Source organism: Camarhynchus parvulus, chromosome 2, assembly GCF_901933205.1.
Source record: "Camarhynchus parvulus chromosome 2, STF_HiC, whole genome shotgun sequence".
Classification (NCBI taxonomy): domain Eukaryota; kingdom Metazoa; phylum Chordata; class Aves; order Passeriformes; family Thraupidae; genus Camarhynchus; species Camarhynchus parvulus.
The window spans coordinates 55,294,371-55,582,728 of NC_044572.1; the positions used below are offsets into that span (position 1 = coordinate 55,294,371).

The following is a 288,358-nucleotide window of genomic DNA, read 5'->3' on the forward strand; positions in this document are numbered from 1 at the left end:
TTGGCACTGTTGCTCCATATCCTTCTTGCTCTGGGATGGGGGAAATGGTCCATCCGGCTACTGTAAAACTGTGCCCCCATCCCCATTGGTCTTGGCTGCCTCTCTGAGCTTCAGCACCACATCCCCAGCAGCAGCCGCACTGCCTCTTCTCAGCCCCTTGTCCCACAAAAACATCTTAGCTGGATGGAAAGTGGGCAAAAAACAATGGCTAGGCATGGGATGCCATATCCACAGATCCTTTCCCTGAAGTGTGCCAGAAAAAATGCCCCCCCTTCAATTTCTGGACATGGCATTCCGCCTACTGAAACCACTCCATGGCTGTAATGTAAGATGGAATTGTATAAACATCACTGAACACTCCATATCCATTTCTCTGTACCCAGGACAAAAGGTTACAGGTATCATTTTTCTGGACTTCTGTAAAGCCTTTGACACAGTCCCCCACAACTTTCTTCTCTCTGAATTGGGGAGAGATGGATTTGATGAGTAGACTGCTAGATGGCTAAGTTTTTTGAATGGACAGGTCCAGAAGTTAGTGATGAGAGTCTTGATGAACATCAGCGACAAATGATGTCCCTCTGGGGCCTTGTGTTGGCTCTGCACAGTCTAGTTTTTGGTAGCAAGGGGGCCACAGAGGAGGCTTCTGTGAGAAGCTGCTAGAAGCTTCCACCATGTCCAGGAGAGACAATCCCTGATGGGTCTGAAGATGGACATGCTGCTGGCCTAGCCTGGGCTAAATAGAGAGGCTGGTAATGCCTCTATGATAACATATTTAAGAAATCAATACAAAGGTGGTAGTGCAGTTTTTTTCTGGTCAGAGAAGAGGAGGAGGTGAGAACATGTGAAGGAAACAACATGGACACAAAGGTCAGTGAAGAAGGAGTGGGAAGATGTGCTCCAGGCCTCTGGAACCCTCTGGAGCCAAGAATCCTCTACAGGCTGTGGTGACTGATTACCATGGTGAAGGAGCTGTGCCCCTGCAGCCCATGGGGATCCATGGGGGATGCAGAGATCTGCAGCCCGTGGGGGAGGTGCTCATGCTGGAGTGGGTGGATGCTTGGAGGAAACTGTGATCCAGTGGGAAACCCAATGGAGAGAGGGGGTCCCTGCTTCCAGGCTGGAGCAGCCTATCCTTGGAGGACTCCAGCCCTGGAAAAGTTACCCATACCACAACAGTTTTGGAAGGACTGCTGCTTGTGACAGTGGACCCATGCTGGAGAAGTTCACAGAGAATCATCTCCCATGGGAGCCACTCCACAGTCTCACAGTCTCACTCCTCTCCCTGAGCAGTGGAAGGAAATCTCAGGTGATGAACTGACCAAAACCCCCACCCTGCTGCCTCCCTGCACTGTCAGGGAGAAGGACCCAGGGGCTGGGGTGTTCGGGGAAGAAGAGATGTTTTTAAGGGCTTATTTTACATCTCAATATCCTTCTCTGATTTTGTTTAATAAACTAATTTTAAGTTGAGCCTGTTTTACCCTTGAAGTCCTTATCTCAACTCATGAACCCTTTGTTAATGTTTTTCTTTCCTCTGCCCAGCTGTAGCAGGGGAGGGTGAGTGAGCGACTTTAGTGGGTGTCTGGCGTTTGGCCAGTGTCAAACCATGACAGGCCTGTATTGGGACCAGTGTTATTTAATATCTTCATTGATGATATAGGCAAAGGAATCTAGTGTACCTTCATCAAGTTTGAAGAGGACACCAAGCTGAGTAGTGCAGCTGTCATACCTGAAGGATGTGATGCCATTCAGAGAGACCTGGATCTTTGAGAAGTGGGCCCATGAGAATTGCATGAGGTTTAACAAGACCAAGCGCAAGGTTTTGTGCCTAGGTTGGGGCAACCCCTGCTATCAGCATAGGCTAGGGGATAAGCATATCAAGAGCAGCCCTGCTGAGATGGACTGGGGGCTGCTAGTGAATAAAATATTGAATATGAGCTGGCAATATACACTTGCAGCCCAGAAAGCCACATGTCCTGGGCTGCATCCAAATCAGCATGGGCGCAGGGTGACAGAGGTGATTCACCCACTCTTCTCTGGTGAGATGCAAGCTGCAGTGCTGCATCCAAGCCTGAGGCCTCCAGAACAGGAAGGATATCAAGCTGTTGGAGCAAGTCCAGAGGAGGACCCACCAGGATGATTAGAGGGAGGAAGCACCTCTCCTGAGGAAAGGCTGAGAGAATTGAGATTGTTCAGTCTGGAGAAAAGAAGGCTTTGGATTGACTTAATTAGGGCCTTCCAATGCCTGAAGGGAGCCTGCAAGAAAGATGGAGAGAGACTGTTTGCAAGAGTAGGCAGTGACAGGACAAGGGAGAATGTATTCAAAATGAGAATAGGTTTAGATTAGATGTCAGGAGGAAATTCTTCCCTCGTGAGTTTGGTGGGGCACTGCAACAAGTTACCAAGAGAAATTGTCCATGTCCCATCCCTGGAATTGTTCAAGGACACATTGGATGGGTCTCTGACCAACCTGGTTCAATGAAAGGTGTCCCTGCCTGTCTTAGGTTACAATGTAAAATGGAACTGAAAGTATGTATTCTATTAACATCTTCATAAACTGTTAAAAACAGGTAGGGCAGTGTTCTTTATCTCCTCCATGACTCATCCCTGATAATTCCCTCTGGGGGCTATCTTCTGCTAATGAACCATCAAGTCTCACTGCATGACTGATAAAATTACATCATCCCATTGTCAAGTGCTCAGCCCAGGAGGAGGAACCAAGCATTCCTACCTGGATATAGTCTGAGATTTGGAACACCATGGGCAGCCCTACCTACTGAATTCCCAGAGGACAAGAGCTCCATAACCACCACTGGACCTTCAGAAGAAGACCAGATGCGTCTACACGATCAGAACCACAGAGTCACATCTATCATTCCAACAGGACTGCAGCCACCATTTAATCAGAGTGCTACCACCACCCTGACCAACAGAATGTCAGGTTGTATCCTGACTCTGTCAGTTTAAGCCAGTCTTTTCTGCCTTTATTTTAATTTTCCTATTAAATTTTAGTTCTGACTTGGAATCTCTCACTGGTTTGCTTTCAAACTAGTATGCTGTCCAAGGCAGGGGGGTTGGAACTAGATGATCTTTAAGGTCTCTTCCACCTCAAGCCATTCTATGGTTCTATGACTCCTGACCATGCCTGTGGCTGAGTTAAATAGAGTTACTGTAGCTTCCACTCTGGTACTTCTGACCGTAGTAGACATTGGACAAAATTCTTATTGTTGATTTCTGTTGTCTCCAACTGAAATGCTAAGTATACAGTTGATAGCAGCATGCCACTTGTTACAGATACCATTTCAGTCTAGGTTCAAATCTCCATTATGTCAGTGAAGACAAGACTGTAGCCTTCATGTTGCAAGCCATCATGTTGTACTCAGCAGGAAACGTGAAGTCTTAATGCTCCAGGGCAAATCAAAATCAAAGAGACATATACAGCCCCTTCTTCCCAGAGAAACAACCCCCAATAGAAATCCCTCTAAATTACACCTCTGCTATGAAGAATAGAGCCCAAGGTCAGAGAGATTTTACAGTGCCTTTGATTATGCAGAATGCAATGACTTCTGCTAATCAATGTTTGGGAAAATGACATCTGTTCTATTAGCCAAGAAGAGGCAAGTTTTTTATGTCCTTAGAAATAAATCAAGCACGTAGCCTTATGTCCAGAACAAAATAAAATTGCAAACAAATAGGGACATTTACAAAATACCCTCTAATAATATTGACGAGAGGTATTCTAACAGATTTCTGTCCTTGGATCGTAATGGAGAACAAGTAGCAACATAAATGGAGGTATTAGAGAAAAAAGATATCAAAGGAGTTATTTGCCAAAAATTAAATAAATTCTTTTAGTCAAGAGATATTGGAGCAAGTAGGAAAGCTGTGGAAATACAGAAGTAAGTATGATAAGGAAGAAACTGATTGGAAACTTCATTTCCACGATCAGAAAACTTTCTCACCTTTAGTTACTCAGCTTGGTTCCAACATGTGGATGCCTGAGCTTGAATTGCTTTGTAGGAATTCTTTCCCAAGATTTACAGCAGCAACCCTGTAACCTGAGCAAACTTTGTCCTTGTTTGTCTACAGACACCCCTAGCCAGCCTGTGCACAGACTCCCTGTATTTATAGCTGTGTGTACACAAGAAGAGAACAGCATAGGCATAGCCTATAGAAAAGGCTTTAGGTACAGCCCACCTGAGAAATTATCCATTCTCTGAACACAGAAGGGTTTTAACCTCATAAGGATAAAGAGAAAATCAGCGGTGTAATTGCAACTACTGCTCTTTCTTATTTATGCAAACTGCACTGCTTGTCAAAGTAATGAAATTTCCCAAAGGAACCTCATATGTCTCACCACTTCAAGGCATAGGAAATGAAATTTTTTTCAGCTCAAATGACGCTGAAAGAAAAGGAAGCGCTGTGAATATGCACTGGAAGGAAAACATCACTTGCCATCAGAATACTCAACTTAGAGTTTCTCTCAATTATAGAGATTGTAACATTCTGAATGAGATTCCCTTTTATTGATTCACTTTAGAATTATGTGCCAGATTTTTAATGTGGATATGTGCCAGCCAGTGAAAATACAGTAATGTTAGTGAGTCAAAATTGACGTTGACTAGTAATTTTTTGTATATATGCCGTAACCCTGTAAAATGCACCTTAGGAAGTTACTTTCAGTAATGTGGGCAAGTTAGTGTATTGATTTTCTTCTGGCAACAAAGCTTGCTTCTGATTGTAATGGTACTTTGGCAGATGGACTGAGATTTAACACCTTTGAGATTCAGGTTTAATGAGGTCTCATTTGTCCAGTTTACTATGTTATCATATCAGCCAATTAAGTCCTTTTTTTCTCGTTTGGCCCTAGCATCTCAAGGGAAGTTTCTAAGAAGATTGTGGGTTAATGTGGGTAATCCAAAATGTTATTGCATTCTACATCTATGTACGCCCATTATTGTTACTGTCTTTTGGGGCAGGTAGGATCTTGGGGCACATGAGGGGTTACCACAGTCCCTTTAAAAGATAGAAGCACTGGAACTGAATTTTCTGTCTTGCCTGGTGGTCTTTGCTCAAGGGAGAAATTTTACCTTGGGTTCTTTCCCCTTCTCTTCTTTTCCTCCCTTGTGTTTTGGACTGCTTTGGGGTGAATTCTACAGTGCCTGCCCTCAGGGGCTGCCACATCAGGGAGGATGGGATGGCCCTGCTCCAGATCAAGTTGCTCCATTCCAAAAACAAGGACTGGACAAAGGGCGAAAAGCACTGAGCCTGAGATGCTCCATCCAACTGCTTCCATTGTCTTCTGCCATAAGTTCTAGCCCCTCGATCTAGACAATACCAGTCAGAGCTCCAGCTGCTGGAGAGATAAGTGCAGGGGGGAAGGAGGCAGACTCCATCTTTCCCTTGGTCTTTTAAGCCATGGTCTATGCTGCAGAGTACCATCTTTTGTGGAGAAAGGATTATCCCACCTTTCCAGGTCTCTTTGTTCCCTAGAAGTTTATGCAATTGACATTTTTTTATCTAGTAATTGTTTACTGCTATGTTTGCCTGTTTCTCTTTTGCTTGTCAGTAAACTTCTTTTTTCACTTATATCTACTCATATTCATTCCTTATTGGTGGAAAGAAATTGGTTAATACCATAGAAGCAAGCAATACATTACAGGGTGTCTACCTTTTAAATCGTCTCAAATCAAGACATGGGTGCAAAATGTCATCTTGGGAAGGGGCCAAAGTCTCCTTGTCTTCAGCAAGACCAGCACAAAATTCCAATTTGAGCAGACAAACCTTCAAAGCTCTGTCAAAAGTAAAGTTGTGAGCAGAGGAAAGGAGGATTTATTCTTCAATGCAGCAACCAATGTGTGTAGTAGGGGGAATGAAAGGAACATGGAAGAAAAGACATGTTTGGGGATTGCTGAACAATGCTGATCTTAAAAAGCAAATAGAGGAGAAAAGAAGTTTTAGAGAGGAATAGATGTGGATCTCTTTGTTGTCTTTGTCAGCACATATATATGTGAAAATTGTCAGTATTTTATATTCTGATAAATTCATTAAAAAATCCAAACAATATGTCAGCTCTTAATAATATGATACATCTAATAATAGATAAAATAATAGCATAATGAGATGTCCGCCAAAGGAAAAAAAAATGCTGTTTTAAAGAGAGGCTGCTTTATTATCTGAAGTTTTTTATGTGAGCTTAATAGGCACGGACACATCTCTCTGATAATTTTCATGTAATATATGCACATACCAAAATGAAGCAAAACCATCTCTTTATTGCTGGTAATAAATGTAAGTGAGTGCCTTTCAAGAATTGTCATTATATCAAACAGCTGTCCAAAGATTACTGAACTCTAATATTTCCTTCCTTTCACTGAATAACTTGTAGCACATTTATGAAAGCACACAGTAAAAGTGACATAAATCATGTTGCGCATTATTCTCATTGTCTGTGACCCACCCCAGCACAGACCTATACCCCTTTCTCTGTATTGCCCTACCCAAAAACATAGTTTCTAGACCACTGTTTCTTGTACAGGTATGGGTGCATATGAATTAATAGAAACAGGAAGCATTTTGGGGAGCCAGGAAAGTGACATTGAACTAGATATGCAAGCTGAGATAATGGGTTGAACGGTTGTTGTGGCAGTCTGAAAATGCACAGTTTTTATATTGCGTGAATGCAGAGAAAGATCAAGACCACTACTACCTGCGAAATTACAGATGAATTTTAAAATTCATTTCCCTATATCCAAAACTTAAGTTGAAGTAAATTATTTCCTTGGCATAAATTAAATAAATGTTTTCCCTTTATAAGGTAACTTGGTGGAGAGGATTCTAAGATTTCTTTTATTCGCAAGTTTTCTTGCACTTAAGAGGTGATACTGGGAAAGACATTGCTATTCCCAGTGTTTTAGTTTATCCATATTAGGACAAGATTTGTTTACGTTTAGAACACTGGATTCTTAAAAGCATGATAGATATTTTCCAGTTTGTTCTTGTCTTCTTAAGCTGAGTTTCTAAGGAATAAAGTGCAAAATCATTGCAATTATAAGACTATACCATCAGAAATTCTTCAATCAGAGGAACAGAGAGCAAAGTAATGATATTGACAGTGTTTTAAAAAACTGGTGCTTTGGTTTTCCCCATAGTTCTATTCCTCCAGTATCTGAAAAACACCATATTCTCTAAGTCTTTCCTGATTCACACAGCAGTTGACCACAATGAGACCAGACTTGAGTGGATGATTTAATTCAGTGTACGGCAAACCTCCCACTTATTTAGTAATTCTAGCCCATGGTTTTCATTAATTTTACCATCAGTACTTGACTCTAAACAGTATAGACATGGAAAAAAGGAAGGCAGATTATTTGAAATACCTTTTTTCCCCTTGTTTATTTTTTTTTTTTTACAAAATCCATGCTTTAACAGAATATACCTTTGGGCATTTATTAGCTGCTGCAAACTGATAAGGGGTAACTTAAGGAGGAGATAGTGTAAGAAAATGTAGATAGTGTTATTTAAAATACATTGAAGTATGTATGACCTAAGTTTACTCTAACCACTTGCTCACACCTTTATATTCTTGCTTTTTATTATATGTGACAAGATTTATAAACCTTGTCTGCTGCCATTAGGCTCTGGAGCATTGTTTTACCAGCGATAACACAAACAGCATATTGATGATTTTTATCTTTGGGTATTTTCCTTTATAGTCTATTATTTTGTAGTTCAAAATCCTACAAAGAAAAGAAAAGTTGGTATCACTAGGACCTTGCTCAGCAGCCACAACCTCAAATCCAGTGAAAACTCAATCCACTTCCTTGTGATTTATATCTGCTAATTTCCATCTAACACTTTTTTCTGAAAAGAAATGCCTTTCTGAAACACAGGTGCCTCAGTTAATATGCAGTAATATTTATTTTTTACTAGTTTGGAGACTCATATTCCTTTTTCACAGGTTAAGCTTGTTTTCTTCTTTTAGCACATAAGGCCTAACATTTTGGTTATTCATGACACCCTTCCTGGTTGTTTTCTGTGTTTGCTACTTTTGCAGTTCCAGTGTTTCTTACTCCTTCAATGTTCAAACCCAGTAATTTTAAATGTATAACACACACATTCACACATTAATTTCTTTAGATCTTTCTACAGCTCTTCCCAAACTACCAAAAGCATTTCTAAAGACGTCTTCCTGTTCTTCCTGATGTCTTTACAGTTTCATGGAAATTCGAGTTTTGCATAAATTATGCATGTTTTATACCTTGAAGGTTGACCACCTGTATTTTGGGGTGTTTTGGTTGCTGGTTTGCTTAGTATTACAGATATTGAGAAGTTTTTTATCATTTCTTAGCAAGCCAATTGTTGCTCTAAGGATGAGGACATTTCTCTTCTCTCTAAAGATAAGTAGACCTTTGAAAATAAATTATTCTGTATCAAAATGGCAGAACAACAGATATAAACCTCAGGGATGGGGATTTATGTGCAGTTGAAAAGGAAAAATTCAGTGCATGCTATTCTGATGTGGGTGTTAGCACAACTATTTCTGTCCATGTGGTTATGCCGATAACACTGGCAGTCTCAGTTCAAAAGCAACTGAAATGTTGATCTCAAATAAAGCTTTTAGATGTGTACCAGTTATGTCAACAGAGAAGAACCTTTCAGTAGTACTGATAAACTGGAAATAGAAGAAGGTAAATAGATAGGGTTAAAGAAGAAGAGATAAGAAATTTTAGCATCTATTGCAAATAAATCTTTGCTGATGGGAAAGGTTAGTCTTGGTGAGGGCTGAGTAGGAGCAGAAGAGGTTAAATCAGACCACTTTCAAAAATCCTGTTATTCAATTTTCTTTATGTAGCCTTGAAAACCTTTGCTTTGAAGATCCACCATACTGCTTAAGTACTAAGTGCAGTGTTGTTGTTACATGCATTGCTATACTTTCTTTATGTTTATGGGCCATTATTTGAAAAGTAATGCTTTTAGATGAGATGTAACCTCACCCAGTGCAATAAGCAGGAAAGGTTTATGTAACTACCAACTCAGTCAGTATCTCCTTCAACTGTGATAGAGCTATTTCAACAATTTGTACTTCTTATAAATCAAGACTGGATGGCTTCACAATAAGCCCTTAGTCATTGTATGTGCTGTCTTCCAGGATGTTACTCATTACCAGGTGGAAGTACAAGAGGTGAAAATGTGTGGTTAAATAGACTGAAAACAAGATTAAATTTGGGATTTTTAAAAAAGATTTTATAAATGTGCTTATGGCAGACATTTTTTTACAATGAGAGTGGTGAAACACAGGAACAGGTTTCCCCAGGAGCTGATTGATATCTCATCCCTTACTGCCAAGCTCCTTTCCAGCAGGGGAGTCCCCAGCATATACTGTTTGTGAGATGGTGCATGAAATCTCTGTACCATCAGGGTGGCACTTAAGTTATCCTCAGAAAGTGCTATCATCACTTTTTGGATTATTGCTGCTACTTCTTCCCGTCAGGTCCTTGGAGAAATTCCCCTGGTGCTCTTGCAAAAAAACTCCCAAAATGTGCTGGTGAGAATTTTACTTAGTCAATAGGGCATTTCTCTTCAAGTTTTCCTTGTTGGGTAAATGTCTTTGGACACACAGACCTCTACAAGTTCCTTGCTAACTACAGGGGCAAATCTCACTGAAGAGGTCTGTCAGTCACAAATATATCTTGAATGCAAAGGCCCAAAACTTACAAGCTAGGCATAAAACCGTATAGCACTTTTTTCATAGAGTTGGTGGAAAATATCAAGTCAGCTTCCTTAACCTCTGGATTTAGACTTGTGGGATAAGTTACCAGTGAAGTCAGGGAAATTTTTCTTAGGCAGTGCAATAAGCAGAGCTGGCCACCTTGAGGCCCTTAATCTCTGGGCGCTGAGGAGCAGCGCCTGAGGCTAAAGAAAGTCAAAGTTTTCTGTCAGCTTTCAGCTTTGGTGAGTTAGGTGCAAGGCCAAGAGAGTATGTCGGTGCTGGGCAGAAACTGTAAAATGTACTTACAAAAATAAAAACAAGTTCTATCACTGCAATGGTAGTTGGAAATTCCCAGAGATTTTTTATTTTAATGCTAGTATTGACTTGCCTTCCCTAAATAATTTGGAAACCCTCTAGGAAATCCTTTGGAAAACTGCATTAACCCTCTATCATCCCATGATATCTTTTAAGTAGTCTTGCAGTGACCTTTCTCCCACTTAACTGGAATACTTAAACTGCCCAGACTACCTATTAACTTGTTAAACAGGATTAGGGGAAGAAAAATAGCATTTAACCTTGTTTAGAGAAGTGAGATATATTTCAGACAGTAGGGTAAGACCCAATCTATAGTGAATGTAGTCAGGCTTGCACTACTCAGTCTAGAGTTAAAAGCACTGGTAAGCTCTCCTTGGAGTAATGCCTCTTTCTGCTTTAAAGGGCTATCAGAGCTGAGGAGAGGAAGCTTCTCAGGATTAAGTGCTAATGTGCTACAAAATTAGCTTTATTAAATATAAAATTAATTTTTTTAGGCAAGCAGATCTATATATAAACTGCTGTAATTTTTGACAATTTTTGCAAACAAAAGTTCTGAGAAAAATGTCTACTTTTAACTAAAATCTAAGTATTGTTTTTATTTCCTTATGAGTCCTATCCAACCAGAAATATACCATATTCAATGAGATTTTTAATTTCATCTCTAGGTTTTTAAAGAAATAACCTAATTTGCAAATATAAACTTGAAAGCAAACAGATTGTTAAGCAAATAAATAGTAACACAGAAAATGAAAAGAAGCCTGTATGAAATATATGAGATGTACTGTTAATAAAATCAGCACCTGACTTGGCTAATGTAGCCAACTCTCTATGTGTGTCACAAAGAAAATGTGAAATATTTTTGTCCTTTTTTTTTTTTTGAAAAAAGGAAAAAGTCCTGCTTCTCATTTACAAACACACCCACTCACACTCAGAGATATACACACATATGCTGGAATCCCTGTGATATTTGGGATTGTTCTTATGGCTCCTACTTTTGCATCAGTTTAGAAAATTTTGTTTCCCCCAATAATTAATAAGAACAATAACACTTAACACTTAAAATTCCTTTTGAGTACATGATCTCTCTTTCATACCTTCATGCACAAAAACACATGCACAGTGTGTAGGCAGGAAGAAAGAAGGGAACAAGAAAATAATTAAGTTGCTTTACTAAGCTGAATTTCCAGTTCATCTATATATAGTAGCAGTGAGGCATAACTAAGAAGCATTATGCAGGCTTATGCAAATTGTTTAGGATGAAGTGGGTGCACAGGTGATAAGAAAATAAATATAGCTTTGAAGTCCACCGGAAATCTGTCTTAATGTTGAGCAAGGCTCTTACTAAAGGAATAGTAAACACACCACAACAACATTGTCTTTTCACTTTTAACACCCAGTAGTCGTTACCTTAAAGAGGAGGGTAGCTCCATCTTGAGGAGTTAAACTCAAAATAGATCCAGTAACATATGTCCTGTTAATTTGACCTAATTAGTTGCTGCTAGTTGCAGGATTTACGTGAAGAATCCCATTACATAGATTAGAAATAAAGTAGAGAGAATCTTGGCCCTTGGTGGAAATAATCTGGAACAGCAGTTTAATGTCTGATACATGCTGTTTTGGGGTACTCTGTTCTTTGCAAGAGAGTGTTAGAGGAGGTGAATCTCTAATAAGTGTCTTTTGCGACTTAGCCTTCTGTAACAAGCTTATCTTTCTATTTGAAAAGCATCATTAAGGTTTGGGGTTTTTTTAATTCCACTGGATCTGGGGATGGTTTCCTTGGGTTTTTAAAAAACAGCAAAGGGCTATATCTGTATTTATTCAGTGATTAAGTACAAGTACTAACTGGAAGAGAACACTCTGGTTGTCTGTAGTATGCTACGTCTTGAAACTACTGTTAGCTTTATAGTTATCATCAGAAAACATTAAATTATTATAAAGGAGCAATTCTTTTCTCCAACAGGAAGTCATTACAAATATATTTATTTCTACTGTTATTGTAAAATTCATATTGTCAATGTACTTTTCACTCTTTGACAGAAGGCTCTTCAAATGATGAAAATGTGCAGGCTTTCAGAACACTTACTCAAGAAAAACTCCCAAATGAAACTGGTGTGAAGTTCTGCCAAATCAGAAGTCCAGAAGGGAGCCTCCTATCTGGCACCTGAGGCAGCTATTACAGAACTTCTAACGAGTGAACTGTCATGAAAAATCATACCAGAACACATGCTGAATATTATCAATAGTGAAAACTTGACATAATGAAAATATACATGGGATTAAAAAAAAAATCTTGAGAAACTGATAGGCTTCATTAAAAGAAAAAGAAAGAAAAAAAATATTAGTTTACTAAAATTTCAATTCATAAATTATAATACTGTCACGGTTTGATGCTGGCGCAATGCCAGTGCCCCCATGAAAATACATTCTCCCTGGTGTCTGCTGTGAGATGTGACCAGGAATAGAGTAAAGCAGGCTCCAACTTAGGAATAAAGAAGAGAAAACTTTATTAACCTACAACTATATGTAAAAAGAAACACACAGAAAGAATGAAAACCTTCCAAAAACATTTCCTCCTCCCCCCACCAAATTTTCAATACATCCATCCCTCAGATCACCAACTCTCAGTCCACCACCACCCTTTAGATAATCAATTCTCAGTTCATCAAGCAGTCAGGAGTCCCTCTTCTACCATAGGCTTCCCCTGGAAACACACTTGAGACCTTTTGTGTTTCCATGTCACACGTGGCACCACCCAGAGATCATCTGCCATCCTGACATCTTCCTTCCATGCCCAGTGCTCTCACCACTGCACATGGACCAGGGCTGCTTCTAGGGATTCCCTTTTAAGGATGCTTTGTCCAGTTCCAAAAAAAGCACAGTCTCTCACTTTTGGGACGCCTGTCCCCCCCAGATTTCACTCCCTGGGGCCGAGGGGTCTCAAGAACAGAGATCTTCTTCTTCCCTGAAGACGGAGGGCACCACCACCCTCCTCACCCGTCGTCTCTGTTCATGCACTCCTTCGCATAACATCGCTGCACTCTCTTGGCTCCAAGCCATTGTCTCCCCCTAAATGCAGTCTCTGTGTCACAGGAAAAATGGTTCTGTCCATGGCTATACAAGAAAAGTCCAGCCAAAGGCCACTCCATCACCTCCGCCCACCCAAGATTCTTCTCAACTTCTCTCGTGGCCCATTTCCTCTTATCTCTATCTGTCTCTTCTCATTCAACTCCAGGAGGATCAGCATTTGTAAGGTTTCCATCATCCAAGAAAAGGGTTAAAAATCTCAGGCTCTGCCTGTCCAGAACTCCCATGGCTGCCCTGCCAGGCATCTTCTCGCCGCACGCCCCGCTTCTCCTTCTTGGCAGGCTGTGCTAATTTCAAGGTGGCACAAGCACAGACATCGTCTGTCTCTCTCTCTCTCTCTCCTGGGGGGTGGGGGAGGGTGTGCCCAATGCCTCTCCAGCGCTCCTCCACCCTTCCATCCTGCAAGGGCCTCTTCACCTCCCCTCTCTGTCCAAGGCCTGGCCTACCTCATCCAGCTGCATGGCTTCCTCTCCCCCACTCAGCTGGCAGCAGATGGGCAGGGGAGCTCTGAACCTTTCACTGACCAGAACCAAAAGAAAGTTTTCCTGGGAGTTCTCTACTTTTAACCCCCTGTATTCTCAGAGGCATATCCATGTCCTCAGTGGCCACACCAGGTGCCAATATTCAAATATGAGCACCTATTGGTTTGACCACAGCATCCCAAAAAACTCATTTCCTTTTCAAACCCGGACAAATACCATGCATAGTATAAGTGATTCAAGAATATGCGCGCTACATAACCTAGAGATAAGTAAAATAGGAGGAAAACATCTCTGTTGAATATGAATTACTATTTAATATATTTTTCAAAAATTTGATATATCAGAAATATGGCTACTAGTGAACTGTGAATTATAAACAGCTATAATTTCTGTCTTTCTTTTTGCATTGCTTTCTTTTTCTCTTTGTCCTTCTCTTTCAACAAATTCAAGGGAATAAACTAACCAAAATATCTGTCCTTATATACATTCTGAAATACATCTAAACTGCATTTCATTAGGCAAACAAGAATGATATAAGCTCTGAACAGAGCCATACTCCTACCTTAGACAACAGCAGTATTAGTATAGAGAGGAACAGAAACCTTCCTTGGGAAATAAGCACAGCTATAATACCAGGGCTAATATAGCTGCAGTGAATATCAAAACTTCCTCTGATTTCATGGAACAGAATCAGATTCATTCCCACTGCCAGCACCGTGATGCTAGACATTTGCAGAACTCCCAGAAAAGTCCATCTATGAGAATGGACTGTTTGACCTTGGTCTGAATTTTACTGAGTTTCTTTGACAGCTAAAGGACTTAAGAATGTTTTGGTCAATCAGATCACCTGCATAACAGAAATTTCCACCAAATCTGCTAACTGGTTTGGGAAATTTTCATTGGTTGACTGCAGGGACAAGTACTAAGATATTGGGGAAGAAGGGTTCAGTTTTGGGTTTTTTTCTTGGTTTTTCTGAAACAATTTGCAAAAGGAAGTCTGTGGGAACTCAGCAACATTTGTATTTTGCCCCAGAACCAATCCAGCTAATTTTGGGGGCTGGGTTTTGTTGTTTGGGTGTTTTTATATACTGACTGGGAAATTGGCTCAGAAAAAGTCTGTTAACCAAGCTGACTGGGCAGATAAAATAACAACCTTACTAGAGGAAACCCACACATCTTGGGTGATTTCTTAGCCTGGGATGGGATTGTGATTCTGAAGATAACCGATGTATTGAAAGATCCACCTTACTGAAAGGAAACCAGGGAAAAGGTTGTCTGTTGTTGAAGGCTAACATGATATTTCTAGTCTCCAGACTGCAGTGCAAAGATCCCGTGGCAGCCCTGAACAAGCTGTCTCCAGATCTGGTTAATGCACAAACATGTATGTGTAGTATGAAACCTGAGCTGGCAAGCTCTGACACAAGTGTAATGGGTTAGCGATATGGGTGTCAGCAACCGAGCTGGTACCTCTCTGGTGGAGTCCCATGGTACAATGAGGGGGTACCAGAACATTTATGGCTGCACTATGGCAACATGCACTATGGCATTCTCTGCTGAAAAAGAGTATGCTCTAATGTACACATCTAAAATGAAGTAACAAAGCAGGTGCTACAAGTGCTGTGTGGGTTTTGCAGTTGGTTTGTGATTTGTTTTGCTGATGTTTTTTAATCAGTATATGTCACTGTTGTATACCCCTCGGCAAAGTACACAACAAATTGTTTTAAAGAAGATTTGAAACCTTTCCTGTGTCATTTCCACCCTCCCACCATCCACAGGCTCATGAAGCAAAAATCCTGACATTTCTCTGAAGTAACAGGAAGGATAAAGTAGGAAGAGATGAGACAGAAGCATGGCCATATGCGTTGTGGTATTTGGGAGAGATCCTGAGAATTGTGGCTTGCTTACTAGAGACCAGAACAGAAACAGTGAATTAATTCTTCATAAAAATGTATCAACCTTCTTTCCTGAATATTTGCCCTTATAATAGACATCAAATGGCACTAACTTTAGGTGAAGAATAGATAAATCAGAGTTGATACAGTATGGATGAAGAAAAGTAATGACTGGTCAGAAGCTGGAAGAGTCTGGCTGACCTGCTAGGTGTCCATTCTGTCTGGAAAGCACATTGCTTGCTCACTGAAGATGTTCATTAGTATTAATACAGAAGTTCAGTAGGTCACAGAAGTCTCATGCTCTCCTGTAAGGCTTAAAATAGAAGAGAGGGGTAAAGGATTAAAATGCTCTTAATGCTGATACTCCCTGCTCAGCAGAGGTCTGGAGAAAACCCATCCCCTTTCTCTGCTGGCAAATTAGCCACTTTAGCCATATTATTTTTCTGTCAAATGTCCTAATTGCTTCGTCATCAGTCTTGTCTGACAAGTGACTTGAGGTCAAGGCCTTAATAAAACTTTTTTCTCATCTGATTTTTTTTCTTTCCAATAGATTACACAATTAGATAGACTTCTATACAGATAGAATAGTGATTAAAATAATCTGAGTGGAAAAAATGCTGTGCAGTCCAATGGAAACTGAACAAAACTGCTAATGTTAGACCTGAGCAGAAGCTAAGGCACAGCTTTGTCATTGGGTTTAGTATTGTAGCCTAAATTTACCCTTGAAAGACTCATCTTTGTTCTCTTAAAACTGGTTCTTGTATGAAGAATCACAAAGAAAAAGATAAAATCAAAAAGTAATTTTGGACAACATTGCTGAGGCTAGAACCAATGTCTCCTAATGACTGAACTTGTAGGTCTTGTGAGGTTTTCACTCATTGTAGGTGGGCAAAGTTTATTTCAGCTCTGTAGAAGAAATGCTCTGATTAGGTGATTTCAAACATGCAGATAGTTGTTTAACTGTGGAAGTGGTAATGTATCAGAACGGTCACTTTCATTTCTTCTCCATCAAAATGCATGTGCCATAAGTCAGACTTTAAAATCACAAAGAATATTAAGGAAAAGTCAGTATAATGCTTATGAGACCTGTTCAGAAATTTTTTCAGCAGCCTCACAGAAATCTATTCTACATTTCTTGAAATAAGACTCTGAATGGAGTCCCCAGATTAGTTTCTAATGAAATCTGTGCCTCATTTGGAAAAACATACTTTCACTTTTTCAAATCTTTCCCCAAAATCTAGAAGTTGGGAATCTATTACAGAGATCCATGAGAGGAAAAAAACACCGTTCAATTTTTATATTTAAACTTGGCCATTCCTACTATTTTGTGCTGGACTTTTTCTGTCCTGCCCGTGTCACTGCTTTTTTCTCACTAGATAGATTTCTGTGGTGGCATTAACAAGCTGTGCCTGCTAGAATGAATCTGCAGAAATTTCTCAATAGCTTTATGCAGAGTCTTTAGTCTTACTGTCAGATTCAATGAGAGGGAAAAGGGATTTCTATCCCTGTCTCCAATCATAGAGCGTTCCATTCTGTTACAGGTAAGCAATACTAAATATGGATAAAAGATGAAAATCCTTGCAATCCTTCCTCAGACAAAAATTACCAGAAGGAAAAAAAAGTCTATCAATGCAAAACTTTCATTGTGCCTACTTCTAAAATTGTCCTGAATCTGAAGAGCTCCAGTTTTATGAAAGGTATTGCTTTTAAAGATGATCTCCACGTAATGCACCAGGCAGTGAATGCTTGAAACTGTTATAGAAGATGAGATAAAAAAAAAGCAAGTACTGAGTTCAGTAAAGTAAAACAAGATTATAGTGAAAAATAATTATTGAGTGGGGAATCTACAAGCACATGGTAAATAAAAATAGACTGTGAGAGAAGGAACTGAGTGGGAACTGAAACTCTGAGTAGCTTTTAATTCAAGACAAAAATCTAGTAAAATACAGTGTGATTTGTGTTTAGTGTAACCCTAGATCCATATACTGCCTGACTCTCCATAAAAAATGTTTTTCACTTCCAGTGACTCAAAGAACCAAGACAGTTTGCCTCTTAGAAAAAAATTAAAAGCAGATATGTTTTGCAGTTCTAAAGATGAAAAAGCTGGATTCTAATCACTCTTTCCTGTCAATACTCTTTCCTGTCAATGTTTTACATTCATTCCGAAAGTAGTTTCTGATTACAAATGCAAGAGCATACAAAACAAAGAACTGACTCAGTTCCAGAATTTTGGGGGGCAATAACTGTCAAAACCAACCTCTTATCTTTCCTAAAAATGAGCCAGAAGTGTACTACAGTCCACAAAGTGTTGTTAATAGCTCAAAAACCCCAGGAAGATTTAGATTAATTTAGATACTGTCATCTACAACAGATAAGTCAGAAAATATGGTCCAGTGTCAAGTGCATTCCAGAAGTTTTATAGCTGGCCATTTGCTTTAATAATATGTCTGTCTCAGACAAAGGCTTTGAGGTTTCCTCTTTGTATTTGTGACATCAGGTGCTAAAATTTTGGCTCCTCATTATGGAGGGTATGGTGAAGTATTTGCCCTGTGATGTGAAACAGTCTATAAAGGATGGCAGAGTTTTATTAATCACTATGTGGCATTTCCATACTCCTAGAGTGTCTGAAGGAAGTGAGGCTTCAACAGTTCACTGCTTCCCCTTGACCTAGAAAGAATGAAGATGTATATGTTTCATATGCAGCATCTTTCTCTGCTTTATGTATGCACTAACTATGCCAACCTGAGACTGTAAGAAGCATGTAAATAATCTAAACCACAGGGTGCCCTGTAGGGAATTACCTTCCATTTCCTCAGCACCAAGCTGAGAGCCAGAAGAAAGAAATTATAACTGCTAGCATGACAACTCTTTCAGTGAATAGCCCCTAGGGCTGGCCAACTCAGTGCCACCTCTTATACTTTGTGAGATGTGAAATATTAGTTTATCCCTCAGGATATATGAGCTCAGAAAAAAAGCTGAGGACAGGTAAAAACACAACAGTGTGTATTTATCTAATATATGTGTGACCGAAGTGAATTTATGCACCAAAGTTAATAAGGAGATTAATTTATTAAGCTTTTCAACCACACTAGAGATCTCGCAAAACAAAGGAAGCCTCTTTTTGTTTGTCTACATATTTTAATTTAAGTTTAAACATAGGTTTAATTTCATTTCAGCTAAACATCTCTTCCTGTTTCCAGTACTCAGGCCAGCAAATCCAACCCCTTTAATTTCTTCTGGAAGGATGTTACAGAAGTCTAAATATCAGCTGTATTTACAGTTCTGCAGTGTTTGAGGGTCTAAGTCACAGCCTAGGAAAACACCATGAGTTATTTTCCATGAAGGCAGAGGACGTAACAGTCATTTTCCCAAGTGTGGAATATTTTGAATCTGTAATACACAAACTCCAGCAATGTTGATTTATTCTCTTTTCCTGATGAGGTCTGTCCAGATTCAAAAGAGTGACTGCATACCGAGTCTATAGGGCATGGACTAACATCAAATACTAAAATATTAATATAAAAAATATTGCCTCAGAATCCCTGCCTACTGTTGGTGTTAAAACTCTTCAGCCCAAATCTGGGACCAGAATTTGACATCACTGATACAAAAATCTGTGATTAGTTCTTCAACCTATGGATGATAGTAGAATATTTGCTTTGATTCTGGAAAGCATCCCTGCCCTGCCTTTGAAAAGCCAACTGTTCATAACCTTTGTTTTCTATTTTGACATTTTCCTAGACTTGAATCTTACAAATGCTTGACCCAAACCAAAAGAAAACTGGTGTCCTTTCTCTACTCTTTGGTGAGTTTGAAATCAGTCTCATAATCCCAAAATTAGATGCAATGATTACAAAAAAGCATATTTTAGTGTATTCTTTTGTGACAACTTGGTAATAGTATCTGATAGCAGCATTATAGGCAGAAATAAAGGCTTTTTTTTCAAAACAACAGATTCAAATTCCTGATGAGGCACGAAGTATGATTTTGAGTGGGGTGATATTCAACAGTCATAAGAGTAATCCTCCACAGCCACTGATTGATTTATATTACCAGACAGGCAGAAGTGCTCATAGAAGTGTGTTATCTTCAAAATTTTCTCATTCACTACGCCACTTTCTCCCACTGCTCCAGAGCTAGGCAAAAACAAGAAACATCAGAATATTTATTCAGTCAGACACAACTTTATTTCTGAAAGGAAACATCTATATAAGCATATATATTTATATATTTACATATTTTCAAATGTATTTATATTTACATGTACTTCTAGTCTTTATATGTAGATTTTGTATATTTTTATACACACACAGATACACACACACGTATATATGTATGTATATATGTATGTATGTATGTGTGTGTGTGTGTGTATATCTCTATGTATGTACCTATGTATCTATACATATATGAATAGCTGCCAGGGCAGGCGGGCAGCACGGGGCTGCCAGCCTTCAGCCGATGACGGACGCACCCGCAGCGCCGGGCGAGCCCCGGGCGCCCGGCAGGAGGAACGCCGGGCGCTTTGTTGGGGCGGCAGGCCCCTCGGCCGCTCCCGAGTCGCGGAGCCCCGGTGGGGACGTGTCCGGCCTCCCAAGAGATCGGCGCGCAGGCGCTTCTCAATCCCCAGCTCCGGTGAGATGCTCTCGGACCTGGGAATGGGATCGCCTTCCCATTCCCTGCCTGCAGCTTTCTTTCCGGCCCCTCTGCAGCACTTTTCCTCCACAACCCTGGGTCGGATTAATTTTTTTTCCTCCTACTAGCTATTTTATTTTTTAATATTGCCCACCTCACGGGAGCCCGTTTGCTTTCCTCTGTAGCTCCCGCTCCCCAAAATAGCGTTATGTAAAGGGAAAGCCGCCTGTTGATTATCTCCGTCTCCCCTTTTCTGAGCTTCCACCCACCCTTTGCCCCCACCCCTCCGTCTGTTTGATTCCAAACCTTTGGGTGGTGTTTTGGTGTCAGTAGGAGATTAGCATCCCTGGAGCACCAGGGGAGGAGGAGGAGTAGAAGGAGGAGGAGGGTGGAGGGGAAAGCAAGACTGCAGGCAGGAAGGTTGGCACATTAACGCGAGTGAGACTCTCCTCCCGCCGTCCCAGCCACCCCCGGCTCCTGGGTGGCAGGGGAGGGGGCGGCTGCCGGCGCGGGTTGCGGACCGCGGCTGGCTGGAGTGCCCGGGACCCGCGCCCGCGGAGCGGTGGGGGCTGCCGGCGGGCGAGGGGCCGCGGCTCCTGCGCGCAGCCCCCTTCTCTTTTATGAACAGCGAGACGGCAAAGCGGCAGCGGGGGACACCTGGAGGAGCATTTCTTGCCCGGGTTTATGAATGGCACTGACATGGAGGAAATACCGTTTCAGAAAGTCAAGACCAAGAGGAAGAAGTGCTGCCACTGCTGCTGCTCCCCGCCGGCTGCTGCGGCGTCGGGAGCGGGAGCCGGGTTAGGGGACCCCCCTCCCTTGTTGCTGCTGGATGCCATCGCCTGCGAGGACGAGTTTGACTGCAAGGAGCTGGAGGCTCTCTTCCAGAGCTACAACCTGAAGCTGGAGCAGACGTCCACCCTCAAGGCGCTGGCCGTCCTCATCGTGCTCACCGCCAGCCTAGCCCTGGTGGAGCTGCTCTCCGGCCCCAGCCTGACCATCTCTAAAGGTTCGCACCCGGTGCACTGCATCATCTTCCTCTCCCTTTTCATCGTCACTAATGTCAAGTACCTGCAGGTCACCCAGCTGCAGCAGATCGTCAAGCTCACCTTGCTCTTCAGCTTCACCTTCTCCTTCCTCTGCTGCCCCTTCTCTCTCGGCGCCTACGGCATGGAGCCGCCCAGCGCCCCTGAGCAGGGCATGTGGCAGCTCATGCTGGTAACCTTCGTCTCCTACTCACTGCTTCCCGTCCGGACGTTGCTGGCCATCGTCTTCGGGCTGGTGGTGTCCGTCTCCCACCTCATCGTCACCGCCACCTCCGTCAGTGCCAAGCGGCAGAGGCTCTGGAGGACGGTGAGAGAGGCTGGGCCGGGCCGGGCCGGGCCGGGTCGGGCGCTGCAGCACCGCAGACCCGCGCGGGGCCGGCCCGCCGTGGGGAGGGAGAGCGGAGAGGCGCGAAGCGGCCCCAGGCCACCCGCGCATCCTGCGCAGGCGGCGGCTGAGGAGTGCCCCGGCTGTCTCCGGCCGGGAAGGGGCGAGCGCCCACCTGTGCCTCAGGCGTTTGTGTCTGTAGTTCCGGAAAGTTTCCGGGAGGCACGGGGGGATGGGGCGGTTCTGGGGAGACGGAACCTCTCGGCTTTGTCTTTCCAAGGAAAACCGGGGACAGGGCAGGGAAGGCCGCGCTACCGTGTGCCCGCTGATGGAGCAAGTTCAGAGCATCGCATGCACAGTCAGTGTAACACAGCGCGCACCAGCATCACCTGGCTCTGTACAAACTTTGCACAGACAATAAGCTGCGTGTGGTAATAGCACCTCCACCGAGCTGGTTCGTATCCTCGCTGTCTGTCTCAGCCGTAGGCCGTTCGTTACTATACACAGCCCATCTGCGGGGGCGGGGAGGGCTCCGATAAAACGATTTGAAATAGGTGGGACGCTCAGAATGGGAACCCCGCCTCTCTGCTCTCCCAGAAAGCGGGGCATTCCCCCTTCATCTTCCCCAGGGCAGCTGCTGCCCTCTTTCCACAGACATTACCTGCTGTGGCAGTGAACTTCCTAGCGATTCCCCTTCCCCTCTGAATTAATCCAGCAAAACCTCCCTCTGCAGCAAGCATCTTTAGAAACGTGCTGCTGCACTCTCTCCTCCTCCCCCGAGGAGCTATTTATATCCCTGCAGGGCTTTTTCCGGCTCTCGTGGCCTGATGGGCCGCGCTGGCAGGGGAAGGAGGATGAGGAGATGCGCGATTAGGAAACGTGTGGGCTGGCAGTCGGGGTTTGCCACTGGAGGCTCTATTATCTGGTGCGTGTGAACCACTGGGAGAGAGCAATTGAAAAATTTTTGTGTCCTTCCTTGCATGAATTGAGTATGCCTGCCCTCAGGAGAAACACATGGGTTCTGTCGTCCAGATTGGTGTTAAACAACAATTTTTTGCATAATTGAAGTACTTGGTACATTACTTCAGCAAAATGCTGGTATTATTCTCCATAAGTGTTGTGATGCTAGGACATACACAGTTGACATGGGCATAAATACAGGAGGATTGTACACCTTTGTGCCCAAAACTGTAAATTCCTGGATCCTTCTTCAGTGCTCACACAGACACACACACACCCTAGCGTGACATGCGCACAAAGAATAGAGATGCACAGGGACAATCACTGAGTGGGGTTACTGAGACAAACAGGATTATTGATGGCTTCACGCTGCTGAGCTGGTGGACAAAATAAATTGTATATTTTGAAGGAGAAGAGAGAGATAAGCTGAGCTTTATGATTTACCCAGATAATCTGATGGTCTATTTTTAAATATGCGATTTAGAGTTTCCATGAGAGGGAGAGCTGATAAAATGCAGGAGCACTGAGAGGAGCATTCCTAAAAAGCATCTGGAAGGATGTTAAAAACACTAGAATATTCCTTTTGAATAGGGCTGAAGATAGCTCTTTTTACTGGAGCACCAATTAGTCCTTATGGGAGTCCAGGCTATCCTGGCTACCCTGACACACAGACAGACTTTCCTTGATGCCAAGCTGCAGCTCAGTGTGGCATCTGCTCTTCTAGATGAGTAACATAAAGAAGATGACAATAACGTCTGCTCATTAAATTATCTAACCAAGGTTGTGGATGTAAAACATTTTGAAAAGAAAAAATCTTCTAGCTCTATCCTTTCACACTAGTTTAACTCTGTTACTCATCAGGCAAGAGACTGGCTTGAAAATGCATAGAAGTAGTTGACTAAGATCTGATGTAACATATCTACGTTTCTTCTTCATCACCATTTCCCCCAGCCAGAGTAATTTCAGTGGTTTGTATGCAGTCCCTAAAGCAGTATGCTTTACTGATAACAGGAGGCAGAAACCAGCTCAGAGTCAAGCAATAGAACTGGTCTGTGAACTTGTGACACACAAAAATGCACACTGATTTGTGGCATATTGGCAAGGAATGAGTCTTCAGGCTTGAAGGCCATCTCCATGTATGGAAGGCCTTCTTTCCCTTACAAAGAAGTTTTTTGCTCTTCCAAAGAACAACTTTGCAATGGTTGGAAGTTTAAAGATATGTAAAGGCTGCATCATCTGAATTTTATTTGCTTGGCCTGAGAGTAGCTGAGCCTTTTTTTCTAAGGGCTAGAGTGGGCTTCTCCTCATGACTGGGATCTGCTTCCCAGACACTGGATATTATCATGATGGCCCCCATGCCTGTAGACGCAGCATGCAGTTGATATGTCAGGGAAGCAGGACTGCTTTATGCAGATCTGCAATAGCATGAAGGGCTCTGCTCTCTCTCCCAACCCCTTGCTCCCTAGCCCCAAGCAAGTTGATGAATTTAAATTTTTTAAAAGAAATCTGAAGTACCTGAAAATGCAGAAAGGCCTGCACCAATCACTGAGATTGGTATTCTGTTAAACACCTCTTTGATTTTTCTGTGATTCGAGCAGGGAACCAACTTGGGAATAAATCTTATTTTTGTTTAGCCTGAGCTTTAGGAGACTGCAGATCTAGTAATCTTCCATTGACGTTAAACTGGAAATTGGTCAGCACAACCAAATAGTTCATATTGTTCCAAGTTCAACCCATTAAAAAACAGGCATAGCTAAGTTAAGGGATTTTTCCCAAAGTGAGCTTTTAGATATGCACCTTCTACTTCACGAAGTCTGAGGAATCTTCATTTGCAAATCTCCGAATGCCAAAAGCTTCACTAATTTCAATAGGGACAGATCAGACCCTGAGCGTGCCCCATGGCATGCTTAAGACTTGCTGTCTTTTAAATGTACAAATTCTCTACATAGTAAAACCAATGCTCATTTTGGCAGAAGTTTGTCATGACTTCTGTTGAGTAAAGCACATTTAATTTGCAAGTGATAGTTTTCTGGAAGCACAGTATTGTCTGTGGAGATCATGCCATGCCGTGCCATGCCATGCCGTGCCATGCCATTCTGTACCGTACTGTGCCGTGCTGTGCCGTGCCATGCCATGCCATGCCATGCCAGAGGTGAGGCATAGGTGTGTATAAAGGCAAAAGGAGTGCAGGAAAGCAAGTACAGGGAGGTAGTGAGAGTCAGGGGAGTAATGTGGCAGAACTTGAGCTTAACCTTTCCCCTCAGTAAGTGTTTGGTTCATTAAATGAAAGGTTCCAATCTACTAATATGTCTGGCTCATTTCTAAATAGAAATATAGTAATAGATTATATATATATAAATAAGTGCAATCTAAAAAATATGCAAAGTACTTGGGGGCAACCTTGATCCCATATGAGATCATGTCAAGGATATGCTGACTTCACAGCTGATATTGCATGTCTTATCTGACATTGTGATAAGGACGTAAGTGGTGTATATAACCAGTAGCATATTGATCATGTCAGTTGGACTCCTTCCTTTCCTTCAGAATCATGGAACAAAATGGTCCTGCCATATAAGGTGACAATGTATCCACAGACAGCTGAACCTACAAATGATGTTTTAAAAGCTTGGACTTTTGTCTCCTTTTTTCTTTCTTCATTTTTTCCCTCTATAGATTCCAGATATATGTTAGGTGCTACAGAGCCCTTACAGAAATAGAGAATTCTGCCTGAAGAATCTTAATATAATTTTTATTGTAATGGAGTGTGTGGGTGTTAGAGACATGAGGACCAGATGGGGTAAGGAAGGCAAAGGTTGTTCATAGAAATCACTCAGTGGTGGCATATCAACTGTTTCATGTCTTACCATTAAATAACTTTTTTGGCCCTCTAAATATTTTAGGTGCCTTTAAAAAAATATATCTTTTTATTTCCAGAAAATTAAAAACCAAATCATACATGACCAAAGTACCCTAACACATCACAGAAGTCTTTGGGGAAGAGCAAAACTTTCAGAAGAAAACCCAGAACTACAGCATTAGAAACAAAGAGCAGAAGAAAGAATAGTGCTCTCATAAACTAACACAAATTTTTTTTCAGAAGTGTGGTGAAACAAATGTAGGTTTCAGTTGGTTTGTTTAGGCTTGTGCTTTTTTGTTTTTTTTTTTTTTTTTTTTTGGCCTGCATTTAAAACTGATTTTATGCATATATTTATTTGCATGCATGATAGCACTTTTATTGATTCAGCAAGTACCAAAAATCTTAGCTGGGATTAGATAGACTGTGTAAAGGATAATGGGGGGAAATTAGTATAATTTATTTTAAATAATTAATTTATTACTTAAAAGTTTATTTTATAATCTTAACTATTTGCAGGTCAGTGTGATAGTATTATAGAATATCACAAGGAATTGTTATGCCAAAGTTAATCTTATTTGTGCTAATGTTTACAAGAAAATTAATGAACACATCACTGACAGAACTGTTAATCTCCACACCTTTGTCTCTCACATAGAAGGCAGAGTTTAGTAGCCTAACAAAAGCACCTGTGAATCAAAGACAGCTCAGCTCCATTGTCATTATTATTCAGTGCAAAATTCTGTTTTTCTCCTTCATGCATATAAAATACTGGTGAGGGACTCTACTAGTTCAGTCTTTGTGATGCTTTCCAAATACTAGTATCAAGAATAGATCTAGAATTCTATTATCTATAATATTGTCTAGAATTCAAGCATATCTATCCACTAATAATCTGTTTGAATTCGCTATTTTCCTCCAGTTCCAAAGAGAGGGAATACTGTTTTTAGAGTTTCTCAATACCTGTGTGTAACTCTAATTTTCATTTCATATTTAGTCCATATTGAAAGATTGCTAAAAGTTTGGAGGGGGGGGGGTTGGTGGTTTTACTCCTTTCTAATCAAAGTGGTGTCTTAATTTGTGGCATAGGCTTTGCCAGGTCTTGACCACAGTCATTTTATCTAGGGGCTGAAGTGTAGGATTTTCTATGGAACGTAGAGTTCAGGATCTTTTTCCACATAGAGATTAGTATGCTCTTGAATCCCTGAGTCTGCAGATGCTGACACTGCTACTCTTTGTGGGTTTCCGAAAATTAACAGCATGCTGATGGTTCTGCACGCTTGAGAAACAAGAAGCGTTGTTGAGAATCATGTGACTTGGAGACATAGTCAATAACAGTTTATCTGAGAAGTTTAGTTGTTATTAGTAGGCAAGATCCCATCATTACTGAAGAAAAAAAGGGCTTCTATTCAAAAAAATATTAAAAAAAAAATTCAAAAACCAGTTATTACTGTTATATACTCAGTTACTACCCACTTTCTTTGATGTTAGGCTCTCCCTTCTGCTTCTCCAAATTCTAAGGGTGGTGTCTTTCATTCTGCTGGAAATGTTGCCTACATTGGCAGCATCTGTAGTCTTTCACAGGAAGGAAGGGGATGTTTGTGCTAATGTTGATATAGTCATTTCTCTTCCTTTGTTGTTCTACAGCTCCATGTTTCATCCAAAATTTTAAAATGGTTTTCCTTTATGTATGCTAAATACTTGTTCTTTATTCTCTTTGTTTCAACTAATACCAGATCTGGTTATCTCCATGTTCACATTTCTTGAGCTGACCATGGGGGACTCTTTTTTATAGCTGTAGATGTTGTCTTTAGGCTGCACCTTTTGTAATACCATGCTTGTACCTCCTGTGTCTCCCCTTCTCAAGGTTTGTACAAGGTTTGTGTTTCTTACAGTATGGCCTACATTTCTGCATAGTACAGTTTTGTTATGTTTTAGTCATAAAACTGTTGTGGTAACATACAAAGATAAGCAAAAGTAACATAAATGAACTAGACAGATCTGATAAACTAGGGAAAAATGTTTAAACCAAGTAAAAAAATGTGCGCAGAAGTTAAAAAAAGTCAGCCTGAGAAGGCTAAATTTTTAGCCCAGAAAGAGCCTGACATGTCTCAGTCTGAAGGCCTTGCAAAGTTAGTGCATAACTTATAGCTTTTTATATAGCAGTGACAATAGAGTAAGAACAATGGCAATACAGTACTACAGGGCTATATTGTTGCATTCCTTTTGTGTGGTTTAGACTGTCTCCACATGTATTGCTACTGCTATTATTTTACTGTTATTAAAGTGAGCCCAAGGGTGTTTTCATTTCAAAATGGTAAAATGTTGTTGCCTAGACCCTAGTTTATAGCAAAACATTGCGTGTAATGTTAGTCATTATGAACTGTATTTAATTTGCATGCTTACTCTGTGGAAAAGTATTTTTCACAAAGTGTTCAGTGTTTGTGCAGCTCTGAGCTCAGGGGCTACCAAACCGGGGTTAAAGATTTTTGGTGGTTCTATGGGATAAGTTATCAAGGGTTTCTACTCCTTTCTTCTATAATTTCTTTTTTCCTGAACATGTAATTTTGGATATATTCAGAGCTAAACTTCTATGAGAAAATGTTGTAGGGAGTAGTTGCTTTTGATATGTTCTGCCATTTAGGCTTCTAAGTATTTTCCCCATTTCGTTTTCCCCAGTTATAAGCATAGTGCAATGCTTTTCTTGACAGAACCAGTGTAATATAACAACTAGGTAGCGCAGATTTCAATTTCTTTTCATCTCCTTTAAGCACAGCCATGAATTTGTGCTTGTCTGTACATGGGCCTTATGAAATTGGCCAGAAATATTCTTTCTAGGGTCTTATGTCATTCTGTCAGTTTAGATGCAGTGCATTTCTTCTCTTGCCATTCCAGGAAACATTAGCTCACATAAAATAATGTTTTCTGTCTATCATGGTTAGTTATTGTCTTTAACTTTCTCAGATGCAAAAGGCCATATATTCCTGGCTTTACATCTCTTTTCTGTTACCATAAGGTGGTACAAATAGAACTAAATGCAGGTGGCATGTATGGAACACCAGAGATGAGCCAGAAAAGCATTGTTTCTTGTTCCTTGTAAGCTCTTGGTAGTGTCAAGATGGAATTATTGTTAGAAAGTCTATTATGAATATGGAAAAGGCATAGCTTCACACAGACTTCATGTTCTGGTTAATTCATAATGTTATAAGAATATTTCATCTAGGACTTGAAATGTTTGTGTTTTATGACAGAAAGAACTCAGGCAGTATTAACTCCTGTAAGATCCTTGCTGTTGGGAAGGTGAGGAAAGAGTGCCAGCAGAAGAGACTGATTCAAGTTTTTGAGCTGAGCTTTGTCTTTGGCGGATGGATGGATGGGTATGAGAGACTATCAATGAGTAGAATGGATTTTTCTTTTTCTTTTTTTCAAAATTTCCAAAATATGTGATTTACTTTCTTACTTTCTTCTTCTGGGGGAATTTTTTGTGGAAGAAATTTGCTTTGCTTCAAACTTTTAAGATACATACCTACAGGAATATGAGGACACAACATAGTTACTGCTTTGTCCAGCTGTTTATATTCTGCATGAATTTACCATGAGTTGATTCCTGAAATAAAATCACCAAGCACTTTGTATAAACAGAAAAGATGTTTTCTCCATCAGTATTTGAAATAGTGAAAAATCCCAGAAATGTGGATCTAGCGTGTGGCTCTAAGGTGAGCAGTAAAATGCAAAAACCCTCAAGAAAGATAGTTACTTATTTAGCTGTGGTTCAGGAACTACAGAAATCCTTCTTCACCCAGATATGTGTGTTGAGGAAATGTGTAACTAGTATGAAAAATTTTATAGAGCAATATTTCGCTTTTAACATCACCTTTCATATATTTGTTCTGGAGCAAGCTGCTAAATATTGGGTTCAAAGTCAACATAATTAACTTTTTACAGTGGTTAGCACATAGAATTAAGGAGTGCTTAATTTGGCTATTGTGAGTTTTTTTCAAAGGTTACTCATTCAAGCACTACAGTGTACACTACAGTGTCTGTCAATTGCCATAAATCTGCTTATGATTACCTCTTAGAAGATGAAAGTAATTATCCACCCATACAAAATTAGAAAATGAAATAACGCTAATAAACACAGTTTTAAAAATAGATATACATAAAATATATCCTTAATTTGAGTATCATCAGGCTGAAAAAGGATATTTTGCTTGAGCAGGACTTATGAAATTTGTTCACAAGAAGTTGAAAAGAGGCCTATGCCCTCTAAGGACTTTCTTTCTTTCTTTTCTTTCTTTCTTTCTTTCTTTCTTTCTTTCTTTCTTTCTTTCTTTCTTTCTTTCTTTCTTTCTTTCTTTCTTTCTTTCTTTCTTTCTTTCTTTCTTTCTTTCTTTCTCTTAATCTGTATAAAATACAATGTAGCAAAATTAATTTTGAAGTAAATTGATCACTGTTTCACTGTTCATTCAAAGGTGGAGGATGTTGGACTGAACCTCATTTCACTTTTAAATGCCAAAAACCATCTTAGTGGATTTCAGGGAGATTACCTGATGTGTCAAAAATTCTCCTTTCCTGTAATAATTTCTTCCCAGGATGTTTTAACTAAACAGGTACATCATTCAATGGGAACCATATAAAAAGTCAATATCTGCTTGTTTATTAAATGACATGGAAGTAGTAATGGTGTGTAAAGTTCTGACCAAACAAGCATGCAAGAGACAGAAGCTCTACCAGGATCAAATTTCTACTGTTGCAGGTTGTCTCTGGAGTCTGCTCTGCAGAATCCTGGTCACTGCTGTTATGGCTGTCAAAGATTTGAGTGCTACTCTCACCTGGTATTATGGATCCCAGAGCTGTGGTGCTATGCTCTGGAAAGTGAGGATTACCCCTCATTGATGTCCTGTGTGATTCCTGGTACTCCACCCTGCAAGCTGTTATGCTGATCTCTCTGCTGATCCATGCTGGTTTAGTGTAAATCAGCTGTCACTGCAGGGGCTCTGGGAGTTGAACCCTGTTTTAAGTTCATAGCTGGATTAGCTATGATGAATGCTCTGTCATTCCTATATGCTTTGAAATATAAGGAATAATGCTGTTTTTCAAAACAGAGAAACAAAATGAGCACTATCTCTATGTTCAGCATGTGGGTTTCCTCTTTACCAATTATGTAAATGACAGTGGTGAATGATAGATGCTTGAGTTCCCCCAGATGGAAAGATTACAGCAGCTTATTTGGCCTTCTCCATGCAGCTCTCTCTATTTTAGGCAGCAGTAGATTGAGGAGATTGCAGCTGAGTTAATTTGCTTCATCTGTTAGTCAAAATAAACTGCTTTATCAATAGTCCATTTCTTCTTGCTTGCACTATTAAAAACATTAGTCTGGTTTTTGCCTTTGAAGAGACCACAGCCTGAAGAGGGTTTCCTATTCTAAACTGCCCTTCACAATACTGATTAATGTTAACACAATGGCTCAAATACTTTGGTGGGAGAGCAGTATGATTTTCTACCTGAGACTGCATATTCTCCTTATAACAGTTTCTGACGTATCCATCAGTGAAAAGGATAGTGATGTTTAAGAGGAAAAAGTGGGCATAATTGCTGGATTTTCTTAGCTTGTCTATTGGCAATGAAAAATGTACTTTTCTTACTCTTGAGTCTTAGAAGAATACTCTGAAAAAATTAACTGTTTGTATTTTACAGTTAGGATGAACAGAAATACTGAAATGGGCAATGTCCACTTGTAAAGTCTCTCTCCTTAAGTGATCTAGTGTATCATCAGAGAATTTAAATATTTTTTGCTTGCTTTTTTTTCTTTTCCTGCTGATGCTTTTTTGCAACCCGTCCTTGTCAGGTTTTTGCTGATTACTGTAGTTCTTGTTGCAGTAGTCTCTACTGAATTTCCCCCAAAAAGGAGCATCAGCCAGATGCAAAAAAGAGAACACTCTTCTGACAGGCAGATTTCTGCAGAAAGGAGAATGATCTTTCCTAATTTCCCTAAAAGTACACAATATTCAGCCCCAAGACCTAGTCTCTCTTGTCTATTAGTGAGTCTACAGTCATGCACCTTTCTTCCAAATCTCTTTGCCATCATTTGCAGAAGTCCCATTTCTTCAGCACAATTATATACTGAAAAACTGAGCTTAGCTACTGATCATAAAGATTCTTCATTCTCTTGGGATGAAGATGTAATACCTAAAGTTGGGAGAAATTGTCTTTCCTACAAAATGTCTTACATGCCCCTGAAGATGTCTTTGAAGTTTAGTAAGACTTTCTGGTCCTCTTTAAACGTAAGGATTTGACATATAAATAAACTATTACCTAACATTTTCAAAGAAATTCTCTTCACAGGAATATATCAGCTATCTCAGCTCCTTTTCACTTGTGTGTGATAGTTGCTGCCATTCCACTCATAAAAATAGAAAAAAATGAAAAATGAAAGATTTACAGCTACTTTGTACAGCTGAAAACCTTTTTCTGAAATGTAGTTTTTTAAAAAAAGCATTTCTAAAGCTGATAGACTGCTGAGTTACAGTGATCTTACTGTGAGCAATCCTATAAGGAGATGGCTCTATTGAATGGTACAAACTTTGGAAAAGATATTTTTTTTCTTCCTTATTGCAACTGGGGTTCAAGATTGGAGGTGTATGAGGGAATAGTCTTCTCTTCTTTAGAGCCATATTTCAGATTTAGGTTTGTAAAGTTCAAGTCTCTTTAGTATCTAAAGATATTTTGATGATGTACCAAAATGTGTAAGAAACACTGATGCCACTAGTCCAGTTTCTGATATGAGAATATGAGTTATTTATGTACCATCACTGTTGGTAACTCAGCAAGCCTGGCAAAGTTGTTTCCTTGGTCTGTGGGCAAACACAAATGTTGTTTTTCTAAGATTGCTTATGAAGTAATAGGTATATCTTATGTATCTTATGTGGAATTGCAGTGCAAGTTCACAGGACCTCTGCACCTAAAATTAGCATGCCTAACAACAGAAAGTGAGGCAATCTACTTCCAGGGCATTATAGAGTCTGCTGCCATATTTGATTCTTAACATGTTGGGTAAATATTATTATTCTTACAGTAGCAAAGCCACATTGACGCTAAATCAGTCCCAAGGAAACCCATGGGTTTGACTTGTCAGCAAACGCCAGCAGTGCAACATGTAAGACACTGGGTACAGTAAGAACTAATTCTGTGTAACATGGCAATAAATGCAGAGTATTTAGAGGGTGTGAATTTTTTCTCTTCAAAGAATGCTTAAGCTATCTGAAAACAAGAAGCTGGCATGAGGTGGCTGTATAAGAGTAGAAGAAGAAGGGAAAGCCATTAGGGGTCAGATTAATAATCCTCAAGAGAAATATTTCTCTCTGTAACATCTGAAAATATCTCAGTTGTTTTCGGAGTTGGTTAAAACATCTCCAGTTGAAAATGTTCTTAGGATTGGTGTAGATGTTAGAGGTCTACTGGTGGCCTGGACATAATACTATATCACTGTATCACATAGCTATTGCAATATTAACAGTTGTAGATGCTGATTGGTATTATCAGTCTGAGTAGTTTCTGGGTTAAACTCTGGGGAATTTTATGTGACAAACGAGTACCATAGGAAAAGTAGGATTTAGTTAGCTTTCTCAGTCTTTGTCCAACAGATTGGATATTTCATTTCTTATGCTTCTCTTGCCCTCACTAAATGAGTGAATTTCTAGTCTGGTACACAAAGAATGGAGGAAATGCTTATCAAGACAAAATTACTGACATGTAAATGGCTAGTAGGTGTCCATTTAACAATTAATAAACAGCAGTCTTGCTTCCACTATCCATTCTGAGGATTAATTTAGGCCTTGGACACGTTGAAATGTCAGTGTTGGTAAAACACAATGCTAAAGACAAGAAAAAAACTGCATTTTGCACCAGCCTGTTAATGATGCTTTCAGCATCTGAAGCACACTGTTGCAGTGTTGGGTGCTCCAACTGTGCCAGTTTTATAGTGTATGCAAACAGAACAGGAGTTCCAGGTAATACATTTTCTCCTCTGACTCAAGAAAATACAGCACCACTCTTTACATTCAGGAGAAACATGGTGACAGACCTGGGTGTACTCACTTTCTGCACTGGGGAGTCACTCCTGTTCTAGGTCAATTGTGCCTGTGCCTTTCCCAAGGGTGGGTAGCACTCTGTACTGCCTCACCTAAGGCCAGCTTTTGGGAATGTGTCAGTCAAGCTTAGTCATGTGAGTTTTGAAACTCTGTAACACATCCTGGTGTATTTTGTCAATACAGCCTTCTGTGTTGTAACCTCGTATCTGTGGGGATGACAAAGTGGCATTAAAGAGCTAACACAGAGATGAGAGAGTAATGTCCTCTGAATAGGAATCAGAAATCTCTAACAGTGAAAGACAGTGTCTAGACTTTGCCCAGACTCCAGGAATATCAGATATCTAGGCTGTAGTAGGAAGGAAGTCTCATAGGTGAATGATTTGGGTTAAACAATAGTTAAAAGGCCAGCTCTTTCTTTATGAGTTTCCAGAAACCAGCTTTTAACAGCCTAATTTTACTATGAATCAATATTTTAAATCATCATTACCACAAAAAAAAAAAACAACAGTAATCTCATGCATGTGGGTACACCCCCTTATTCACCAGTTTTTACCACGCAATAACAGTTGAATCCCTGCACTGAGTGGAGTGGGAAGCTGCTAATGTGAATTAGAACCAGCCAGCAGGATGGGCTTTCAGATGGATGTTTTCCAAAGTTATCATCGCACCTGCATGGACTTCTGTGCTGGTGGGAAGAGACTGGGAATAGGAATGAGGAATCAGTGAAAAAAAAAGGTCCAGAAATGTTTTTTTTTACTGTTCTGTCAGTTTAGGTCCTTATGTAACAACAGCCACATTATTTTAACTGCTGCACGAATTTCAGCAGGAATAGTGTTAGCCTGAATTACATCTTCTGTAAATGAATCTTAACTTTTCACTTTATTCCTAATCATGTGTGCCTTAATTAGATACGGATTTTTGGAAAATACTTAAAACTGGTGTTATAGCTAAATGTTGGTTGATTTAGTATAGGTGTTAAAACAATGACTCTCTTTGATGGATCCTGGAACAACTCTAAGCTTAGGTTCCAAACCTTATTAAACAATTTGAAAACATAAATTACTGTTAACAACCAAAAATCCTATTTTCTTATGTTTCAAAAACACTTGAAAAGCAATTCAAGGATTTCCCCTGAAACCATGTATGTACAGTGTCACTCCAGGACATATAACCAATTTGATAAATTATACTGAAAAAAAAAAAAGAAGTTACATTTAAAAATGGTTAGAAGCAAATAAAGTGGATTAAACAATTTGGATTCCTACTAGGTATTCTTTAAATGCCTCAAAACTTCAAAAATTGCATCAGTGTCCATAAAGAAGTGGATCATTTATAACCAGCATGTTGGCCTCAGTGAATGAGTCATGGAATAAGTTAGTTCTGGAGCAGATAATGTGCCTGGTATCGAGTACCAAAGATACTATATGAAATTTTGATATGGGAAATCAATAGGCTTTGCATGTTAGTTTGGAAATGTTATGTGAATATTTCTTTCAGAATGGACAGAAACTATCTTCTCCCCATACAAATAGCCAGATTCTATCTTATACTCTTGCTTTGGGTACATTTCTTTCTCAATACCTGAGTTACAAAGCAGACTGTCAAAGAAGGCCTTAATTTTGATAGCAAGATGATACCCTGTAATAATCTATGCTCTTCAGCACTGTTGCATCGAGTCACATCAGGAGCTGAAGATTTACAATCTATTTAAATTTGTCTTGCAATGTGTTTCAAGAAGAGGTCTTGCATAGTAATATTGTTGAATGTGTTCTAATAAAGATGTCTTGCTGCAAATTCATTGAAAGCACAAAAGAGTGCTTGCTGAAAATTAGTGATGCAGTGCTACAAAATACACTAGCACCATATCCTGAAACTAGTCTTACTTTGCAGTTGTGTTTCAGGAAAGATCTGCTTGCTTAAGGTGCTTCTTTCCCAGTGACTGTTTTCTCATTGTGGCTGAGAAAACACTAACACAAAGCAAACATGGGGATTGCTCAAAAACCTTATATATCAAATTCTAGGCTGAAATTCACTATATCTTATTATTATTTAATAATTGATGTTATGGTAATATCTACAAGTGCCAACTCTGATGAGCTTCTCAACTCACTACTTGCTGTCCAAGTGCACAAGTAACAGGCAACTCCTATTGCTCTGCTAGACGTAGCAAAGAACAGGAAGAAGACTAAGAGGAAGAGAAGTGAGATAATTTTCCAAAATTCAGAGGTCAATGAGATTAGATTGGAAGTGTCCTGACTTCAGCTGCAGTTGACTGGGACAAGAATTTAATAAGTAACAACATCATCTTAAGCATCATAATGCCTCAAGGAATAGTTTAAAATATTTCCATTTCCTCTGGGCTAAGCTATACTGTCATGTTTTCTTTTCAGTTTCTCTGACATGAAGATTTTCCTCTGGTCTGCATGACTTGGGGCAGGATGTTCATAAAAGAGTGGGGAGTTTCATGTTACAGTTAAATGGAGCATGTTTATGAGCCACTTAATTTTTTTTCAATGCATTTGCTTCAGTGACTTTGTTAATAACTGCATAACATGTAAATGAAAGGTTGAATTTGTTTACCCAAAGCAATGACATTATTGTGCACAAGCAAGAAGAGCTATTCATCTATATATTTTCCAAAAACAATAGAATTTGCTTAATTTCATTTTTTTCTCCCTTGGAAATTACAAATATGTTTTGGAATAAATTTTTATCTTGGTTCTAGAACAAAACATCCATAATTCATACATTTTAATGGCTATCTATTATAATTCTGTACAAGATAGAGTGTGATGAAGATGAATGTCATTATGCCAGAGCATATTGTAGTTTAATTATAATAACAGTAAGAAATGTACACTAAGCAACCGAAAATCTGAAAAATTCAAATGGCCCTTAAATGCTCATTATTTTATTTTCTGTTTGACATTTCTAAAAAATTATTAGCGGGCATTTTGGAAGCAGTGCACTGATTTGTCCGCAGAGGATTTGGGCTTCATTTTGTTCCACAATGTATAAGAAGTGGATATAAGATGGGTGTACTTGAGGGGAAGATTGAGAGAGTCACTGGTTAGTCAAACAAAAAAGAAGAGGCAGACTGCTCTGTAGCCCATTGCTAGCAGATTATAATTCCCAGGAGCAGCTTCACAAATTGTGTGAGTTAGAAGAACTTGGCCATGTACATTATTGACCTTTACCTGTATCAGTATGCCTGGCAGCACATGGTTGAAGCATACCTTAGCACAAAAATCAAAATCATCAAAAATATATTAAAAGTTCATGCTGTGAGGAATATGAGTGACTTTGTTTTATAAAATATTATGAAAAAAATACAATTTTCCTCTCTTTATCTGATTTCATTTGTGAAAATTTCACTGTGCTTGCTTTTTGCTATTTGAATAATACATTTAAACATTGCAAATGGTCAGTAGTGCACTATCACCTACACAAATACAAAGCATATTTATTCTGAAAGTTATTGAAAGAAGTATCCTGCCTGGTTTTTATTTTCTCTCTTTCCTTATTCAGGTTTTCTCTCCCAAAGGAAATTACTCAGAGGACTCTCAATTTCTCATTCTGTCTGTCTCTTTTCCTTGTTAGTGTTCTTGCACAGACTTCATAAAAATTTTCCCTCAAAAATTTCCCCTCTAAGTAAAAAGCTCTTCTGGGCCTCTATGACTAGAGGAAGGTCTCTCTTTTTTATATATTTTCAGAGTTTTTATGCAAGTCATAAATATAAATTTCTGCATGCCATCCTCAAGTCCTGCTTATGCAAGACCCTCAAAAGATGATTCATAAGGGGGCAGCTTCCATTCCTTAAATTTTTCAAGAAGAGAAATTGATGCAGAAATGAGAAAAGTCAGATAGTATCTCTCTGACTGTTCTGCTTCATTCTGCAATAAGCATTTCATCCAGTTGCTTTAGTGGTGGGTTTGCTTAAATATAAGCATCAAGACTGCCTTATAAACTGTATTTAAGGTCAGAAAACAATAGGAAATATTCTGGCACTTTCTGCAAGGTGTTTTGTACAAGGTAAGTTTGTGAAGCTTTGATAATAGCTGAAAGACTGGCATTTTTCACAGTTCTTGGAAAATAAAAAGCTCTTCTGGGCCAAAAACAAATACCATTTTGTCACTAAGTATTTGAAATAAAATATTTAATTGTAGCTTTCTGCATCTTATTTCTAAGGAGATCTTCTTAAATATATGATTACAGAGTATATCGTAATCTGATGGAGGTTTCTGGATGTAGCCTGAGGGTCATTACTGAAAAGCAGTAAGCATAAAATGCTGAAATATTTAAATTCTTGTTATTCCTTTTATGAATTCTTTTTGCCTTCTATTTGCTTTGAAGTTCTCTGTGTAACCCTGGCTGGCAGCTGTAGTATCCTAAGTTGGTTACTTGTGACTTTCTGCAAACATATCAAACTTCTTGAGGTTTTTTGGTTTGCTTCTTGAATGATCATTTATCAATTGCTGGGGAAAAAAAATAAATCACTCAACATTCTTTAAGTGAAGTTTGGGTTTTTTTCTGAATAAATATTCTCTGACAGTTCTTGTCCTCCAAAGATTTAATGCAAGTGTTAAAAGCCTCCAGGACAATATAAGTTACAGCCCTTTACAAATATAATTTCCAGGACAACCAAAGGGCCTGCTGTTTCATAAACACTGTTCTCTTAAGCAGAAGCATTTGTCTGTCTGTCATCTTCATTCAGATCTGGACTATTTGAAAGGCATGGAAATATATGGTACAACTGCACTTATAGGTGAGGTTTGGGTTGTAAATATGGCTGGTGTGATATAAGAGACCTGTCAGAGTTCCTTGTGTGCTGCAGCAGTAGCCTTCCTTTATCACCCAGTCAGGGACCGACACGCAGCTCCTTCTCAGTGCAATGTGCTTTGCCACTCCTGCTTGTTGGGAGATCACTGCTGAATCTCACGATAGCTTTTGATTGCCATTCAGTTGTGGAAAGGGGGATTTCTTTGGTTAACAAATATATTTGGGCTTTGGCTATGAAGAAGGGCATGCGTTGTTACTGAATTCAACATGCCTACTTTCTGGGTGAAAGAGGTGATTGTGTTGATGACCTTTTTTCACAATCTCCACATGCAGTCATACACTGCTTGACTAACATCCTCTTTGAACAATTTAATTGTTTGTGATAAACAGCAGCATTTTCAGCCTTTGGGCTCTGAATCCTTTGTTGTTGTTTTGCCTTTTTGTTACATACTACTCCATGTGACAACAGCATTACAAGCTTGGCTTTTGCATGGCTAATTAATTATTACTACAGCACCAACAGACTGTGTATAAATTCTACCCTTCTTATATGGTGTGATCAATATAGCGTATGAGTGGTGTATTAATTGACTCAACTGGACTTTAATGATAGACTAAAATATAATAGATTAAAAGTCAAGACCAAAAGAGAGATAAAATAGTCTATTTGAGTGACTTTCTAATTGGGCTTTGGGTAATGTATTTCCAGTACTTGCAGTGTGATTAGTCTTGGTAAGATGTAGAGAACACGGTAAACACTGTGGTAACTTTAATATTATTTTTCTTGTGAAACTAAAGAGGTCTTTTAGGCACAGTAGTTTTGGGAAATGAAGCAGATCTTGTCCTCAGCTATACTTGCATAACTCTTCCTGATTTCTGCATCAAATGTATTCATGTATATCCAAGTACTATACAAAACAATGACCTAGATTAGAAGGTTGTTTTAATTATGTATACTCATTCGTAAATTTTAAAGAGTTACTTAATATTTTTGTTAATATTAAGTGAGGTGAGAACTTCAGCTTATTTGTTAAGACAACTGCCTCAAAGGTATTAGTTCACACAGGTTTAGAGACTTCACTCTTTTCTCATTATTTTCTATCTGTATATCCATCCATTTCTTTTTGTTTGTTTAGTTTGGTTTTTTGTTGGTTTTTTTTGTTCATTTTTTATTCTTTCTTCCTCCTCGCTTTTTCTTACTTTGAATCCCCCTTTCCATATTTATCTCCTCTCCTCCCCCTACCCTGCATGGTATTGGAGAAAGAAAAAACCTATTAGCTATTGTCTTCATTTATTTTCTTCCCTCAGTACAAATATTGATTTCACTCCCTTCATACACAATGCTCAGCTGGTGATTAACACAAGAGTAGCGCATTGGAAAATCTGTAGAAAATTGTACAGGGCAACACTTTGTGACCTTTTGTAGGAATGTTTTCTGTGTCATGGATTTTGACTAGAAAAGCCTAAGGAAAAGTAAAGTACTGATTTCAATAATTGCTCTTCTGACTGCTTGCAGTGTTTCGTGGATTAAAATATTTTAATTTCTGAGTCTTGAAACAAATTCTCTGGTTCTTTTCTCACAGAGAGGCAGACCAATGCTCAGGTTTTATCTCCAAACTAGTCAGTAAATGTAAAAACATTTAAGCATAAATTTGTAAAAGTATCCTCTACTCACTCTTCTGAAGGCTAAATATCCCTTTAGAAATAATTTAAGACATGACACTGACTACATCATATATTGAATACTGCATTATTCATACATTCAAGGAGACTTAGACTGCAAGGCGCAGATTAAGGCCCCTACATGATCTTGAGACAATTAGGCACCCAATGGCATGTGTGGTTTTGCGCCCAAGTCAGCACATGGCTGACTGCTTTCAGCTGGTTCATACAACTTCCCCATAATCAGGTCTTTACTAGCAGACAATTAGAAAACCTTGGATAGTGATGGAAACTGGTTCACATGGAAGCAAATGCCAAGAATAGGCAGGAAGTCACTTTTTTATTCATTTGATAAATGTCAGCTCAGGAATCACTTACTATTTCTCAGACTCCACATCAGAAGGGACACATAAAAGCTGTGTAGTACAAATGGATGAAGATAGAAATGGTCCAGTGTCCCATTACAGAGGGCATATAAAGGGCACAGCAGAGCAAAGGTGGTTAAACTCTGACAAATGGATTTGATTGCCTTTCCACTGTAGAAGGAAGTCCATGCCAAAAAAAAAGTTGATCTTCCTACTTGCACCTGAGGTGAATACCCATGGGCCACTTGTGCCACAGAAGCTGTGTTACAATAATGCTTCAAGCTGTGCCAGGAGCACCTTTTAGGACTGCACACTGAAGAAGGCTTGCCTGTGGAATTCAATTAGGCTAAAATATCCAAAAATACCTCATCATGCAACTCCCTATGACCTTGATGGAATTAAGCCTTTAACTCTAGGCATCAATTTTTGAAATTGGATATATGTTGCATCGCCATTTGGTCCACACTGCAGTCCCCACAGGTGTCTCTGTAAGCACCGCAGGCTGGTGATTCCCTTAATGTGAACATGAGCACCGGCTGTGCACTGTGGAACTACTGAGTTTGTGATTGGCCTTTGTTAATTATTAGACTATAGCAAGATGTGTTTCAAAGGTCAAGTCGGGGAACCCTGGTACCAAACAATCAGACATGTCTACTGAAATGGTACCAGCATAATTGAGTAACTGTTTGCTCAGGCAGCAATAGTAAAAACATAGTGATTGGTGCTTCATTAATTATGAGACCCTATTGAAACAGCAGAGAAAGGTATTATGCATTCCATAATGAAGCATTTACCCTTATTCCCTGATCCGGAGTACACTTACCCCCATAGTTCCAGCGACTTTAGCTCCATGTTTTATTGTAACTATTTATCAAATATCCCCAGAATACACTGAATTAGTACACTGAAAATATTTTTAAAGACTTTTTTTTAATATATGCTAGGTAGCAAGAATAATATATTTTTTTCTGTTAAGGTCATACAGAGAGGAAAGAAATATTTTATCAAACAGAATCACACAGATAAGTACTATATTTTCTACCAGGAGGGGTTGTGACAGGGCTATCATGTGATTCCAACTGCACAGCTTATTCTTTGTTCTTAATCACACTGATGAGCACAAGAAATACAGCATCAAGGCCAGGGATTTCCAGATCATTAACAATGGACAGAAGACAGAGCATATGAGAAGTACATGCTAAGTTTTTGTGCTAAAAGTCAGACACTATGGTGGGAACTGAAGGTGTGGATGAGTTAAGTTGGTATGAATATGTTTTCCCTTTGGAAAAAGAGAAATATTTATTCTAAAATTTTATTTGGTTCCACTTGGAAGCAGCATTAGAACCTGTATGCTCCTGAAAGGAAAGGTTTCTCAAACTATGATAGAGGAAAGACAACATGGACTGTAGATTATTTTAAAATAAATAGAGGCTGTTCCTTAGTTGTGTCCCACTCAACTGTATATAGCCCCTCATTTAGTAACCCCTATGCAAATAAATGCCAGGAAGGAAAATAAAAGGGGAAGAGAAGATCAGACAGATCTTAATGAGATAGAAAAACCAATCCCCACAAAAACCTACTCTCCTTATTTTGATACCTCTTCAGCACTGTTTCTCAAAAAACTAATAAAAGAAATTTTAAAAATTCCCCAGCAGAGATGTGCATCAGAATTTTGTTGAACTGGGCAGTGTGTTGGTGAAAACCAGAAAGATGGTCCTTGACTCTTCCTAGATATCTCTGTGCCCTCACAGATAAATGTCTTATTCTTGTGGTTGGTGGCAAACAATAATAAGGCAAGTACCATGATAACAAGTTATCATGGTATTTGTATCATTAATGCATCCATGTTTCCTTAAGGTAAATATATGTACATGTAGAATGGAACTGATTTCACAGAAGGAAGGAACTGTTCCATCTAATTAAAATCTTCCTGTGTCTTTTGGAAATAATTCTTTTTTAGTTTTTTATCAGCCACCGTGACACCATGTCCCTCACCTTCTTCTGAAGGTATGCTTTTTGTAGTGAGCACTTCAGCACAGTACTGATAGTTTTGCTGAAGGGTTTGCTGCATGTGTATCTCTCTAGCACTGATCTGATCCAGGAAAAGAACTTCTCTTTGCAGCTCAAGGAACGGTTACAGCTGCCTAAGTAAAAAGATTTATGCAGCAGAAAGTGAGGCCAAATAGAGTGTAGAAGGATTGTAGCAGAAAGAAGGAAGGCTGATCTCAAACTGGGTGGTGTAACGGAAGCATCCAATAAACCATCTGATTTAGGGGATGATTGCAGTGCTCTGCTGGTTTTCTGTTTGAAATGAAGTGAACCTCAGCTCAGGTATGTAAACTGCATGCAACAGCTGAGGGAGATCTTTACTCCTGTCTTAGAGAACAGGAAGCTGTACTTTGTGTGTCAGTATACTTTGGATATATGTTTAGATATCTAGAGTTTCATATCACAGTTGCCATCATGGAGATTATGGTCAAGAATATGGTACACTTAACTATCAAAGAAACTCTTATTTTATGGCCTATTACCCACTCACAATTTTGTCCTTTCTTCACTATGCCTAGTATTGGGTGAATCATAGAATCCCAGAATCAAAGAATCACCAGGTTGGAAGAGAACTTTAAGATCATTGAGTCCAACCCATGGCCTAACACCTCAACTAAACCATGGTACTGAGTGCCACATCCAATTTTTTTAAACACATATTTTTAAACACAATGTTCAGTGTTGTTTTCAATAGAGCATTTTCCTGGATATTTTACTGATATCCATACTCCTGGTAGCAGGTTTTGGAAATTGCTTCCCACTCCCTTTTTTTTCTCTTTTCCTCTTCTCTCTACATCATGGTGGGATAATCTGTCAATTAAATTCATACAAGTCCTTGGATTTTTGTCAGGTTGGGGCAAATCTTGCACTTTGATGTACCACAGCAGCAAAAACTAGATGCAGTTATGGTTCTGTGTATTAAATTGCAAGAAATTACAGGTTTGGTGATAATCTTGCCCATAGTCATCATCAAGTGACCATGTGCTGTGTATGTATGTATGACTGTATGTGCTGGCCATACAGTTCAGTAATTAAAACGAACTGTCATTCCTCTTGCAGACTGGCCACACTGGTGCTGGTAGTGCCAGGGTGAGCAGGGCAGAGCAGGACTATCCTCATCTGCATCAAATGGAGTGTATACAGTATGTCGAGGGAGACGCTCTGCTCTGCTCTGGTGAAATTTCACCTACAGAACAGCATCCAGCTCTGGAGTCCCCAGCACAGGGAGGATATTGACCTTTGAGGGAGTCCAGAGGAGGCCACCAAGATGATTAGAGGGATAGAGCATGTCTCCTATGAAAAGGCTGAGAAAGTTGGGATTGGAGAAGAGAAGGCTTCTGGGTAAACTAATTTCAGCCTTCTAGTTCCTTGACAGAGCCTACAAGAAAGATGGAGAGAAACTTTTTGCAAGGACATGTAGAGACAGGACAAGGGGCAATGGCTTTAAACTGAAGAAAGGCCGGTTTAGATTAGATGTTAGGAAGAAATTCTTTACTGTGAGGATGGTAAGACTGGAACAAGATTGCTAGAGAAGTGGTAGATGCCTGTCATGGTTTAGGAATGGTACTCTCCAATTTAGTACTTCCACTAGAAAGACCACAAGTTTCTCCCCTTCCCCCTCCCTCCAATGTGAGGACACAAAGCAAAGATTGCAAGTTGAGCTAAGAACAACTTACTGGAAACAGTGATGAGGTACGAAAATGAACAGCAACAGTATTAGTAGCAAAGAAGACAAAGAAATAATTTAATGCAAAATAAAACATTACTGAACTCTTTCACCATGTTTCTCCTCTGAAGCCAAAGAGTCCCTTTCCCCTGCCCCTGGCAACGACAGGAGGTGATATCAAATAACATTTGGGTCCGGCCATGTCCCCTCAGCCATGCTCCACTCCCAGCTACTGCAAAAAATTAACCCTGTACTGAACAAAACTAGGACAAGTCCCAGAAGTGTTCAAATCCAGTTTTCATGAGGTTCTGAGCAACCTGGCCTAGTGAAAGGTCTCCCTGCCCACTTCCCTGCCCATTGCAGTGGTTGGAAGTAGATGTTTAACATCGCTTCCAACCCAAGCCATTCTGTGAGTCTGTGATTCCTTGATTCTGCAATTCTATGATCAGACCCATGGTGCCACAGTGCTCACCACAGTCATTACTGCCCCTGAGATGGGAGGTTGGTGGTGGGTCAGATACGGTGGTTAGATCTGTGTCCTGTAGTGGTTCAGCTTCAAGAACTACCAAATGAGCTCAAATTTTCAATATTCTGTGAACTAAGGTTTTTGCACTGTGAATTGTATTCTGTTCTAGTTCAGAAGTTCTTAGAAAGACCAACACCACGCGCAACCACCTCAAAGTGGATAACAGAGTGTAGACAATTCTGCAGTGCTACAATGTAGCTAGTCCTGCTACAGAGGACTAGACATACTCTGGTTTCTTATGTTAGGAACAAGGGTAGAATTTAAGAGTCATGGTACATTAGAATGAGTGAATGGTTGCTGTATAAAAATTGGACTTTGTTTAATGGTGGATGCATCATAAATCCCTTGGCAATAAGCATATTTTTGAGTAAGTGTTTAAAGCAGAATTTTGTAAAAATTGTAGATTTACATTTCTTCTATTTCTAGTTTGGCACACACTGCCCTTGTTTTGCCTATTTTTAATTAATACCAAACAAAGGAACATGTTGACAAAAATGGTAAAACCCTGTTGTAAAAATTTCAAGCCTTTCTGAATAATATCATCTGCATTTAGGATCATAGCATGTATATTTCCAGGAAGGCCAGAATCATTTGCAGGAGTAGGGAATCATGATGTACACTCACATTAACATATAACGTGTTCCTGTTGCTGCATGGATTGTCTAAGCACTTAAATAGAAAACCAAATAAAGCATGTTAAGATGAATTGTATATGAATGCATTAGCATCTCTCGCTCACTTGCAAATTTGTAAAACATTCAGCAATATGGCAGGGCAGCATGAAAATTTGGGTTGAATTGTAATTAAAAGTAAGTAGAAGTAATCAAGGGCTAGCGCAGTGATAGCTTATGTTTTGTATGTTTATAAATATGATAATATTTAGAATGTCATGCTAAATTGGAGTTATGAGTGTATAGGTGTATAAATATTGTCGTGGTTTGAGAGGAAGTGAGTTTTTTGGGATGGTGTGGTCAAACCAATAGGCACTCAGATTTGAATATTGGCACCTCGTGTGGCCACTGAGGACATGGGGGGTTAAAAGCAGAGAACTCCCAGGAAAACTTTCTCTTGGGTTCTGGCAGTGAAAGAGGTCAGAGCTCCCCTGCCCAGCTGCGGGCTGGACGGGACAGAGAAGCCATGCGGCTGGGTGAGGTAGGCCGGAGCCTTGGACAGAGAAGGGAGGTGAAGGCCCCTGCAGGATGGAAAGGTGGAGGAGCACCAAGAGGCATTGGGCAGCAACCCCCCCCTTCCCCCAGGAGAGAGAGAGACAGAGATAGATAGATAGATAGAGAGAGAGAGAGAGCTGATGTCTCTGCTTGTGCCACCTTGAAATTTGATATCACGGCCAGCCCAGACAGAGAAGGGGGGGATGTGGCGAGAAGGTGCCCGGCTGGGCAGCCATGGGAGTTCTGGACAGGCAGAGCCTGAGATTTTTAACCCTTTTCTTGGATGATGGAAACCTTACAAATGCTGATCCTCCTGGAGTTGAATGAGAAGAGAGATAGGGATGAATAGCAGGAAATGGGCAAGTGTGGTGCAAGTTTGTGCAAGTGAAAGATGTCCGAGAGAATTTGAGAAGAATTCTAGGTGGCAGGAGATGATGGAGTGGGCTTTGGCTAGACTTTTCTTGTATAGCCATGGACAGAACCATTTTTCCTGTTACACAGAGACTGCATTTAGGGGGAGGCAATGGCTTGGAGCCAAGAGAGTGCAGTGATGTTATGTGAAGGAGTGTGTGAACAGAGACAACGGGTGAGGAGGGTGGTGGTGCCCTCCATCTTCAGGAAAGAAGATCTCTGTTCTTGAGACCCCTCAGCCCCAGGGGGTGAATTTGGGGGGGACAGGTGTCCCAAAAGTGAGAGACTGTGCTCTTTTTTGAACTAGACAAAGCACCCTTAAAAGGAACACCCTAGAAGCAGCTCTGGTTCATGCAGTGGTGAGAGCACTGGGCATGGAAGGAAGATGTCAGGATGGCAGATGATCTCCAGGCGGTGCCACATGTGACATGGAAACACAGGAGATCTCAACTGTGTTTCCAGGGGAAACCTATGGTACAAAAGGGACTCCTGACTGCTTGATGAACTGAGAATTGATTATCTAAAGGGTGGTGGTGGACTGAGAGTTGGTGATCTGAGGGATGGTAACTGAATTGAGAATCCAAGGTTTTGTTTTACTGTGATGTATTGGGGATTTGGTGGGGGGAGGAGGAATGTTTGGAAGGTTTTCATCCTGAGTTCTGTGTGTTTCTTTTATATATGGTAAGTTAATAAAGTTTTTTTTCCTTTTATTCCTAAGCTAGAGCCTGCTTTGCTCTATTCCTGGTCACATCTCACATCTGACGTAGAGTCACACAGAGACATATCACTTTGCAATGGATGACTTTGGAAGTTTAAATTTGAGCTCCTTTAAGTAGGTTAAGATATTTCAGTTATCTGATCAGTGAAATACAGTGACTGACCTACATTTTTGAGGAAATAATTTTTCTGAAAATGCTGTTCTGACTTTAAAAGGATCATTAGTGGAACATATCTGTCAGTCTAATTTCCATTTTAGATAACTCAGAATTATTAATTCATATATACCCAGGAAAACTTCTAATTTCTGCAGAGAAGTGTCTAGGCCTTCACAGCTTGAAAGGCAATAGCCAAAACCAGGTATGTAACAAGGGATAACTGTATGGGATGAAAGGGATTTGCACTCCTATGGTTTTCCTACTGTGCTATTTCAAATCTCTTGACAGGGTTACAGAGCTTGCTTAATTTCTTTCTCCCTGATCTCTTTTTAGTGTTGGTCTTGGTAATTTCCCATGTAGTGTCTCACAGTGGCATTTTAGAATTCTATCATGTATTTGTACATATGAAAACATCAGGTTGGCTGTACAAAACACTGTGAAACCACACTTGTTTTTTTTCAGAGGCAGTGCCCTACACCCCTCTGTGCAGTGAAACACAGGCTGGATGTGCTCAGCTACCAGTGTGCATCAGCCACTACTTGCATCCCCAGATCAGCCAACAGGCTGTGCAATAGCTTTAATGACACAGTTGATGGACCTAACATTAGCATTCTTAGTAGTTTCAAGCCACGCTCTATTTCACAACACATCTGAATTCCTCACCAAGTTTGCCAGAGTGCCACTGCATAGTAAAAAATTTCAGAGCAAACTGCTGTTTGATGAAGAAAGCTGGAGATGCGGAAAAAAGTGAGGATTTTTTTTTTAATAAAAGTTTTGCAGGAGTTGAATTAAATATTGCTGAATTGGAACTGTGTGACATATCTTTGCAAGACACATTTGATTTTTGTACTTTTCTCCTGGGGTGCTTATTTAAATAGAAAAGTGTCATCAAAATACTGCATGATACTCATAACCTTCAGCAACCGCTAAAAACATTGATTTTGAGCTTTGATATTTTGTGAAGAATTACTCCTTCCAGGAGTTGTGGGTTTGACTGTTTCACTTAACTCTTTGTGGGATCTCTGCAGTGATTAGGTGTCTGTCAAAATGTATTGTAGTTAGCTGGTCTTCTGCTCAGTTCTGTCAGTCCTAGAAAGGGGTGGCTGGCTTGCCCTGTTTCCTAACTGGCTCATACTAATACTGTTTCCATCATCTACATTGGATGGTTGATTTATGGGTTTTGGATTTTAGTTACCTGATTGGTTTGGGTTTTTTTCAAATGAACACTGCTAACTGGCAGTATCCCACTTGGCTGTGTTGGGAGCTCTTGTCCACCTGTCTTTAGGTCTTAGGAGTGGGCAGGATGTCTATTGCTTGTCTGTCTATCTATGCTTTGAGCATGGACAGGAACATTTTTTGTTTGTAACTGTCTCTTTTACTTTTTTATTTGTGCTTCATGACTGCAGACTTGATGGTAGTTTCTGTAGCTTTCAAATACTTTGGGCCCAACTGTATTCTCTGTTGAAATCCAGTAATAAAATTCCCTTTGCTTTCAGGTAGGGATAAAAGGAAAAAAACAAACAAAAAGAAACTTGGACAAACCAACAAAAATCTCCTCACAAACGAAAAACTTAACATTCTTCTTGGAGCTTCCTTCACAGAAGCATCTACATTTTGTAAGGAAATCTAAGTTTTTCTCCCTTGTACCCTCAGTTCCATGTCATTTCCCAAAGCTTTCCACTGTAGCATTCAGACTTCACCTCTGATACAAATTGTTCATTCTCTTTAACTATTTTCCATTCTGTGAGTCTGAGATTCCAGCATATTACGATCTTTCTGGCCAGAGAACCTTTAGACCTTTTCAGAATGTAGATCCAGTGCAGTTGATCCAAAACTTTCCTATTTCATAGCCAACATAGTAGCAGGAGACAGTTACTGTACTTAGTCCATAATTGGTGTCTCTTTGGAGACTGGAGGTATTTACCTGCCATACCATTTTCTACTCGGTCAGCATGGATGAGAGCTGGGTGGTCAGGGAATCGCATGTCTAAGAAATCTCTGCCAGGTTCAGAATGTAGGTTTATTATTGATTTACAACACTCTGGACTGCTTGATAGAGCTGAGGCTTAGCAAAGTCTATTCATTCACCTCTTCTATTTTGCACCTGTACTGTTAAATAAACCAGACATTTGAAGCCCTTTTCTAGGTTCTTTTACCACTGCAACTAACTTAAATACATCATCTTTAATGTCTATCTTTAAATACATCATCTTCTTCACTGTTAGCAGCCTCCCAGTGGAAATAACCATGGCCAACATTATATGATTTAATAGCAATATCTGTGGCATCTTGCTTAATTCATTTTGTTTAGCTGGAACATATTTTCATGCAGTGGTGATTCTCATGTTGCTAACTGTTGAAAATAATGTAATCCCTCAAAGGGTACAACTTTGAAAAATAAGATTATTTGTACCTAGTGGGCTGTTTTTAGTCAGGTGAGTTCTCCAAGCCGGTTAAACTTGTGATTGCTGACTCAGGACAGGAACAAGAGTCAGCAGAAAGTAGCATCAGGGCAGTCTCTGCTTCAGCTGGCTCACATTGCCTTTGTGCCTCCCCCCCACTCACTCCGCATTTTATGTGCTCATAGCAGTACTAATGACGTTGCAGCACACAGCTTCAAGAATCTGTTCAAACACTGAAACCAGAAGCAATATGAGCACTGCACTGCACTTGGAAGGATAAACCCCCATAAGAGAGAGTTTCAAGTCTCTCGGACAGAGAGACTGCATTCCGTGGATAGAGTTTTTCAGAGCTGAGAAGGTATTGTCTTTGTAGCACTGTGCTAATCTCAGGAGACATAAAGCAGTGTTCAACCTTTTGACGTACGCCTTTGAAGGCTAGTGGCAACTGGCTGTCTTGACTGTGCAAAGTCATAAGTCCCTAAATAAACTGATTCATTTTTGCTAAAATGTTGCTTTGCTAGATCAAATTATTGTTCTACTTGTATCTTACTTCTATCACTAGTCTTGTTTTGATTACTGAAAATGCTATGCCACATCGTGCATTCACTGCTTACTAAAAAACCCCCAGAGAACTGGCGGTGTTCCCTACCTCAAAGGATGGCAGTTGTAAGTTGGTACTGTATAATGTATTACTGGAGGCAGCAACCACTAGGTTGCATTAATTGTGCGATTATACAGGTGACAACTTAGATATATTGGTCCATTTGATCGCATTGAGACTACAGATTTAGAGGAGTTATTTTGCCTAGTGGATTGCTGAAAAGCTGCTACTTGAAGTGAAACACAGTAGCTGCTTAATAGCTGGCAGATTCCTACAATCCACTGACCCTACAGGGGAAATTTAGGCAGGCAAAAATGTAATTACTTGGTGTATTTTCTACACTGAATTCATTACACAATGCCTTACCATGGAAATATATCTCACTCAATATCCCCATTAGCACAGGTCTTTAAGGGTAGAATTGTACATAATTTATGTAATCTGAACACAATTACAGACATATTAACATTAATAAAGTTATTTAGAGTTCTCTTTAAAACTTGAATCTTAGTTCTTGTGCTTAGTTAATTATATCAAAATAGACCCATTAGTTGCTCAATACAAAAATTTGCCTCTTTTATTTAAAAGTGTTTGGGGTTTTTTTCAACATGCCAAAGCAAGGCAACATAGCGAATGCAACATAATAGAAGCCAGAATTTAAAATAACTTTCAAAATGTTAGAGACATGTAGTTAGCCTGGCAATAATAATATAGCTATAATAACTAAATCTTTAGAACACAGTGTGGAAACCTAAGCAATTAAAGCAGAAAGCCTGCTATCATTCTGGCTTTCATGTAGATACAAAAGTGAACCAGATCATGCAAAGTGACTACTGTCAAAATCTAGTTTATTATAGAATAGTCAGTTGATTATAGACTGGGCATTTGGGGTTTTATTAAAAGGAATTGCACTGGGGCAATTGTTATTTATGTAATGTAAAGCGTAGGGTTATATCAGAACTTTGTGTGAACAGCATGGATTTCATCTCTGACTAGTGTTTTGCCTGGCATTTAAACTTAATGAAAGATATTCCAACTTCTAGATGGAGCTAGAAGTTGCTGGAAATGCCTAAAAGTGAACAGAAGTAGTGACCCTGTGATTTGGGCTACTGTTAGTTCAGATTAATTTTTAAATAAAAATACTACGGAGACAGACTTCATGTTCACAGACACAACTTTCCTTTAAGCATTGTATTGCCTTTTCCCTCACTGTGCCTTTCCTACAGATTTGGTTGTTCTTCATAGTTTTCTGTCACTTTTTCCTATATAAAACCAATAATAATAGCTACTTCTGCCTTCTAATATGATCTTAGTTGGTTTTAATTCATCCCAGTTCCCCATTCTGTATTGGCATACAAGCATACACCCATTTGGTCTTACTACCTACTTTTTACAGGGTTTAGGTGGAACTTAAACTGGTTCAAGCTATTGGTTTTATTGTTTAATTTGCTTCATTGTTTCTCCCTGCAGCTGTTCTTCTTGAAGTAATCTGTTACTTCATCTGCTAAGGATGCGTACTCTTGAGCGATGTGGTCTTCCACGTTGTCAAAATTCCCAGGTTCTTTTGTTTTGTTTCCACTCATCTTTTACTTCTTTGATGTTCATCCTGTTTGCAAAAACTCATTCTGTTTCAAAGCCACTAACTCAACACCTCCAGTTTTTAAAGGTCTTCACTGAACTTCCACTATCTCCTCAACTTCCAGGTACTGCATGATTCAATGTTTGATACTCTTTTAAGAAGAACTTCAGGTGATTTTATTGAGGAAATTAGAATCAGATCACTGGTTTTTAGTTCTGAAGGCAGGAGAACTATCACTAATGAATCTGTGTAAATTAGGATCTCTCACAGAAGTGTTCATGGACTGTTTAAGTGGATACATTGTCAGACCATTGGGACAATCACACAGGAAAATTTTTGAAGGTTTTGACATAAAACATTTTTAAAATTATTTTTAATTACGCTTCAAAATATACATAAAAACAGTCTATTAATGATAACAGTAAAGCAGAGTCTTCATCAGAATAATCTAATATGCAAAATTCTTTTCAGTGTCATAAAAATAGTGTAAATAATATGCAGTTGCTGCAAGAATTTATGATTCGCATATATTTTTATTCTTAAGTACAGAAAGGAAAAGAAAAAAGAAAAAATTGAGAGTGTCTTATTTACTGTGAAATTATATTTACTTATTTACATTTCTGGTCTAAAATATTCTAAATGTCTGCATAATTATAATGGAGCTTTACTTCAGTACCACATACATTTTCTAAATCCCCTATTGCACACTTGTAATTTCCAATATTGTTTCTGGTGTCATCATATAATGATTTAGGAACTACTTATTTCAGGAGTCTACTGTTATCAGCAGACATTAGAAAATATTAAAATGGTTGACAAGTTTGAATGACTAGGTAAGAAGTATCTTAATCTTCCTTTAGGCCTCAAGGCTTTTTCATGGAGTAATTAACATCTCTCAGGCTCTTCTGTATATTGTAGGTTTCTCATACACACATAGTATAGCCAACAGTACTATATTATGAACTCCTCTTAAACACAATTACATTAGCATGATTCAGCACATAGCTTTGTGATGTGTCATCTTCTTCTCTACCTGTGCAGTCTTTATGATACAAGTCCTTTGAGACTTGTAGGGCAGTGGATCTTTTAAAAAAGTGGTATCTACTTTTTGCTGTATTGGAAGGGGGTGGAGGTGAAGAAAAAGCCAAATCTCTTGTCTGTATTCTGGTAATGCATCTTGTGTCTTTAAGAGCAGAGACTGCAGTGGAAACTGGGCAAACTAGAGCTGGTCCAAAGTAACCTCTTCCAAAATGCGCCTATTGTGGGCATCCTGAGCACCTCCTCTTTCCAACTGCACACCTGTTGGGCATTTTGCTTGCTGTTGTAAACATAGCCAAATACAGTCCTGGATTTATTCTGCAGCTTTGTGGTCAGACAACAAGCAGACCCGGTACCAAAAGAAGGCAAAAGTACAGCAACACTGTAGAGTGCATGTCCTATTCTAAACTTATTATTTCTTTATTTGTGCAATAAAGAGAGCAATCAGCAAGAGAGGATTTGTGTACAGTTAAGGAAGATATAATATGACATAATATGACATATTACAGTAGTTACAATTGACTTTAACTATTTTGTTATCAGTGAAGAGTTTACTTTGGGGCTTAACCTATTATCTCTCCTTTCTGATTTGTTTTGGAGCAGAAAAAGAAATATTCATAATACTCAATAACTCAGTTAAATGTCACTCTTGTCTTTTCTAGGGCATAAAAATTATGGTATTTGCAATCTTTTATAATATGTACATGGAAATAGCATCATTTCTCTTAAGATCATACAGGCTTAATTTGATGGACAAAAGCTAAACAGAACTGAAAAGACATTCAAAGCAGAAAAGGGACCCATCAGAGAGTTTTTAAGCGGGAAGAAATTAAATGAAAGTTGAGGTGAGTTTTTGAGTATTTTGATAGCTATAGAAGCCCAAGAAAACCAAACCAGAAAGGCATCCTGTTCAGAATTCAAAGAATAGCATTCTGTGATTGTTACCTGTTTCTTTAAACAAAGGATAGCCCAAACTCCTCTCTTAAGAGGCAGACCAAAATATGACATCAACAAAAAACCATTAAAATAGGAAAATAACCCCCATCAAACAAAAGAAAATAAAAAAAACCCACAATCTTAAAGACTGTGCTAATTTGGCATATCTCTCATTTTAGCCCTCTTATTACTCTTCTACTCTTTTATTCAGAATAGGCATGTTTCAGTTCCATTTCATTGTTTTACTTTTTCCTTTTTTTATTTTGCATTTTCTGCCATTTCATCCTCTTTTCTACTAAAAAGCCCCTTAATTTATATCCTGTTACACCTTCAAGTTTTTGAGTTAATACTTTAATTTATTTCCATAGTTTAACTCTGTCTTTTTATATGACTGGCATTCACAATATTCTTTTTCCCAGAATCTTTTTTTTGTATTTAAATGGTGTTACATTAAAACAGAACCAGAACATGAACACACAACAAGACAATCATGTAATGCAAGAATTTATTAGTCTTGTGCCCTTATGATATGTCTTTCAAAACATTCTGTTGCTCACAAAATTGGCAGACTGTTATTTCTAAGGTCCTGATCCAGCAATGAGATTTGTATGAATCAGTTTGGAATGCTACCTGAACTCCCAACTGTGGAATCATGCCTCCATTTTATAGCACACACAGACTATTTTTAATCATTACCATACAGAGGTTCCAGCAATTAACTTGAGTTTTAGGATCAGTAACTGAAAATCAGTAGGATTTGGTCCTTTGATCCTAAATCTTAAGAATTTATTTGGCTTCTCTTGAAAAAAATTGACTGATTGATTAAATTGTTAATTGCAGTAATTAAACAGAGGAATATTCTCTTGTGGTCCTAATCAGTCTGTCCATCAAGTGCAAATGTGACCAGAATTTGTTTTGTTAAATCTGCTATCAATCCTTTTTTAATCAGTTTCTTAGTGACATATGGTATAGCTGGCTTCTCATTGCAAAAATAATTTTCAAAATTGAACAATAAAATGGCTACAATTCTCCATCTCTTCTTAAGTTGCTCCTTTAACTCTGACAGTATTAAAGCTCTCAAATGCCAACACTGACAGAAGACACTGTAGGTTAAATGACCCTGCAGAGCGAAAATCATATCATCTGTAAAGACAGATCTTGCAAGTTGTAAAGCAAAATGGGGAGAAAAGTAACTGGGCTCTATGTAATAGAACATGATTTCCTCAAGGCAAGCACTTTCATCTTTTCAGGACAATTGACCAGAAGTGACATCATTCACCAACTGCATCAAATGTCTGCATGGAGACCAAAAAAAGTGATACAAGAGGACAGTTGTCAGGTCTAGCAAGCAATCTTTTTGATGCAAGGGGAAACTGACTGAGATCAGTTTAGTACTGATGCATTCATGTTTTCATTTTAACAGTGCACAGACAGCCAGGGCAACAGGACATGCCCTTTTTCCTCTCTTTATCACCATCTGGCTTCATTCGTCCTCTAAAGGACAAGGTGTTTCACCAGTGAGGGAAAACCAAGTCCTCATAGTTTAGTCATTCAATTTAATTTTGAGATATGTTGTTAGAAGACTTCTGTATACATCTGGACATTTTGGGAGCAAACTTTTTTTAGTGGCATGAAACAAATGTGAAATTCCATACTTGATATGGAACTGTGTACACTGATTGGGTCACCAAAAATTACTTGAATTTATTATGTAGGATCTTAAGTAATACATTTCAGCATGATCTCTTGATTATTACTTCATTTCAGTGTAATATTTGGACAGCTTCTTGAGTTGAATCTGTGTTTATTTTCTCATCTGTGATATATCTATGATTATACCTAACTGACACACACTGACTTGGGAACCTGATTGTATCCATGGTTGTTTCCCAGACCTTGAAACAGTACCATGAAGTTAAATTCAAAAAAGGCACTTATAGGTTTTAGGAATTGATGTTGCGTTTCCCAGGTTTTATGCACCCAACTTTCCAGTTGCAAAACTCAAGTCGTCTTTGGAAATAGACTGTGTACAGCACAGAGCACTATTTCAGTACCAGGTAGATGGTTCAGTGGCTGTGCAGCACGTAGAGTAAGCCTGGGGATAGTATTCATCCCCAGCAGCACAGTTCCAAGGCTTGACAAGTCCAAGCTTGAGCACTAGAGAACAGAGCTCAGACTCAGAAAACCCATGTTTTGTCACCAGCTCTATCACTGGCTGGCAGAATAGCCCTCTGCTCTAGCAAGGTTTACTGGCAAAACTTCATATAGCACTTTTGAGTTTTTACAGAAAATGCTTTGGAAACTAAACTAAAGCTGCTGACTGAAAGAGCCTAAGTGAAAAGCTGGAAATGTGTTCCAGCTGTCAGAACATCTAGGGGCTCAAGACATAACTGTCACTCTTTAGAAATCCAGGCCCTACAAGGGGGACATTGTGGAGTATATTTTATGTGTGTGACCAGATCATGCCACACCAGCATGAGGCGACAGTGAGTTCACTCCAGGTGTGGCACACAATGGGTTGCGAAGGGTGCATGGCACAGAGCCCAGGAAGAAGCTGTCCCACTCAGACTGGGCAGTCATCCTCTTTGGGTTGTTACAGGCACAATCTAAAAATGTGTCTGCCCTTGCTGAACTGAAACCATGGCCTCACTCTGCAGCTGTAGTCTAAGAGCTGTACTCTACATAAGAAATGCTTCCTGTCTGCAGCAGCCAGGCACCAGGACTGAAGCCACTACCTGCTGTTTCTCAACCGTGCACAGGACTCAAATGAAAAAAAACTTCACTTGTGATCTGAAGGTCCGGTTACCTAGCAACTATGGTACCTACCACTAAAGGTTTCAAACTAGCTTGGATTGTATATCCCCACAATCTTGATGTATTTAATTACTGCATCTTAAAAAAAAAAGATAGGTTGATTCTTGTGAGGGGAAAGGAACCATGTATTCCATACAGCAAATGCAAATAAATTTTGGACAACGGATTTCTGCACTATGCTCTAATAGCAAAACATAAGCATTATATTAACTAATAAGAAAAGGGGAGAAAGCTGAGAATTTGGGTTGATATAGAATAACTTCAGAGACCGGTGATATGGACTCTGTGAAGTTAATAGCATGCATGCATAAATAAAAATATTGGCCACAATTTCTATAGAAATTATTTGAAATTACTTGGGCAACACATTCCAAATATTTTGTGATAGATAGCAGCTATTCATCATGCTTGGGAGCAATTGCAATGTCCAAAAACCCCAAACCCATAGCAGACTTCCCAGTGTACAGAAGTGTATACTAGTACACTTCCAGTATACTGAAGAACCGAGGGCTTATTTGTTCTATGATGGCTTAAAAAAGCACTGCAAAGGAATGCAACAGCTAAACCAGGAAAGGAATATAAGTAACTGCCCTGGTTCCAGCTAGGAAAGGGTTAACGTTTGCAGTAGCCACAAGAGGCATGGCTTATGGCAGTAGCCACAGGAGGTTATCCTATACCACCTCCCATCATTGCCGGGGCAGGAGCATTTCCATGCTCAGGGTACTACTGGTGGTGAACAATTGTGTCTGAATCATTTGCCTCTCCTCTGCACTCTGTCAGTGATATTGCTGCTGTTACCATGCTTATTTCATTGCTGTTTCTGGTTAACTGTTTTTGTCTCCACCAATGATCTTTTTGCTTTTTGTCCCTCCAGTTCCCCTCTCCAGCTGCTATAGGAGGACATGGAGAGGAAGGAGGGAGTGAGAGAATTTGCACAAGGCTTGGAGTATTTTTGCATGGTTTGGAGTGTTTTGGTGAGAACACTAAATTGAAGAATACCATTCCTAAACCATATCAGTAACATTTGCCTGTATCTTCTCAGGACTAGGAAATATGTGGGATATGACACATAAGGCATTAGCAAGAATACTTTGTCTTTTTCTGGGGAGCTTGTTGTGTCATGTTTCCACAGATGGAAGTGACTGAGACCATATTATTGTGTTTAAGGTATGTGTTGTTCTGGGAACCTGTTACACTCTGGAGTGCAGTACACAATAAGAGCAAGAGAAAGCTATAGTTGAGGTATCACATCTTTCATATCTTCTCTGAGAGGCATTCATAGCCTCTCATATACTGAAAAACTGTGGAAAGCCAGTTCCTCCTGTATACCCAGAAAGTAATATGGATGACTAGGAAATTTTTTTTCCCTCACCGGTAATATTCTTCAGGTTTTCTCTTTTGAATGGCACCACTTCTGTGGGCTTTGGAGAGAGTTTTTGTTATCTAGAAGTAATCTCCTGTTATCTATCTGAAGCTCTAGTTTGATATATGGGAAGATTTTTTCGTACTAACATCAGTTGGGAAGATTGTTCGTACTAACATCAGTTGGGCTTGTGCATACAAATATGAGACCAAGAGAAATAACTAATATTGTTCACAGGATGTCAGTAAGACACATGTGTATCAGCAGGTACACATGTTATATAGAAAACAGGGATCAGGTGGAGAAAAATAATACCATTTTTAATTTTTTTTTTATATATCTGAAGTACAACAGCCCAGTGCTTACCATCGGGAAGTTTCAAACAGTACTGTTGCAATTTTGCCAGCCATTTGTAAAAGAATATTGCTGTGTGCTTTGGTCTTTTTTTTTTCCCAGAAGTACAGCTTTTATGAAATCATTCATTATTTGGAAAAGTTTGAAGTAATTTAGAAGTTATACTTAAAGGTATTTCAGCCTGTATTTTCCATCCAGCCCTTTATTTCTTTTATCTAAAATTTCATATATCAGTTCTCTATTATAGGTTACCTGTAAGTCTTTTGTATAATATTTTTCAAATTCCCTAAAAATCACATTTCTTTCTTCATTAAAAAAGCAGAAAGGAACAAAAGTTCTTGTGCATAAGTGCTGCTTTCTGTCTTTCTAACAAGAAAATAACAAAACGAAACAACCCCCTAAAAAAACAACAAACCACAAAAAAAACCCCAAAAAATAAACAAAAAAACTGACCAAATAAAAACAAAAAAAACCTCCCAAACCAACAAAAAACAAACAAACAAAAAAACCCCTCAACCCAAACTCAGAAGTCTTGATACAGCAAAACAAGGATTTAATTTATTGCTCTTGGGAAAGGTAAAAATGATGGAATTGTGAGTTCCTTTCAGAAATTCCCGAAGAAAGGCACAGAATTTAAGAATCTCAAAAAAAGAGGCCAAAATTAATGTTATAGATTCACATCATATACTTCAGTGAGGGTATTGATTATGAGAAAGCTGCCATTTTGCAACTTCATCACAATTTATATTTGGTATCTTGCATAATCATAGTTACATTTATCAGGATTATTTTAAGTTTCAGTGTTGCACAAGGTTTAGGATTCAAAATTTATGATTCAATCAGCTCTACTTCTGCTATTCCATCATCATAAGTCTTGACTACCTGATCTCAGAGGTAAATGCTTTGGGCAGGATAAACAGCCAACAGTCTATAACATGGAAGGGAGGTTCACTAACTTTTCTCCCAGAGCATGCTTCCAAGCTAAACGAGCATATCCTTTGGAGAGCGATGGAACAAGTGAAATTTTTAAGACTGGTGTATTTGATGGCTCTCAGTAACTCTGCTTTTGTAGAGGGAACTTTTTTACAAAGATGTATGACATGTACTTTAGAAAATTGTTTTAAATTGTGTGTTTTACTTAGGTCAAACAGGTATGCAAACAAAGGGGGAGACACAAAGTGGATTTCTGTAATTACACATGGTGTGTGCACACTTCAGAAAAACTGGCTGTGGTTAGTGTACTTAGCATCCTTGATATCCTAATAATTTCTTTTTATTTGTATGGTATAGACATCCCAGTGATACTGTCTTTTCCTTAACAGCTCTTCTGCCCTCATTGTCACTGAAATAACTGTTCACTAATCTCCTTTTAGAGTATGCTGTAGATTCAGGAGGTTACAAATGAATGCAGAAATCATGTGAATAGCACAGCAAAACAGCATTTCCTTAGCATATGACATAAGCCAGTTGGAACCTAAACTTTACCAAAATCATAGAGGGATGTTTATTCAAAATGAGAATACATTTATTTGGAGAAAAATTGTCCAGCTCCCTCCTCTGGTAGGAGGGTGTTCTTTTTTGGAAACTCTCAGGAACTAGGGAGAAGTTCTCTTTCCTCTCTTACACTGCTTCAGCAATCAGAGGGAGCAGATTTAGTAATTAAGCATTCTCAAAACATTTCAAAGTGAGTTGACTAAATTAATTTCTAAACTTAACAACACCATGTCAGAATCAAGAGCTGTTTGTGCATTCTCCTCTGCACAGTCTAGCACTGTAAATAAAGCACTGCTCTAATGCTAGTATTTACCATAACAGGAGAAACTATTTTTGTTTAAACTCTTGTTCATGATACCAACAATTTTCATAAAGAGCAATCTTGCCTTGCTTTTCAAGGGTTTTAGTGATAGAAGAACTAACTCATTTTTGTAAGCTGTTCATAGCTCCTTCTTTAGAGACATTCCTCACAACAGACATTCAGATTTTAAAGTAATACATTGCATTGCCGCATCTCAAAGTATTTTGACAGAATGAGTAAATGTTACATTGTCAAAGTATTTTGACAGAATGAGTAAATATTATATTATCCTAACAAGAGCAACAATAGTGGCACAGAAATCACTTGCAGTAAAATTCAATTACTGGAGAAAACTGGAAGTAGAGTTCAGACATACCATATCTCCCATCAAGTATCTAAGGATTAAGATACACAGAAATTGCATTAATCTTTCCTTTTCCAGCAAATTTTGATTTTCATATGGAAATGCTGGCCATATCTCCTACATGTTCCACTCTACTTCATGAGTTGTCATGAGAACTCACACTTCTGAGAATAAATGAAATATTGATATTAGCTACTAAATTATAACTCTGGAAGTGGTAATTATTGAAGTCCTACTTACACCACAACTCCACCTTTTAGAAAGCACAGTGAAATTCTGAGGGAGTCTCTTCAAGTTTTCTTTTTTTATTATTTAGCCTAAGACTATTTGAGCACTTCAATAACCATCCATATGAACGCCACTTTGTAAAAAGGTTTTCTGTGATCCAGAAGTCACATTTTTTTGAAACAGCCACATTTTTCTGAGATAATTTTGTAGTAAAACAGAAAGCTACTGCACAGTGAAAACCAGCTTTAATTTTGAACCATCTACTATGCAACTCTTAACCTGAGAACAAAATGTCTGCTGAGTAAACAGTCTTCTCAAAATAAAAATAATAATATGTGGAAGAATTTTTCACCGTTTAATTGAGAAACAGCAAGTGTGCCCATGAAAGCACACATGAGCATTCTTGCTTTGAAAGAAAAAGGAGAGAATAAATCCTATCTGGAACAGGGAAAAATGTTTCAAAAGACTCTTCAAAGAGTCTCTCAACTAATCCTGTGGGAGACTCAAGAAGAGGAAGATGAATCTGGGGAATAAAAAGGAGATCTTTAATTATACTCCTCAAGCTCTGTGTATGCATAAGCCTGTTACATATATCTACAGCTAGAATTATTTGCTCACTCCTTGATGGGTGTTGCTGTATTGCACTGCTCAAGTTCCCTTCCAAAAGTAAGTTGAGACCCAAAAAATGCAATGGAGAAATAAACAAGAGAGACAGACATTTGGTTGTAGCAGCTGGTGGAGGTTCCAGCCCCTAGGCAGCCCATAAAGATTAACTATATTGGAAGTCTGCCTTTGCTAACACCCTCACACAAGTAACGATGCCAGAATTCATTCGCTGGCAGGGAGTGTAACCGACTAAGGACCAGAGAACCTTAAAGCTCAGAATGTTCATACTGAAATGCTGCAATAAGCAGAATGCAGATGCCAGATTCACTGAGAGTGACTAAAAATAATTTTGGAAACATGCTTTCATGACCATGATAACCTTTTCGTTTTGTGGCTGACCTGTAATCTCGTTATGGATTGAAAGAATAACATTGTTTTAAAGTTTGCAGCATAAAATTATCTTTGAACCATTTTGTGTTTCATCAATTAAAACAGTTTTTTGGTAGTTCTCTAAATAGAAAGTGATGGTGAAACCTGAAGAGCAATAAGCAGTAATATAGTAAATAATATAGGAATGACCTAAAATGAAAATCCTTGGTATTTCAGCAGTTCTGAATGCCTTAGTACCTTTTCAGTGTTCCTTAGTTTTAACAGCAAGTCTCACAATCTTTCCTGGAATTATGGGACATAATGTATTATACATATTTTTTTTAATTTTTTAAAATATATACATATTTTTATATATATAATATATATGTATATATGTGTGTAGTTAAAAAGATACATATTAAAATGAATAGACTGGAAAATGGCACACATTTGAGAAACCTAGAGAAAAAGACTAGTATTTCATTGCAACTGGGGGAAAAATAGTAATTAAGTAGAAACAGGTTGTGGAGGAAAGGAACTCACCTCAGGAGACAATCTGCCCTACTTTATTTTCTCACATTTTGAAATCTATGAATCTTTTACTTGCTTTATCACTTTCCTGATTCCCTGCAGGCCAGAGCTGACAGCTAAGCCTCTGTTTTATCTTAAACTGTTCAAAGCATGTCAGAAAATTACTTACCCTGCTGAGCCTGAAAGTGGCAGGAACCCACCTACTGGTTACACCTAGACCAGGTGATCACTGTTCCTTGAGTGAAATCATAATGATAGTCCCAGAACACTCGGCAGATTGTTAGAATGTATGGTCTTTTACTGCTTCTAGTTGAAATCCAAAAACTGAACTGGCTTTTTTTTATTGTCCGTAGAGACAGTTTATTTATGTGTTGAGCTACTCTTATATCAGCACAAAAAGATGGCTTTTCACCCTGTGTTATTACCAGCTGTTTTGTATATGGACAGGGTCAAGTAGTTGCATTGTCTGTACCTGTCAGCTCTGTTCATTCTGCGGTCTCTCTTCACTGTCTTTGATTACAACCTTTAAAAATCCTTTCTATTTTTATACCATTGCACTTGAAGAATTAGCTTTAAAATACACTACACTTGGGCATGATAAAATGCAAGGATAAGGTGAGTGTGGTCATATTCATGTCTCCAAAAATAGGATTCCGCTGGAATTTCTACAGTTATTTCATTTTAGAACGTGTTAACTTGTGATAAAAAATTGATATACCTCAAACAGTTCTCTGTGATCAAGCAAAGTGAAGCAGAATGGGAATTGCAGACTATGCTCAGCCTGTATCATGAAATAATATGCTCATGTACTGCATTTCATCTTCAAAGTTTTAGTACCTGTATTGTCATCTGAGGTAGCATATAAGTAAGTGGTATATGAGATTGTGAGGTTAAAATTCATCAATATGCAGATGAACCTGCTGTCCTGGTTTGAAAAGGAAGGGAGTTTTTTGGGATGCTGTGGTCAAACCAATAGGTGCTCAGATTTGAATATTGGCACCTGGTGTGGCCACTGAGGACATGGATGCACCTCTCAGAATACAGGGGGTTAAAATCAGAGAACTCCCAGGGGGAAGCTCTCTTGGATTCTGTCCAGTCCGTGAGGGAGGTCAGAGCTCCCCTGCCCAGCTGCAGGCTGGGTGGGGAAGGGGAAGCCATGCGGCCGGGTGAGGTAGGCCGGAGCCTTGGACAGAGAAGGGAGGTGAAGGCCCCTGCAGGATGGAAGGGTGGAGGAGCACCAAGAGGCATCGGGCAGCCACCCCCCCTGCCCCCAGGAGAGAGAGAGAGAGAGAGAGAGAGAGCTGGTGTCTGTGCTTGTGCCACCTTGAATTTTGATAGCAGGACTAGCCGAGAAGGAGAAGGGGAGGGTGCAGCGAGAAGGTGCCCGGCAGGGCAGTGTGGGAGTTCTGGACAGGCAGAGCCTGAGATTTTTAACCCTTTTCTTGGATGATGGAAACCTTACAAATGCTGATCCTCCTGGAGTTGAATGAGAAGAGAGATAGAGATGAGATAAGAGGAAATGGGCCCCGAGAGAAGTTGAGAAGAATCTTGGTGGGAGGGATGATGGAGTGGCCTTTGGCTGGACTTTTCTTGTATAGCCATGGACAGAACCATTTTTCCTGTGACACAGAGACTGCATTCAGGGGGAGGAAATGGCTTGGAGGCAAGAGAGTGCAGTGATGTTATGTGAAGGAGTGTGTGAACAGAGACGACGGGTGAGGAGGGTGGTGGTGCCCTCCATCTTCAGGAAAGAAGAAGATCTCTCTTCTTGAGACCCCTTGGCCCCAGGGAGTGAAATCTAGGGGGGACAGGCGTCCCAGAAGTGAGAGACTGTGCTCTTTTTGGGACTGGACAAAGCATCCTTAAAAGGGAAAACCCTAGAAGCAGCTTTGGTCCATGCGCAGTGGTGGGAGCACTGGGCATGGAAGGAAGATGTCAGGATGGCAAGTGATCTCTGGGTAGTGCCACGTGTGACATCGATACACAGGAGGTCTCAACTGTGTTTCCAGGAGAAGTCTATGGTATAAGAGGGACTCTTCTCTCCTTGATGAACTGAGAATTGATTATCTAAAGGGTGGTGATGGACTGAGAGTTGGTGATCTGAGGGAGGGATGTATTGGAAATTTGGTGGGGGGAGGAGGAATGTTTTTGGAAGGTTTTCATTCTGAGTTCTGTGTGTGTTTCTCTTTAGATATAGTTGTTGGTTAATAAAGTTTTTCTTCTTTATTCCTAAATTGGAGCCTGCTTTGCTGTATTCCTGGTCACATCTCACAACAGACACCAGGGAGCATATATGTTCATGGGGGCACTGCCATTACACCAGCGTCAAACCATGACACCTACATTTAGTCATTCTTGGGAGGAAGCTATAACACCATTCCTTAGTGCTTTTAGCTCTTGTGAGATAATTGTTTCTTTCTTGATAACTGAGGGGGAAAGCACCGCTAGACACAGCTCCTTTTATTGTGACAGGTTATCATTGGATTTTGTGCTGGTGAGAACATTTGCAGGGAATTTGTTGCTGATGTCCTGTTGACTAATAACAACCAGCTTTGAAGGTAAAAGAGGACTTGTGAATCCATTAAGGTCTGTAAAACTGACCCAGAATGAGTCTTTCAATTCTTCCCACTATTCTGAGTGAATAGGTAGGATGTTTATTACCTTTAGTTTTGCACATCAGAAATTTCCTGCTGATTTTTGCAGAGTGGAACATTTCCCAAAGTGTCTCCACAAATATCAGGGATGTCATTTTGGATCTTTGTTTACCATCTTAGCTTACCATAACCCCTTCAATCCTAGTTTTCTTAAGGAAGCTTTCTCTACAACAATATCAGTGGTTTTATTTTTCTTAAAATTTGATTATGTTGTTGGTACACTTTGACTTATTATAATGTGCAATCAAAAGAAATTGTCCCCTCTCGAATTGATGCTGGTAGATCATGCAATAGTAGAGGTGTATTACCTTGAAATGTATACCTTGAAAAAGAAAACAAATATCAGTTATATGGTCTTTTTCAACTATTTTAGGTGCATAGGAACTTAATGTGAATTGTCTTACTTGCTGTAATGTCTTTCTTTGCTCTTATTTTGGTCCCTCTTGGCCAGTTTAAATGCCAGCTCATTTCTGATTTTTGGGAATTTGTGAGTCCCGTGAATCCTTATCATGATGTTGTTGAGGGCTTTAGGGTATATAAGGATACTGGGACTGAAAAGACAGTGGGTAAAAAAGCACCACTTTCTCCTAACTAAATAGACATTGCATTGCAGAAATTATAATCTGAAGACATGTTTGAGAGATATGGTGAGAAACTTGGACAGAATTGCCTTTGATATGAAAGTTGTGTACAAACCACTGTTCAGTTATTTATGTTAGTTAAGTAACTTTATCACATATTGTTAAAACATTTAAAAAACCCAGAAAGGCAGTTGTGTCTTTTTGTGTCCTTCACAAAAACACTGTTTATAGAAGTAGTTCCAAAGTAATTCGTCGTCACTGATTATTGCATAGTGGTGGGCCTTGGGTTGGGCTGAGGGCCATCATCTGAAAGGACTCAGCACTTTCTGAAGATCTGCTGCAGGATAGCATCAACAATATTTTGGATGATTTCTCAAATAGTACAATATGGTTGCTAACAGTGGATAGGGGAAGAGAAACAGATTTTCTAAATGCAAACTACACAATATGAAAGCTTGGGGTACTTAGGCACACATTTTTTGCAGTCACAGACTTGTCAATCCTTGTCTTCTCCACTATTAAAAAAGGGACAATAATATCTTTTCTTTACAAGAGCACAGAAAAACTATTTCAGTTTTCAGGGTATGTTTGAATAAATACTGATGATATTGCTCTCCTTATTAGATGGACAGATCTGCCAATGGGCTGATGAAAGAAATGGTGATGAATGAAGATGACAAGCTAAAAGAAATTAACTCCAGCAGATGCAAAACTCTGTATTATGCAATATTGCTTGTCCAGATTTGTGATAGCTGCTGTAATTGTTTCAGTGCAGGAAGGGGTATCAGTGATGTGGCTAGCAAGGCACAGTTTTCAACAAGTTTTTTTTAATATATCCTTGCTGAGCAGAAATGTAAAATAAAAATCTGTATTTTAAAATATTCATTTATTTTTGTTTCTTTCTTACAGCTTGTGGCCAATGCAATCCTTTTTGTCAGTGTAAATTTGTATGGGGTCTTTGTGAGGATTTTGACAGAAAGGGCTCAGAGGAAGGCATTCCTTCAGGCCAGGAACTGCATTGAGGACAGGCTGAGACTGGAGGATGAAAATGAAAAACAGGTCAGTTTCTAAAACTTATTTATTTTTCTCTGTTTCTCCTGAGATGACTGTAGTTATGTGATCCACAGGTCAGGACATTGTTGCCAAATGTATGCTAGGGCATGTGTGCATTTCCATTGCATAGGAAATGCTGCCTTCCCCCATCTGCTTCAGGTCTTCCTCCCCAGAGGATGCACACTCTTCACTCTTCATCTGCAGTGCTCAGAGAAGGTACAGGCTGACTCCACAGCTACTGTCAGCTCCATTGCCAGAGGGATCTATTTTAGGGCTGAATCAAAGCCAACATAATTTTGTAATATAAGATTGTGGTTATTTATCTGTATGGATGTTTTTGGGTGGGTGTTAGATGCACTGTAAATACTTTTGTTCTTGCTGAGTGTTCTATAACCTGTTTGCCTTCATAGCACCGATAAAAAAGTCAATATTTTGGGCACAAGGTGCTGCACTGGTAACTGAATAAGTATAATTGATAACAACAATGAATATATTTTATTTTTGTGCAACTAAATAATAAGAATAACTGTGATATCAATCAGTATCTCTTCTCAAAAATCACCTCAGGAGACAATTTGATAGTTTTTTTCATACAATTATTTGATAGTTTTTTTCATACAATTTTATCAGTCAGCCTTCCAAGCATATTTGGAAACAATAGACAAAGAAAATGCCTTATTGTGAACCTTGCTGTTTTTACTCACAGATCTTGATGCCATTTGGGTTTTCCCTTTTTTTTTTTCCTCTATATGTTCTGTGTATTTTTCACACATATATTTGTAACTTTGTCCCATTGTATTAGTAGCTACTTTTCCCAGTACTTTTCCATGGCCTTTCCCTAAGCAGGAAGACAAAACATATTCCAGAGCTCCAAGGCCTGGGGGGTACAAGGCTCCATGCTATCTTGGTTCTTCCTGGGAACCAAGGCTCAGAACAACTCTCTGAGATACATTTCATGGACAAAGTACAACAAGTGCTGAAGGGGGGACTCCAGAGAAGGTACTTGGCCTCGGGAGGGAATTGCATCACCACTTGTCTTCCTAACTGGTATTTTTTATCAATTATGCTAATTTTCTGAACCTTTAAAAATATACTTATCCCTGGGGAGGGATGGGCTTTTGTGGACATCTTTCCATAACCCCTTCTGAAGGCCTTCAAATAAAGTTCCCCTTTTATATTACCTCCTTACTAAAATTATCTCAAGTTTCACTTCCAGGTTGGGAAAAAGACAACAATCTTTGTCTTTTATAGCTTAAACCTGTCATAGCTTAAACCTGCTATTATCTGTTGGTGTGTAAGGTTTGGACTAGCTTTTTCTTTCTGTATAGGTGATAATAGAGAGTGACACTGGAATACCTCTGTGGTGTGGTTGTGACGGCGTTCGCCGGGGTCTTAGGATGAGGAAAGAGACGAGGATCTGACTCCATGTTTCAAAAGGCTTGATTTATTACTTTATGATACATATTATATTAAAACTATACTAAAAAATAAAAGAAAGGATTTCATCAGAAGGCTAGCTAAGAATAGAAAAAGAAAGAATGATGACAAAAGCTTGTGTCTTGGACAGAGAGTCTGAGCCAGCTGACTGTGATTGGCCATTAATTAGAAACAACCACATGAGACCAATCACAGATCCACCTGTTGCATTCCACAGCAGCAGATAACCATTATTTACATTTTGTTCCTGAGGCCTCTCAGCTTCTCAGGAGAAAAAGTCCTAAGGAAAGGATTTTTCAGAAAATGTGTCTGTGACGTGTGGTGGTTACTTACACCAAACAAGATGGCAGGGTTCTCAAAGCTTGTGTACCTCACACAATTTTACTATCTCTCATTTGCAATTTCTTTATCAAGTCTATTCCTATGTGTGGAGTAACACAAGTCCATAAGTACTTTCTGTTATGAATTAAGTGAATATGTTGTTTGTGAGCTGAACATACTCTGTAATAAGCAGACATCTCTTTGAACACTGCATGTCTTTGCTGGCTGTGTAAAAATGGTATTAGAATCAAAGCCTTTAGATTTAATTCTGGTCTTTTGTAATTCAAAACTGCAGACTTAAAGGCATAAATGCATCATAAGTGAATTTCTATAGTATTTAAACAAGCCTGCCATTTCTGTCTTTGAAAACCTACTTCTGGGATCCAGCATGAAAACAACATTGATTTTTTGTGTTTCTCTTGTTAACACATTAGCAATCTGTCTTATTTTATATGTTATCCATGCATGTAGAAACACAACAAAAGCAATAACATTACACATAATTGCCATTATTGTTGATAGTGTACCTAGATAATCCTGCAAATGTTTTTCCAATGCAGTGTACAGGTCAGGAAAGAGAATAAACTTTTCTCTTACACTTGTGAAATTAATTTTATGTATTACAGTGTAAAACTCAGTGCAGTTGTGAAATATGCTAATTAGCTGTCACAAGTACCACCAAAATACTTTCTGTGGCTGTTCTCACACTATATTATCATATCTCTAGAACCAGAGTGAGAATTAAAACACGATTACAGGATACAAAATTATTCTGCAATTGTTGTGGCATAACATACTCTGAGTTTCCAGCTGGCAGCCCTCAAGAGTGTTTTGAGATGAGAAGAAATGCTGCTGACCTAGTTCAATTTTTGTGATCAGTTCTGTATTTCTGTTCTCTGAAGTATCAACATTACGTGTTAAAAAGGACTGAATGTTTTCATCAGACTTTCTTATCCAAATGATCTGCCCTAGAAAACATAGCCCTTTAACACTGAGAATTGTGACCCAAAATGGTAAAATTATTCCCTGATATTTCTGTGCAAGTGTCTTACTGGAAAGAAAAGAACATGGTCTTGGCTTTTGAACAGACACAGCTTTCTGGAGTTAAGGTGTTGACTGTGTGAGACAGACACCACAGATGAAGCTGTAAGTGAGATTTCTTCCTCTGTGTCCCACTTACAGTGAATTCTCCTCATGGGATGTATTTGTAGTAATAGCCCCAAAGGACAATTTTGATAAAACTATTTTTGTGAGCAAGAGCAAATATCTTGTGTTGGCGCATTTTTGGATTCATGCAAACAGCCTTAAAAGTGTTGCTGGGGAGAAAGGGAGCTGACAGATTCTGTTTATTTTAATATTCAGTGTAATGCTCACCCTGTTATCTATTATCTGTGGTCACAATGAATAACGGCCCTTCATAGCAGCATCATCCATTTCTTGCATTGCTGAATATTGGATTGCAATTCCACCAGAAGCAAAGGCCAAGAACCAGGTTTTAAATAGTTACAATCATTCACTTGGCATAAACCTTTTCTCTTGTTATCTGTTAATCTCAGCAGCAAGCCATACCCTGCAGAGCAAACAGCTAAGAATAATTATTGTGAGGTGGGTCCCTTTCCCTGGAATTCTGTTTTTTCTGTTCATGCTCAGTAAGATCATGTGAGCACTTCCCCTCACTCCTGCTGCACCATCTCTCTGTGTCCACTTCCTTAATTCGAGATCATCCTTTGCCTGTACAGCAAAAAAAGCACTGTCACTCAGCTCCCTGAAGGACTCCTGGTCTTAAGACATCCCAGCTCTTCTCCCAGCAGTACTTCACCCCTTCCCAAGTAAGAAAGAAAGGAGCAAGTAGGGATGGGGAATAGGGGATGTATTCAACACAGAAAAAGGAGTCTGCTGCTGATGGAACTGATTGCCATCTGACTAAAAGGGAATATAAGGAAGATGTGGCTCACTATGTATTAATTGCAGGTATAGTAGCTCCTGAAGTGGAGCTGTGTTCCAAGGAAGAGATACGATTGTTCTTCTGAGTCCATCTTAATTTGAGAAGCAACTGTACCACTGTCTTCAAAGACCTGCAGACTCTCATTTTCCAAGTGTCTCTTTCAGCATCTTTATAGTTTTGTCATCCCCACAGTTTTGTGGTCATCACTCTAACTGGGTACTAATTAATATTCTAAGTATGCACTGCGTAAAACAACTGCCTTTTATTTGTCATAGACTTGTTGTGAGATTAATTGATTTTGTGCTTTCCAGCTCTTGTTTTGTGACATTGGTAATCATCCTGCAGTAACCTCTTCCATGCCACTCACAACACTGTAGACTTTCATAACCCTGCTCATCTCTCTTTCCAGGGTGAAGGCCTGTCATCTCTTTGGTCTCCTGATGTATGGAAGCTACATCCTAGCCCAGTCTTGCCAACCTTGTAATGAATCTTAATCACATTCCCTCCTTTTCTTGCCCTGCCAATAAGAATATTTTTATGCATATTCATACACTAAATTTGGGGATAGAACACATAATTTTCCTTGATGAAATGCACTTGTTGTAGCACAGGTTGATATGAAAAGTGCCTGTTGCTTTCATATAAGGAAGGCCGGGAAGACATTTCACTTCATGCAAACCTTCAAAGCCCACAAAACTACCTTAAATATCTTCACCGATTATTTAATTTCATAAGTACATGCAAGTATGTTTGCACAATCAAGCCTTCTTTCAAGCCATTTGTTTAGATCTTTCCTTCCATCCTATATGTTACTTTTGTACTTCCTCACAATTAGAATTAACATTGGAAAATCAACTGGAAAATAGCAAAGTATCCAGAATGGGTGAATTGCTATCTTAAAAACTAATTGTGAAATCAAATCTAGGTTTTCAAACCTTTGGGACTGGAGAAATGTGTTTATGGTGGCACTTGTCTTTCAAGAAGTAGTTGTGTACTTCACTATAATGCATGAAACTTTTATCTATTTAGTATAAGAAACTGAAAGAAGCACTTAAAAACTACTGGGAATTAGGAAGCTTGGGGCTGAGACAGCCAGCTGTGTGTCTAGCTTCAGGACCACAACACTGCCACTCCAGATAGACTAATCAGTTTTGCTGAAGTATTTCTCAACACCATGCTACTGCAATAACACTCGTTCTGGGAGACAGACTAGAACTTTGGTGATGGTCTGCAGTTCCCCCATACATGTTCACCAGATAATGTGCAGCTAGCTAAATTTTCCTTATGCAGTGCTGAATTTTGTGTGCAAATATCTGCATGCATATGTGTCTGCATTCCAAGTGCCTTCTGCAATTTAGGGCAATGTCCTTAATGTTGCATGTAGTAACTGGGTCACCACTGAGTCAGAAGTTTGATTAATAACTATTCATAAAAATGGAAAAGGTGTCAACAAAAGATAACATGCCTCTCACTGCATCATACCTTGAACTACTGCTTAGGGTGTCTTGCTTTCGAATTCTCTGCTTCATTCCCCTTTAAAACAATTTGATCTAGACATTTTGCATTTTGGATGTCTGTACCACCTCCTGTATATTTGAGTAAGAAGATGACTCCTACAGAAGCCCGCCAGTGGGTTTGTCTATTGTGTTTAATTTCAAGCCCTTATGAAGAAAGAGAAAAATTACATTAACTTTGAATAAAGCAAATCATGTTGGATTTTGTTTTGGTAGTGAATAACAGTTTGCTGAGGTTTTTAGCCTTTCAATTCAGCAACCAAACGAAGGAATTAGTTATTTGCACAGCCCCGGGCAGAAGTAATTTCTAGAGTGCCTGACATCACGCTTATCAGGTTCTCCTCATGTTTCCCATACTTTTTGTTCTCAGAATATTGCATCTTTTTTTTCAGTGCAGAAGAATATATGAAATCTATCATTAATACAGGCCTTGTTTCTGTAACCATTCATACTGGCAGAATGCATCAGCAAATCACCCTGCAGCAAAAATTTCACATGGATAATGTGTGGATGCAAAACCATATTCTTGTCAAACGATGCAGCAGGGAAGTGATACTGATTTTGCACAAAGTGCAAGGTATGTGGTGATACTTGGTCCTCTGCTAAAGCTAGCCAGTATGATCTTTGAAAAACATAGGTGGACTAATTTTAGCTAGCAGGATGAGCCTGTACAACATTGCTATGTTCTATGTTACAGAACAGCTTAAAATTGTATCTATTCCATCATCAAATTACAGTCTTACACAGGAAATCCTATCTTCAAAAATCTATTTGTTCTTTACTAGGATCAGGCAAAACAAGAAATAAGGAGTGTTGCAATTTCAGGCTGTCAGTTTGAACTACTGGACTTCAGGCCCACCTGTGCAGGCTGACCACCAGTGTCTCTCAGCCAAATCAGAGATTAGAAATTATCTTGGTGTCTGCTTCGTTTGCCCCATTTGGCTGCTTAGATCATTACACAGAAAAGAAATACATGGCATCCCTGGTCCATCTTCTGCCTTTCTCAGGTAAAAAGAGATATGGAGGCACATTTCTCTCTCCCACAAAGCAATAATTGCCCAGAAGCTTTCTACTGACCAGCACCTGTTAGTCCCCAGTCCTGCAATAATCATGCATGTGTCTGTCCTCCACAGAGCAAATATTAAAACTGAGGGCTACTCAGATTAAATAGATTAAGGCTTTAGCTTCAATCTGAAGTCATTAGGAGTTTCTTGTAACCTCCTGCAAGGAAAGCTATAGCAAACAAATAAATGTGTTTCAATTTTACAGATCTGTTGCACCTCTTGGTTTGCAGAATGAACATCTTATCTAAATCCAGTTAGTGCAAGAAGCTACACTGCTTGGCATACCACCAGGACTCCTCTTATCTGACTTTGGCCAAGTAAAAGTGAGGCTTGTAGTCTAACTCTTTAACCTACAGGCAGTAATCCCTAACAGTAACAGGCACATCCAAGGGCAGTTCAACCCTTCTATCCTGAGCTCTTTGTTAAAACAGAGGATGAGTTTTTTTCTTCGGGAGTGGTTACAAGAGGACACCTCAACTTAGGGCTGCACAGCTGTAGGATAAGAGAGAGATGCACCTTGCTACTAGACTTGCAATTCCAAAGTGTAACATAAATAACAAAATGGGTAACATAGAATAAAAACACAATTTGTAAATCATATAAAGTTCAAATATTTTAGTTACCTTGTAATTTTATTACACTAGCTGCATGCCTTTATTTTACAAAATGAAACTTAAGGAAAGTCTATAAAAACATTTTAAAAAGCAACACATAAAAACAGGCTAGGTCATTACTATAACTATTTGGTTGAACTTTATTTCATCCCTTGAAAATTTGCTGATGTTAGTAAATGTTGTGGTTTAATCCCAAGCACAACTAAGCAGCACATAGCTCCTTCCTCCCTCTCTCACTCCATGGTGGGATGGGGGAGAGAATAGAAAGAACAAAGGTGAGAAAATTCATGGATTGACATAAAGACACTTTAACAGCTAAAGCAAAAGCTGTGCATGCAAGCAAAACCAAACAAGAAATTAAGTCCCTGCTTCCCGTTGGCAGGTTGGTGTTCAGCCATTCTTGGGAAAGCAGAGTTTCATCGCATGTAATAGTCACTAGAGAAGACAAATTCCATGACTCTGAATATCATCCTCCTTCCTCTTTTTTTCCACCAGCTTATATGCTGAGCATGACACCATATGTTATGGAAAATCCCTTCGGTTAGTTGGGGTCAGGTGTCCTAGCTCTGTCCCCACCCAGATTCTTGTTCATATAAAGCCTCCTCACTGGCAGGATGATGTGAGAGGCAGAAAATCCCTTGGCTCTGTGTAAACTCTGATCATCAATAACTGAAACATCCCTGTGTTATCAACACTGTTTTCAGCGCAAATCCAAAGCACAGCACCCTACTAGCCACTGTGAAGGAAATTAACTCTATTAATTCTATGTAAAAAGAAAGCAAATTAAATATGTAAATTAAATTGGTCATCAGCCATGCCATTTTATGTCACAAGATATCAAAAATTTATAGATTTATAAATTTAAATACCTCTTTATAAAGATTTATTATAGATTTAAAAAGATAAAAAGACGGTGCATTAACTTTGTTTTCCAGTACACATGTAGTCACTCATGTTCAAGCTAAGCAGGAAGATGTCTTGGACTGTTGTTTGTTGCAGTTTGTTTTTTTCTCATATATGCGTGCATGTTAGACAGTCATGCCACCCATGTTAGACTCTTATATGTAATGTACGCTGGCTTACTTTGAGTAGAAAAGATAAATTTTTGGGTGAGACTATTGACCTGATAGAGAATAGGAAGGATCTGCAGGGGGATCTGGACCGGCTGCATTGATGGACTACAGTTCAAACAAGGCCAAGTGCCAGGACCTGCCCTTGCAGTGCTTACAGACTTGGGAGAGAGTGGCTGAAAAGCTGTCTGGTGAAAAAGACCCGGGCTTGCTGGTCATCAGCTGAACATGAGGCAGATTGTGCCCAGGAGGCCAAAAATGGCAGTGGCATCCTGGCCTGCATCAGCAATAGTGTGGCCAGCAGGACCGGGGAAGTGATTGTCCCCAGGTACTGGGCACTGGTCAGGCCACATTTTGAATCCTGTGTTCAGTTTTGGGCTCCTCACTACAAGAAAGGCATTGAGGGGCTGGAGCGTGTCCAGAGAAGGGCAGTTAAGCTGGGGAAGGGTCTGGAGAGTAAGTCCTGTGAGGAGGTGTTGAGAGAGGTGGGGTTGTTTAGCTTGGAGAAAAGGAGGCTCGGGGGGATTGTACTGATCTCTACAACTGCATGAAAGGAGGTTGTAGCCAGGTGGGGGTCAGTCTCTTCTCCCAGATACCAAGTGACAAGAGGACATGGCCTCAAACTCTGCCAAGGGAGGTTCAAGTTGGACCTTAGGAAGAAGTTCTTCATGGAAAGGACTGTCAAGCATAGTAATGGGCTGCCTAGGGAGGTGGTGGAGTCTCCATCATTGGTTGTGTTCAAACAAACCAACTGCACGTGGCACTCAGTGTCATGGTCTTGTTGACAAGGGGGTGTCTGGCCAGAGGTTGGACTTGATGATCTCAGAGGCCTTTTCCAATCTAGATGATTCTGCAATAAATTGATAACTTAAAAATTGGTGGTTATATAATTCTAAACCTGTTAATACTTTGACTGTTAGGAATTTTGGAATAAATAATGGAAAATTTATAATATGTTCTCTTTCAAGCAACTGTCAATCAAATATGCTAGTGTTTGACTCTGAATTTTTCAGTTTATTTTTCCTACTTACATTGTTTAGCTTCAATTAGAGAGAGCAAAGGAGGAGGGGTGAACAGGCTCACACAAACCTGTCCTTATTAGATGACTAAAGACACAAAACCATACAGTCTTAAGCAGATAACAGTTTTCAGCAGATAACATCATGGATGACAGTTGCCAAGGCAAATAATCATAATTAGGCACACTGGCAATAGTGCATTAGATTCTGAAGTTCAGCTGTAAGACAAATTATTCAAAAGAGTTTCTTAGAGTTGATTTCTAAATTTAGAGTAATATCCATGACAGAAGTGCAGTATGAACACTAATAAAATGTTGTTATGCATTTTAGTAGGATGCCACAGTATGAAGTAAAGCGACCTCAATAGTGGATACTGATTTTCTTCCCTCAGCAGTAGGAATTCATAGAAAACTTTAAAATGTCATTAGAAAAGTCCTCTTACATGTATTTTTATTGTTGTTCACTTCTAGAACAGTCTTGCCAGTCTTGACTGTAATAGAAAAGTTATCTAACATGTTACACAAATTTGACACTTTCCCTGTGCCAGTCTTCAAACACAGAGTGGTTCCACCAGAGTCCATAAACTGTTTTGTCGCCTAGGTGTTTCATGTCACAGCAGCTGGCATTGCCACATGTGCAGTTTGCCAAATTATATGTTATCACTTGAGCACAGATTATCTCCTTGAATAGAATACTGAGCTGGGCACTTTACTTTCATTCCAATATACGAAAAAGTATATGCTGCTGGCACACGTATTCTTATGGATTTTTTTGCCTGTTTCCTTTGGCCATCTGTCTATGGAGGAAAAGAGCTAGATTACACCCCATTAACTGGCAAAAGAAATACATTCTAAGGTAGTATTTTTGTCAGGTTTGCCATTCTAAATGAACTTCTTTCTGTCATGTGATTTAAATTCTTTCCAACAATTTTGTTCTCTATTACCTCTTCAATACAAACTTATTTCATTTGGTGTTTAGCCCCCCTTCATTCACATTCGATTAGGAATTTCCCAGTTTGACAAGGAAATAATGAATTAAATCTGAGTCACACTTGCTATTTTAAGTAGGTGAATACATTCTTTGCTTTCTTAGCATATTACTGATTGGTCCTTGTTCTTCTGCTCTGGAAGGCAATGAGATTTTCTCCTCTCTTGCTTCCTTGCTCTGTAAAAAGACAAAATAAAGCAAAGGACAAAAGCTTTCAGGTTTTTTCTAATCTAAATTAGAAAAACATCTAGATTTTTCAAAGCAAACCATATTTACATCTTAGTCTTTGAAGATTCAGACGTCTATTCCATTTTATTGTTTTATGCTATGATTTTCTTTCCTATTGCTATAGTAAAGGCATTTACAGTCTTTGAAAAAGGAAATGCTAACTGCTTGCCATGGAATATGTCTTTCTTAGGTTCTAAATTTACTTTTATTGACTTCAGATTCCTGGGATTTTTTCATTCCTTAGTTTGCTTACACCCCACTAGTGGGCTCAGTACCTACCAATAGCCCAAAAAGCTTATCTCTACTGAAGATTTCATGCTTTTTCTGCCACCAGCAGAGATCTGTACTAAAAAAGAGCACGTGCTGATAGTGAGTCGCTGCCGCAACTCTAAATGAAAGTGTGTGATGCTGTATCAGACAGTAGCAGTTGTGTGAAGCATTGGTACTAGCACAGCACTGTGTCCTCAAAGTTCCATTAATTCTGGACTCTCAGCTACAGATTGCATTGGCTCCAGCAAGAATAGAAGACTGAAGATGTTAGTAGTCTTTCTCTTGCTGCTTTCCTATGTTGGCTCCATTTCTCAACCAGGTGCCAGAGGAGACCACAGAGATTTGCCACATATCTGTGTAGAGTTGGTGGAGATATGTGGGTTTTGGAGGAGCGTGGGGAAGGAGAATGTCATAACTCATGTGTAGCAGTAGAAACCCACAAGTCATCCACAATAGCCGGTCTTTATTCTTCACAGCTCATATTTATATAGTTTGCTAAAGGCATTGTGTTTAATTCTAATTGGTTATTTACTTATGGCAATTCAGTTCATTGGTTAGTAGTTGCTAGCGTATGTGTCTGTCAAAGCTTTCCTCTTTAATGTTGTTTACATTCTTTTTTCAAGGGTACAGAATCATTCTCACAGTTAGAAGACTCTATTTTTACAGGTGCATATTACTTTCTCACGGGAACTTGTTAGGCTATCTATTAGCTGTACTTCACTGATGTAGAAGGCCTGAGCCATGATTTTACAAGGGTAACCAAAGTTCTTATTTTATAAGGCTTTACCTATATGAAACACTCATGGGATGGAGGAAAATCAGAGAATGACACAGTCCCAGAACCAACTTGAGCTGTAACATGTAGCATGTTCTTCAGGAAAAATTCCACTAGTTGAGGGTTGGAGCATTGATGAGGGCAGAAGAGGGGGATATGTCCATCTTGCCAAAGGTTAAGCTCTCTGACATTCCCTTCCTGCGGAATACATCCTTGCCTAATCAAGATATTCAATGTTACATTGGTGGAACAAACCAGACATGGCTGTGGAATGGAAAGATGTGCTGTTGTAACTGTAGATGAAACTTAGTACACCATGAGTAAGCCAGTAAAAATTTGTCTACTCTTCCATTTACCGTGGAAGAGGTATCATTGGTAAAGCTGACGCTGCTTGTGAGTCCCTCTGCCTAAATTTTGGAAGAAGAAATACAATAACAGGATTGTTGTCCCAGTCCCGTTCATGATGGGACACAGGACAGTGTGTGGCACTTAAGCCTCTAGAACATTGGAGCTCAAAAATGTCACATCTGCAGGCCAGCTTAGGAATTGCAATTAGGGCTTATGTGTTCCCTCTAATCATGACATTAGCAGATGACTTGTGCTCTTTGTGATAATTTTTAAGACATCTCTTTATTTTAATCAGAAAATATTTTCAACAATAAATTATAATTTATAATTAATAAAGAAGAATAAATTATAATTTTTGAATGTATGCTTTAAGTGTGCCTTTTTTGTTTTTAACATATATACTCAAACTACCTGTGCATACAGTCAAGTGCTACCATGAAGGGATCTTTTCACTGGATGATGAAAATGAGTCTTCCTGACTCTGCAGGACAGAGGGCAAAATGTTTTCTTTCCACATAGGAAGATTTAGAAAAGTATATTCAGTGGCTCTTCTGTGCCACACAAAGTTTCATCTTCATTGATATACCCTAAAGAACCTACTTATTAAAATCCTACTGAAGCATGATTGAAACAAAGATATTTGTTAAGCTAACACTGCTGGAGTTGAGAAATACCTGTCCCTGGCAATGTACTGCAGAAACGCTTTTCCTTCTTTCCTCCAAGCATAAGGAAGCTTTCAAGTTATGCCTTAACTATAAAGGCGCTATTTTGTTCCTTTCTCTCAAGTTCACTTCCAGTAGGAACATTTCTATTAACTGAAATGAGTATAAATTTTGTCCTGTCAAGTTTCTATAATAGTTTTGTGGACCTATTGGATATTGCCAGTGACTTTTCAGAGGGAGTAAATGTTAAAGATAAAAGCTGAAAGTAAAAAGACTAGCAGTAGTTTGGATACTGCATGATTTATTCATTGCCAGTTTGTATCTGGTATCAACTGTTAGCTAGCCTTTCTGATGATTAATCTTTATTGATGTATTTCTAAAGCACTCTGATTTAGTAGATATGAGGATAACTAGGAAGACAGCTTGTGCTTTTTATGCTTTCAGTTTTCTTGTTTATTCTCATAACCTTTCTCAGCTCTTGTTCCTATTTGAACAAGATTTGTGGAGCTGATCTCAACTTAGCCTACTATTAATCTTCTCGTCCTTTCAGCAATCATGCCTGCCTTTTTAGGATAGAGTCATATACATATTCTTTGATCAGGGAGTATCTGGGGTTTCTTTACATGCAGAGGTTTCCAACTCATTGTTACAGTCCAGTTTTAAAATTATTAGAAATGCTTCTGCTTGAATTAAGGTACAAACAAATGTCAAAGTAAATAGTAGGGATTTTATTTGATAGCAAATGTGAGAAAGAGAGAGAGAGAGAGAAAGGAAGACAAAGAAATAGAAAAGAGGTGGGGGGGACAGAAAGAGACTAACAGAGGCAGAAAAAAGAAAATACCACCACTCTCTGGATCCCACCATTGTCCCATTGATCCTCTCTAGCTGTTCTTCTTGGTGGTGAAGGTCCCTCTGAAAAGCATAGAATCCGATGAATAAAGATATGCTCAGACCAGGTGGTAATGCCCAGGTACCTCCCCTCTGTGGGGGGCAGCTTGATGCAGTCTCTTGCAGCAGACTCTGGATATGTTGCATCACTTTGCATCACGTACAGTACTGTGGTGCAAGGTCTCAGGAATAAGTCTGGGGAGCACCTTGGGGGGGGTCTTTGATGGACTGTGACACCCCTCAGTTGCCTCTTATGTGAGTGTCCTGTGGATGTGGCCTGTGGGGTTGGAGGTTTCACAGCTGGGCTGATTTGTATAAGGGAGGATGGGTATTCAGTGCCTTCTGAGCAGAGGTTATGCCACACACCTCTTCCTTCACCCTCAGTTGCAGGAGGAGTCTGTAAACCTCTGTGGGCTGTGGTGTCCCCCACCCCAAACTCAGAAAGAGATGATTCTCAGTGCAGCTGCTGGGTTTGCCTTTCTTGTGGATGCATTCTTCTCCCTCAGCCTGAGATGACTGAGCAGTAGTGTCCCCTTTATCTTATCTGGACAGCTTAACTCACAGTCCAAAGTTCCAGTCAGGCATCTTCAAGGAGGGGTGAGCTTCTGTGGTTCTAGCTTCTTTATACAGTTTTTGCTATAATGGGTAAAACTCCTTCATAGCAATATTTTTATTAACCACTTAAATCCCTGACACTTACTTAGCTTGTGTTTTTGCAGATGGTACCTACAAAGTACAACATGCTACCGAGGTTTTCTCATTCTTATCATGCTACTTCTTGAATGCTGTCTTGTGGACTTTGTACATTCTAGCACTTTTAGGTTTCCTTATGCCCACTCTCCATCCCAATGTTTCTGCAGCCCATTGCCTTCCATTTTAGCCGACTTCACGTTCTCCTAATTCTTTCCCAAGGCCTTACCATCTCCATTGTGACTAACAATGTTCTGTGTGGAAGCTACCAATGCCTCATTAAAAACTATTGTTCTGATGAATTATTCCTTTCCTTTATTTAAACAAAAATAATCACTTAACCATAGGAAGATGTCAAGTTGGTCTGGTATAGGTGTATTCAGACTGAATGCATCGTGCAGTTCATACAGAGTGTATTGGTCATCTACCATAACTGTGTTGTTAGCCATTCTCTTACTACTCAAAATCTGTGCATTAGGTATCTGGTCTTTTAGGGATGGTCCTTTATGATTATGGTTGTAGCAATGACTTGCTGATAAATAGAATTTTCCAAGAAATCTCGGGACTGTTCTGAAACATTGCCACCTTGTGGCGTCTGGAAGCTCACAGTCTTTAACAGTGCTATTTCACGTACTTAGATGGAAGAAAGTGCATGCATAGCTGAATTTCTGATAATTCACTAATGAAATCTGCTGCCTTTGTTTTCCAGTTTACAAAAAAATATAAATGAATCCTAATAGTCGTACACAAAATCATTCTTCCATGCATTGCATTAAGCTTCTTATCACTCTCCTTTTTTTTTGTTTTTCCTTAGAGCGAATTAAAATATCTCTGAAGTGTAATGTACAGGTGACAGAGATTATGAACTCACTAAGATGTAGCTTTTAAAATGATACAAAATTGAGCATGGTACCATGGTCATATTAGGTAGCAGGCGGTAATATTTAGGATGTACTTTGGAGTCCCTGCTGACTAACTAGAAACTGAATCTCAAAATTATATAGATGAATTGACTCTGAAACAGTGTCATTAATGTTTTACAGGCATGTCTGATGCTTGTCTTCTCTAGGGAGAAAAGTTTATGTTAAAATATGGTGGCACTTTCCTCTTAAGTATAGGAATAACAAAAGAAGATCTGTGATAGACTGCAAAAATTGTTGGGTTAGATTTCATGTTCCATATTGTAAAGGAATTTTGTAGAGTAGATGATCAAAATCTCCTTTCTTTTTTGAGCTCCTTTTCCTATTTGTCATCATTATTGGACTGTTACTATAGAAAACAAAAATATTCATGTTTTATCAGCCAAGAAACAAATATGTAAACCTGGTTTTGTCACGTTAATTTTTTTTACTTTCTTCATTCCTAAAGTTGCTATGAAAATGCAAAAAAAAAAAAAGGTAACATGGGCATGAAGACTATCCTGAATAATTTGGTTCAGTGCTAGGAAGGGTGAAAAACCACCAGGATCTGGAGTGCCATGCAGACTTATTGCTTTCCCCAGCACAAAATTGGTAACCTCCAAGTCCCATTTAGAGCAAGTTCCACAAGACAGAGCTCTCTGCCACCCAGGTGTGGGGCTCAGACTCCCTGATGAGTCAAGGCAGTGCCAGCATGCTGGCTGGAAGGAGCAGTTCAGGAGGAATTTAATGAAGCTGGCTGAAAGAGATGGAGCTCTATCCATTACAGCCCTGCTCTCATGGGATTGAGAAACATGCAAAGTAATACAGTTTTCCACATGGCCCTTCCACAGCCTGCAGCTCTGAGGCAATGCTGCAGGCTGTGGAAGGGCCATGTAGAAAACTGTATTACTTTGCTTGTTTCTCAATCCTCAATCCAACAACTCCCTTGGTTGCTTCTCTCAGCTTGGTTGCTTATCTCAGAAGAAAATGACAGCTGTTTCCTTTGATAAAGTAGTTTGCTCTGACTATAAATAGTATTTCCATTTTGTTTTCTTTATATCTCACATGATAAACTACAGGAATACAACTTAGCATGGGAAAGCACAGCATGTTTTTTGATAGAAATTTGTGAGAATGCTGGCTAGGGACATTTAAGATATTCACGTGCTTTTGAGCCTTCTTTTCTGATGAAGGGGGTATGGATTCATTTACAGCTTCCTGAAAGAATTTGAAAATGTATCAGAGTAATTTCCCATACTAATGTAAAAAAAAAATCATTTTGTACAATAGGAATAACTGCATAATATTTGGACAACTGCATGGAATGATTCTAAATCAAGGTGAAAATTTTAAAGGACTTTGAGTAACTTATAATATGTTACAATGTGGGAAATTATTCCGAATCCTGGGAGGATTAAGATGTAGATTCTGGATGTCCGAAAAATCAGAAAAGGTGTTGGTATAGGACAGGGTCTCCTCCTCCAGCAGGGTCAAAGAATGTAGTGTTAAGGTTGCGGTCTGTGAGGAGTATTGTAATTCTTGCGGCAAGGACTGGGAGGTATAGGAGTAATAGGACCACTATGATTAGAACGGATCAGATGAATAGAGGCGTTTGGTATTGTGAGAGGTATGAGAAGTAAAATGAGAAAAGAGTATGATTTTCAAAATGGGAGGGGGACAGGCATCTTCTTTTGGAGGCAGGCACGAGAAATGTGTTAGGAATATGTACTGGGGACTCCCATAAAAGAAGAGCTGGGAGAGCAGAACCGGGATGCTTGTTGGAGAGGCATTGTCCAGGGCAGGGATGGGGATAGAAGAGAGAATTGTGGTGAGAAGCCTCCAAACTGGAGAAAGCTGAAGGGAGTGTTGGGGCAGAATAGAGCATACAGATGAGGGGTTTTTTTTCTTCAGTAGTGTCTGTTTGCTTCTTTCCTCTCCCTTCTCAGAAATGAGAAATCACACAACTCCCATAGAGTGCTAAGCCTTGAGCTCCTCTTTTGTTTTAGAAGGCCCACTTGTGTGTGGTGAGATAGCAAGATGGCTTCAGGGCTTCCCAGGGGGCTTCAGTCACCTGCCTCTCCTGGTCCTTGTGTACCAAGCAAGACACCTGGATACACAGTGGTCAAAGCAGACCTCTGGACATCATCGAGCCCAGCCATTCCTTCAAAGCAGGACTGCCAGTGACACCAGGTCTGGTTAACTGTGGCTTTGTCTACTCAAGTCTTGAATAATTCTTAAAGTTTTTTCTTGGGTCCAACCCAAAAAGAAAGTTGCAGTCCAGGGTTATGTACTTGTAAATAGGGTTGAGGATGTTCCAAGCAGTAACATAGGGTATTTTTGTCCATTAACAATGGGAAACACTTTTTTCTTATCCATTTCTCTGCCTTGGCATATTTTCATTCTTTGTCACGTGCATAATGGTACTAGTTGTGGAATAGGGCCAAGGTAACACCGAGCAATTCCTAATTCATTTGGTATGCGCATTTTGACTTGCCTTGGAGTCAAAATGAATGTTTGTTTCTCCTCTGTCTTCTAGTGATGCTCCATTGCTGGAGAGAGAAATTTGAATGTTTTTCTAAATTGATTATCTTTCTCAAAAATAACTATGTTTATTAGTAGAGCAGTAATCATTATTAATCAGGATGATACCATTGGCAGAGGCAGCTAAATTGGGCATTTGAAATCCCAGAGCAAGACTGGGAATATAAATTGTTGTGAATGAAGGAGATGTATATCCTCATCTATAATTTTCTTTTTTTAGTGAGATTTCTGCAGGGAATGCAAAATCATTGACTGACAATTACAGTCTCTGAAAGTATTTTTTTTTCAGCATGTGATTTCATTTTAGATCATTTTAATGCTGAGTAAAGATGTAGTGCATGAGAAGAGAGTACAAATCCCTAAAATACTGTAAGTTGGTTGTGTGGAAAAAAATTAATGTTCTGAAAACAGCTGTAATAATCCTAAAAAAAACATCATGAACAATTGAGAAAGAATAAAATGTAGAAACATTTTGTTTCTACTAGACCTTGTGATTAGGAATATATCATGAGTTGAGGCTACCTCAACAGAAAATAATTTGTGACCAATTAGAAGGTTTGCAACATGAGTGTTGTTTTATTTTGGTAAAAGGTGTTGCTAATTTATTAGTGCTCCCTGTATTACTCTTTCTATTTTTTCCTGTCATCACCCACCCCTGTTGGAGCCAACAACCACTCAAGCAAGAATGTCACCATAAATGTGAGTGGTCTTCCATTGGTTCTGTCACTTGTTCCATTCAATGCACTATCCTGCACACCTAGTTTTCCTTTTAGCCTGGTTAACAGATTATTTTTATAATCAGATCAGCCATACAGGAGCAAATGAAAAACCGGGACAAAAACTGTAGGACTTGCTGAATAAAGGTCTAGGCAGAGCCCCTTCCCAAACCTATCAACAGCTATATTTTGTGTACATGAATTCACTCTTGCTCCTCCAAAACTCTGAGTCCTTCAGCATTCCTTAGTCTGACCTGAAGGGCAATACTGCTTTGCTTGATAGATGAGATTTTGCTGTAAATAGGAGAGACTTTTCTTATATTCTTTCTAGAGAGCTGGATGGTGTCTTTCATTTACTTTCAGTATTTTGATACTCTGCATTGCAAGTTACATTTTCCAGTCTCCCCTTAAGGGACAAATCATGCAGTCATGCTGCTTACAGTCATGCTGCTGCTTCCCTTCTTGATCTGAAAGGTCAGCAGTGGCTACCCTTTGAGAAAGCCATAACTGCATTTTTCCTCACTTGGTGAGGAATCTAATCTCTAATCTCATCTCCATCTCACTCTCATCTCTAATGAAAAAAGCAAGTCATCATAATTTGATAGAGGATTTTCATATGTTCCCTTCAGCTCTTGTTATAGTCAACTTAACATGTATAAGAATCATTATTGTTGTAGCTTCCCTTAATACATTTGACATCTGCACATTTCAATGCAGTCAGGTGCTACATCCTACAGCTCTCCAATGCTGCCTTCACAGTAATGATTCTTATTACTTCCCTGGATTGCATGTTATTTGCCATGCACTGCAGACATTATCTGTGAGCTTTTTATTCACGTATTGTAATTGTGTTTGCACGCCATAGAAGAACTATTCAGTTAGCACTGCTCTCTGGAAGAGTCTGTCAGTATAACTTTTGCTTGCTTTTTTGTCTGGTTAAGTTTGACTTTCTAGGAAACAGAAGTCTAAACCCAGTCTCTCCTTAACAGTTTTGGATTTTACTAATCCGTTTCAGCAAAATGGTGAAGATCTTTTTTAACGTGCTCACTGCAAGAGAAGCTCCAGAGAACATTTAGTCCTTATCAGACATTGTAAATTTCTTATCCAGAGCAATACTTAAGAAATTCCGGTATCGCAGACATCCCTTTCACTAAAATCCTTTCTTTAGGATTTTTTCCTTCTGAGAAGCTGTGGCCTCAGAAACAAATGTAAACAATAGGTTGTCTGCTGCTGTGGAATGCAACAGGTGGATCTGTGATTGGTCTGGTGTGGATGTTTTGGTTCAGTGACCACTCACAGCAGAGCTGGCTCTCGCTCTGTGTCGGGGCCAGCTTGTGTGTTATCATTCTTTACTTTTCTATTCTTAGCTTAGCAAGCTTCTGAAAAAGCTCTCCTACTTTTTCTTTGTAGTATAGTTATAGTGTAGTATATATATATCATAAAATAATTAATCAAGCCTTCTGATAATGGAGTCAACCTTCTCGTCTCTTCCCTCAATTGAAAACCCTTGTGACAACCGTCACATTCCAGGATCACTTTTGCGGTCTTAAGCATCAGAGAATATAACCGTCTGTCCAAATTCCTCTCTTGTATGTGCTCTTTATTGCCTGAGAGGTGGTCATCTCCTTTTATAACCTCAGTTTATTTCTCTTAACACAGTAAATCAACTTTAGGACACAAGTAGCAGTCAACAGAGCTTCATAAGATCCACTATGGACAAAATACTTGGTTTGGATTGTAACCCAAAATTTATGTTACCCAAATACAATTCTGCTGCAGAAATATAAGTTTACTTAATTAAATCAGCATAAAATTTAGAGTGAATAACCATTTTTTAGTGATGTGAAATGCTTTGGTTGATTGGAAATTGCTATACATGTAAAGTGTCAACAAATATTGAAATCCATAATATTCTTTGCCATATTCTTGGTGTACATTGTTACGAATGTAGAGGAGTGCTTAAGTCCTGCCTTAATCTCAGATTTCTGCGAGTAGCTCTGTTGGGAGTAACCTGCAGCCCAGATCACTCTCACTCACAGGTTCTTAATAATGGTAGGTTAGGTCTATTGCAAAATTATTTATTTAATTTGCATTTATTTATTTATTTATTTAACACAAATTTAACAGACATAAAACTTTAACAGATGACATACTACACAGGATAAACAAAAGAAACACTACTACCAGATAACCACAGTGCACAACTGAAATACCTAATATTACAGCTAGCAAAGAAATAGCATAGATTAGGATTCCATGTAGCTTACCATCAAGTGCTGATGGGGCACACAATCATCCAAACTTGTGGGAGAAGTCCTGCACATTTCCAGGGTGTGTGTCAGACACTTCTACCTCCATGAAAATTTGTATAGCTTTTATAGTTAGTAAAGTAATGTGTCTCATAGTTGGGAATTCCTAGCTCATCTCCTTGCATCTCACTCTCAAGACAAGATATTTATTGTCAGCTGGGGATCTCACCTCCTTGGTGCCAGAGATAACTCACTGCTCAACATCTGTCCAGCCTGGGTTATGTCACCAATTCTTGTGAGGGGGAGAATGTCCAGAGCTATGCACCAGCTGATGGACATAGCAGATAAGCTCTTCTGTGGCAGGAAGGAATGTTCTGCTACATATATATATAAGAAGAGTAGGAAATAGAGCTAGCTAATAGTCCTTAGCCTCAAGACAATGTGACCACCACAAACACGACAGAACTTTAGTCCAAAGTTCACCAGAGAAGTTCTGCAAAGTTTAACTTCTTACTTCTTTCAATGTGTCTTCCAGAAGAAACTGTTAAGATAAAAAACCCTTTGAATAAACTTTGAGTATTATTTAATGGCTTTATCTGGTGAATGTGGGCATGTTGGCAACATAATAGCACTTGCTGATACCCTCTTCTCAGTGTTAACTTTTGCTCGTTATTTATCCAATATTGATTAAAGAAAAGGGGGATGAGGTTTGGCCAAAATACGCACTTCTGTGACATCTTGTAGCTGCCATTACAGTGGCTCTTGACTGTCAGATAACAGAATCACAGAATAGTTGAGGCAGGAAGGGTGCTCTGGAAGTCATGTGGTCTTAACCACCTTGGTTTCCAGGATGAGATCCTTCATCACTTTCAGGACCCAAGGTGAAACTGACTGGCCTGCAGTTCCCTGCATCCTCCTTCTTGTCTAGAGAAGTGACATTTTCTTTCTGCAGTCTTGCATCACTTCTCCCAGTCACCATGTTTGACTGTTAGGAGTGACTTTATAGTAGCGTCTGACAGCTCACTCAGTGAGCTTGTGAACGTGTCCTGTCAGGGCCTATGGATTTACATCTATCCAGTTTACTTAATTATTCACTGACCTAATCCTCTTCCATCAAAGGTACACCTGAATCAGATCAGATGTGGTTATGTGAATTCATTCAGACTGTTGCCATGGCTGAAACTAGCAGATCTGATAGATAAACATGGAAATGCATTTTAAATGGCAAGCATTTTCTGGGTGAAAATACAATGAATGAATGTGTGCATGTAGGTAGGTATCTTGAGTAAGTATCTATGGACCCCTTACAACACCTAAGAACAGCAGTTGCAGATTTTCCAGATGGTACCTGTGAATGGGTCAGAATATGTAAAAATACTACATGGGCTTTTATAGCCAATACTGACAAGATCCATAATATTAGAGACTCTTTTTATGCAGATCAGTGACCCGAGCTAAAAATTTCTCTATGAGTATAGCAAGAAGATGTGTTTAGCCAGGGTTTTGTACTGATGCAGTTCATTAAAGACATTGCCACACTGGCTAAGATGCCATTAAAACTGTGCTTACTGTTCCACTGAATTTGACAGTGGATAAATCCATCATCTACTCTCACTGCTTAATAACCAGCTGTCATAGTCCTGTAATGTAACACTTTCATTATATCCAGGAAGAAAAAGAACACACAAAAATATAGCAAATGATCCTGGGAAGTCTTTCTCAGACGATAAATGCTGATAAGAATAAAGTAAGTTGCTATTATTAGAACTGTAATGTTAAAAAAAATATGGACAATTATATGCTCTTGAGGCTGGCTTTTTTGTTTGCTTTTTCTGGTTTGTTGTGGGAGTCTTTTTTTTGGTTTTTGGGGTTGGGTTTTTTTTTGGTGTGTGTTTTTTTTTTTTTTTTTAATGTGCAGAAGACTTAAAAGGAGACACCCACGCTGTTTGCAGGAGTTTGAGAGAAATGGTTGATGTTATTTATGCAGCAGACATTTTAAGAAAGCAGATTAAGAGAAGATTGTCCAGTTTGCTAGTTTAAAACTTAGAAAAATGGTCACACACTATACCACAAACCTGATGTTGCTTATATTTTCTTTTAGGAACGTCTCTTGATGAGCCTTTTGCCCAGGAATGTTGCAATGGAAATGAAGGAAGACTTCCTGAAGCCACCTGAAAGGATTTTCCACAAGATTTACATTCAAAGGCACGACAATGTTAGGTAGGATTGATGCAGCCCATTAAATAAACTAAAGAACTAGGAATATTTAGTACAAGGACAGTGATGTATAATTGCACTCAGGTTTCAGAGGTAAAAAACCAAGCAATAAAGTGAAGATTTACCATTTATACAGAGTAGAAGAATGGGTGCACTAGGAAGATTTAATCTTCTCAGGAGATAAGCCTGAATCAATAAATGTCTTAGAATAGTACTGCTGGGAGACTAACAGCTTTTTCCAAATGACTAGTCATTGGTTTTGTACTGTATTATGTTTTGGGTGAGCAGGAGTATTTGTTCTGCATGCTAGTTTTTGCACATTTATATATTTTTGATAGTAAGATTAATTACTTCTAAATTAATAGATTTTCCTGGGTAATAGCATGGAAACACAGAAAGAAAGTGTGATGCAAACGTAAAGAAATGTGTATTTGTCCACATCACATGAGGGTTACCCCCCAGAGATTATTGACTAAGGCTCAGTTCTACTTCTTGCTCTTGTTCAGTAGGTGTGTGCAAGTGCTGTCATACTGCTTTTTCTTGAAGTGCATTCTTAGTTTTAATTCTTCTTTGCCTCCAGAACAAATTCCTTAAAGAACTTGTCTGTGTTTTATCACACTACTGCCAAGTGCCTTGCTTCCACATCAAAAACAGCAAAAAAGTTCAGTTGGTGTCACTCTTTTACTAAACAAGGTGCAGTGTTAGTAAATGACGCCACAGAGCTGCCTTGATTTGCGTGGTGTACTCATGTAGCAAAAGAGTAAACTTCAGCACCTTCTCCTCTCCCTCCTCCACTGCTAAGTTTCTTCTCTCAAGATTTAGTCTACCTCCCATTGAGCTGGCTTTGATATATGCAAGGAACACTTCCTAGTGACTAAGTTGCTGCAACTAAAATCATTTCTGTCACTAAGGGAATCAGAGGTGTCTATGATGGGATCAGAAGACTGCCAAATTAGGTCAGTTTTACACTGTAGAATTTAATATTACTGAATTAAAAATTAGTAGTTTACTTCATGTTAATGGTTAAATTTTGCATAATATTAATCTCATCACTTTGCTTACAAAACTTGGTCTTTAAAAATTGTTTAAAATTGGTTCTAAGTGTGCACTACCCCAAAGCTGATGCTGAAAATTATTTGTTTTTTACAGTTGTTTACAGTATCTGATGGTTCTTAATTGTCAAAGTCTGACTCGATAGCTCCTGAAGGACACATTCATAATCTAAATGAGCTGTCTCACTCCTTTGCTTTCCTTTGTTTATGTCACATGGTTTCATTCTGTTGCACTCCTCGCCAACACCATTTGCACTTTTTCATTTTCTTGCTAATCTTCCATCTTTGAATGATAACCAGTCTATCTATTTGCAGTCAGCTTTTCTGATCAAGTCTCATGTATGCCAGATTTTGATACTTGGGTATCTGCTACTTGGACCCTTTGGTGATCATATTCCTTAATATACTTATAAAAATTGTTTTTAAAAATTATGTCCTCACAATGCTATAAAAGACATGTATGCTACTATTGGTTGCCCTTATATTCAGGGTCAAGGTAAGAATGATAATTATATCATGATTAGTATATTTATATCTTCTATGTGTCACAAATCTCTGCATTCATTACAGTTTAGAGTCATCTTAGAAATCATTACTTTGCAGATTATAGTGCTTCTGAGTCCTCTCTTCTGCCAAGATCTTCTTGAAATGGAACCTCAGGAGTAGTCTTTTTTCCTACATGATGTTTTTTTTCACGTAACTGCTAAAATTTTCGTGGCTTATTCACTCCTTTGACGTGGAGTTCATGAAAGATTTTGAATCAAAACACCCTATCTGGAGAGGTGAATTAATTCTCTGACATTAAGAAGGTACTTTTGGGGCAAATGAAGACCAAGTAAGATGGGGTCATTTTAATGTCACAGGTAAGATCCTGAGGGAAGAGAACTGAAAATAGCAGACCTCCCTTCACCATCTGTACTTATAAGAAAGTCTATTGCCTTTTATTTCAATAATGAAACTATAATTATAGTAGTGATTAAAAAATGGAGTGAAATTGTGTCCAATAAATATCCAGCAACCTGTGTCTAGCACATCCCAGTAGGCAGAGTTTCGCCCCAGAAGTTTTGTGACTGTGTAGACCTGAAGGATGAAGGAGAACTCCCAGCAGGTGCGACCCTGACATCAGTGTGAAGAATAGCACTGCAGAATCCCTTTGGCAGTGCTGCCGGTGGTTAGTGCCAATAGTAAGTGCTTGCTTTACTTTATTAAGGAGATGAAAACAACTTTTTTTTTCTTCTGGGCAGTGGCAGTTCAGTGCTGTAACAGGTAAACCTGAGACCATTCCTATATTCTTGTGAATTGTCCTCTTCATATCAAGTGTTCTGTAAAGTGCTGCTATTAAAACAAACCAACAAAAAGTCCCTCTGAAATTCTATGTTCCAGGGTTTTTTAACTCCAAAGCTACACAGTGGAAAATAGAAAACGAGTGGCACTTTTCCTTTTGCAATGCTTTCTTTTTCTCCCTGCAAATACCTGGTAGTATCAGAGCACTATTCTTCAGAAAAGATAGTCTGAAGGAAGCAGGCATGCAATTAGTAGATTACATGATTTTTCCATTCCTTATCTGTTGAAAAACCAACAGCAAAAAAAATACCCTCATAAGTATCAGAAAACATCTCTTTCAGTCTTCTAAATACCTGCCTGAAAAAAAGGGTAAAGAATATTTAATCTTACATGTGAAAAAAAGATATTCATACAGCTACTTTCTTTACCTCCTCGCAGAAAAGCACGTTACAGTGGAGATACACATACCTCTGTAAGAAGTGAATGATGGACTAGGGAAAAGTACTGGCATATTTCAGATAACCATGGCAACTGCCCTGGTTTATAAATTAGTTGGTGAATATTTTATCAACTACCCAATAGCTGTTGAATGACTGCCTGCAGCTCACTGTGCTCTGGAGGGGAATGTGTCATGCTTTGATCAGCTCTTCCAGATCTGCAGTACATCTGCTATCTTGTAAAGTTTTTGAACAGAATTGCTGTGCAGTAAGAAATGAGAGCATGTGTTTTAAATGGAGACCAATAACCTAATGCAAATGCGCTCTGCAAAACAAGATATGCAAATACACATCTGGTATAGCATTAGCTCAGTGAGGACAATAAACTCAACAATCAGAAAACTAAAATAATTACAACGAATAAAATATCTGTGGTTTATCAGAAGGAAATAATCTGTATACAGTCCACAAGCTGTTCCAGTACACAGGCTACAGTACAAGTGGTTTTTTACTGGGGGAGTCCCAGACAAGGACACCATGAAAGATGTGGGAACCAGATGTCAAGTTACACGTAAAGGCTCCCCAACAGACCAGCTCTTCGATGGTGCTCAGAAATATGTTTTGTAACATGGAGACATGCTTTTTCTAAGATTAGTTTAAGAAATTTAAGATTCATATTTCCTTCTTGCCTTATTCTTACAGGGCTGAAAAATTTACAGATCACATATGTAGGTACAGTGTCCACTGCAAAAACTCATTGGTCCTGACTGAATCTCTCCATGGACCCATAATTCAATTACGGAAATTTCAAATTGAGTTTCAGCTCAAATATATGCCCTGTATGGAAACCTCAACACATTTTGTTGTTTGTCTCTTTTGGAATGGATGCTAGATATTCATGAAACTGTTTCAGCTCATGGATGAATAAGGATATGGCTGGCTCCCTATATTAACACACAGCTTCTTGCTTCATTCTATGACTCAAGCAATGTTGAAGAGATAAAAAGAAAGTGAACATTGAACAGCTAAAAATTTCTTGGGCCTCAGGTACAGCAGTTTCCTTTAGCCTTATTTTTACAAGCATGAAATAGAACTGGATGCTTTGTAAGAAGAGATATTAATTTTAGGAAACACACTGCCTGATTTCAAAGCTACTAATAAAAAGATTCCTTGTGGCATTTTAGAGGTTCTTGAGAATGAATCTGAAGCCAGAACACAATCTGCAGATATTTATGAGCAAATATTTGTGGTCCATCCTGTCTTTCAGAAAACATCAGACCATAAATAACTTTTTAATTTAACTTAACCATTCCAACATTTTAAAAAGCTGTGATTGTGATGCCTGTGGACAGACTTCTGTATTTAGTCTTTCTGAACTTGTAGAACTTCACAGTGAACTAGTTTTTGTAAATTATTATTATGTAAAAAACACAGCCTCCCTTTGTTTTTTTTTTTTTATACAGCCCTCTTTAATTTTAGAGAGCACTTTTTTCTTAAATATTGAAGTCGGTCACACATAAATTTCCAGAGATGGGGTATCCACAGCTTCTCTATGAAACCTGTTCCAGCCTCCTAATGAAGAATTTCTTCCTTGTATCTATTCTAAATCTACCCAGTTTTAGTTTAAAACCATTTCCACTTATCTTATCAGCAGACATCCTGATAAAAATTCCATCTCCAGCTCTGTTGTATACCCCCTTTAGGCTCTGGAAGGCTGGTATGTCTCCCTGGAGCCCTCTCTTCCCCAGGCTGACCAACAACACTCTGACCAGTCCATGTGTTTCCTGTGCCAAAAATTCAGGTGGGGTCTCATGAGAGAATAGAATCACCTCCCTTCACCTGCTGACCACATTTCCTTTACTGTGTAACAGGACACATTTGGCTTTCTGGGCCACAAGTGTACAGCGCTGACACATGTCCAATATTTCATCCACCAGTACCACCAAGCCCTCCTTAGCAGTGCTGGTCTTAATCTACTAATGCCTCAATTTGTATCTATGTTTGGGATTGCCCCAACCCAGGTGTAGGACCTTGCACATAACCTTGTTGAACTTCATGGGGCTGGCACAGGCCCACCTCTCTAGCCCATCCTGTCCCTTTGGATGGCATCCCTACCCTCCAATGTTATCAACCACACCACATAGCTAGGTGTCATTCACGAACTTGTAGATGGTGCACTAACTCCCTGTCTGTGTCATTAGCAAATAAAGAGTGGAATGAACAGTCAGAAGAAAAACACTGCATTTCAATGATTGCAAATCTATATTTACACATTTTCTATCATATGTGCTTTGTTGCAGTAGTCTGTGGGGAATGCAGACATACAAAATTTATGTCAATTCTAGTTTAGTTTATGTTTTAGTTAGTTTATATGTGTTTTCTGTGTGTAGTGTTTAGCAGGAGCCCTTCATTGGTAACAGTAGATGTAATTCCTTGTAACACTTTACTTGAAAGAACTATCATTACAGTATTCTTTTAAAAAATTTATGTTTTCAGAAATCTAGATGTGTTTCATTAAGAAGGAAGGAAGTATCATAAGATCAGAGGACCAGGCACATTGCAGCAAGAAATGTTCTACAGCAAACTAAACTCCTCTGAAGAAATTTATTTGTGAAATTGTTGACTTTTGCAGTTCCATAATCCCCTTCTTCAGATTATGCATATTTTGGGTTATAATTATTTTAAGATCATTTTGTTTTATTGATAACTAAAACAAGCTATTTGTATATAAAATATTATTCATGAAAAAAATGGGCTGCTTTGTCAAAAATAAACTAATTTTCCTATGAAATGTAGAAGGTGGCTATGTAAAAACAGGCCACATTTTTAGTGGGGAGAATTTAAGCTACACTCTAGGAATCAATTAATAATTGATTTAAAAAATTATAACTAGATACAATCACACAAATAAAACCTAAAAACTCCAGTAGTTTTACTCTTCTTTTACTAGATGAGAGTAAGAGCAGTAAGACTGGAGAGTAAATGTTCAGCCTTGCTATGGTTGTGCAGAAGAAAGACAATACTAATCCGTGTGTAGCCATATCAACAGGTGGTTATTGAGGTTATCCATGAGCAGGTGTTAGAGGAGCAATGGAGATTTTAAGTGACCGAAAAAGTAACCATTTTACCTTGAGAGAGAAAACCAGTGAAAAAAGTGTGCCTTGCATCTCAAATAAAGCAAACAGAAGGAAATATTTCTAACTAGTCTTGTTCTGCTGCTCTCTTGCATTTCAGTAACACTGAGTATATGTTCTCTCAGTTTTTGTAAACAAGCAGGCAGCAGTAGGAGCAAGCAAGCCTATAACTCAAGACAGCGCTGCTCCTAAAACACAATGGCATCACACAGACTTTAAAATCAAGTTCACTGCAGAAATTTGAGAAAGTTCTGCTCAACACTGGTTATTTTTTCCCTTAGGATATATTAGAATATTAATGTGTTGTTGCAACTTACAATTGCTAGCAACTTGTCTGTCTAAAAACCAAAGTGATTTCAGTTTTTACCAGATTAGCCAAACTTCCTAATCCTGTGAATTTACTGATAAGATTCTGGTATGATCAGTAAGTCATGGTTTTGCTTACTCAGACCATGAGACTCAGTTTGCCAGGCCTGGTTTACTAAGGGATTATAGGGCTCATCTGACAAAGAGATAAACTATCTTGGGTCAGGCACTTGTCAGACTAGTGCAGGGAGATTTAAACCAGATTAGTCAGGGGACAGGGGCACCTATCCCTCCCATTCCTGACATTCAGGTGTCAACACCTCTAATGGATGCCTGGAACAGTACAAAGGCATTCCAGATACTCCAGCCAGTGAGTCCACCTTATCTGGGTACTGGCTCAGACACCTCTATACAAATGCAAGTAGTATGGCAAAAAAAACCAAGAGGAACTATTGATGCGCACAGGCCTGTGTGGATATGATACCATGGGCATCATGGAGATGTGGTGGGATGGCTCTTACAACTGGAGCTTTTAATGGAAGGTTTTAGGCTTTTTAGCAAAGACAGGCAAGGAACATAAGAAGGGGATGTAGCCTCCGTGTCAATAACCAGCTGGAGTGTATGGAACTCTGCGGAAGGATAAGGATCTCACCTAGAAGAGCTTGTCAGTGAAGAGTAGAGGGAGGGCAGGGACAGGGGATGTCATAGGAGGGTCTGCTACAGACCACCCAGTCCGGAGGATGGTGTGGATGAAGCCCTCCATAGGCAGACAGAAGTGGTCTCAAGCCCTGGTCCTCATGGGGGGTTTCAACCACTGTGATATCTGTTGGAGGGACATCACAGCAGGACATAATCCCTCACATGTGCCAACAGCAATTTCTGTACACAAGTAGTTGAAGAGAGCCAACAAGAAGGTGCTGTACTGGACCTTGTGCTTACCAAGATGGAGGAGTTGGCAGGCAATGCAGTGCTCCAAGGCAGCCTTGGCTACAGTGATCACAACATAGGGGGATTCAAGACCTCAAGGCAGTGAGGAGGGTACACTGCAAGCTCACTTCCCTGGCAGACTTTGGCCTCTTCAAGGACCTGTTGAGTACAGTCCCATGGGATAGAGCCTTGGACGGCAAAGGGTCACAAGAATGCTGGCTGAATTTCAAGGATCACCTCTTCCAAGCTCAGGAAGAATTCATCTAACAAGGAGGAAATTACGCAAAAATGCTAGGAGACCATCATGGATGGATCAGGAGCTGCTGAGCAAACCCAGAGCAAAAAAAGAATCTTTCAAGAAGTGGAAATGAGGATAGATGGCCTGGGAAGGAAACAGAGGAATTGTACAGGAAGTTAGGGAAAAGGTTAGGGAAGCCAAGGACCAGATAGAACTGAGTCTGGCCATGGATATTGAGGATAATAGAAAGGGCTTCTATAGATATGTTGCAAGCAAAAGAAAGACTAGGGATAACTTCGACTCTCACCAATAGGAAATAGAAGACCTGGCTACCCTGGAAAAAGTTCTCTTTTCTCAGCTAGGCTGAGGTTCTCAACAACTTCTACATCTCATTCTTCAACAGCAAGTGCCCCAGCCATGCCTCCCTGGTGAAAAAAGACAAATACAGGGACTGAGAGAATGAACACCTTGAGCCCACTGCAGGAGAGGATCAGGTTCAAGACCATCTAAGGAGCTTGAATGTGCACAAGTCCATGGAACTTGAGTAGATTCATCTGTGAGCTCTGAGGGAACTGGCAGATAGTGGCTAAGCCACGATCTATCATATTTGAAAGGTCATGTCAGTGAGGTGAAGTGAGTGAGTCCCTAATGACTGGAAATAGGGAAATATAACCCTGCTTTTTAGAAAGGGGAAAGCAGAAAATATAGAGACCTACAGTCTAGTCAGTCTCATCTCTGTGCCATGCAAGATCATGGAGCACTGCTGAGCCCTGGGTTGTGAGGCAGCACCAGCTGCAACACTGTAAGAGCCACCTAGCCTTCCTAACTAACACCTTCACATTGCTTGTAAGGAAGAGCAGTGCTTGAATCATGTGCAAATTATGGTGCTGAGTGAGCAGAAGCAACATTTGTTCTTTGTTTCTCATTTCTTTTCATTTTCATTTCTCTTCTTTCATTAATAGTTGTAGTTTAAAGGAGATTGGTTTTTTTGAATTTTCACCAAAGTGCCCAATGATATTATTAATTCTGTGGAATCAAATTGTTTAATTGTGTGGAATGAAAGAAGGGAGAGTTTCATCCCTGTTTGGTCATTAAGAGAAACAATTGTTAATTGGTAGCTTCTCACTTCTTGTTTCTATATATGCCAGCATTTACATTTTTAAAAATAAAATTACTTGGCAATCATTATGAAGTATTCCTTTGTATACCATACAATTATGAGGAATCTTTCATGCATAAATACTCTAGTTTAATCCACTCTGAGGATGTGAACCTCTATAGCAATTTCAGATTAAGTTACTGTGAAGCAAGACTACTTAGCTCTTGAATGAGTATATCTGGAGGAGTGATTAATGTGCTTTAGCACTGATGTCACTCCTGTAGCTGCTTTGTTTTAACTTTTCTGAGTATGTTAGACATGGCCTAAATTTAAAGCTTTCAGTATTTTTGTGTGAATAATATATCCAAAACAGAGGAAAGGGAATTTCAGTGCCAATGTGGAGACTTAGACTTTGAGAATATTTGAATACTTTTGGCTGTGGAAACAGTTCAGGTTTATGACTGGAATTCTGGCACTGTATAGCTTATAATTTCTCTCTTTAGTACCATTATGATTTCATGGCCATTGCAAGAGTTCAAATCTCATTTCTGTTGTCATTACCTATGACTGACTTTGCCATCTCCTCATAAAGGCCTTCTTGACCTTTACTTCCCAAAAAACTGAGCAGAACATAGGGGGAAAAAAGTTTATTGCATCAGTTGGGTAATTTGACTCCCTGTCACCCCAAGATGCTACTCTAATTTTTTTCAGATGCAGTACAATGAGAGTGTGTGTTGGTGCTGCCCCACAATACTTGTATAAGTAGTATGGGAAGAGGCTACAGATGGACACAGATGGGTGAAGAATTAGAAAAGATAATATTGGTCAGTTGACCAGCTAAAATAAAATTAATCAGCTGTTGAGTTTCAATGCCACTTTTTTGAATAGTAGAGCTCTGTGTGTGTGCTCTCCTCAGCACTGCCACGCCTGAGAACAGACCATGGAAGCAGCAGGCTTGCAGTGCCAGTTGCACTTTGGGGAGGGAAATCTCCTGCTCCTCCACTGGCTGTTTCCTACCACTGTTGCTGCAAAATCAGGTCTAGTCACTGGCATTTCAGCCTACTTTCAAACAAAGTGCAGCAGTTACTATGATTGTAAGATTTCATGGTGACAAAAAGGAGGAGATTTTTCATTAATAAAAGGCAGAACTCCTACTCACAGCATTTCCCCGTCTGTGCCATGTCCAGACATGAGAGTTATACTTTGCATATTTTAAGAATATTGTATTAAAAGAGCTGGGAATTTAGTAAAAAAAATGAAAGTGTAACAATGATCATATTACCTAACCTATTCCATAAGCTTCAAAATATATACATATAGTTAACTACAGTATTAAAAATTTACAAGCATAATTGAACATCGGTCTCTCAGCATACAATAATTATTATTTTTAACTAGATTTTCAATGGCGTCTTCAGTTCTGTATTGTGGGTGCTTTTACGGACTTCACATTTTTGTACAATGACCAGTGTTTTGAATCAAGTGCTGAGGACTAAGTATTCTTTAAATGTTTAAAGGATTAGCAAGGATTTCATACTGACCTACTAAGGTACTCACATGTAAAACATCTTCTTAACTGAATGATTATGTAGGAATCTGTTTCCTCTTCTCTGTGTTTCACTAATAAAGAGGTTTTGATATTAGTGTACATGTTAGCATTGTAATGGTTGCTCTGTTACCTGTTAAGACATAGTTTTCACAAACACAGAACATCTCTGGTTTGTATGTATATAGATGTTCCTCATTGCTATAAACCTTGGTAATAACATTGTTATTACCTTAAAGGCCTAACCCCCTCCCAACTCCATGGGGTTTTTTTTTGCAAATGGACATTGTTGATGCTGCCGGAAATATTACTGTTGCTCTGTGTGTGGTTAGACAATGAAAAAAAGCAGACCACCATATTTAAAATGGAAATAGAAAAGTAAAATCAATCAAAATGTAAAATGTGTAGAATAGATGAGATGTAAAATGGCAGAGAGGCTATCAGAGGCTATTATTATAAAGTAACATCCACACTCCCCTTCCATACCGATAGTATTGAATTAAAACCAGAAAACTACATGATATACTGGATTGCAACAATTTTAGGTTTTGTTTTTTTCTCTGTGCCTATTTAAACTTTATAAGTTCTGATGTGAATTTAGGCCATAAAGAAAAACAGCCATAAAGCAAAATGTATGAAAGACCAATGCACATTTGAGTGCTGTTGAAAGTCTTCAAGGAATTTAGGTAACTCTGAATTTCCAGAAAGACCTGGGGCTGTCAAACAACAAGGAAGTCAATAAAGAATTAAGAGAATAAGTAGATCTTTCAGGGCAAGTATGCAGGTGTTACTGAACTCTTAATGCATTTTATTTTACCCAACACTTGACTGGTTCACTTTTATGATAGCAGAGACATGAATCATAAATAAATGCTGACTTTTTTATTGTAAGAGGCCTTTTTGTTATGTTTAAACAGCATGGGAATGAAACAACTATTTTTTCCTTGAACCAGGGCCATCTTGAGCAATGTCCTTATAAGGCATTCTCCAAGGAGTACTGAGTGAAAACACTGCCCCAAGGATTAAAATGACAACATAAAAGTTTTGTTTGTAGACCAAAGTCATTGCACTTTGGATGAGTTGGTTTTGTGCTGGGACATGCTACTTACCTGCTGTGGTGGACAAGGGATTTAAACTATTGGTTTAAATTAAACTATAGAAGTAGGGTGGAGTCAGCAGTTGTATTTGCCATCTTTTGTAACATATTAGGAGTGTTGACACTTGCTTAGGAAGAATGGAAAACAGTAGACTTATTAGGCCTGCTGTTCTAGTATTGCTTTTTTATCTTAAGGCTGAAGTTTTGCTGAGGTGAACAGGAGTACATAATGTTTAATTCAACATACAGTTAGCAAATTAAGTTTTACACTACATCAATTATACCTAGGCTATATATTATGAGGTGGTTTATTAGTGCTTTCATAAATTGTTTGACATTTCTAGTCTGGATGTTGGAGATAAATGCAGTGTGCTCCTGCAGCTGATCCTTTGCTTCTACCAACAGAAGAAATCTAAAGATTTGAAAGGATCACAGCTCCATACTCTCTTGAGTTTTGTGATTTACACATTTTGTAATTACACATTTTGTGATTTATTCTCTCAGTCACAATGGTACCTGCACTTATTTCAAATATCTCACTTGATGAACACTGACTAGCAGGGATTGTTAAAGCAGATTAAACTGTTGGGCATTAAAACCTTGCTAATACTGGATAAAGCTGGACACTTACCTGAGCCAGGCAGCACAGTGCAGAGAATATTGGCTTGACATTGTGGATTCTAGCTCCTCACAGGAAGTTACTGCATCATCACAGACCACAGGGCCATATCACAGAGCTACTCCACTGAAGTTATTAACCCCTGTCTTTCAGTACATAGTAAACCTCATGCAAAGTTTATCTGTTTGGCTATGGAACTCTAGCAACATAAAACAGTCTCTGAAACCAATTTAGCTGAGGAGATCCTAGCTGCAAAGAGAATAAATTGCTCACCATCTTCCTAGAGTATTCATTGGGCACTCTATGAATGAGGTGCTTTGCCTCATCTGCCAGGTAGGTATGGAGCAATTGAAAGTGTCTGAGAGTTCTCTAAAACAGTTGACAGCACCAGACTAATGCCTATTTTTCTGAATATTTTCCTTTTTTTTTTTTACAATTAGCACTTTGTTGATAATATTTCAGGAGTTTGTGCTGTGGGTTACATTTGTGCTGTGAAAGAGAGTAGCAAGAATGTGAAGATCTCTACTGATTTATCCATGTCTCTTTGCTTCTTTACAGTATTTTATTTGCAGACATTGTGGGGTTCACTAGTTTGGCATCACAGTGTACTGCCCAAGAGCTGGTGAAGCTGCTGAATGAACTTTTTGGAAAATTTGATGAATTAGCTACAGTAAGTACCACCCTGTTATTTCAATTTAATTTACATTTCCTTCTGAAAAATGATTCATGAGTTATACATGTTAGAAATCTGTAATATACTGATTTGGCCCCACATGTCATGAATTTCTAAAGCTTCAATCTTTTTTTAATATTATAGAGAAAAAACAATCTCTTTTAATGGTTTAGGAAAGAAATGTAAGTGCTATTTTTAAATATACTTTTCTTCCCCCTTCATGCAGTCCATCAGTGCTCTTCATTGGTTTTGTTTGTACAAAACAGAGAAATTTTTTCAATATTTACAATTTTATCCTTCATCCAAAAAAAATCAGAACAATGGAAAGTATGAATATTGGCAGTATGGCATAAAACTTTCTGTGATAATAGGAAGCTAGAGAGTAAAATTCATTCTTCACAGGGAGCATTCCTTGAGACAAAAATGATGGTAGCTTTTCAGAGAGGTTATTGTAGGCAAAATAGGATAGATATAATAAATTGATGCCTATGTTTTTGTTGTTGCACTTATATTGTGCTAGATTCCCCAAGGAAGAGAAAATGAGAGAAATGTTCCTTGCCTATAACTCCAAGCAGCCTGATTTGACAAGAACCATTGGATGGGAAATGAGAGAAATTGCTGTGCCAGAAAAAGTCACACATCTTGTTTCAAATTACATTTAACAAGATGTTGAAAATATGTCTTCCCCTGAACAAATCAGAACTTCATCAAATCTATCTTATTTGCCAGCTGTCCTTAAACCTTCATTTTTGAGAAGTTACTCTTCTACATAAATTATACTCCTGTACTGTCTAGCTGTTTTGTCTTCAGACTCCATGAAGCAGCCTAAAAAAAATATTTGTTTAGGTCCTCGACATAAATAGCATCCACATTTTTTCAGTCCAAACTCACTTCTCCTTGATGCAGTCTTTCACATGATAGATCTAAAGCATGTGGACATTTTGCATCTAAACCTCCCTCTTGATAAACAGCTCTCAAGAACCCCAAGAAGAAAGAACCTTCTGCTCCACAAGGTCCTAGGGTTGAGAAAGACCCTTAGCTAAGGGTCTTATTCTTAGTTAAGTGGGTTATCCTTTGATGGAGTGCTATGTTCTGATTTGCACCGGATGTTCAAGTCATAATAGAAAAAACTTGTGTGTTCCCTTTTTTCCAAGAAAAGCAGAAGATTAACTTAGATGCTTAGTAGAGATGCAATGGAATTCTAGGGGGTTTAGGCATGAATTTTTGTAACCAATTCATTAATGCAACTACTGGCAGCATGTCACAGAGAGCACAGGTCCTCAGCCCAGAGTACTTAGTAGATATTGCCTTAGAAATAAACATGAACTTCCATTCAGATAGTCATTTGCAAGAGTTTAGATGGTTTAAGTTCAAATATCCTTCTTACTTTGATTGCATTTTAATTATATGTCAACCAAGCATCTAATAAGGTCTTTTAAAACTTACCATGCTGTTGTTTGTGGAATCTTTATAGCCATGAAATAGAGAGCCATTTAACAAAAGGGAAGTACTGTAATATAATACAAGATCACATGTGTGCACACAGAAATACATAAGCCTAAGATGTATCATGGCCCTGAAGCCAGGGAAATGTCTTAGCATGGTTGCTCCCTTAGCCGTGGCCGTGTGCTGCCAGTGAAGGTGTCAGAAGGCAGGTGCCAGGCAGATGCCAGCCTTTGGTGCAAGGTCGGTTGTTGGTCATGGAAGAAGCAGTTTGGAGATTGTAGAAGAGCAAAAAAGCCTTAGTTTTTCTGTTCAGCCTGCAAGGATTCTTGTTCAAATCTACAGGAAAAAATCTCACAGTTTGTTTCAGCTATGTGAGGAAGATTTGCTACTTAGGAGTACTTGTAGTTTAGACTGTGCTTCACTGAGGTGTGGTTAAGAACAGACATACAAGTTTTCCTTATCAGCTTGTGATGTGATTAAGAGAGACTTGTAATTGTGTCTTGTGCAGTCAGAGAAATGTGCTGAGAAATACAGGTTTTCAGAAGGATTCTGATCTCTTGGTTAAAGCAGCTTCTAGGTATTTGTTATTAGGTCAAAAGAGAGCACTAGACTGATTTTAAAACTGTGCTGTGCTTGAGTATTCAGAATGATTAAGGAGGAAATTGCAGAGACTTTAAAGAAGAATGTAACAGTGATAAGTAGGGTCCCTGTGATTACTAAAATGCAATCTGTGAGTGTGCCTGTTGTGTGCTGCTGTTTGTGCGCTGGTATTCCTTGGGAAGCAATGCCATCTGGAAGGTGCAGTTTATGACTATCTTTCTTGAAACAATTTGTCTTTCTTAAAAATATAAAGAATTTTAAAAGAATCCCCCTTACCACTGTGGAAAGTATAATAAGACAGCATATATTTGCTGGGAGCCTCAAGATGAATTTTGACATTTTGACACATGGACACATTGTAGAAATAGTGAGTCTTTGCTTTTTGACAGTATAGTTCTGCTAAAATTTGTCTTTCTTGCATTTGGAAGCTGCTTTATGCTTTTTATATTAGTTATTTATCTCTTTCCATGTGCTAGTTCTTTGGGTGGTTTTTGGTTTGTAGTTTTTGGGATTTTGGGGGTTTTTTTTAAAGGCACATAGTTTTGCTGTCTTTGAAATGCTACCTTTCTCTTTTTTTAATCATAATAGCTTCAGATATAGTTACAATTCATGATAGGGAGTTCTGAAAGCGAACCTTAGGTTTCAATACAAAGTCGTTCAATTCCTTTGAAAATGTACTTTAGCAGCCTGTTAGTAGAGAGGGGAAAAAAATCCTGATCTTACTATTTCCTCCTAGAATTCATTTGTACTTTTATCATGTCCTCTCATATCTATTCACCTCTAGAGAAAGTTTTTTTAAACACTTATCTTGCATGCATTATTTTACCTTGCAAATCACTGAGTCTTTAAGTGCTTGGGAAGAGATTATCTGAATGCATTACTTAAAATCATAAAATATCTTGAGTTGGCAGGGATCCATAGAGATCATCAAATCAAAAGCCCTGCTCCTTGCAGTACTACCTAAAACTAAACCATATGATAAAGAGCATTGTCCAGATGCTCCCTGAAAATGATGGCATGGTTTTTTGTTTTCTTTTTCACAATAGCACTGTTTGGTTTCTTAAAAAAATAGTCTTAGGTAATCATATTTCATGTAGGATTTGTGGTCTCTTCAGTGATTTTTGAGTCCTAATGCCAACTTCAATCACTTTGAAGGAATGTGAGTCTCAAAAATATAACCAAAAATTAGTGTCATTATATTAGTATCCTTGCAGGAGTGTGACTTCATCCAAGACCGACATCAGAGAATCCACAAGGGAAGGTACTGTTTCGAATGCCTCAGGGTTCATTTGTATGTCTGGTTAATGAAGTTTTGTAACGTGACTGTCTTTAGGCATTCTGATACAAGCATTTTGGGTAAGCATTTTGGATTTCTCTGGGAGATAACAGTAACAAAGCATCTTCCTGAACACAGAGTTGGTGAAATTTCTCATAAGGCCCATGAATAGTTCAACTTGAAAGGATTGATTTCTATTGGATTTTATCTGCTGCTCAGGCTTAGTTTACCTAGCTCTGGCTGTTACTCTGAAGATTTTTGGTTTCCTCCCATTAAACAAGAGTAGCTTTGTGCAGTCCCAGATTTGGCCCTTCTGATAGTCATCCTGCATTACATATTATGAATAAATGATTCAAGCAACTGATCTTTCAATGAGGTCTTCAGATGCCTTGCAATCAGCCTTTGATACTATAGCTAGCTTTCAGTTTGTCATTCTTCAGTTTACTTATACGAGTGACAAATTTTAATGAGACATAATCACTTGCATTGTGCTGTCATGGTCAAAGTTCTATTATGTTTTGATGCAGTTTAGACATGTCCCAAATATTTTACTTGTAATATGTCATCTTAATAGAAAAGAGGAGGCAATTCTACAGCATCCTGAATTTTGAATGAAAAAGGTTTGATTTTTAGAGAAGTTTCTATTTTCTTTAATTACTTTTTTCTTTGGTATATTTTTTTCACATGCTTCCTCCATCTAATCTACATGGAAAATTAATTATTTTTCTTTAGAGATTCAGATATTTCCCTTTCAGCATCCATCTTTCTGCATCTTGGGAATTCTAAGACTTTTCATTTACAAGCTGACAAAGATAAAAGAATTTTAGGTGCTTTTCAAAGGACATCACTAGAAGAGAGTTTTGATATTCTGAATGAAAGTTCTTATTTCTTCATGCTACTTTTGGTATCTCATCTATCAGGTAGACTGATACCACTTCCTTATTCTTTCCATTTACAGTTGTGTATACCTCCAGGCTTTGTCAGGCTGAATCTATTCTTATTTCTTTCCATTTTAATTTAGTGTCCTTCCCTGATTGTCTCCTTAGCATTTAACAATTTTTACTTTGCCCATTTCAACATTGCTGAAGTGTCTCTTGCTACCAGTTCAAGCTCAAAGATACTGAACTGAAAAACATTGTTTCTGAGCCTTAGGCAAAAGAATCAGTAGATAATATTTTTAATCAGCTTGTGTGTTTTTTAACTGTGTCAAGAACAGTTAGTTCTTTGCTGAGCATTCAACTAGATTTTCCTAGAAGTAATCACTCTAAAAAAGTGTTTATATTGCATCTGTAGAATGCTTTTAGTTTATATTAAGATAATTATGATGTATTTTTAAAGTACAAAATAAACTAAGTTTTATGGACTGTTTAAGATAGGAAAATTAGTGCTGAAAAACATAAGTATAAACTTACAGCATGTAACACTTCTTTGTGAAAATTTCTGGGAAACAGGGGGCAGGATATTTATAAATGCTAATTTTAAGGAGACTTGTCTCCTCAGTTTCCCTTGAAAGTCAGCACAGACACAGGATCCCACTGAGGCAGATCACCACAAAAGTTTAAATCTAGTTCTGGACAGCCATCTGGAGATGTCTCCTGGAGAGACCTAAGGAAGAAAGCTTTCTTAAAGGAAAGTGTTCTCAATCAGTATGCCTGTAACTCTATAGGATCAGGGAATAATGATGTGTGTGTGAGTGAAGCCGAACTAAGTGTCTAGGAACAATTTTCAAGGGAAAAAATTAACATTGCACACTTTAAATACAGTAGGAACATACAAATAGGCAAGTATCCCAGAGACTAGGTCTTGCCTATTTTACAGTTTATTTTAGATAAGAGGATATTGTACTCGGTATGCTAATTCTTTGTCACAATTCTTTTCATAATTTATATGCTTGTAGTAAATTACCAAATTGTTCCTGAGTTTGTATACTGCAAATCCGAAATTTACATCTTTGTATAGGACTGTATTGGATTGTTCCAATCGGCCTCAGGTGCTTGAAGTGTGGGCATATGTACTGCCACTTATTGTTTTGACCTGTGGTGCAGTTAGCATAGAGAAAAGTATTTCTGGAATCTGGAAAAGTAACCATTTCCTAAAATGTAGAGCTTAATTTTTCAGCATATTTGGTTTAGGTTTGCTTCTCCTGGAATGTATCTTCATCAAAAGACAGAATCTGAAAGGATATTTAATAAAACCTAGGAAGGAGACAAGCATGTGTAAAATCCCTTTTCATTTCCAAGTAAATTAATATATATGATTATTGCATAGGTTTTCACTCTCCAAAACTAAAAACATTTCAATATTCTAGTTTTGTAAAATTATACTCCATGTGGAGTAAGGAAAGAATTTATTGTAAGAATGAAAATGTAAACAAAATTTAGGTCATTTTAGGTCAGCATATATAATTGCCAATAAAATTGAGGGAAAGCATTTGAAACTAATGTCATCCTTTTTATAGCTGTCCTGAATACTTCTACATTTGTTCATGTATAATGTGGCCCCCATGATGGAAGATAATTTTTAATGACTTCACAAACACATTACTAAATTAAAAGCTTACAAATGCTCACCTGGGGATGGCCAGCTTTCCCCAGTCAGAGCATATCAAGTAATTTTCTGTGGCACTTCCTATACTTCCTATACTGCATTTGTTTCCATATTTTCTGCCACTGTAGAAACTCTTCTTTTTAAGTCTATACTAACCCTTATTGCAATAAGTATGTCTCCATTACTCTGCTAAATTGAACTCCATGGAGTATTGCAGTTAGCTCATCCTCAAGGCTTTTCATGTTGGGACTAGCAGATGTAAAAGAACTAATGTTGGTTACAAAGCTACTATTTGCAGGATTTATTTAATTAAAAGGTTATTAAAATAGTTGTTTCAGTTTTTAAACATACACTTCAAAACTTGAGGGAAAAATGGTAAAATATGTATGTAGTAATTTACAGGGTTCAATGGAATTTTCTAATAGGCTGGACAACTTTCATAAGTTGCACACTGCAACATATGTAGAGCTGGTGGTAATGTCCTTGTCACTTCATTATGCTTAGGATTTGAGTATGAAGTTTATGTGAGAAGATGGCTTCAATAATCTCTCACATTGTGGACCACATTCAATATAATTATTAAAATAGATTTGGATGCTACTCAGAGAAACCATGCTGCTAGATCTCTTTTGTTTTACTGACAAAAAAAAAAAAAGATAATTGAAATTGTCTGTAATTAATGAAAGTTGCAGATGGTAACTGCAGATGAGTAAACTGCATCCAGCTCAGGGCTCTCAGCACAAGAGAGACCAGGATCTCTTAGACTGAGTCCAGAAGACAGTAATAAAAGTGATCAGAGGGCTGGAACATCCCTCCTGTGAAGAAAGACGGGGAGCATTGCCTGGAGAAGCAGGCTTCCGGGAGATCTTAATATAAAGTCAGCAAGGACTATATCAGGGTCTGTAGGACAAAGGGGCAAAAAGTTTTAAACTAAAAGTTTCAAAGGGGTATTGAGATATAGTTCTGAAGAGTTTTTCATATCAATCTAAACCATGTTTTCCTCTTTTTCTGCACCTAGCTGTGTCTTTTGAGAATACTGCTACAGTCTAGAAGACATTCACTCGGTTGTAATTTCCATGGAATGCTTTCGGTTTTGTTTTTCTCTAAAGCTCTTTGATACATAAAACTGTTACAGCTGTGGGAAAAAAATAGAAATATATTTTTATGTTTCACTTTAGAAGAGAATGAAATACATTAAGAAAGTGCAAATGACAAAATCTGTAAAGTGATTACTTACAAAGAATCTCTTCCTGTCATCATGCACTGAACTTAATAACTTGGTACAGCATTGCTTTGTTACATTATATAGCCTTCCAACTAACACCATCTGATTCATTGCCATTTCTTTTGAGACATTGAAAGAGGGGGATTTGTTCTTTACTATTTCAATAACAGCCAAACACTGTACTGTGTTGTCCCAAAGGCACTTGGAGCAGTAAGACAATCACTATATCTCTGCTTAAAGGAAGGAGTGGAGTAGTAATGCCAGAAATAGTCATCAACACACAGATATTTCTACTAGCCTCTATTCAAATCTTTTGGAAGGGGGGAGCTCAAAACTGGTATCTGGCTGAGCCACTCTGGCTAGTACTGCCGAGAATGAATATTAAAATTTGCCCTTATTCCATATGCTGTGTATATATGCAAGATGATACAGGTAAACTTGCAGAACTGTGCGTCTGCATGTTATACATGCACATCTTCACACATGTATTGATGGATGCATATATCTGTACTGTATGATAGCTAACATATAGGCTTTTATGAGTTTTGTTCCAACCTAATAAACAACTGTAATGGAATTGAATACAGACATAATTTCATCTTCAGAGGATGTAGCAGAAGATACAATCCTTTCTGCAAGTCTTTTGCGTGTGCACACACATCTGTAGTAAATGATAATTTCTAGAGTGATTCAAAGCTTTCTAATCCAATTTTCTAATGAGATTAATAGCATTTTGGCAGAAAGTGCTATAAATATTAAATATGCTGCACATGCTATAACATTACAAATAAGATGCAGTGGTAACAGTGGTGAATCCTATTTTGTCCTCTCTCAAGACCTCTTTGGAAGCAGAATGAAATTCTAGGTTTGTGAAGAGAGATAAATAAGGAATGCATTTTTCATCATTCTTTTTTGTCTTCAGGGAGTTTTAGATATGCTTTGAGTATTTTCTCCTAGTAGTCATTTTATACAGTAGTAACTAAGAAAGGTCTGTAACTGTCATGTGGTTAGCCTGGATTATTGAGTTATGTCTTGAGTCTCTGAGGATAAGAGGGACAGCTGGTATAAATGCATGTAGTTCCCCTGAAACACATAAAGCTGTGTTGATTAATATGGATTGAAAATTTGATCCCTTGTGCCTACCTGATAAAGACAATTCAGAGGATTCCTCCAACAAAGGAAGCTGTTGGAACAGCACTTTCTGAATGAAGGTGACTGATAATCCAAGAAGAAAGAAATAGAGAAGACAAATACAAAGGGAAAAAATCCCACAAATACTTCCATGAAGGCTCCTTTCCTGAGGGTCACTGATATTCCTTTTGTCTCATTGAACTTCTGTAAGGGAAGGTGACCATGCCTCTCTGTGGTGCTGCCTGGCCCCAGTGATGAAGTTCTTGACATCAGAGCTAAAAGATTCATCTGTGTTCCTTCTTCAGCCCTCATAGCTCACCATTTTGCCCCAAGTTTTCTACTTCAGTGAAAACTGAGCCATCAGAAATTTGCATTTAATGGTTTCCCCCTATAGTGATTCTCTTCAATATGTGAAGAAAATAGTGCAAAATAAGCAAATTTTTTTCAGGGAGTAGGACAATGTTTTTCCCCCCACAGAGGCATGCTGGGGTTTTGAGCTCCAGAACTGTTTTCCTGTGCTGCCAGTGTATACATTTCATTCCACTTTTCTGCTGCATGTAGGGCTGCTCCTGTACTAATTTGCAGCTATGCCCAATCAATATCCAGAGATCTCACCATAGCTAAAGTCTAACATATAGTGAGGATGTCAAAGCCTTCCCTGAAACCATAAAGCCATCTGTAAGTCCAGGCCTAATAAATCTCCTCCTTTTTTCCTCATTTAAATGGTGAACATGAACATGGCTTTGGTTTCCTATTTAATTTTTTTTCTTTAAGACTAACTAACTTTACAATCACTAAGCGTTGTAAGTAGCGATCAAACTCCTGCTCCCATTTATGTAGGCTAAGCAAAACAAAATGTTTCTATTTCTGAAGTCCATAGCATTATGAGGAATTGCCAGTCTGGTAGGGTCTGAGTTGGGGGTAACAGGAAACACTATTTATACATCTCTTTTTAGGCCTTATTAACCCTTTCTCTTACTCTGCAAAGCATGAGCAAATCCACATTGGCTGGATATGGTAAAGAAACTTTTTGAATCTTAGTTTTTATTAAGAATGGCAAAAAAAAGTCTTTCTAATTTATGAATAATTAAAGTCACGTCTGCTCATAGATTGTGATTCCAGGAGGTTAGGACAATAAAAGTCTGAAAAGCATACTTGCAGATCAGGTTGCTTTCAGACTTGCAGACAAAAAAATGGATTAATATAATAAGCATTAAACATATTGCAATTAAGTTACACAGGATCAGACTCAGTCTTGGCACAATTCCACTGCAGTCAATGGAGTTACAGGACAGAGTTCAATGTTTACCCTTTTAAAATCTTGTGTTTTTAAATTGTAGTCTATCTGACCTTCCTCTTTGGCTCACTCTTAGAGGTACCACATACCATGATGACACTTGACTATATACAAATACATAGATTGTTGCAATGACAGAAGGAAGACCAGGGATTCATTCCAGCATTAGAATCTGCCATCTCCAAAATAAATAAAAGCTTTAAAGAAACTCTTCTCCTACCAGACAGAGTTACAAGCAACAAAAATTGATCCTGATTTTGAATCCATTCACATAAGAATGACTTACTCAGATAGTCTATTAATAAAAACAAAGTTCCAGCAGTGGTAATAAGGATCGTTGCAATCTGACACGTGAGAAAGATCCTTCTTTAAAAGACTTTGCACTTATTCAATACAATCTCTTTGTTCTAGAGAACATCTGACTGTCATTCTTATGGGTTTTGCTGAGAGAAGTCTAACACCTTCTTTATAATTTCTTTGAGACAACATATATAAGTGTATATATATTTACGTATAAGCTTTTTTTACAAACTGTAAAATCTTTTCCCTTTTTATTAAAAAATATTCTTATCCAGGGTATATCGAAGATTTGTCATGTATGGTACAAAAATGTGAAGGTAATGTTCTGAATTTTCAGTTTTTCAGCCTGAGTTGACAGACTTCACTCTTTAGGCAAAATGTATTAAATAAAGAACTACAACAACAACTGAACCTCAGAGGTGTTTGCAACAAAGAAGCTCCCTCCCCCCTCCCTGGTCTTACATAACAGATAGGTAGAATAATCTGCTTTATGAAGTGCTTTCCTGAAAGTGTGAAGAAAGCTCTTAGTAACTTCAAAGTCCTCTGCTTTCTGCATTGGGCTTCCACTACACACTGCCTGACCCTGTGACTGACAGTTGTGCCTGAGGCACCACAGGTGGGCAAGCTGCCTGCCTAATGCAGTGCTGGCAATCTCTAATGCTTTTTATCATGTCCATAAAACCAAATTACCTGTTGTTTCTAAACAGACATTGCTTGTGTCAGTTGTGACTGGAATTAGTAACTATCACACATGAATTCATCAGCATCACAAATGTGAAAAATATTGACAAGAGAAGGATTTTTTTGAAGTTGCTGAGGAAATATAACAAAGACAGTGATGGGGTTTTTTTATCAATTTGCATATCAGTCCTTAAAAAGATGGCTTTTTCAGAGCTGCACTGTGGCTCTTTCCTGGAAGTGTGCCTCACATGTCAAGAAAAAGAAAACAACAATTTTTCTAGAGATTACTGTATATTAATTAATAAAGCAGGACAGTGAAGATAATATCTGATAAGGAACAAACAGGCTAGTGATTTCAAAACCAGCAGGTGATTTAGCCATATGTCTTCCATCAAGACAAATATCTCTCCAGAAAATACTGTTGCACTTATTTACTTCTTCTTTTATCTTTCTCCTGCACAAATAAGAAATTGACCCAGAAAAGGGGTAATGGAGTAAACTCTGTTTTGTTTTGGTTTGGTTTTTTAATTTTATTTCTTTAATTGTCTACCAGGCTGTTATCAAGTCATTAGAAATGAGCCATTTGTGAGGCAGACACTAATAGGAGAGACTGATTGATTAACATTTATGTGTCGTTCACCCCAGATTACTGAAATGGCTTTTCTGAATAGCTTTCCTAAATGTCATATAGCCATTGCCTGGCCACAAATCATACATACCAAATTGAAAGATGAAAAGGGCCTTATAAAAGATTTTGAACTATGGGCCAAAACTGAATTTATTTTGGAAAGTAGGCTTCAGCTTGAACTACTGACTATGCTCAAGTGCTTCAAGATCTGCCCAAAATTGAGGAGTGATGGGGGAAGTCTTTTCTTGGGAGTATAATCTAGTGGTATCTAGTAAAAAACTTTGTGGTTTCCATTACAAAATGTAGTGATTCATGTCCAAAAACCTTGAATTAAAAGGACTGTTCTGTATCAACGAAGATTTTGAGATCTGCATATGATTCTATGAATAGGTTTTTTTTTCCAGAAATTTTAAATTCCATCATCACCGTCCTCTCTTTTTTTCCCTTCCTGTGTTGCTGAAGTCTATATTGCACACTGCTGGGAAAAGAATCAGACTTTTGTGAGTCCACTCCCATCATATTCACAACAGTTAATTTTTCATGGTGCTTACTGGAATAATCCCAGCTTTGTAAGTTGGATTCATTTAATCAGGTTTTTTACTTTTCTGTGCCAAACTCTAAATGGGTAGAAGTTGCCATAGCATATTTTTTTCTATTTCCATTTTTTTCTGGGCCTACTCTTGTATTAACATTTGGAAAACTTAAGTATAGGAACCTATGAGAGAATAAGTTATAATTATTATCTCGCCATGTCTCCTCATAGTTTATTAGTTAAAGATACTGCTCTTTTAAAAGCATTTTTGTTATGTGCTCTCTGTTTAGAAATTACCTTTCTGCTCAGATGGATGTAGCAATTATCACATGCTATCATTTTTGTTTGTTTGATTTTTTTTAATGGGAGAGTTTTTACCAGAGTTCTTTGGCTGTAGAAATTAAACTACATGCAAATAGAAGATAAATTTGATTGTAATGCAAATTGACTATCTTCTCATCTGCAAGTCTGTCGTACTGATTATGCTGTATTGCGAACTGTAGTTTATGAATAGGTAATGCAAAAACGTGTGTACCTTTACAGATAAATAAATAATCTTTCCTGGTGAATTTGAACTGAATTTAAAACAAAAGCTTCTCAGAATGCAAGCATTTCCCAAGATCCAGCAGTGGTTTGGCCCCAGTCCTTTGGTTTGGGTTCATATAGAAATTAAGTCTCATTGCAAATCTTGAATTTATATTTACCTAGCATAAGGGCAAGGCAATAACATTTGTTCAGAACTACATCTTTAAGCAGTGTTAACCCATGTGTGTTGAACAATGCAGGACTGATGTCCAGTACATGTATGTCTATTTATAAATAAATTAACAAATGCGTGTCAGCTGTTGTGTACTGGGAGCCGAGATTTCATTAACTGTACATTACCTCATTTGATAATGAAAAGATTCTCTGAATTATTGCATAGTGTTGGAGAAGATTTTTAACCTGTTAATATTGAAATATTTATATAAATAGTAAAACTTTTCCCATTCTGTTTTTATGAAAGGAAAATCATTGCAGAAGAATAAAAATCCTAGGAGACTGTTACTACTGTGTATCAGGATTGACCCAGCCCAAAACAGATCATGCCCATTGCTGTGTTGAAATGGGACTGGATATGATTGACACTATCACGTAAGTATCATGCATGGTGAACCCAGACAGGAGTGCTGCAACAGCTACTATGTGCTGCTCAGGAAGTGTGCTCTTAGAAAAACATCCACGTCTGTTAGCACTACTCATCTGGCAAGTCACACTCTTGCACTCAGGCCACAGGACCCTGATTTCAGGAATGGCCACTCTAGACGTTGATTTTCCACTCCATTTAATCACTATAAGAAGTAAGTGTGCAAACTGAGTATGTAGAGGCACATACATGTACTGAATAGATGGCAAAAAGATAATTAGAAAGAAGAAAATACACCCTATTGCCTATCGCCACAATGAAAGGGCTCAAATGTGTTGCTTTGCAGTGGTAAACACTGCTCATTTTGCACATCAGTATGTAAAGTCAAAACAAGTCCTAATATATGCCTGTTGTATATGTGTTTGCAGTCTCAGAATCATAGCCTGTACATTATTCAATTTTAATGTCATGTTTAAACCTTTCATTTATTCTGCTTTTCAGAAATGTAACATGAAATTTACTTTGATGCTCAGATTTTTGTTTATGCTTGAGAGGTCTACATTGATCATTATTTTGCCAAGGCAAAAAATATGGATGTGAGAGAAGTGTGAATGAGTGTTTAGCAGAAGCTGGAGATCTATTTCATTACGTAGGAGGGAAAGGATAAAGTTGGAAGATTTCTTTACTACTGTATTGCCCACTTCTCCTTTTCATTTGCTAAACATACCGAGCATGAAAAGTTGGATAAATTAATTCATTTTCTCCCTTATTCAATGCAAGTTCATCACATTTGTAAGCATTGTAAAATTGACAAAATACTTTTTAATCTCTTAATCTATAATTTCTGATAGTCTATGATAATATAAAATCCTAAAAAAATGTGTATTCTTTCAGCAGTATATGGATTCTCCATTTATAAGGAAGCCCTGACCTTTGGAAACATAATTATATGTACAGGATTTGTACACATTTTGGTTTGTTTGGGGTTTTTTAAATTCCTGGAAAGCAATAGATGATGCTGTCATTCTCTTTTAAACCTATCATTGATCTTTAATTCATTAGTTGTGCTGTATTTCATGTAGACAAATAAGGTATTAGTATAATAGCTGTTGGAACTTTCCTCTTTAGAATGTTTCAGTTTTACTATTAGAAGTGAACATGTTCCCTTTCTAGGGTGTATTTTATTGGCTACTGACTTGATAATGTAAACTTGGAAAAGGAGTTGAATTAGAAAAGAATGAACTGGGCCTGGTCAGTGTGCAGAAGAGAAGGCTCAGAGGGGTTCTCATCAATGCAGACAAATACCTAGAGTGAGGGAATAAAGAGGACAAAGCCAAACTTTTCTCAGTGACATCAGCACCAGCATGAGAGGAAATGGGCACAAACCGAAGTGTAAGAAATTAAATTTCATTAGAAGAAAAGCTTTTTTTTGTTGTGCAGGTAGTCAGATACTCGAGAGGTTTCACTGAAAAGTTGTGGCATTTATGCCCTTGGAGCGATTTAAACCCAGCTGGGCAACAGTTCTGGACACCCTTCTGTAGCTGGCTGTTCTCTGAGCAAGTATGTTGGTCTAGATGATTTCCAGAGCTCCTTGCAGCATCAGCAACTTTGCAATTTTATGTGGACGAGCTGTAGTATGTTATCTAGGCATGTTTAGTCACAGGTTATAGTAGAAGATAACTGGCCATTTCAGATTTAATTTTTTAAAGAATTCATAAATTTTAGGTCCTTTGTGTGGTTAGTTAGTGGCCAGAGCATGGTGGAGAGCAAGATGGGCAAGAGGCAAGGTTTCAAGATAATGTCAGATCTACTTAAGGTTGTTTGATGGCTAGGGATATATTCTGCATTCTTTGTGCATAAGCACAATTAGTCTCTTTCCTTCCCAGAAACTGAAGTTAGAAGATAGATTCCCCAGACTAATTTGTTTTAAAATGTATTTAGTAAATGAAAAAGAGAAATCAGGAGCTTCTGAGAGTGAAGTTGGAAAGCATTTTATATTGTATTGGTATGATTATTAAGCTTTGTTTATCAGTTCCATGAGATAGAAAGTCACATGCCCCTTTCAAGCAGAGGTGGATGCCAGCTGGTAGTCTTTTTAAAGTTCATTCACTTTACCATAAAATTCAGGTCTTGGCATTATAAATTTATGCTTGGAATTTGTCATCCCTAGTGATAAGTTTGTCATGTTATCTGGGATGAATAAATAAATAAATAAAATCACTTGAACTGTGATTCATGGGATGGATCTGTCAAAAGTGTCCATTCCAGAGATATGTACTAACAAGAGATGGGTTCTTTTTCTGGAAAATCAAGGAATAGAAACTTCCATGGCTGATTGTTGGTTCTGTGATTGAACTGAGTTGAATGTGTTCACATAAACTGATACACTTCATTCTCTTAATGTTCTGCGTAACTGTTATCCTTCAATATGGGGCTGAATCTGAGAACATAATTTTCAAAGAATCATAAAATAATTATAATTTTCACAATTTCATCCACCTTCCTCAAAGTGTTTTCTTGAAGGGAACAGAACCAAAATAATTATGGGAGAAGCTTTTTATTCTTAAAAATTGACAAAACAGATAGTGTTATATTCTGATTTTATTCCAAAAGAACTTCTGCAGCCATTGTGTCAGTGCCTCAGTACAGGCCAGGTGTTTGTTCTATTTTAGAGTCTCTTAAAGTGCCGCAGCAACGAGTGAAGTGTTCAATAGCACCAATGTTGCTCCTACCATAGGAGTTTTGACTGTCATGCTTTTGCTAGTAATATAATTAAAATTATCATATTCATTAGTGCCTCTAATATGTCATGTATTTTTCTAATGTGGCCGATGTCTTCACCTTGGTTATGAACATTGTGTTAGGCCAAGTCTCTCTTCACCTTACTTAAATTGATTGCCACATTTGAAATTTCATTCTCGTGTACTATAGTGTTTTACCTTCTAAATAGATATATTTGTTAGCTAACTGCCATGCAGAAAAGTTATGCCCAGCTAACAAATCTCTTCCCTCCCTTTCTCCAAAAACTGTCTAGAGTTCTGTTTTAAGCAAGTGTTATGGGGGAAATTTTACACATTCTTCCTAGTTTTGTCTTTCCTTAGACAGCACTTCATCAGTACATACAAATCATATTAAACAATTCTTTGGCTCAGTACAGCAACTCCTCTTTGGAGATGAAATGTGGTGAAATGACACACCCATTTACCTGCATTCAGTAATGTTGCAGAGCAAGAGATAATCTGTAATGTTTCCAATTGAAAATAAAGAGAGATTCTGAGTGAGCAGTATGTAAATAGTATATTTTGGACTGGATCAAAATACTCAGGTTAACATTTATAAACTTTTCAAAACTTTAATGGAATCCATAATCATTCCTGTTGTCACACAGACAGTACATGTTCATGATGTCAGAAGAAGTTCTGTTAACACGTTACTAGGATGCCATTTTAGTACTGACTCAGTGGGAATTGCATCATTAGCTGCATCACTGACTGTGTGTAGTAGCAGGGGGCATGGCACTGCAGGAGCACATCTGTGGATTACAGCAACTGATGTTGACTGTTTTAGTCCAACCTACACATACTGTGGTGAGGAGGGGAAGGTTACTTTAGAATAAGTATCATCTGACCTTCTGATTGAATGTTGTTGCTGCTTGTGGACTTTGAAGAGGTGTGAAGGAAACTGAGGTCCATGAAGTTTTACTTCTTGAGAACTGGGCAATCCAGTGGGGTTTATCAGCTATTTTCTGTGACACATAGGTGATTTTATCCTGAATGGATCATTCCACCTAATGTGAATGACTCCACCAGTCATCATGTAAAATCTCACAGATGGAAACTGGACAAATTTGCCCCTGGGGAGGTTTTTGCACGGGAGAGGTTGATGCTTGAACTGTCCCCTTTTAATGGGTTTGGCCATTGGCTGACCAAAAGCACCAGGAAAGGGAGAGGAACTATAGCAGCCCATTTGCATAAGTCAAATGGAAATATCAAGATTTCCTGTGTGATTTTTGTCTGAGGAAATAGACAGAACCATTAACTTCCCTAATGTCAACACTCTTGAAGCTTTTCCCCTGGTCATCCAAAAGTCCAGGGCCTGGAAATGTTTGAACTGGCAGGAGTGAATTGATGTCAAGTTTTTAGAGAACCGGCAGCTGCACTTTTAAGAAGCTGTCTATCAGTGGTAAAAGCTTCATCAGCTTGCACCTTTGCCAGAGCAAGCCAGCAGCCCTTCAAGAGCCCTGTCTCTCTGTCCTAGTGCTCTGCAGCAGCTGAGCAATACTCTGGGGAAGTCTAGGTATTTGAACCAAAAATTATATCTATGCCTTTAAGCAGGAAACATTAATTTCAGCTGATATTTTTAGACCTAAGGAAAAGACCTAAGTAATTATAAGAAGTGGCATGCAGAGTTTTTTTGTTTCAAACAAAATGCTTAGGAGCACAGGTCTGAAGCTGTTCTGCAGGCAATCTAAATTACTTTCATGCCTTGTAGCAGCACATAAAATACTTGTACTTAAGGAGGAAACTAAAATTTAAAGGCTTTGTAGGATACTTGAGCTGTCAGGGTAGATGCTTTTCTTATTAGTCAGTTCCTTGGACTCTGAACACAATTGGTTTAAAAATAAAATGGTTTTTTTTATTTCCATTTGGGTTTGGGCCTACTCTTGTGTTAACACTTGGAAAACTTAAGTATAGGAACCTATGAGAGAATAAGTTATAATTAATAATTTATTTGAGAAACTCCTTTTTCCTGTTCCTGGCTTGTTTGTGAAGTGCTGATATTGTCTCAGAAATGTATTTATAATTTAAAATACCTTACTGGACATTTTTGTGACATTTTATTGTAGAAATGTTGATGCTGTTTAGAAACATGGTCATTTTACTGCTCTGAATTTAAATTTGAAGCCTCTTCTTTAAATATTACCTAATATTCCTCATTTCTGATAGTTCGGTGGGGTTTATTTATGGAAGTTATCTGCATAAAGAGCACAAAGGTCTACAAGATAAACTCAAAAAATGTAATGAACTTCTCATGAGCTTTTTTTTCCTACTCAAATTTAATAATGATGAAAGCATCTCTGAAACAGATTGTACCTTCTGGGGAAGATGTAGAAATGTATTCTCAGTTTATATTTTTGACTAAGTGACTATTTATGGAAAGTTTTTGCTCAAAACATAAAGTTCTTTCAGGTTCTGCTTTATGGTTCATTGGTGCATTATACAGTTCAGCTTATTGAACAAGGAGTATGATCAGCCACATTCTATTTCTCCACTCATCTTTTTTCATTTACTTTTTGTTATTATATTAACATTTCTAAAAGGAGACTAAGTTTACCCCAGTCAGACAAAGCAATGTCAAAGCCTTGAGTGAACTTTATCCATGTCTGGATTTCACTGTCTTTCCACATACTTTTAGTCTGAGGTTTTTGGGGTTTTTTTTTAATGGAGGAGGAGGAGAGAACTAACAAACAAAAAACCCACCCTCATTTGTGAAGAGAGAAACCCAAACATTTGCAGGTTTATTAATTAAGATTATTACATAGGTTCTTAATTATGCAGGAGAACATAGGCAGACAAGGTGTAATCCTGCAGGGCTTTGTCTTGCAAGGTGTGGGCTTGGTGTAAGGTCAATCTGTTAATGACACAATACACATGCTCAGGTGAACATACAAAGTGCAGTCGCTTGTTGTTAGGTGGCTTATGGTATTAGGGTCCTTCATTTCTTCAAAGATCTGTCAAATCATGTGCACAACAAAGCATTGTAACACTAGAATCCTTTTAGGACTCCTTGAAGTCATATTCAAGGCTTGACTGGGAACAGATACTGAGTGACGGAGAGCTGACTTGCAGTGACTAGGAATAGGACAAGGAAATATTTAATCTTTCAGAAAGCTGTGCATAAGCCTTTCTGTGCTGTTGCATAGAATATGACTGAAAAATATGTTATGCCAAGATTCCCTGTGGAGATAAAAGAGATCTCCATGTTACTGACATTAGTGATGGCTGACACGGAACGTAGCTTCATAGGCGAAGGGTTTCTTATTTAAATTGAAGCCAAGTATCTTTGCTGCACATCCCACATCTTGATCTATGTTGACCTTTCTGTTAATTTTATTTAAACACGGACAACTTCTGAAATAGTTGAAAAGTCTTTCTAAAGGCATCTCTGCAAAATCCAGTGTAACTGGGTGACACTTGAAAAAAAAATTGGTCAATGAAGGTCAAGGGGAAATGATAGCTAGAGTCCTATTTTAAAGTCTTCTATTAAATGCATTGGAAAATTCAAATTAGGAAAGTCAAATAAAAACAAATTCTTACAGTGATAGTCGGTTTCCTTTATTCAGAGATAGTATCACTTTTTGGACAGTAACTTCACTCTGGAATGACAGGTGTTTGTCTAACAGAAAGAGCTGAAAAAATCTATTTACAGTGTTATCAAATAGCATGTAATATTTAAGACTGTTCGTTTCAAAGTGCCTTTTCAGTGTTCACAGCTTTGTGCAGAGCGCAAGTCATAGTATGCCCTTCGTTCACAGAAATGAAGAATCTTTCCTTATTGTGGCACAAAAAATATTCTTTTAATAACAATTTTGCAGATTAATTCATCCTTTACCAGCTATACAGCGAAAATCTCTGAACATTAGATTTAATTTATAAGTGCAAGACTAGTCACAAGTTGTTTTGGTGCCACTTGTACAGGAGCTTTGGAATGATATTAGTGTTTATAATCACTCTGCTGTTCTTACAATGATTTATTACTTTTGTCATTTTCTTTGTCCTGTACTCTAGTAACTGGGTAATTGAACCAATTAGAAAATAGTAGATTGGAAATCATTATTTATACATTGACAATCTCAATTAGTGCTTCTTTTCTCACAGAAATGGTCAAGAAATTTAGAAATACTGATATTTTGGTTCATCAGTAAATAAAATATAACAAATAATTATTTTTTTGGAATTGCGATTAAGGCTTTGAAACTAGTGAAGGTAGAGAACAGTACCTGAATATTCCATTTCAGGTTTATAAGACCCTTTCTATTTGATCATGTATAAATATATGGGTTAATTTTGGGAGAAGAGAAAATTAAGAGCAGTCATCATCTAAATATTAATACTGATGCTGTCCATTACAGATCTGTTGCAGAAGCCACAGAGGTTGACCTCAACATGAGAGTTGGATTGCATACAGGCAGGGTGCTTTGTGGGGTCCTGGGTCTCCGAAAATGGCAATATGATGTCTGGTCAAATGATGTGACATTAGCTAATGTAATGGAAGCTGGAGGACTGCCTGGGTAAGTCTGAAAAAAAAAACCGCCGGAAAAAAAATAGAAGACTTTATGGGTGAAGAATTTCTTCCATTTTTAAGGCATTTGCAAGGTAATTGCTGTTGAGGAAAAGGATTGTATTTGGCAAGAGCAATCAATGTATTATGTGATTTATCCTGTGGAATTTTCCAAATGATCTTGATATTTGTATAAGTAATATGTTAGATTAGAAGTAAAACATTTTAAAACAAAATTGTTTTTAGAAGTTGCCAAATCTAAAAAGTAGGAATGAGACAATATTAGGAATGTAAGAATGCTAGACTTTGATCATTTCATGTTACAAAAGTAAAACCCTGTAGCCATTCCAGGAATTTTTTACCCTTACCCACCTCTATACTTTGAGGGGGGAGGGGGATGCCTTGCTCCTTTTACATGGCCAGATTTCCAACACTAGTTGTGTGGTACAGAAAAGACATAACAGTTTATGAACTCAGATATTGACGACATTTGCAAATGATACAGTAGCACATAAACCTGCAGCCAACCCATGGGGCATGTCCTGGAACTTGAAGTACTCATTGCACAGCCTTGGACACAATTTAAATACACACAGTGAACATTTGCAAAGGTGCATGGGTGTTCTGTGTGTAGCTCACATTTGGACTAGGACCTGCCATACTGTTTTTGATTTTTGTGAGATCTTGATTGCTATACAGAAGGACAAAGGAACCAATTAATTTTTTTGGTGATAATGATAAATTTTTATCTATTGTGTACATCTATTTTAAATAATTTTGGCAGAGTATTTTATACGTTATCTTAAAGTTACCCAGTGGAAGAAAATCTGAACACATGTTTATAGAGGAAAGCAGTAAAATTTTTTCAGATACCTTTTCTAAAGACATTTCAAATATATGGGGTCTTTCAGGAGAAAATGTGAAAACTTTTTCAGGATAAGAACACTCAAAAATAATATTAAAGATTAGTGCATTGCCAAAGCAAAGTGAGTCAGAAAGCTGCCTCTGAAACAGAGTGGATGAATAATATGAGTCAGAGATGTGAAGTGAAACAGAAAAAGAAGTTTCTGCTTTATACACAAGAGAGGTTTGGAGTGTGATGTCACAAGTTTCAAACAGCAGGATGTTTTTCCAAGCAGCCATTGAGGTAAAAACTTAAAAAGGCCACACAATGTAAGAGATCATGTGCAGACACTCTACAAAACACCAAATCTGCAAGTATTTGGATAGTATCAACAGTTATCTTTCTCTTCACTTTGCCCAAGTCTAGAAAATGCATGTAATAGAATTTTTTTCTATGCTCAATTTGGCTAAAAATACAAAACATAACTTTTTTTTTTTTATCAAACCTATGGTCTTGCATGTAAATTGACCTGTTGATCTCTTTTTATGAACTTCTGTAAAGGAGTGTATTTTGGTAGCAAGAAGCTCATAATCTTTGCTTTAAACAATAAAGTCTAATTTTCTCTCCAGGAAAGTTCACATTACAAAGACCACCTTAGAGTGCCTAAATGGGGACTACGAGGTAGAACCAGGATACGGTCATGAAAGGAATAGTTTCTTGAAGAAGCACAATATTGAAACATATTTTATTGTTCCATCCCATCGTAGGAAGGTATGCTTATTCAGTGATATGTTTTCATAATTTAAAAACTGTTCTGTGCTATTCTGAAAGCAGAGACAATGCTAGAGACAATGTTTTGTTGTTTGTTTGGTTTTTTTCCTGAAAGCTCTTCAAACACTCTTGAAAGCCCAGCAGTTACCATTTACTCAAAATGATAACATTTTGAATCTCAGCATGTGGTGAGGTGATGACAGTGGTTTTCCAACAGGTGCGACTACAAGTCACATCTTTCCTCTTCAACTGGTTACTGAGCGCAGTCTTTTGTTCTACTGAAAAATGTTTCTTGTGACCACAGTAGGAGTCTTGAAAGTCCATAATGGTTGTTTAAACATTTTCAATTTGGTAAACCTTTTCTACATCACAAGGCTTATCTTTGAAGTTATCTATCATAACATGATAACAGGCCAAGAGAAACTTTATTGCCTTTTATGTCAGCCAGAGAATTTGGGATACAGATTTTTGCACCCTTATCTTCTGAAACTCTGTGCAAATAAATTTAATTCAGGGATTTTAACCTTCAAGGGGAAAATTATTTTACCCAGTTCTGAAAGTATTGGTCAGGTTTTAAAGTAATGTCTTTATACACACCAGGTTTTTAAGCTGTCAAAACTCCATATTTGAGGGTTTTAACCATCAAGTGTCTGAGAAAAACATAACCACAAAGAAACAGGTCATCTTGAATTTCATATCTCCGATCAGTTTTTTGGCCTTAATTCGATGACTATCTGAGTTTTTATGAAAATGTTGGGAGTCCAGTCACCAGGGTAATTTGATTCTGGGATTGAAAATCCCATTGTTTCATTCTGGAAAGGCTTCTGTAAGAGTGATTTTATGTACTTCCTCTGAAGCATCTTCTTATTAGAGAGATGGAGTTTTCTCATGCACTATGAAAATCATGCAATTTCACATTTTGTTCCTCTGGTATATATGATTAAATTCAGTTTTAGATAATATGAAAGAAAACAGTTGGAAAGCCAACTGTGGGTTAAATTCTGTTTTGGCATTCAGTGAGATTGGTTTTTGGTGGCTTTCTTGAAATCAGTACTAGCATTTTCTAGGAAATTAGTATTTCTTAAATTAATCAATCCAAATAAGGAAGAAAATGAAAGGAAGAGTTTATTCAAGGTAGGTGTGTTGCTTATTGCTGCTTGATTGTCTTGCTTTTCTGTTGTTTTCACTCCTTCAGCATTATGTACAATTTCATTTTTATGTTATAATTTATCAGGTTTCATTTCATATTAAGGAAATAAATAGTAGAATTTCAGGAAATTGTTCCATTTACTGGTGCAAAAAGACAAGGTGAGACAAAAGGGAATTAGTGTGACTTTCACACAGAAAAACTGTGTTGTGTCAATTCTGCTACAAAAAACAGTGACTGAGGAACAGAAGCTTGACAATCACATATAGAAGGAAGCCAGGTCAATGCATGTTTAATGTGCAAGAGTGAGAGTATACTGCTGTGAGAGCACACATTTCTTTGTCTTTGCAAGATTGCTGAGAAACTGCTGGTGATTGGTGAGAAAGGACTGCTTGGTTTGTCATCAGCTACATAAACCTAGATGCCATCTTACCCATGGGTGTCACTGAAGAGTCTGTGGAAACGGCAGAGGCTGCTCCACAGCTTGGCTGACATTAGCTCTCCAGCATGCATCAATGGTTGTCAGCCAAGAAAGAACCCTTCATGAATTTTACTGGTGTTGACTGGTTTCTCCACTGGGCTTGCAGGTCAATCAGCATGCCACTTTGCTGTTTGTCACAGTCCATCACAGCTATGCCCAGTCTTTGTACTCCTGCATACTGATCACTGGCCACAAGCTACATAATAGCATATTTGCCTTCTAAATAAACACCTGCTGTTCCCTCCTAGCCCAATTCATTCACTGCCTCTTTAGAGACATAAAAATAGAAGGCTACGCATGAAGCACAGGCAAGACAGAGTTTCACCTGGCAAATGTAGGTATCTTCTGGTTTAATATTGCATTCCTTCCTCTTGAACCTCAGCAGCTGAAATGCAGTTTTTTAATATATCATCTCTGATATTAACATGAGCTGACTCAGGCAGGTGTGATACCAAGTGGAATGAAAATCAATGTTATGAGCAACAGATGACCAAGAATATGTTGAATTTGAAGCAAAAATAAGACCACTTGGAGTTTTGTTAAACATTATTTGTTCAGAAGACACATGGCCCACATTCTTCTATATTTGGTCTGACAGGAAAATTTTTCATCACTATCTCTCTAGCCAAGAATGATAATAACAATGTAACATGACTCATTCATGTACCAGTTACATTTTAAATATGAACAAATTATAAATTATTCCCATCTTTTAAATCTTCCGTTGAATTAGCTAACTTTTGTGATCTGATCTGCTTGCTGGTTTAGTGTGATAGCACCACTAAGCAGCCACTGAAGGAATAAATTTCTTTTTGTTTTGTTACAGTTTTTATTTTGGTAAAGAATATATTAGTCTATTATTATCTATGCAGCCAACAGCTTATTGTCCACCTGGAGACCAGTGAAAAATGGTGTCCCACAGTGGTCAGTGGTGAGACCAATACTGTTCAACATCCTTGTCAAAGACATGGAAAGTGCACCTCCAGCAAGTTTGCTGATGACACCAAGCTGTGTAGAGCAGTCAACACTCTGGAAGGAAGGGATGCCATCTAGAGGGACCTAGGCAGGCTTGAGAGGTGGGGCTGTGTGAACCTCATGAAGCTCAATAAAGCCAGCAATAGCTGGGTTGGGGCAATCTTAGGTACACCTACAGGTTGGTGAGAATGAATGAGAATACACTATGGATAAGAACTTGGGACTGATGGTTGATGAAAACTCAACATGAGCTGGTAGTGTGTGTTCACAGCCCAGAAAGCCAAGAGTACCTTGAGCTGCCTTAAAACGCAGAGTAGCCAGCAAGTCAAAGGAGATGATTCTGCCTCTCTACTCTGCTCCATAAGACCCCACCTGCAGTTCTGTTTTGGTACCCTCATCATAAGTTCCTTCCTCCAACAAGAAAGTTTTGGAGTAAGTCCAAAGGAGGACCATAAAGTTGACAAGCAGACTGGAGCACCTCCTCCACAAAGACAGGTAGAGAAAATCGGGGCTCTTCAGCCTGGAGAAGAGAAGGTTGTATGGAGACATCACAGCAATTTCCAGTATCTGAAGGGAGCCTACAGGAAAGCCAGAGAGAGACTCTTCAGCAGGAGCTGTAGTGATAGGACAAGGAGTAATGGCTTCCAACTGAAAGAGAGTTGGTTAGGTTACTTGTTAGAAAGAAATACTGTACTGTGAGGGTGGAACAGTTTACCCAGAGAATCTGTGCACGCTCCAACCCTGAGTGTTCAAGGCCAGTTTGGATGGGGCTTTAAACAAACTGGTCTTAGTGGAAGGTGTCCCTGCCTACAGTAGGGGTTTTGGACTAGATGGTCGTTAAGGTTCCTTCCAACCCAAACCATTTTATGATTCCATTATTGTTGTTATTATTAGGTAATATTTATGCATAATTGACTGGATTACATTCAGCTTCTAAACACACTTATATAATGAATCTGATTTTCACCAGCAGAATTTTTTTAATTAATCTTTTTTGCTGATTTTCATAGTTAAAAACTTATGCAAAAGTGCTTTTTTCATACATGTTCCCTGATACATACCCTGATAAAGTTACTAGCTTTTTAAATGCAATCACATTTCTCTTAAGTAAAGTTTGATTATATCTTCTTGATATTTTATATTGATGTTAAACCTACAGTCATGCAACAAAAATACTGCCCTGAGAGAAAATTTGAAAATTTTTATTTATGTAAGTAAATGCAAATCTGACCATACACATGAATGCCTTGGGCTTTTAAAGGAGATTTGATCCAGATAGAAAAATATATATATTTCTATTTATTATATAAAATTGAATATATTAAATATTCACAAGATTCATACTCCATGCTTTAGAAACATGATTATTCTCTTAGTTTCAAAAAATTCTCACTTTGTGAAGTATAGTAAATATTACTTTATATGGATTTTATTTCAAGAAAAAAAAATCTAGGCTATATCTCTTAATCTCAGAGCCCCTTACAAGAACTTTATAACTGTTTAGACCAGTTAAATAACTTTTTCTACTAATGATTTCTTGGTAACCCACACAACTAATCCTGTTATGACATTCAATCTGTTTGCCTAAAATTTAATTTAATTTTTTTAATAGACTGTATCTGGCTTTCCTCAAAATCCTTTGTTCTTTCATTGTCAGCACTGACACTAGTCAAAGCATCTTTGCCTCAGTTTTCCTACTGGTGTAGCTGACTCCCAGAAGCACAGCAGAGGTAGGGGGCTTAGCTGGACTGTCTGCTTCCTTTCTTTGGTTGCTCTAGAAAGTCTGATTCTCCTGCAGTAAAACACCTCTAAGGTTGGGTCCAGCCTCAGTGATATCTGAGTGGTTTTTAACTTGGCCTCACTTCTTAGTATTTATTGCAGCAATTCGCTCTGTGGTGGCACCTCTCTACTTTTGAAAGGACTCATTATTTCAAAAGCTGAGAAAACAGCCCAGTGCAGCCAATTAAGTAAAATTCCCAAAGGTACTTCTACAGATAGCCGAGCAGTGAGGAGAAGTGATCAAATTTTCATGAAGGGAAAGATTTCTCAGAATGTGTTCGTTTTTGCCTTTACAGAAGTTGGCCTGCCATCACTGTTACCCATTGCCAGCTTTAAGGGAACCTGTTTCATGGTGTAACTTTGCTGGCTCCAGAGACAAGTCTGAGATAAATACTGCTGTGTACTGTCAGCAATTGAGAGACAGGACTCCATTTAGGTGCAAGCAAAAAGTCGTTTATTGTAAAGTTGTGATGTCATGAAGTCATCTATTCTATCTAAAGCTCAGTTTATATATTCTCATAGCTTTGAATAAAATTTTCCACTGCCAAGCAATAATCACATTATTAATGTTACTTAGCAATATTGCTTAACCACAATCTTACAGGTGCAGTCTTACATGACTACCTTAAAACAAAGTACCACATTTCTTTTAGCTTCCTCCTTTACATTTCTATTTGATGTTCCCATGGTTTCTGGCCTACAAGGGCCAAGATGTCCACACCATCCACCATCTCCATAGTACTCTCTGCTCCACTGCCCAGCTGCCTCCCCATAGTGTACCATGAACAGCAATAAAGTTATGTCCAGGAATGGAGGTCATTGAGTGCAAAAATCATAGGGAAGTACTCTTGATACAATTTACAAATTATTCCTGTGTCTTCATAAGTGTCTTGGATTTTACAGTCTACCTCAAACATAATCAATAATTGCCTTCCAATAGATTGCAAATCACCATCTGCAAAATTTCTTTTAATGCACTAGTGAGTTATTCACCAGTGGGGTATTCAAATATATTAGTCATCTTCTGTTTGTGGCAGTGTAAATCACATGCTATCTGCAACTACTATTTGAATAGCATGGAAAGGTGGACAGTCATAAAAAATCCATGAAAGTGAGTACTATATCTGTTTGCCCTTTGGAAACTATCTGAAGAGATTGGAAACAATCTCTGAAGAGATGAACACTTTTTCCTACCTTACTATGTACATACAAAGCCAGGCCAAGCAGTCTCAGTAAATTCTTTCTGTGGCTTGGATAGCCCTGCTTTCTTATCTGAAGTCTCTGAGCAATACTATGCCCACTCTGAAAATCCAGGTGAAAACCACTTTTTTTTTCTGAATCCTTATTTAGTTATCCAGCCAGAGGGAAGTGGATGCTGGTTAGAGGCATGGTGCTCTGTGTCCTGTCTGGTTTGCTGTGTTGAATCATGCCCTAAACATTCCAATTCAGATGGCTAAAACCACAGTTTTATTTTTGCCTAAAAACTAATCATAGCAAAAAAAAAAAAACCAAAACAGTGGTATATTTAAAAAGAGTAATTAAAGCAATGTTTCAGAAAAAGGAAATTACTATTTTCAGTCTTTTGAATTTCAGGGAAAATTAGCTGAAAGATTGATGACTCAATAAGTAAATGCAGCTTAGCAGCATCCTTTGGGAAATTCTATTTAAAATGTAAAAACTCTTGAAATGTCAGAATTCTCTGGAGGAATTATCTACAATACACACCTGTGGCATAATTTATTGTCAACTGCAGATGGATTTAAAGCTCAAAAGGTTGATCACAATTTCTCTGACTCATGACAAAATAGGGAGAAATTCAGAAAATTGAGATTCACACAGAATCACACAGAATCAACTAGGCTGGAAAAGACCTTTGAGATCATCAAGTCCAAGCTATGACTAAGCACTGTCATCTCTACTAGATCATAGCACTGAGTGCCACATCCAGTCTTTTCTTAAACACCTTGACAGCTTGTGACTCTACTACTTCTCTGGGCAACCCATTCCAATGCCCAATCACCCCTTCTGTATTTGTTCTAACTTGCATGCCACAGCTGCAAGAAAAGTGGCAAAGGCTGTCATATCACTTTAATATTTTGTTGTTTCATCTAGCATAAACTCATGAGATTGTAAGCATCCTGCATTGCAGTCCTTACACCACAGAGTAACAGGAAAACAAATTTCTCACCAGTCTTCTTGAAAAGACAGTATTTTTTTCTTGGAGTACAGCCTTCTTTACTGATAACTGACGTAGCTTTGTTGCATGAAGCAGATTATTTGCCTTCTAGATTATAATAAATACTAGGCTCTATATTTCTCCATCACCAGCCAACAGGTTTTGTCTGTTTATGCCTTTCCTGTGGCTGATTCAATTCTTTTCCCCCCAGCATGGAATGAATATTATGCAATATAGCAGACAGAAAACAACATAAATTCATGATGATATTTTTGTTTTGTATAGATGAAATGCATAGTAACTGCCTATGCTTGTCTTTTGACTTTATTGTTAATTTACTGTTAGCAACTGAAATGTTTCACGGGGAGAGCTGATTTTGGGATGCTTTCTATCATGTCTTAATAATACTCTAATTGAGCTTTTAACAGTGAAAGAATTTTATGCCTATAATCCATGTATTACTTTTAATAATAGTTTTTAATAGAAATGTATTGGATTTTGTCTGACCTGATTAAAAGAAGAAAAAGAAGGCTACAGAAGGAAGTAATTGAGTGATACGATAGGTCTAAAATTGCTGCACCTAATCTTTTTAATTTATTACTTCCATTCAAAATGAAGTTCCATATGTATTTGTGGGAGATTTCTTTCTCTGCAAAATTAATTTGATTTAATCATTCTGGTTAAGTCTGAGGGAACATACTACACTGTTCTCATACTGTGTTCTTTTTCCAATCTTGTAAAATTTGGTTTTTTCCACAGAGCACTTATGTCCCAGTAAATCCACCTGTATGCCTAACAGATCCCTAAGATTTTTTTTTTTGGCATCTGACTCTTCTAAAAATATTCTGTTTACTTTGTTTCAAGGAAATTTTTATAGTTCTTGTAAGTTGTGCATTTTCTGGACAAACAGATTCTGAAGATATTTTTACTTAAATTACTGTATGCTTACCAGCCCTTATGGAGTGCTAGAGCTCTGGATCTTAAACTCAAAATAGTGACAGAAAAAGAGATCTTCCCATTTAATGCAGGGGATATAAAAACTTTACCCACTACTTATAAAAACTCTTTCCTTTATTAGCACATTGCAAGCAAAAATGTATTGGACAAAATTCTTCTAATTTGAAATGCTGCACGTCAGGCATCTGAGTCCATATCTGGGCACAAACTAAAGATTTCTTCTTTCAAACTGACAGCTACCTGTAGCTGCCACTGCCAACATGGCTGTGAGAGTCCAGGGGCGGTCTTTCTGCTCAATGGGTCACAGCTTCTTCCAAGGAATTTAACTAGAGATCTGAATGCATAATTTGAGTGTTTCAGATTTTAACACCTGAGATATACCTTAGCAGAGCCGATTTAACAGGCACACAGCCATTCAATGGAAGCTCTAGCTTGTATCTGGAGAGGGGCTGTTCTGTGCCTGAGACTTTGCATTGCTCAAGTTGTTGGAATAAACAAACCCAAACACTGGAAATAAATTGCTTTTGTTACTACCCAGCAAACACAAACAGAAGAACAGTGTCTGTATTGTGAAGTGTATTGGTCTACATCCTCAGGATTTCTCCTGCTGTAGCTATGAAGCTGCTGGTGCATCATCATCAGTGTGAAAGCCTTCAGTTTGGGCTGTCATTGATAGAATTAGTTATGTGCTTCAGAATCATTCTCTCTTTTTCTTCCTCCATAAATGTGGAATCTGTACAAGGAAAGATGCAGGGCACTGGTAAATGATATTTCTCTGTTGTTATCTCCTACACATTGGTTTTGCCTTTACAACTGCTAAAAACTTTTTCTACATCTGCGTCAAGAAAGTGGTTACACTATTCTGAATTTTAAAATTTAATCTTAAAGAATCCATATTTTCTGGTAAAATACCTAATACTCTTTCTTATTGGATAGTTGAGGTGTGATAAGTAAAATGTATCATAAGGGCAGTAAAAAAATATCTGATGATTTTAACTATCGGAAGATTGAAAAAAAAGAAAAAAAAATGTGCTCATCTATCTTAGGACAAAATTTCTTGAAGATAGTCATGGAACAAATATTACCACCAAGAGACATGGTCCTGCCTGCCTGAAGATAGAAAACACATACAGACACAGTGCTACAGCATTTATGGTTTCTGTAAATGTGGTTTGAATTACATAAGTATCTTCTTTTCCTTGCCAATTTATGCACTGAGGTTGAATATAGTCAGGGAAATAACAGTCTGCTGACATTTCTGAGAATCTCAGATGAGCACCAGTTAAGTACTTATCAGACTATTACATGACATTCAAACACTGGGGTTTTTCACCAGGATTTGAATCAGTGCTTGTTTGTTTTCTGCATTCACAAAGCTGTATATAGTCCTGGCTGCTTTCAGAATGCTCTGCTAGAAAAGTCCAGCTCTTAACCTTATTTGTCAGCTGTGTTGCAGCAAACAACCAACCTTTCCTAAAATTATGAGCTAAATGAACAGTGAACAGAATTAGAGATGATCCCAAGGATCAAAAAAACATGACAAAGTAAAATGCATTGACAAAATGAGCTGGAATGGGAAAGCTACAATCCAGCTTTCCTGTAATGCTGGCCTGGAGCAAGATCAGAGGAAAAGCAGAGGGAAAGACACTGGGGTTGGGTTTATTCATTTGGAGGGGGTTTTTTTAAGTCTGTTTTAACAGACTGTTTTGCATTTCCTGATTTTATCATAGACTTAGAGCAGAAGTTGAGATTACTTAAATATTTCACTGAGTTGACTGTGTCAAAAGTGTTGTTCTGCTGTAAAAGGAAGAATAAAAAAGGGATATGAGATGAAGATGAGAATTCCTTTTAATTTTAGATATTGTGTATATGTAGTAGTGGGATGAAAAATCCTCAGTCCCAGTGCAGAATCTACATGTCCTGAAACCACTAGATTAAAAAACCCAAAACAAACCAACTAAAAAACACCTCAACCAATTGACCAAAATTATAAATAAAATTATATGGATCTGCTGAGAACTGTCAGTGTGTCCAACTTGTGTGTATGCAGTGTCCTTTGAGTGGCCATGTTCTTGGCCAGCCATGAAGTACAGTAGCTATGCAGTACATGTGTTCACAAATATTCATAGCATTGCACACCAGCTGAATTTGGATGGGGCCTTTGGAGGTCAAGTGGTCAGCCTCCTTGCTCAAAGCAGGGCTGGCTTTGCAGTCAGATCCAGCTTTGAGTAAGTGCTGTGTGTTTCCCTGACTGCCAGCCTCTTGAGGCATGATCATCCTCACAGGTAAACATCTTTGTATCAAATCAGCATTTCCCTTGCTACAGACTCTATCCATTGCATCTTGTTCTTTTTTCTGAGTAGTATTCAGGATTATTCTGGTTCTGTCTTCTCTCCAGTTACTACTTAAGTTAAAGACAGCAAGTAGATCCCTCCCTAGCCTTCTCTTCTTCCAGAGAAATGAGCTAAATTCCCTCAGGTTCTTGTATGTCATACACTTGAAAACCCTAATTGTGTTGGTGAACTGTCACAGACACCTTTTTATGAAAATCCTTTCTTAGGATTTTTTCTTCCTGAGAAGCTGAGAGGAACAAAATATAAACAATGGTTATCTGCTGCTGTGGAATGCAACAGGTGGATCTGTGATTGGTCTTGTGTGGATTTTTGGATTTAGTGACCAGTCACGGCAGAGCTGGCTCTCTCTCTCTGTTTGAGCCAGCTGCCTTTGTTTTCATTCCTTTCCATTCTATTCTTAGCTTAGCCAGCCTTCTGAGAGGAAACTTTTCCTTCTATTCTTTTTACTATAGTTATAATGTAATATATATAATAAAATAATAAATCAAGCCTTCTGAAATATGGAGTCAGATCTATGTCTCTTCCCTCATCCTGAAAACCCCTGTGAACACTGTCACAGTGAACTTTTGCTAAACTCACTCCAGTTTGTCCTCGTTTTTCTTTGATGCGGGATCTCACACTACTCCTCTTTTTTCAGTGACCTGAGCTGAAATTTCTATTTAACTCTGAAACAGCTGGAAAAATTCACTGTATTTCCAACACACAAAGGGTGTATACTGTTGATGTATTATCTGCTTGTAAGATTTCTAAGCTAAAAGAAACCAGTTGATGGTATGAGCTAAAACTGTTCTACATATTGATTTGAAGATAAAGTCAGGAAACTGAATAAAAACATGTGGTGGCAGGGCCAGAGTTCAAAGTCCATTCCAAGTTTTCACGTTGGAGGTTGTTCTCAGAAACACATTTATTATAAGAAAGTTTCATGGAGGAAAGTCTAAATTCTTCTCTATTCATAGGACCTCAAATCCTTGTGGGAGGATATAGTTCATGCACATATGATCACCTTTCACAATCATGCCTTCTTGGATCTTTTGCTACTAAGATGCTCTACCTATTCTTTGCCACTCTTGCATCTACACTGTAGCATTTCCACAATGAAGGCTTTCAGGAAGTTTTTGTGGGTCTCTGAATTTATTTAAAATCATCAAAATTGTTGACTTAATGCAATGTCCACTGTGAAAGGTTTGAGCAATGAGCTAATGATCTCTTGAGATATTATTTACATGTAAATTTCTGAAAATAAAATTAAATGCAAAACTGGAGGGAGTTTCAAGAAATTTGCTCATTTTTGTTGTATCAAAGTGTTGATAGAGAGACTTTGTAAAATATGTAGGACTCCTAGGGGAATTATGGCTATATTAGGAAGATTTGCAAGTGGAATACTTCTTCAAAAAGTATGTTTTAGCTGTTGGGAACTGTAGCTCAAAAATTGATCATATCTGCCATACTCAAGCCTAACAACTATCTACTTGGTGTCCTTAGGAATGCCTAAAGGATGATTAGTATGTGAATATCCTTGTACAGTATCTTCTATGCAATTCGGTGGCAAGTCTTCTGCCAGAAAGCCCTTGAAAGAAGGGGTTCATATTGGGAATCTCTTCAAGCAGGCTATTGTTAAACTACCCTTACACAAGTGACTCTGCACTAGATACACAAATGTCCTTTCAGATTTCAGCTGCTGACTGTGCAGTGTAACACAGTGCAGTAATGCTAACTGGCTTCAGCCAGTCTTCCAGTGTACAATAAAGCAGCTAGGCACCTTTGCATATTTGAAGCTCATCACATGTTTAGAACATGGCTGCTAGGAGAAAAATAACAAGTGCAACATTGTGGTCATTATTGTGTTTCATAGCCAGTGTGTAACTGACTAAACAAGGTATTGAAAGTTCAATAATGTATAACCTCAATTTTCCAGAAAATGCAAGTGCATGGTATGTGTTAAACATAACAAGCCAATATTCGAGATGCCATTCAGAATATAATCAGTGTCATTTGCCCTGCCCATCTAAATTTAGTTGTCCAAGAAAACATGCATTAAACAAATGCTTTCAGTTTTTTTCTTCATTCTTTGATCATTGAAGAAACTTCTCTAGTAAATCAAAGTATTGTGAGTAATGCACAGCAAATTCTCATTGTCATTTGTGGACTTTAATAGCATTTGAGTAAAGTTTTTGGAAGTGATTTTTTCTGTCTTTTGTACCTAGGAAAACTAAGGACCATTTCCTCTGTGCCTCTTTATTTTGTTGATCCAGAAGAACTTAATTTTACAAGCTTGAATTCCCATACTGAGGAGGCATGGGGTCCTGCCATGTTTCTCATTAACACTTTCCACATGCCAGAAGGATGAATAAGTTTGGTATAAATATTGAAGATACAATATCCTCATCTGAGAAAGCATCTGAGTATGTGCTAGGGCTTTACTAAAGTCAGCAGTCGTTAAATACATGTTTAAGAGTTAACAAAGGAAAAGTATGTCCTTGCTGAACAAAGAGCTTTGTGGTAAAAGGAATAGATTATACTTAAACCTCTGAGAGTATTTCTGTGTGGTATAACACTTCTTGCTTTGTAGAAATAAGATGTGAGTTATAACCTCAGTGCCTCAAAAACTATGTTTAATTGCATATATATGTATATATATCTTTAAAGCAAAAGTAATTCTCTTCAGATTTTAATGAACTTCCTATGGCTGAAGTAACAAAATAGGGAACAAAGAAGACTGAAATTGTATTTTTAACATCATTTAATAAGAATGCTAATTGCCTCCTTATTTTCCCTGTATTTTCAAAAATTTATTTTAATATTAAAGAAATACAAATATTGCCTCTTTTACGAGTCTGTCATTAATGCACTTTTTTATAGTTCACATTTTTAAAAAAAGAACAGTTCCCAAAATGTCAAGAATGAGTTTACATAAAGCCTGTTTGATAGATTCTTTACATCTCATGTTGAAGAAAGATGAAGTAATTTTCATTTGCGTATATGAGATATTTATCAAAAAGCATTGCTTCTTGACTAGAGTATTATTTTCTTCTGACCATGGTGGGGTGCAAATGCCTGCAAGTGTGTATGTCTGCATGGGAATGTAATGTCTTGGTTATAAATATTATTTTTCTGACCAACAGATATTTCCTGGACTGATTCTCTCAGACATTAAGCCTGCCAAAAGAATGAAGTTCAAGACAGTCTGCTATCTGCTTGTTCAGCTCATGCACTGTCGCAAGATGTTCAAAGCAGAGATCCCTTTCTCCAACGTCATGACGTGTGAGGATGATGATAAGGTAGTCCATATGGGCCAAGTGCAGTCTTTGGGCATCAATTTCAGGACTACATCAAGCAGACCATCTTTGAGAACATGGGGGATGATGTTACGAACTGATAAAGACGCTTATGGTGTTCCTGCTGGAGCTAGAAAAATCTAATTCCCACAGTAAATAAAAACCAAATTTAATTATAAAAGCCCTCAAATTTGGAGCTGCTCTTGGAAAAGCCAGCATAGGTGTCCTTGTGGCTTCTATTAAGGGCTTTTTTCACAGGAACTGGAATTTCTGAGGCTGTTTCCATTCTTTTAGACATATATTCTTTTGCATCTTTTGTCCATCCCAGTCTGAAGTTGATAGTGACAAATGCAAACCAACAGAATAATTTTTTTTTCTCTAGATGATTCGCTGAAATATGAAAGGCAACTGATTAGCCAAAACCCCTCTTTGTCCATAATACAAATCCTAAACATAAAAGTCCCTAATACAAATATAAATTCCGCTTTCTTGGATGCCTGGTAATTCCAAAAATCAAAACTCTTTACATACTAGTAGCCTGGTTTGCTTCTTTTCTGTATATGAATCTACCTGTAAATTTATGGATAAAAACCATGAGAGTTGCTCATTCCATTTTCTTTGACAGCAGGTGGCAACATTACACAGGTCACTCCACCACTGAGTGGCGGCATTCAAGCACTGGAATCAGTAATTCAATTTGACTGATTGCTTCACATTTTTTTTCTTTTCTTTTCATTTATTGAAGACTCAGTCTAAATCTTACTTTCAGAAAGCATTCAAACTTTCATATTTTGAGTTTTATATGTGCTTGTGTTTCCTCTGCAAAAAAAGGAGAAAAAAGTCAATTAGTTCCTTTTAAAAACAGTTTCTGTGAAGACTTTCAGAAACTCCAGATTTGATTTTTAAATTGGCCATGTACAAGGCCTTCCAATTGGGATTTAGTGTATCTTTGAGTATTTTAAAAAATAACCCGCACATTCTTTGAAGGACATGCAATACTTTGCATTGTATCTTATGTACATGTATGTATAAATGTGGTAATATATAAATGTGAAAATATCCATGTGAATTTGTTAGTGATCTGTTGAAATTTTTTCATGACAGAACACTGGCAGTGAAGTTCTACAATGCTATCAGTAACAGAAACTGCCGTTCTGGGCTTTTGTAACTTTTATGTAACACATCATGGATTTGTATTATATTATACGAATATAAATACACTGTGTTACAATGTAGGGTTTCTTTAGAGTTTTCAGTACTCAAATCATGTAAATAAAGTAAACCACGTGGGGTTTTTAAGGCTTTGAATCCAGTGCATTTCTGAGAAACATAAATACTGGATCTTGATCATATGTAAGACATGATGTAGGTCTACTGTGGCAAAATAATAATAGAGATAAAAATAGGAGACCGAGAGGAAATAATTATATGTAAGAAACAGCTTTTTTGATTAAGAATAGAAACTTTAACCCTGTTTCAAAATGGCATAGATAATATAATTTATTCCATATATCAGAATAACACCCATATTCATCTACCCTCATTTCAGGTTTCAGTGCAAAGAAACATTTATTTAAATACTGTTTTCCTCCCCCCTGTTGTTATACTATAGGCTTAAATTTGAATTGTAAAAAAACCTTGAAGATGTATTTCTGTTGTAACTAATGCAATACATATGCTAACTAATTATAGTCTATTGAGAGCAAAATCGTATATTTCTGACACAGAAATTCCTGTTTCTATTATTTTCCTAAAAGCCCTCAATTTCCTTACAAATTACTGATAGAAATGTTTCTTCAAGAAAACAAATTTCTCTCAGTTTAGAAACACTGAAAATAGTTGTTTGGCTGGTAATTGAAGCTCTCTAATCAATGTATGTCCCTAAGATTAGTTTTCATGCTGAAACAATTAGCTCTTACACCAGAAGACAATATACGAGGTAATGGGATCTGATAGCTTGAAGAAAAATGTAACCTTTTAATTGTTTACTGCTGGTGTAGCCTCCTCTCTACATATAAAGCCAGCAAAGCAAGACTTGAAAAGTTACTTTATCTTTGCTGGGGTCCATTTTTCTTCACAAACAGAAAACTAAGATATCAGTGAGCAGATAACCATTCTCACTATTTATAAGGATTTAGATATAATAATAATAATAAGCTATGTAAGGTAATGAAGTGCAAGAGTTCACAATTTGTTCACTGATGAGGTACTCCTAAGAATTTCTTGTGAAATTAAGAAGGAAACTGCTATTCCTGCAAGATTACTTAGATAGTGATCACCATCATTTTAACCATCTGGATTAAAAGGATATGTTGTTGTATAGCCTCTAGAGTGGGTATTTAGGACTGAGTATTCTGAAGAGAGAAATTTTGTTTTCGTCTTTTACATCTTTCTGACATACTCTACTTATTATATCCTGCGTAGACTTGTTATTTCATAATGTTTTAAACTGTCTTGAAACTCTCCAAATGCCAGATAAAAAATATTCCTTTAACTTTACAGAAATAGTAGAACTTGCCTGAGCTTTGTTGTCAAAACTGTTCTGGGAAGTTGGCTTGACCCCTGTCCAATCACAGAACAGATCTAGCCACAATGGTTTAGATTAAAGTACCCTCAACTGGAGGTTGCCACCAGTGTGGCTGAGATACTGCTCGCTGTCTCCTGAGTGCTCTCTGTGAAAAGTGAGACAGCTTGTTTAAAATCCCTTCAGATATGCTCTGTGATAAATCTTTTCCACTGGAAAGGACTATGAATAATTATCTTATAGTTGTGCTGTCTCAGCCTTGGAGGAGCCAGTTAGGCAGTTAGTTTAGTTCTGATAATTTGTTGGATGGCTCCATCTGGATCTGCAAGTCACTTGAGGCATACTCAAGAAGTCTTAACAAGAGAGCCAATTGGGTGAGTTAAAGATAACACTTGAGATTTCAGACCCTCTGTAGCCACATGTGGTTATTGTCCAAGACTTTAGGGTAAACAATCTTTTTGAAACATGTATTGTTACCTAGACAGTAGGACTTGTGTAAAGAAGAGCCTGGTTATCTTGTCTTCAAGATGTCCAGAGCTCCATGTCTTCTGTCAAGAAAACAAACCAATATAAAACCATTTTGCAAGGTAAAATAACTCCACTGGGTACAAACTGATTATTCCCTCAGTGGCAGAGGAGTGTCAGGGCCATATGTGAAAAGAATTTCCGGATTAAAATCTTGGAATGAAGTGGGAGTTTTCTCTTTGCTTTGAATGATAGCAGGATTTCAGGTAAGGAATTTTAAAAAGGTGACATTCACACAGAGATAAGAACTCTGTCTTTTGTAGTTGCTTGCTTAATGAATTCCCCATCCTCTCTGTGAGCTTGAAGTAATATGAACAGCAATGCAAAATCTCAGTGCTAATAAAATCTGTGCTTCTTTCTTCATCCATATTACAGAGGAGAGCATTAAGGACAGCCTCTGAAAAACTCAGGAATCGCTCCTCTTTTTCTAACAATATTGTATACAGCACTCCAGGAACTCGAGTGAACAGATACATCAGCCGCTTGATAGAGGCCCGGCAAACTGAGTCTGAGATGGCTGACTTGAACTTCATTACCCTGAAGTATAAGCAAATTGAGCGTGAAAATAAAGTAAGGGAGTTTAAAATTATTTTTACTGATTTCACTGACCATAAGCCAATTAGCACTGGGGTTTTTGTTTGGGTTTCATGCAATGTTTAAATTCTACTCACTATCTTTAAATACTCCACTGGACTGTTTCTCAGTTAAGAGGGTGACATTAGTTCTACCTTCTATGGAAACACTTGAAGTGGATAAAAAGAAAGACTGGTATTTGTGGTAATCACGTATCCTCTGAACAGAGAGAGACATAGTTCTCTCCCAGGATTTTCCTGGGAAGCTGTGAAAAGCTGTGAGAAAGTTCAGAGAAGAGAATGAGAAACAGTTCTTATCTCCATTTGCTGCACCTGTTGTGCACATGTGGAATGTGTTATGGAGATTGTTTACCAAAGGGTGATTTCTTAATTGGACACTGGATGGTGTTTGGATTGATTGACTAATTAGGATAAGCTGTACTGGACAGTCTGTAAGGGTTACAAGTTTCTAAGAGTATAGTATAACATAGTATAGGTTAATAAAGCAATTGATCAGCCTTGCGCAATCATGGAGTCAATGCTCATTATTCCCTGCTCAGGGCACCATTGCTGTGATAGGTATTGCCCTACTTATCAGGATCCTACCCCATGTTATATATCCTGTGTTTTGGTTTTTCTTTTCCTTCTCCAAAGTGAGTCACTTGTTAATTGCTGTCTCATTGCAATGTATCTGCTGACTCACTCATCTGCTTTGGAGAAGTGTTATTGACAAGATGTATAGGTAGCCTGGTAAGTATTGATCCAGAAATTCTAGAAAATATAAAAAAAACAAAAACCCAAACATTAAATCTCTGGACAAGGTTGCAATATTATACCAGCGTGGCAGTGCTGAAAGCGGGGGATTTACTCAGACCATACAAACATGCATATCAGTAAACAATTGTTCCTACCTTGTAGGAGTATTTTTTGTGAATACAAATTATTTGTATCTACAGCCTTTATGTATTTGAAAAAACAAAAGTAGTATGGTTTTGCATTAATTTGGCAGTAATATTTATTTTTCCACTGTAAGTCGCTATATAGTCTAAGATTTCAGATCACTACTGCTTCAAGTTAGAAGGCTGTGTGCCATATTGGATCCAAAATTTTTAAGGTTTAAAGTATAAATGTTGGGTTCAAGTTTCCAAAGTAATTTATTATTAGGCTGTAACTTTTTTGTTTCAAAATAAAGTCTTCTGGTGTAAATGACATTGAACTTTGGGTCTTTCTGAGAAAACATTTTTGTGTTTCAACCCCTGGAAAGCTTTCTCTCATTAATACTGTAGCTTAGTGGAATCAGGAACAGTAGCTGCTCCAAACTGAGCCCATGTATCTCATTAGCAGCTACCTCCAAGTCCACTCATTAGAGTCCTGCCCTGAGCAGCTGAAGTGAAAGAACTTCTTGAAAGCATCAGCAAGGACTCTATGGCCTTTTATCATGATGAGTAAACAGAGGGAGGGCCACCTCCTTCTGGTTCAAAGTGGTTGATGTTTTTTCTCAAAAAGATAAACTTATATCTGAGCCTAAACCCATTTTGACTAGTTACAAGGTGAAAGAGAAGTCTGTCAAGGAAAATCTTATGTAGACTTCCCTCATCTGTTTTTTTCAGTGCAAATTAAGCCATCATTTTTGAACTAAGTAGGGGCTTGTTTTATTTTAGGATACAGTTCTTTCTTACTGAGAATGGACAAGTGTGGGTGTCTGAGTACACATGAAATATTTACTGTCTTCACTTCTTCCTTTCTTTAACAGTACCACCAGCTTCAGGATGAGTACTTCACCAGCGCTGTAGTTCTCTCACTAATTCTAGCTGCCTTATTTGGCCTTGTCTACCTTCTAATAATACCACAGTAAGTTTCTGTCTTTTGCCGTCATAACTCAAAGTGGAACATCCTCAGACATCCTGCACAGGTCAAAAATTAAAGTCTTTGGAACAGGAATGGGGACTTCACATGGGAGATTCTCTGTTAGTATATCCCTCAGTCTAATTGTTTTCTCTTTCATTTGTCCACAGGAGATACTTTTCACTATATTTTTTTATTTTGTAGTAGCGTGCGCTCAGAGGAAAAAGATACATTTCAGTGTTTATTTAAAATTTAGTGGTTATTTTTAACTTATTTAAAGTATTTCTGCATTACAAACAAAGGTGTTACGGCAGCTTTTCTAAATGTGTTTGTGCTACTTTGGATTAAGTACTGGTATTGATAGCAACAGAGATAAAACCCTGCAGAGTTTAATGGGAACTACTGAAAGTACCCATCCAGCTGCATTGAAGCCTGCATTTATAGCATTCATTGAAGTTTTTGGTATCAACACTATCCCTACATAAACTGTCTAGTGTGTATTTTGGCTATGCACATATAACTTGTAGTCCAACCTTGACTGCACTTAAGTAAACATAACCAAGTGGTGTGTTTGGGAGGTGTCCTATGCCTATTGTTGAGTGATTAGTTAGTGAATACCTCAGATTTTGTCAGTTATATGTGAGTGCTTACTAAATAAAAAATAATTAGAGGTAGATAGAATTGTGCATAAGGTATAAAAATTATGAATAATGAACTTTTTTCAGATTAGAATATCAAAGCATTAAGAATAAAATTTAGTCACTTTTATAACTACTTCAGGGGAAATAGAACTAGCCACAGGATAATGCTTTTGAAAATTCAATTTAAATTATGGTCCTTTCTATTCACAAATCCCCAGTTAGAATAATACTTCTATATTCTATTATTTTTAGTTGAAAGATTGAAAAACGTTTATTCACGTTAATAAAATAGAAACACTAATTTGTCATATAGTACCTTTCATCTAAAGAATTCAAAGTAACTTAGTCATCATTTACACCATTTCCAGACTAATGACTCTGTTGACTAATTGGAGCATGATTAAGAAGTCTTTCACCTTCTTCTTCAATAAGCCACAGCTGCAGTACATAGCAGTTTTGAACAAGGAGAAACAAAGTGTATTAGTGTAGTTGAAACTAGACTGAATTTCTAAGAATCATATAATAGCCTTTCAAAAAACTACTGTCACTTCAAAACAGATGGGCAGAGCTTCAGTTTAAGTAGTGATCTGACAGACACACAAGCCCCAGAAGAATTTCACCACAGAAGGTAATGAAGATGGACTGGGTTAGTTAAAAAAGCCACCCACTGAATGCTCCTAAGTTCTTTCTTCCAGTGCCTGAGTGGTGGCTTCATATAGCCAAATTCTTCTTGGGCTCTTCCCTTGCTGTGACACAGATGCAAACATGAGCTAAATTAAAACTTTGGAAGTATAGAAAAAAAAAAACTCCCCTCTTTCCCGAGTTTGGAGCTTTAAGCTGCTATTTAGATTGCTGAAGTAGTTATACGTGTGGCAAGAGAATGCAAAAGCCAATACAAGGGTTGTACCCTAATGGGAGAAGTTATATATATATATTTCAAGGAGGAGGTTGGTCATCTAGACCATAGGTATAGGTATACAGAAATCTGCATAGGTATACAGAAATAGACTTGCTATTCTCACAATTCTTATCATCTTTTGAGCAAAACAGCTTCTCAACTAAAGACACATTTTCTATTCCCAGATGGAGATGGTCAAAGTAAGGCTATGTTCCTGTCAACCTAAGCTGTCCAATTATGGAGGCACATATACAGTGTAGCCACTAAAAGCCCTGACTAGGAACCCTTCTAATGTCCGATTCTGTGTTTACTTTTCAAAAAAGCAATGTAGCCCTTTTTGGATGCCAACCCGAATATCTGTCAGGGTGCCACTCAGCACTACAGTCAGCTGTCAGCTATTGCTACATTACAAGATGTTGTTGCAGACATGTCCCCTGCATTCTTTTCTAGCATCCTGGATACAAGGGAAACCTCTAAAGGCATGAGATCCTGCCTTGATTAATACTTGTATTCAGAGTCCACACTAAAAGCACCCAGAATCACCTTCCCATTCTGGGTACACATAGTACACCACACAATTCTCCCAGTTCCTGTATCAGTACAGACTGTTATATTAATTTGAAATCAAAGTCAAATAGTTAAAAACTCTACAGGAGAATTTCACACTTCTGCTGTTAGAAAACAATCTTTTTCCAGTAATCGTTAAGGGCACAGATACATAACTGCCTGTATCCAATGTTCACATGGCGTCTGGACTGACTGGTTGTCCTCACAAGTTAGAAAAGAAGGTGTGAAGATCATGTTATGCTGCTGTCATACAGCCCTGGCATGGGGCCAGGCTGTCCCTGAGCAGAAATCAAATGCACCCACACTGGTGGACTAATTTCTCTCAGCCTGCTCACAACCATAACGTACTTTTCCAAAAGAAGTTTTCTGGAGAAAGTTCTTGGTTTGCACCCCTCTTCTCATTAAGAACAAGCCTATTTTGATAGATCAGAAGAGGGAAGATTAAGAATTTAAGAATTATTAAATCATCTTTTTGAAACATAAGATTTTTCTAACCATTGAGGAAGACTCAAAATGAGGGAGTTTTTCTGTTTCATTAAAAGGCAGGTTTCTCTGATTTCATTTGACTTGCTAAGTGTCTTAATTGGATGACCATTGATTTCTGAATCTTTGAGAAAGAGGAATGAGACAGAAAAGGTATCTGGTAACTGTAACACCACTGCCAAGGCCAAGTAATTGAGTTACACATTCTCCTTGGAAGACTCATCATGCTGAATATTCTGCACTAGCCTACAATTAGAAAGTGTCTCTCTTGACTACCATACATTTGAATTTTTGAGGTTCTTTGATCTTCCTTCTGACATCAGAGTGGGGACCATCTACAAGAGCATTTACTAATTTCATAGTCTTGAGTGCAGTGGACACCACTGCTTAATTTACACTGTGATGGTTAGTATAACAGCAAGGTTGAGGAGGACATCCTCCACCATTTATAAAATACTGTTTTAGAAGGACCCCTAACTGTAGTTTGTTCTCACATGTTACTGAGTTGCATTGCATTACTTCTATTGTGTTTTGATTCTAGGAGTACCGTAGTTCTTGTTCTCTTGGTGTTTTGCATATGCTTCCTAGTGGCTTGTATTATGTATCTACATGTCACACGAGTACAAGTAAGTGATTTAAGATTTTGTGACTATTCTTCCCTTTGGTGTCCATGATATGTTCGTTCTTTGGAATATGAAGCCACCAGTGTATGCTTCACAGATTCACAGAGTCTGAAATTCATGTGTTTAAAGTTCCTTATTAAGTAATGTATTAGACGCTTGAAAACCAAAGACCAATCATCTGAAAGTAGACTTTTTACATGAGTAATCGTTATAGCAGTGTAGCATTCAGCGCCATTAATTCTACACTTTGTTTTTTGCTAAATCTTCCCTGAGCACCTACCACTAAATACTGTGTTTAAATCAACTGCTTTAACCTGACTTTTACTCCTTTCTGACTAAACAGCACAATAGTTCTTCCTTTCATTCCACCTGGTCTGGGTGTAAAGTCCTGCTAACATCCCCTCTGTTTTCAAAATTTTTCCTGACAAAACAGCAGCTGTTTTGATGGTAAAGCACAATGTTTTGCACACACAATCCTTGGCCTTTTCAAAACCTTCAGTAATGATTAATTCTCCTGCATTATATTTCCACAACAGTAATGATGCAGAAGGACATTTGGTTGTTTTAGGGAAGAAATAGGTCTGCCAGATCAGAATACAACATCTACAGGCTAATTTTCTGATGAAAGAAATCTCTACTGGATTAATATAAATTTAGTCTTTTCAGACAAATATCAGGAAAAAACACCTACTCATTTAATGAGCTTTTCTGATTTGGACACACTAATTTTAGTTTTAAAAAGTGCCCTTTGGCAGAAGAAAAGCATGTGTTTTCATGGGAACATAAATAGTATATTAGCCAAGTATCAGGTGCTGAAAAGAACCTTATTTATGAACTTACAAAATTATTTGCGAGTAACTTTGATGATCTCTTTTTTTTATTAGGGCAGAGTAGTTTATCATCTGTTCTTCTTCTCTGTATAGATCATAGAAATGCAGACTAAGTTTCTAGCAAGTTACTTCTCTTTATACAATTTACCTGGGGCTAATGCAAACATAAGAAGTATTCCATCTGTTTTGTCAGTCAAGAAAATTTGTATTTATTCCAGGTTCCTCCAGAGATTCAATACTATACAGGATCAAATCCAGCATTAGAAAAATAAAGAAATATAAAACCTTAGAATATCACAATCTAAAACTTTATGGCAAAAAAAAAGTCTTATAATAATTAAAATTAATATAATCTGGATAATGGATATACAATTGTAAAACAATCATTCCCCTATTTTAATCAGTTTTATGGCACTTACTTGCTCTTTTACACTGCGCAAGTGACTCAGCTTCTCCATGCTTTAGCATTAAATACCTCACTCATAGAATTACTTTAATAATATTTTACTGTACCCGTTACCTAAAATTTTGGTAATTTGACACTACTTATTTAGTTAATAAAAATTTCACAAATAAAACAAAGAAAATGAAGCCCAAAATTCTATGCTATCATAAAAGTGCCAATACAATTTAGAATGATGTAAAGTCAGGAGTATAAATCTTAATAGCGTCAGAACTTTAATTCAGACGTATCTCATACCTTACCTTTTTAAAGGTCTGTTTTCCATTTTAACCCAATAGCCTAGCATGTCGACATTTAAAACATGTATGTGCTATCAAAAAAATTGTCTGTGCAATGTGTCAGGACATGTGATCTTTGAATCCATATTTTGCTTTATCCCTATTAACCATCCAGCATTATCTTCAAACCATGGGTATTATCTCTTTAATAAGCAATAGACAGCTTATTTGGCTGCAAACTTAATTAATGGAATAAATATTTTTTTCTTCAAGAAAAATTATTTTGTATTTTATTTATATGGATAAAACCACATATGTTCCACCTCACTTATATATAGGATTCTGGTCTAGTTAAGTGGACAGTTTGATGGGTAAAATACTATGGGGATAATCGCATTCAGAGCATAGCACTTTATGGTCACTTTGAAACCAGTGTAAGTGGGATACTATGGGAGTTTATCCTGGATCCTATCCTGTCAGGCATTTTTATCAACAGCCTGGAGGAGGACATGGCAAATACTCATGTCATGTTTTCAAATGAATACAATTTTGTGAGAACAGCTGGCAGGATGATTATTGAGAGGGTCCTAGATAGGTTAACAGAATAGGCAAACAGGAATCTTATAACTATAGAATGTATAATGCAAAGTCCAGGTCCTGAGAAGAAACAATGCTGTGCAATGACACAGGAGGAGTAACCAGCTCTGCAAAAATTGCCCTGAGACTCTGAGGTTCAAGGTAGACAATTCTTTTGAGCCCCCTGAGGTCCCTTCCAATCAGAACTGTATGATAGTGATGAATGAATGAAGAAATAGTCTTCTTTTCATAGTGTAATTTTGGACATTGCTCTATCTCCCTTGAAACACAGCTTTTCAATCTCAGATTCCTATAATCTGAGCTATTTTTTCTTCAATATGCTCAGTTTTATTAAAGGTGATATACCTCAGGTATCCCAATCTATTTTATTGATGCTAGTACTTACACTGGTGTAGAAAATTAATTCAGATCTATAATACAAATCTACTACTGATATATTGATTGCTCCACACCTATGTTTACATGGACTTAACCTATATTGAAGCCAAAATATATTTGTAGATTCATGCTTACTTTTTTTTCTGTAATTGCTGTATTCTGAAGGCTACAGTAGTCTCTCTGACTGCTAGGCTGCCTGCCGGAAGCTATGTTTTTGAGGCTGGTGATACCCATGAAATGAACTGCTTTTCTTCAAAACTGTTGACTTTCATCCAAAAATCAGGTGTTTTCCTGCTCCATTTAACTTTAAGTGAAATTCAACCTTGATAAATCTGAGCTCCCTCCTTTTAAAGGACACAGGATAGTCCTCACTTTAAATCTGACTGTTTCTTGGATTGTATCCGTTTCCCTTGAAGTCACTAGAAGAAGTTCTGTGGTCTGAAAGATACATCTAGTAGATAATAGAAGCCCCAAATATTTTTAGTGCAAGGGGAAAGGAAGGAAAGCAGCTTTACCTGGAAGCAGAGTTGATCAGAATGATTGGAACAGGCCTAAAGTGCACAGCCTGACAGACTTACCCTTCCTCTCTCACATTCTGCCACAGGCTTCATAGCAGCAAGAACTTACACTTAATAGTGTGACAAATGGAATCAGGCTAAAAGTGGAGATAAACAAAATGTTTTCAAGACTCCATTTCACCAGATATTTTTGTTGCCTACTGCTGTTTCTGAAAAATTCAATATTTTTATGAGTCACAATAATTAAAACTACCCTGGCATTTAACCTGCCTATTATAGCAGAAGACACATATACCATTCCAAAATTCTGTGCTATCACAGTATGTTCTCTTGGATCACAATTTGCAAGGCAAAGGAGCTGAGAATTTGCAACTCAAAAGTTGCTTTGGGTACTTTCCCCACGAGAGTAAAATCAAATGCCATCCTAGAATATTATTTGCATCATGAGTAGACATACAACTAAAAATTTCTAAGAGTTTTAATCATAGTGAGAAATAATATATAACAATAGTAATTTTACATTTATTATCCCCAAAACTGTAATTACCATTAAAATACACCTACACACTAACAGTTACTCCACAACAATAACTGCAGTTTCATAATTTGCAGTACAGGTGAAATTTCTGTATCCCTTATTCACTTCTCTTTATAGACTACTAAAAAATAACAACCCCACTTTAAAAATACTTTAAATATTTATGTATACTTTTTTTTCTTTTTTAGTGTTTTCCAGGGTGCCTGACAATACAAATTCGTACCATTTTGTGTATTTTTATTGTGATCTTAATATACTCTGTGGCTCAAGGCTGTGTGGTGAGTATTTAAATCAAGTTTCACTTAAATTAGCATTGTGTTTAAAGAACATACTTGTGAGATCCCTTAAATACATACCATATTCTCATCTGATGAATTCCTGTTTGTTTTATTTTTCATATTTGCAGAGCATGCTTCTTCAAAATTAAACCCCTTTGCTGCAATTGGGATTTTCATTGGCCTGAGACAGTGTATTGAATTAGGAATGGCAAAGCCATTAGCAAATTACACAGATAATACCTATTCAAAACCAATATAAATTTGTATTTCAAACTTTAGCATCATGTAGACTGCTGGTGTCATGTACTTTATGGGAAAAGCATTTTTAAATGTTCAACTTGCTTACTAGTTCAATGGCTAATATTTTGTGACAGACAAGGCGTGGTGTCAAAACAAGATTACTATTTCTATGTGACAACTTATAGAAAATACCTCTGTGTAATAATGGGATATTTTTAGTCCAGGCAGATCAGAAAAGATAGAGAGATCTTAAAATATTGACAGTTTTGTGTAACGAGAAGAGGTGCTTACATTGTGCTACTGATATGATCCATTCATATCTAATGTCTAAAAAGCTTGTTATTTGAAGTGAATTTGCTCAATACTTACTGTAGATTAGCAGAGAGTTCAACATGGTCAACTTCAATTGAAATGATCTTCAAACTTCCACCTAAGTATTTGTCAGTCAGTTGCCTTGACCAATTCCTAGCACTCATCTTTAGCATTTTGGCTGCTAATGCTAATGCATTAAACATGTTAGGGTACTCAAAGGAAAGAATCCACATAAAAATAGCACACGAAACACAACTGGAAATGCTGAGAAGGCAGATGTTTCAAATTATGCTTCTCTGCAGGAATTTGACAATGTGTTCTGACCATTAAGAAGACGCAAGCTTCAGTGCTGAGATGCCAAGCCCCATATTTTGTATTTTGTATTTTGTGTATTCACTTGTCCCTGGACCTGCCCTGAGAACATAGTAACTGGCTTATCCCCATGAACTGATTGGACAGACAGTCCCTTTTCTGTGGATTCCAATGTCCTGAGAGGAGCCAAGAATTGCTGATGTTGAGACATTTCTGGGAATTCCTGAACATCATCTGTGTGAGTAACACACAGCCCTAATAGCACACAGATGCATATATGGTTCCTAAGGCAGACATAAGCACAAAATGCATAGAGATTTGCAGTGATTCCAGGCTAGCTTCTCAGCAAATTCTGTGCATCTGACTTCAGAATTGAGATGAAAGTTATGACAGCTAAAACCTTTGGGAATCAGGCTCCACAGATCTGACCCTTACTTCGATCAAATGAAACAAGCACCATTGCTGCCCCTTAAAGATAGTGAGAATGAGAAATAGATATCATAAGCCCTAAGGCAGTGCTGAACAACAGTGGAAGACAAATCAGAATTCTGAAGTTCTGACCTCCAATAAGGGAATGATCATTCAGTCACAACTCAGAACATAATTCATTCCTGAACAAAAGTAACTTATAACCGAAGCAGAAATGTTTTATCAGTAGAAATTATTAGTTCCTGCAAAGTAATGCCTCTAGAATTGTCATCTGTCAGAAGAGCTAGGTGTTGACATTCCACTACTGGTTGTATAACAGATGATATTTTCCTGAGTGGATTCCAGATCACTGATGAAGCCCTCATGCATGTAAATGTTTTTGGATAATTTTATGAAAGCGTTTTTAAGGATATGGAACAAAATCCTATTAAAAGGGATTTTTCATTTCACTTTCCCAATCTCATTTCATAGTGTTACCTATATATGAGTTTAACTCACATTTGTTTATGTATTATGTCTCATCTTTTTAAGTTAATACAACTCCTTCTAAAATACATGGTTTAATCACCCTTCAGGATGTCAGTTACTTTACAACATGCTATAAAATTTCATTGTCAGTGCTCGGGATGAAATAAAAAGGTCTTATAATGCACTTCAAAAGAGATGTTTAAGTACAGGGCAGGGCTTATGTGATGGTGCCTGTTAAATAAATTTCACACTACAATCCCACTCTCCCCTACTTATACTAACTCTTATCCTTTTCCTTTGTAAGGGGTGAAGGTTGGACTGCAGTTAAAACTGGAGCTCTAGGGACTTGCACTATTTGCCAGAAATTCCTCTCTTCCTTGGGTAACAGCTCTGAGATATGTACATGACATTGTCTTTAGGAAAAGCAGGTTAGATTTCCCCAAATTTCCCATAAGAGATATATGAAAAATTTTATTTCCCACCATAAGAAGGAAATGGAACTCCTTGGATAATGAAATGGCAGGAGTAATTAAAGATGAGTCCTTGTATTTGAAATATATGTGACAGCAAAAGTAGCTGTGACATGGGAAAAGATGTTTAGTTTTTCACTCAATAAAATGTTTTATTTTGTATTTAAGTAATTGAAGTTTATGTGATTTACATAGTCAGTAAAACAATAATTTATCTCTGTGCCCTGTAAAAGAACTTTTTTCACCTGCATGGCCAAATAAAATGTTAACTGAAGTTCCTTAATTTTGCAGGAATATCCTGGCTTGAGAATCTCTTAGGTTTGAGCACTGAGAGGGAAACTATTCAACTAAGCCCACACTTCAATTGGTTGCCCTTATTGGCATCTAATTAACAAATTGTGTCTCTCCCCTAAAACTCAGTGGAGCATTGCAGGAAAAGGAGATTTTAATACAGCATTGAGCTTAGTGAGAACTCCACAGGCATATTTTTTCCAATTAGCAATGAACTACAGTCAGCCTCCATAGCAACTACATTTCTGTTTATTTCATATTTAACATTCTTCCCTTCTCACCTCTCCTGTCTTTTCTAGGTTGGCTGCATGCCTTGGGTTTGGAATACCAATTCCAGCAGCTCAATAGTTATAATTTCTCCTGGTGGAACAAATGAAACAATGAATGAACTTCCATGTGACACAGCCCACTATGCTTTCCTTTCCTGTGTAGTGGGGACTCTCACCTTGGCAATATTTCTACGTGTATCTTCCTTGCCAAAAATTATTCTCCTGCTTTTTGTTACAATTTTGTACATAGTTATTCTGGAACTCAGTGGTTACAGAAAAGCAGTGGGGTAGGTATCTTGCAAAATTAAGCAATGGGTAATTTTCTATAGATAGTCACACATTGACTACATATTTCTGAATTGTCCTCTAGTGTTCAGTGCTGCCTAGGAGTAGAGCACAAGAAACACATCAGTCATCCTTTCCCCAACAATAGTAGGATCTAGTAACATCCATCAACAGGGGAGCAGCTTTTGGGAGCTGGCAACTGTTACCCAATTGTTCTGTCATTTTATGTTAATGTACCCCAGCTGAACACTCTGCAGTCTAGCTATCGTATGGAATAGAAAAACACAGTTAAAAACTTAACGGCCATATTTCAGCAGCCCTCAATCAATCACAATTTCAACAAAGTTTTTGAGCTTTTCAATGTTTTTATATTTTCTAATTAAAAACATGCACACACATTACAATAACGCATAGCATCTAAAAATCCTCAAGAATTGCATGTTGGTGTGATGCAGCGAACAGATGTACTCTCACCCATCTCCCTGCCCAGATGAGCCTAGTGATTAGGAGGTACCCATGTGCTCTAAACTAAGGATCTGATATTAATTGTGCAGTGTTAGGTATTAGACCTGGAATAACATATTTATTTTCTTCTTCTTTTTAAGGGGCAGCTCCTTTTACATGCGTGGCTATGAACCAATACTAGCTATTTTGCTATTTTCTTGTGCTTTAGCACTGCATTCAAGACAGGTGGACTTGAAACTGCGTCTGGACTACCTCTGGGCAGTGCAGGTAAATCACAGGACTTCAATAGTATCCATGCACACAAAATATTGTCTGACTTTTTAAATTGGTTTTCAAATACTTTCAGGACAAATTACTTGGACTCAGACACAAACTTTTTCATGTCTTTTGGCGTTCACAGTGAAAGATTATTTTACAGCTTTCTTTCCACAGATCCATACAATTCATTTTTCCTGGAGAAGGGATTTTTTTTGTTTCTTAGCAGTTGCTCCAGTATATCATTAGTCAAATAATATATTTATATCTAAGATGCATTAGGAATAAATTGTTAACAATATAAAATTGAGATAAAAAAATTAAATCCATGGGAATTTTTATCTTATATTAAAAAAGGAGTGAAAGTAAATCAATATTCAGGTAAACTGAAAAGAAGCAGGTAAAACTGATAAAAGGAAATATATTATACAAAGAAACTATGGAACTCTTTCCCAGAGGAAGATCAGAAATTTATTTAGATACCAAGTGCAGGGACCATTTTTGAAAATGCATTTCCTAACTATCATAGACACAGCAAAAACCTATAGAAATTATATTAGCCATAACATGGTCATGAGGATATGTCTACCTCCTGTCACACCTCTCAGCAGTCTAATTCCCACCTCCAAAATGTTTTACACTGGCCCCCAAGGGAAGGAGAAAGTTGAATATGTAAGTTTATTTGGTGGAATTTGGAAGTTTTCCAAACTCACACACCTATTCTCACCTGCTCCCCGTTAATTATTTTGTCAAGAGGACCATTTAAATCATTATAGCTCTTGCTTTTAAACATAACATAAAGACTGGAACACATGGGTTACTGGTTGATTGGAACATATCCCTGGCTCCACTGTATTACATAAAATGGAGAAATCAGTTATGACTTAGTTCTATTGTCTTCTGCTTGAAAAGTTTTTCCATCTAGCAGTTAAACTGTGGAGGGGTTTCTTGTTTGACTTGATGTCCAATCTCCTTTATGCTTTAAGATTATCTTGTTCTATAATTTCTCTCAACTCTGTACAGTTCAACTGAATGTGATCATTCAATTTAATTTTTGTCCTATGACCTGCAGTATTGATAACTGCTGTGAATGTCAGCCTCAGAAGGTTGTTTTGGATAAACTGATACTAGTTTCTCTTTGCTGTGGTGCCAAATACAATTTGCAGATGGAAAAAAAGATTGCCTGATTTTGAAATTCAGTTCAGCACCTGCCTTGTTGGATGGTCTCTAATTTGATATGGGTTGGCACAGAGTGGAAGTATGTGAGTGCCATCTGATCCATTAATCCAAAACCTTCTGTATGTTATTCCTAGCCCTGAAATAGAGTAGCAGTGCAGTAATGTACCAGTTCTGCTATCTTATGACCTTTCAGTCACAAGAAAGAGTTCCAGCATCTTAAATACTTTTCATAATTTCAGCAACTGCAACTTGCATGGCAAATTGTGCATCCCTAATGGAAGTACTGCTTAAAGATTCTTAGTTTTAAGTTAGCTTTTAATTAGCAATTAATCAGTTTAAAAAATTGGAGTACAGGCGTATGGCATGATTTTCTAATGAAAGACCAGACCTGGACTTGGACAGTGGTAAAGGAAGAAATATGGACTTTTTCTGTTTTCTTAGAGACAAGTTATATAAAAATACCTAGTCATCATTACTATTGTTAAAACCATTGTGCACTTTCTCCAAGGGACAGTAAGAGGAGATAAGAGACGTGAAATTTCAGTATTGTCCACCGGCATTTTCAGGTACCATTTCAAAAAGTGTTTTTCATCTGAGAAAACCAAATGCCATTTTCTGATCTTTTCAATTGTAAATCAGAGATTTATGTGGTGCCACCTTGTGTGTGAGGTTTGTGTGATAATAATGAGAAAGGAAAAAAATCAGTTTAGGTAGAAAATTCAGAATTTAGGCATCAACATAACTAGCATTCTTTGAAATCAGTATGCTGATTTCAAATGATTATGATTTCAATGATTATGTTCTTGGCCTCTTAGATTATCTAGGCATATACCTTTCATCTTCTCAATTCCAAGTGGAAGATCTATTCCCTGTACAGTAAGTAATAGTGGATAGCACGTTAAAAGAAATGCTGTTCTGCTTTCCACTCTGTGTATTGGTTGTAAATGATACTGAGTCCAAGGACTAATTGTCATAACAACCAGGAGTACTGTCCATGATGGATGTTACAGAAGTTGTTCTTTTGCTTACCCATTCAAATGAATAAGCAAAAACAAAACAAAACAAAACAAAACAAAACAAAAACCCAGAACATGGTCTTTGTACTTGCTAGGTTCAGGGAACACTGTTTATTGGAAATACCTATATGTTATATCTGCCTTTGAGTAGTTAGCAAACTCCAGGCTACTAATTGTTCAGCAGCCTTGAAGAGGTGACAAATAAGAACCAGTTTTCTGTAGCTGTGGACTGCAGGAGCCTTCTATAAGGCTCAAAGCAGCTTTGGTCATGTTTCTCTACAGCCATAGTACTACTTACTGTTAAACCATGTTGGCTTAACTTGGTTATATTTCTGGTAACAGAAGTTTTAGAAAGACCATTGACTTAGTGCACAGGATCTATGGAGATTTTCTGTTTTGTAAAGTGTGTGCTGTTTCTTTGTCCAAACACTGAATTGCATGAACCAAATGCTGAATGTATATTTACATCTTCTAGTAGCCAGTCCCAGCTGTGTGAAGATATTCCTGTCATTTTAGGAAGTTTTTCAATTGCTGGCTTACATCTGGGGGAATTTCAGACCCATTTCTGGAAGCTTCAAGCACTTTGTTTGCATACTTTTCGTAACATTCATTATTGGACTAATCCTGTAAAAAATGTTCTCAGATGAATAAAAGCATTTGTGGCATAAACTGTAATAGAAAGGATTTCATAGATAACTTCTTTTATTTCATCATGAACAACAGTCCAGTACTACTAAATTATACTTTAAACCATGAAAGTATCCCGAAACTAATAATAGGAATACATAGATACATATTCAGTGGTCTGTGCTAAGGTCTGAGGAAAACATAATTTAACACATTTTTTTCACCCCATCAGGGGAAAAAAAAGTACTTTAAAGAATAGCAGTTTCAAACCAGAAAAACTGATTAAGAAAAATTACACAGTTTCAAGACAAGTTAATCCAACTTCCATGCATCTACGCTGCATTATCAGAACAGTGATAATACAGTAGAATTTATGTACATTGCACGGAAAAATACTGTTTTATGGATGATATGTTGTTAAAACATTTATATTTGTACCTTCTGTTCACCAATCAGTAGTGTTATAGGCTCTTGTTGATTTGCTATGGGTTTTTTTTCTGTGCCAGATTTAACTGTTCTGAATATCACAGTATTTTCAGAAAATATCTGTTGGTTGTTTTCTTGATATTTTTAATAGGCAGTGGGAGGACAATTTCATTTTCTGCATAACATTATTGTGTAACTCTGTGTTCCTCATATGACAATAACTATGAATAGCAAATATAGGAGATTTTACTTATTTGTGACTGATAATCACTTTTGATTATGCAAATTATTTAACAGAACTGGGAGGGGGAAAAAAAGTAAGGAATTCAGGAAGATCCTAAAACTACCAAAAAATGTAGTTGCTCACTCACCCAGGATTTGTCATGGGAGGAAAACAAGAATAATACAATTATATGACTTCATTTACTGCATTCAATTGGTGCATTCTTTAGGGAATACTAGAATATCATTCTGCTGTCTTTTCTAGCCCATTACACTCGCAAGAAATAAGAATTTTACAGCCTACAGGCAAGACTCGCCAGGTGCCTTAGCACTTCCACTCAAAAACCTGGTGCTACTAAAGTAGTGTGATATGTTTGTTCCCTGTGGATGTAGTGCCATCTTCAGGCGCAAAAAATGAGATTCTCATGGCATTGGTGCTCAGCTTCTTTTCAACTGAATCTTGAAACTGTATTCTCATGTGGTATCTATTTAGTCAGTGACCATTCTACAGCATTTTTAGGCTTATTAAACTGTCAGGTGATAAAACTGTTCAGACCACTTCCCAGACAGAGGATGGGTAACCACTTACCAACATTGTAAAAACTGTAGGATCATGTGTAACTATGTAAAATGCAGTAGATGTTAGTTAGATTGATATAAAAAGTCATAGTAATAAAAACATTTTAAATTTTGTCACCATGTCCACTGCAAAAATAAAGCCTGCTTTTAAATACTGCAGCTCTGCAAATACAGTTGGGTTCCACAAAATGACCTAGCTGCCACAAATACCAAATAGGTATAAGCAAACAGCAGAATGTGAAAAATTATATTGGTCATGCCAATGCACTTTCTTTCTTGTTTATTTTCACAATAATCTGTTTTTTGAGCTAGTGCTATTGCATAAATATCATCCTGTCAGCTTTCCTTAATTAACCAATGGGAATAGGGTCAAATAGATGAAGGTTTAAATGCCATTTAGCTGTTTGGATAATATTCCCACCAGGAATGTAAATAGCTGTGATCTGTGCTATTTTAATATTTCAGCCCCAAGTACTCCTTCTCCTTTCCCAGTGTCTGTTTTTCCTGAGAAAGAATGATGCTTATGCATCCTCTAATCTCAGCTGCTCAAGAGTAGGCATTAAAAGCTCATGAGCGACAAGGAGGAAGGATAGTTTTCATTGCACTTCCCTGAAAGGCAGAAAGCGGGAAGCTGGGAAAAGGTCCAGAAAATACCAGTAATTGGCTTACTTCCCTCCTATATTACCTCTTTGATGGGATAGTTTCAGAGTCCTCACTGTTGAATATGACCAAAGTCTTTTTTCACTTCACCTTCCCTCCTTTATCTTCCCTTGTGAGAGATGCAAGAAGACATTTCCTCTTTCCCCAAGCAGCTCCTGGGGAATTGAATAAATGAGAGCTGTCTTAGGCAAGAGTGCAAGGCAAGAGGATAGATACTCAAGCTCTGTGCAATAGTAGCAGAGAAGAGACACTTCAGTTCATATTCCTAACATATTACTTCAATAATAAAGCAGGATGTTAGGCATAGTGTGTGGATGGTTTAAGTGCAGTCCATGCAGAGACCCCATCTTGGGTACTAGGAACAATACAACAGTATTGACCCAGTGTGTGGTCTAAGATAATATGCCTTTGCTTTTCAGCATGAGAAAATAAATCAGAAGGAATGCTACGCTAATTCCATGAATGTTTTGCTTCTAGTTCTGGAGCTAGATCAGGCAGGGCTAACACAGCTTAGTTTTTGGGACGCTGCACTGCCCCACCTGAGCATTATCAGCACAAATTTCTCCCAGGACACATGGAGAGAGTGCACTCCTCTTTCTCTCTCTTTTAGCTAGGAGGTGCTTGGCCTCAAATAGTTCATGGAACAAAAAAGCAAGAGCACTCTCCTTGTTCTTCTGTTAGCATATTTTGCCTCTAATTTGGGTTTCCTATCATTACCCACCATGAATCACAGAATTATATTATTCAAGGACTTTCCATGATGTTAGGAGTTTTTCATGTGAAAATGAAGATTTTCTCAAACCCTTAGTGTTTGATTAGTCTGACCATGACTCAGGAAAGCTGAGATCCTGTTGCTTAAGCAGTCTGCCAGCACCTCCGGCCATGGGGACCCTTCATGGAGTGGTCTGCTAGATCGGACTGCAGTTCAACTCATTTGTTCAGGGTCACATGCCAAAAGAGAGACAATCTTATGGGTCTCCACACCTTAACCCACTGCCATTGACTGCTAGCACCCTTGAAAAATCCACATTAACAGTTTGCAGACAACACTCTTTATTAATAAAAAACAGTAGTGAGAACATAAGGTTTTAGGATTGCTGGTGAAAGTATCTGACTGCAAAAATGTATTCAAAGCAATGTACAGACAAGCTCTAATCCCCATTGAGAGCTCGCTAGAGATAATCATTCAGCATGCATAGAGTATACTTCTTACCCCATAGGTGTCCATATGGGGGAGAAGAGAGGTTCAGCCTACCACCTAATCCCAGCAGTTACAATGGAGTCTTCTATCCTTTCTTAATTCTTCTTTACATTTATGCAAAGCCTGAGTGACATTAGTCATACGTATTGCTCAGTGAGGGATGGTTGTGCCTTGGAGGCACATAACATCAGTGTAGCATCTGACATAACCTTGGGATAGGGATATGTGTCAATCCAAGGAGGGTAATGCTGTCATAGCTGCTGATTCAATAGCAGGACATCTTCCTTTATCTCCCTAGGCTTCCAGCTGCTGTGTGGCTTATTAACTAAAAAGTACCACCAAGTGCCCTCTTCTCCAAGGGTTTCAACAGAACCTGGTTGCAGTGTCCCACCCCACTCCACTCCGCTCCATTCCACTTCACTCCACTCCACTCCACTCTCCGTTTAGTTCCCCCTAGATTGTACTGTGCATGGAAATTTGGGTGTGCTGACTGTGTTCCATCCAGGGAGTAGCAACCATACTTCCCCCTATATTTTCCATACTGTTATCTTTAATTTTAGGTCAAGTCTTTTTCCCACAATCTCATTTTTGGCAACAGAACCCTCTCAGATCCAAAATTGTAGTTAACAGTTTTGCATCCAAAAAGGGGAGAGACACTTGTTAGGTGTGTTGAAAATGTAGCATTCTATCATTAGCAACAGTGGCATCATTAATGCCTTTCCCTGCTCTTAAATGATTTTGCCACCACCTCAGACATGACTCTGATATCTTGATTTGAGCCATTAGCTCTTCACTCAAGAGCTCAGTTCTCTACTTCTTTGTCACAGATATTCTTTACTCTGAAACTTTTGTTGTGGTTCATACATAATGATGGATGTATTGGAGAATCTTTTCAATCATTTCTTCCAAAAAGAACAGTTTGGTCCACAATTGGGCAAGGCAGATTTCGTCACACATTTCCACATCAGAAATGAACAACAGCTGCCAGTGACTGAGAAACATTACTACCCATACAATGCACCAAACTGATTACTCCACTTACCTAGTTGATTCCTTTGATTAGTCCAGAAATCTCCACACCTTGACTCAAAAGGGTATTGTTCTTTAGGAAGGTATTCTGCCCATATTGTATCGGTAGGTTAAATGAGAACCTTAACATTCCTAGGAAGAAAGCAACAACAAAGTTTCTTGTTCAAAAAATAGAGGAATGAATAAGGAAGATCAGAGGGGATATTTTATTAAGATCATCAATTCAGTTCCCAAATCTATTTGCTGTTTTCAGAATAAAATTTTCCTTGTTCCAGTGTGATGTAAAATGGAGTTGCAAGCTTGGTTTGGATTTTCAGCTGAAGAACCTTTTTATTTTTCCTGTTAAAACATTTAAATTCCAACAGTCAAACTAAATGCCAGAGGCCATTTCACATGTTTATAGAAAACAGTAAGTCAGAGTTATACCACCAAATAGGGGAAGGATATTTTAAGAAAAGAGCATGTGAAATTTAAACAGCGAAATAAGTGTCAAGAAAACAGCTCACAAGCAGGAAATAGACAGTTAGAATAAAAGCTTCAGGTATATTTCTTGCAAAATTTAATTGCTGTTTAAAGTTTACTGATATTTCACCTCTAGAACAGGTTTGTTTCTTATTACCCAAATTAGAATAGGAGCTGAGAATTTATTTTAAAAGGCAAAAATTCCTGAAGAATTTATGTTTATGAAATCAGTTCTCTTTCAGAACTCTTTCTACTTGTAAAGAAATTTTAAAATACAGAATAAACTGCAGGCTAAACAGACTGTGTAACCTGAATAAAAACGTTGTTTCTTAAGTTTCATCATAGCAACCTGGAAAAAAAATCACATGAAATAATATTGTTAGACTATACAAAAGCAAGAGTTGACTGGTTTTCTCCTACTTAGACAGGAATGGATACTGAGAAATTATGTGGACTTTGTAATAGATCAGGATACCAAATTTCAGATATAAATTGGACACCAAGAAAGATTAGAACAGGTTCATCAATGATTTATGTGACTGGAGTTTCTCAACAATGCCTGAGAATCTGGCTTTCCAGTCTTCTACTGACTGTAATTACATAACCAAATCACATTGGGATTACAGCAGATTATTTGTGTGTGTGATTGAGGAACAAAGAATAAACTATGATTTCTGTGAGATGAATATGATACTGATCAAGTGTTTTCTAATTGAAATCAGTGTGAGGCCAAAAGTCACTCTAAGAACAAGGAGAAAATGCTAGTAAAATAATTTTGCACATGAATCTGTGAAAGACTAGGCTGGAATTTGCAAACCTAGAAGTCCCAAATGAGATTCCTAGATATTCAATATTTTTCAAATAAGGGGTCTGATTTTTAAAATAATTTCCTCCTATATGACTCACACTAACACTGTAAGTCAAGCACTTGTAATAAGATACCCATATCTTGGGTTAGAGACCTCAGATCTGTTAACTCCTAAGCACTCTTTCTGAATGCTGTCATTCACATCAATAACAGAATTTCTGTTGTGAAGGAACTATATATATTTTCATGACAAACACCAGCATAACTAAAACATTCTCTAGAAATGTTAACTATTTTTATATTATTTTTTTAATTTGTACATCATTCTTAAGGATGCTCAATTTTAAAATCTTTTTCTCTGTTAAATCTATAGTCTTACCAGATTTGTTCCAATTTTACTGCAATGTGCACAGGTTTGCTTTAAACACTGGAGATTCTCATTGGCTTTTTTTGTCTGAAAGATGGATCAAATACTGCTGTCAATGTATTGGCCTCCAAGGCCAATGGGATTTAAGTGGGATTATTCTGATTTACTCTGTAAACATATCAAGTTTCTATTTAAAAGAACAGAGAACTACAGAAGATACCAATACACTCAGCTGATCAAACACTGAAAACAGCTGAGAGACATTACCTTACTAAGGATTTAAAGGGATTTTGCCTAATGTAAAAGCATGGTACAGGAGAACTGTTCTCAATCTAGATTGCTACTCTACATTTTGTTCATTTTAATTCCAAAGGATGAATTAATTTAGATAGGCTCAGCTAAGTTTTTGGTTTTTGTAAAGGTTTTTCTTCTCCTCTATTCCAACAGGCAGAAGAAGAGAGAGATGATATGGAGAGAGTCAAGCTGGATAATAAAAGAATTCTTTTCAACCTGTTGCCAGCCCACGTTGCACAGCATTTTCTTATGTCTAATCCAAGAAATATGGTAAACCAAGATAAAATTTAAATACATGCTGTATGGGCCCGTGTTGCTTGGGCCACCTTATACTTGTATGTTTTCAATAACGGCTTGGAAAAATCTTTGCTCATGTAAAAATAGTAGCTTTGTAAAAATTTGCGCTCAAGAATTAGTTTCAGATTATTTCTTTTTCTGTATGGTCCTCCTTCTCTGAAGAATTTTAATAAAATTCAGAATAAGGGAAAATTGTCATTCAATATCAATGTAACCAAGTACCTGCATGTAAATCACTTTTTTTATGTCCCAATCAATGTAGGATATTGGAATTTATCACACTATTGCATGAGCTCAGTTTGGTTCTGAATGGTGAAGTGCATGAACTGCTAGACATTTAGGTATTAATCACTCTACTTCTGGAAAGTATGCTACCATTACCAAAACCATCTATTTAAAGTTAAAAACAGAGAATTCTACATGCTTAAGGAAGACTCAGATTAACATGAAAGGCTGCAGTGACTCGATAAGTTGGTTCAAGAAGGCCTTATGAGAGTCCTTCTGGTCATCAGAAAGCCTTCAGCATTGGAGTAGCTGTAATATCCATGATACTGTTATTGAGACTTTGGGTCAAAGTATTTGAACCACAGAAGAGTTATTTTGCTTTCTTTGAGCCTTCCAAATTTTTAAGCAGAAATGTTACCATACAGAACAACATTATATTATATTATATAGGACTCCACAACACATGGAAAAACTTGAAGGAGTGGGGCCAGTTATGGACCACAGGATAAAATTGGTCAATCTCTTATTTTGCTTATAAAACAAGACTGAGAAAACATAATTATTTTTCTTGTACAATAAATGTTCTATAATTGTTAAAACTTTGTCCAAATTTTGGCTCGCTGCTTCTATGCCTAAACAGAAAAAAAACCCTACGTTGTTTTAAATTGGTTTATACCTTAGGTATTAATTTTCTATTGTGGTCTTAAGTGAAGATATCTTTCAACATTATTTTAAGAAGCCTGGTTCTCTCTCTAGAAAAACTGATGGCCTTTGTCTTAGCTATTGCTTAGCAGTAGAATAAGTAATGTAATAATGATGTTTAATTTAGATTAATCTTTTTAAATAAACATTACATCTGCTTATGAACTACAGGACCTTTATTACCAGTCATATTCACAAGTGGGAGTGATGTTTGCTTCCATCCCAAATTTCAATGATTTCTACATCGAACTGGATGGCAATAATATGGGAGTGGAATGTTTACGCCTGTTAAATGAAATTATTGCTGATTTTGATGAGGTAAGGTCTAAACACTTTGTCTTTTGACCATACCCGTTCTATCAGATAACTATCAATGTGATTATCTGAAGTAAATCAGTGTATCTTGAACTGTTTACTAAAACAGTACTATAAACTTCCTATTTAATCATAGTTTGTGTCCACTGGGCTTCTCTAAAGTGCCAAATTTGTACTTTTAGGCACATGACTCTGACCTAAAATTTCTCTTCTATGGGAAAAGTATCAAAAATGAAAGTTAATGACATTTTTTTTTCATTGACCTCAAAGCGGGCAAGACTCAACTTGGCAAATATGATATGGTTTAATGAACTTGCACATACTGTCTGATAACTATGGTTGCTTGTCTAAAATGTTATGTAATATTTAACAGTTTTATGTTTTAAACAAAGCTTATGGACAAAGAATATTATAAGGATATTGAAAAGATCAAGACAATTGGAAGTACTTATATGGCAGCTGTGGGACTCGTACCTACTTCAGGAACTAAGGTGAGAAGATTTTACATAACAGTCTTATGTGAAGGAACCATTTTCCTTCAATTTCCAAAAGAACATCAGAAACACAACTAATTCTGTGCACTTACTGATAATTTTTATGACTTCTTTACATTTTGAACCTGAAATTCAGCTGAAGCCAGAAAGGAAAACTGCCACACTTGCTTATGTGGCTTCTCTTGTGATTTCATTGTCTGCAGCTTTGAATTCCCTGCAAGTTGGTGTATAAAAGGTTCTAAATCAGGAGTAGTGTTTTAAACCTGGTATCTTAGATGTCCTTGTAAGATGCAGGGAAAGGTAGACTCTAGGTGTAGTGAATTGCTGCAAAACTAGCAGAAGACTATTAAAATGCAGTTTTTATATATATTTTTAATATTGAAATCTGAACATAACCTATAACTAAAATAAACATCCTCTCCCAACCCCCATCATGGACAGGAACTTTGTGCTAGGTACAGTGCTGCACTGTACCTGGCGCCTTCAAATTAGCTCTTCTTTGTCTCTACCATTAGCATTCTATTTACTGCTTTAATTACTCAGTAAAGTAAATTTTTAATTTACTTTAATTAAAAAAGTCGAAGTCATTTCAAACCCACTGTCTCTGAGTCATAGTTCTTCTGTATTCTTATCACTACCTCTTAGAGTATTATTCTTACCTTAAGTTACTATCTTGTAACAGCGATTTCCTAGATTTCCAAGCAGCGTCTGGAAAGTCAGAAAAACCTGTGAGCATCATATTATATTCATAGTATACAGAGTACTATGCATGTTAGTAATTACACTAATAAAACTAAATCATTAAAATTTTATAAAATTACTAATATAAGAATAGTGTGAAAATTAAAGCAATCCATTCACCTCATCTGCCCAGAGTTTTCAGACATTTCTCCCTTGTTCTGATATGCATGTACATATGTTGTAGACATATGTTGAATACAATAGTGCATATGGTTTAGCATTGCAAAATAACACAAAATAATACAAAAAAAGCAAAAAAAAAAAAAAACCCAGAAGATGCCCTGTGGACTTTTTAGCAACAACTATCCCTGTTAAGTAAATAAAAAACAAGACCACATTTAAATCAATGGTTAGAATTAATTGGAGTATATCACACAACTAACATTCTGGTCTGCAAAGTATTTCTGGCTGATGCCTTCCTTTGCATCATTCCTAGAAATCTATACATTACCCAAAAAAAGAGGCATTTTTAAAAATCTGTTTATCCTAAAATGTTTGACTCATGGGTTCTGAGACAGCCAAAAAACACTGATCTTTAGAATGTTTTCAGTGTGTGATCTGAGGCAAACAGGCAGTGGCATACTTTTGTGTCTGGTATAAATGCTCTTTGAACTATAATCCTCAAAACAAGTGTGTTATTGGGTAACTTTGGCATACATTCTAAAACCTAAACATGTTTGTCTCTTGTATTTTATAGTTGTTGAGTGAAGGGTCAACTGAGTTAGGCCAGTCCTGAAGATACCGTTCTGAGCTTGTGATAGTAATGCATTTTAAATCACTGCAGAAAATCTTGTACAGAACTTCGTCTTCCTTTTAAATCTTGGGGCATATATTGATTTTTTTTCTATATATGTAGAATTTGTTTAAAATTCTGTATTGCAGAAAAATTGTCTGTCATATGAAACAGACAATAATTTTTACTTTAACTTAGGGTTTCAGCTCTTCTGTGATGTCTACTTACTGTTCATGTGATGCAAATTAATATAAATTACTCACATCCTCTTGCCAGTTTCCCAGTAGTTCTTCAGCATACACTTGTATATTAGAAGTCTGATAATCTTGGCTGGCCTGTCATGCACAGACAATCACTGCCAGCTTCACACAGTCCCTGGGCTATCCTATGGAGTCATATGTGCCTCTGGTCTGCCCTCTGGCAGGAGTGTTCCAGGTTCAACAGAAAATCTGGCACAGCCTCTGATTTTGAATAAATAATTTCACACTAAGATTTGGACATGAACAGAAAGCAGTGGATGGGGTTAATTGCGCTCTTAACTGAGGATATTTATATACTTAAGAGCCCAGTACCCTGATGAAGTTAAATATTTAAATCCCATATTTTACTGGATTCCTGTTTCTGCACCTTGACTTCAGCAGGTGGCTACAGTAAATGCTCATTGCCTCTATTGCAGTGACTTTGCTGTGATGCTCTGGGCAGTCTTTCCAGTAACTACTCTGATATTTAAATAAATAATTATTTGTTCTATCAACAGGGCAGCACACAAACGAAACTCTTTGTAGATCTTTTGCACTATATAAATTCATTTTATGTCTTTTTCACCAGGATCCTGACTTCACCAGGGTCCTAACTTTGTGTTCTTCAGCGCAGGTTCGAGTTTGCCCTAATCCTATTGAGAGGCGTCTGTCATCTGCAGCGCACTCAGTATTTGTCACCAGTCCTTTCTTCTACAACCCTGAAGGGCATTGTAGGAAAACAGAACATTCATCAGACAGCAAATAAATGGAAGAGAGGAAACATAAAGATTAGAAATCATGCTCTCCCCCTACTCCAGACATTGAATATTTTTTCCATCTCTGTTGGAAATGTATCCATTAGCTCTTTAAGCTTAATTCTTGTTCTTCCTTGTTTTGGTGATTCTGAAAAGAGTAGAACTAGCTAGTTCACAGTGAAAGAAGCAGAATGCCAGACATGCAGGAAGATAAATAAAAATATCCTTCCCAAAAGTTGGCACCGGCACAAGGATGACTTTCATAATTTTTTATAAGTTTCCTAGCCACATAAAGCAACCCTTTCAAACTGAGATGAATGAAGGAAATAGCAACCTGTTTCTCAGTTTTTTCAGCCATTGTTTAGCACTGCATTTATAAAATCTCACTATCATGGCAAAAACACAGCAAGCTTTCATCTCATGCCAGCTTGCACAGTCCTGTTGTGTAACACCCTACTGAAGCTGCCACTGACCCTGTATTTCTTTCACCATATCCTACCTTTAGCCCACTTTCACTTATCAAATTTGTTTAAAAATTCATATTTCTTATTCAAATAAGAGCAGAACATAAGAGCAGTCATAATGACTTGAGTCAAAGATTTATTCTGGTAATCTGTCTTTAACTAACCAAGGCTAGATCCTGGGGGAAGAGCATGAGATACAAAACAAATATGCAAAGCTTTCTTTTCCACTTTCTAATAATATGCTGCTTAGATTTTTACTACTTTGTTGCAAATATTTTTTTCATGATCTTTAGAATTATGTTAGAAGTTTGCTAAGTTTTGGAATCTACAATATCTTCTGAAATTAGTTGCACAGTTTAATAAGACTGAATTTGTAAAAATTATTTTCTTATGTTTGGGGTTTTATTTACAAGTTAATACTTCACCATTTCATTTGATCCCTTTTGGAGAAAAAACATTAGTTCATTTAAATGCATTTGATAACAGCTCCTTTGCACTTGCCTGGAAAGGAAAAACACAGGATGGTTCTGCACCTCACAGGATTAAACCTAACAGGAATTTTGTCCAATGGGAACAGCACACACCCCATGGAAGCTGGGAGCTAGCAAAATCCCCAAATGAAGAAGAGGGCAGAAACTGTAGTTATTAATAATCATCAGGCAAAGTAGTTTTGTAAGAAAGCAGGTTATATTCCCTGCCACACTCAAAACCAACATCTGCAGCTCTCTAGCAACAGAACCACTTTACCATGGGAACTTTGCTTTACATTCTTCCCAGAAATCAAAAGGAGAGAGAGAATAACAAAAAGATAGCAGAAGAAAAGAATGCATGTGCTGCAGCTACCATCTAAAATTTCCCTTCACAAACAAAAAAATTTGTTAGATTCTTTTCCTAAGACATCTGTTTGAGCTTCTCATTATTTTTCACTTTAGTATTTAACCTGCATCTCAGTACCATACAAATCTAATGTGCAACACTATTTTGTTTCTAGGCTAAAAAATCAATTTATTCCCATCTGACTACACTGGCAGATTTTGCAATTGAGATGTTTGACGTTCTTGATGAAATCAACTATCAGTCTTACAATGACTTTGTCCTACGAGTTGGTAAGTCATGCTTCTACAATTATCACACAAGCAGAAGATCGGTTTTTGTTGGCTTTTCCTGTGCTGTCAACAAAGGATTACCTGTCCTGCCCTCACGATTAAAACTGAGAATTCTCCATTACAGAGAGAGTCACATCCATGTAAAAGGTCAGCAGTCTGGATGGTGTGCATTAGTATTAAGAATTGTAATTCCCTCCAATTCAAGTGTGCTTACTTAATCTATGCACCCCTAAAACGAAAGTGCACCATTAATTTTATACAATATTATGAGTGTACCCAATCTTCTGGCTTACACTTGGAGGCTGGAACAATAGGTTGCCTCTGGGCAGAGTGACAGTTGAATTCACAGAAGAATCTACCCCAAGCATTGAAAAAATACTGTATGTCCAGAGCCAAAGGGCTTTAGAGTTGCAAATTAACACTGCTGAGGGAACATTGCTAAGCTGCTGAAAATTGAGACTTACTATATTACATTAAGTTGCATCTGCAAAAGCTTCATTGGCATTAAAAGTGCAATGGGAGCTTTTTCTCCGCAAACACCAAATCACCTTAACCAGTCCTGTTTGCTCCAACTAATCAAATCCTCTGGTCTGCACAACACAACCCTTCCCATGCAATCCTTTACATGTTATGTCTTACCACTCATTTCTCTCAGCCTTCTTAGACATCAAGTTCCCTCTTCCCTTTCTTCATGTATCCTGCTTCTCTCCAGCAGTACTTCTACTGCTGTTCTCATTATTGCATATTCTAACACTAATAGTTTTCTCCAGCTTCTTTCTCTATATATTTTCATGGCTGACTTGTGAGAATGAGCTGGGCTACAGGAAAACTGAGGTTGCTAGCAGCAGAAGATTGAAAAAGACCAAAGACATCAAAGGCAGCAACAGAAGAGTTATACATCTTTGACCTCCTGTACATCCTAATAATTATAAACCCCAAATTCTCTTTGAACTCTGTTATAACTTGTCTTTCCAAGTTCACAAAGGATCAAATATCTAACCCTCATTCTTCTGCATAAATTGTCTAGAAAAGCCCTTGCGCAGAATCTCGTGCAGGGTTTAGTATCTGCAACTCTGCAACAGAGCACTCAGAAGAAACATGCTCTTTTATATTCCAAACCAGATGTTGAAATCAGTCAGAAATGTAGAACTGAGCTCTGCAGTTTCCAAAAAAATACGCTTGAGCCATTTTCACATACTTTTGTCCTCTTCTACGGTCTCTGGGATCTGAGTTGTCTAGTACTAACAACCAACCTGACACACTTCCCTTACCCCAACCTTTGTGTATTCCAGACCATTATTTCTGTTCCACTTGGACAATCTCCATTAAAACCTCCATTAAAAGGCTTTGTATATGCAACTGCAGTGGAAGTTATAGGAAACAAAGATCTTTAACAGTTTGTCCCATTTTCAGCTAAACTCTGCGCTACTACTGCTTTACTTCTTTTCCTTAAACAAATATTGGATTTTTTAAAAATCCACAGAAGAATCAAATTTTTATGTTGTCAATCACATTTGTAATCACAAATTACATTTCCAATAAGGTATCCCAAGGAATGTCTTTGTTGTGTTTCTAAGACTTTTACAAATGCAGAAGTCCACTTGCATTAATTTAGTCATAGAATCATGAATATGCTAAGACATCATTGAGTATGTAAGGAAGCCATCAGGATCATCAAGCCCAACTCCTGGCCCTGCACAGGGCAGCCCAAAAGTCACACTCTGTGCCTGAGAGCATTGTCCAAATGCTTCTTGAATTCTGTCAAGCTTGTGCTGTGATCATTTCCCTGGAGAGCTTGTTCCAGTGCTCAGTCCCCTTTTGGGTGAAAAACCTTTTCCTAACACCTAACATAAACTTCCCTTGACTCAGCTTTATCATGTTAACATATATTACTGTATTACAAAAAAAAAAAAATGCTAAGACACTTAAGTCAAATCTGTTTGGCAGGATTCATGTTTCCTTTGGATAATATGCTGTAGTGAAAACCAAACTCATTGTTTAATTTTAGGTATTAATGTTGGGCCAGTAGTGGCAGGAGTCATTGGAGCCAGAAGACCACAGTATGATATTTGGGGGAATACTGTGAATGTTGCCAGCCGGATGGATAGTACTGGAGTGCAGGGAAAGATTCAGGTGAGTGCTTTCTAAGACAATTTTGCAAACTTTACATACTTGCTGTTTTATATGTCATTACATTTTCAAAAACACTAAGAAAACACAGCCTCTCTTTGTTCTTATGGAGAGGGCAACACTCTCCAGATGACTCACCATCAGAAGTATAGTTGTTTTCTGTCTTATACACTTCACTCCTTAGAGACAATGAAATCCTCAAATAAATAATTTCCCATCAAAAGAAACAAGAGTTCTCTGCTTCATTGCACACAGTTGAAGGTAAGCCTGGGAATGTTAACACTGATGGTCTTTGTGCTGTAGAACTTTTGCCTAAATAAGACCTACAAGGAAAGGATCTATGCTCATTTGCATCTTACCACATTTTATGAAGCTCTAAAAATTGCTTGGATACTTTGGATTGGAGAAGTGATGCAGACAGAGAACATTGTTGCTCTACTACTAGAACCTATGGTGTTCCTCTCAAAAGCTCAGTGAACACCTGCAGTAATTTATCCAAAACATCGGTTTAATCTTCAGGGACCAAAAGGTCTTCTGCAATAAATTAACATCACTAGAACTGATACAGCTTACAATTTGGCTACATATTTCTGTTGGATGGAGCTTAATCTGTCTCTGTATTTATTTAACTCAAGACCAGAAATTCTGCTTCTCAGATTCCAGTTTTATCAGTGATCTTTACTTCATAAAGAAAATTCTAAGTGAGCCTGAGAGCAGCTGTAGGTGATAATCCATTCTGTTTATGCATATTTCATGACTAAGAAGTAAAAGGGAGAGGGGTGGGCAACTACATGAACAGAAAAAAGTAACGGGTTTGTTTGGTTTTTTCTGTCTTCAGGTGACAGAAGAAGTTCATCGGATATTAAAAAGATGCAGTTATGAATTCGTGTGCAGGGGTAAAGTTAGTGTAAAGGGGAAAGGTGAAATGTTGACCTATTTCCTGGAAGGAAAGGCTGATGGAAATAATTCCCAAACACGGTCATTAAACTTAGAGCGGAAAATGTACCCTTATGGGAGAGCAAACATTCAGACAAAACTGGGCACCAGCTGCCCATCGGTGTCCTCAGTTGCTAGCTTTACTGTAAAACCTGGTCTTGGAGCAGGTCAAGCATCTGCCACTCACACAAACCAAACACTGCATTATCTTCCTTCTGTGCCAGCTGTGAAGGAGGCATAGAACAAAGGAGATTTGGTTGTGTCACTTGCAGTCAACTTGGAGAGCGATGGTTGCCTGAATTTTTACTAAGAAGTCAGAGGTCATAGGCCATGTCATTAACCAAGGACCACTACAACCCAACCAAAGAGAACTTGGGGACTGTGTAATGAACTCTTGGGATGGAACATATAAGGGCTAGCAATTCTGTTATGAAAAGTCAAAATGGGATTTTCTGGAAATGAGGCATATTTTCTTGGCATTTTTAAACAGTAAGTGAAAAAAGATAAATGTGCAAGCAATTATTTATGTGTGTGTGTATTTACATGTTTTAATCCATATATGCACACATACAAACAGTTCTGCGTAGACTTAATAGAGATTTATAGAAATGAACATAAAAATGTGTATTTATTTACACATCCACCGTCAGAGACATAGCAAAGAGATTTCTCTTTCTGTCATAGCCAGAATTGTTGGGCCTGGGATTAGCAAAGCTGCATTTAACCATGGAATGTGGAACACCTGAAGACTCTCCAGGGCTACAGTAAGACTTTGAGAAACTGTGTTCCCAGTGTATGAATTAATACAATGAGAACAGTGTTTATTGAGCTGTCAAGGGAGGATTAATGAAAACTGGATTCAGCTAATTACAGAACCCTACATATTTTTTTTTTAGTTCTCCTTGCATGCTCTAAAAACTTACAAAAGCTTACAAAAACTTTCAATCAAACCATTACACTAGGATATAAAGTAGATAAATCACAGAGCTTAAAGTTTAGGCAAAAGAACAATATATATTCTTTCCATTAAAAAAAAATACAAGCGTGGTAGAGCATAGAATTTGCTGCCTCTTTGTAGGTCATTTGACTCTGTGCAAGACAGAGGAGCCACCCTGCAAGCACAGCAATATGCTTCTGCAATATAGAAACATTCCTGCATGTACAGTGCTGATTTTACTGAGGAGCAGAAGGATGGTATTATTTCAGACTTTTAGAAATAGCACAAGTCCTGTGGCTCAAGTCCAGGATTCACCATTTTAAACAGCTCAAGGAACAGTCGTGTACTGGCGGCAAACATGCTGCAGCTAGTTTTGTGACATTTGTATGTTTGGCATCATAGTTTTATATATTAATTGATTTTTAAATTTATGCTACAGTTTTATTACACCTTGATTCTATCCAGACTCATTTTTCAAAGCTGTACAATTATAGAAAGCTATAATTCTGAGAAACAAGCACAGTCAAACTTTGCAAAATGAGGAGCACTGGTAAATGTGCCAGGAGACCGAGGCCTGCTCTTAATTTGCATAAAAAGGAAAATGTTGTGGCTGCTTTTTTCTCTACTGCTGCCCAAATCATATGGCTTATGTTTTCATACTGAAGTGATGATCCGGATGTGAAATGTAGAGTGCAACTCCATATCAAGGTGGGAGCAGTTGAAGGTCATCCTGCTGAGGGACATGTACTCCATGGACATGTGCCATTTTGTCCTGATGGGGATTCACAGGCTAACTAACCACCTCTGCTTCCCAAAAGAGAAATAAAACTTTACATTGCCTAAAAACATGCAAAACTTCCTTTTAAGAAGCAAAACAATCCACCCCCCCCCAAAAAAAAAACCAAGATCAAAAACCAACAACAACAGCTAAAGCCAAAAAATCCACCAACAAAAACCAACAAAAACAACCCACAAAAGTAAAAATCTCACTCCAGAATGCAGAAGTTGTACAGATTGTACAACAGAAAATTTTCATGTGCTAGGTTTCACACTTCCATTTGGTGGGCCTATTTTACAGCAGATTTCAGTGGAAAGAAGGTTCTGAGAGAGTCCCCTCTTATCAGCTTTTGCTTTGGAGCAGTAATTTTTTGCATTAAATGTATATGACAGCATGTTGTCAATAGACGAAAATGGTTAAAGAAATGTTGCAGGAATTTCTGTTCTCCACTCAGGATACTGTGGGACTCCAGTGTTTTTCAGCAGAGTTTTAAATCAATTTTTACGTACCCTGTCTGCTGGGTGCTTCATTACAAAGCTGGCAAAGTTAGTCTTATGATTAAAGTGACTATAAAAACCTGAGAACTGCTTCTTAATTGTACTGTACAGGTAATATGCTCCCTGATTGAGCTGAAGAAAGTCACTGCATTTCTTTATCTCTCTAGGAGCTACCCAGTTCACAGATATTCTTCTAGAATAATTTATTTCTGGTTTTGAGAGTTTCAAATAATTTAAAAAATATACATGTAGAGAACACAGATTTAAAAGAAGAAATATTTACAAATAAACTGAGTAAGTAGTATTCATGTAAAGCACACTGCACAGTTATGTTCTCTAACAGGTTTGTAAGAACTAAATAATCACATGGGTAAGTCAAACATTTAACTAAGTTGGAAAGCATTATATGCAATAGCATTAATCACTCAGTTCCTCTCTCACAGAGCCCATTCTACACAATTTTTGAATTCAATGAATTTGGTATAATTTCACTGATAATAATGAAATAAAAGCATCTTCTAGATGATCCTAGAAGTAGATCTGGTAGTATGTGAAAACCTCGACCAAACACACCCATTGGCCCACCCAAGAGCTTTCAGTGAAATTACTTATTTATTATTCTTTTTATTAGGCTGAAGATATAGGCATCTTGCCATTGTTCCTTTGATCTTTTACTGAGTGGACAGTGAGCACAAATGAATTGTCCCCTCTGCGGATATTTTTGTGACTGTTCTTCCCAGACCATTCCCAGTCTGGTAATATCAGTGGAAGATCATGTAGCAAGGTAAATTTAGATTATTCATGTTAACATTTTAAATTATTAGCAGGTAATAATTAATTAGAATTGGCCCAAAGATTTTCAAAGCCTGATCCTCTTTTCCAAATAAGGCATGTTACTTTTGTAAGAATATTTTCCATGTTGAATGGAAAGGACTAGACAGGCACAGTCCATCATCAGCTTCTCATTCTGCACTTTTGGAGAAGGTCTCTGCCTCCTAGAGCAGTTGAGTGGATCAGGATGGCTTCTTGGTACTGCAGGCAAGCTGGTGTGTATGTCCTAGCTTACAGAATCAATAATGGTATATTTGGAGTTGGTTTCCAGACTTTAAGTCATAGATTTATAGAATGCTTTCGTTGGAATGGACCTTAAAGATCATCTAGTTCCAATCCTGTTGCCATAGGCAGGGACCATGAGCCTTCCAATAGACCATGTTAACATCACTCTCATTAAGTTCATTATCATTAACATCATTGTCCTATCATTAATGTTTTTGTATTTGTATTATGTTGTTGCTGGTTTTACCATGGGGAAAACGATATATTACTTTGTAGTCCTGGACTGAGCAGTATAAATTTATGAAGAAAGTTCATCTAAGGCACAAATTAGTCAAATACAATGTAAAAATGATAGGCAGGGTTCAGCAGCCATTTCAACAATGAAAGCTAAGTGCCCATTGAAATCATGATATAATGAAGCTGTGCTCTTATCTTAATGCTTTCCCTCCCTATTCATATAGTTTTGCCCCACTTTCCTGTTCTGTCTACATTTGTTTCATTTCAGCTCTTGTGTGACAGTTTTAAATGACATATTTAATCTCTCAGCTCTTCTGTATTATTTGACATGTTTAATAAGTTTTATACATGGAAAGAGGGAAAATATACATGGAAGTAATACTTCTGGAAACCTCATAAATGCACATTTTCTGCCAAATTAGAGAAGATTGTAAGAAAAATTTTTATTGGCAATTGTCCGAAGATGGTATGTGGTCCACTCCAATATCCCTGAAAATCATCAGAAGGATTTCCCTGGATTTCCGTGGGATTTGTGTTGTGTCCATCTTACTGCATGCAGTTGTATTTCCTGTCTTGCATATATTAATTTTCTGGTCAAGCACTCTACCTTTCGCCTATGTAACCTTGCTGTAGCCCCATCAAGGTCTCTGCCCCACAGAAACCAGAAGTCCCAAGTGTTCATCTGAGAATAGTAACTTGTTGATTTGCGGGCAGAATAGCCTCCTGTACTTCTGTTCACTGTTTTGTGCAGCTGTTAGCTTGAAACAATTAACAGATACAAGCGCTAAAAAACAGTGATGCCATTTTGGTATGTCGATGTCTGTCAACAGCAAGCACAATATTTCATGTCAGTTTGCATGCTTTCTCTTTCAGATAATAGTAATAATAGAAGTCTTTCATTCTTTATATAAACATATAAGTGTCAGAGATCTTTAGTCTTGAGAGCTAATTTCTAAAAAAGTAATTTCTAAGTATTCCTATACTACCTTTATCTTCAAGTGGTTTTTTAATTCATATTCTCTGCTGAGATTGCAAACTGGCATTCCATTGGATTACTGACTAGATATTTCCAAACATATTCCATTTACATTGACTAGAAATCTACTTTACCCAGCCTGTGAAATGCATCGTTTTTTGTAGCTGCTTTGCCCTGTGGCTAGTGACACTCCATTATCTTCACCAAAACAAACACAAATTTTCCCTTGCTTTCCCTTGGTGAGACAGCCAAAAACTTCAGGTTTTTAGAGCTGAATCTGCATCCCCTTATGTATCCACAAGGCCTGCAGCAATCACCAGTTTAGTTTGCTTGTAAATGTCAGGAGTTGAGCTTCTGTAGGCCAAGTTCTGCCTTGGGTTATAGCAATGTCTCATGTCAATACTGAACTGAATATTTTACAGCACTGTAAACAAGAGTAGGTCATGCACCAAAATCTCTTTCACACTTTTGCCTGTAATTTATCTGTCAGGCAAAATAAAGTAGTTGGGTGTCACTATTTGAATGGAAACAGTATATGACCTGTGCCATTTCAGTGCTTTGAAGAGTCTGAACACATTAATAAGTAGCGTGAATCATTTTCCTGTGTTGGATTCCTGCTTGTAGCACAAGGAATGCATTTTCTTTACATCATCAAGTCCAGATTCTGTATGTGTTCTGCCCAGGCAGGAGGACTATTTAGCCATAATATTCTTTCAAGTTAGAATTTTGTATTACAGTGAAAACCAACATTTTTTTAATTTGTGATAAACCTGTATTATAATGCCTTATTTTTAATCTTGTACAGTGTTAAAAAACAACAGAAAACATTGGCCTTTCATGTATTATTCACTTTAAAAGATGTATTGTACAATGAAATTTTGTAAATAGTTTTAGCTGGGACAGGTAGTTGCATGTACACTTGTAAAAAAAGAAGCAAAAAGGCACACTTTTAACAAAAATGAATGATTTTTGTAAGAGGCATTTTACATATGCATGGAGATTATATATCCTTTTAAAATTGATGTATTTTTTGGTTTTCCTTGCAATCTACTGCATGCCATTCATGCCTGACTTCAGTAAAACAAAACAGTATGTTTTCCTAAATGTTTTTGACATATCACTCCTGGCACAGCTAAATCACTAGTTGCATGTGCATTCAGCAAACCGAAATAAAAACAGCAAATAAAGAAGAAAAATCACTTCATGATTGTGATCTGCCAACCTCGGTGTTTCAAAGTCCATAACACAGCATATGAAAAGTGTTATCTCTAAGCTGTCTTCATAAGGTACCTTCTGGTCATTAGAAGCAATAAACTACTTTCTGTAATATAAAAAGCAAACCAATACTCTAGTTCAAAATGGTGTAGTATCTGACATTCAGTGGTTATTCTCTAATACTGCAATTGATGTATCAAGAAGGACTAGGTGTCAAATCCATCTCTGCTGTGTGCAGGTGCAACACTATGGAAGGCAAAGAAGGTGAATTTGGCCCATTCATGTTACCCAGAGTGTATTTCTAATGGGATAATAAGTTATTGTATATGAAAAGTACATAATTCAAATAGGTGGTTTTCCTGGATTCATACATACATATATATATATGTGTGTGTGTGCGCATATATAAATATAAATATATGCATATATATAAATTAATTTTGCCTTATTTCTGAAAGATTTTTTTACTTATTTTCCAAATAGTTTATATCGCTAAGCAGAAAGTATTTAACAAAACTATCCAGAGAAAGTTCATAGCATTTATCTGGTTTTGAGCCATCTGGGTTCTCTGCTGATTCCATGTTTCCAGAGATGTCTCCTTTAGGCATCACAGCCTAACCCACACCTTGATGCTGATGTCAGCTAGTGACATTGAAATAAGAAATCCATTTCCAATCTTCTGTCTGATTTTTTCCCATAAAGCTGATGAACAAACTTAAAATTCTGAAGGTATTTTGCACACCTCATTTTTAAAGTTGTCATATCCATGTCACTAAAACTCAGGATTACTTCTCAAATTACTTATATAATTGCTGTATGACAAGTAAGGAGTATTTGAGGAGCATAACACTGAGTCTTGTGGCAAAGGGAAAAGGGTGTAGACTGTGAATACTTTCTGCTTTAGATAAGGATTTGCATTTTACAATTTGAGCTAGTGTTATAATAGAACTCAGAAATCTGTTAATTTTTTTGTTTAATCAGGTAGGGTTAACTAAGCAGTACAGCTTCTGCAAGTACTTTTGTAATCCTAAATTAAGACGCAGGTTCATACAATATATCCTTGTTGCCTGCATAGAAAAACCACTACCTTGTACTGACGACTGTCTTCATTATAGTAGTTAAGGGTTTCTAACAGTCATAAACTAACTCATCTCAAATTCAGTGGGTTTTACATCTCAGTGTGGTGTAATTGTTGTGAATAATGACAATCTGGACGCTTCTCCTGTACCCCAGCCTGTTTATGATTGCCGCTTTCCAGAACTCTGTATACGCAATTTTTAGATCATTGTTCATTTTAATCCCATCTGTCACTGAGTTCTCAGGCCAAATCTAAATCATTAACAAATATATTAAGGCAAATAATGGGAAAAGTACATATAAGGGAGTGGCTGCCTGTTGCTCTTTAATTCCTCTTCAAAATATCACACTACTTGGGTGGCCTGATGTGATTTCCAATCTGATTGGTGCAAGGATAAAAAGAAGGAAAGAAGGAAAAAAAAATAGGCAAAGTTAGCAAGAGTACAAAAAACCAAAAAAAGTAGCCTGTGAGATAGCAATTGCTGAAAGAAAAGGGTGAAAAGCCAATACTCTTCTGAAGTCAGCGGTAAAACTCAGTGACATGGGACAAGTCTGAAGTATCTGACCTCGAAGTACTTAACCAGATTCATAGTACAACAAAAATAAGGTTTGTGTTTAATTGCATGGTCAAATCAGTTTCTAAAGTTTTGTGTCACATTTACAAAAATATTCAAGATGTCCTGGTGAACCACTTCTAGAATTTCAAAAGGAATTATTAGAAGTAGTTGGGGGTTGTCACCTTTAATATCTAATTTTTGATCATTAGGAAGCACCTTGGAATTCGAATTAGCATTGGTTAACATACATAGTGTAAGTCCTGAAAGGACTTGGTTTAGCTTGTGCCTTACTGCCTGCTGGAGGATCTACTTCTTTATATTAGGATCCCCATTGTATGCCTTCTGTGGCATCCGACATGACACACCTGCATAAAACTGAAGGAAAGAAAAAGTGCTGCATCACTGGGAAGATTTTTTATTAATTCCTTTCCTACTTGGGTTTACTACCAGTACAGCTATGTGAATGCAAGGAGTGGTCCATTTGTTTGTGGAGGGAGGCCATACACAGGTATATGCAGGCCCAAGATGAAGAAGAATAGGTTTCCTAGAAAGCTCAGCACATACAGTGAGCTGAATTCTGCAGAAAATATTTTCAGATATTTTGGGACTCCTATCAAAGCTGGCTGCTCTCCTCTACAAAACACTTCGTACTGCACTGTCAGGTTCGCTAGATGTAGGCTAGGCTGCTGGTGGTAAAACAGCTAACAAAAAGTTCTTGCTGTGGGCTAAAGTGGGCTTTAATTACTGTGGTTATGCACACTATCATGTCTTACTTTCAAGTGCCTGACCTTCTGCTTTAATCCAAGACCTGTCTGTAGTGGCATCAATTATGAAAACCTTCAGCTGGCACATTGAAGTTACTTAGGTGATTTCTCACATCTTTTGCTCCTTAGTGCACATGGGTGCAAAGGTTGTCTGTTTCAGACAGATTTCACATGCCATTCAAAGCAATATATCAAGAATTTTCATTGAAATGTAGATGAAAAATAATTATCTGTGCCATCAAAATTGCTTCATGATAATTATGTTTTTAATTGCTACAGTAGAGATTCTTCTTCGCTTAGAATTTCTGCTTTCTTTACAGTAACATTACTAAGGCTCAATAAAGAAAAACAAAGAAGAAAAGAGATGGCATAACTTGCTCCCATTTACAAGTATAATTGTCTGTACAAAACTGAACTTAGAGCAAACAGAGAGTTTCTTTTCTGCATTCAAACTCCTGGTTGTTACAGAGAAGTAGCTTTGAAAAATACTAGAGAATACAGTAAGAATGAAAGCAATGCTTACTTGTCTAAAAACTAGAATCCAAGAACAGCTACCTTTTCTAGTACAATTAACTCAATACAGAGAATCTTAGAACAGTGATACTATTTTCTTTGAAATTCTGACAGAGGTTAAATTCTGACACACATTTCACAGTTTCAAGCAGATTCAGTCAAATTTGACCTATGTCTTAAAATGCCTGTCTTTAAAACTGGTGTGGCAAGTAACATCTGTCTGAATTGTATCCTGCTGGTAAGTCCTTGTACTCTCTGCTGTCTGGAGGTTAACTTCTGCCCTGCTGGCATATGTACATAGGCTCTGCTTGGAAATAAGATGCTCAGCATTTCTCCAATCTGTTAATTAAAAAGATGTAGAAGTGTTTTATAATTAATGTTCAGCAGCCTAAGGTAGGAAGCAAAAGACTACACAGAGCTTGTGTTCTATAAACAAAATTAGTCTGCCTGCACATAATGACAGAGTCCATCATAGGCTTATTCATAATTTTAAGCATCCTAGAAATATTTAAATGTAATAAATATCATAGCAATAAGAGGAGATGAAGCTAGACATACCTGCCTGCCTCTTAACACCACATAAGTCTTCTTTGCATGTAAAATATGACCTACAGCTCATAAAACAGCGCTTCTTCAGAAACTGGTACCCATTCTACCCTTAACTCACCCTCAGCTGTTCAATGCCATTATATTTTTGTTGAGGTGTTTACTGTATACTCAGGCCAGCCTTACCATCTCCCTCTGCAGGTACTCTGTCACATAGTTGTCAAACTTCTTTTTCAAAAAGAAAATACATTTTCAGAAAGTTGATTTTTTTATATATAATAGATGTTTAGAGGAAAAAAATACATAATCTTGTTAGGAAGCAGTACATGTGACAACAAACCTGAAAGGGCATATAAACATACTCTGTGATGGGAATGCAGGCACCAGCAGCTGGCAGCAAGCTGGGCAATAAGGCTTCAATCTGCCATTGGCAAACAGGGCAGCATCTCTGCTCAAGGGCCTGAAGAAGAGACACAGATAAGAAAGAGTGGTGTAGAATTCATGTTCCCTGGTAACTTACCAAGAACATGCAAACCCATTTCAAGAGCAGTCATGTTGTCTATGTCTGGAAACCAGTCTTTACTAAAATATTAGAGGAAAGACACGGGCTTGGAGTACTATAAGGTTGGTTGAATTGGAACATTCAGTAAGAAGACTGTGAAAGAGGAATCTTAATCGACTTAATCTGCAGATGTTTGCAGCAAATTCTGCCCTGCTTCTGGACCAACTTGAATATTTGCTTAGACTTTGTGGAAAAAAAGCATTACTTGCATCAGGTAGACATATGGGAAAACCAAGGTATTCTTCTCTGTATTTATTGTTATAAGAGTTTTCAGTGAAATTTTTAGTCTTGTTTACAGCCCAGTAAAATTAATGGAACTATGAACTTCAACAATTATTGAATTTTTCGATTAAGCCTTATTCTACTGTCTATTCCTCTGCCATGTCAGATGGGGTGTGACCAGTGACTTCAAATGGACCAGGAGGAAGCCTACTTTATCACAAAAGAAACATTTACATAGGTAAAATGGATAGTCCTAACTTTAAGGAGAGAAGTAAGTCAAGATGTCATTATTCCAACTTCTATAGCCCACTGAACCTATAAATAATCTTTTGATCTTTAAAGCTATACATTATATATATATGTATATGTATATACATACAACAATACAATAACTTAACACTGGGTAACTTCTAATGATAAATTTTCATTAATAATACGGGTCTATTTTTATGTAAATATATTATTGTAGAGTATCTTCCAGTCTTTTTCAGGATTGTTAAATTGAGAAGAGCAATTGACTATTCGTCCTATTTTTATGTTAAAAAGTGAATGGACTGAAATGTTAAATGTGAATGTAAATTTCTTATTGCAACTTTTATACTGAGTGTTTGCACTATTATAATTTCTGGAATCAAATTAAAAATAAAGGAAAAATTTGCTTGAATAAAGAGCTGTATGAGATTGTTGTTTTGGTTTCAGTTTGGCTTTGGGGCAGGAGGTTGTTTGGGATTTTTTCTGTTTGTTTTTTAAATCAAGTTGTATTCATTATTATATAACAAGCTGCCTCTCCTATGGTCCAGCTACAGCTTCTCAGTCAGGCTATGAACATGCCTCTAGAAATGCTACAAATCTGCCTTCAGAATTGCTTTCAACTAAAGAATCTCTTGAGAACAATTCAGCTCCCTTATGAGTTTTGTTGATTTTCTGCATTGACCACAGTGTAAGCCAGTTTGGGCCAAGGGTACCATTCACTGTGCAAGCAGAGGAAAGCAAAATATGCAATGACCAGCAAAATACCAGCCACAGTGACTGGAAGACAGTGAGGGGAAGCGTATCTCTCCCTTTTCACAAGGCAGAAATTACTGATTAATTTAGGATAAGTGTAGATTTTGTAGGCATTTTATGTTACGCAAGATACAGAGCCAACCTGAGAGCAAAATTGCATAGGTTAACTTAAAATTGATTTTAAAACTGATACAGTTTTGTCAGGGAATATGCCTCACAATAGAGTTGCTAAATTTGGGTAGTTCAAAGTAATTTGCTGTACCACTTCCAAACGACAGCAGACTCCCATCTGGCCAGCTCAGAGCAGAAGCAGAGGTGCTCAGGTGCCTCATTCCTGTCCATGAAGATATGCCCTGATATACCTTGGAAATGCAGGGTCCCCTGTGATGTAAAACATCCAGGGCTCAGATGCAAGGGGTTTTAATCCAAATGCTAGACAGCCTCCCCTGCTGTTTTTCTTGCAGGTTAGAGAGCACAGTGTGAGTTGTACAGAATTACAGTGCTGTGAGGGAGTGTGATGGAACTGTTCTTGGTTTGCCCTTACATTAGTGAGAAGTGTTTGAGGCCTTATGTAGCCATTTTTTGCCTTGTCCTTCCCTTCTGAAGGACATGCCAGACTTTCCTAAGTGTAAATCAGAATTACTTCACTAAAGTCAAAAGGACATAAATAAACTGAAAATCTGTCCTTCACCTTCACTATACATATTATGCCACATTGGTATTTTAAAGTTTTCTCTTAATAATAAATGTGTAACCCTCTGAGTGTTGTTTTGGGGAATTCTATGTACATGAATACACACAGAGCTATTTATACACATGTATGAAATATGTACACTCACAGGCATATATGTTAATGACTTAGGTCATTACTTGGAGACTTTTTTTCTGCCATGTCTCATTACACAACCAAATCACTTCAGAGACAGAATGAGAATTCATTTTGCTTAAAGAATGAGGCAGGATCAGCATTAGAGTGTTACCCCTATGGTAACACTTTTGGACATGAGGAATTCCAGACAGGATTTCCATAGCATAAACCACCCAGGATTGAAACTGAGGTTCTTGTCCAAAAATATTACCAGAGGACATTGTCAATTTCAAACAGGCAGAAGGGGAGAATAGAAAATGAGAACATTGTGTACATTGTCCATTGTGTACCTTGGTGCACTGCCATTGTATCTATGTCAAAGTCTTCCAGTTTTGCAGCCATTCCCTAGAGCAGTGGGTCACCTAATGCTGTTTCTGCTGGCAGAACATGATGTTCAATGGAAGGAAACAATTATACAGTTGTCAAATCATGGACCATATTCTTCTTTGGGCCATTATGATGGAAAAAAAGAGTCATAGATGTAAAGTGAGCCATGTATTAGAGATTGTCTGTGACATTTTTGGCTCTTATGAAACCCTCTGAACTGTCAAGAGAGCATTTAAGAATGGGGATCTTGAAGTATAGTCGGGCTGCTTAGGAATCCTGGTCTGATCCTAATATTCAGTCTTGTGTAGATTATTTCTGCTGTCAACTTCAGCAGTAGTTTGCATAGGTTTCCAGGCCCAAAGCTCAGAATAGAAACTAGTTTTTAATATTACATTAATATAAGTCTCCCAGGCTTACACTGTTCCTGTATTTATAAATAGGCATTTGTTAACTGTTATTAGATTTAGCCATAAAGAGTTAGAAAGGAAGAAGCTAGTGATGAAGTAATCATTATTATCAAGAACCTTTTCATTTACAAGGCACACTCTGAAGATGCCAATGGTATAACATAAATTACCACACCATCACAGACCAAGCAGATGAGCTTCCCTATCAGAAGTGCTCTGCTTCACTAAGTCAGGGGGACTCTGATTGATTAATTAGCTTACCCCAGCTTAGACCACCTGGAGATTCATCTGCACAATTCTAAGGCCACAAGAAAGAGCCATTTATATTCATCTGGCCTTACTTCCTGCACAGGACTATACTCAGTCTGGCCATGCTACTGCACTGCACAAACACAGCACTTTTAGTTTATTATTGGATGTAATAAAGTAAACCAAATCCATCATTTTCTGGTTGCTGAGAGATTTGAAGCTAGATGTTTGTTTGGCCAAACTCAGCTCATACTATTGCCAAAGGTCAGGAAAGCGCACGGACTGTTTTCCCCCAAACTCTATAGTTACTCTGTATGTTTATTGAACTTTGGCGATACTGTTATGTGCTCCTCAGCAGCTCTGCCACCATAATTAAAAAGAAGCAGTTGTATCAGAAAAGACACAGCAAGTTACTGAGGAAAGGTCTCAGTTGAATATTAACTCAGATTGACTTGTGGGGTGTAGAAACACGTAGAAAGTGTATAGGACACTGACTAGTGAATAAACAACGTGCAGACAGAACACATAGTGGCATTCTGGTAAGACAAGAGTGTAATGAAGAGGAATCATTGACGCAATTACAAAGGCAGTGGTAACATATTGATTTTATCAAGGTCAATGATCTCTACCTCTATTAAAGTACACCTGACTTCTTACTACACAGGTAATTAGATTTTTTGAAGTTAAATATTGATCCTCCAGACTTCTATATAAAAAAGTTAATTTTTTTCAATTTGACATCCCCCACAATGGTTTTAGATTGGCTACTTGTGTATTTTAACCTTATTTAACAAAGAGAGACAACAATTTTTAATGCTTTAAGCTTTCATAATTGATCTTCATATTGTAGCATCTTTTTATGTGTACAAACTAATCTTCCTTTCACATAGAAAGGAAGGGACTTTATCTGACGGCAGAGCTGGTCTAAATTGAGGGAGGACGTGGCACTGAACTTTTCTCTGAGATGTAAAGGTATGTTCCTTAAGGAACTTGTTTCTTCAGTCCTACTATTACATTAAAGCAGAAAAAAAAAATTGACTGTTAGAATACCACTTCCAATCCCCGGCAACTGGTGGACCTCAGTGAAAAATTTATATTGACACCCATATAAAAAGCTTTTAAGACTATTTGAAATGGTTCAGAGACAAAGTGCCAAGTCTCCTTGTTCCTTAAACTCTTATTGAAATGAATCATATGGAAGATAATTTAGACATTTAAATAAGGGTTTGACTTTATGAGCAGCCATGAAACCCAGTAAGTAGTTCAAGATCATGGTTTTGAATGCACAAAATTGGATTTGTTGTCCAGTCATAACAGTCATAACCAAAACCTGTAGAAATATATAACCTGAAGCACGCATCATGACTCAGTGTATTGCTAGTTCAAAACCATTTTTTTCTGAGAGGTTATTAAATCACTACACCCGTTTATCCAGGATTCCCTAAAGCTTTCCTCTCAGGCTTCTTATGAGGTGCTCCTATGACCAGATTGAATGACAATTATGCTGTACGTAAGTCTGTTCCTGGACACTGTAGACAGACATTGATCTTGCCTTTGTCCAGGAAAAAGTCATTGCCACACTGAAAAATGGAAACTTCCAACACTTACAAAGGTACCACTTTCACATTACCACCATAATATAAATAACATGTGAAGAGAGTGTTCCAAAAGGCAAAAACCTTAAAATTGCTGAAGAACAAGATTGTACATAATGCTTTTCAGGCACTGAAAAGTTTGTTTAACAGACTACAAAGAATTCATATTGTCCTTGGTTTCTGAAGGTTTCAGCAAAGGTTTTGCTGGTGAAGGGGCTGGCAGACATGCTACACTGAGGACACTGGTTTTGTCTAGGTTGGAGAGAAGGAGGTTGAGGGGTGATCTCACTGCTCCTGACAGATTCCTGAGGAGGGGAAGGGGAGACAGAGGTCCTAATCTCTTTTCCTTGGTATCCAATGCCAGGGCATGGGGGAAGGGCTCAAAGCCATGTTCATTGGGGGAGGTTTAGACTGGACATTAGGAAGCATATATTTACCAAGAGGGTGGTCACACACTGGAAAAGACTTCCTGGAAAGGTGATTGATTCTCTTTGCCTGTCAGTGTTTAACTGGATGAACATTAAAGATCCCTTCCAACTGAAATATTCTTTTCTTTCTATTCTAATCTGTTATTTTCTATTCTACTCCAAAGTGTAGAGTAGATAGATAGATAAAATGCCAGTCCCCCCTATCTGCCCTATCACAAAACTCAGGATTCTCAGTGGTGTGCAGACATGTAATTCCTACTGAAATAAGTGGAAATAGCGCTGAGGCACTTTTGTAAATTTAGTGCAGTTTCACTGGCTCCCTCTATGCAGCTTTATACACTTGAAGAGATAAAGTCCACAGAATGTGTTGCAGTATTTCCATTTCAACATCTGTGGCTGCCCAAGGAGGTTACTGGGACAGAATCACTTCTCCATTTGCCCACTGTACCATAATGCGTTCCAGTCCCAAAGGAGGCACTATTCTGCAGAGGTTAGTTCATGATGAGGCTCCCTGCTCATTTTAGACTTCACACTAGCAATTAAAATGTTTCACTCCTATTTTCCTTTGAGTGAAAATGAAGGAGCTTGATCTGATCAGCAACTCTTACAGGATTCCTGATTGACTTGCCTATATACAAAACTCAGACACAGGAAGAATAATTTATGTGGATTTGTATAAGATTTGTATTTTTATGCAGTTTCATCCATAAATAGCTTGTAATTTGGGCCCAAGTCTTCTAAATCACTTAGGAAACAATTTAATATCCTTTCCCTTTCTTTGGGCTTTTTTGTTTTGCTTTTTTTGTTGGTTTTTTTTTTGTTGTTGGTTTTTTTTGTTGTTGTTGTTTTTTTTTTATTGTGCACTTCTTTTATTTTTCTTCTAATTTATTCTTTCTACGTGAGTCTAAATCTAGGAAAACATTTTCACATTTGTGTCCCTCTCTTAATTTCTTCCTTTCATTCTCCTTTTGCTCCTCACCACAATTTCCATGCTTCCCCTGGCTCTTCCTTCTACTTTATAATGCTCTGAGCATCATTCCACCATGGGTCATCAGACAGAGTAGAATGCTGAGTTCTACTTACCAGCTCTTTTTTTTTACGTACTTGGAATCACCCTCTGTGACTAAAACATCAGACTAGTTGTAAGAGCAGGGAGAGGGCGTCTTAGTGTTCTGCCCGGGAAAGACTGCACCTAGCCCTTGGAGAGCACCTAGCTTGGAAACTTATGCAAGATTTGTGACTTTACAAACTAGATTTCACATCCAATTCAAGAAAATATGTTAGGGAAGCATATGAGTTAAGGATTGGTTCAGAATACAAGTTCCCTTCAGGAGAACTGTTTGGCAACATCCTTAGACTAGAAAATGAAGAAATTAAAAGAGCAGCAATTGAGGAATTGCAGCCTCTCAAAACAAACCAGAAGACAAAGGGAGAAAGGCGTCTATTTTTGCCCCTCTGTGTATATTATTCCTTGGTAAACTGAAAAATAATTCTATTATTTCCCTTTTCCAGGTGAAGCCTCCCCAAAATTCCAGCTCTTTGAAGTGAATTGAAGTATTTGCACTGGAATGAAGGGGCTGAAATTTGAACAAAACACTATCCTGTTATTATAATCCCCACTTTTGCTGGTTTTGGAAGTAAAAAATTTAAGAAAATGTTTAATTTAAGGGAATGCAATAACCTAAGTATGTTTTGCATTTTTTAATAAATTTAGAAAGAAGATTAAATTATCTCCTAAAATTAGATCAACAAAAGGATCTTTCAAGACATAAACCTAAAGCAGTGGGAGTTTGATATAATATATATGAAGATATATATTAACATTGCTAGAATTGAGTGCCATCTTGCTTTATGCAACAAATGAGAGGAATTGTGTGTAAATATAGGACAAAAGGCTGTATCCAAACCTTTGAAGCTATTGTTCAAAATATCAAGTAGACAATGCTGAGGATAAAGATGATCATTCCAAGGAATGTAAATTTAGTGAAGGAATTATTTGTAATGAATAGGTCTGAATGCAGGACACAGCATGCGTCATTCTTTGAAAGATGCAAGAAGCTTTCAAGGTGTCACTCAAGCCACAGTTTTCGTGTTTCCTGTTCAGATATAGAATACGGCTACAAATACACTGAGACCAAGGTAATATCATCACTGCAGATGTTCTACTGAGCTCTGATTCTTAAATTAATATTGGACTCTTTTCTGTCTTATCTCTGTACAGTTATGTCTTTCCTATTCTTTGTAACATCCTGCCACCACTTGATAAAGAGATGGATCTGTAGGACGTAAGATAAACCATAATTAGCAGAAAGAACAATTTACAAATCTCTTAACTTGTCTCTTGAGAATATTTAGCAAGGTTCTAGAAAAAGGAGAAAGAAAAGGCTTTTTAGAAAAGGGGGAAGTTGTTTTTAAAGAGTTTTGCAGAAACGGCCATGGAAGGTAGACATAAAGATGATGCAGCTACAGACAGCACTTGCAGACTGTGAGATTCCATGGAAAAGGACACAAAAAGTGAGGACAAGTGCAGCAAGGAGTGCCAAGCATCAGCTGGGAGGCAAGGCCATGTGGTTTTGAAGGAGTCCAGTGAAATTATGTCAGTTTTCTCAGCACCCCAAAAAGCTTCTCATGCAGGTTCATGCTGCTCAGTGTTGTTTGCATCATTGCCCTGCTAGGAGAGGTGATATTATGTGCCACAGTACAGCAGGACAGCACAAACATTGTGACACCATGTCAAGACATCACTGTGTTCTGTACTATATAAGGAACTGGCTTGCTGGACCTGCAAGGCACAGAATGACTTGGCCTGGTGGGTTTGTTCACCAAGCCGCAAGGTATGAAAACTAACTACAAATATTCAAAATGAGGTAAAGATTAGTCTGTGTTTATAAAGGGCTGAGACTTTTTTTTTTCCCAGCCACAAGTATCTCAAAATAGTTTTTGTTTAATTCTCAAAATGTTACTGTAGGAACTTCCCCTGGGAGTTTAGGAAATAAATAGCTTATCCTGGACAGACTATTTATTTCCAGGATATTTACTCATGCAATCCATGTGATTGTAGTGCGCCTCCATTTCTCAAGCTCTCTTTCAGCTCCTGAGGGGCATATAACTTAAGCCTAGCAACTTTATCCATATACTGACAGACTGTTACTTCTAAATTTTGAATTGGTAGCTCCAATTCTCTATTCATAGTAAATCTATTAATGTGGCAAGAGAGAGTGGTTTATGATTAGGTTTGAAATATCCAGACTCCCTGGAACCAAAAGTTCAAATTCCTGTGAGATCAGTGCTTTTGCCCTTCTGTCTGCACTAGATGCACTCTACAACCCCAGGTCATCCACAAAAAACTGTGAAATTAGGTCTGTCTCATCAGCTTCGAGGTCCACAGGTCATGCTTTGTCAAAAGGGGCCACCCCACGATTTGTGCATATGCTCTTTCTCACACCTGTTCTTGCTCTACAGCATTGTGATAACAGCTGTTTACTGTCAGCTACCACAGAGCTGACTTGCAATTCAGGACTGGTGTAGCCCAGCTGCTTTTCAGTTGATAAAAATTACAGTCCTCCACCTAAACCATACTGTTCCAAACCAATGGAATTCTAATCTAAGAACTGATACTTTGAAAATATATGCTTCAAGATAAAATGCTGTCATTAGCTGTTAGCTGCAAACACCATGACATTCACTCTGAAATTTACAGTTTTTCAGCTTATTCTCATTTCCTATTTCCTAAAATAAGAGCTTTTTCATAGCAGTTTTAACATTAATTTCCCATTTATTTTTTGAACAAGAAAAACAATGAGAAAATAAAATCAAGATGGCAATATACTCCATCAACATACATCCATCTTGCAGCAGATCCTCAATGTGCCTTATACAGCCATGTGAAGCCAATTAACCACTAGAGTATTTTTGTGATTGAAATAGGCAGCATACAGCAGAAATTAAATACCAATAAATATAGCATATAGATGAGTTGGCTAGCCCATTTTCCTATGATTAATTAATCCTAGATTTCTATTTAGTTATTAATTCATTTAGAAGCAATGTTGATACTCCCAAAAAATGCTAAATGTGTTAATTAGGGAGTGTTTGTAGCAAAGGATGGCCAGGATGAACAGGTTTATAAGCAGGGAAGTAGCAGCTGAAGCTAGATTACTTTAAAAAGGAAGGAAGGAAGATATCCGCTAGAACCTGGTAGCTCTGGTAAGCCTGCTATATTTTGTCGAATTTCCTGTGAAATGCATTCTCTGTGATACACTTTGATATTCTCAAATAGTTTATATTTCTCTGTTGGTAATAGACTTCTCTCTTTTATCTATAGTGGTGTTGGAGCAGAAAAACCTGTTGCTAATACATATTTATCTTTCTAAAACATAGAAAAATGTGAAATAAATAAAAATCATTGTTGTTTTCTACAAAAGCTTTGGTTGAAAAAAATTGTTAAAAACTACTTTAAGAAAGAAATAGCTTTTAACTGATCATTTAATGATGAAGGGGAAAGTGTTAAAATACATAGCTGAGGACAGGTTTGGAGGAGGAGTGCTGGGCTGCAAAATCCTCCTTATTCCCTTTCTAAGCCTAATCATGTACACTTCTATGATAAAGACTAAAGGAAGTCAATCTGTCTAAACAGAAAAGGAAAAAGGCAGTCTCTGTAGGCTGAGTGCTGCCTATGTCACACAAGCTAGCACTGCTAAGAAGTGAGAGAAGAAATGAGTATCCAAATAAAAATTATTATGGAGTACACCTCCCTCTTTGTGAGGGAAAAAAAAAAAAACAAAACCAAAAAAACGCCCGACTTCTGCTGTATTGGAGAATCAATGCCCTATCTCTTGCTGCCTCTGTGTTTAGAAACACAAAGTGGATGTGAAACTCTACTAGAAAACTTAGACACTACATAGGTGCAAAACATTGACAAAGAATGGAGAACTAATACCTTTTACTTCAGCAAATATACTTCCCTGTCTTCTTGTGCCCTGCTTCATGGTAGTCCTGTTTTGCCCTTCCAAGGCCGCAATCTATATACAGCTTAGAATATGGGGCAATCAACCCGCATGAAATATCTGAACAACCTAATGAAAGCAAAGATTACAGCAATTACTAGGAGTACTTAACTGCTCACCTGATTTAGATATTTATCTTAACTATATCTCAAATCAGATATCTTTATCTTGGGCTTTTCTGCCCAAGAAGCAGCAAGTGTAAGAAGCACAGTTTTTTTTTGTTGGGGGTTTGCAAATTGATAGGGACAATGCTACCAGCAAAAGCAAGCTTGCCATTGTAAATTCAGTTGAAAATAGACTCGCACAGAACATATATTTTTTAGAATCAAACTTAGGGTCAGCTGAAGTAAGATAAATGTCAAGTAAATAGAAGGGAATTAGAGGTTTGTGAGCCCCTTTTCAAGGAATTAAGGGAAACAAAATAGCAATTTGATTAAGAGATAATTGGTGAATCCAGAAATTCTCTGCCCATCTCTTTAGAGTACTTGATTTCTTGCTACACAACAGTAGTCCTTCTGCCATCTGCATACAGAGTGTTAGCAGCTGAAACCCCAAAAGTATGTTATTTATATACCTGGAAGGCGGAAACACTATCCTAATGATGTTGCAGTTAATGAAAGATCTTTAAAAATTCTAGCACACTTGGAGCTCCTCATGCAGAAGGCTGAGAGAAGAGTAGTAAGTGTTGGATGTGTGACCAGATGTGTTCTCATGTTCTGTTTTCAATATGGCTCTTCTAAATGCCTGAACACTGATCTATATAAAGGATAAATTCCATGTAAAGACAGAATATAGACATGCAAATAGAAACACTCCGGATTTGATTTAACAGCTTGCTGCTAAAAAGCAGCTTACATTGCATCTTTTACAGCGTGAACAATGACACAATCTTTTTATTTTCTTAAGGCAATAAACCTGACTTCAAGATGTCAGAGGAAGAAGATTCTTTTCTGAATGTTAAAAGATCTCTGAAAAAGAGACCGGTGAAACACAGCACCCCAGTGGACTCAGTGCTCTCAAGAACAATTCCATCTTCTATAGATCTGACAAATCAGTCAATCAAGGACCAAGATACCACAAAGAGAGTTTATGGCTCTCCAATGCCAAAATCAAATCTAAGTAGATCGTTATCTCAAGTATCATTAGTACGTGCTGATGTATACATCCCTCCTATGTCCCCAAAACCGCTTTCAACAGCATTTGATTTGCAAGAACTAAATAAAGAGAAAAGCCAAAGCTCTCGGCTTGTGTTTTCTAGAAGGAGGCTTTCCACTGTGTTGGCCTCTGATGAATCAAATCAAGAGCCAGCTCACAAGATTGTCCCAAACATAGAAACTCGAGCTACCACCAGAGCATTTATGGATGCTGCAGTAACTCCCAAGAGTAAACCCTTATGGCTTGTTTCCGGAATACCAGGGATAAAAGACCCCCCGGTAGCAAAATCCAGAAAGAAGAAAATTAATAAAACTCTTCAGGTAAAGACTTTCATTTAGTTATTCAATAGCTAAGTTACACAAACTTCTGCCAACACAGAATATATATAGCTATTTCAAGTAAAGTGAGAATAGTTTACTAATGGAACATTTCCATAACTTTAGCAGTGAGGACATCTGTTTTTGAATTTCATCATAACCTGTCAAACTCTGTGATACCATTCCTAATCACAGACAGGATGCCATGCAAACTTCCAAACTAGCATTTTTTGCTTCAGCTTGTGAGCTCGTATGACTCATTGTGTACCCAAGTGGGAAAGTATATTTTTTAATATATCTTTCTTTAGAGGATATTTAAGAATAGGAAGAAATCACTAATTGAAATTCTAAAGTTTCTTAATGTTAGCAAGTCAGATCAAACTTAAGGAACAACTAATCTACCCCTTTTTCTGTTAAATCCAAATTGTAGGGCTCTATAAAAAGAACGATAGTCATTGCAAATGGGATCTTGTGAGCAGTCCTTTTAACTAATGTAGGGGTTTCTGGGAAAAGCTTAGATTAATAGATGCTCTGCAGGTGTTGGTTGTCTGTTTCAGAAAACTCCATTTCCTGAAACTCTAATTATTTGCTAAGGGTTTGTGGAAAGCCCATAGAAAGGATAGGAAGGCAGCAGAGTTAGACTCTGAAAGTTGTCATGTCAGTGTGAAGCTGTCAAATTCTGTTTTGCTTTGGTTTTTTTCTCTGTATCATATCGTTCTTGAGTGTGTCAAGAAAACTTGCCAGCTTTGAGAGTAAAAGCTTCTTTGCTTAAAACAAACTGAAAACTCCAGCCAAAATTGAGTTGGGTCATAAATCCTGTGTGTAGGTTGTTTGTTTTTGAAAGCAGGTGGTATCTGAATAGATTAGCTTGATTAAACAATATTTTTTCTTCTGTAACAGAGAAAGAAAGAAAGAGAATGGCTGCTTCATCAACTTAAAAACATTGAGGAGGCAACTAAACATGAATTGACAATTGAAGAAGCTTGATTGGGCTACTGGTGGGATAAGTGCTGTCACATCCATCACGTGGGAATGGAGAGTTCCAATAAATCACATTCTGTTATAGTGTGTGTTAGGCTTCCCCTTTCCTTCCAAAAGGATCTTTTGCTGTTGTTTGTTTGTTTTGACATTCTTTCCTCTTAAATTCTGGAGTAGCCAGGTATAATTTAAGACGAGAGTTAAGAAGAGACTGTCTCTACAGGAGAGTTAATGTTAATTTATAATGGATGAAAGGCCTAGAACAAAGAAGGGAGGAAAAACTTAATGTTTAAGAATCATTCTTCAGCCTGCCACAGCCCTCCCTGGCCTTAATCTTTCACTCAAGTCTTATAGGGTTATTTATCTTTCTTAACAAGAAGTCACTAGACAAAGTCCTAGTGGCCACAGAGAGTGTAATCCTAGTTAGCCAAAGGAGAATCTCTTTCAAAGCTGATGCAATCTGGAATGTTTTTTGCTGCTACCTGGCAAGATGAGGAAATACTGAGAGGCAGCAAGGATGGAGGCCATTCTTTAGAGATTACTAATTAATGACCGCTTATTTTGAAGTTTTGGTTCAAAATCAGTTTGTCCCAGCCTTAGATTGTAAATGCAACTCACTGTTGTATTGGAGATACTTAATCCTTGGCTGTGAGTTTTGAGGAAGTATGGGGTTTCTGGCTTTTTTCCCTCTGGAGCTGCTGCACGGAGGTCAAGAAGGGTGTCTTACCTGATAGCTGTATTGTCAAAATGATAATTTAACCCAAAGGAACTTTCTGAAGCATCAATCAAGATTTGATGCACAAAGCACAACATTCATGTTCATTTCTACTGCTGTCTGTTATTTAATCTTTAGATTATACAGGCAGAGTTTCTAAAGTTATTTAGAAATTTCTAAGCTGTCTATGGAGTGTCAGCAGCAGGAATCCCGAACAGATTTACCACCTACATACACATATTTCTGCACTTGTGTGGCTGCAGCATGTGCACTTTTCTGGTTTATACTGGTTTTGCAGCTGTTCCAGGCACTAACTACCCCAAAGGGGAGAGGTCCCATGTAAAGAAGCTGCCAGTTAAGAATGGACGCAAGGGACACTTTTACATTTCCTTTCCACAAAATGTAATTTGTAGTATCTCACATCCAAGGTGGCAGAGAAGGGGAAGTATGTCCCATGCCAACATTATGAGACAGGCCAATCGATAGCATCTGTGTTACACTCCAAAATGTAAGAGTGGAGTTGTGGTTTTACAATCTCTCTCAGGATTTAAAAGGAATCAGGATGTTTTTGCTAATGATTCTTGAAGTGAAATTCTTCACAGTTTCTCAGGAGAACAGCCTTATCCTCAGACATGGCTTTCTGTGTAGCCAGGCAGTGGGGTGATGGTGTCCTTCAGTTCATGAGCCAAGTAACGCTCACTTGGTTTCAAGTTTAGTTAATGTTCTGGAATTTGTTTGTGTGTGTTACCCTGGCTGCTTGTCTGGCCTCCACAGGTTCCTCTGGAAACCAGGGAGTTCCTGGCTGGTGTAGATCCCAAGCTGTTTTTGAGATAAAATAGGCATGATTGCAGATGTGCTGCTATTCCCCCTGAGCCTGCAGGCATTTCATCAGTATCTGTGATTTGTGCCAGGGGCTGAACTAAGATCAGACAAGCGCAAGGTTAGCGTGAAACCCTTCTCTACCCCTGGGAAAAGCACAGATTAGTCTGGCTGCTTAATCCAAATGACCCAGTTATGTCTCTTGTTTATTTGTACCTTCCCAGATAGTCAGTTCCAGTTGCTCCTTCTTCAGGTTTCTCATCCTAGTCTCAGGAAGTCTTGATATTGTTTCTGCTTTTCTTTCTCACTGTTGCCTCTCAAAGTCAGTCTTGGCTCCTGTCCATCCAGTTTCTCAGTCTTCAAATGTCTTCATTTAATGTCTTCTCCAATCTGGTCTCTAGCTCTTTCCTTCCTTATAAGACACCGATGTCTTTTGTCTTTAGTGCCTGCTCTTCACTGTTAGATTCCTTGCCCATCTGATACCCTCTGATATCTGACGCTGGTCTTCTGCCAAGACTGGGACTCTGTTGTCACACCCCAAAGTGCCTTTGTCTACTTAGGTTGATGCCCTCCGTGATGTTAGGTCAAGTGGAAAGGTCGTGTGGGACAAGTTCCAGACCTTAGGAGGCCAGGAGTGTAGTTGCTGCAAAATTCCTTCTAAAGCCCTGCTTTGGGATACATTAAATGCAAGATTAATCCAGGGAATATGGCTACTTAATGTCTCAGGTATCTTTGGCTTCATTCCAAGTGCAATGCAAAACTTCTGAAATTCAGAACACAGTAAATGATGGGAAGGTTTATCAGGGAGCAAGGGTGCCACCCTGTCAAGTTTATGGAGCTAGTTGATGCCAATAAAATCCCCGTGGAGGAAAACAAATTGTGCCAAATGGTAACACAGAACTGACTTTGGGTCATTCCAATTTTTCAAGCTCTATCCGGCAAACAGACACAAAAAATCAAGGGGTCTCATGATTTTGCAAACTACTTCTATTTCCTCTTTAGAATGTTAAAAAATAACTAGAAAAGACTATGTAATATTTGTTTTGGAATAATTTAGGTGTTTATGAGTTTGCAAAAGTTATAAAACCTTTTATAGTGTTTAATGAGAATATCAATACAATCAACTGGTTCTTCAGGGGTTTTTCAACACGTGTCTGACATTCTGCGACCACAGTATCAATGGTTAATTGCATGTAACAATCCCAAGGGATTTCAATCAGCCCTATATAGTACAGACCTTAGTGAATGGTGTTATCAGAGAAAGATTTGTGTCTAATTTATAAAATCAGGATGCTAGAAAATGTGAAACTAAATATATCAAATTGCACTTACAAAACTATACTGCTATAACTATAGCTCGCATGTAAGAATGTCCATAGGGGAAAAAAAAATTTAAAAAAAACCCCACCAAACAAACTCTTCTTTTTCTGCATTTGTTTACAGAGCTTGAACTTCCTTTCATTTCTCCAGCAGACTCACAAACCTACTGGAATTAAATTTTTAAGTTTAAATGATATGGCTAGTTCTCTGTCATACTATGTATGCATACTTTGAAAGGAATAGACTTTGGGAGGAGCACTACTAGTATGCAGTTTCACTCTTTTTTAATGTTCATCCTCTAGTGGAAACAATGGCAAAATTACTGTTTGGTTAGTGCTTCTCTTTGTGCATGAAGTTCCTTTATGAGTATTTATATTACAATATCATCACAGTGCAAAAAAAAACAATTCTTAAAGGGAGCTGTAAAATCCAACACCCCTAAAAAAGAAGTCTTCCTAATTATTACAGACCTTAAGTATGGATTTCGGCTGAGGCTGAAACAAGTTACCGGCTACAGACACCAGATCCTTATGAGAAGAGAATCCCCAGGACATCCTGTTCTGTAAAATAAAAAGCCCTTTTCCTGCATGAATGAATGTGAATCAGAGTTGCAACATGCTGTTGAGCTTTGGTGTTGTCCTGACTTTCATATGCAACATGGACACAATTGTAAATTCAGAACAGCCTTCTCATTGAGAGTGTTCTTTAAGGGCAGTATTTTTCCTTTTGGAGTGAAGCTATGACCTTGACCTATGGAGTTGTTTTCAGTACACTTGTCGCTGATATTACACAACCTACCTGCTGATGGTGACTAAGCATGATGTTAGAAGGAGAAGAACAAAAACATTACCAAGAACAGAGGGAAGAGACAGAAATGTCTTCACCCAGGATTTATGAGCTCGGCCTTGTTCCCACTGAAGCAATGGTAGTACTTTTGTTGACAGAGCTGGGAGTGCTCTGTCCAGCTGCAGTGCTTCTGTAGGAGGCCAGTTTGAAGAGAAAAATGTTTAGCATGTGTATTTGACATATTTTAGATTTATGTAACAGACAAATGGAAACTAGGTCCTTCCTTTGCTCATCACAGCTGAACAATTTTAAAATAACTAGGAAAAGTGGGAAACTCAAATAAAAACAGTTTGGGGTTTTTTTCCCTCTAAGTTACAACATAGTTACATTCTTGTTATGGACAAAACCCTGAGTAATAAATCACACAACAGTGTCACTGACTTGTGCTTGGTTGTGTTTTGTTCTATAAGACATACAAACACACAGATCTCCCTTAGCTCCATCTGTTGATGCACTCCACCATGCCTACTAAAACAGCTCCCTCCTCAATATTCCCAACTTACTAGAAACAAATGAACAAACACTGAGCCTAGTAGCACCTAGAAAAGTTACAGCAGTAGAATGCAATTGTGTAACATTTTCAAATATTGACAAAAACTTGAACAAGGCAGAGATCTTACCATTTCCTTTAGGATGCGGACCTGAGCTGCTCACCCTCACCCTGCCCAAACCTTGCTCAGGCTTTCTACTACTATGTAGCTACCTAATGCTTCTATGCAATTAAATGGTGCTTAGCAGTGCAGCCAGTCCCAACAGGCATGTGAATCCTGTAGAGCTTGACAGTTGCCAGTCTCCTGGGTATACTCATATGTGTGGCTTTGCAGCACATGCAGCAGCCCCACCCCTCCATCATGAAATAGTACATGTGCATGAAGATGCGTAGCAGACAGCAGTGAGATAGGAGTTCTATCTGATTTCAAGAGCAGCCCACAGTACAAAACTCTGGAAGTACAGACTGCATTTCAAATACCCTTCTCATGTGAGATAGGAGCTTGAAACCAAATGTCCTGGCTCACAAGGCAGTAAGGCAGTGTTTCTAGCCTTACTATGAAGTAAGTGCTTTTAAGTGTTACCTGTCAAAGTAGTTCCATGTTGCCTAAGTGTTTATTAAAAATAAGATTGAACTTGCATCACTGTTCTTCACTCACTGTCCTGCATCTGTGATGTTTTATTTATTTGTGGATTTCTTTGTGGGTTTTTTCCCCGTTTTTCTTCATTTTTATAGCAGAAATGGAAAGAAGAAAGGGGAAAAATATCCTACATATTTCTTCTGCTTCTTACAGTTGCTCCCATATTGATCCCTTTTGTTGTTCTCCACTTCATACTTTTGGCCTTTCCTAGCTCTACATCTCCTACTGTAACTGTCTTCTGCTTTCAGCTCTTCATGTCATTGCAGGTTTGCCCTTTGTAGTGACCTTCTTCCACAAGCAGATACCATAATCCTCCTAAAGCTTACATCTTCTCCTAAAGAGGAGATGCCAGCAATGATAGGGGAAAAGAAATATCTCACGCCTCTAAGAGAGGAAAATGAAGATTCTCTTCATAGAAATGGAGTAATTCAATTCTATAGTATGGAAAGCTGATGTAAACTCAAATATGGGAAAGAAAGTATGTGCAGGATTGCTGACAAATTTACTCGGAGAGGAACTGTATCTAAAAAAAGCACTTACAAGATGTCCAGGTGAAATGGGTTTCAAAGTAGGCAGCCAAGAGAGCACAAACAATTCATCACATCTTATGGCATGCACTTAAATCAAACTGGTGTTGTGTGAAAAGTATTCATGCAAAGGTCATGGATGCTTTAGCATTTGTTACTCCTCTAGAAGAAAAACCACACAAACCCATAAAACCTGCACAAACCATAGTTCAGCAATAGTAAGAAGACATGAGAGGGAAGACATTGCAATGAGATGGAAGGCTTGCAATTACAATTAAAAAATTTATTTACAAAACATATGTTGTAAATAAACTGTTGATATGTGTTATAATTGTAACTGTGCTAGAAAGAAGAAAGAAGGGGTGGAACTGGAATAGGGGAGAAAGAAATGCTATATGGCATCCTGAATACCTCAGGGTAGCTGAGGAAAAGTTCACTAAGGCTGTAGGATTGGCAATTATACCACAAAGGTTATGATGCAAGCATGCAAATCAACAGTGCATCCTGACCTTTACTAGTACATTCAGTAGAACATTTTTTAGCCACAGCTGGGAGATGATAAAAATTGTTAAAAGAAAACAAGTCACAGAGAAAATTCTTTGTGTAAGACCAGCAAAATGAAAAATCTATGATGATCACATTTGGAGAAGAGATGACTAAGAGAAGCAAAAACACTTTAGCAGATTCATGACACCACAAAGGTCTGCTGGCTAGTATAGTTTCTCAGAATGCAAAATCAGTAAGTTAAAGGAAAGTAAGTCTTGAACTCGATATTTTAAAATATCAGGTTATATGCTTTTTTTGAATATACTTAATATGTCTGTAAAACAGGTTTTTTCACAAGACAGTTTTCTCTGAGAAAAGTATCAGCTCATAGGGGAAATGTATTCTACATGAATGTGTAGAAAATTACATTAAAAGGAAGGAACCCAGACCACAGCATTTTGGGAGGACTGTTTGCCTGTGGGAGGGACTCACATTGCAGCAGGTGCAGTAGGCTGCTTCTCATGAGAGTGGACCCACGTTGGAGAAGTTATTGGAGAACTGTCTCCTGTAAGAGGGACCCCACAGTCTCACAGGAGAAAGACCCTTCTCCCTGAGCAGAGGAAGATATCATGGGACAAACTGACCAAAACCCCACCCCCTGTGTTCTCAGTGGGAAGGAGGGAGGAGTGGGAGAAAGAAAAGGTGGTTTTAAGACTTATTTTACTTCTTATCATCCTTCTCTGATTCTGTTAGTAATAAATTCACTTTATATCTCTAAGTTGAGCCTGTTTTGCCCTTGGAGCGTTTTCTCCTGGTCCTTATCTCAACTCATGAGCCCTTCTCTAATTTTTGCTCTCCTCTGCCCAGTTGTGGCATGAGAGGGTGCCTGGCATTTGGCCAGTGTGAAATCCAGCACTATCAGACACTTATCCTTAGGCAAACCTGACTCCCAGCAGCGGCTTACCTGATTTCAGCAATCTGTGAAAGCCTCAGGCTCTCTAGAACTGACTGAAGTCCCAGAGTCCTCCTGTCTCATGCCATCTGAGGAAACAGTAGAGGCTCTGAAACCTGAAAAAAGTACTTTTGGTATTACTGTAGTAGTAGTAGTAGTAGTAGTAGTAGTAGTAGTAGTAGTAATAATAATAATAATAATAATAATAATAATAATAATAATAATAATAATAATAATAATAATCCTGCTGAAATCATAAATGCTCCAGAACAAAAGGCAAGGACAGATTTACTGACAAAAGCAGCTGGGCAAACTGTGTTATTTTTGTAAGGACCAGAATTGAATAGCCAAAAAGTGAAAAACAATTTTAATTGATAGAGAGAAATGTGTCCTCCTGTTTTAACAGCATTTATCACTCTGTGTGCTCTCTTGTTAAGAATTCCAGGCTACTGTCTTCTGCTCTGCCTGCAGGCAAGGCCCTGTTCCTTTAGCAAGTACAATTCTGGCATGTTTGTCACTAGTTTTGGCCTCCTACTTCAAGGGACAGTAGACTAGAGAAAAGGGACCCCTTGACTTACTTTGGTCTGGGTCCTATGACAATTCCTATTTTTATTAGCATTTTTTAAAAATGAAAAGATCAAAGAATGACACTTCAGATTTAAGTACTAAGAGCCAAATACAGAGGTTAAAAGTCTCCATAAAACCTCAGAAGAAAAGATCAGGAATTTGAAACATAAGGGGCTCCTCCAGTTTTGGGTTAGCAGTAAGTTTCTTTCAATATCCAGTCTATCGACTGTCAAAGAGAATATCCACTGTTGCACTTGATAAGGTAGAAAACAATACACATTAATTACTGCTGGCTGTTGTCCTCCAGGCGCTTTCCCTCTAAGTGGTGCAACTGGCTGTGACTATGATGGCCCTGGTCTGGGTCTGGATCTCCCTTTTCTCCATCAGTACTGTCTACTTTTCTTCCCATTACATGTAGAAATGCTTGTGCCTGGAAAGTCATGTATTAGTTCAGGGAGAAAGGGGAGTTTCATGCGAATCCTGGTATTTAACCTGTGTGACAGACCCAGACATTAAAGTAAGTGGTAGTCTTATTCTTCAAACTTCACATGAGATGCTTGAATATGTATTTGAAAGTGCTATTATGTTTAAATTGTTTTAAGAGTAAACCTCTGGGGAATTTGCCTTTTCTTTCATTGGCATAAGGTAGCAACAATTTCAGCAAGTAAACCTTATGGCGGTGAGGGCTGGAGTCTCACTCTATCAGCACCTACAGCCTCCAGGGACTGCAGTAAAGGGCATATCATATGGTTAGTGGGGTTCTTTTCTGGTTTGGGCCTGGAAAGACACAGTGGCTGAAAAATACAAAGACATTTAAACAGCTTATCCTGGTTTAGATGCCTGGAGCCAGTGCTAAAGGGGTAATTTGCATTTTTGAAAGTCCCTTCTAAGCTATAGCTCACTGTAGCAGGCACTGAAAAGCCTTTATTTCCATGGCTGGTCACAGAAACACCCCTACCCGGGTTTAGTAATGCTGACTATAGCAGAAGGGGTTTTTTTTATATTAACTGTCCACACAGGAACTCATACTCTGTAACACACTTTCAGCTTTGTCATACCACAGTAAGTCAAAATGTTTCTGTACTATTTTTCCAGCTAGGCAAACTGAGAAAGTAGCTGGCCCATGCTAGGATGACTAAAGGACTTTAACCTCTCTTGACAGACAAGTGCAACCGCTTGTAGAAAATAGTTTTCTGGCTGGTCTATGTATGAACATCATTGCAAACAAGGTGTTTTACTCAGTGCCCAGACACTTTGGGTGCCACCAAAGAGAGAAACTACATTTTTCTCTTTTTTATGACCCATGATTTAATGCAGAAAATCCATGGAAGCCTTCCATAGCTAGACTTGCCATGAGACAGCCTCTCACTAGAGTTTCTAGTTTTAGTTTTAAGTATTTATAAGCTATTTCCCACATTTTAGCCAAATTAATTGCTGGGGCAAAATAGCAAAAGTCAGTCTGTTTCCAAAAGTTAGCACAACACAAACTTGGAACATGTCCTTCTCTGCATGCAGAATTTAGTTCTAAAAGTCATATTTACCCAATCAGAATAGATAAATATGACCAAATGACTTATATGTCATTGCAATAAAGTGACAACAATCAAAACATGTGTGAATCAAACTATTCATCAAGAACCTAAGCAAAATCAATTGACTGGAATTCCTGATAACAACCCACACAGCTGAAACAAAGCATTCTTTTATATGTAATAAATTCAGATTAGAAACTAGGGGTTTTATATTCGTATCATAGCTGCTTCTCTTCATATGCTTGATGCCATTTGTCCGTGGTATGTGTGTGTGTGCATCATAGTGGTTTTGGATATTGTGTTAGTTTTGCATCACAGAAGTGATGTTGTGGGAGAGACTGTTAGCAGTTTCTTCTGTCTGACAGGAAACCAATCAGTAGCTGGTTTTGAGAACTGATAATCTGTTAAACCATTGGAAAGCTATACACGCTTCTGTGAAAAACACATGTTAAAGACGAAAGAAACCCAGGAACTCTTTTCTTTTCCCTTCCGACTGGCAAAAAGATAAAGCCAGCCGGGCCCCTATCTCGGCCAGGCCGGCCCAGGCCAGGCGGCCCATGCCGCAAGATGCCCGCAGGACCCCCGCATTAGCTGCTGGGCAGGGGCAGAGGAGAAGCCATCAGCCCTGGCGTGCTGCCCGCTGAGACGCTGGCCGCTGCAGCCCTGGCGCGCTGCCCGCTGAGACCCGGGCTGCCCCCCCAGCCGCATTCCCGCCACAAGCTACCGAGTCCAGCCGGGGTCACGTGACCATCTACGGGCCCCAGGCAAGCTATTGACTCTTTCAGTGCTTCAATCCTCCCTCAAGTGAGAGAACATGTCAGAAGTGTAGACACGTAAAGAAACAACATGAATACACTGAAGTCAGTGAAGAAGAAGTCAAGTCCCAGATAGGAGGGATGACCCTTTAGGTTTAGGCTGAAATCCTCTTATAAAGCTATGGAGTAGGACCCTTTTTTTCCCTGTAACACATGAAGGAATGGGGAGACAAAAGTGTTCAAATTGTAGGTATTGAGCAAAGGCCCCCATGCTAAAGTAAGCAGATGTTAAAGTAGCTGTAATCCTACTAGAAGTTCGAACAGAGAAGGAGAGAAGAGCGATGAAGATCTTGTGCCCCCAGGAAGAGGAGATCTCTGTTCCTAGAGATGAAGATGGTTTCAGAGATTGATAACGAGAACCTTTGCTTTTAAACAACTCATCTTTAAAACTGTACCTCATAAGTTGACATGGCCCATAAATACAGCTGTGGGAGATGCTGTGAAAATAGGGGGGATTTCAAAATTGCAGATTTCCCCAGGTGGTTGTTATTCGGGGAAATTAAAAGCCATGAAAGAACTGGTTTTTTGTGGAGAAGTCTCTATGACATTAACAAGAGGGACTTCTCTCCCTAAGTGAGCTGAAGACCATTCTAGAGGTGGTAAACTGACTGGAAATTTTAGGTTTTGTTTCTTTACATTATCAGCGGGAAAGAAATGTTTATAGGGGGAGGACAAGTGTTCTGAAGGTTGCGTTCTGATTCTTATTACTCTTTCTTTTAGTTACTGTAAATAAATTTTTATTTATACTCTTTTAAAGTTTTGAGCCTGCTTTGCCTCTCTCCTAATCCCATCTCACAGCAAGAAATAAGTAAGTACATTCTAGCGGGTGTATTAATAATTGGCCAGGACTGAACCCGCACTAAAAAAGCCAAGAGCCAAGAAATCTCAAATTAGCAAACCAAAACCACTACAGATATTATATTTAAAATTTAGAATTATTTTCTTACCTAAAAAAAAAGATAATGAGGATATTCCACTGTTTATTTGGGCTTTTTAAAACCTATCCAGATAAGCAGTCTCAGTAGGAAATTGTTTGGCAAGTTACTTGAATTTTTGGTAATTAGTGAATAAAAATGACTTGTACTCAAATGTATATAGAACTTTACATTCTGTGAGTCACTCCATATGACTTTAAAGAAAAAGAATTTAAAAAATCCCCAACTTTTATTTATCATTCAAAGTGAAGGCATTGACTAAGAATTATTGAGAAACCAACGAGAAAATCTTGCAGGAAAAGTAAACCTTGCCTGAGATTCATGTGGTGTCTTTTGACAGATGGTTCAAGTTAGGAGTCAATAGTTGGAAAACCTAAAAATTACCATCAAAAGTCTTCAGTAAACACAACTTTACATCATTACTGTTTTTAACCTCCTGGCTCTTATGTTCTTTAAAGAAATGTCAGGGTCAGAGATGGAGATTGGTAGATGAGTTGTAGTATTACATCAGAGTCTACATAAACATATACACTACTTTCACTTCATTGATGTCCCATGGCCTATATGAAAGCATTGTCTGGTTGATTGATACTGTCCTAAGTTATCATAACCAGTTCTAACATATGTTCCTTACATAAATGAAATATGAAGGGACTGATTTTTATGAGTCTACCTTTTGTACAGAAGAACATCTCACAAAATGCTTTGGCAGATTTTTAGGTTTCCTCAATTTGATTTCACGAAAGATATCAAGTGAAAAAAAGGGCTGGGCTGTGATTTCAAGCGCACCTGGAACCATGAAGGAAACAGACCAAAAACACTTTCAAAAATACTTTTCACTTTGTGGAGAGGAGTGTTTATCTTTCATTTCTCTTACTGGGTACACTGAAAAAAATCTGACTTGTTAAAGGCTACAAGTTCTTAGGAATTGCCTGAGCAGTTCAGATACTGCCAGCTGCCTGACAGCATGGAAAAATGTGCTGAAGACCTGAAAACATGATGGTGCATGGGAAGAATGAGATTTTTTTGAAACTAACGGTAGTTTTTTTAAGTAGACCTGTACATCAGACAAGCATGCTCTTCTTGCATTGTGTCTTTATCTCGTTACTTAAAATGACGGTGGTGAGTTAAAAAATCCTTTTAAAAAATCATTTCACTTATATCATTTAAAGCTGTTTACTCTCAGTTCACCTCAGTTTTTTTAGACAGAAAAACTGCAGTCAGGACAGTGGCAGGCTGGAGTACAATAATTTCAGAGGCCAGTAGCTTATGTTAAGCAGTCAGTCAATGATCCTCCATTCAGTTCATAAAAAGCTGTCTAAACAGCAAAATCCATAGATAAATTGATGAATACACACATATGCATATACAAATGCATATGAGTTCTTTGGGTCTTTGTCATTTTACAGCCTGGTCTACTTTCCATTCTTTTTTTGGGATTTTTTTTCATGTTTCAACATGAAAAAGACTTTGTTTTTCCTTGTTTCCTTTTTCTCTTTGGGAGAGGAAATAGACACATTCCTGTATATTTTTCACTTCATTTTGAATGGTAAGAGAGTCGTAGTTTTCCAAGACAGATGCACAAGAAAAAGTAGAAATGAAAGTGGGAAAATAGTTTGAAAAGTCTAATTGCAATTATTGTTCCCTACATTTTTAGCCAAAATTTACTCCCAGTCAAATATGTGAAGTCCAGAGAATTATTTTAAAATTTGTAAAATTAGGTTTCTTTGAAGTACTTTAAAATACTAATGAGTTTCAATTTTGGTGTATAGAGATAGAGATGCCTGAAAGTATTTGAATTTTTAAAAAGGTAATTAAGTGAAAATGTTTCAAGTCTGTAATCAATGAGAATTCTTTTGAGAACTGACTTATGAGTATAGAGCGGTAAGAAATCACTACATTATCAATAAAACCTTTGTCATCAATAGTGAAGAACAGGGTGAATAACAACATTAAACATGCTCTGCAGTTCCGCTTCACTTTCACATAAATGATGTATTTACAAAAGAAGATAAATAAATGAAAAAAAATCAAGTAAACAAAAAATCATGCTGCATTACATGACTTTGCAGTGGAATGTGCTATTTCAAGCTTGGTACATACTGTGAATACCAGGATAAATTAATCTGTTCAGCACAGTGAAGTTTGAGTACTTTTACAAGAGTGACAACAGGCAAAGCCGAAAAGGAAAGATTTCCCACCTACACCTCCCCTAGGTGATACATGAGGAGATGGAGAGAGTTAAAAGGAAAGACAGAAAAGCAGGTGTCTAGTTTATTTTTTAACTGTTTGACAAAATACTGGTTTCCCTAAAGTGCATGTTTTGGGGACTGATCCTTCTCTCACCCCAGGAGCAAAACTGAGCCCAGGCACACGAGATCCTGCTTCAGCTGCACAGCCACCCCCGGAGGTTAATGCAAGGACTCCTACGTGCGTATGTGCAGTAGTTACAAGATCCTGATGGCTTTATTACCCTTGAGGCCTCCTCTTCGGTATGTCAGTGTACTCCTAACCTGCAGCCACATGACGAAAATTAAACAAGGGTTTGTTACATTTGCTGCTGTGGAAATATGAATTCAGTTGCTTCAGTTTCAGTGTGATTCCCCTCCTCCCCCCACCCCTCCCCCCTTGTTTTTTGAACATTTACATTTTTATGAAAAGTCAAGAACAGGAGACATTTGCGACAAGCAAAAAGGGAGGGGATAGCCCCCACTCATCCATTCCCTTCTCTCTGCAGCCCCCAGCACATTTTTCCTCGTTAACCGCGTTGGGGCAAAGATGTGGGAGTGAGGGAATAAAAGCATTCCTGCATGTCTAGAGGAAAGAAAATAGATAAAGGAGGAAAGTGAAAGGGGAGGGGAACAGCGGCCAGGGACTTGAACGGCCAGTGAAACGACGCTTCTCTGGCCCCCCTGTTCAGATAATAATTAACTCGGGGTTAAAGATTAATACTCAGGTAAAGCACTGTATAAATGGCGCGGGCAAGCCGAATATATGTGAGGTGCCTCCTGCTCTCCAGGCCGCCAAGCTGCCCTTCCCCGGCCCCTGCTCAGCGGCATGAGTGGCCCGCAGTGCGCGCTGTGCCGCGGCTGGCTCCCGGCGCTGCTGCTCCAGGCGCTGTTGCTGCTGCCGGCCACCCGCCTCGTCCGCGGCGCGCAGCCCGTGCTCTGCGCCCCCTGCACCCCGGAGAGGCTCGCTCTGTGCCCGCCCGTTCCGCCCGACTGCCCGGAGCCTGCCCGGCAGCCGGGCTGCGGCTGCTGTCAGATCTGCGCCCTCGGGCCGGGGCAGCCCTGTGGGGTCTACACCGCCCGCTGCCGCCTCGGACTCCGCTGCCACATCCCCGCAGGGGAGTCCCGGCCGCTCTCCGCCCTCATCCAGGGGCACGGGACGTGTTTGCCCGCCAGCGAGGTCGGAGAGATGCGCACAGAAGAGCCGGCAGGTACCGCGCCATCGCGTCCCCGCTCCGCGCGCCTCACGGGCCCGGTGGGGAGCTGCGCGCCGGGCGCTGCGGCACAGCCCTCGCCGAGGGCAGCCGGAGGAATTGGCAGGCGCGACGCGGGCTATGGGAGCCAGAATCTGGGAACAATGAGCGAAGTTAGGGAGGCGTCGGAAATATAGGGAGGCTGGAATGCACTTTCCAGGGAAACGTGCTCTGACCTGTTCGAGCTGAGATGCATCTTGGTGCCGGACCCAAGATGTTCGCAACAAGCTAGTACGCTACAATCTGAAAGCATGAAAACCCTAAAGCATAATGATGGAACAATGCAGAATAACTACAATAAAGCATCTGGGAGGCTGCAGACAATTTTTCTTTCGTAGCAGACAGTAGCTGGAGTAGGACAAATGTTTTATAGATTTGGTTATGTCCATCTCTGAAAGTCATGATAGAGAATAAAAAGGCTTTGTGCCTGGGAATAAAATGTACCTGGAGCAATGGAGTGCTAGCCAAATTATCTTGAGGCAAAAAGGCATCTCAAGCATCTTAGACTATATGATGGAACTTCTTCAGTGTTATTTTAGTATTTTTCAATTATTATTATAATAATGATGATGATGATTATTATTATTATTATTATTTTCATCATCAATACTGCTATGTCTATGAAGTGGTTATTAAGGTAACTCGGTAGCATTACAAAAATAATCATCATTGACTCAAAATAATAATAGCCATTAGTAGAAGTAAGTGGAATTTCTCTTGTAGTTGAGGGAGTGGAGAAGGCAGAGAACAGTGACCAAATTGAGTATTTAAGCTACCTGAATTATATTTGATTTGATTTTTCCAGATTTGCTAGCTTCATTCCTTCCTTACTTTCTTTCTTCCTTTCTTTGCCTCCTCAATTTCTCACCTTCATTTTTTGTTGAACATTTTCAATCCATTGCCTGTTTACAGCCTTGATCCAGCAAGTAATTTAGATACATAAAAATTTTATCCTATGATGAATCACCTGCAATTGCAAAGAGCTTCTCTTGCTTTCAGTGGAAGAGTTCACACATGCTGATTTAGGCACTGGTATGAAGGCCATGATCAGGCAGAAACAAATATTTTCTGCCAGTTCTTTGCTATTTAGTCTACTGCAGGTCAGCAGGAGCTACTTCTGGCCCCTGTGAATTGCTACCCCTTCTTATTTATGAGGCAAGAGCAAAGTACAGGATACCATGGGATGAGGTCTTGACGATTTCCTTTCATGAATAAAACCAGAAGTACATCACGCTGACAAAAATCTAAATTCATTACAAGTTTAACATCAATCTTTTCTCATTTAGCTAAGTTTCTACAACTCACTGTAGTCAAGAAGGTTTTTTTCACTTCTAACAGATGGGCTGCAACTTCATCTTTGGGATTCAAGTAATTTTGAAGGATCTTAAAATAATGAACTTGTTAGAGAATAGCTGCTGAGCCCTTCTATGAATTTATTATCAAAGTATAATTTGCCATGCTGTACATGTAATTTATTCCTACAGGATCTACTGTAATGGATGTCTTAGATATTACTTTTTCTTTTCTTTTGGCTGATCTTTCTTTTCACCTTTTTAAACTTTGAGAAATAAGTGCCAAATTTCACTGAAGATATTTACTTTAATATCATCACTTCCAGATTCTATAGAACCTGATGATATGTCTCTGGAAAGCACTGAAATAACACAGGATCAGCTGCTGAACTATCAGTTGATGTTTCCCATAGGCCAGGATAAATCAATTCCCTGGAATTCCATCACTGCTTATGAAAACATGAAAGCGAAGAGAATATCTGAACTCAAGAAATGGAAAGAGCAGGTGGGTTTTCTTTGTAAAACTTTCAGAGACCATTTCAGTAGAGCCTTGCTCTACTGAAATTTCTAGCAGCAACATTGAAATATCAGTATTTTGGGTAGCTGGCAAACCAGCTTTTGGAATGTTCTCATCACATGCTTGAGGAACACACAAAATGTCTGGAGCCATAATAACATGCATGCATCAGGTATGTCCAAAACAGACTTCATGCAGAGGCTGAATGCTTCACCATATTTACAATCAGATTATCACCTGCCCCCTTAATTTACAAGAATCTATATTAAATTCTTGGACTCCTTTTTAGCTTTAATTAAGAAAAGGCATTTTTCACTGGTCCAACACACAGCAAAATAAAAGGGAGTCTTTCTATGAAGTTATTGATGAAACATAAATGCAAAACAAAATGTGATTCACTCTGATCACAAGGAAACACTATTAAGTGTATTCATGTAGAAAGAAAAAAACCTCAACAATTAAAGTGGGGGTCGACACTGCAAAATCCTACTGGGTAATGAGAATTCACGGCCTTTGCAAGCAGGTTTGTGTTCCGCTTGAGGGCACCAGAGAACCACGGTTAGACAGGTCCCAGGTGGCAACAGCGCCCCTGCATTATGGAGCTGGGTTAGTTGGGCAGCACAGAAGCTTTGGTTCGTAATGGTCACTGACAAAATGGAAAAGAAAAAGAAAACATACACTAATCACCACCCTACCTTAGGAAGCCTCATTCCATATCCAGAACAGGACTTAATAATTGATTTAGTTTGAATATGTACATGTGCTGTTAGCTGCAATTCTGATTTTTAGGGCTTCTGCTTTTCTCACCCTGAGCCACAGATAAACCCACAGACTGGAATATGACAGTTTATATGAGGGGCTAACATGGGAGGTTTTGCAAAAGCTGAGTTTATGCTTTCACTCATAAGTAGAAATATTTATTCAGTTACTTTTCCTTTCTTGTACTGATTCAAATGTGTTAGGTACTATTGATGTACAGAAATTGTGACTTTGAAAAAGAGAGCCAGCAAATTGTGAAAACAGTGAATATTGTAAACAGTTCTTCATTCCCAGTTCCAAGAAATTTGGGGTTTGGTCCCAGAGCTATAGAATGGATCCATGTTGCTTTGGCAACAGTTCTGTCCTGTACAAAAGATAAAAAACATTCAGATATTTGTTCTTGCACCATCTCTGTACATCTTGTACCTATCTTCCATATATCAACACAGCACAAGCCATGGCAACCTGGAAAACATGACCAATCTCATGTACCAGTCTTCTAACTTCCACCTCCCTATAAGAGGAGAGATTGTATCCTCTAAGCAGTAATGTGTTTACTTAGTACAGGTTAGATTTTCTTGAGTGGCAATTTAAGGACTAAAATCTCCATGTTTATAGAACAGAAAAAACCTCAAAGAATAAAAACAAAGGTCTGAATGCAACACCAGAGTTTTCTGGGTGTGCTTCTACTGAAAGAAGAAAAGCTACATGTAAAACAGTCCGGTGTAGACTTTATGCCTAATAAGTATTTTCAGCTTTTTACTGTCTATATTCTGATCACCTTTTATGTAGTTGATTTACTTGTGATTTTGGTATTCACTACCCTGGTATTCTTGCAGAGTCCTTGTCAGAAGGAGCTTTACAGAGCCCTGTATAAATTGGTGAAGACTCAGAGAAGCAGAGGGGAGATTTACAAATTTTACTTGCCCAACTGCAACAAGAATGGATTTTACCACAGCAAACAGGTGAGTGCCTTTTCCCCCCTCTCTGCTCACAGCAGTGCTGCGACTAGCCTGATATAGCCAACCCTTTCACAGCCCTCTGCTCCCAGACTCACAAGATTGCAGTAGGTTGTGAAAACAGGGATACTTAGAGCAGATGGTTTGTCCTTCTCTTCAAGGTGACCTGCATGCTGGTGGCTGTCAGCAATAGAGGCAAAAGTATTTTCCCTTCACAAAACAGGTGTACTCAAAGCCTTTTCCAAAATATTTTAACCCTATCTGCTCCCATGTACCTGATTTGTTAGGATTCATTCAGTTGACATTAATTCATAGGATCTGCCATGCTACCTGCCAAAACCCATTGAATATATAATAATCACTATGTAAAAAGAGGGCTCTCAGCTCACAGGCAGCGGAAAACCTATATAAGCAGTGGAAAAAAAAAACTCTTTAGAGAAAAATTAACCTTCTGAAAACCTAACAAAAATACTGATTTATGCTGCCTGTGGATTAGGTTATTTGCTCATTTCCATTATACCCTCAAAAAATCTTTTGCAAGTTACAGTGAGAGTAATCTGCAAAACTAACTAAAGCTCCGAACCTCAAGCCACACCCTGTAACCACAGGTCATGCACACAAATTTAGTAGGTCTGCATAATTCTGTGTCACCAAGACTCCTTGGTTTTGGGCATAGCATCACAGTGTGACTCATGAACACTGTGACCTGGGATCTAATCAAGCACAAATAGAAACCAGTTTAAGCCCCTCCTCAAGAAAAAAACCCAAAACATAACACCTTTTTTGTCTCCTTGTGTGAAGAGACAGAAAATTCAATCACTGCTCTCACCCTATGAGATTATATATTCTGCCATCCTTCCATTTCTCACACTGGCGCTGGGAGATACTGCTTTTTTCTACTGCTGTTCACCAAGGGCTGGACAGTTTTAAATCGGAAGTTGCTCTTGTGATAGCTGAGCTTAGGTCTTGTTTCCCTAACTGAGTGTGTTGTTTAGAGGCTCTGCAGACCACTGCATTCAAAATAAGACTATGCATGGCAGGTCCCCATCTTCTGATCCTAATTGTGTCCAACACCTCTATTGGCAGTACCTCACAGGTAATCTTACAGTTACTTATTGTGTTTGTTTTTTTTCTTGCTAATACTGTTCTAGTGTGAAACTTTGCTGAATGGAGAGTCTGCTGAATGCTGGTGTGTCTATCCAAAAAACGGCAGAAGAATTCCCGGATCTCCAGCAATTAAAGCAGACCCAGAATGCCAACAGTATCTCAGCTCGCAAGAATAAAACTAAACCCCGAGGTTTTTCACACCAAGTTTTCTGTGGAGCCTGTTATAGTCAGGAACCATTCCAGTCAGGAGCCATTTCACTAAGGTAGTCTTGTGCACCTGATTTTGAGTGTATGAGTGACCCCAAAAAATAACATTTTTACTGCACTGAGATTGCCTACATGTTTAAGTGACAAATGTGAGCTACTTCAAGATCAAATACTATAATCTTGTATATTTGGTTTGTATAATATTATATATACTCTCATATGTAAAGCTGATGAATTATTTATTTCGCACTGCATGTATTTTTGTCTCTATGTGTTGTTACTAATTTATATTCTCAAACACTTCATAACTTTATATTTAAATACTTAATATTATTGCGCTTAAATATATGCATCGTGTTGGAGGAATGCTGCAACTTAAGCATTCAAATGGCATAGCTGTTGGAAAAAATGGCTTGTAAACTCGCATTTTTGTACTACATATTTATAGATGTAAAACTGAATTTTTAAAACTAGATTTCAGTAGAAAGCATGCTTAGAAACTTATTTAAAACATGTTTTGTGAACATATTATATTACTTTTACACCTCTGTTTCAATGCCAGTCTGTTTCTTAAAAAAGAAATATTATATACCGAAGCTCCTGATGGGACAGTATTTGTATATTTTTTTAACATATGCACTGGATAAATGGCAAAACACAATATGATATTCTGCACTATCTTTGACTATGTAAGTCGTTCACAATGTTGACAATATTATTTAAAATGAGCTTGAGCTGTTAAAAGTCTTCTGGTCTGCCCTTGTCTCTTGTTTTCTGCTTGTTTCCCTTCAACAGTCTGACCTCAGCAGGAAAACCTCAGCAGGCAAAAGTCTTGCAAATCTGCCTCCTGCATGCCATGCTCCTTTTACATTCAATGAGTTTTTCTTCTTTTGGTCTCCCTGCCCCATTGCCCTAGTCCTTTCCTCTCCAGTCCCAGCTGTGCCATGCAAGCCTCTGTCTTGGGCAAAACAGCTGCCTCCAAGGGAAGTTATTAAAAGATTTTCTGGAGAGGAAATTTGGATACCTTTCTCCACTCAAATGCCCAAGGCAGCAGTATTGGTACATTTACAAGATAACATCAAGACTAGAAAGAGCCATTTCCTGCACATAAAGTCAGAAGTTATAAAAAGGAGGCTGGGAAAAAACCAGCCTCACACTTTTTTTCTGAAAGTGGAGAAGAGAGTGCTCCTGGCTTGGGATACAGTCCATTTCCCTCCACTACATGTTCCTTTGACTTAGTGATTGCAGAGAATAAGAGAATGCAAGTGACTTCCATTCTGGCCTCAAGTTGATTTTGTCCATGGAGAAATAGGTGTGGGGCTAGGCAAATCGCACAGGTGAAAACAGTCTGCACCAGCCCTTCCTATGAAAACAGCCAGGGAGGATAGTGACAACATTTTCTAAGAGTCTGGCAGAAGTGAAAGCCTAAAATTCTCCTGCCATTTGTTGGCAGAAACTGAGTTTTAAATGGGAGAGGGAAGCTGCTTGTTGAAACTGCAAAGTGAAAGCGTGATCTCTGCTCTCCCTGTCACGTTTCTGTGGCTTCATACATTGCACTTGCTGACTGTGTTGTATCTGCATGACAGTGTCTGCCAATCCAGTGGGAGTCTATTAAACTGTTCTAGATTTAAAAGTGTGGATATACTACTGACCTCCTTTGTGAAGTCTTTTGAGATCTTCCCAAGGAAAGCATTGCAAAAAAGCAGTCGATGGTATTGGTATTGTAACTAACTAATGTCTAACATCCCCGTGATGAGCTGCTGTGAAACCTGGCTAAAACTGTGTTACACCACTGAACCACATTCACTATGTCCAAATGCTTGGCAGTCTCTGTATCAAAATAATGAAGAAGCAGCAAGTTTTGGAGTCCTTCTCAGGGAGTGTATGCAGCATGAAACAATTGTCATGGCATTGCCAAGTGAAAATGGTGAAGAAAGGAGGGTAAATCATAGTCTCACAGCTACAGCACACTCTTAAGAGTACTCTGACTGCTCTTACCAGAGGCAGAAGTTACTTTGTACAATATTCAGGAATGATAGGCCAATTTCTTAGAAGTGTTTAGCCCCTTACTTCCCACTGAAACTGCCAGGGGAGGAGTGCCTCCTTACCTGCCATCTGGCCTCCTATGACATCTCGCCAGGACTCACCAGGACAGACGTGCTCAGCTGCTGAGTAGAGCTGTTGGGCTAGAGCCAGACTCTTCCATATACTGGGATTAGGACTAATACAAGGAGGCAAAGCAGGCAAATTTTATCTTCCCTATAAAAATTCTGCTGGGAGCTTAGACTACATTTACACCATAGATGACACACACCTTGCTTTGTCCTAATTTTTATGATCAGCCTCAAACATCAGGGTGAAAAATCAAAGGTCTTCAGTTTTTCTCTGTTTTATTTTTTTCTGTTTGTGGAGCACTTTGGTTTTGTTGATTTAGTGGTTGTTTGGTTAGTTGGTTTTGGTTTTGTTTTGTTGGAGTTCTCTTTTTTCCTTTCCATGTGTCAGCTGGCAGTGCTGGCTTCAATGTGTGCCTGCTGCAATGGTTCCTCCTTTGCTGGCAAGCCAAGGCTGGTGGGAATGAGTGGGCAAACAAGGAAGGTGCCACAGGATATTCACCCAGCTCGAGTGTGTAGCTGGATGTGTAAAGGAGATGTACTGATCCTTGTAATTTCAGCTCCCTCCCTTCATATTCACTTGCATTTCTCCTACTCTACCTAAAAAGAAATTAGCTGGTGGGAAGGTCTTAGATGAGCATCTGTGATGTTTGGTACATGTCATCTGAGAACCCTACCTACCCAGTTTGCGTTTCTTCTTGCCAAAACCATCAGGTTTGCTGCAGCAGGTTTTTTTCCAGCCATGCCTCCTCCTGCCCATGGCCTACTGCCAGCTGCAAAATATTCATAGCACAGAAATGAGGTCACTGCCTTTTGTACTTCATTTTATACCCATTGTTTCCCCTAAAGCTGTCCAAAGACAACCAAAAATCACCTAGTATTGACCTCTGCTTATACTGAGTCAGTTCTACTCATTGCTTTGGTGTACAGCAGAGACACATTTGTATCAGCTAGAGCTGGCAGAAAGTGAGGGGAGAGAAAGGAGTAGAGAAATGGTGGTGAAGGGTAAGCAACCCTAGCACTGAAAGATCATCAACATCTCTGTCACTTCTCTACCACAAGAACACATGCTTTGGAAAAGAAGGACTTAGGGAACAACTTCCTGCAGACCCAGTCCAAAATGCATATTAAGATATTAAGCTCATGAAAATTTAGCCTTTTACTTTACAAACATATTCCTTTGATCTTGCACTTGCTAATGTTAGTCTTAAACACAGAAAAAAATTAAAAGGTAAATGAAAAATGCATCATATATAGCTTTCTTTCCTCAGGGAGAAGAAAAGTGGGATGGAAAGGAATGGCACATGGCAGAGACTTGTCACAGGATTTACTGCCTTTCTGGAAAGCATTCAGCTCCCATAGCACTAGATATTACAAGGGAATCCTAAAAAAATGCTAAAACCAAGCAGGTTTTTTTCTGCAAAGTCAGAAATAAAGATGCGTGTTCTTTAACAGCAGTTTAGCAGCACTGACTTTTCAGAATTACGTTTCTACACACATCATTGCTTTGCTATTGCAGAACAACACCAATGTCTAACCCCTGCTCAACCCATTATAATTATTAATAATAATTATTATTAATAATTATTATTATTATTATTATTATTAATAATAATAATAATAATAATAATAATAATAATACACTAAAAATAAAATAATAAAGAAAAAATGCCTTTGGAAAAAAAAAGATCCAAACTACTCACTCCAAGCTAGAGTCTCTCATCATGCTGCCAACTGATTGGTCAAGTTCTATATGTATCCTTAGACAACACTTTTGAAGTTGGTCTACTTTTCCTCAGCTGTCACTCCACTGATAAACCACTAGCCTAAACAGTCTCCCCAGGCTGCACTGAAGACAGGTCTCATGTTTTCTGTTTGCCAACACATTTCGCATTTATGGACCAATTGTTGCACATTGCATTAAGAAGTGGGCAGGTATCCAGACTGCACAGGAAAGTAGAGTATGAACATCTTAGCAAACACCTAATTGTGTTTATTTGACTCCAAGGTTCAGATAGGTGGTATATATTGAGTAACAGTAGCAGAGTTGGTGGGAGTGGAAGGTTTCTCTTACACCCTATATTACCTAGCCATTTTTAGGTTAAAGGTGGGAGGGAACAAAGGAGGAGAGGATCTGTTGGGAATACAGCCACTTCGTTCCGTATTACCAGTTAGTACCATAAAACCAGCAGTGGAGCAGGAGCCCAAACATACCAGCACTTGCAAAATAGCTCCGATGATAGCTCTGCCAACAAACAGCTCTCCCTCCTTTTCTCCTCCCTTGACTTATGACTGCCCCCATACAGCAAAGTTCATGCAAGGAAGCTACTGTGAGGGCACAGGGAGAGGGATAGCATCCCATGAGGAAGATGTGGGAGCAAGGGTACTCTTGGATGTTGCGGTAAGGTTAAATATAAAATTTAGACCATTCCAGATCATGGCTGTTTTATTTTGAAAAAGTTTCTGCTCATCTCTTCAGATACCTTCTTGGATTATCAAATCTGAGTGGCAGCATGGGCAGGCCAGCAGAGACAAGGGTACACAAGGGAAGGCAGGGGCTGTGCTTGACTGCTTGCTGCTTCCTTACTAGCCACATTTTCCATCAGGGGGAGGGCCTGACCAACAGACAAAGCTCTGCTAGCAGAGCCTTTGTGCTACAGTTCTGCTAAGCTGAGTACAGCATAGGCAGTCTTCCTCTTGCCCCCAGTCTCCTCCAACGTAGACATAAGCTAACAAAAAGCAGCAGTATTGTGCCTATACTGAAGCTTTTAATTGCATAATCATGCAAATGGTGACAGGCGATTTTTTTCTCTCTCTCACTGAGTGCTTTGTGGTGAATGCACCAAGCTGATGTGGAAATGCTGAGGTTCTTTGGAATAGCATCTTAGTGTGAGATGTCTGTGGAGGCCTAGAGCAAACGGTGGATATAATAGTCATCATCTTTTATATTTTTTCTTTGCCTGCAGTTTCTGTTTATTGCTGCTTTGGCAGCTAAAGTATTACCATTTAGCCCCAGCAAGGGAACAGAAAAAGGAGATCAGCAACAAATTACTGGTAGTTTGGTAATAGCAGCCGTAGAAATATATGGCAGCATCTGAAGGCAGAAGGTTGCGCGCAGCACCCCTGTGATAAAACAATAATCAACTGTACAAGCTTAGTTAGGTCTTACTGAGTGCAATTTACATGATAGATAGCAGACATATGAAACAAGTTTCACCTTGAATATTCTCGATATGGCATAAGCAGGCAAAAATAGCCTCTCCTCTCCAGTTGCAAGGAGTGAGGGAAATGCACTTTCAACCTGGCTCTTCTAAGCAAGTCCTTCCACTTTTGGAAGATATTACCACAAACGGCTATGGGAAGCGGTCCTTCTCAGTGGCATTTTCTTTAGAGCTTTTCAGATTAAGCAATTGTTCTGCATGAAACCTCAGCTTTGTTCTGCAGAGATATTTTTGCTACCTTTTGTTCCATCCCCACTCATGGAGAGAGCAGTGGGGTAAAATTAGCCTTGACAGAGAAAGGCTCTTAAGGAATTTGGATAGGTCAGCAGAAGTAGAAAGCCAGAATGCATACAGCAGCAGGACATAAATTTGCAAGGATAAACTGAGATTTGCAGCATAACCCTCTGCTTTTGCTAATACCTGGTCTCCATATTTTTTTCAGCAGCAACATTCTGCCTTGAAGTAATTTGCATTTTTTAACATATTTACAGGGTAAAAGCAAAAAGAAAGTTTTTTTTTTCAATGGGATTTTCTCTAAGGCTGGTATATATGCTTCTACTTCTGCAAAATCTGAACTGGAAGAAGTAAATAAAATGCAGAGTTTTAAGACTAAAGCTTGTTCTGATGAACAATAAATTTGTACTACTTGCCATTTTACCAGAAAATTTTCTTTTGGGCAAAAAATGTTGTAACATCTTCTCAATCAATATGTTGCATAATGTAGACAATCTCACATGCTGGAACTTGGGACACCAAACTTCTACTGATAGGCTCACAGGCCCATAGGCTCAAAGGATGTTTGAGGTTGGAAGAGATCTCTGAAAGTGACCTGGTGCACCCCTCTCTGCTCAAGCAGGACCACCAGGGAATGGTTGCCTAGCACTGTGTCCAGATGGCTTTTGAGTATCTCCAAGGATGGAGACTCCAAGATACCCAGGTCCACTGGACATACCAAACGACTTCTCTTCTAAAGGCCTTGAACCTATTTTCCATGCTTGCAGATGAAGCCATTACTGATTCTGATCACAGAAACCTTGTCCTTGGAATACTCTGATATCCTTTTTGGATCTTATTTTTGGATCTCTCAGAAAAAAATAAAACAAGTGGGAGTTGGGGAAAAAAAAGGAGTCCTTTGTAATGAGGAAGCAAGCATATTCCTCTGGTAGAAATTAATAGAATTGAAGGATTTCTAAAGGCACAGCAGGACCACAGAGAAAACAGCTACATATATAAACATTTCATTTTGGATACTAATATGCTTTCGCCTCCAGGAAAATTGCTCAGTACTTTTCTCACTTTAAATAAAATTCGTATTGCTAATATGTGAAATCTCTGTGGAGTCATCCTTGCTTACACAGTTTTAGAGTGACTAGAGATATACAAAGATGATTTCCCAAATAGTTTGAAAACCCACTACTTAAATTTAGGGCTCAGTTCAGTAAGGAATTATGCTGTGTAGGGTTTCTATGGAATTTAGTCAAAAAAAGTTCAGACTGTACTAAAAATGAATTAATTCCATGGTTTTGGTATTCAATGAAGCCTCCTTTCCTCATGCACAAATAGCTAACACTATGCCCTGAAAGGCAGGCATGTCAAAGAGGTGGAAAAGGATATTCTGGGCTCCAAAAAATATAGCACAGTAGATGTATTAAAAAGGGAACTTTCTCAGAGTTTGTAAGATAATAGAGCTGTCTGCAGGCAGCTTTAACTCGTATTCTGGTCAATTATAGGGATTTATGCAGCTATGTATCACACATGCTAAAATAAATACTTATAATATTCATCTGGGCTCCATATGGTACCCATGTACTATCTAGAGACAAAACATGCTCAAGGAAAAATCAGCAAGTTTCACAATACATATTTTGATCTTTTATAATGCCTTGCCATGCAAATATTTGAGGTGCAAATAATGTTATAAGTTACAATTTTTTTTCTGAGGCTTCTTAATATTAACACAGACCATCTTAGTTTTTTTAAAGAGCTTATTAAAAACTAGAAAAAAGCTTACTTTCACTTAATAAAATAAAATACTGAATCTGAAGATAGTGAAGGCACCAAGACATAAGGGGTTTTTCTAATGCATTGGTTTAATTTCTGTCACCAAATCCAAAGTTCTCCACTTACTGCAGCTCTTAGCAGGAATCATTTCTAACCTATACCTGGAGGTAACTCATCTTCCTCTGAACTGATACTGACCCATACATTTTCTTTGTGCTGCCTACATTCTGCTGATTGGGTGTGGACCACAAATACATACATTTGCTTGAATTGCAGCCTTAGCCATGAGAAAAATCTTTGAATGACAAGTACTCTTGTCTATTGAATTGGACCTTTGTCTTCACAGAAATAGGAATGCCAAAAAAATAAAATAGAAAAAAGGCACCAATGATTCTTTAATTTTTAAAAAGTTACCTCTTTTAAACAGGCACATTAAATTGACAATGGCAAGTATCCAACACTAATGCAAGCAACTGTTCTTGTAAAAAATATTTAAAAGGCAACTTCTGAAAAGGCTGCAGCTTTAAATGACAGGTGAGACTTTATTTTTGGGGCTATTTTAAAACACAATTTCTCTTTTAAAGATATTTGTTGGGAGCAAAATAAAACTGATTTATACACACCTTTTTTCTTTCCCCTTATGGCTGTATGTTTTCTCTGTTACATAACTAAAGACTGTCAGTACTAATAAAGCAGCTGAACACCATTTCTTAAATATTCATGTGACAAATTGCACGATTAAATCAGATTTAGCTCCTTGAGATGTAGTTTGTTTGGGTTTTTTTCATAACATATGACTTAATGACCTTTACTAGCCAGTTTCTTCTATATTTATTTGTTTTCAATTGTAGGATAAAACATAAAAAACTGAAATACTTGACAAAATACCCAAACCATAAAGCCTGTGACAGGCTGTTAAAACACCTTACATACTTGCAAAATATAAGTATGTGATCTATCTAAGTGATAGATAGATGCCTTGCAAAACATGTCTATCACTTTTGACAAGAAACTGATTTTTGTTTTCAGAAGGCTCACCAGATAGTTATTAAAAAAAAAATAGAGGCAAAATAAGTCACTTCAACGAATCAAGCCCTTATTTTCTTATCTATGATTATATGCCAAAATATTCGTGTATATACAACTTAATCTCTCTGAAATTATTTGAAAAGAACTGGTTTACAACTCTGAAAAAAAAAGCCCAGCATTTATTATTTTGCCTTAATCTTAAATCTTTGCAGGCATTAGATCTGCTTTAGTAATAAAAATATTGCAATAAATCTTCACCTCACAAAGCTTTCTGTAACCTTGTGTCAGGAAACCTGTATTAGCCTGGAGTAAGCATCACTTCACATACAATTTCTTTCTTACCATGAGATTACAAAAAATCAGTTTTAATGATCATATGAACTCATTTCATCAGACAGAAATTGGAAAGATGTGGAGAACACTCATAGTGCTGCTCAGCTAGTACATTTCAGGGTAAGGCTTTAGACATCTGAGTTATAGTGATGGGATGCAATCCTGGCAAGCTGCATGTCCAAATCCTTCAGAGTTTGTCAGAGGCAAATGTCAGAGTTGCTAGACATTTGCCTTTGTTGGCAGGAACAAGCATGGCTGTAATTCAGGCAGTGGGAGAGGAATGGGCTCCTCAGCACCACAGCCTCTCCTCCATCAACACAACACCTAGCCCCAGCAGGTGAAAACCCAAGGTCCATAGTCTTCATGGAGTTCCCAACCCAACAAGGAATTACAGTGTTGATGGCTTCTTTTTTCTACAGTGACATCAAACATTTATAGTGAGACATCAAGAATATATATTTATATAAATATATAAAATATTTATATAAAATATATAAATAAATACATATACAAAATATGGCATTATTTTCCAGAGAGATTATACATTTCACAGGCCACCTTTCCTTATCCAGATTTCATTGTCATACAGAATTTTTCCAAGGACACAAAACAATCAGCCTCAACAAAAAAAAAAGTTGCCAAAGCCTTCCTTATGTGAATGCATCACATACCACAACAAAACCAAATCACTTCTCTTCCAATTAAAAAGACATAACACCATGACAGACAGTGAATTTAACTATTTAAACCCAATGGTTCTTTTTCTATGCTTAGATGCAGGCAAATGATTTCTACCATAGTCAAAGCAAGCAACAACTGTGTGTCGCATAAATGAAACGCATGGGTCTCAACACCCGGGGTCCACAATCCCCCCATCTTGTTGACATTGTTTTCAACAGGAGTTCCGCATACAGAGTAAGTGCTTTGGTAGAATGTACCAAGACAACACAGAATAGATACACCTTTTCAAAATAAATAAGCAAATACAAAGGGTAGTACTGTAATGGCAATTTTTTTGTCCATGAATATTCTGTGAGCGGTAAATGGAGGAAATATAAGCCCTGTTGCACAAACTGAAGCAATGCAGAGACAAAAGAAAGCTTTACCAAGAGCTTCAGTGCGACTGTTATCCTTTCCAGTGGCATAAGTCAGTGATGGGTACATTAGAATTATCAATAAAATAATTTAAAAAAAATATTATCTCGGCATTTGTAGTTATATCAAATAATAAAACTCAATCCCTTCTGGAAACACTTCCTTTGCTCCAAAAATTCATTGCTCCTACCTAGAACAGATCAATGTGTATGCATAGAGACTTAAATGTATTTATATATCATTCCATAACCTTACTCTCTCTTTGCATACAGATGTATACACTAGAATTACTGTGTAATATTTGGTATTCACATGTTACATTTAAATAAAGTTTATTAAAAAACAATTATATTAAATACAGACTAACAGAATATTCATAATATATTTTACAGAAAAAAATAGCCAAGTCTTTATCTTAGAAATACATTTCTTTAAAAAGTTCTTTGAGATTTTTATAAAACTTCTACCCCTGAAGACAAGTTTCCCATCAGACCTGTAAAGAAAGCTTTACTTTTAAATCCTTGTGGGTTTTTTGGTTCAGTTTTTCTTTTTAATACTTTTACAAGCTTAACGTCTATAAATTCTTTAAAATAAAAAAAATCAGTATCTTTTGGGATCAAATTGGTCACAGGCCATTCTTTAAAAAGTCAGTGGAGACTCCCTGATTCCATTCTGAAGTACCTTTTTTTTTCCTCTCTCCCTGGGTATCAATAGTGCAGGTTTACATGGGAATTCAGAGCTCCCTATACATCCCATAGGAAGCTTGATGTGTGTCGGTGGCAGGGTGCAGCTGCAGCAGCATCCACAGAGGCTGCAACTCCCCATCTGCTGCAGGAAGCAGAGCTTGTTACTCCACAGACAGTGCAGTCCCACAGTGTTTGCCCAGCCCCTCCAAGGTCTCTGTGAGGTCCAGTGGCCATGCACAGATGCTAGAAGAGCTGGCACCCAGTCCTCATTTGCTTTCCAAGTTATAGCAGTGGACATCTCCTTTTCCCTTCCCATCATACCCAGGAAGTGGCTGTCCATATTTATCCACACACCAGCAATAACCTCTTTTTCGGCCTTTGGATGGGCGACACTGAAACATAATAAAAGACCCAGTTAGCATGAATTTTGTTTTCGCCACCTGTTGTATTAGACAGCAGGGATTCCTGCTCCTTTGATACCTGCACTTCAATATCCTGACCATATCTGACAGAATCAAACTGAGTATTTGTTACCACTACAAAGTATTTCAATAAAAACTTGCCTTCTCTCTCCATCAATCCCTCTGGGTCTAATATAATAGAACTGAGAATACTGAAAACTATCAAAAAATAGACTTATGAATTGCTCCCTATCATATTTGGCAGCACAGCTGCCCCCTTTGAATACAATACAATAGTATGGGCTAGTGACTGGGACCCATCTTTAGGAAAAAAATTTAGCAGATATGTTCTAAACTAAAGCACAGGTTTGGCAAAGACAACCATTGCAGCAAGAAACACACTTGGTTTGCATCTGTTTACTGAAAGAAATTCAAAAGTGTAGCTGACATTTATCAACAGATACATATTCCTTCTACAGTGTAGTTATTGCAAAACCTGCTAGGTGGACTAGAACTTTACATGTGTATTTTCCTATTAAAAAATTTGTGTATCTAGTAGTCTATAACATGTTAGCTTTAAGTTAACTGCTAGAATCCACCAGCAATGCTGACCAACCTGAAACTATCACGGGCAATAACACTGAACCTCTTTAGAAGCAGTAATGCAGTAAATATGCATTATAAAGTCTACTACATAGTAAGTAATGCTCCTCCCAAGGAACCAAGAATGGCAAAAAGTAGACTAAAGGAGATAACATGCTGCAGGCTGCATTCAGTATGCAGCCCTGCACACTGTTACATTACCATGAACCACTAAGACCTTGCAAGGGTTTTACCCATTCATAAGATATATCGAGAATCTCACTAGGTTTGCGATGGTCAGCCTCACTGTTAAGACACAGCCTTCCTGTTAGCTCGTGTTTTGAGATCTGGTGATTCAGAATTTGCTTCAAATGCAAACAAAGGTGGCTGTTTACTCAGGACATACTCACAAAAGTGGCAGTGACACAAGCACATCCAATTTCCTGTGGTTTTGTCTGTTGCATTGCCAGTATGAAGGAAGATTGGCTGGACTGGCGCTACTTATGTTCCTCAACACTGTCAAGTCTATTATTCAGGCAGAGCAATTGTTGCCTCTGAGATCACATTCAGAGTAATTGAAGTTTTCAGAAGTTCAGGCTGGTACAATCTGATAAACGTCACCATTATCCCCCTACTTCTTGTTTTCCAGAGGCTCATAGGCATGGCCCAACATCTCAGGAGGCTATGGCAGTGGCTCACATAAGTGCCTTTTCTATGTGCAGGTACACAAGAAAATATGAAGCAAGCATTGGGCTTCACATACTGCTCATAGTGACTGATCCTTTCCATGTCTAGTTTAGTATCTCAGGTGACAGTGCTATCTTCAACAGAACTGGAGAGTTTTGGAATACAGAACACTTTGGAACAGCCTGCACCAGCACACTGGCCTATGAAACAATTAATTTGTGGCAGCATGGAGTAGGGTAGACAGCGTTCACTAAGACCTTGCAAAAGAGATGGAAGCAGGTCATGCATTAGGTACAAATTTTTTCAAACAAGTCACTATCTTATTTTATTTTACTGTAAATTAAGTAATGTTATTCAGCATAACTGCAAATTAAACCACCCTTCTGATATATTATTGAATAAGAAGCCCAATGCAGAAATAATTCAATGTCTTCTTTTCTACAAATCCCCAGTCCTTCTGCATTAGCCCTATGAAAATGGACAGCAGCAGGATGACAAGGTCCAGCTTAACATACATATCAGCTTAGTTTCAGAAGAGGGCAAAGAAGTTCAAAGCTACTGAGAGAACAGCTACATTAATAATTCACTGAACTAAATGGTTACCTGCAGTTCAATTCTTATCTGTTACTAAATCTTTAAACATAAGCCCTAAAACTTGTATTTATTGTCTCAAAAACCTGACTAGAATTTACATGTATTCTCCAGGATTTCCATGGATGACTGCTCAACGTCCACTGATGTCAAGGGAAATTTTTCTTCAATTTTGATGGTGACTGGACTCCAGCTTAATATTATTAACATTTAATGACTTAAATTCTTCATGCTTAACACAGAGAAATTAATAACAGCATTTGCACAATTTAATTTTACAAAAAGGAAACTGAACCAGCACTTCTAGAGTTGTTTTCCCAACAAAGTAGGCACAGATGGAGTCCAAAGAGCATAGGGTTTCTGGCTGCCAGGCTCGTGCTCTGGCAATGAAACTACATTTCTGCTAATAATAGTAACATAGCCTCCCCTTTTAGAAGTATATGAAGCATATTACACAACTCTCACTGATTCGTAGGCTTGCATCACTCTCAAAACAAATGATCAATTAAAGTTCTCATGTTGTTGTTGGAGGCTTTGATTGCTTTTAACAGTTGCACAATCAATTTTCAGAAGTAATTACTACATTAAGTTAATTTGCAGAAACACCTTCCCTGCTACTATTTTTTTACTTCCTCTAGATAATCCATTTGAAAAGCAAAACCCTTAGATCATTCTACAGTTGAAACAACACTCTGTGAGAAAACAACTTATCTTTTCCAAGTGTTTTTTTCTACCTACTCAGCCATGCTGTCAATAGTAAAGCACTTCTGATTAAAAAGTAATGCTTTTATCCTGAAACAGCCAACACTCTCTACAGAAGTGGTAAACAGGTCATATGGAAAAACATATATATCTAAATATTTTCTCTTATGAATTTTGTATTCCACATACATTTCTAGGCTCTGCCCAGCTATTCTGTATGGCTTTATACATTTAAAAAGTTGGAAAACTGCCCAAGCAGTGGAGACTAATTACTTCTGATAGAAACAGCAGCTGCCATTTCCATGCCACCTGCTCCTCTCCCTTCCACAAAGAAATACTGCAGATGCATTTATGGGGCATAGCAAAGCATATGGTATTCCACTGAATTCCTGGTCAGTCCAGAGGGCTCCATGGAGCTACAACCATGGTCTTCAGGAACAGACAACATTGACGTGTACCTCAGGCCATTTTAGCTCCTGGCAAGTGCAGCTCTGTTTTCAGTGGAACAATGCCAGCTCACATTTAGGTGAGTATCTGGCTCCAGTATACAAACATGGGGCAATTCTAGTAATTGCCCCATATAATAATTCTAATTTCATCAAAACCTTTTTCCCATGCTTGGGGTAGGAATGTGCCCGTATCAACTAATTATGCATAAATACACCTAGTGCAGCACAACTGAATAGTACAACCTTACATGTGTGATTAAGACAAAGAATTATAAACTTTAACAGGTCTGATTTTAAAATTTATATATAAACAAAAAGTATGAACTATTTCTCATATTATACCCTGACACATAAATTTATTTTCTTAGAAGTGTTTCACAGATGCAATTTATTCTTCATGGTTGTTCTTGAAAAGTAAATTTCTAGATATCCACAAATGTCATGAAAAATAAGTGCTTTCAACTTGGCTGGAAGACCAGATGACCAGGAAGGCAGAATATGAGAGTGCCTCCTGAATGAGTTTAAATGGTGCCAGCATGATCATTATTTACCAGGTTCCTACAATCCCAAACCTACTACATTCTCAGCCTAGACAGTGGTTTTGGCAACTGTTTCTAGAATTCAAAATGCCTAGCTTGCAGTCATTTTTAAGGGATTTACTGTCTACTTCCCAACCTACTATTCTGAATTTTGTGACAATAGAATATAATTCAATTACAGATTGAACATGGCTAATAATGGCATGAAGGAAATTACTAAAACAGCATGGAATTCTGTTAATGAGATTAGACACCTGCTCACAGTATCTAAAATATCAGACTTACATGTTGATGCTTCAAAAAAAAACCCAAAAACAACTGTCAAAACTCCTTGCAGACCAGTTAATTTGATCTGGACAGGACTCACACACTTCTCAAACTCATGGTTTTTTCCTAGGAGTTAATTCTATGAGGGCAACTAATATTTTTGGTTTGTATTCTGTTGGTGAGAGAAGCAGGCTGCCTCTGTAAGTCCCATCTCTGAGGGCTTGCTCCCAGGATTGATCAAGACTCAGCAACCCAAGTGAATATCATGTAGAATGTTTACTCATGTGAGCTGCCTTTGTGGGCATCTCCTGCAAGACCCTGAGTCATCTCAAACTACCATTGAAACTACTGGACCTACGTAAATTGGCACAGTGCTTTACAAGGCTGGCTAGGCAGGAAAGTGTCCCTTCATTCTCTTTGTATGCTGACCAGTTGGGCTACTGCACATAGTGCAGGAACCTTTCCTAAAGAAATTTTACCAGGCAGCACAGACAATACACAGAGGACAAAAGCACCTATTTGCTTTGTACCAACACATTCTCATAAATCAACTTCTAGAAACTGATACTAGGTAAGATTTTTATCTGTCTATTCTTTTTTTTCTCTTTGTATTTCCTTCTTTTTGCCTTGGTCATAGAACTATGACTGTACTTTAAAGGACAGTCCTCCTTTCAAGTAAGCTACTTTAATACATGCTTATTGCGGATCCAATTTACTACACGCAATGCCAGAGATTACTTCCAAACTGCCACATTTTTGCAACAAAGCAAAAATCTTAAGAGTCTGAAGAAAGATGAAAGGAAGATCTACTGAAGATAGTAAATATCAGTCTTCTGTAATACATAGAGAAGGAAAAGGGCTATGGCAAACTTGAGTGCCTTGAACACAGTCAAATTATTTGCTGTTCTAAAGCAGCTAAGAAAATACTTTTATGCCACAAGCACAAAACACAGTCCTAGTCTCACTCTGCATAGAAGCCCAACGTATTTTCTGAAAACAAGCAGCTTGAGATGCGAGCACTGCTCTCTGCTAGTTTATATACAGCACAACACAGCTGACGCAGGCTTCTCAAAGCTCCAGGCAACAAAAAGGAACTTCCCCTGCTTGGGAGTTGCCACCACCTGCTCAGGAAAAGCTGGGAAGCATAGAAAAGCTCAGCAGCATGTACCAAAGGTCAGAAAGCAATGTCAATGCTAGACTGATGGCAAAAAGGAAGGCTGGAAATCTCATCCCTGTTATAAATGCCCCACCTGACACTGACAGCTTATTGCAAAGCTCCACAGAATACTAGAAAGGGAAAGACTGTTTCTAAGAAAGCTGAAAGCCAAAAAATGAAGAGATACCATTCCCAAAATAAGGTTGCCTAGTTAGAGGTTGATCTCTCACTTCCAACCAATGAACTGCATTAGCTAGCAACAGAGAGTCAACCACTCCTTTGGTTACCAGAGATAGAGAGGCTGATTTGTGTAAACCTGAAGGGAAAGACACGATGGTCCACAAACAAAATCTGTCCTTGAGAAAAGTCTTAAAGATACCTTTGAATTCAGGAAATTTTGGAACTATACAAAGAAATATATATTTGGGGGCAGGCCACTAACTAAACACTGAAATTAAATAGGATGCGCACACTAAACAAAGAACTCAACACATCTTGCATTTCCCCAAGTTCTGAACAAGCTTCAATGGCAGCGCTGAATGGAGAATGCTGCCATAGCTCAATCCAACACAACTAAAGCATAAATACCCACAGTTTTGGTTGGCATTTGTCAAGAAAGGTCACAACCCCAGAACCAGAAAAGGCTGAGAAGCCATCCTTGCTGCAGAGTAACTAGTAGAAGTATCATTTTCACGATAACATGACTTGGATTTTGGAAGTGATCTGTGTAGCACATAAAGGACAGTTACATACCTTTCTCAAGTTGCTTTATGTAATATGATCCAGTGTATGTCTTCTAGGAACCCTCAAGCAGCTATTTACAATTCAAAGCATTGATCTATTGCAGTCATATGGTGACTGCAACATTAGCTCTGTGGGTTATTGTAGAGGCAGTGCTTTTTTTAAACCAAAGGGCATTAGTATCTAGGACACCAGTCAACCCATATGTGATTAGGTATGCAGTTTCTCAAATGAATCTGTTGTCATGATCAACAAAAAATAAAAATATTACCCCCACCTGACAAGGTTCAACACTATCAGATCAGGTCCTAAAACTGGAAATTAACTAGTTCCTCTGCAAAATTATATATACTGCTCCTTGCTGGCAAGATCCTTCAACAAAGATGCAGAAAAGGTGAAACACATTAATTAAAATGTTAAAAACTCTGTACTTACTTGCTTTTTCTTGTAGAATCCCTTCTTGTCACAATTTGGAATATGAAAGCCCCTGGGACTCAAGACATTCAGGATCTTTAGGTGGTTTAAAGTGTCTTCCATTTCTCTACGACATGGACCCTGTTAACAAGCATGTTTTAGAAAACACAAATAAAACTTCACTCCCAAATTCCATCTTTCACTTAAGAGTTAATAAATCTTTAAAGGGCAAAAGAAATCACAAAGAAAGCACAAATCCAAACAAATCTACTAAAACAAAGAGAGAGGTGAATATGTAAAAAGCAGATAGTCAAAATTTTTTTTTATGAATTTTCTGCTCTATTCAAGATAAACTGATTTTTAAAGATTGAAGGCCTTATGCTATGCTGAGGCACATAGTGGCAGTTGAAATCGCAGTCACAAATACCTTTGGGAAGGCTTAACCAGTATGTAAATCAGTCACATAGAACATAAGTTTGGAAAAGCTGGCCTTGCACCACACGGGAAAAGAAGAAAGTAAGCCACTGGAAATACATTACAGGATAGGCCTTCCCCAATGACATTTAATTTTTTTGTGATTCTGCTGGATTTGAAAGCTTAAATTAAATTGATTCAATTAAAAATAAGTGGTTTGGCACAATGTATATATAAAATACCTCAACTTGGATAACAATTCCTAATTTCAACTGAATCAAATTGAATCAAATAGATGCAGTCATACAGAGGACCAGTTGCACATAGCAGTCTCATTAGATAAGTAAATAACTTTTTTTTCCTCTTTTTCTTCATCTGAAAAAGGCTGACAACAAGGTAGTGAGGATTAGCTCTAGGACAATGAGCCAAAAAGAGCTTCCAGAAGCACTTCTAAGAGAATGTCTCAAACACCAACTAATTTTATCTCACGGCAGCCCTTCAGGGTAGGGAGAATAAAGCATGACGAGCCCCACTTTGAAGTCAGAAAATCAAAAGCAAAGAGCTTCACATTTTGCCAGAGGCTAAGAAGGCAGTCAGTGTCAGCAGTGGGATCAGGATTCAAGAGTCACAGCCTACAAACTCTGTGCTTAGCTACACTCCTATCTGGGTATATCACTGACTTGCACCACCAGCCCACTTCTCCAGCAGAGACATGAAAAAATTTCTTTGGTTTCATGGTTTAAAAATATTTAAAAGTTGCTACATTGACACAAAGACTCATTTGGTGCTGTTTTTAATTACTGAAGTAATGACATTCATACTTTCAAGTGGTAGTATTAATAGTTTGTTCATGTAAAGTACCTTTTAATGTGAGTGTCTGAAAGCATACAATCTCCATAGTACTACTGAAGATTAAAATGGAGGTTTTTGGCCAGTAAAGACCTTCCTTGTTGCCTTCACTTTTTCTTTCTGAAACAGTCTCACAAGTTCTAAGCATGGGCTTTAAATGGCTTCTCTTACTGGTCAAACGTACTGACTGCAAGTGACAGATATTCAAAGATTTGATCCCAAATTAGGTCTACAAAAAGATCACCAAATTTTAAAAATTTTTATTTTGAAGCAAGCTTGCAAAGTCAGCCAGACCAGTATCAAAAGCCAACATGCAGACACAAGTAGAAGAGCATTTGCTGACAAAGGTACCTGTCCCTGATGGACTTATTTCAAGTTCTTAAAGACACCAGCAGCCTTGGTAAACTGGTATACCTCTGCTCATGGACCCAACTATCACTACTCATCCTAGTTAAGAATCTATTTCACTTTTTTAGTGATGGCACTTTTACTTCACATTTTCAAGAGGAAGACACACTGGAAGTCAGCTACTGAAGCAATATAACTGGATGGCTGGACATGAGTGACAAACTAAAAATGAAGCTACTCTTAGAAGCCACACTCTCTTCAGGCAGAGGTTTTCACCTCATACAAGTTTCAAAACCTTCTTTTGAAGATGAGAAGTCACATCTGCTTTTACCATGCATGTTTTGATAAAATGCCAAAGCATATCCAGATGCATTTTTCAGGCCATCTGGCCTAAGGCACAGATTATCAACTGGATGTCCAGGAAGAGAATTATTCTTGCCTTCAGATTAACCACACTCTGACTGTGCCCTGCAAATTCACTGGGCACAGTCAGTAGGATGCAATGGCAGCTCATGTGACCACGAGACTTTGCATTTAGGCAGTAGCACCTACGGCAACTGCAAGTGGAGGTGATGCTCAGCATGTCATATAGTGACTGACTAGTCAAGACCCTAATCCTCAGCTCAGCCTAAGTTTATCTCCCTTGATTTGCACCAGGCAATGTATGAACACAGTGCCACTACAGCCAATGCGAAACATCTTTTCTCCATTATTGCAATTCAATTACACAGTTTGCAACCAAGATTAATGATGAGACTTCAAGTCCACTCAAACAAATGTCTGACAATTAAAGGAAAGAACAAGAACTTTCGGCCTCTAAGAAACTTTAGTGGAAGTCATGCTTGTATTGATGTAAACATCATTACATTAGTCCTATGTGTTTCCTGAGCACAACCTTCTTGGTCTGATGATTATGTATGCATTTGCAGAGTCAATAGATTTACCAGCTAAAATGCCAGAATGTCCTAAAAGGCTACAACAATTACCACTCTTTAGCTATTTAGTGTAATTATTTATCTTTTTATATGCACAACATGCATATGTATATACACACACACACATTCACAGGCTGGGAAATGCCCTCCTATTTACAAAAAATACTTACATATTCAGTCTCTTGTTTGGATTCAGAAGAGAAATTCAATGTATCCGTACTCTGCGAATCATATTCAACTTTATAGCGTTGTGTATCTTTGGCTTGCACTTTCCTGATGATATCTATTTTGATGTGTGGTGGATGTGACTTGGAATCTGGCACCCTGTGAGAGTTTGGAATGGCCTGATTTTCTATGCTGCTGGTACTCCTGTCTTCTTCTGAATCACTGAAATTTCCTTCAGAAAGAACAAATGCAGAAGAAACAATGTTACTTGGCTGCCAGCTGTGTCTGCAAGGGCATAGAAACATAGAATCACAGAATACCCTGAGTTGGAAGAGACCCACAAGGCTCCTCAAGTCCAACTGCTGGCCCTGCAAAGGACAGCACCAAGAATCAAAACATGTGCCTGACAGTATTGTCCAAATGTTTCTTGAATGCTGTCAGTCTTGCTGGTGAGACCACTTCCCTGCAGAGCCACCCACCCTCTGAATGAAAAACCTTTTCTTAATATCTAACCTTTACCTCTTCTGACACAGCTTCATGTCATTCCCTCAGATCCTATCACTGGTCACAAGCAAGAAGATATTAGTGCTTGCATTTCTGCTTCCTCGTGTAAGGAAGCTGTAGAGCACCATGAGGTCTCTCCTCAAACAAGCCACTACATTAGGCTATGCATTTAATTTTCCTTTTCACAAACTAGCAATATACAAAAAAGATGAACTATGTAGCATTCCCCATGTGTCGGTACCTTTGTTGCCACACGATACGTTTTGTAAGTGAAGCATTCCCATGCTCAGTGCAGCCTCGCGAAGTGCCCAGCTGCACCGCCTGGGTAGGCTGCACCCAAGACCGGGAAACTCTCCCAGCCACGGCCACAGTCCCGGGAACCACGGCCGCGGGGGCCACCGGCCCCTGACTGCCCGCTGCAGTGCCGCCCGCCGGCGACAGGGGGCAGGCCTGCGCCGCAGGAGTGAAGCCCGCCCCTCCCCTCCGCTACTGCTGACTTCATCAACTCCAGATAAACGCGGCCGGCTACGGGCAGTTACGGGCTGCAGTGTGGCTCTGCCTCTCCCAGGGCCGTAATTTTTTTTTTTTTTTTAAAGAAGTTAATACTATCAACTCTAGACCGCTGAGTTTCCTGGTTCTAATTAGACTTTTTTTCCTTACTTTATTCAATACACAGAACGGGGAAGCAAAAGAACAGCACACTTTCATTTCTCTGCTATTAAAATAAAAAAAAAACCATCTTGGTGTACAAAACACATTTTAAAGGTAATGGACAAAAACCATCATTCATTCTGTAGTGGTTCCCTGTTTTCACCTTGAGCTTCAAAGTATTTTCTCTTTAAACTACCATCCACAAAAAGTCAGGAGAAGCACATTTCTCTAACATGCTGCATAAGTTCAGCGTTCCTGTACTTTCTAAGGTATCTGTTTATGCTGCATTCTAGTTGCTGTCTTAGCTGCTGACCACTTTTTTTTTTTAAGGAAATCCTATTGGGAATGCACAATGATAACATCCAGTAAAATTATAAATTACACTAAAATTATACTTGATGACTCACTGAAAAAAAATTCACAAAAGCTGAGAAATTCAGTACTAAAAGTCCATGTTCACATAGGTTGTTAATGCTAAATATTTCTACACAAGGAGTACAGTGGCACTGCCAAAACACAGGAAAGGGAGAAGGAACGTAAGAGGAAGAGGGTTCTGAGTTAACATTTTGGTACTGGTGGTTTTAGTGCAGCCACTGCTGGCAATGGACATAATTGACCAAGAAAATCCAAATCACAGCGGAAATGCATTAAGGAAGTTTAAGTACTAAGTCCAAATTTCCTGGTTTTTGTGGGTTTAACTCAGACTCTCAGTGGTATTTGAACATATTTTTGGTGGTTTAGTGTCCTGTTCTGAAACAGCAGTATTTTTCCCCCACATTCTCAATGAAATTTTCAAGAAATGAGCCACTAAAATGTTATAAACCTGAATCTGGGTTTCCTGCAATCAGTCCAGTTCATTAGCTTTTCTCTTCTACCAAAAAATAAGTAGATAATATTCTTAACATGCATTGACTATACATGACCATGTCTGGTCATTTCAGTTCAGAAAGGCCACTATAGCTCAATAGCACTTCTAACACTTCAGATTAAAATGGTCATATTGCCACATTCTAAACCGTAAAGCATATTTTATTAACTCAGTTTCACAAAACTAGCTTTACATCCTCATGAGAGAAACAACTGCCGTGAGAGTTACCCATTCTCTTTTTAAGAGATAAAAAGAGTTGCAAATGCACACTACTATTTAACACTTTTGTGTCCAAAAAAACAACTGGAAAGTCAGTGGCCTACTACAGTTTCTGCTATAATGCTACTGTAATATACTCTACCCTATACAAACTTCGAGCAATTTCCGTGAACGCGGAAGGACCAGCAGAGTAGCACGTGATGCAGGACCTAGCTGCATGCGAAGGAAATTACGTGATCCTCCTCAGAGAGGTGTATACCAGGGAGTGTTGGCTTGAGAGCTGGGAGTGGAGCGGTCCTCATGAGGAAGTGGGCACTATGTGTCATATAGATTCTGGGTACTTCCTTCTTGCACACCAGGTCTGCAAGCTTCACTCCCTGAACGTGAACTGTAAGGGTCCTACTGTGCACTTTTTAAGGAATCAAAAGTTCCTACTAATTTCAAAATCAGAGTTTTCCCTCAGCCAAGAACACAGAAATAAGAATTCAGCTGAAAATTGAAAGATTTTCAGCTAAGTACAACTCTGTCTTTCCCTTTCTCTTTCTCTAACAGTCAATGTTGAAAGCACTATCCCTACATTAAATGCCATCAAGTCCTAAATACTGAGAAGATGATTCTTGTTTCCAGTGTTACTCCAAGGATGAACAGCGAGCCAAGCTCATATGATGAAGGAAGCTAATAGTTGTTCCAAGGAGATTAAAAATCTCAGTTAATACCTCCAAACTCTCATTCAAATTGTCACAGCTTGGAAGCAGCACATAAATAATTATAATAAGGCATTATTCTATTCTATTATTCTGACAGGCAGTTAACTGGAGCATTGGTGCCACTTTCTCTGCTAAGGAATGGCTAGTCAAAGAGTCCCTACAACCTGGCAGAAAATCTTCCAGCTTTTAAAAAATGCCAACAGTGGAAAGCCTTTTGACACACTGTTCTATTAAATAAATGTTAACATACTCGCTGTTGGTTAGCAAAGAGTTTAATTAAATGTTTGCATAGAGGGACTGCGCTCTCTCGATTTGAATCCCAAATTTCCCTGTCTTAAGTTTTAAAATGTGCATGCTAACAGAAATTTTTTCAACCATCCCTTCCTTTTCAAACAAAACCCATTCTGTGAACATCTCGCTTACAAGACATAGAAGAGGTATAGGAAACCTTCGTTTGAGCAAGGATTTATTTGCAGTACAGACAAAAATCCAACTGTGTACTGTGCACAAACGCTTTGTTCTGAATAACCACTTTTCCAGCCCAAAGGGATATTTAAATTTGTCTTTTGGAGTTTTGTCTTTTCCTCTCCGTGCTTAGACTTCCCTGACTTACTCAAGCTGCAGTGCAGCAGTTAGACCCCACTCTAGAGTTTTTTTGCTCACTGTTTCCAGGTACACCAGGGACAAACGGCGAAGATTACACCCTCTCTCTCTCTCCATCCAGGCTCTGTAGCCTGCCAGACCCATGCACCGCAGAAGCCACATACAATCCCTCCCCCACTCTCTCTTTTTTTTTTTAATAAAAAAAGAAAAAGCAGCTCCGTCTCTTTTGTGAGGAGCTACTTCTCAGCATCGGTGTTGAAGAAAACCAGTAGAGACATAAATAAGTTATAAGAGGTAAATCGTCCTTTCCTTCGGCCAAAGCACGGCTCCTTCAAAACGATCCCAAGCACGACTACGTGGCTACCGGCAGAGCCCCCCGCCCACGGGCCGGCCGCAGGCGGGCAGCGAGCGAAGGCCGTTTCCGGAGACAGAGCTCTGCCGTGAGCTCGCCCACGCCTCCCCGTTCATGCTGCTCCCTTTGTAACTTAAAACAAAGGAAAGCGACACATACGCACACACAAAACAAAAACCAAAAACAAAACAAAAACGCACAAACAAACAAACAAACAAAAACAAAAAAACAGCCCAGCAAGAAAGCAGGTAAGAGGGAGAGCGGCGCGCAGGAAAGCCACCCCTTCTCTTCCCCACCCCGGCCGCAGCCCCTTACCTGCAGCGTGTGGTCCCGGCAGCAGGAAGGCCCGCAGCTTGCTGCCCGCCGTAGCGTTGGTGCAGAGCCCGCGGCCCTCGAGCAGCGCCTGCAGCGGCCGCGCCTCTTCCCGCCGCGGCTGGCAGCTGAGACCCGCGCCGCAGCGTTCCGTGTAGATGCCGCAGGGTTGCCCCGGGCGCAGGGCGCAGGTGAGGCAGCAGCCGCAGCCCGGCTCCCGCACCCGTTCGGCGCAGTCGGGCTGCAGGGGCTTGCACTGCTGCAGCGCCCGCGCGTCGCAAGGCTCGCAGCGGACCACCGGCCCCGCCAGCGCCGCCGCCGCCCGCCGGACCAGCAGCGCCAGTGCCGCCGCCGCCACTGCCCACAGCACGCCGGGCCGCGGCACCATAGCAACCGGCGGAAGGGGCCGCCGGGAGCCGCCCCCGCGCGGGCCCAGGACGGGCAGAATCCCGCGCGGGCGATCGCACGCCGTTGCTGGCCGAGGGAGGGGAGCGGAGCCGCCGACTGCTCGCGAGCCTGCCGGAGCGAGGAGGCAGGAAGCCGCGCTGCCGGCACTCGCACGCCGGTCCTCTCTGCAGTTGCTGCCCGTAGTCACATCAAGGCAGCAAAAGCTCTCTAGCAACAAAAAGCAACTTTTTCCTTCTCTTCTCCCCCTCCTCCCTGCACAGCACCTGAATTACTCGGCTCGATAGTAACCTTTCTCTTTTTTTGCCACACACAACACTCAGGAAAAAAAAAGAAAAAAAAACCTTTGCAAAAGTTAAATTAAAAAAAAAAAAAAAAAAAGCTAAGCCCAGACGGTCAGAAGAAAATTTAGTCCAAAAACATTTCGGAAAAGGAGATAGTACCGAGAAGGGAAAAATAGAGGTGGGGGAAAGAAAAACCGAGGTTCCCTTCGATTTATTCCCCGTGCTGCCTGCCAGCCGCGCTGCCTTGCTCCACTCCCCACCACTCCACACACAGCTGTCCCCCGTGCCGTCCGTACGCCCTATATAGCGCCGCGGCCGCCGGCCCGCCCCGCGCCATGAATAACGCGCGGCGCGGCAGGAAGAGCCGGCCCTCGGCAGATCCAGGGCTCGGTCACGCAGGCTGTGAGGGCGGTGCAGTGCGGGGGGGAGTAGACGGGGACGCCGCGCTGCCGGGGGTTTACGGGCACTTCTTAGAAATCAGCTGTGAAGTGTAGGCTCTGGCGAGAGGACCACGTCATGTGTCTCTAGTTTCAAGGAGAAGTGGTCTCCCTGTGCGTGTGCTCTTCCCCGTGACCGTGTGTGTTTCCTTGGCACCAAGAGAGGCTAGAGAAGTTCGCGGAGAGTGGCCTTTTTTTGACTCCTAGCTACAATCCTGTCAACTTTGTGGCTAAGAGCCGCGGCCCTGGCGAAGGTGCGCATGTGCTCGCACCCGCCCGCAGGTTCGGGGCATACCTTGAGAGCGGCTTACAGCTCACATGACAGCTGCGTATCCAAGGAAAACTGGGGGGAAATGTATGTGCACGACCACACCCACACATTCAGGCACCCCAGCCGCGTTTGAGATGTTGCTGTCTGGCCCGGTACTCGGTCCATATCTTGCCCCATACCTTCCTGGATGTGCCTCCCTTAACATTTTTTTTAAGTGTTCTCTGTACTCCTGAAACTTTTCCTTCCATATATAAGAAAACAGTTTCCGTTGCAATGTCCTCACAAATCTAGGATAAAAAAGACAAGCAATCCATCTCCCCAAACTCCCATCATCAAAATTCTACATGGATTTTTGCACAATCTAGGTATTTGTTTTCAGGCCACTGCAAATTCTCTTTCCATTTTGCTAGGCATATTTTGCTCCCCCTGTTAACTTGGCTTAACTTTGATTGAAAAAATCTGAATTGGCAGTGCCAAATTTTGTGACCATTCTTTCTGAAGCTCTACTGCACTCTCATGAGGAAGAGGATGGTGAGGTGTATACATAGACAAATATATGGTGTTTCAGTCAGAAGCTTTCCTCATGAAAAATAAAAACAGCAATACTCACAGTTACTGATTTATACAAATATGTTCTGCTGTGGGAATTATGAGCCAGACTACTGTTCTACTTTCAATCCCTTCATCAGTAACACTGAAGCTCATCTGTCAGTGATACATCAGCTGTTCAAATGTGTCAAAATTCAAGCGGAAGAGAGAAGTATATATGTTATTGCTTAAGGTACTGTCCACAATACTGTTAATCTTGAAAGCTGTACTTTTTACAAGACTTTTTTTAGATAATTAGAATCACCTTTTCTGTTTTCTCTATTAATTCAATACTTATACCTTGCAAATAACATCTTGAAAGTAGCATCGTACTCAGCAGGATAAAAAATATCTGGTTTTATATCTGAATAATATGGAAAGTATGACTACTACTGGTGTAAGAGTAGACACTTCCTTGGGAAACTAAAGATGCTTTAGAAGAGAGATCAGCCTTGCTTAGCTCCCCGATAGGTGACTACCAAGGCTTTTCAGTATTCTTTTGTCCTTGTGCTCATTTTGTTAATTGACCAAAAGAGGTCGCAGGTTGTCCAGGATTGAATTACAGATTCTCAGTCTGCACGAGCCCATCTACAAAGGGGGAATCGATCAAGCCCTATATCCTGCATGTTTGGTTTCACGGTGGGTTTTCTGGGTTTTTTTGGGGGGGGTTGGGGTGGGTTTTTTGGGTTTTTGTTTGTTTGTTTGTTTGTTTTGGTTGGTTGGTTGGGTTTTTCTGTTTGGTTGGTTGGTTGGATATTTTTAGGTTTTGTTTCAGATTGGTTTTTTGGATTGGTTCGGTTGGGTTTAGTTTGGTTTGGTTTGATTTGGTTTTTCCCCAGACTACTGCAGGAAAATTTGCTGTTACTTTTTTGTAAATTTTGGTTTTAATAACTGTTTGTAGGTGATGAAGTCCAAAACTCTTTGGGGTTGTTTGACAGCATGTATCAGATTAGGTCTAGCAGGAAGAGGAGGCCTTCTTCGTTCACACTGTATGTGTACAGGTATTTTTTCAGTTGGGGTGAGCTTTTATAGCATGCTGTTTTCAAAACTGAAACAAAAATGCATAGGAAATGCTGAGGGAATGTAAGTAAAATGGGGCAAAGGGGATGGGAGGAATGAAAGAGAACAAGCTTTTCTTTCACCAGAGTTGTACACCTCTCACACACTAATAGCAGTGTAACTTGTATTTCAGAGTGTGGCAAGAGCATTTTCATCAAGCTGAATTTTTATTCTCACAATCAGAAAGACTTTTTTTCCTTTCTCTTCTTTCTTTTATGATGTTACACAAGCTGTGGTGCACCATTTTGAAGTCCTGTTAATCCAAAGAGATATCTTCAATGTCACAAAATAGAAGAAAATGCCCTTTTTAAAATACACAATTGTTGAGCTTAGTATATATTTTTGAATAGCATTAATGAAGATTAATGCAGCATCATGGCACTTTGACCAAAAGAACTGTAAATGAAAAATTAACACCAACAAATATGTAGCTGGATCACCTTTGCAAGGAGAAAGCCAATGATGTGTCAGAGGTCGGGTGGGTCTAACAGCTTCTGCTAAAAACATAGAGGTTTGCACTGTCTTAACCAATGGGCACTACAGTGATATGAATGACAGAATTTGGTTCAGAGCTGTACTTGGAAATAACAAGATGGATACCAATGTGTCTGGAAAGCCAGATTAGAAATTTATGAAGAAAAAAGACAAAACTAAAAACCTCAATGTGCACCTATAGCTAAAACCCCAGCACCTATAGCTAACAGTTGAATTACACTTACATCCCAAACTTTGCTATTATTGATGGAACTGTTTTACTTGAAAAAGACCAAGCTCTAAATATGCAAAGTAGCAATGTTTATAAAGCTGTACAGAATCTGAATATTCATATTTGCATGTACTGTTTATTCTAGAGGCTTTGCATTTTTTCCTGCTTATTCAGTTTTACTGGGAGGAGAGGGAGAGACAAAAGTCATGTACTGAATCCCTACAGTCAATTCTAAACAATAGAAAGCAGAAGAGAAACATCTGAGAGGCACTGCTTCAACAAATTCCATGTCCTCCCATATTATGGAAGCACAAAAAGAACGTATTTTATTTCCCCCTCTACTTCATCCTCACACTTTCTTCATATTCAGCTCTCTTCTCTAGTGCCTTAGCTGAATTCATACCTTTTGGTATGTTTTTGTGGTATCTGTGCTTGTTACAGGGACAAAAAATGGAAAATAGCATTGTGGTTGAAGTAGCTCTACTTGCAGCTTCATGGTCACTTTATGGAGCAATCCTAACTTTTCAGTGTAATTCCTTGTAGTACATGTGGTTATAGCACCCAAAATGTAACTGTCAAGAATGTGAACTTCCTTTATAATACCATTTTAAAACTTTTGTTATTTTACAAAACAACAAATTTTTCTGCCTTTTTCAGAAAAACAAAACCAAACAAAAACCCAAAAAGCAAAACAGAAAACTAAACCAAACCAAGAAACAAAAACCCACAACAACAACAAAAACCAAAAGAAACAAACAAAGAAAAACAAAAACAAACTAAAATCAATCAAATGAAAAATCTTCAGAGAACTCTAGAGATACATGGCTCATCTTGGGTTGAGGGCTAAGTCCTCATTTAAAAAGCATCTCTTAATTTTGGTATCTCTGCTCTTCTTTTTGCCAACCTTGAAATTTTATGTACAATAAATTTTTGAAGTAAAGAGAAAGCAGATTTCCTAAATATGTTCCTGCTCTTCAGAGGAAGAGTACTGAGATTTACTGAAGTCAGCTGATATAATACTTGATTGAAAACCCACTTCACAAATCACTGCTTTCTCAAAGGCAAGGAGTAAAATCTCAGCATTATTTGTCAACTGTCTGTAAAAGCATAGCTTAATAAAAATTTCCTGCAGACTTCCTTCTGGTTTGGGGCTAGGCATGAACACTTCAGTTGTTTTCCAGCTCTTTAGACTCTTATGCCAGGTGTGCAGGCTTACAAAGAACAAATTCTAATGGATTCCTCACAAATGCTACCAGGGTAGCCAGCTACCAGGTACTGCGCTGCTTGTCTGAATATGGCAATCTGAATTGAGTGTGATGGAACAAACTGGATTTGAAAGCAGATAAAATTAGGAAACCAAAGGAGAAATAATTAATGCTTTGATGGGAAGTCAACTGAATTGAGTAATTTCTTTGCTATTAGAGACATACATAATGAAAGAATATATATTGATGGTGTTACAGAAACAGTTACCAAACATTTCCCTTTTCTAAGTAAGGCATCTTGGAGGAAGGGTATATAGCTGATAGGTTTCCTTTTAAAAGCTCTTGCCCAGAGATGTGTTCATATCTTTTATGTACTACTTAGACATTATATAGTGATCTGGCGATAAAAATCTTATAGAATTTAAAAGATAACAGGGGGATTAGACGAGGAGGAAATGAAGGAAAATATCTAGCTTGCAGGACTTCTTCATAAAAAGAGATTACTGTTTGACCAGATGTTCTCCACACTTACACTGAAGTCAGCAATCTGGGTATTGTGCACGTTCCAAAATGCAGATGTCATAAGAGATTAAAGGAGACATGCTGCTGCTTCAGTCTGCTGGAGATAGACTTACTGACACTGTTGAACTTCTATCCACAAGTAAAAAACCAAAAACAAATACAAAACAAAAAAAACCCAAAACAACAACAACAACCAAAAAAAAAAAAAAACCCAAAGCAACCTTAATAAAAAATAATATCCTACCTTAAAATCTCAGTGAGGTGTTGAAGTGAAAAGACTTTAGATTACTGGAAGAAGAATACAGCTAAGACTATGAATGGAGTGAATGGAGAACTGACCTTTATGCGTATTTGATTTTGAATAATAGGTTATGTTTTAAGTCATTCTAAAAATTAGAAGGACATGAACATACCTCATGTTAAGATACATTTACATAAAATCAAGGTCAGAAGACAAAAAGTGTAAAAAATATGTGATAAAATAATTTAGCACAAGTTCATTCTTTTCTCTATTCAGTCTCACAGCTTGATGACACTAAGGTATAGTAGAAGAATATCTCATTATATTTATGAAATGTCACCTATATATTATAGAAAAAAAAGGCAGTAATTTTAATACCTGTAAATCTAGATGTTTTGTTACCAAGTGGCCTTCAGAATAAGACAAAAACACTCCTAAAAACTTCTCAGGATATAAGTCAAGGAAGAAAAATACCGAGTTGTAAAATCATCTATCACAGACCGCTGTTAGAGCTAAAAGCATATGCTGTGAGTTGTGTTGAGAAGTTTCCTCCAATAAAAAGAATGAAATGTTCTGGGACAATCTGTGTGCAAAAAATGATAGATAGTCTGAAGTCCATTTTATTAATTACACATGTTCAAATCACATATCTCAACCATTTCCAGGTGAGAATGGTATCTCTAACATCATATATATTGCCCCAGCTGATGAATTATTGATTGCAAATTGTCAGTATTTGTCATACCTTCTGTCTTTTCAACTCTAGTTTTTTGTTTTGTTTTATCTTGGATGTCAGACTATGCATCTTAGTCCAGCGCTGGGCAGCAGTGAATACCCAAAGCCTTTTTGGTCTCACGGTTAAGGTCCAGCCTTCTGTTGATTCCGATGGGCAGGTCCATCTGAATGCCTACTGTTATGCATTGTTGTAGTGTGGTCGTTTGTTTGTTCTTTGTTCGGTTAATATTTAATGTTAATTCAAGTTGGTTTGTTCCATTCCCCCTATCCTAAGTTAATATGGTTCTGCTCAGGGCTCCCTTTCCCGCCCTCAGAGTCACAGTTATCTATCAATCATTTATCCTCACCCCTGTTTCTATGGCTCCTCCCGCCTTTCAGTTCACCCCCGCCGTTACCAGGCGGATTTTTATGTATCCATTAGGTTTTCCCCTCACAGGCACCCTGTCCATCTAGCTGTGCTTCCCTTTTTCCAGACTTTTCTCTCTGGAGCATGGAGTGATTGGATCAGGTGCTTAGGTCCCTCCCCAACTGAGTTGTTAGTGGTCCCTTTGTGTGTCATTCACCTATTTTCCGTACTATGATTTGCCCGAAGGGAAAGCGTCACCCTCCTTTTTTGTGCCCCTTGAAAACCTCCCCGGGTACTTCCCTCGGTGCCGTTGCGTGCGTATTCCCCTCCCGGTTCAATAAATCCAAGACTCTGCTGCGGACATCTGCCTGCCTCCTGTGTTCTTGTTGGCCAGTTGGGACTCCTTCAGCCTTCGTCCAGAGTGAAGCTTCCCCGCCACCGGCCGTGGGGGGGTCACTCTAGGCGGCAGTCAGTGCGAGCCAGCCTCTCCTGCCGAGCCGACGCTCCTGCACTTAAACTGCCGCCCCGCCGACTGCTGGTCAGTGCTGTTTGGCTAGCCTGGCTTTAGGATTGCATCCAGCAATGCATCTCAACCCTCTGGCTGCTAATGCCTAAGAAAGTTATACAATCTTTAAATAACCAATTATTACACATAATTTTTATAAGTAACTGACATACACCACTAATACCAGGAAACCCACTCACATTATTTGCTATCAGTCCCCACTTTGCTTCAATTTACTTCCTTATTGCATTTCTTCAACTAGGATTTTAATCTCTAGGAAGACAGTAGTAGTCATACTTTCCATTTTATAATCCATTCATAATTTTGAGCACCTCTACTAATTAATTAAATAATATTGATGTCCATCATGGATACACTGACAGAGAACAAGTAATACATAATTTCTGATTAGCAAGCCCTTTTTAAAATGGCTCAAATATTAACTCTGAATTTTTCTCTTTCTTCTACAATGTAGGCTCGTATTTTATCTTTTTCTTCTACAATGTAGGCTCATATTTTTAAGAAGACTTCAGAAATAGTATTGTTCTCTTGGATGTGCAGGGCATAATTTCAATAAAATATACTAATTTGTATATTCAGAAGCTGTATGCACTTCACCATGTATATTGCATAATATGTGCCAAACCAGCCTGTTAGGTTGCAAGAATCCCTGTATCTCGGGCTGTTGTATGAGACCAATCCAGCTAGCTCTGGACTCTGGCCCACGTGGTCTTACATGGACAAAGTAAAAGACAAGAAGCGCTCTTCTCCACGTGGGGACGAGTTTATTGGCTTGGCAATAGACACCTCTGGCGGCTCCGACCACCTAGGTGGGAAAGAGGGCGTGACGGTCTTGCAGTGGACTTTTATACCCGAGGGGGATGGGGGCGGGGAAGAGGACCGCAGCCAATGGGATACCATTGAGGAGGGGTGAGGGGAGGGGTAACCGGGGAACAGACCACCAGGGTGTATAGCAGAGGGGTGCATGAGGGACAGACCATGTGATGAGAGAGGGGAAATAACAATCTACGTGACATACCATACTCAGTACAAATTTCCCATCACCCAGTGCAAAACAACAACTAAATAAACTATTTACTGCAATACAACATTAGTTTTTCAGTCTATTTTCTTTACAATGGCATCCAAAAAGAGTTGTGCAGGACCATGCACAGAATTATAAAGGAACAAAATCAGAGTACAAAAACTGTAGCTTCCTGTAGAAGATTGAGTTTCCTGCATTTATTAGGATTAGTGTAGACACTTGAAAATATATGAGAAATTCTTATGGGTAGTGTTTCTTAATTGCTTGTCTCACAAGCAGGTTTTGTTTGATAGATGGTTAGCTGTTTTGTAAATACCTCTTCAGTGGGCATTTCTACCTAGTCCCAAAGCAGAACAGGAATAAAAAAATCAAACCATAGGTAACAATACTTGCCAGAAAATTCAAATTATTTCATAACAGTGCAATATCTCTTGATGACAGAAGATTGGCACAATGCAGTAATACCACTGCGAGCAATCTGATCCTAAATCGATCAAGTATAATGGGAATCTCTGTCCCTTTAGAAGCCATTATTTAGGCTCTGTAGCTGGAGCATAGTTTTGGGCATGAATTTCTCCTCTGGATGTGGAAACTGCAGAAAAATATCCTAAGATTTGCTATAGACAGAAAGGAAGAATTTCACAGTAAAATGACAGAAAAATACTTTGTTTCAAAAAACTCATACCTAGAAAGAGAACAGAAACACATATGACGTATTTGCTAACGCATGCTTAATATCACCTGCTGTCTAATGCTTCTTCTTGTTTTTCTGTTTTTCAAAATTCCATCTCCCTGAGGGTTAGTTAGAAGTTTGGTGTGACTTTTTAAACAGATCTTAGGTAAGTCTGGTTACAAATTTCAACACATTTATCATTGCACAAAGCCTATCTCTGCAATTCACAGGAGTGTTGTTTATCTTGGTTTTGGCTCTGAGTCACAAACTCAGTCAGTTTTTAGGAGAATCTTGAAAGTCAAATCAGAGCATATAAACAAACATTCTGTTTATTCTCTGTAAAGTAGTTTCTCAGAAGGATAAATGTCACAAATTATGCTGCAAATGTATGTGCATCTCCTTTTTATACATATGGGTGTGACCAGAAAACAAGGGGACTAAATCAAATACCTTTCTTGCTGCTGAATTTGTTGACAATATTCCTGATGACCTGGAAGTATTTGAGTCTGAACAAATGAGTGGCCCTTTAAAATTAGGTTTAGCAGACTAGTACAAAACAGAGTTTTGAAGCGCACCCAGTGTAGAAACAGGAGCTTCTGTACTCACTGCTTCAACGTACTGATCTGATATCCCTTCAACAAACTACTTGATCATGTAGATTTTTACAGGAACCTAGAGTAACAACACCATCCCTGCAGATGGTATGTTGTTTACTAGAGGAGAAGGACTGTGGTCTGTTTACTATTGAACATCATATTTAAAGTAATTTGAAAATATGGGCCTTTGAGGTTCACCTCAAAATTTAGGATGCGAGGACAAGGCCACAAGTTGTGCTAGGGGAGATTTAAATTCGATGTTAGGAAAAATTTCTTCACCAAAAGGGTTCTTAAGTACTGGAACAGGCTGATGAAGGAAGTGGTTGAGTCACCATGGAAGCATTTGAAAAATGTGTAGATGTAGCATTTAGAGACATAGTTTAGTAGTGGACTTTGCAGTATTAGGTTTATGGTTGGAGTTAAGGGTCTTTTCCAACCTAAATGATTCTACCATTCTATGATATCTGAACAGAAGTAATTGTGGAGAACATCTACAAGAAACACTACTAGCTTTCAGTTAAATAAAACAATCTCTCATGGGGAGTTACTTTTAGGAAGGTAGTCTATGACAGTTCCATTGTGGAATCCATTTCACCTTGTACTCACACTGGTTTGATTGTCCTTTCATAGCATTGATAAGAATTAATGGAGCTAGAATTTTGGAAAGTTGGCAGGAGGGGAAAGAGAATGAAGTCCTGCATATCATACCTCACTTGGCAGTAACTCTTGACACATAACTCTTCACTAGGAGGTTAAAGGAATGAATACATCTCTCCCCTTACTATCTAGAAAAGGTAAAGGACATTAGTCATTATTATTATATGTTGGTATTCAAAATGTAACCTGTTCAAGAGCTAGTTATGTATGGGATGCTGGGTTTGAAACCAGAATTCAATTCTGAAGTCTGACTTGAAAAACTTCTAAATTATGGATGAAAACTGACAGAATCTGATGTAGGTTCTTACATTGCACAGCAGTTCCTCACACCCAAAAAAAAAATTCCCACACTTGCAGAAAGATGAGTCTATCCCTGTCCTTATTGGCTTCTATATCTTAGTCTACACTTAAGACTATTTCTGCACTAAAAATCTTCATTGAATTCAGCCAGATTGGTCAGAAGTATGATGACTGCAGCAGTTTTTACTGATATATATCTGTATACATATATATATATACTTTTAAATACTCATACATAGTTTTATTATCACAGTAGGACATGGAAAGGGTTGTACTGACAAAGGTAATAGTCCTATTTCTGCAGCTGTGTCTCTCCTAAGTGCATTTTTTACAATGTACAACTGTTTCAGCCTCCTAGAAAAGTGATTTCAAGCAGATGCTTCCTGAGCTTTCTGGCTTCATCTACAAGCAAATTTCCTAGCAAGAATTCTTATTATTCTGGACAGAAGCTAAAGGCTGTCTCATTTCATGTTCATATTTAAAATGTTACTCTTCATTTTAACCAACTTAATTAATTTCCTTAAATTGCTTCTAGTTCATAAATGGCTCTCAAAGGAAAGTACAACAGGAAAATTGTCTTCTATGGACCACATATACAATTGCAGCATTTTATAATTAAAACAAATGTTAATTGTTTATTGACAGACAAGGTCTCTCAAATTATGAGAATACTAAGTTCAAGAAAAAGCCTACTGCAGTCTTGCTGTTAATAACATTTTCCAACATAGCTTAAGACTTCCACAAACACTACCAGTTTCATTCTGCATATACTGTCTTGTATATCTTCATTGCTCCTCCTAATTCTTAGCATTGCACAAAATCATCCCATCTGAATGAGGTGCATGACTTTAATTTTTCTTCTTTATAACTGACTTTTTAAAAATTGAATCTGCTTAAGGACTGAAATGCCTTATAATAATCTACACTGAGAATTTGCTTAGATAGAAGTTAATTAAAAGTCACTTTGGAGAGAGACTAGGTTCTAAGGTTTTCTAAGCTAGGTTACCTCTCTATAAATCTAAGGACTTGACACACAAAATATTTATTATTATTGGAATAGCATATTATTATATATAATACAATAATGATTATATATAATAGAAAAAACATATTGATAAATGTATGCAAGTTAGACACATATATTAAACTTTCCATGAGAAAATGTGAGTCACACAGCAAGTTCCACATCCATATGTTTGACCAAAAGAAAGAACTCAATGGAATACTATTAAAAACTATTTTTTCCATTATTCTCTGTTAGACGTAAGCAAAAAGTGAAATATGCCTCTACAAAATGGAGCAGTTTTGCTTTAATAATCTAACCAGAGGTCCAAAATCATCTTTGACTGAAAAAGATGAATGATAGCCATTAGATTTTTTTTCCAGACAACTGAACAGACTAGCAGCTTAGAAATCTGGAAATTATTAAATATTTAAATACCACTCATCTCCCTCCTTGGATGTTAAAAATATTAAAAACAATAGAGAATCATTTGAACTAAGTCATCTGTTGTCCTGTGTTGTGGGATCTACAAGATGTGGCAATAACAGACGATACACTAACACAACATTCTTAGAAAAAATCTACATTTGGAAATAATTTGTTAAACTGTGAATTTTGCACTTTCAAAAACAACATGACCATGATTTTCAACCATGCATCAAAAATATGCTAGTAGTAGTAAGATGAAGGCAATATTTTATGTCTTCTGGAGGCATTAATATCTCCATATGGTGCAATACCTTTCACTCAATTATGATATACTATAACACTGATTGCTACAGTAATTGTGCCTTCCTTAATTTATTGTATTACAGCCCTCTTAATAATCTACTACTTTAAATAGCAAAGATTAGATGCTATAAATACTGTTTATACTCTGCAATAGTTCAGTACAGAATAAAGAGGCTTACAGTACTCCAAACAAATGGGAGCTGGATTAAACTTTAGTATCATTTAATTTCATTGTTATAAAAGACCAACAACAAGCTGAAGCATTAGAAATCAAATAATCCTTGCATTACTTGCAATGGAAAATACTGTTACCACTGAATGAAATGTAGCTAAAGCTGCTGAGTGCAGCAGTTACCCTCTGTCAGGGTGCACACCAGGAGCAGTTAAATGTCCTTATTCCACAAAACTGTTGGATTAATAGGGAGCCACCGCCTAAAACACGGGCCACATGCATGGCTGGTCAGATGCTTAGCTGTGTGGGTGGAAGGATTTCTCCAGGAGCTTAACACAAACGAATGGGTTGGGCATGGCTCGTGTAAGGCTGTGCATGTGCTCAGAAGCAAAACAAGCAGCCTAAATGACAGAAAGTGATGCTGTATGGAAACTGGATACAGTGAGTGAAAGGACAGATTATTTCAAAATTGTATTTTCTGCTTCTTTTCAGGAGTGTATGTAAAAACTCCAAAAGAATAAAAGATTTAGTTCCATGGGCCTCATAAATAAAAATCATCAGCCAGCCAAAAACCACTAACCCACAAATCCAATTAACCTTCTCCCAAATAATCAGCTACTCAAAAGTGACTAATTTCATGTCTTGAAAATTGTATGCTATTTTTCCTAGAGCCCATTAACTCCTTTTATAAAATCAGCCCCCTCCCTGCCACAATGCATCAGTACTTAAACATTTGTTTGATGGGGGATCAGGCTTTGCTAGGTAAAGTGCTAGGCTGTGCCTTTCCCTTTTCTCTTAGTCAAAGAAAGTGGATAGTTCTGAGTCCATGGTAATGTTTCTAAATACAGAAAGATATTTATAAAGACTTCTGATCAAATTGACACAGGTCTGTAATTCATGCAAGTCATTTATTTTAGACTGGGTATCAACAGAAGAATACGGCATAGAGATGAGTGGACAATTTTATGGCCGCATTACATAAATTTAAACAAATCTCACCCTGAGTTGGCCCACTGAGGTCCAATTTTAAACAATCTCTCTGCTGCTTAAGCCTATAAATAACTGGCAAAGTATAGAATTCTTGAGAAATTCCTTAATGTTAAGGCCACTTGCTTCATATATTTTGGATTTGATGATGGCTCTTTGAATTTGGACCTGACTTCATATGACATTTCCGGAGAGAGTAACAATATTTTGTTAAGAAAAAATGTCTTGGTTTGGAAAGACAGGAGTCTGCTAAGGAAGGCAGGAGCCTCCCATGAAATGGAGAATGTAAACCCTCCCCACCCCTCTGAATTGCTATAATTTTAAATTAAGGGGCTCTCAGGCAAAAATATGGGAGCAGGAAATAACAGTTCTTTAATAGGGAAGAAATAAAAAGAATAAAATAAACAATGCAGTCCACTAGAACAACACTGACAGAGTCAGAACCCAACCTAACACCCTGTTGGTCAGGGTGTTGGTGGTAGTCCAATTGAAAACGTGGCTGCAGTCCTCTGAAGTATCAGGTGTGGTTCTGTTGGAGAAAGAAGGATCTGTAGAGAGGGATGGATGTATCCTTTCCTCTGAAGATCCAGTAGAGGAAGAGGCAGCTGCTGTTCCTCTGGGGAATCTTGTGGACAAAAGCCACTGGAGTTTCAGAATCTGAGAGTATATCAGGGTAGCAGTGCTTGGCTCCTCCCTCTGGGCGGAGCATCTCACAATGGGATGTTATAGTTCTTATCAGTCATGCACTGATATTCAATAGTCTGTTATCAGCAGAGGTCCCCTCCTGAGGGAGGTGTGAATGTGGTCACTCAAAAAGAGAGATAAGGCAAACTGCTCACTTGACAAGGTAATCAGACACACAGATGGTAATGGAAAACATCTTGCATGCAATCTTCAACAAAAAAACTCATGAACTTTTAACTCAATGTGCAGATGAAATTGGTTAGTAACCTCCATTACCTACATTGTGTTTGAAACTACTACACCATAAAAAAAAGCTATGAAAAGTCAGCATTTGCTGTTTAGACCAGCTTCTTTGTGATCAATGTAATTAAGATGAAACTGTCAGTGTTTCTTGGCCATGGATTCTTTAAAATAGGATAAATAAAATGGCATTTGCTGAACTACCTTCTTCATGCTTTATTGTTGCTGCTGCCACAAGCTCTGGAGCTCCTGCCCACAAATATCATTAGAAAAAAACAATTGACTCCACAGACAGAATTTATGCACTGCATTGTTTTCATACTTGTACCAAAATTTGAACCCTTAGATCTTTTATTTACAAATTGCATAATCTTAAATATAAGATTATTTTAACAAGAGTCTGTTATGACTTCCATATAAACAAGAGAGAGATTTAAAATGAAGGCAATTTGCTCAAACTAATCTTATCATCCCGGGTACATGATATTGTAATAGTGGCATCATAATTATTCCCGTAACAATAACAGTGAGTTCTGAAATGGAAGCAGGCAGCCTGGTTTTGTTGGGTGCATGTATAAACATAAGAAAAGAGACAATCTCTGCAAGCAGAAGGAAGAAGAGTTAAAGAGGTTGCCTGTGGTACACTATTTTAAGAGTCCTCCAAACTCTTAATCAGAGGGTAGATTTTTTGTATAGTTGTAGAAAGTTTTTCTTCCTTATATGAAAATTGACCTATTTCTTAGCACTGCATTGTTTCTATATGAGCAGAGTGGTTTGTCAGTAGGTCAGAAGCACAGATGCAATTGTTCCTTCACACTACAAAATGGTTTAGTGAAATTATCTTGCTCGACTAGATTGGGGGCATTAGACTATCTAGGCACTCAGCTTCAGTCAAAGCAGCTGTACCATTTACATAGTGGGCTGCCATCATTTTCAACAGCACAGCTGTGAGGGGAAGCAAACTGCGCTGTGAGTGCTGGGGTAGGAACTTCATAAAGAGGTTTTGTTCCCAGGGGGACTGCAATGTTAAACTCCATCTTCAGTTTATACATATATAAATATAGGCAGGTAGGTATATATATATATGTATTTTTTAAAACGCCTCAACTCAGAACAGAATTTTTTTTGCTAGTGTAATTTACACAAGCTCTCTCAAAGACTTAACCTGATTTGACAAAATCTGCCTTCTGTCAGCATGGCTGTGACGAGAGCAGGGGTTCTCTTTAGCAAAACTGTATTGGCCACAATGTGTGAAATTTTTTTATTAAACAAAAATACTGTCTTCTTACATTAGCACAGTGTCATAGTCTGACTTCTGTTTGCACAATCTTTCACTGACAGGCATAAAGCTACAGTATTTGATGGCAGCATGAAGCCAGATGGAGTATGAGCTGCTACTCAACAAGGTTCAGATTTTAGTTAAGAAATATCTATGCAGCAAAAAACTGACAGGCATCTTTGTTGGCATATCGTAACATTGAACAAACATTGCATGCATACAGTGATGTTTTTTCTCATTCTTGCTGTGATCTCATATTAAAGAAAAAAACATTTTGTAAAGCAGAGATGCTACCATATGTGGTACTTGCCCTGTGCCACGGGGATCCCAGGTTTCTACAGGATACTTCCTGTATCACCCAGGCACAAGTGCTGTGATGATTCCTTTCTTTTGTAAATGCAAGAGTGTCCACCAATAGTCTCAATTTCTCCAAGATATGAAGCAGGCCTATGTATTTTATTAACATTCGGTTAATAAAACAATAAAAAAATGCAACAAGAAAGCCGAGTGATTGCTTCTCTAACACCCCCTATTTGGGGACCCACACAGAGGACTGCAAGAGTAAAGTTAAGGGGATTGGAGGCTGAGAAGCTAAGTGTTATTGCAAGGAGAAACACCAACAAAGCTGAGCAGGATACCTCACTCCTTCCTTGCACTAGAGCCACTGACAATTTCATTTCATTTCTTAACGAGAGGGGCTTGTTGCTAAGATTAAGAAATTATTCTTATTTACCTTAAAGAATCAAGAGAACCGGTTTCTGGGATATAGTGAAAACATGGATGCTTGTATCACAAGTGTTCTTCTAAGACAAAATATCTTGCTCCTGGCTCTAGGGCAAGAGAGTCTCTAAGCACCTTTGTGGCCCAAAAGATGATGCCAGTCTCTAGCTATACCAGTGCTAGAAAGTGAAACCATTTTCTGGCCCTGGGATTAACTAGTATGACAAGATTTACGTCTGCAGTGCTAAGCTTTCCTATAACCTCAAGCAGAGTAGCCACATCCAAACTGCCGAATATATCTCCTTCAGATCACCACATAACCACAGAGCCTCATTGAAATTACAGTTTCAGGAGTGGTCCCAGTGGTCCCACTTGCCTTGCTGCCCCAGACAGGAGGGAGACCAGTGAGTGTTCTATGTGCGGATGTTTTGGACTACGTAGTCTTTGGGTAGAGAAATGATCAGCTTGTACCACAGCCCTTACTAACAATTTGACAGTATCAAGAACCACAGGACAAGGCTTGGACCTGTGAACTGTCTCTGTTTAGTTTAATAGTACAAACACACACTTGGACTTTTCTGCATGCAAAAGGGTTACATGAGTTCAAGGACAGATCAGACAAGCACTTGGAAGTTAGGTCTACTGAGGGCTGCTGAATAGCCAAACCACATGAGCTAGAGAAAATCTCCTGAGCTAAAAACAGCCAGAGATTAGAACAGTCAGAAGATGTGTCGTATATAGTTGTTCTGTTCTCACTTTTTCCTGGGAATCAACTCAATTTCTAGTCTTAGAAACCACACAGACAGACCTTAGGTCCTCACCAGTAAAGATATTCTCAAGCTCTGAGGACTCACAGAAGCTATGAGACCTGCACCAAGCTCAGTTGCCTGAGACTCTATCTTTACACATACATGTAGAAACATACAAATGCATTTGCTTTGAGGTTTTTGGGGTTTTTTTGAAGATCTTGTCCACCACACTAATGCTACCTTGAAATGTCAAGAGTGCTATGCTGTCACTGCAGCCTCAGCTGCAGGTGGTCTCAGAGGAAGACACCAGAGCAGACATTTCGTACCCAGCTGCAGCCTGTTGTCCAAAATTTGAGCCTGAGTTTCCTACACATTAATTAGATAGAGAGTACATCAGGGTGTTTTGCTTCTTTGCAATACAAGCTTTAGTTTGCAGGGTTCCTGATAAAATACATTCGAATTGAGATTAAGATAGGGAATTACATGTTTTGGTAACACTGAGAAATATGATACGGAAGTGGAGACAGTGGAAGAATGAGGATCCACTTGAAAAATTTCACGGTTTAGGAGTTTTATTTAATTTGTCAAAACGCTATTCTTCCAGTCATCTCCCAAAGAAAAACCCCATCTGATAACACAGGATTCATGCACCTTTCCCACTTTTGGTACCACGTAGGAGTTTTCAGAGATCCTTTCTCCCTGAAGAGGGAAAATCACTCTCAGGGAAAAGAGTAGCAGCCGTATTGCCAGGTGCCAGGTGCTCTCCCAGCAGTGACAGTGCGAGGTAGAGGGCTCATTTGGGGAAGCCCCTGCAGGGCTGCGGATGAGCGAAGCAGCATCGCGGGCCGGGAGGGTGCGTGTCCGGACCAGTCGTGCCGAGCTGTGCCGCGCCGAGACGGGCACAGCACCGGCACTGTGCTCTTATCCAGCTGCCAGCGGGCAGCGGGGAGCAATGGCAGCCCGCGGTAAGCCCGCCCTTCTCCTTCTCCTTCTCCTTCTCCTTCTCCTTCTCCTTCTCCTTCTCCTTCTCCTTCTCCTCCTTGTCCTTCTGCTGGCCAGATGCCGGAGGTTGCCAGGGAAGCGGGGGAGTGTCCGGTCACCATCTGGCCCGGGCGGAGGGCACAGAGGGCGGCGGTGCTCGGGGGCTCCAGCAGCCCGCGGCCAACCCCCACTGTGCTCGCTGGTGTCCTTTGTGGTCCCACCCTGCCCGCTGCCACTGTTCCAGTTTGCCCATAAACCTGGAGTCCGCTCCGCCGAAGTGACCAATAATTAAGTAGACCCAGTGAAGAGCAACCAGTGCATGGCTTCCTACATGAGCAACTTACGTTGCTCTGATTTGGAGTTCTGATACAGAAAGGGCGACTTTCTTCAGGAAACATGCTGCATCTTTCCAGATTTGAGCTGTGGTGCAATCTTCATGCCAAGCCACGTGATTTTTCAGGATGTGTTTTTTAGACCAAAAGGTCCTGGTTATGCTTCCATTTACACCACTGGAAGCCTTTTGCTCTGAATGGAGCTACTGTGATTTATAATGTGTCCTCAGATAGAGAGGAGCAAGGGCACATACTGCCTTTCTTCATGAGGTTCTGTGGCCAGTGTGCTGTGCAGATGCAGCATGAGTTCACCTGCATGCAGGCTGGATCAAATATGTGCCTTTTATTTCTCTATGGCCACTAAACGATGTGCACCTTTTATTTCTTTTATTATGGCCACTAAATTGTGTGAATGGTGATTAAAAAACAAGTCGGAGTTTTGTGGGCAGGTTTGAAGAGGGTTTTGTTCTTCAAGGCACTGCTACACAATGATTGGCAATCCTAAAAGTATTAATACCTGTCCTATATGTTAGTACTTACCTGTACATGGAATGAATTGCATGATGGGCACATGTACTGGCCACAGAAAGCGGAAGGTCTGAGTCAGTCTCACAGACTGGAACCTCTGTGTCCAGGGAGTCAATGTATTTCTAGCCTGAAATTTATCCCATGAAGGCAGTCTTTCTTAAGGATAGGAGTAATAAAACTAATTAGAAAATCCTTGTAAGAGATCAATTAAACTGTGTACAGTGGGTTCTGGAAACTTGTCTGGGACTGTTAATCAGCTTCCTGAGAACGACATTAATGCAGGATCTAGAAAAATTGTTGTTGCGCCGGCGGGGGAAAAGCCACACTCGAGTGTAATTGATCAGCAAATCCCATTTATTGATCATCGATACATCCTTTTTATAACAGGGATAATGAACTTCATGAATAGTCCAAAAGCGAGCTCATCATTGGTCACACAGTCAACGGTCTATCACGCCCAGGTCTGCATTCCTTTGGTTTAATTAGCTGGGATCCTTCTACCTCCCTGCTCCTGTTTTCCATCTCCCTTATCTTCTGACAGCTGCATCCAAGGACAGCCTAATTCTTTCCCAGCAGAAGGTTGAGAGCTAGCTTTGTTTACCTTTGCTTCTCAGGCCCGCTAACTACCAGAGAGCGACCTCTTTCATTTAACCCTTCCTCTACAAATTGTGGTACTGTTTACTTATTATTTAATTAAATCAATTATTTTAATTATTATATTTGAATTCATGTAATTTTTAATTATTTAATTTCTGCCTTTGAAAAATTACTCTGAAGGTAAGGTCTAGAGATTTCTTAATGGTGCTAGACCTTAATATAACTAACACACATGAGTGAGGAATGTCCTCACAGAGCTCTATTTACCATTAGCTACAAAAGCACTTTGTGAAAGATAAAGTAAAAATTATTTCAATGAAATAGTTACATTGACTACTGAATGAAATTGGAGTTCCTAAACTTCCTCTGAGATACTGAGATGGAGCCTTACTTCTGCTTTATGTAGATGAGCAGTTTACTTCATTATTTGATTAGCACAATGTCCCCAACAATGTATAATTTTTTATGTTGCTGCCTCCCTGACCTGACTATCCTTCTTACTGGCAGGCCCAGAATGCAGATGGCCTTCATCTTCTCAAACTTTTTGTGATGCTTCTGCTGACAACAAGGTAGCAGCAATAAAATAATAACCATATATATCTGTCTGCTATGATGTGGAGAAAGAAATTGAACAAGATCAAGAAAATAACAAATAACTTTCATAATAGCAATATGTTCATTAAAAAAACTGAAACACATTAAAGACTTGCAAGACACAAAAATATTAATATTTATCTTTCAGAAGTTAGATCTATCATTGTTTTATTTTAATAGATTGTAGTTGATAAAGGTTCACATTCTGTCTCATATTTTAACATGTACACGCTTAAATAACAGCTTTTGTAGTATTTGCAGAAATTGTTTTCTGTTGTATTGCACTAAACAGTTTGTTTAGTGGCTGTCTTTGTACTGGGTATGTCAGGTCACGTGAATGGTGAATTCCCCCTCACATGGTTTCTCCCTCACATACCCCCCTGTTTCTGTGGTTTGTCCCATGGGTGGCCCCTCCCCTCGCCCCTCCCCAGTGGCATCCCATTGGCCCCGGTCCTCTTTCCCTGCCCCCATCCCCTGGGGTATAAAACACTACTGCAGATGTGGTTCTGTCTCTTTTCTACCTGGGTGGGCGCTGTGGCCACAAGTGTCCTGTCTCAAGCCAATAAATGGGACACTTGCCCCCACATGGGAAAGAGCACTTCTTGTCTTTTATCTTCTCGTCTATGCAAGTCCTTGTGGGCTTGGGTTCCAGCTGGCCGGATTGGACCCATACAAAGCCCAGAGAGAGACACGGATTATTGCAGTTTTCTTTTGTTTAAAGTCCATGTAAATTCCTTTCATATGAACAATATTCTTTCTCTTCAGAGAAAGAACAATTTCAAAGCTACAAAGAACTGCCCAGTATCATAGAAAGATGACCTCCAGACAGGGAATAATATGCTTTTACTCCAATTATTCCAGAAGGCTGAACAATTGCCTTATTAAGCTATACTATATTACACTAATACTATACCATAGTAAAGAGATATTATACTAAAGAGATACTCAAGAAAACCCTGGGACCCTCTCCGACAGTCAAGACAGAGCTTTTACCCAATTGGTCAATCAATCCAAACAACCATCACCAGTGTCCAATTAACAAATCACTCTCGGTAAACAATCTCCATAATCTTCACATTCCACATGTGCCAAACAACAGGAGCAGCAAATAGAGATAAGAATTGTTTTCATCTTCCTTCTCTGAGCTTTCTCACTGCCTTCCCCAGGAAAAATCCTTGGGAAGATTGTGCCTGCTGCTCTCTGTGATGAGAACTGCGGCCACAGCCCAGCAGCCAGCTCTCAAGCTGTTTTCTGGGCATCCTTGCCACCCAGCTTGCTGACCTCGTAAGGATGGCTTTAAACTAGCAATGATATGGAGGGAGAAAATTACCAGAAGCCCTAGTGGAAGTGATGGAAAGGACTGGAGTGATGTGAAAGGACCTGGAGTGATGGTACAGAAAGAGATCACAGAATCAGGAAAACAGGGCTGAAGGAAGGCCACCTCTAGCACTTGCATAGAAGCAAGGAAGTGTCTAAAAGGCACAATTTTGAGGAAGTTCCTAAAATTCTTTCTGGGAAATCAATTTATGTTGCTCAAACTGGAGTGCCTCTCTAAAGCACCTATGCACTCATATACATAGCATGGGAAATAAAAAAAAAAATTCTAGATCTCGGTGCAGCTGCAGGACCTTAATATTCTTGGGATCATGGAGATGTGGTAGGATGGCTCCCATGACTGAAGTGTTGCAGTGGAGGAATACAAACTTCCTGGAGGCCAGGAAGATGATGAAGGGGAGGTTTGCCTTTATGTGAGAGAGCATCTGGAGAGCATAGAGCTTTTCCTGGAGATGGATGCTTCTGAGTAAGGATTTAAAAACAGACTGGCATTAATGGCATTGTAGTGGGTATCTGCTATGGGCAGACATACCAATGGGAAAGGAGAGATTCCTTGTGGATGTGAAGGTTGACAGGACTGTTGAATGCAGTGACCATGCTGGATATCAGACCCTGAGAAAAGGAAACTGGGAAAAAATCAAGATCCCAGTGCTGGATTTCAAGAGAGCAGACTTTGGCCTCTTTAGGGATCTACTTGGTACAGTCCTGCAGGATAGGGGCTTGGGGAGAGAAGGGGACCAAGAAGACTGCTTTATAGTCAAGAGTGTCCTTGTCCAAGTTCAATAGCAGTCCATCCTAGTGATGAACAATGTGCTCCTGACAAAACAAAACAGAAAAAAATTATGGAAAACCTCAGAAGGTGAAAGCAGGGGTAGGTCACTACAGAGATGTTGTCTAAGCATACAAAAATGTGGCTAGGAAAGTCAAAACCAAATTGAGATTGGATCTGGCCAGGGATGTCAAAGGCAGCAAGAAGGGATTTTGTAAGCACATAGATGACAAAATGAGGGTTTGGGAAAATGTGGGCACATTGATGAATGGGACAGAGGTCCTGATTACACAGGTACTCCATGCATTCTTTATCTCCATCTTTATTAGGAAGATCGATCTTCAGGGATCCTAGGCCCCAGAGAACAAAGAAGAGTGGAGCAAGAAAAATGTACTTTTAGTGAAAGAGTACCACATCAGAGAATAGAATGAGACATACAAAATCCCATGGATTGTGATGGGATGCATCTACAAGCACTGAGGGAGCTGGCCATTGTAAGGCCACTCTTGATAATCTTTGATTGTTTGTGGTAACTCTGAGCACTGAGGGAAACAGCAAATATCACTCCTATCTTCAAGAAGAGCAAGCAAAAAGACCCAAGGAACTGCAGGCCACTCTTACTTTGAGCCTTGGAATGGTTATTGAGCAGCTAATCCTGGAAATGATTTCCAGACCCATGAAGGACAAGACAGTTGTCAGGAGTAGTCAGTATGGCTTCACCAAAGAAAAGTCATACTTGGTCAACCTGACAGCCTTCTACATTAAAATGAGTAGTCTTGTAGGTGAGGAGAAAGCAGTGGATGTTTCTTACCTTTTTTCAGCAAGACTTCTAGCTGAATATCTCCCATAAGATCCTTATACAGAAGATGTTAAATAGGGGTTGGATAGGGAGATGGTGAGGTAGATTGGAAACTGGCTGAATATCTGTGCCCTGAGCATGGTAATTAGTGTCATGAGCCTGAGTTGGAGGCCAGTAACTAGCAGTGTACCTCAGACATCTATACTGGATCCAATCCTGTTTAACATCTTTATTAATGACCTATATGATGTGGCAGAGCACAGTCTCAGCAAGTTTGCTGGTGACACAAAAGTGGGAGGAATAGCTGACAGACCAGAGGATTTTGCTGCCATGTGCAGGAGGAGAGCTGACAGGCTGGAGAGATGGGTTGACCTCATGAAATTCAACAATAGGAAGTGCAAAGTCCTGCATCTAACAGAAAACAACCCTTCATGGCAGTAAATGCTGGTGGGAATGTGGGATTCACATTCTCTGAACCTGAGAGAAGCAGTGAGAGAAGCATAGAAAAGAATGATCAAAACATTTCTTATCTCATTTGCTGTGCCTGTGTTGTTCACAAGTAGAATGCAATCTGGAGTTTTTTTACCCAAAGTAATGGTGTTTTGTTTCCTTGGCCTGTCAGGGCTAAGTGTGTGTGTCAGGACTGTTGGCTGACAGTCACGAGATTCTGGGCAGTTGAGTTGAGTTGGGTGCTTGTGCAGATTCAGTTTAGATGTAGTGTAATGTAATATAGAATAATATAGTATAATAAAGTAATTAATTAGCCTTCTGATATCAGTAGAGTCAGATGCATCATTCTGTCCCCCTCATTGGGGTTGCCCTACTTTTACTATGGAAAGGGGTCCTGATGAACACCATATTGGACATGAGCCGATGGTGAATTCTTGTGGCAAAGAAGGCTAATGGTATTCTCATCTGCCTTAGGCCAAGAAATGCCAGCAGGTTGAGGGAGGTTCTCCTTCCCCTATACTGAGCACTGGTAAGACCGCATCTAGATTACTGTGTTCAGTTCTGGACTCCAGACATTCCAGTAAAGGGCCATAGATATGATTAAGGGGTTGAAGAATCTCTCCTATGAGGAAAAGGATGAAAGAACTGAGACTGTTCAGCCTGGAGAAAAGAAGGCTCAGAGAGAATTTTATGAATATATATAAATACCTGAAGGGAGAGTGCAAAGATGTCAGAGCCAGGCTTACAGGAACCAGGCTCAGTTGTGCCCACTGACAGGATCATAGGCAATGAGCACAAAGTGGATCACAAGTTCCCTCTGAACATCAGGAAGCACTTTTTGACTGTGAGCATGGCCCCAGGCTGCTCAGGGAGAATGTGGAGTCTTTGTTCCTGGAGATACTTAAAAGCCACATGGACTTGGTCCTGGGCAACCATCTCTAGGTGGTCCTGCTTGAGCAGGAGTCTTGAACCAGATGACCTCCAGAAGTCCATTCCAACTTCAACCATTCTGTGATTCTGTTTGAGCCCTGTGAACTTCCTAGTCAACACTAAAGACAGATTTCTTCTGAAAACAAGAGATGTTTTCCATATGAGCTCTTAGCCTTTATATTCTATGAAAACAAAATCCTGTTTTATTTTTCATGTCTAGTAATGGTCAGCAGAATTTCTTTTAGCTTCTTCTGAACTTTTATTCTATAACAGTCAAATTTTTTTCCCTTCACACCTCCTTAACACTAGTGCCATCTGAACAAAAGCATTAACAGAATTCCTTTCTAATCCTACGCAGAACTCTTCTGCCTATGCATTAAAGGTGTATGCTTTAGTCATATCCTACCTATTTCTTGTGTCAAATCTGAGTAAATTGATTCCAGCATAACTTTAACCCTTGCATTACACTTTCATCAAAACTAAGGACTGTCAACTGCAAATAACACTTCTTATTTGCCACAGTTAATGAAACAATGGATTGTACCTTTATGTAGGGGGATATAATATAAGGTTGTATAGAAAGTAATCTTACCCCTTAAGGAGTTGCAGCTGAGCTAGTTATTAAGGATTAGGAGCAGACCTGATGTTAACAGGCTGCAGCTGTCTCCAATAATAAGAAGAGTGTTATAAAAGAGTAGATTGCTTGGTTGAAGGGAGCTGGAGTCAGTTGGCTACTGCAAAGACAAGGAAGAGTCAGTGCCTAGAGGAGATGCCTACAAGAAACATCAAGGAGGTGTGAAACTCTAGCAATAAGGAATCCTTGTGATGTAATGATAATAAAGCTCTTGCAGTATAATGGTAACAAAGGGTGACCCCGATGTGATTCAGGAGCCTGTGGATTTGAGACTAAACTATATAACCCTGTGGATTCGGGGAAAACAGGATTTGACTATATAACCCTGTGGATTTGGGGAAACAGGATTCGACTATATAACCCCGGGGATTTGGGGAGAAGAACTTGAATACTAAGCTATTGGTAAAATATATCAATTGCAGCTATTAATGTTTGTTAAATATGAGTATAAAAGATTTTGAAGATAAGTACTTTGTAAACTGATAGAAGCTGCAAAAACTGAACTAACATTTAGAAATATATATATTTGTACTATATGTGGTTTGAACATTTGTATAACTCTTATTTCTAAATGAAATATATGAATGTGTCATAATGTTAATTTGTTTGAAGGTGTAATTCTAGAAATGCTGCAACTCGGTAATTAAAAGAAAAAGGGGGAATTGTAGGGGGATATAATATAAGGTTGTATAAAAAGTAATGTTACCCCTTAAGGAGTTGCAGCTGAGCTAATTATTGAGGATTAGGAGCAGGCCTGATGTTAACAGGCTGCAGCTGTTGCCAATAGTAAGAAGAGTGTTATAAAGGAGTAGGTTGGTTGGTTGAAGGGAGCTGGAGTTGGTTGGTTACTGCAAAGACAAGGAAGAGTCAGTGCCTAGAGGAGATGCCTATAAGAAACATCAAGGAGGTACGAAACTCTAGCAATAAGGAATCCTTGCAATAAAATGACAATAGAACCTTTGTAATATAATGACAACACCTTTATGAGCCAGAACACTATTCAATTGCTCCAGAAAACAGTAAATAAAAACACCTTTAATAATTTTGAAGGCAAGATATTTAATTCATCTTTGAGTCACATCTGAGATTTATGGGTTTCAAGATATTAAATAAAACTAAATACGTACAAAAATCTCAGCAGCTAATTTACTTTCATAACAGTAAGTCAGAGAGAAAAGTGAAAACAGGTAAAGTATAACTGATATATCCTAGCTCTTACAGCCCAGGAGATATGCAAAGCAGAGGGATATTCAAGGAGACAACGAAAAAAATGAAAGGAGAATGTGCCAAGATAATCTGATTGAAGGGTGCATAAGTGCATATATTTCTATATACAAATTCTTACATTCTGCCTTCTTTATGTGAAGGCTTTGAAACGGACTTGAAATTTGAGTTGAATTTAAATTTAGTGAAAGAGGAGGAACATTTCCGTCTCTTTGAGGGATGAAACAGGGGAGACAAGAATATCTAATTTTTATCTACGCTACAGCTGGCAGAAGAGTGTAGACTTAATGATTACAATCAAAACAGAAAAAAAATAATTCTCTTTGCTCAGCTCCATTAGTTACATTTCCAATCCGACTGGCAGATAATACTAAGGCACTTGTTATATGTAGTTTTTAAATAAGTTGCAATGCTTTAGATGTCCAGTAGGTCTTTAAGCACTAGCTGAAACATTCCTGTAGTAAGAAGGGGGATTACATGCCATTGTTTTCATTTTGCACCACTTTTATATGGTAATGACTCCACTAACTCAACTGCCATATTTAGAAAGGATAGATTCAAAGGTGTTTTTCTTGGAGAAAAAAGATTTACTGTTATCAATTAAATACTCTTGACAGAATTTGGGATCATATTTAGTATATGTGGTATGTGTTTGCCTTTTTCTCTCTAAATTCTAAACTAATGGCATTTTTTGACACTTTGGCTCTCAATAGATATCCTTCTGGACATAGCTCCTACATGGACTAGTAAGTTGCATTTTACTGAAAACACTAACTCTTACATCTGGTAGGGAACCTGCATTTACTAAGAGCAATTCACCTTAGTTAACACGAGCCAGAGCAAAGATGTATATCATTCAGGTTATTTGAATTAACCAGGCTCATTTTGGCAAAAGTGAATTAAGGAACACTTATGTGTTCCTCCCCCAGGAACTGAGGCATCAGTGAACTACTTGAAAACAACACTTATAAAAGCAGATGGAGAGGAGTTATTGGAAGTAGTCTCATCTACCACTACCACCATAGCATCCTGTGCAGATGCCTACAGCCTTAAGTGAGACTTTTCAAAGAAGCAGAAGTGAGCTGGCCATCTGCTGCCCCATTCAGTCCCCTGATTATTCTTCAACAATAACTGCTCACCATGCTCAGCTTCACAGTGGAGGTGACAAATCATTCTCCTAAGAACCAAAACGGGTGACGTCTCTCCATAACATTGCACTAATGAAAAGAGAACAGAAATTGAAATGTTTAAGGAACTGGAATGATCTTAAAGGATTTTAGTTATACCAGTAAAATTGAACTATTATGTTACGATTATACACTGTAATCTCTCTTCATTTTTATTGTACTGCGCTTTCAATACTGCCTTCATGATTATTCAAAGCAGAAAAAGATTTGTATAATTATCACAAACTTTGTTTAGACAAGCCAGTAAGGCAACTTTCATGTAATATAACACTGCCCAACAAGTACACCCTAAACAAAAGCATTCTCCCTGATAAGTGTGTGTGACTATATGTGCATGTCTACAGATTAGATGGCAATATTTGCAAACTTGGATATTTAAACTTAAATTGAAGCTCCTGAGAGAGAAGCCACATTTTTAAAAGTGCTTACATCCTATTCCTTGACAAATATGAAAGTTGGGCATTTAAGTCATGTAGGTAACTGAATCTCATGTTCAGATTCAGAATTTTGAACATATGCTGGCAAGTAAAGGTGCAAATATGCAGTTTATGAATTTTTCTTATGGATTGTCCAAATATAAAGGTTTGTAAAAAAAACTGACTTTGGGTCATAATCACATGCCAGACATGCAATTAAGTCCTCCACTTAATCACTTGATGGAGTAAGTTTCCTCAGGAGCAAGATGATCCTGCGCCCTAGATGGATTACAGATTCTTAAATAGCAATGTAGCAACTTACACTCCCATGAAGTGCAAGATCACTCCACATTTTCCTCTGGATTTCCTGTTCCCTCTTCAAACTACAGGTACCTGATTTTAAGTGTGCTGTATTAACAGATCAAATGAAGAGGCGCATTGCCTTTGCTTCCTCAAGAAAGAGAAACAAAGGTAGAAAATACACATGCTCACTCTTCTTGAAAATTTTCAGTGATGAATGCAGAGTCTAAGTTGAGAGCTACAATGATCTAGCTAATAGGAAAAGCCAGGAACAGGGACTTTAATGGAATCTGAGTAAGTTTATATGTTTCTCTTCAGGTTTATACACTTCTCCTTCACATTTAAACTTAATCTACACAAATAAGAACGTTTTAGTCAAACTGTATTTTCAATCAGCAAGTATTTGCCATTTTTAGATATAGGTCTACCAGCTGACATGATTGGAATGAGCTGGCACAGAAATTTACGTTAGTGATTGGTAACTTTCTTCCTAACAGTTTTCTTTGGAACACTGAACAGGAAAACAGAAGATTGGCCTTTTTTCCCATTATTTATATGTGAAATGTACAGGATGTGGAGAAACCACAGAAAAATCTTGAAATTTCAAAATAAAGCAAATAGCCTGTCGAGATATTTTTTGCAAATGATAATGTAAACCACACATTAGCATAAGAAGGTTTTTAAAAATATGTTACTTGGACATGAACTTAGGAAACATTTAGAGTCAAACTGGGGGGACAGGAACAGGTATTTCTTTTGTGTTCTCCAAATGTTTATTGTGTTTAAAATGGACAGTAGACCATATTTAGCCTTTTTGGTGAGTAAAGCAACAAGAGACAATGTGTAGCTGTCCCTAGTTAATTTTTATCAATCTCTTTCAGACATCCTAAGCTTGTTAAATTAATTTTCTGCAAACATGAATTTTGACTTTGTTGCCTAGTCTCCCGTATGCTGGTGAGAATCCAGTGAATACCTGTCAATGCAATGCTAAACCTGCCAATCAGTGGTTGGTGAGTAACAGTCATTCTTTCCCTATCCAGAGACATTGAATGGCGAGCGTTATATCCCTCCCATCTTAATCTGTGAAGCAGCAGGTTGTACAGTCTATTTTCTGTCCTTACAAGTCCCCAAAACCTTTGCAATTCAGTAACACAAAATTTACAGATGTATGTAAATGAAACCTATTAGTCATAAGTGCTTACAAAACTATCTTTGTTTTCCAAGGGAAATAAAACAGTTTACTAGATATATAGCACAGATTAGCATTATAACTTTGTGAAACCTTATTTTTAAATTCCTAATAGTTTATTTGCTGAAGTTACCCAAATGAAATCTACATTTCTGAAATTTGTTAATACTTTTGTCTTCACTCATTCCACTTCTAGCATTACATATTTCTTTCAATTAACCCTTGCTCCTAACTCTGAAGAATTAATCATTAAAAGAATCATTTTAATAATCCTAAAATCATTAAGAGAATGACATTGAGATAAGGATAGACACTTGCATAAGGGTATCTAAAAAGTGTGAAACTATTTCTATTCCTTTGCTGGATGAAACTGAAATATATGTAAGTCCAGAAAGTCAGCTGAATACAATATCAAGGTAATTCAGTTATATAGTTAAAGATCTATTAGTGATCTAACAAAGTTCAGTCTTACACCTTATTGGTTCTCAAGACAACTGAAACTAGTTGGATAATATGATCACTTAAAATCATTCTGCAGAAAAAATATTGGGATAAGATTTAGATTATTTGTAGTAGAAAAACTGAAGACCTGGTCATGGTATACTTGATCATCAGTGGCAGTGTACAAAAAATAGTGTTAGATTACATAGTTGTGTAAGCAAAGATCATTTATTCATATTAATATAGTTTTATACTAATTTGTTGTTGGCATATTTTATATATATTCTCAAAAAAATTCAGTAGGCAATAGAAATATTTGAGAGTAAAAGGTAACTGTTTTAATAGAAGAAATTTAACTTCATATTTGTAACTCCATATTCAGCTGGTAGGAGATTTTTCATTTTCCCTCCCATTTTTCATAATAAATTGATTACCCAGTTTGTTGATTTTACAGTTTTAAAGGAAAAGCTGCTTCAGTTCTCTGTAGAAAGATAAATACAAGTGATGGCAAATGTCAAGACTTTTAGAGATTAGGTTTGAATAATATTACATTAGTCTGATGGGAAGCCTACTTCCGAGACTTGGGTAAAAGTTATTGTGAGGCATGTCATTTATCGGGTAATAATATCCCCAATATACTTAGAACAGCATAAATACTTTGAAAAGGGGAGGAATTTCTATCACAAAAAGAAAAAAGCTTTGCCTACTCAGAGGAAGATAAATGTCAGTTTCCCCTCTTTACCTGACCTTTACAAAAAGTTCCTGTTAAAGGGAAATATGCACAACTAGTGCATATCAATGCCAACCCACAGAAGCAGTGATTGAAATCACAGATGAGGAATACTTTACGCTGTGCAAACTTAAAATTAGTATCTCCACACCCCCTACTCCCCTTATGTGGCCTTCAGCTGGCTGCCAAGATGGAAAGGGAATGGAGGTATCTGCATTCCTGGAGCCTGTCATCTTAGGCAAGTTGCTTCTACTCTTTTGCCTGTTACCCTCTAGAGTCACAGGGATCATTTAAATGCTTCTGCTTTCTGCCTTTACCCTTCTGTTTGAAAATATCAGAATATTTAGATTGGCAGCACCACCTTTTGCAGTTTGATCTGGAAATATCCCAGTACGAATGCTGTATTTGAAACTGTTCATTCCTCTAGAGAAATGATTAACCAAGACTCTATTTTTATTTAAAAAATGAGAAAAGCAACAATAAACCTATAGCTTTCTTGTCTTGGTGTTGTGTCCTGGAAGAATTCCAGAGGCTCTGAAACTAAAGGCAAATACTTCCAGGTTCCTCTTTTGCTTTTTCACTTGTTTTAATACCAACATATGTCTGAAGAGCTTGACTTACAAGTCTTAAACATTTAAAATAAGCAATTTGGACAAACATTTGTACAGAACATGTAGAATGGATCACAAAAAGGTAAATCAAAAGACAGTCAAGTTGTAATACTTAGCAAGGTACTATGAGATAAAAAAAGTCTTCGGTGACTTTTCACTGCAGCAGCCACAGAAGGAATCCCTTCAACATTTATGAAACCCAAAGGCAGGATAAAGAATAGGATAAAACATGCCTATTTCTTCCTCCATTGAAAGATGGAACTGGAAAATTTGTGATCTCTTGTGCTGTCTGGTCAAAAAGTGGGCAGAGAGAACACAGCTGATACAGACTAGAAAAAATCTGTGCATCTTTTGTGTTCCAAATGTTCCTGGAGGCCTGAGAAAGGATTGTTATAACCAGGATGCAAAGATGCTCATGAAAGCAAAGATAAATAGAAAAAGATATGAAATTGATATGCTTACAGCGTTTTCAAATCTAGTGGTGAATTGAAGCACCTCATATTAAAGCACTTTCGTTCTGTGTCTATACGGTTGTTGAACACAAATGTGCATTGACATTGCAACCCAAGTGGATCCCTTTTAATTTCTTGCATGTCCCTCTCACCTATAGATGAACCTAAGCTCTCTCTTCCTATCCTAGCCTCACTTCTGGAAATAGGAAAATACACTAGCAAGTATTGACACTGTCTGAAAGTGAGCCAGCATGGGTCCAGATGTAGTTTAACCATTATCTTGGCATGGTGCCCAAGTGCCCTGAGCACTAGAGCTTTTAAGAAGGTAATGGTACTGTTGTGTCAGGAACTTACTGACTTGTCTGACTCATTTCTGTGTCTAAATTCACCCTTTACTGTCACACAGAGCTTTTCATGTTTCTATAGACCCTACTAGATCCAGTACAGTTCTTTCTTCATTCCTGTTTTTTTGAAAAAAATATTTGTGATTAGAAAATTACAAGTATTCCAGCTTTTACTCTCATATTTACATATGTATGTATTCATTTTTTATTTTTTAATAACCCTTTTCCAGGTTTCTATTCTTCTCTTAACTTGGATTCTTCATTATCCATATTTTTGATAGCTCTTTTTTATTTCCATTTCAGTTTAAGATACATTTCTGTGAGTACAAATTACTAGAACTATGTGAAATATTGTACCCTGGCTCATACTGGTGCCTTGCGTAATGTAGAAGGCAGGACTTGTTTTTTCCTCTTTCTACTGCCGTGTCACACTGGCAAGCTTCCTGTCATCCTTTGGTTGGCTATTTTATTCTGTTTCATATAGCTTCTCTTTCACCTCTAGCTGACAAAAATCTACTTTTTAGGAAATGCTTTTGTCAACAGTACAATACTTTCTGTTAATAGTACAATACTTGTACTATGCAAATCCATTGTTGTGGCTCTATCTTAGAGGTGTCAGAGGTCAGGCTTTCTGTGTAGTTAATCTTAAGCAGTACCTTAATTTAACAGTCAGCTAGACTCTCACACCTTGTTCTCTCACTGATGACAACACTGTGCAGTACCTGTCCCCAAGACTGTTGGGTAAGAAATGTCACTGATGATAATTGCATCTTGGGGTCTTCCTTTTCAGTATGTGCACATTTTAGCTTTCTGCTTAGTTTTTGATTTACTGAACTTCCAGTTCATATGCTAACACCCCTCCTGAGTTCCTTAAACAGTAAATGCCTGTGTGGTAAAGTACAGAATGATTTACCATAATCTCTACTCTTAGAAACATTACATTTACTCTTATCTTACAAGAAAGTTATCTTGATGAATGTAAATTTTGTCAGTCTAACCTAGTATGCACCCCTGTTAAAGAAAACCCCATTACAGTTTAGCTCTCTTTCCATTGGTCTTCACAGTTTTTTGTTCTTTGATTTTGAAAATACATGCTAAGGGCTCCTGTAGGAGTGACCAAACTGATGGGAGTGCAGCCACCTAGATCACTTTGTCCCCAAAAAACTTTCTGTAATAGATATGCTATCTCTAGTCCAAGGCCAGGTTCTCTATCTTTCCACCACATATTTCTAAACTGATGAAATCATTAAAAATGTTTGCTACTGAACTTGGATTTTCATGTTTAATTCTTCTAGTGTTTTAGCTGGTCCCTTTTTCCCTCCAACTCCTCCGTCAGTTCTTTCACACAGTCCACAGCCCAAACTCTGCTGTTACTTTGAATATGATAATGAAATACCATTCCTCCTTTCATTCCTGATTAGATACCCTGTTATTACCCTCATGATCTTAGTTTCTACTGAGAACTAAAGTATCAATTTAGTATGTAGGAGGTCACCTTTTCCACCTTTAATCATCATTCTCTTCTCAGCCTGTCTTTTTTATCTTGTCCCTCTCTTGTATAGCAGATGAGTACATCATTAGGGTTTGTGTTTGTGTTTTCCTTCCAAGGTAAAGCTTAGTTATACTAATTGATTTTTTTCCTAATATACAAATTAGAGCCCTCTTATTTTATCATTCTCTCTTTGTGGTCCAATTCTATTTGTCCTTTTAACATTCTGTCAGAGGTTTTCATTTATTTTAGTAGGTCTGTAGTCCATTCCTAACAATCTTTTTCTCCTTACTTGTAAGTCTATCTCTGGTTATCAGTGGTGCTCATGTGCTTCTGATTCTACTAAAAACCATAAGCTGTTCTTCCTAGTAAATCTACCACTTTGTAGCCAGATTTTCAAAACTTCTCCCTGCTGTAAACTCAGTTTGTCATATAACTCAAAGTGATTTCATTCAGTTGCTTGAGTCCAGTGTTATCTTTTAGGAAAAGGTCTTTTATAAGGTACGCATTGCTTTCCAAAATAAAGTTCAGTATGAAATCATATTAACTCATTAACTTCAGCAGCTAAGCATCCATGCCCTCACCATTTTGAATGGTATGGAATATGCTTTTAGCCATTTTTGTCAGGTGTGTTGGCTGTATCCTGTCCCAGCTTCTTGACTATCTCTTGCTCTACTCACTTGTGCATGCAGAGCATGAAAAAAAAACCTTGACACTGTGCAAGGGCTGCTCAGCAATAGACAAAACACTGGTGTGTTATGTTGGTTTAGGCACAAAGCCAAAACCGCACCACATGGGCTCTTATGAAGAAGATTAACTCTATCCCAGCTAGAACCATTATATTAATTCAGTAACAGAGAAATCAATCAGCCATCACACTCAAAATTTGTGATCATAGCATGTTCATGACTTTCTAGAATTTCCATATTCCAGATTTATCTGTTATTATATATGTACTCATGACCTCTGTTTTTGTAAGTTATGCATTCTGTATGGATAATGAAGAAGAACAGAAAGAAGTAAAATCCTAAATGCCCCAAATCCTAAGGCAAATGTTAAAAATTATTATCTGGAGAGTTTTTAATGTATCAGTTTTCTAACCCATCTCATGTTGTGGGTCCTTGAATTTTAGGCATGTTGTCATATGTAATATAGTCAATATATAGTCATATTTGCACAGGGGTCAGCTTAGCCCTGCATAGTTTCACATTTTATTTTCTTCTACTGCAATCTGTATAAGACTATTCTGTTGGACAGCCACTTCTTTTGATTCTTCAACAAAAGAAGTAGTGTAGGATTGGACATAAATGTGATCATGGTGACATACCTTTCCCTTGTGAGCCAAGGCAGATGTGCTTTGCAACATTACGCTAAGAGCTAGTTCCCTCAGATAAACATTTAAGCACTAGACCTACAGATTGTCAGTATTATTTTGGTAGTAAAAAGAATAAGGAGGAAACCTATCTATAATAACAAACCTGGCTGTGACAACTATGTTAAGAAATGTGTTTTGTTACAGCTAAAAAGGAAAGGGCACATCACTTGTTCTGCACCATAATTGAAAAATCTTTTCTTTTGCTTTGTATCCCTCTAACTCAGCGTTGTATATGCTGATTCATAAAAGTTTCCTCTGTGTTATGTGTTTTTATCTTCATTTCCCTTTGTGATATATAATATTGTCCTTCTTTTTTCAAGGACATTAGTCATACCTTGAAGGCCAAGGTTATCTGTGCCATCTAGATGATCAGAATTATTGGTAAATTTATGTATTTCTCTGATGTTCAGGCCCCTTCACATGCTCCTGAATTGTGTAGGACCAGGAAAATTCACTGGCGTTTTTCTACCTGAACCATTTCTGTAATGGTCAAAGAGATACCTTTGCTATATTTATATTAATGAATCATTCATGTTGGAAAAGACATTCAAGATCATCTATTCCAACCTTTGGCAAAACATTAAATGTCAATGCCAGTTAAACCATAGCACTAAGTGCCATGTCCAATCGTTTCTTGAGCGCTGCCAGGGATGATGATTCCACCACCTCCCTCATCAGCCTGTTTTAGTGCTTGGCAACCCTTTCACTAAAGAAGTTCTTTGCAATGTCTAATCTGAAAGTGCCCTGGTGCATTTTGAGGCCATTTCCTCTTCACCTGTCACTAGTTGCCTGGGGAAGAGGACAACCCCAGCCAGGGACTTTTTTCACCTTTAAATTATCAATAAATTCTATCATTATTTGTAAACTTGAAATTCTTAGGAATTTTATAGATCTCAGTGATAATTATGTGCAAATTTTCCAGATCTATATGGCATCCTTTTGTCTCCATCATGTGTGCTCATGCATGCACACAGACTTATTCATGTTTCAAATATCCTCAGCAGCACTAAACCCAAATAGCAGTGGTGCATATCCCTAGCTGTTCCTGTAGAATAAATAATACTAAAGAATAGACATGGAGTTTAGAACAACAAATGAAGATGGTAAAAAGGCAAATGGTGGAAAGCTGGCATGAGCTTGTGAGAAACAAAATAAATATCAACCTTAAGACATCTGATGGGAGTTCTGTGTTCTTTTGTCCTTCATTGCATACAGTCTTAATGACACTTGAGAGCTTAATCACATTTCTATTACTCCAACTCACCCCATTCATTTCAACAAGACTGCTTTGAGATTCATTATTATTCAGTATAAGGAGAATTACAATTTTGCTGTAATTCAATAACCATTTGGTTACAAGTATGCATTTTGAATGATAGCTATGGATATCCTTTTCTAAATTTACACCAAGAATATTTAATTTCATAGTGATAATTTCCTTTCTTTATAATATTAACTTTGACCATAATAATTCAATAATATCCACTAGCAATGCCATTCATGCTGTGGAAGTAGTGGAAAAATAAAGATTTATTTGAATCAATGAGCTATACATTCTTAATGTGTAGTATTATATTTACCTGCTTAGGCAACCTCTTGTCTACTAGTCAGAACCAGAATCTGAGTTTAAATATAAAGAGACAGAGATGGCAAGTCCTGTCCTGCCACTGATTTTGAAGTAGACCTCTCCAATAAATATATTATGTGAAAATCAGTACTGTATATATGAGAAGAAAGAGATATTCTAATGCACTCCATAATGTAATTGTAGCTTGCCACATGAACTTTTTCTTTGAACTTCATGCCAGCCTCATTTAATTTACAAGAACAATGAAAAGAAGGTATAATCCATCATAGATGACAGCCATTTGTTTCAAATCAAATTTCTCTAATTTTAGAAGTAAGCCTAAATGCTGAAATAAATGAAAACAGTGGTATTTTTCTTAAAAGTGGTTAAGATTCTGCAAAGCTAATAATTTCATTACTTTTTTCCAGTTTCTGGAAAACTGATTTCAAAGAAAGATGAGGCCAGATGGCTTAATGTAATTCTCAGTGAGAATTTACTAAGGTCAAGATATCACACTTGTTTCACAGCCAGGTCAGATGTAGAATTATGATGACTCTTTATGTCATCAATGCTCTTTATGTCACTATTTATCTCCTCACTTCAAAGAGCATAACATGCAACAAAATCACAATCTGGCTGAATAAATAATTCATCATGCAGCCATGCATTCTGAAAAGAAATTTTAACTTCTATGGAGTTTCCTAGCTATGATTTTGTGTTGTCATTTATTAATACTTTGCTTCTAGGCTAATCCATATGCAAATGAAACAGTAAACAACCTTGTCTTCCACAGGAACATATGAAAGTAAATCCTTAGAGAGTCATGTTCTACTCCTTGAGAAAACAGCCTTGAGTCAGCATTCCCTCCTCTCCTTTCCCCCCACCTTCCCTCCTTTGCTCACGCTGGCAGGAAATGAAAACAATTTCAGGATATTATACAAAATGTGTAGAATTTATGTGATTATTTCAGTCCTGCTGTATATCAGCCATGAAAGTGTATTGATAGCATCACCAGACATCTCCTAAGCTATTCAAAAATTATCACCTGCCTTCTCCACTTTCAATCTGAGACATTAGACTAGGCTTGGGAAAAAAAAATTGACTGCACTTTCCCGAAAGACAGGTTTGTCTGGTTTGGTTCTCTGAGAGTTACCCATTAGGTTAACTTCCATGCTCCCTTATGTTGCTTTTCTGTTAGGGTATCTTCTGTATCCCAGAAGGCGTAAGAGTAGAGCAGATAGCATCTACTTTTGACTCAATGGCCAAATTGAGAGGCAGCATATAAGTGGATGCAAGATCTCTATCAGTGAGAGGATGCAAAGCTTAGGGATTCTTACCCATCCCAAGCAAGTTTAAGCTAGTTTAATTTAAATGCCGAGTGTGGCAGAAGAAGGTGCTATATCAGGTAAGATTCCCTGGGATTAACTGAGGCCTGATCCAAAATTCAAAGGCTTTGAAGCAGATTTTGGATTCCCACCTGAGTCTAGTGATGTGGTTAACTGCCAAAACTGGTATGCTGTCATTGCTGGGGGATATTTTAAGATGCGGTCAAGTAAATAGTTTAATTTCTAGAAGTGCTCAGTAATTGCTGCCCCTAAAGTCTTAGTGAATACAAATATAAATATAAACAAAAATAAATAAATAAATAAATATGCATGCTGTTCCAACTCGGCACTCAAGCTTTAAAATATCACTCACACTGCACACTATGTTCTGCTAAAAAAACAATGCTCAAGTATATGAATGAATTTTACACAAAATAACCCATTCAAAATTTTTTCTCTTCTCTTTTTGCGAGTTCCTCTCACTGTGCCACTATTTGTTTTGGAGGTTGAAGATTTTTAAGTACAAGTGAAGACTAGCATGGATGACAGAACTTACAGCTTTCCACATGTCTCTACCAAGATATCACATTCTTGTAATAACAGTCAAGTTCCTCTGCCCATGTTACCTGGAGCAGTTCCTAAGATTTTCAACAAGGTTGCCAATTAGAAGGAATTGTGACATTTTGTTCATGTGCGTGATACAAGATCTGCTGACTAGGAGTTGCTGAAACTCCCTCCTCATTTCACAATATTTAAACAGTAAATTACAATACTTAGCATTTTTGTCAGCAAGCTGAAGAATTGATTAATTGATTGATTACATGTGTGCCTCCTGCTTAGTGATTATTTTCAGCCATGACTGTTCAGCCTGTTAGGGGCTGAAAGCTGCTTTTAATCTACAAGGATGTCAAGACATTTGTAGACAAAGTGCTCAGGTTAAACTGGCCTTGCTCACCTTGAGTGATCCACTTGTACTCTCTCAGACCTCCTGGGTACAATGATTAATGCACAGGCTGTGTGAAAAAAAAAGGCATGGCAGGATAGGAATAGGGAAAATAAAGAAGAAAAGTGCTGGCAGAAACAAAAGTGAGAATGAAAAACTCTGGAACCTGAACTTGTACTGCATGAAAAATATTTTTACCCTTTATTGCACCTATGAATATGCAAGAGGATGGCAACAATGCTACGTGGTGAAGTGGTAGAGCTCATGGAATAGAAGGTGGTTTTAGGGGGAGCAGATAGGACTATCAAAGTATATGTAAAAGTAGAACATTCCCCATATCACTTGATACTGAGCACTCAGTACTGATGGTGTATACACATTAAAATCACATAACATATCGCATATGTTATATTGATGATGCAGAAAAATAGAATCCACCAGTGGGAGAGTTCTTTCTCAATCATTTGTTCTGTGGCGCTCTGCCAGTGGCCTGATTGCTGACCAAACGCCATTATCCCTAAGGATATTTTCAATATTGATGGCTTCTTCTCCTGGGTGAAAGTGGCAAACACATACATTCATTTCTACCGTTTTGTTGTTTGGGGTTTTGTTCTTCTCTCCTCCTAGGCTACATGTAACCCTGTTTTTTTCTCTCTTAGCAATGTTGCAATGGGAAGAATTTTTAAGACTTATTTTTAATATATCGATCCTCAAAATATGCTCATCTCTCACCACATATTAGTAAGAATTGCTTGATTTTGCAAGTCTTCACATCTGAAAACGTGCCACTTCCAGTTTCATCCATGTTTTGCTTATTTCAGTATAAATTACACAACTTTCTCCACAATGCATGGGCATCTTCTCCACAGTTTTCCTATTCCATTTTCACTTTTCTGCATTTTTTGGTAGCTCTTCTGATTGCCGACAGGGACTTAGCACAGCCAAAACATCCTTCTGGAGCAAACTGAGACCACAGCATTGCATTCAAAACACTAGAGATTGCTAAAGCCTGTGTTTGTTCTTTGAATTTTCTCAAATGAAACAACATGATAGATCTTACTGAAATGAAGTCATGAAAGGAAAATTCCTCCTACTCTCATACCTAGAGTAGCACAACATAAGTCTTTCTCTGAGTTCTCTCTCTCCTTGACTGTTAACAAAAGGCACAAGAAAAGATCCTGTTCCAGGGCATAAAAGTCCCCCTATGATACATACAGGATATCTGGGATACAGAAAATTGAGGATAAATGCAGGATCAAGGATTTCATCTTATGGTCTATTTACACTGTGTCAGACATGAAAGCTTCTAGCTTAAGAATATTTTGTTGCCTTGTTTTAAAATACATGTTATAAGAACACTGCCAGAAAAAGAAAAAAAGACAAATCCAAATTTTTAAAAGAAGTGTGAGATAGATTAATTTTTTTGTAAGAACAGATACACATACTGTATACATGAGATTGTGTCCCATGTCAGGCACATGATACTTCTCTGGATAACTTTTTGACTCTTATATTGTAGGCTTTTCATTGGGTTGAAGAGTAGCTGCTCCATAAACTGAATTATTTAGTGGTGATTTAAGTATGTCTACTACTCTCATACAAGCAAGACCTTAGCTAAAAAAAGGACAGTCAATAATTTCCTATTACTGTTCTTCTGATTAGCAAAATCACTACTAATATGTTGCCTGACAAAGACTGTACTGAAGCACTAGCCATGGCTATAGTAATCAATTTTTGCAGCCCTGTGAGAAACCTAACTGGAATAGTGTTGCTTTTTAGCATCTCAGCTTCTGGAGTCAAGTTATTAGGTGAGGAACTCATATTATGTTCTTTTGAAGAAAAGATTGCTTATCCAAAAAAATTGTTATTTGACACATACATGCCATGGCTCCCCAAATTAAAAACAAATAGATGCCTAGACAGGTTATTTTTAGTAACTGCATGGTTTCATATGCTTAATTTATAAGTAGTGAACACTTGGGACCACCAATCTGTGAATGGTCTTTGGAGGAATTGCTTGGGCTCCTTTCCAACCTCTCTGCCTGACAGGAATTTCTTTGAGGGGGATAGGGAGTTTATAATGAACATACCCTGACATCTGGGCTGGGGAAGCTAACAGACTGCCTTTGTTCTCAGCAGTTCCAGTGGTTTCCAGTGCAGTCCAACATCCCTTAGAATACTCTTGTTTCAGGAAGGGAAAGCAAAGCCATGAGAAGAGATCCTGAGTATGATAGCAAAAGCTGCCCCCTACTTCCAGGAGAGTATACACAGGGAAATGGAAGGGTCAGCTGGCATCAGATGGAATGTTGTCCAGCTTGTGTGAGCCTATCACATATGTTCTGAACAGCAGGAGGTTCTATATTTAGAGAGGGAGAATAATAGCCAAGACATGGTGCCTGGTTCTTCTTCAAACTCAAGTCTACTTGCATATGTGAAAGACTCCCACTGATTTCAACAGATAAAACTCCACCATTTCAGCCCCGTAGCACAGCTGACTTCACAATACTAAGTGAAGTCTAGCCAAAGTAAAAAGCACACAATTTTGTTCTGTATGCCACCAATGATTTTAAAATCGCAGAGAGAAGAGCAACTGTCTCAACACTTCTCTTCCTACAAAGGCCTATTAGCACATTTTTTAGTCTTTCCTGCCTGACTTACTAAGATCACTGAACTTTTTCTACAAAATTTATTTTATAAATAAACTTTGTTATTATGGTTGGTCAGAGTTGAGTGTCTGGTCAGAGACTAAAGCAAAGTTTTTTTGAAAGGTTATTCATTCTTTCCACTTTGAACCTATGTAGCTGGAGAAAGAAAAGCTGAAAGTATCTTGGTCTGAGCCAAACTTCTTGTGTTACAAGAGGTATGGAAAGAAGTGAAAGATTATTTACAGTGCAAATGAAAATCAATTTGAACCTGTTCCACGCCATTACGTGAAACAGACCCTGCCTTGTAATTCTGCTGATCTCTGTGTAGTCATAAAACAGAGATTTACCTCTCCAACAATTAACAGCTACAGATGTCAGACAATTATGCTGAATGAGTGTGCTGCACCTTCATTAGTTTTCTTCTTTTGTTTGAGCTGCAAATTTTGAATGCTGCCCAGTTATCGAAACTCCACTTAAAGTGCCTAAGATCAGAAACAAGCCCAGGGCAGCAACACAGTGTGATACTAGAACAAGTAAAGCATTTGTTGACTCATGACCCATCTAGATCAGAAGCCCTCAAGAATGTTTTATGCTAAATAAATAAATAGATCTATGAAGTTCACTGATTGCTCCATGCAGAGCAGACTCAACACTTAATGTAATATTTGCCTGAACAGCAGAAAAGCAGGCAGAGAGCTGCCCTGCAGCTCTGCTCTTCCAGACACAGGAGAATTCAAACACAGCTATGCCTACTCCCTACCACCTGCTCTCTTCACCTTCTCTGAAGAAGACATGTCAGCACAGGGCAGAAAGCACAGCCTTAGGCTTCTTTGAGTTATAGTGATGATTAACAGCCCCCAGCTGGCTCAGGATTAGAGGGATGGACTTAGGTAGCTTAAAGCCACCTTTCTAACTATTTAACAAATGTTTTTCAGTTGGGTAGAGGGCAAAATAGATTTGGTAGAGAAACTATCAATAAACAGAGCTTGAGATTCTTCCCCTGACTCCTTATGTCATAGTGTACCTTCTGTGACCTGGCAGACAAGGTGGTACTGTACATGTCTTAATATCTTCCCTTGCTAAGACTTCAACTGCTCTTCAATTTATGCTGCACTGTTTTAGTTCTCAACTAAAACAGAGTGACCCCAACATTCATAGTAGTGATTTTAAATTAGAAAGGAATAGGATTGTGGTTGATTTAGGGCACAGTTAATATGTTCTTAATTTGGAAAACTAAGCATAGACTACATACATCTGAATGTACAATGACAAGCTGTTATCATCAAGTGTAGCTACACCATAGTGGCCTTGTTTATCTTGAAGTTCCCCACACTCATACATTTTACATATTGAAGACTTGATGTGAAGACCTACATTTCAGTGATAGAGGATGAGTCTCTGAGACAAGAAATCACACTTCTAGACACTGATTTCTAAACAATGGTGTAAAAAATCTCACTTGAAGTCCTTCAGGGGTGTACTAGCTGCAAAACATTTCCTGTGGTGGCTCTAAGGAAAATGCAATGATTTTAGCAGTTTGTAACAGTTTCACCCACTTTGATACCAGTAAGTAAGTAAGATCAACTTTTTAGACTACGGTGAATTACTGATGAAGTAATTAGTAGAGATCCTTATGTTGGATTCTGTTACATGAACTGCAAACTGAAAATTCAATATAGAGCCATCATGGTTATTTTAAAATTCTGAATCTGCTACTCAGAGTCCATCAGAATTGATTTCCAAGTAGGCATGACATTTCTTCATTGCTCTATGAATCAGCATTTATCTCATAATCTTCAAGATGGTCTAGTCTTTTAAATGTTATTGCTACTAAGACCATTGTCCTTAGATGTCACTGATGTACAGTCTTGGCATAATATACTTTTTGTTTGGTCTGATCACTCATATTGAATCCTTCTTTCTGTATATGCAGATCTTCAAAAAAATCTGGAAAATGATTGCATTTAAGTTAGCACAACATCACTGATCAGTCAGAAATTTTGCCATGATCTCCACTGGCCTGCACAAAGGCACTGGGCCTGCTCAGATTCTGCAGAAAGCATCCATGCATGGGGCCTCAGTGAAAAGCAGCAATTCCATCTATTATAAACTCATTACCAAGCACAAAGAAAAGAGTAAGAATCTGAGGTCTGTCTAGAGTGTAGTGGGCAGTGCCCTCTGCCTCCCAGGGAGCCTAGCTGCAGCCTGATCTGGGAGATTACAGATAGCAGATAGATTTCTGGTAAGTACCTGTGATTGTGTTTTGTGTAATGACAATACACTCCTCCTAAAATGTGGAAAGCATGAGTACAGTGCTCAGACCACTGCGTCTGAGTGGTCAATATCAGAAAGTAGGTGTGTGACAAGTAATTTTATGTGAACACACCATTCTTGAATTGCTGGAAAGTGCTCCATTTGGTACAGCATATAACCCTGAAAGGCTGACACACATGGCCCAACTCATCATGACAGTAGGCCTGTCTCCACATAACCCCTATTCCCTGGAATGTGATGCATCTTCCAAACTTATACTTGGACTGGATGGTAGCAATTTTCAGAATGCCAAGGATGGCACTGATGATGAATCTGACATTTGCTACTCCAAGAAGATTTTAATGAAAATGTCAATGACTTTTGTCCATTTCCCTGGCATCTTCCAGAAAACAGGTAAGCATGAATCATGCTTCTAATCTCAACTGTTGCATTAGGGATTAAAGAACTAAGCATGGGCAAGGAAAATAGCGCTTCATTTATGTTGCAACTGCACAAGTCCATGATTCCACTGTATCCACAGATATCATGTGCAATAAAAGCATTGAACTGCACTTGCTTGGGGGTCCCTAGGCTTGAGGGGAAATTTCTTGGACTGGAAATGGGGTGGGTTGGTTTCTCACTACCCAGCATAATATTGATCTGCAAACAAAGATCATCTTCACTTGATCAACTCACCCTCTCAAGGAGCATGTCTACACGTCTTGTCATCTCCAGTCACCTGCCTTCTCCACATTGTAAATTCTTATTTGGCAGACACAGTGGCAGATCCCAGGAACCTTTTAAAACCAAAAATCCATCTACCTTGGAAATCATCACTACAAGGCAACAGACTTACATTCGTATGCATAAACATAAGCAGCCAACAAAATTAGTTAACCAAAGCAGACAAAATATACTCTAGGATACAAGACGTTAGTCCCTGATGAATGCTGTTTTGTGCACAAATTATCATGCTAATTTGGAAAAGGTATGACTGGGGGTTCCCATTAAGTTGAGGTCAAACTTGCACTGCTACAGATTTTAGAGGTACTTACATCAAATACTAAAGATTATGGAGCCACAGTCTCATTGACAGATCTTCTTTGGAAATACAGAAATCCTGGAGAAGGAAACTAAACAGAACACAGATATTTTTATGTTGCAAACAAAATAAAATGTTTTAACAGTCTGATTTTTTTAAAAGAATGACTGTGAGTTCACATATACAACATATGCAGACAAACCTGCACATATAAGCACGTCTTCACATGCTTATCGTTGCTAACAGAGATATCATTAAGATACTGTCCTGAGGGTTCTGCAGCATTTAGAGCATATCTGACACCTGAACCTGGGCCAATAGAACTCATCTGGTGTATAAATAACACACTCTCCAAGATAAACAAAATGTAAAAAGTGTTCCTCTGTTCCTGACAAATAGGCACATAAAACTTCTAAGTCGGTGACAATACTGTTCTTCAGAGTTCCCAATATGTAATTAAATTAACCAAATTGTTAAATGTATCATGTGCTGGGGCAGTATACCAAGATGAAGTATTTTAGCCAGCTAATTAGATGTATGATAGGAAAGTGTTACATTTTTCTGTAGGAATAAATTATTCAAAAATACGCAAAAGCTGCATGGGTAGGTTTTAATCTGCCATTTCAAATTCACTCTTTTCAAAAGGGCAAAATTTTGATACTCTCCAATAGATGAAAAGGAAAGTAATGTGAAAGAGAGCATTAAAAGTTGGGAACCTAAGTCAGTAATATTCAAGTAGCTATGGAGAAATCTTCAAGGACTGTTTGGTACCAGACCAAATAAAATATCCAGACTTTAAAATTCTTGCTTTATGGCAATTCTCTTCCTTCCACAGCAATCTCTCCCACTCCTTCCTATACCATCTTGCCTTTCGCATTCTCTTTGAACTTAAGTAGAGCAAACAGTATCAAAGAGCTTGAGCAAGAGGTAACTGCCTAGATGTGGCACAGACACAGTCAAAGGAGGCTCTGTAAGATCCCTAAGCACACCATGAGAGAGGTGTGCTGACAATATCCTATTGAGGTTTCTATGGGTCCTCTCAACACAGTTTAGGAACTCATAAACATAAGTACTTTTAAATTGTATGGGTAAAAATAGCAGCTTTCTGGGCCAGACTCAATCTGTTTTCAGTAAGAGAATGGCTCTTTGAGAACAGATCTGCCTTCATGGTAGGTTTCCTTGAATTTTAGGAATTCTGTACCTGGACAGGTAAAAAGCATTGAGGGGCAAAAATTTGCTAATTATGAATAAATTTTTATCAGAAGCTGAGACACAGGAAAGTGAGTCTGTGTGTCCTTGTTCCTGATGTTTTCTATGCAATTCAAAGTGGTGTAGGCCTCCAAAACAATCCTTTGAAAGAATTTTAATGCAGTTTTTGCGGTCTTTACAGAGTACATTGGAAGACTATTAAAAGGTTGGATTACTATGAACAGCCAGTCTCAAGATGGGCAATCTGTTGCCATGTGTTCTCTCCCATACTTGTACCACAAGAGCCTAAAAAGCAGCATGTCCAGATTTAGGCCTGTGCACCAAAATAAAATCTTCCCTTGCAAAAAGATATACAACTTCCACTGTGCACTTTCATGCATGCCATGGCAATCTGGGGAGGTAGCAATGTGCCCTAATAGGCACTCCCCAAAACTGCTACATTCTTTGTCTTTAGCCAAGGAGCATTGAGAAAATGTGGCATTCTTTTTCTCTCCTGGAAAACATAATATTATGTCAGAGAACTTACTCTCCATCTGATCGTCCTAATATCAGTAATCTGCTGGTTTGACATCATAAGAAAAGGGATCTCAGTCAAAGAGATAACTGTATCTCCAATATGAGGAGTGCACCCTGCAAGTCAGCATAATGTCTATGGTGCAGAGCAGAGCCAGGCAAATGCAACGCTCGGGTACGGACACTGAAAGCTGGAATGCTGCATGGAGCAGGTGGGCTGCATGGACCTTAAAAGCAAGGAGAGGAAGGGGCTAACAGATGATTATTGGGAAGGGTTTTTTTTTTTTTTTTTTTGTTGTTGTTGGTGGTGGTTTTGTTTTGATTTGGTTTTATGTTAGGTTTTCTTTTTTTGTGTGTTTGCCCTCCTCCAAGGCAACTGGACAACTCAGAGAAAGATGCACACTTGGGAGTGAGAGGGTGAAAAAGGAGCAGAAAAAGAATGGACCTCTGTCTCAGGTAGAAAAGGTGTTGGTGCCCTAGGGAATATGAGAGAAGAAATTTAAACAAAAGGCACAGTTGTGCAAAGCCTTGGAACTGAAACAAACATGTAGCCCATCTTTGATGCCTCAGGTAAGTGAAAATCAGTTCAAGTTCTTAGTGCAATAATGCCTTGCTCTTGCTATGTATGCTGGCCCTGTCTTACAGTCACTCCCAGGTAGACTGTGTGCCCTTTTGCTTCTAGGAAGCTCATTAATATATATGGAATGATCTATATAATGAGCATCTGTATATGCAAGTAACTGCTCACTCACAAATTCCATGTTAGAGAACCGTGCTGATTATTAACTAAGAAAGCATGGGTGGGCTTGACGGCTAGAAGGAGGACAAAATTTTTCACATTGTGTTATATCACAAAAGGAGCATATTACTCCAAAATGACTATCTATAGTTCTTAGCAACAGAATCCTTTTGAAAAATATACCAACAAAACTACAAGCTTGTTAAATATTACCTTTAAGCAATTTACTGGCTGGCATGAAGTCTGCTTTTTTGTTCTTGGCTACTTTAATGATGGGTTCTTCAAACAGCCAATGATTAGTCAGTATTTTCTATGTAACTCTAGTTAAAGTTTAAAAAATCGTAATTCCTTTCATTCTCATGTTTTTAATTGAAATTTTATCTTTCAAGAAAAGCTGAAAATAACCTTCAGAAAATGTCACAATGATTTACCCTCTTCGAAACTCACCAGTGGATTACACACCTATTTCGGCAATAACACTACCTACTACAGTTAAAAAGCCATCATTTACTCTAAATACAGCTTATTCCAATCCTTTTAGGTAACTCAAGTGCCACTAGTGTAATTTTGAAAAAAAAATTCATTTAATTTTATTTCAGCAGAACAAATGACAGTCGTAAAAGACCCCCAAAAGTCTAAGCTAAGTAATTACTTGCAAAATTCAACAGACATACTGTACATTAATAAATGGGCTAAAAACAAATGAAACATTGTTTTATGGGGAATAGTTAAGGAACTAAGCTTCCATATTTGAAAATAATCTGAGTAAAAAGAAAAAAAAGTATTTTATATTCTACAGTAAAAATTTTGAAGTAATGGGTTTTTTTTAGAACTATAAACAAAAGCTGTTGTAATCATGCATTTGTTTTATTATGTTGCTTCAAGGCAGAATATAGTTTCCAATTCTTTGTACATGTAAGTGTACATTCTTCATGTACATTTAAATCTGAATTCACTGCCTTTAATCCTATATTTGTGAATAACCTAATGATTATATCTTAAGCTACAATAAAAATCACAAATAATTTTTATGCAGAAGTAGATTCCCTAAGACTTTAAAAGAAAATAACTCATAATTACTACATATCACTAGTACTGAATAATATGAAAGAGGAATACATTTCCCAGTTTTCTGTGCACTGCACTTGTAGCTGTAGGCTTGAATCAGAGGCCAGAGGTAAATTTCTTTTGATCTTCAAAAACATGGCAAAGAGAAAGATTCTAGACTTCTAGAGACTGCTCTGATATTTTCCTAGTAACTTAATTTCAAACTGAAAAATGCATAGTCTGTAGCCTGGATTTGTGCAAAGTATTTTTGTATCTCTATTTCTGCTAAATAATAATCAGGAATTAACCATTTCTATTACATACTATTGCGGAAGACTACTTAGTACTGTCTTTTTAGGAATATAAAAAAAGATAGATGACATCTAGTTAGATCAATTACGCACTTACATTTGATATTGTATATTTATAAAAACAAGTAATTTGAAACACTACCTTTTATTATAAACAGAACCACTTTAAGAAAGCAAGTCATAGGTATCTTTTTTCCTTCAATATGTGGCTCGGGCAATACCTGAATCAATGAAGATCCACAGTTAAAAAAACCTGAACCAAGAGTTGCCAATATTTGTCATTCACTTTTTGCCATCATTTCCAGTCATATCATTCAGAATTTAGCAAGTTAATATCTTTTTCTTACCTAAAACTTTCTTAGATATAAATTTGCATAGAATAATAAAAGCAAGAATTTTAAAATGTCACATATGAACCAGAATTGCTTAATCAATATGTAGAATGACCTGAAAATTGGTCCATAATTGTCAGGGTCTAAAGACCAGAGCTGTAAAACTATTAGTCCAAGTACTTTCCAGCATTAATGATTAGAAATCATTAAGGCTTTGTCATTCTGTTTTCCAAATAAAGGCAACATTTTTTCATAATAATATCAGCCTTTGGAGGAAGATTTACACATGCATTTAATCCACATACCAATATTAAATTTAGTTCTATTTTTTGCCAGAGTGTTACATTAGCTCTAATTAAAATGATGTGTTATACAAAAGGATCTATCCTCTTTTTATCTTCCTATGGACCGCTCAAGGTTTCTGATTTAAAAATTCAGAATGACAAATTTTCAAAGTGTAAAAAATTACAGTTTTCATTTTAAAAATGGCCAGCTTGACAATATAATTCTTGCCAAACTTTTCAATTTTTTTCTTTCTGTTCCAGCACAGAATAGAAATATTGAGAAACCTTGAAAGCAGCCATAAATTTATATTTGCGTCTAAGAGGGGGTTATCCTGTCAGTGCAGAACTTTCTGGAAGCTTCTGTTTAAGAGCCATTAGTTCTTAATGTTGGTAGGCTACACTGGGCATTCATTCAAAAAGGTAGGTCCCCAAGGAACAAAAAAATGCATTTTAGTTACATTTTGCTTGCCCATGTTATATTTTGAACTAGTACAAATGAGTCTCTGGAAGAGAAGTTGGCTAAGATATATGTTTTTGGAAGGGTTTCATTTTTTAAGACATAAACAAAAATTGAGTATCTTCACTTCTGGGGAAAAAATCTTTAAGATCTCAGTAATTAAGAACTTTCTGTAAACTCCAAATCTGCCAGTGGCTGTTATTTCTGAAAAATTTGAGGAAAAATTCAATAGGCAGAGCATATATTTGCTGTTCTGTCGGGAAGCCTAGACCAAAGTTAACAAACCTTGAGAAAGACACAGCAAATAAACCACAGACAAGTTGTGTAAAAATTGGTAAAGGAATAAGAAAATGTGACTCCAAGGCTGTCAAAGAAGTGTAGGAAGAACAAAAGAGAGACACCAATTACAGTCTACCCCAATTAAATTCTACTTTGAGAAGAAACAGAAGAGAAAAAGAAACCACCATAAAACAAGTCCCTGAGGAGTGCAAAGTGGGTCATCAGCTCAATTACATGTATGGACTGAGAAGCAAAAGGGAGTTGATGGAAACAAGCTAGGTGGTTCTGAGGGTGACTCAAGGGGTGAGAACTGTAACCTAGTTATAGAAAAAAGGATGGGATGAAGCTTCTCTGATTATTTTGGTAAGGATATTCTAAAACCTCCAGGGAAATTGACCTAATTGTAGTTCTTACTTTGTCATATGTACACAAAACAGTGCAAGGCTATGAAAGCAAATGAGTTCATGAAATGAAAAAAAATTGAATTAGTGCAGGTAAAATTTTCAATAACATGCCGAGTGGGAAATACTAATGTTTCTAGTATAAGCCTGTGGACATACAGGTAAGTTAGGAAACAGATTCCACAGATCATCTGGATTTCCTTTGTGACAAGCATTAAATTAACTTGAATTCTTGTATCAGAAAAGTCTCATGGTCCCCAAATTCTTGGGCATTGCTGGAAATGACAAGATAAACTTTATCCAAAGGTAGTGAAGGAATGTAGTCTTTGATTACAAAATAACCTGAGGTTGATCAAGACCTCAGCAAAGCTTAAGTAGTGAATTTTGCCTGAAATTCAGGACAGTGAGACATGGGCATTTAACAACAAATGGGAAGCATAAATGTCACAATCAAACTATTAGGCCTTTATGCACAGCCATATAGTCAGATTGTCTGTGCACGTCAGCCAAAATTCAGTTTCTTCTAAATGCTAAATCTTTACCAAAAGTTAAATTTGACATTATTCAGGAAGCCTGATTTTGCTTTTTCAAATCATTACAAAGATATCAAATTAAGTGGAATTATCTTAAAGTTGTTGCGAATGAAAAACTTACTTCAGTCTTGGTAGTCACTTTGATGGTCCCAGAAAGCTAGAGACAATTACATTGTCTTAGAATATCTGCTTTTGTAATGAGTAGTTCTGACTGTACACAAACCAGCAGAAAAAACTCAGGACAGGTCTGTGGGGAAGGATGCCATGTTTCTACATTTTGCCTTTGACCGTTTTTATGTTTGATATCCTCTCTGAAAGCTTGTCTCTTGCTAATCATTGCTAGTTATTAATCAGTGCTTAGTTCTGAAGGCACATTTGAATTAAAATTTCTTTGTCCGGCAGGAAGTTTCAAAGTCAACCCTGAAATCATCTTTTGGGAAGTGTTTCTCTGCACAGGGAGACAATTACCATCCACTGCACCCACCATAAAGTTGGACTGTACAAAAGTCTCTTTATAGAAGAAATCAAATTGGGACCTTTTGGACTTTCTGTTTCATGGAATACCAACATTTAGAAACTGTCATCTGAATTCCAATTTGAATAATTCTTGCAAAGAGGATCTTTGGCAAAAAAAAAAAAGTTATAATTTGCAATGTTTCGGTTTAGAAAAGATCTTTAAGATACTAAAATGTAATTTTCATTTCTATTAATGTGTTGACTATATATCCTGTGTTAAGATATGGCATATTACAGATGTCAAGCAGTATGTTTTAATATTCAATTGATTCTATTTATTTTGTAGTACTTTTACTTTGGAAAGTGGTAAGAACTCAGTCTACATAATGTTAAAATATCTTGTTTATTTTGCTAAATTATTTTTCTGTTATATGTGTTGTAACTAAACAGTTCTATATGTGTAATTTCAATTAAAAATTATAGCCACAAGTCTTGTTATATCACCATACATTACCACTGTGTAAACACAGGAGAAAAATAAAGTCAAAGTAAAATCCATTTTGCAACACAGTATAATAGAAAAAGTGATTTAACATTTTTTCCAAAATGTACATATGTCATCAAAATGGTCGTGAATGCCCTTTGAAAAATATCTTTTCTAAAGGTCCTGGCTGGTAGAAAATTTTCATAAATATTTTCAAACCACCTCCAGCTGCTGACCTTTGTGCCTTTTCACCATTCTAGTTTTCCAGACCAAGTGTAAAATGGAAAGATTTGTGTCTTTTAAAAAGGAGGACAAATTTAATGAGACTAACACTGTGGTTTGCTGACTGACAATTGCATATTGTCAAATAGATTTTTGTCCTTGCAGTCAAACTCATGGTGTTGTGCGTGGTTGTTTTGTAAGCACATGTAGTTTTTTTTTGGTTTGGGTTTTTTTAAAAAATAGAGATACTCTTTTTAATAGAGGGAAAGGGTTTACTACAATGCAAATAGGAAGACAGTTTTTGGGGACATTATTGTATTTATGTCAGTGACAATATACGTTACATTTTCAATTTAAAATTTTACTTTAATTTAGTACTTATTTTAAATTCTCATAACCCTACAAAGCCAGCAGTGCCAAGAGCACCCCCAATCATGTTGAATTGCCCCATGGACAGTGCCAATGCCTGAGGAAAGGAGGAATTCCCAGTGCAAACTGAGGGAAACCTTTCAGCAGAAGTTCAGACAATTTGGGAAAGAGTCTGAATTGCAATTATGAGTCAACAGAAGTTATTTGGCCAGGGTGTCATAGTTTAACTCCAGACAGCAACCAAGTCCCATGCAGCTGCCCACGCACTACCCCACCAACAGGATGGAGAAGAGAATTGAAAGACTAAAATCTAGAAAACTGGTGTATTGACATAAAGACAGTTTAATAGGTAAAGCAAAAGCCACACATGCCAGCAGAGCAGATCAAGGAATTAATTTACTGCTTCCCATGGGCAGGCCGGTCTCCAGAAAAGCAGGGCTGCACTCCATTACATTTAATACTGCCCCCAGTCCAAACATCCTTCTCTTCCTCCTTTATTCTGCCACTTTATACATTGAGCATGATGTCACACAGACTGGAATATCTGTTTGGTCATTTAAGGTCACCTGTCCCACCTCTGTCTCCTCCCAGCCCCTCACTCACCTCCAGCTTCTTCACCAGCATGGCAGTACAAAAAGCAGAAAATGCCTTGGCTCTTTGCAAGCAACTCAGGAAAACCAAAAGCATTTCTATATTATGAACATTGTATTCAGCACAAATCCACAACATAGGTTCATACTAGACATTGTGAAGAAAAGTAATTTCACCCCAG

General features: G+C 38.2%; 3 protein-coding genes across 5 annotated transcripts; 2 read left to right on the forward strand and 1 right to left on the reverse strand.

The window, feature by feature from the left end:
- The first annotated feature begins 20,772 nt into the window (after positions 1-20,772).
- On the forward strand, positions 20,773-170,398 carry ADCY1 (adenylate cyclase 1). Its single transcript, XM_030971284.1, has 20 exons — positions 20,773-21,470; positions 66,019-66,168; positions 88,501-88,619; positions 100,913-101,024; positions 113,697-113,824; positions 120,949-121,107; positions 122,571-122,712; positions 135,704-135,859; positions 139,281-139,475; positions 141,231-141,328; positions 144,453-144,537; positions 148,265-148,354; positions 151,176-151,432; positions 152,036-152,162; positions 161,174-161,290; positions 162,416-162,562; positions 162,952-163,050; positions 166,977-167,091; positions 169,100-169,224; positions 170,060-170,398. The coding sequence occupies exons 1-20, from the start codon at positions 20,802-20,804 to the stop codon at positions 170,396-170,398; spliced, it is 3,429 nt and encodes a 1,142-aa protein (XP_030827144.1). The 5' UTR covers positions 20,773-20,801.
- IGFBP3 (insulin like growth factor binding protein 3) lies at positions 130,854-236,303 on the reverse strand. 3 transcript variants are annotated; one of them, XR_004061693.1, is made up of 8 exons: positions 235,331-236,303; positions 231,117-231,343; positions 228,422-228,541; positions 163,713-163,761; positions 159,103-159,221; positions 156,885-157,014; positions 138,858-138,928; positions 136,603-136,675 (listed from the first exon to the last, which is right to left on the reverse strand). XR_004061693.1 is itself a non-coding variant. In XM_030971285.1 (4 exons), exons 1-4 carry the CDS (start codon positions 235,713-235,715, stop codon positions 222,138-222,140), a joined length of 858 nt encoding a protein of 285 aa, XP_030827145.1. In that variant the 5' UTR covers positions 235,716-236,303; the 3' UTR covers positions 219,251-222,137. The 3 variants fall into 3 exon arrangements, 1 of the variants encoding a protein (XP_030827145.1); XR_004061694.1 differs by lacking the exons at positions 136,603-136,675; positions 138,858-138,928 and adding an exon at positions 130,854-130,960; XM_030971285.1 differs by lacking the exons at positions 136,603-136,675; positions 138,858-138,928; positions 156,885-157,014; positions 159,103-159,221; positions 163,713-163,761 and adding an exon at positions 219,251-222,263.
- Positions 206,131-211,521, forward strand: IGFBP1 (insulin like growth factor binding protein 1). The gene is made up of 4 exons (XM_030971286.1): positions 206,131-206,512; positions 208,173-208,351; positions 209,962-210,087; positions 211,233-211,521. The coding sequence occupies exons 1-4, from the start codon at positions 206,131-206,133 to the stop codon at positions 211,362-211,364; spliced, it is 819 nt and encodes a 272-aa protein (XP_030827146.1). The 3' UTR covers positions 211,365-211,521.
- Positions 236,304-288,358: the final 52,055 nt, after the last annotated feature.

Coding starts and splice junctions, on each gene's coding strand:
- ADCY1 (XM_030971284.1), top strand. CDS start 20,802: ATGAATGGCACTGACATGGAGGAAATACCGTTTCAGAAAGTCAAGACC. Junction 148,355..151,175: donor CTGTGGCTCAAGGCTGTGTG/GTGAGTATTTAA, acceptor TGTCTTTTCTAG/GTTGGCTGCATGCCTTGGGT. Junction 163,051..166,976: donor TACCTACTTCAGGAACTAAG/GTGAGAAGATTT, acceptor TTTTGTTTCTAG/GCTAAAAAATCAATTTATTC.
- IGFBP1 (XM_030971286.1), top strand. CDS start 206,131: ATGAGTGGCCCGCAGTGCGCGCTGTGCCGCGGCTGGCTCCCGGCGCTG. Junction 208,352..209,961: donor TCAAGAAATGGAAAGAGCAG/GTGGGTTTTCTT, acceptor GTATTCTTGCAG/AGTCCTTGTCAGAAGGAGCT. Junction 210,088..211,232: donor GATTTTACCACAGCAAACAG/GTGAGTGCCTTT, acceptor ATACTGTTCTAG/TGTGAAACTTTGCTGAATGG.
- IGFBP3 (XM_030971285.1), bottom strand. CDS start 235,715: ATGGTGCCGCGGCCCGGCGTGCTGTGGGCAGTGGCGGCGGCGGCACTG. Junction 231,344..235,330: donor GCCGGGACCACACGCTGCAG/GTAAGGGGCTGC, acceptor TTCTTTCTGAAG/GAAATTTCAGTGATTCAGAA. Junction 222,264..228,421: donor GATTCTACAAGAAAAAGCAA/GTAAGTACAGAG, acceptor ATTATGTTTCAG/TGTCGCCCATCCAAAGGCCG.